The 288,358-nt window shown below is 47.2% G+C and overlaps 1 protein-coding gene across 1 annotated transcript; it reads left to right on the plus strand.

The window, feature by feature from the left end:
• Positions 1-70,901: 70,901 nt before the first annotated feature.
• Positions 70,902-204,821, plus strand: LOC146808470 (uncharacterized). The gene is made up of 2 exons (XM_085623956.1): positions 70,902-71,297; positions 204,180-204,821. Exons 1-2 carry the CDS (start codon positions 70,902-70,904, stop codon positions 204,819-204,821), a joined length of 1,038 nt encoding a protein of 345 aa, XP_085480082.1.
• The last annotated feature ends 83,537 nt before the right edge of the window (positions 204,822-288,358 follow it).

Here is a 288,358-nt window from a genome sequence, read left to right on the forward strand (position 1 = left end):
CTAGTAAATTTATTACATTTTCATGTAAATCGCAGAACACCATATTTACCTAAACTGGCTATCGGGCATCCTCTAAGTCATCAAATTAGCTGTCAATCAGTCGGAATTTAGAAGTTCTTCAGGCAGCACGCTACAGTCCCAAGAATGGACAAGGACCAGAGACGTGCAAGCATCTATTAGTGCCCATACATTTTTTTAAATTTGCAGTTCATCAAGGAAATGGGCAGCATTCAGTCTGTCAAAGATTCAGGAACGCAACAGTCACGTAGTGTCACCGTCGTCTCCGTCAGCAAAAAGGAAAAGGCATAGCATAGCAGAGCAGCCCTCTCGCTATTCTACCGTAATTTTTATAATAAAAATAATGTCAAGATGTAACATTTTACATAGTTTGGGCTTTCTTGATTGGTCGGTTAGGATCATCCGGTGAGGTTTCACACAGTTCAAGAGGTTATGTAATGGTTTTTGGATTTTTCCGGTTTCTTGTAAATGTCCATTGTGTGGTACTTGGCTGGCTTCCCACCGTGGCCTTGCTTGGGCACAGTATGACAAGGGTCAGGACGAGGCCACTGGAACAAATTACTGCGCAGTCGCACTTCGTCCGAAACCTCATGGAATGGTGGCCATCACGTCGTGTCTCGTTAGCGGCCATGTTATTTTTAGGCTCATAGGACAACTTAAGCAAAACAAACACAAAAAGTAATTAATACATAGAAATAAAGAATAAAATGTTAACCCCTTACTAACCCCTCTATGTGCTTGCAGTTATCTAGCGTATAGTGACATTTAAAGCGTTTATATTCACCCGTTTGCTGTCATCTGGGGCAACACAACGAAAACATCACAAAAGCCACATTTATCATGCAGTATTCTACTTACTACATATACTACTGTTAGTATGCGTACATATTTTAGTAATAACAATTATTCAGCCGTGCATAATGCAAATCCCACGTATATTTCGTATATTAATAAGGTTGGTTAATACACATGCAAACTTATTTAGTAATATTAAATTTAATAGATTATTCAATTAGTATATTCATGCAGAATGAGGGGTATATAAAATTCTGTACTACCCGCTCCATCAATCCCCCCTTTGGTGATTTTATCACCATACCAGTAAAAATTTGTATTACATTTCATGGAGTTGAAATGAATTCTTGCTTTAATTTTACATCCCTGTCTCCTCAATTTCTTCTCTTCTGGCTGTTTTGTACATATTTTCCTTTACTTCTTCTAATTCTACTTCTTCAAATTCCCTCTCTTGTCTCTTATCTTGTCTTCTTAAATTTTCTCTTTTTAGCTTTTTCTGGATTTTCTTTCTTTTACGACATAGACAACCTAATCTTAGTATTAATACTAAAAAAATCACACACGTTAATGGAAATAAGATTATACCTAAAAAGGTACTACCTAGGTTTACTAAGAAATTTTTAATAGAAGATATTTTCTTTCCAACCTTTTCCCAAACACTTTCAACCTCCAGGGGTGCAATTTCATCATGTAGATCAGTTATATTTTTAATATACATTTTCAAATCTTTACTTTCGTCTGGAATGTAAGTACAACAATGTTGAGCTTTCAGCATTCCACAGACTCCACCCTCTTTTGCATCACCATGGCACGCATGGCAACCATTTCAGTATTTACCAATAAAAATCTTCCAGCGGTGCTTGTTGACATGCGATCCACTACTGTTGATAGCCTTCTAATTTTGTTCGCATTCAGAGATATTCCCACTGCTGGTATCAATGCTCCAAAGATGTCACCTACAATTTCTGACCAAGATTCTCTCTTTATTCGTGCTAAATAACTACTTAACTTATGTACACCATCTTCTCCTCTTCCCATGTGAAAAATCTTTGGGAAAACCAGGCCTACATAACATGTGCCATACCAATGGTCTGGCAAACGATAATATGCTTTGCTCCCACAGATAAAATATAACCCAGGAAAAACTGGATCATTTCCTCCTTTAAATCCCCATCCACCCATGATTCGGTATGTATCATGGCACTCACTGTTACCTACAAAGTAATTATCATATGCAGTCTGATTCCTTCTAATACTTAATTTTCCTTTCTGAGGCCAATCTAAAGCCATAGTTGGACTAGCTTCTCCCTTCAAGTGTTTTTCCATCTCTACATCCCAAACTGTCTTTTCCACTTTTCCCTCAGATGCCTTCCTTTGCATTTTCAATCTCCTTTCTTCAACCATATCCAAAAACGTCTTTTCTTCTTTCTTTAAACTGCAAGTCAAAATATTTCTAAATATATACTCTAATGTTAGTTCTTTAGTCTCTTAGAAAAATTCACCTAATACCTTTGCAGGTTTTACCTTGTTTAGCTTGTTAATTGATGGTACTTGTGAAAATATGTTATCTACATCTGAGAAATAATATTCTAACTTCCCTGTTTAATAAAATAAACTAGCTATTACACTACATGTTATTCCGCAAGTTACTGGAAGGTGGTGACAGGTCACTCCCTCCGATACAGATGCAGGTAACTGCATACAAACGTAGCAGTCCCTTAAGTCCATTGTCTTTACATATTCATACAGTAATTTTGAAAATACATTGTAAGAAAAATCAGTTATAGACCTGTCTTTATGCAAATAATTTCTATCTATTTTAGTCGGAACCACTTTTTGAATCTTCTCTATATTAGTCTTGTTTTCACTATGTCCTTCTATTGTATCTATGGTAATCTTAAATTAGATCATCAGAGGTAGTACACTCCACAGAAGCATTAGTAATCCTGTACAACAACAACACATTTTACACCATCGCTTCAAGAATATACATCTATCTTTTCTACTATCTGTGCTTGCCATTTTTTGTAAAAATGAACAGTGTCTTTTGACAGCCTCTTCTACTTCACAACTAGTTTGTCTAACCCAAGGCTCTAAGCACCTACTTGGTTCTACCAGTTTTTGTCCTTTGCCCGTATTGTCTTGTCTTTCCATTAGCAGCATTCGTGTCTTATTCAGTTTGGCATCTCATCGTCCTTCACTTTTCCTTCGTGATCCGAATACAGAAATTCCTGAACATCCGTCTCTTCTCCAATATCGGACAAGATAACTCTCAGGATTTCCAATTCTTCGTCTTCCTCAACCACTTCCGGTATAGTCACCTCTGGATTTTCTTGGCTATTCGCCTCTTCTTTTATTTCAGGCAGGGCCACATACGTCCATTCTGGCGACTTATACTTCTGGTTAGGTTTTCTCATTCTTTTGCTTTCCTCTATTACAATTATTTCTTCGTCTTTTGATTTCTCTTGACTAGTCACTTCATTCACCTGTTCAGCTCTTGGTGAATTTACTCGTGTCAGTCGATATCTCAGCCTTTTTATTTTGTTTGGCCAAACTTCATCTCTTGCTGATCTTTTCAGTTTACTTCCTTTATCATTCTTTTCAGTTCTCCATGCTCTCTTTCTTAAGACTCGACCTTCTGGTACTTCGTCTTCACTTTCCTCTGATTCTGTTTCCACTTGCTTTTTCCCTTCAACAACTTTTCTTTCCACCACCTCTTTTGTTTTTCCTACTTCTGTCCCTCCTTGGGTTTCTTGCGCACAATCTTCCTGCTGACTACTTGTCCCTTCTTCTAACTGGATGTTGGAGTCCCCTACACCTCCTCGGGGGTCTTCCGCAAGAATATTTCCCTCTCTCTCTGTATCTGGCACCTGTCCATCTAATTTTGTTATTTCAGGTGGAATTTCTCTCAACTTTCCATCAGGAACTTATTTACCAACAATTTCTTTAATTATCTTTTTACTGTCTTTTTCTTTTCTCGAGCGTAAAGTTACTGGTTCAGTCTCTGAGTCTGAGCTGGTATCAGAAATCTGTAACCTTCTTCTCAAGGAAATACTTCTTGGGACAAAAGTTAGATCTGACTCTGAAACTGAAGAGTTTTCTCTTGTTCTTGCTTCTTCATCATCTGAGTCAGAACTTGATTCTGATTCATCGAAATATTCTATTTCTTTGTTATCCACTGGATTTGGAATGTGTGACTCGCATGAATCCAGTTCTTGATTCCGGCACACTTCACAGCTGTTGTTGTAGTCAAAATCACCTGTCGTGGTTTTCCCCACCTTGGGACCAAACAGTTCCTCCTTCTGTGTACCTTGATTCTCACCCAGTCTCCTGGGCTCAGATCATGAGCTTGCTTCTTTTCAAGGGTGGTGGCATCCGCTCCAACCTGATGAAACACAGAATGAACTGCGTCAGCCAGGCCCTTACAGTAATCCAACACCATGTCATCAGTTATAGGTAACAGCTTGTTGACTGGTATGAACACATGACGCAGTGCTCTGCCCATGATAATTTCATGGGGACTCAACCCTGTAGTTCTGTCTGGAATTGATCTAATAGTCATGAGTACTAGAGGCAAGACATCAGGCCATTTCATACCTGTGGCTAAACACATTTTCCCTACTCTGTTTTTGATAGTTCCATTCATTTGTTCCACCACACCAGAAGCCTCTGGGCGATAGGCACAATGTAATTTCTGCTGTACAGTCAATGCTTCACAAATAAATTTAACGATCTCATTATGAAAATGTTTTCCTCTATCTGACTCAATAGTCACTGGAAACCCGAATCTAGGAATGAATTCCCTCAAAAGCAATTTTGCCACTGTGATTCCATCGCTTCTTCTTGTTGGGTATGTTTCTAACCATCTAGAAAACAAACAGACCATGACTAGAGACTACCTCAACCTGTTGCAGGGAGGCATTTCAATGAAATCTACTTGCATTCTGGTGAAAGGCCCTCCTTCTCGACCTATTGTTCCTAGACTCACCACTGTTTTCCTTCCAGGGTTGTACTGCTGACATATAAGGCATCTTTGACAAAGACTTTCTGCTACAAGTCTACATTTTGCATTGTACCAGGTCTGTTTAAACAACCTTATCATGGCATCTCCCCTATGTGTCCCTGTCCATGATCCATCCGTGCCATGGCAGACACCATGCTATCAGGCATAACTGGTCTTCCATCTCGATAGACCCACATATGATCCTTCTCTCTTGGTGCACATCCTGCTTTTACCCACTGCTTCATTTCCTCATCTCCTGCTTCTTCCTGCAATAGCCTCACTTCCTCCCAGGTACCCACAATGTTAGTAAACATTAAGGTGCAAGAATTCAAATCTCTCTCCTTTGCCCGATTCACAGAATTCTGATTACGTGCACAGTATTGGGCCATATCGTTGGCGTATTTGGTACGGATGGCAGTATAATCGCCAGTTTGATTATGTGCAGCACACTTTACAGCCAATTGCTTAGGCAGCTGTATCGCCTCAAGCACCTTCCCAACCACTTCAGCATTCTTGATGGGAGTTCCACTCGATGTCAAAAATCCTCTCTGTAGCCATATTTGGCCAAAGTCATGCACCACACCAAAACCGTACTGACTATCTGTTATCACAGTCACTCTCACGTTCTTTCCAATCTTGCATGCTCTAGTCAAAGCAACAAGTTCAGCTACTTGGGCTGATCTTACAACTTTCAGGTAGGATGCTTCCATTACTGCCGCAACTGTGCATACTGCATATGCTGCACTCAGCATTCCATCATCTGTTCTCAAGCAAGACCCATCTACAAACATCACAAAATCACTTTCTGACAATGGTACATCTTTTATATCCGGACGTGGTTTGGTACAGAAGTCGAGTACATCCAGACAATCATGACCTGCTTCATCTCTGACTTCCACATTCTCAGCATCAGGCAGCAATGTTGAAGGATTCACATTCAAGCATCTCTCAAGGCTCACATTTGTTGCACCTAATATGACTTTTTCATATTTAGTCAGCCGACTATGTGTCATAAACTGAGTGCGACTCCTGGTTAAAAGCATTGCCACATCATGAGGAACAAAAACTTTCACAGGATATCCCATCACAATTCCTTCACTCTGCTCCAAACTCCTACAGGTAGCAGCCACTGCTTTCAGACACCCAGGTAGAGCTACAGCTACTGGGTCTAGCATAGATGAAAAGTATGCAATTGGTCTCCTCAGTTTTCCATGCTTCTGTATTAAAACAGAAAGTGCACATCCATTCCTCTCACTGCAGTACATCTCAAATTCCTTCTCGTAATCAGGCATCCATAATGCTGGCACTTCACACAAACCATCTCTCAGTCGTTTGAAAGCTGCCAGTACCTCTTTATTCAAATCAATGGGATCTTTTACATCACTTTTTGTCAGACGTACCAAAGGCTTTGCAATCAGGGAGAAATTGCTTATCCACTGACGACAATATCCAACCATCCATGAAACATTCTCACCTTTTTTTGCGTCATGGGGGCTCTCATTTCTTTTATGATCCTGATTCTGTCTATTGTTATTTTTCTCAGTCCCTTTTCGATATTATGGCCTAAATAATGTACTTCTTATTTTGCAAAATTGTAACTTTGATGGTGACACTTTAAGTCCTCCATTGGCCAGATGATTCAGTAAGGCTATAGTGTCCATTACACAAGCTTCAAGAGTCTTCGACGCCACAAGAAGGTTGTCGATGTACTGTACTAACACCGAATTTTCAGGCATTTCTAGGCTTTCTAAGGACCTTTTCAATATCTGATTAAATATTGAGGGGCTTTCTGTATACCCTTGTGGAATTCGGCACCAAGCCAAAATACGTTCGCCAAAACGAAACGCAAAAGTTTGCTGGCTGTCATGGTGCAATGGGATGGAAAAGAAAGCATGGCATAAGTCAATTACAGTATACCATTCTGCATCATGGGGAATCTGATACAAAATCACAGATGGATTTGGTACAATAGGACAGCATGACACAACGATTTTGTTTATCTTTCTCAAATCTTGCACTATCCTGAACTTCCCATTAGGCTTTTTCAGTCCCATAATTGGGGAATTACATGGACTACTCATTATTTCTCTTAAAATGCCTTGTTTTATCATTTTCTCAATTATAGGAGTAATTCCTTCAATTATCTCAGGTGTCAGTTTATATTGAGGGACATTTGGATAGCTTATTCCTTCCTTCACTGTTATTTTTACTGGGTCCACATTTCTCATTAGTCCCACATCTTCTCCCATGAAATCCCAGACTTCTGCCTGTACAGTCTGTTTCAATTCTTTAGGTAATTCATCAGGGTTAAATACAGCATCAGCTTCAGTAACATCAGTTTCCCTGTTTGCCATAGTCATCTTATACAGTACATCTTCATCAGGGGTCTCAAATGCTATACCATCAGGGGTAAAGAATATAGTGCAATTCATTTTGCACAGCAAATCCCTACCTAACAAATTCACAGGACTTGTGTCGCACACAACAAAGCGGTGCATTTCAAAAAATCTCCCTATGCTAACTTTCACTGGTTCTGTAAGATAAGTTTTAATCTGTCTGTTGGATACATCAACTACTTGGATTGTTTCATCCGAGAGAGGAAGATTCTTAATATCAGCTGACCTAACAGTTGATCGAGTAGCACAAGTATCTACTAGAAAAGTAATATTTTCATTATTTATTTTCCCATCCACAAATGGGCCTGTCTGGTCTACTTCTAGAGTTGCGCCAAGTACGCACTCTTCTTCCTCCCCTCGGCACTGTCAATAACATTCTTCTGACTCACTCGCATCGCGTTGTAGCCAATACTGCGGAACAGCGCTAGCACGCAGCAGCTTAGTTACCTGTTCTTCATTGTAGAATCCTGTCTCATTACTGTATTTCTGAGAATTTTTGCTTTTTGGAAATGGCGGTTTTGGCACCTGATTCTGTTGGGTAACAACCTGCTGCTGCTTTCGCTGCGGTTGACCACTCACCTCATTCTGCACCTGTGGATTCAATGATGCATTTTCATTATTAGTACTTGGGGGAAATTTACACTCAGATTTCCAATGCCCTACTCTTCCGCAATTATGACATGGGAATTTCTTTTTAGCTTCTTCTATATTAAAATTTCCCTTACCTTTCCCAGGAATTAATTTTGGTCTGGGTCCTGTGTTATTCGCTTGGTCCACTAACTGAGCTTCCTGTCTCTCTGCCACTTTTACTTGTGCCCACATAGCTTTCTCTTTTAATTTACGCTGGTTGGCTTCAATCTCATCACTAAAATATTTTGCATGTCTCAATACTTCATCTATTTTCTTGTTTTGCCACTCTACGGTATGTTGCTCGATCATTTCACTAATTTCTGGACGTAAACCATATACAAATCTGTATACAAAATGGCTCAAATCCTTTTCATTCAGGTTTTCATCACCACTGAACTGTTTAAAGGCTAGGATTAACCTCGCGTAATATGCATGTACTGACGCCTTACTTTCCTGATGAGTTCGGTCAATTTTTACCCAATCAGTTTCTTTGGGAGGTACTTTATTTTTCAGAAAGGCAATAACCTGTTCATATTTCTTCATAACTTCTGGGTCAGGGGCTCCTGTCTTTGGATCCCTAGGGTATTCTTGTGTAGGCCAATTTATCATTAGCTTGTACTCTGTCCATAAATCTGCTGGTACTATTATGTCATACAAACTGTTTAGATCAATCCTTAATACTTTGGATAATTTCACAAATCTGTCCACTTGCCTATACCACTCGGCAGGCTTTTCGCGTAGTCGAGGGAAATCATGGTAAATGACAAAATATCTTGCCTAGTCCATGGAACATGTACGTATCCTCCTCCTGGAATTTCTCTCATGGGGCATTCTGTTACTTCCTTTGCTTTTTCTCTTACAGGGAAAGCTGCAAAAGTTTTATCTGAGGCATCATCTCGTTTTCGATACCACCTGCTTCTCCATTTATTCACAACTCCCCATTTTCTCAACAGGATAATTATTTCCTTAATCTGACTTATTCGTCCTGTGGTATTCAAGTTTTCAATATCTTTTTCAGTAAAATATATTCGATATGGTTTCTGTAGAGCCCTTACCTTTTCAATATCTATACCCATTTCATTTGCTACTTCTTCTAATCTTTCATGCAGATTTTTTGCTCTCCCAGTTATACTTTTACACAGAAATAGTAATTGCCCATCTTGATACCTTTTTAACTTCTCTGTAGGGATAGTCCCTACTATTAATTCTTCCAGAACCATTCGTAGCTTGGCCACATCTATTGATTGGGATTCTTTTTCTATCCTCTGCAAGCTTCTCAACCATTCACTTAATTCCTCTGAAGTAGGACCTACTGGTTTCTCCACATTACTTCGTTCTAAGTCTTTTTGAGTTTCTAATACTGATTCCATTGTCTTTGTAGGTCATTCTGTTATATTCGGACTTAATATCAGGTTTCTAGGAACATTTGGCTCGATTGTACTCACTGTTTGTCTCCATGGATTTTCATCTATACTTTGCTTTGGCCTCTCATTCTGTTTATTACTGTTATAAGGAACCGTTAAACAATGTTCACTATCTTTCTGTTTATCAAAAATGGGCATTACAGGGCCTATAGTCACTGGAACAGTCACAGATTCTAAATTTTTAGTTAATTCTTTTATCTCTTCAGTTAATTCCAAAGTTGTTTTTGCTAATTCTGCTGAATTTTCACCACTTACTTTATCATCTGATTTTCTCTCTATCTCTCTGAAAGAATTATTTTTTCCTATTTCTTGAGGAACTGGTTCAGTCTTAATGATTCGCAAAGTTTCTCTCATTGGGGCACTTGGTGTCACCATTTCAGATTCTGGTTGATATGGGGGTGGATTTTTATAAAACATGTCATCAAGAACATCATCCTCCGATTCATTCACTCCATACCCTCTTGATTCTATATTATGTCTCTTTTGTGTACATTCTTTACCTCCAATTTCTTCAACATTTCTTACAGGAAACAACCCATCAGTCATACTTGCATTTCGCCACCTCCTCATTCTGTCATCATTATTTTCATGTCCATATCTACCAAACATGTATCTGTATCTTCCGCCAATCCTCTGTTTTTCTCTGTCGTGCATCTCATCTTCCCATTCTGTCAATGCTTCAAACTGTGTTGGTCTAGGTCTTGGTTCTAGATTCATCATTTTCTCTCTCAAATTTCTCAAAACTGCTAAATTAAACGAACCATGCTCTGGAAATGCCAAAACTCCATCTTTCTTTGTGTACTTTACCCAATTTTCTAACCAAATACAAGTATGATATCCGTATTTCGCAACCATAAAGGATGCGGGGGTTTTCGGTGGGGGAAGCAACTGTCCCTCCCTAGTCACAATTGGTTTGTCTCTTTTAAACAACTTCTTGATTTTCCCAAACCAGGACATTTTCTCTTTTGCAGGTGGATCGTAATACATCATTTCGTCTTTCGTGTATCGCTAGTCTTTCCCTTACGTCTGTTCTGTTATTTTAACCAATCGTAGCGTGACTCACACCAACGCACCAATCCAGAGCGTCTATGTCACCTCTTCAATTCTCCAATCCCAGCGCGTCTCACACTTACGCACCAATCTGCAGCGTCTACGTCACCGTGTAATTCTCCACTCCTAGCGCTGCATGAACTAAAACATCAATCAGGGGTGTCTACGTTTCTCACTGACAAGCCAATCCCAGCATGACTTTTCTGACGTCAGCCTTTCTCACTGTCGCAGCTCCTGCTCCTGTTGACCCCTCCTTTACAAAATTTTATCGGTAACTTTTCTTACGTTCTTTTTACTTTATAAATCTGTTAGTAACGACATAAAAAACGCCACCATTATCTGTTTCGCTAATCAAAGTATAGTTAATGATCTTTTTCACAAGAATTCCGTCTTTCCCGAGAGCAGCGCTTACCTCTGCCCTACTACAGAATCGTTACTTCCGTTGATAAAGTAGCACATCGCTCTACCTTACCCTTCTAACAAGCATTAGCTAACCGTTTCTCTAGAATTAAGACACCTAGTTGGAGACACAATGCTCCTGAGAAATAAAACCATAGTTTCGCGATTAACCCAAATGCCTTTTCATTCATGCACTTTCACACGGAAATTGTAGTACATTCACACAGAATTCTGTCTTTGCCGAGAACAGCGAACAGTCTGTCCCACTACAGATTTATGACATACGTTAATAAAGTAGCACTTCCCTCTACTTTATCCTTCTAACAAGCTTAGGGAACACCTATTACCTTTCCAGTGATAAGCGTTATCAGAGCTCCTTCTGGACTCCTGGTACTTAAGACCAAAATTTCACAGGTGACCTTTGCTACCATACACTTCTTTCATACAGGAAATATTTCTAATGGCAACACACGACGATGTTACTGAATCTAACCCAGACAATGCGTCGTGCAACTTCAATCGTTGCATGTTTCCCCTGTGTACCTACAGGGCAACAACAATTCCGTCTTTCCCGAGAGCAGCACTTACCTCTGCTCTACTACGGAACCGTTACAAACTTCGACTTCCTACCTCCCAGAAGCCGTGCAAACAACATAGAACCTGACGCGACTCAACATAGAGTGTTAATACATAAACCAATACTTTCCGATAATCAATAAGCTATTTACAGGCAATAATCACCAAACCAAAACAATAAAAACCATCATCCTGCTACCAGAAAAACTGTTGCAGCGCAGAAACCTGGATAACGGGAAACAGGACAAAACCCGTACCAAATATCCTCCCTTCGTCACAGACCAAATATCACTCTAACTCTTTCACTCAAGCAGTCATTGGTGGGGCCCATAACACCAACATTCACATATTACTTCACACCGGTCTGTACTTACAGGAGAAATTAATGTTTCATGCGCTGACATGAAAGGAATATCTTATAAACTATAGGAAGAAAAGTTATATTACACATCTACTCACTAATATCCTACCGATCTCAATCCTAAATATCAAGATACTCCTCCCACGTGATCAATGGATCATTTAGTTGGATTAGTAATTGGTAATTTAGAACCAGCTAAAACCACATTTTTAGGATCTTGATCTTCTCTCTTCAATAACACAGAATGCATTTGCTTGTTAATCAATATTTGTTTATCTATTTATCGCAAAGAGTTTAGTTTACATCTAGTAAATTTATTACATTTTCATGTAAATCGCAGAACACTATATTTACCCAAACTGGCTATCGGGCATCCTCAAAGTCATCAAATTAGCTGTCAATCAGTCGGAATTTAGAGTTCTTCAGGCAGCACGCTACAGTCCCAAGAATGGACAAGGACCAGAGACGTGCAAGCATCTATTAGTGCCCATGAATTTTATAAAATTCGCAGTTCATCAAGGAAATGGGCAGCATTCAGTCTGTCAAAGATTCAGGAACGCAGCAGTCACGTAGTGTCACCGTCGTCTCCGTCAGCAAAAAGGAAAAGGCATAGCATAGCACAGCAGCTCTCTCTCTATTCTACCGTCATTTTTATAATAAAAATAATGTCAAGATGTAACATTTTACATAGTTTGGGCTTTCTTGATTGGTCGGTTAGGATCGTCCGGTGAGGTTTCACACAGTTCAAGAGGTTATGTACTGTTTTTTTGATTTTTCAGGTTTCTTGTAAATGTCCATTGTGTGGTACTTGGTTGGCTTCCCACCGTGGCCTTGCTTAGGCACAGTGTGACAAGGGTCAGGACGAGGCCACTGGAACAAATTACTGCGCAGTCGTCGGAAACCTCGTGGAATGGTGGCCATCACGTCGTGTCTCGTTAGCGGCCATCTTGTTTTTAGGCCCAAAGGACAACTTAAGCAAAACAAACACAAAAAGTAATTAATACATAGAAATAATGAATAAAATCTTAACCCCTTACTAATCCCTCTCTGTGCTTGCAGTTATCTAGCGTATAGAGACATTTAAAGCGTTTATATTCACCCATTTGATGTCATCTGGGGCAACACAACGAAAACATCACAAAAGCCACATTTATCATGCAGTATTCTATTTACTACATATACTAATGTTAGTATGCGTACATATTTTAGTAATAACAATTATTCAGCCATGCATAATGCAAATCCCACGTATATTTCGTATATTAATAAGGTTGGTTAATACACATGCAAACTTATTTAGTAATATTAAATTTAATAGATTATTCAATTAGTAAATTCATTCAGAATGGGGAGGGTATACAAAATGTTGTACTTCCTGCTCCATCAGTAACATTGACCAACGTAAAATCAATAAGCTAAGTGTATTAGTGAGTTATTGCACCCGCTTTTGTGATCTTTGTGTAACTTTAAAGTTCCAAGTCTGTGTGTAAACTGTAAGAGTGATTATAAATTCCCAGGACCTACACTTGGCCCTTGTGTCTTAAGCCTTTAACGTGAGTACCGTAAAGTTGAAGAAAATTGGAGGTGGCACCAGGCATGAAGTCACAACTTCGTAAATACGAGTTTATTCAAAATAATGCTTTATTCTTCTTTGTATGCAACATAAAAGCAACAGCCAACGTGTTTCGTTCCTTTTTAATGGAACTTCATCAGGGCTGCAAACACCGTAACGTAAAGTATGTAAAAGCAACACTTGTTATTAACAGCAGCTTGGACTTGTTAGACTGTGGCAGGAAAAGCATCAGAAAAACATCACAATTAAACTAATCCATAAAAAGTACACACTTAAAAGATGAGCATCTTAGTGTGATTTTTAACACTGTAGATCTACAGGGAGAGCGGGTGGGTAAAACAAGCTGCTACAGATACATACCTGTGCCAGATGTCTGGATGCAGCCATCAGCCTTGTTTATCTGTCCCTTATTGACAAGATCAGTGGGGAACACAAACCCGCATTACTTGTAGTTCTGTTATGATACTGCAAGACATGGGAGAGAGTTAAACATTGAAAACAGATTCTGAGTGTAGTGATGGTGTATGATTTCAAACACACCATAACTTCTTCAGAGTGGCAGATGCTGTCCTGTGGGTCTCAGTACAGAACAAGCATTTGCAGTGCAATGGGTCTCACATTTGCGAGAGTTTGAGCTATTGACATTGTAAATGGTAATGCTTTTTATTTATATGTTTTGAAAACATGCCAGCAGCGCGTAAACATGCACTTTGAACCTACAGTCTTTTGCTTACGAGAAGCAAGGTTGGCAGTAACTGCGCCTCTTTTACTGGCAGTCTTGCTTCTCGGAAGGGTTCATGTGAGAATGCAGACGGCTCCTGTGGTACAAAGAAGGTGTGTCACGCCACTCCCGTGGTAGATTACACATCAACAACAGAGATAAAGGCGGTGCCCAGCCCTCACCACACGTCTGCCAGGAGGACTGCCTCAGTTCTTCTCAGAAGTGTGCAGACATGGCTTTAAACTTTCACAGTCAAAAAAGCAATGTGTCTGGGTTCACAGGGGATGTCAGTGGTCGAGGCGCTAGTGTACCGTGTTCCGACTACCTTAATGTCTAGCTCTGTTCTCAAAATACAATATTGTATTTTGACACCAGGCGCCCGATGCTTGATTTGAATATTTTTAATTGCTTTCACAGACGTCAGGTCCTTCCTTCACCCCGCCACCCTTTTACATCGCAAGTGCCCATTTTGGCACATTTATTACATGTTTTCTAAAGCACAAACTTATGTATTTTATGCACTACCAGTAAATCATGATTCACATATACAAATGCAGGGTATGATAAAACCCATAATCAATATATTAATTTAAACACAATAAAATACAAACTTAAAAGGTTTTTACCATTATTCTCAAGGGTCTCTAAAACAAATCTGCTGTCTCGTAGACAAGAATGCCAGAGAGTGGCAGATGAAGTGATAACAATTTGAAAGACAGTTCTTGTGTACAGCCTGTTTGTATCATTTAAATCATTTACTTGAAATTATTTGAGATGGGCTCTTACTGTAGCATATGCCTGGGCGTGCCGAGTATTTTTTTTTTGATAATAAAATTTTTATTGATTTCAACATTTACAAACAGTTCAGCATAATCACGGATAGCGGATATATATGCACTTCCATCAGGGAAAGAACCCCCCCACCCCACCCCACGCAGCCCCACCACAGAACCCCACAGGTAATGCGACCACCAGAAACTAGAATCTTCATTAATTTCCCTCAACTGCGCCCAGCCATTTGCCCCACACCCTTTGGTATTTCTTGGGGCATCCGCGTGCCGTGTATAAAATCTTCTCCTGTGCCGCACACCAGTCCACACCTTTTCGCCACTTTCCCAGAGCTGGTGGATCGGGACAAAGCCATGCTGCCGCTATATCGCGCTTGCCAACTATCATTGCTGTGTTAAAAAAGGTCTTGTCACTCCGGGACCCGTCCAGCCCATCTGTTATCCCCAGTAATGAGTGTCGCAGATCGTGGGGCACTGTCCACCCCAAAACCTCCGTAAGTTCCCCCTCAATGGACCCCAGAAAGCTGCCAGCCGGGGACAGGTCCAAACCACGTGAAAAAAACTTAGCTGGGGCCTGGCCACACCTAGCGCAGGATGCATCAGAGCGAAGGCCCGCTCGATGAAGGCGTACCGGAGTAAGGTAAGCAATGTGCAAGTAGTATAATTGGATAAGTCTAAGTTTGGCGGAGGCGGTAATGGTCTTCGGCGCCATGAGCGCATCTCGCCAATCCACCTCGTCCAACGGCCCCACCCAGTCTACCCACTGTTCTTTCACTCTGTCCAACGAGGTGGGAGTGTTGTTAATTAAGGTGCGGTATATCCAGGAGATACCCCCCCCTTCCCAAGTCCCCAAGCAGCGCATGGATCTCCGTGGGGCTGTACTCTGGGAGTCGAGTACCGTCCACGATGTGCACTCGAAGGGCGTGTCTTAACTGCAAGTACTTCAAACTGGGAGGGGTGCAGGAAATATCGATTGCGCATCTCTTGGAAGGAAAGCATGTGGCCCCTCACCCATACTTCCCTGAGCTGTGTTATACCTATGAGTTGCCAGGCTTTGAACCCCAGCAGACCACTCACCTCCCGCAGCCAAGCCCACTGCTAGAGGGGGGTGCATTGGGTCAATTTGCCGGTCCAGCCGGTGTGGCGCAGCGAAGCCCGCCCTGCCAGGAATACCACCCGTGTCACCTCAGGCAGCTGAAGCGGGACAGGTCCCCAGTACAACATGGCCTGTACCTTAGAAAACCCCAGGTCGCACAGCTCCAGCCGGTAGGCCTGGTCAGACCATTCCCCATTGAACCAATCGTGGACCACCAGCAAACGTGCGGCTAAAAAGTAGAGGTACAAATGCGTAATGGCCATGCCCCCATCAAAGGAAGGGATCCGACATGTGGAAAGAGCCTTAAACCAGGGTCTGGGAAAACAGAACGGGGTGTTCTGGAGGACATATAGGAACCTGTGGAGAATCAACATTTTAAACAAGGCCCAGAGGGTTCAGGGGCAGCGCCCTCCATTTATAGAGATCTGCTTTAGCCTTTTGGATCAGAGGGGTTACATTGAGGGACCAGCCCAGCTCCGGGAGCGTCGTAACCCATATTCCCAGGTACTTAAAGGAGTTGCGTCGGATCGGAATATTAGACTGCCAATCATAACAGTCCCTTGACAGGTGCAGCGGGACCAATACCGATTTCCCGGGGTTCAACCAAAGACCCGACGCCTGCCCAAACGCTCGCAACAACTGGAGGCAACGCGGGCCAGAGGAGGCGGGCTCCGCCAGGAAAAGCAGAACGTCGTCTGCGTAGAGCGCAATCTTGTCCGTTGCGGTGCCGGGCCACTCCCATCCCCTAACACAGGTGCCAGCCCGCACCAGGACCCCAAAGGGTTCCATGGCCAGGGCAAACAGGGGCGAAAGGGGGCTGCCCTGCCGCGTGCCCCTCGCTATGGGAAAGGCCTCGGACAGGACGCCATTCACCAGCACCCGTGCCTGCGGCTGTGCATACAGCACACGGACCAGTTCTCACAACCGGGGCCCAAAGCCCATCTCAACCAACACATCTTGGAGATACACCCAGTCCACCGAGTCAAAGGCTTTTTCGAAATCAATAAGGAGGAGGGCCAAGTAGGGAGTCAGGAGGTGTCGGTGGGCCAAAGCCAGCTGCACCTTCCGAAGGCAGTGCCTGGTCGCGCGGGCGGGCATGAAGCCAAACTGATCTGGATGTACCAACTTAGGCAGGTATGGATTTAGCCGTTGGGCCAAGATGGAGGCGTAGAGTTTGATTTCGGTGTTGAGGAGGGATATGGGGCGGTAGTCTGCGCAATGACGGGAGGGAGGTTGGGACTTCGGAAGGACCACGATTGTGGCTATGTCCGTCTCTGGCTGGAAGGAACCTCGCTCAATGGCTTCATGAAAAAGGCCAGCCAAGTGGGGTACCAGTATATCGCGATAGGCTGCATAATATTCTTGGGGAAGACCGTCCGGTCCCGGATTCTTGCACGGGGACGTAAGAGAAATGGCTTCTTCGATTTCTTTCGTGGAGAGGGGCGGTCAAGATCCTCCCGAGCTGCCGTCTCTAACTGGGGAAGACGGACGTGACCCCGCCCAAGAAGATCACGGAGCGACGATTCGGGTGGTTGTGCGGCATACAACCGCCAATAGTAGCTGGCAAACGTGCTTGCCTTCGCTGAGTGGGCGCTGAAGACCGAACCTCGATCATCGACCACTTCCGGAATTATCCGGCTCGCCCTGGGGAAGGTAGCCAGCCTGTGCAAAATCGCGCCATTTTTATCCCCCAACCATAGACTCACGCCACCGATGACCTCCAGAGCAGCTTGGCCGCATCCAGAGGTAGTTGCCTAATCTCGGACCGAAGAAGGGCTAGTTGTCGGCTTTGGACTGCGTCATCAAGCTGGGAAAGAGACTGCTCCAAGCGAAGCGCCTGCGCTTCCTTTGCGGTGATTTCCAGGTGTTGCTCCTGCCTCTGCTTTTTAAGATGCCCTTTCGCGAACCCCCGAATTGTGGCTTTCCCAGCCTCCCATAGGGTCCCGGGGGAGGGTACGGAGCCCTCGTTGGTGAGGAAGTATTGCTCGAGCTCCTTCCCTACCGCCTTCCGGAAGTCTTTATCCTGGAGGACCCACGCATTCATCCTCCACGTTTGACGGGCCGAGGGAGGGGGGGATCCGGTACTGAGGAGTACTGGCAAGTGGTCCGAAATACCCCTGGGTAGGATACGAGCATCCACAACCTCCAAGCAGTCAGTCGCGGGGAGAAAGATCATATCTATGCGTGCCTGCGTGTGGTGGGCTGCGGAGGTGTGAGTAAAATGAGCGGCATGGGGGTGCCACGAACACCAGGCATCGCAGAGGCCCAGGGACTCGGACCAAGACCTCAATTGTTTTGCTTGTGCAGTGCGGACCGCAGAGGAAGGCCCGATGAGTCTATGGCCGGATTGGAGACGGCATTAAAATCTCCCCCAACACCATAACGCCCAGGGGGAGCGAGGCTAGGAGGGTGGAGGTCTGTGTCAGGGTAGAGGTAAGCAGCGAGGGGGGCAAGTATAAGGACATAAGATTGAGCGAGGAGCTGGCCAGAGAGCCGCATACCATCACATATGTACCCTGAGGGTCGTGGATCACCCGGGAGAGAACGAAGGGTAAGTTACGTCGCATGAGGATAGCCACCCCCCGGGAACCCCTGGAGAAGCCGGAGTGCCACACTCTGTCATACCTGTAACGGGCCATAAAGGGACAGTGGTTGCCCAGTAAGTGTGTCTCCTGGAGGAGAAGGATATCGATGTGGAGGCGTTGTGCATAACGCAAAACTGCGGTACGCTTCAACTTGTCCAGGAGACCGTTAACATTTCAGGATAGGACGTGTAGGGAGGCCCCGGTCACGGTGTCGGCTATCACGGCGGGTGGAATCTGGGGCTAGGCCGCACCAGCTCCTGGAGCAATATGAGCGCAAGCTGGGGCCAGGACATGTGCGGGTGGGTGCGCGCACCAAGAGCTAAGACTATCTCTACTGAGATGGCATGTATCCGTCCGTGGAGGCTGAAACAGTAAGACAAGTAAAAGAACAACAACAAAGGCAGAAGCCATTCCCCAACCAACCCCCAACCCCCACCGCCCGCCCTACACTTCAAAAACGGAAGCATCTGTCGACCCCTTAATCAAATAAACCAAACTAAAACGCTCGAATCTATAGCGTGGAGGACCCCTCCAGAAGCACAGATTAATGTGAACCTCAGCATAGAGCAATAGAGAGAGCAGGCAAGTCCATCAAAGTCGGATGCTCCCCCCTGGGGGTTGAAGCACCGCCCTCCACAGCGAGCTAGCGTCCAGACCTGAGGGCAGGGCAGCTAAAGGGAGGGAGTACGAGAGAGGTCTGAGTCCACCTGGGCTCGTGGTGTGGGGGAGCCCGTTAAGTCCTTTGTGGAGCGGCGCCTGTTGCACGGCGGAGAGCCTGATTGACTGGAGGAATCACGGCGGTCGGGGGCAACCCCCCTGGAGGAGCAGCCTGCTGCAGCACGTAGATGGTGCCCCTGCGGGACCTCGTGCGACGCCGCCATACTCCTACAGGTAGCAGCACTGCTTTCAGACACACAGGTAGAGCTACAGCTACTGGGTCTAGTATAGATGAAAAGTATGCAATTGGTCTCCTCAGTTTTCCATGCTTCTGTATTAAAACAGAAAGTGCACATCCATTCCTCTCACTACAGTACAACTCAAATTCCTTCTCGTAATCAGGCATCCCTTATGCTGGCGCTTCACACAAACCATCTCTCAGTCGTTTGAAAGCTGCCAATACCTCTTAATTCAAATCAATAGGATCTTTCACATCACTTTTTGTCAGACGTACCAAAGGCTTTGCAATCAGGGAGAAATTGCTTATCCACTGACGACAATATCCGACCATTCCATGAAACATTCTCACCTCTCTTTGCGTCATGGGGGCTCTCATTCCTTTTATGATCCTGATTCTGTCTATTGTTATTTTTCTCAGTCCCGTTTCGATATTATGGCCTAAATAATGTACTTCTTATTTTGCAAAATTGTAACTTTGATGGTGACACTTTAAGTCCTCCATTGGCCAGATGATTCAGTAAGGCTATAGTGTCCATTACACAAGCTTCAAGAGTCTTCGACGCCACAAGAAGGTTGTCGATGTACTGCACTAACACCGAATTTTCAGGCATTTCTAGGCTTTCTAAGGACTTTTTCAATATCTGATTAAATATTGAGGGGCTTTCTGTATACCCTTGTGGAATTCGGCACCAAGCCAAAATACGTTCGCCAAAACGAAACGCAAAAGTTTGCTGGCTGTCATGGTGCAATGGGATGGAAAAGAAAGCATGGCATAAGTCAATTACAGTATACCATTCTGCATCATGGGGAATCTGATACAAAATCACAGATGGATTTGGTTCAATAGGACAGCATGACACAACGATTTTGTTTATCTTTCTCAAATCTTGCACTATCATGAACTTCCCATTAGGCTTTTTCAGTCCCATAATTGGGGAATTACATGGACTACTCATTATTTCTCTTAAAATGCCTTGTTTTATCATTTTCTCAATTATAGGAGTAATTCCTTCAATTATCTCAGGTGTCAGTTTATATTGAGGGACATTTGGATAGCTTATTCCTTCCTTCACTGTTATTTTTACTGGGTCCACATTTCTCATTAGTCCCACATCTTCTCCCATGAAATCCCAGACTTCTGCCTGTACAGTCTGTTTCAATTCTTTAGGTAATTCATCAGGGTTAAATACAGCATCAGCTTCAGTAACATCAGTTTCCCTGTTTGCCATAGTCATCTTATACAGTACATCTTCATCAGGGGTCTCAAATGCTATACCATCAGGGGTACAGAAAATAGTGCAATTCATTTTGCACAGCAAATCCCTACCTAACAAATTCACAGGACTTGTGTCGCACACAACAAAGCGGTGCATTTCAAAAAATCTCCCTATGCTAACTTTCACTGGTTCTGTAAGATAAGTTTTAATCTGTCTGTTGGATACATCAACTACTTGGATTGTTTCATCCGAGAGAGGAAGATTCTTAATATCAGCTGACCTAACAGTTGATCGAGTAGCACAAGTATCTACTAGAAAAGTAATATTTTCATTATTTATTTTCCCATCCACAAATGGGCCTGTCTGGTCTACTTCTAGAGTTGCGCCAAGTACGCACTCTTCTTCCTCCCCTCGGCACCGTCAATAACATTCTTCTGACTCACTCGCATCGCGTTGTAGCCAATACTGCGGAACAGCGCTAGCATGCAGCAGCTTAGTTACCTGTTCTTCGTTGTAGAATCCTGTCTCATTACTGTATTTCTGAGAATTTTTGCTTTGTGGAAATGGCGGTTTTGGCACCTGATTCTGTTGGGTAACAACCTGCTGCTGTTGCTGCGGTTGACCACTCACCTCATTCTGCACCTGTGGATTCAATGATCCATTTTCATTATTAGTACTTGGGGGAAATTTACACTCAGATTGCCAATGCCCTACTCTTCCGCAATTATGACATGCGAATTTCTTTTTAGCTTCTTCTATATTAAAATTTCCCTTACCTTTCCCAGGAATGAATTTTGGTCTGGGTCCTGTGTTATTCGCTTGGTCCACTAACTGAGCTTCCTGTCTCTCTGCCACTTTTACTTGTGCCCACATAGCTTTCTCTTTTATTTTACGCTGGTTGGCTTCAATCTCATCACTAAAATATTTTGCATGTCTCAATACTTCATCTATTTTCTTGTTTTGCCACTCTACGGTATGTTGCTTGATCATTTCACTAATTTCTGGACGTAAACCATATACAAATCTGTATACAAAATGGCTCAAATCCTTTTCACTCAGGTTTTCATCACCACTGAACTGTTTAAAGGCTAGGATTAACCTCGCGTAATATGCATGTACTGACGCTTTACTTTCCTGATGAGTTCGGTCAATTTTTACCCAATCAGTTTCTTTGGGAGGTACTTTATTTTTCAGAAAGGCAATAACCTGTTAATATTTCTTCATAACTTCTGGGTCAGGGGCTCCTGTCTTTGGATCCCTAGGGTATTCTTGTGTAGGCCAATTTATCATTAGCTTGTACTCTGTCCATAAATCTGCTGGAACTATTATGTCAAACAGACTGTTTAGATCAATCCTTAATACTTTGGATAATTTCACAAATCTGTCCACTTGCCTATACCACTCGGCAGGCTTTTCGCGTAGTCGAGGGAAATCATGGTAAATGACAAAATATTTTGCCTAGTCCATGGAACATGTACATATCCTCCTCCTGGAATTTCTCTCATGGGGCATTCTGTTACTTCCTTTGCTTTTTCTCTTACAGGGAAAGCTGCAAAAGTTTTATCTGAGGCACTATCTCGTTTTCGATACCACCTGCTTCTCCGTTTATCCACAACTCCCCATTTTCTCAACAGGATAATTATTTCCCTAATCTGACTTATTCGTCCTGTGGTATTCAAGTTTTCAATATCTTTTTCAGTAAAATATATTCGATATGGTTTCTGTAGAGCCCTTACCTTTTCAATATCTATACCCATTTCATTTGCTACTTCTTCTAATCTTTCATGCAGATTTTTTGCTCTCCAAGTTATACTTTTACACAGAAATAGTAATTCCTCATCTTGATACCTTTTTAACTTGTCTGTAGGGATAGTCCCTACTATTAATTCTTCCAGAACCATTCGTAGCTTGGCCACATCTATTGATTGGGATTCTTTGTCTATCCTCTGCAAGCTTCTCAACCATTCACTTAATTCCTCTGAAGTAGGACCTACTGGTTTCTCCACATTACTTCGTTCTAAGTCTTTTTGAGTTTCTAATACTGATTCCATTGTCTTTGTAGGTCTTTCTGTTATATTCAGACTTAATATCTGGTTTCTAGGAACATTTGGCTCGATCATACTCACTGTTTGTCTCCATGGATTTTCATCTATACTTTGCTTTGGCCTCTCATTCTGTTTATTACTATTATAAGGAACCGTTAAACAATGTTCACTATCTTTCTGTTTATCAAAAATGGGCATTACAGGGCCTATAGTCACTGGAACAGTCACAGATTCTAAATTTTTAGTTAATTCTTTTATCTCTTCAGTTAATTCCAAAGTTGTTTTTGCTAATTCTGCTGAATTTTCACCACTTACTTTATCATCTGATTTTCTCTCTATCTCTCTGAAAGAATTATTTTTCCCTAATTCTTGAGGAACTGGTTCAGTCTTAATGATTCGCAAAGTTTCTCTCATTGGGGCACTTGGTGTCACCATTTCAGATTCTGGTTGATATGGGGGTGGATTTTTATAAAACATGTCATCAAGAACATCATCCTCCGATTCATTCACTCCATACCCTCTTGATTCTATATTATGTCTCTTTTGTGTACATTCTTTACCTCCAATTTCTTCAACATTTCTTACAGGAAACAACCCATCAGTCATACTTGCATTTCGCCACCTCCTCATTCTGTCATCATTATTTTCATGTCCATATCTACCAAACGTGTATCTGTATCTTCCGCCAATCCTCTGTTTTTCTCTGTCGTGCATCTCATCTTCCCATTCTGTCAATGCTTCAAACTGTGTTGGTCTAGGTCTTGGTTCTAGATTCATCATTTTCTCTCTCAAATTTCTCAAAACCGCTAAATTAAACGAACCATGCTCTGGAAATGCCAAAACTCCATCTTTCTTTGTGTACTTTACCCAATTTTCTAACCAAATACAAGTATGATATCCGTATTTCGCAACCATAAAGGATGCTGGGGTTTTCGGTGGGGGAAGCAACTGTCCCTCCCTAGTCACAATTGGTTTGTCTCTTTTAAACAACTTCTTGATTTTCCCAAACCAGGACTTTTTCTCTTTTGCAGGTGGATCGTAATACATCATTTCGTCTTTCGTGTATCGCTAGTCTTTCCCTTACGTCTGTTCTGTTATTTTAACCAATCGTAGCGTGTCTCACACCAACGCACCAATCCAGAGCGTCTATGTCACCTCTTCAATTCTCCAATCCCAGCGCGTCTCACACTTACGCACCAATCTGCAGCGTCTACGTCACCCTGTAATTCTCCACTCCTAGCGCTGCATGAACTAACACATCAATCAGGGGTGTCTACGTTTCTCACTGACTAGCCAATCCCAGCATGACTTTTCTGACGTCAGCCTTTCTCACTGTCGCAGCTCCTGCTCCTGTTGACCCCTCCTTTACAAAATTTTATCGGTAACTTTTCTTACGTTCTTTTTACTTTATAAATCTGTTAGTAACGACATAAAAAACACCACCATTATCTGTTTCGCTGATCAAAGTATAGTTAATGATCTTTTTCACAAGAATTCCGTCTTTCCCGAGAGCAGCGCTTACCTCTGCCCTACTACGGAATCGTTACTTCCGTTGATAAAGTAGCACATCGCTCTACCTTACCCTTCTAACAAGCATTAGCTAACCGTTTCTCTAGAATTAAGACACCTAGTTGGAGACCCAATGCTCCTGAGAAATAAAACCATAGTTTCGCGATTAACCCAAATGCCTTTTCATTCATGCACTTTCACACGGAAAATGTAGTACATTCACACGGAATTCTGTCTTTGCCGAGAACAGCGAACAGTCTGTCCTACTACAGATTTATGACATACGTTAATAAAGTAGCACTTTTCTCTACTTCATCCTTCTAACAAGCTTAGGGAACACCTATTACCTTTCCAGTGATAAGCGTTATCAGAGCTCCTTCTGGACTCCTGGTACTTAAGACCAAAATTTCACAGGTGACCTTTGCTACCATACACTTCTTTCATACAGGAAATATTTCTAATGGCAACACACGACGATGTTACTGAATCTAACCCAGACAATGCGTCGTGCAACTTCAATCGTTGCATGTTTCCCCTGTGTACCTACAGGGCAACAACAATTCCGTCTTTCCCGAGAGCAGCGCTTACCTCTGCTCTACTACGGAACCGTTACAAACTTCGACTTCCTACCTCCCAGAAGCCGTGCAAACAACATAGAACCTGACGCGACTCAACATAGAGTGTTAATACATAAACCAATACTTTCCGATAATCAATAAGCTATTTACAGGCAATAATCACCAAACCAAAACAATAAAAACCATCATCCTGCTACCAGAAAAACTGTTGCAGCGCGGGAACCTGGATAACGGGAAACAGGACAAAACCCGTACCAAATATCCCCCTTCGTCACAGACCAAATATCACTCTAACTCTTTCACTCAAGCAGTCATTGGTGGGGCCCATAACACCAACATTCACACATTACTTCACACCGGTCTGCACTTACAGGAGAAATGAATGTTTCATGCGCTGACATGAAAGGAATATCTTATAAACTATAGGAAGAAAAGTTATATTACACATCTACTCACTAATATCCTACCGATCTCAATCCTAAATATCAAGATACTCCTCCCACGTGATCAATGGATCATTTAGTTGGATTAGTAATTGGTAATTTAGAACCAGCTAAAACCACATTTTTAGGATCTTGATCTTCTCTCTTCAATAACAAAAAATGCATTTGCTTGTTAATCAATATTTGTTTATCTATTTATCGCAAAGAGTTTAGTTTACATCTAGTAAATTTATTCAATTTTCATGTAAATCGCAGAACACTATATTTACCCAAACTGGCTATCGGGCATCCTCTAAGTCATCAAATTAGCTGTCAATCAGTCGGAATTTAGAGTTCTTCAGGCAGCACGCTACAGTCCTAAGAATGGACAAGGACCAGAGATGTGCAAGCATCTATTAGTGCCCATGAATTTTATAAAATTCGCAGTTCATCAAGGAAATGGGCAGCATTCAGTCTGTCAAAGATTCAGGAACGCAGCAGTCACGTAGTGTCACCGTCGTCTCCGTCAGCAAAAAGGAAAAGGCATAGCATAGCACAGCAGCTCTCTCTCTATTCTACCGTCATTTTTATAATAAAAATAATGTCAAGATGTAACATTTTACATAGTTTGGGCTTTCTTGATTGGTCGGTTAGGATCTTTCGGTGAGGTTTCACACAGTTCAAGAGGTTATGTACTGTTTTTTTGATTTTTCCGGTTTCTTGTAAATGTCCATTGTGTGGTACTTGGCTGGCTTCCCACCGTGGCCTTGCTTAGGCACAGTATGACAAGGGTCAGGACGAGGCCACTGGAACAAATTACTGCGCAGTCGCCGGAAACCTCGTGGAATGGTGGCCATCACGTCGTGTCTCGTTAGAGGCCATCTTGTTTTTAGGCCCAAAGGACAACTTAAGCAAAACAAACACAAAAAGTAATTAATACATAGAAATAATTAATAAAATCTTAACCCCTTACTAATCCCTCTCTGTGCTTGCAGTTATCTAGCGTATAGCGACATTTAAAGCGTTTATATTCACCCATTTGATGTCATCTGGGGCAACACAACGAAAACATCACAAAAGCCACATTTATCAAGCAGTATTCTATTTACTACATATACTACTGTTAGTATGCGTACATATTTTAGTAATAACAAGTATTCAGCCATGCATAATGCAAATCCCACGTATATTTTGTATATTAATAAGGTTGGTTAAAACACATGCAAACGTATTTAGTAATATTAAGTTTAATAGATTATTCAATTAGTATATTCATGCAGAATGGGGGGTATACAAAATGTTGTACTTTCTGCTCCATCAGTAACATTGACCAACGTAAAATCAATAAGCTAAGTGTATTGGTGAGTTATTGCACCCGCTTTTGTGATCTTTGTGTAACTTTAAAGTTCCAAGTCTGTGTGTAAACTGTAAGAGTGATTATAAATTCCCAGGACCTACACTTGGCCCTTCTGTCTTAAGCCTTTAACGTGAGTACCGTAAAGTTGAAGAAAATTGGAGGTGGCACCAGGCATGAAGTCACAACTTCGTAAATACGAGTTTATTCAAAATAATGCTTTATTCTTCTTTGTATGAAACATAAAAGCAACAGCCAACGTGTTTCGTTCCTTTTTAACGGAACTTCATCAGGGCTGCAAACACCGTACCGTAAAGTATGTAAAAGCAACACTTGTTATTAACAGCAGCTTGGACTTGTTAGACTGTGGCAGGAAAAGCAGCAGAAAAACATCACAATTAAACTAATCCATAAAAAGTACACACTTAAAAGATGAGCATCTTAGTGTGATTTTTAACACTGTAGATCTACAGGGAGAGCGGGTGGGTAAAACAAGCTGCTACAGATACATACCTGTGCCAGATGTCTGGATGCAGCCATCAGCCTTGTTTATCTGTCCCTTATTGACAAAATCAGTGGGGAACACAAACCCGCATTACTTGTAGTTCTGTTATAATACTGCAAGACATGGGAGAGAGTTAAACATTGAAGCAGATCCTGAGTGTAGTGATGGTGTATGATTTCAAACACACCATAACTTCTTCAGAGTGGCAGATGCTGGCCTGTGGGTCTCAGTACAGAACAAGCATTTGCAGTGCAATGGGTCTCACATTTGCGAGAGTTTGAGCTATTGACATTGTAAATGGTAATGCCTTTTATTTATATGTTTTGAAAACATGCCAGCAGCGCGTAAACATGCACTTTGAACCTACAATCTTTTGCTTACGAGAAGCAAGGTTGGCAGTAACTGCGCCTCTTTTACTGGCAGTCTTGCTTCTCGGAAGGGTTCATGTGAGAATGCAGACGGCTCCTGTGGTACAAAGAAGGTGTGTCACGCCACTCCCGTGGTAGATTACACATCAACAACAGAGATAAAGGCGGTGCCCAGCCCTCTCCACACGTCTGCCAGGAGGACTGCCTCAGTTCTTCTCAGAAGTGTGCAGACATGGCTTTAAACTTTCACAGTCAAAAAAGCAATGTGTCTGGGTTCACAGGGGCTGTCAGTGGTCGAGGCGCTAGTGTACCGTGTTCCGACTACCTTAATGTCTAGCTCTGTTCTCAAAATACAAAATTGTATTTTGACACCAGGCGCCCGATGCTTGATTTGAATTTTTTTAATTGCTTTTACAGACGTCAGGTCCTTCCTTCACCCCGCCACCCTTTTACATCGCAAGTGCCCATTTTGGCACATTTATTACATGTTTTCTAAAGCACAAACTTATGTATTTTATGCACTACCAGTAAATCATGATTCACATATACAAATGCAGGGTATGATAAAACCCATAATCAATATATTAATTTAAACACAATAAAATACAAACTTAAAAGGTTTTTACCATTTTTCTCAAGGGTCTCTAAAACAAATCTGCTGTCTCGTAGACAAGAATGCCAGAGAGTGGCAGCTGAAGTGATAACAATTTGAAAGACAGTTCTTGTGTACAGCCTGTTTGTATCATTTAAATCATTTACTTGAAATTATTTGAGATGGGCTCTTACTGTAGCATATGCCTGGGCGTGCCAAGTATTTTTTTTTTGATAATCAAATTTTTATTGATTTCAACATTTACAAACAATTCAGCATAATCATGGATAGCGGATATATATGCACATCCATCAGGGAAAGAACCCCCCCACCCCACCCCACGCAGCCGCACCACGGAACCCCACAGGTAATGCGACCACCAGAAACTAGAAGCTTCATTAATTTCCCTCAACTGCGCCCAGCCATTTGCCCCACACCCTTTGGTATTTCTTGGGGCATCCGCGTGCCGTGTATAAAATCTTCTCCTGTGCCGCACACCAGTCCACACCTTTTCGCCACTTTCCCAGAGCTGGTGGATCGGGACAAAGCCATGCTGCCGCTATATCGCGCTTGCCAACTATCATTGCTGTGTTAAAAAAGGTCTTGTCACTCCGGGACCCGTCCAGCCCATCTGTTATCCCCAGTAATGAGTGTCGCGGGGCACTGTCCACCCCAAAACCTCCGTAAGTTCCCCCTCAATGGACCCCAGAAAGCTGTCAGCCGGGGACAGGTCCAAACCACGTGAAAAAAACTTAGCTGGGGCCTGGCCACACCTAGCGCAGGATGCATCAGAGTGAAGGCCCGCTCGATGAAGGCGTACCGGAGTAAGGTAAGCAATGTGCAAGTAGTATAATTGGATAAGTCTAAGTTTGGCGGAGGCGGTAATGGTCTTAGGCGCTATGAGCGCATCTCGCCAATCCACCTCGTCCAACGGCCCCACCCAGTCTACCCACTGTTATTTCACTCTGTCCAACGAGGTGGGAGTGTTGTTAATTAAGGTGCGGTATATCCAGGAGATATCCCCCCTTCCCAAGTCCCCAAGCAGCGCATGGACCTCCGTGGGGCTATACTCTGGGAGTCGAGTACCGTCCACGATGTGCACTCGAAGGGCGTGTCTTAACTGCAAGTACTTCAAACTGGGAGGGGTGCAGGAAATATCGATTGCGCATCTCTTGGAAGGAAAGCATTTGGCCCCTCACCCATACTTCCCTGAGCTGTGTTATACCTATGAGGTGCCAGGCTTTGAACCCCAGCAGACCACTCACCTCCCGCAGCCAAGCCCACTGCTAGAGGGGGGTGCATTGGATCAATTTGCCGGTCCAGCCGGTGTGGCGCAGCGAAGCCCGCCCTGCCAGGAATACCACCCGTGTCACCTCAGGCAGCTGAAGCGGGACAGGTCCCCAGTACAACATGGCCTGTACCTTAGAAAACCCCAGGTCGCACAGCTCCAGCCGGTAGGCCGGGTCAGACCATCCCCCATTGAACCAATCGTGGACCACCAGCAAACGTGCGGCTAAAAAGTAGAGGTACAAATGCGTAATGGCAATGCCCCCATCAAAGGAAGGGATCCGACATGTGGAAAGAGCCTTAAACCAGGGTCTGGGAAAACATAACGGGGTGTTCTGGAGGACATATAGGAACCTGTGGAGAATCAACATTTTAAACAAGGCCCAGAGGGTTCAGGGGCAGCGCCCTCCATTTATAGTGATCTGCTTTAGCCTTTTGGATCAGAGGGGTTACATTGAGGGACCAGCCCAGCTCCGGGAGCGTCGTAACCCATATTCCCAGGTACTTAAAGGAGTTGCGTCGGATCGGAATATTAGACTGCCAATCATAACAGTCCCTTGACAGGTGCAGCGGGACCAATACCGATTTCCCGGGGTTCAACCGAAGACCCGACGCCTGCCCAAACGCTCGCAACAACTGGAGGCAACGCGGCCCAGAGGAGGCGGGCTCCGCCAGGAAAAGCAGAACTTCGTCTGCGTAGAGCGCAATCTTGTCAGTTGCGGTGCCGGGCCACTCCCATCCCCTAACACAGGTGCCAGCCCGCACCAGGACCCCTAAGGGTTCCATGGCCAGGGCAAACAGGGGCGAAAGGGGGCTGCCCTGCCGCGTGCCCCTCGCTATGGGAAAGGCCTCGGACAGGACGCCATTCACCAGCACCCGTGCCTGCGGCTGTGCATACAGCACACGGACCAGTTCTCACAACCGGGGCCCAAAGCCCATCTCAACCAACACATCTTGGAGATACACCCAGTCCACCGAGTCAAAGGCTTTTTCGAAATCAATAAGGAGGGCCAAGTAGGGAGTCGGTGGGCCAAAGCCAGCTGCACCCTCCGAAGGCAGTGCCTGGTCGCGCGGGCGGGCATGAAGCCACACTGATCTGGATGTACCAACTTAGGCAGGTATGGCTGTAGCCGTTGGGCCAAGATGGAGGCGTAGAGTTTGATTTCGGTGTTGAGGAGGGATATGGGGCGGTAGTCTGCGCAACGACGGGAGGGGGGTTGGGACTTCGGAAGGACCACGATTGTGGCTATGTCCGTCTCTGGCTGGAAGGAACCTCGCTCAATGGCTTCATGAAAAAGGCCAGCCAAGTGGGGTACCAGTATATCTCGATAGGCTGCATAATATTCTCGGGGAAGACCGTCCGGTCCCGGATTCTTGCACGGGGACGTAAGAGAAATGGGTTCTTCGATTTCTTTCGTGGAGAGGGGCGGTCAAGATCCTCCCGAGCTGCCCTCTCTAACTGGGGAAGACGGACGTGACACCGCCCAAGAAGATCACGGAGCGATGATTCGGGTGGTTGTGCGGCATACAACCGCCGATAGTAGCTGGCAAACGTGCTTGCCTTCGCTGAGTGGGCGCTGAAGACCGAACCTCGATCATCGACCACTTCCGGAATTATCCGGCTCGCCCTGGGGAAGGTAGCCAGCCTGTGCAAAATCGCGCCATTTTTATCCCCCAACCATAGACTCACGCCACCGATGACCTCCAGAGCAGCTTGGCCGCATCCAGAGATAGTTGCCTAATCTCGGACCGAAGAAGGGCTACTTGTCGGCTTTGGACTGCGTCATCAAGCTGGGAAAGAGACTGCTCCAAGCGAAGCGCCTGCGCTTCCTTTGCGGTGATTTCCAGGTGTTGCTCCTGCCTCTGCTTTTTAAGATGCCCTTTCGCGAACCCCCGAATTGTGGCTTTCCCAGCCTCCCATAGGGTCCCGGGGGAGGGTACGGAGTCCTCGTTGGTGAGGAAGTATTGCTCGAGCTCCTTCCCTACCGCCTTCCGGAAGTGTTTATCCTGGAGGACCCACGCATTCATCCTCCACGTTTGACGGGCCGAGGGAGGGGGGGATCCGGTACTGAGGAGTACTGGCGAGTGGTCCGAAATACCCCTGGGTAGGATACGAGCATCCACAACCTCCAAGCAGTCAGTCGCGGGGAGAAAGATCATATCTATGCGTGCCTGTGTGTGGTGGGCTGCGGAGGTGTGAGTAAAATGAGCGGCATGGGGGTGCCACGAACACCAGGCATCGCAGAGGCCCAGGGACTCGGACCAAGACCTCAATTGTTTGGCTTGTGCAGTGAGGACCGCAGAGGAAGGCCCGATGAGTCTATGGCCGGATTGGAGACGGCATTAAAATCTCCCCCAACACCATAACGCCCAGGGGGAGCGAGGCTAGGAGGGTGGAGGTCTGTGTCAGGGTAGAGGTAAGCAGCGAGGGGGGCAAGTATAGGGACATAAGTTTGAGCGAGGAGCCGGCCAGAGAGCCGCATACCATCACATATGTACCCTGAGGGTCGTGGATCACCCGGGAGAGAACGAAGGGTAAGTTACGTCGCATGAGGATAGCCACCCCCCGGGAACCCCTGGAGAAGCCGGAGTGCCACACTCTGTCATACCTGTAACGGGCCATAAAGGGACAGTGGTTGCCCAGTAAGTGTGTCTCCTGGAGGAGAAGGATATCGATGTGGAGGCATTGTGCATAACGCAAAACTGCGGTACGCTTCAACTTGTCCAGGAGACCGTTAACATTTCAGGATAGGACGTGTAGGGAGGCCCCGGTCACGGTGTCGGCTATCACGGCGGGTGGAATCTGGGGCTAGGCCGCGCCAGCTCCTGGAACAATATGAGCGCAAGCTGGGGCCGGGACGTGTGCGGGTGGGTGCGCGCACCAAGAGCTAAGACTATCTCTACTGAGATGGCATGTATCCGTCCGTGGAAGCTGAAACAGTAAGACAAGTAAAAGAACAACAACAAAGGCAGAAGCCATTCCCCAACCAACCCCAAACCCCCACCGCCCGCCCTACACTTCAAAAACGGAAGCATCTGTTGACCCCTTAATCAAATAAACCAAACTAAAACGCTCGGATCTATAGCGTGGAGGACCCCTCCAGAAGCACAGATTAATGTGAGCCTCAGCATAGAGCAATAGAGAGAGCAGGCAAGTCCATCAAAGTCGGATGCTCCCCCCTGGGGGTTGAAGCACCGCCCTCCACAGCGAGCTAGCGTCCAGACCTGAGGGCAGGGCAGCTAAAGAGAGGGAGTACGAGAGAGGTCTGAGTCCACCTGGGCTCGTGGTGTGGGGGAGCCCGTTAAGTCCTTTGTGGAGCGGCGCCTGTTGCACGGCGGAGAGCCTGATTGACTGGAGGAATCACGGCGGTCGGGGGCCACCCCCCTGGAGGAGCAGCCTGCTGAAGCACGTAGATGGTGCCCCTGCGGGACCTCGTGCGACGCCGCCATACTCCTACAGGTAGCAGCACTGCTTTCAGACACCCAGGTAGAGCTACAGCTACTGGGTCTAGTATAGATGAAAAGTATGCAATTGGTCTCCTCAGTTTTCCATGCTTCTGTATTAAAACAGAAAGTGCACATCCATTCCTCTCACTACAGTACAACTCAAGTTCCTTCTCGTAATCAGGCATCCCTAATGCTGGCGCTTCACACAAACCATCTCTCAGTCGTTTGAAAGCTGCCAATACCTCTTTATTCAAATCAATGGGATCTTTCACATCACTTTTTGTCAGACGTACCAAAGGCTTTGCAATCAGGGAGAAATTGCTTATCCACTGACGACAATATCCGACCATTCCATGAAACATTCTCACCTCTCTTTGCGTCATGGGGGCTCTCATTCCTTTTATGATCCTGATTCTGTCTATAGGTATTTTTCTCAGTCCTGTTTCGATATTATGGCCTAAATAATGTACTTCTTATTTTCCAAAATTGTAACTTTGATGGTGACACTTTAAGTCCTCCATTGGCCAGATGATTCAGTAAGGCTATAGTGTCCATTACACAAGCTTCAAGAGTCTTTGACGCCACAAGAAGGTTGTCGATGTACTGTACTAACACCGAATTTTCAGGCATTTCTAGGCTTTCTAAGGACTTTTTCAATATCTGATTAAATATTGAGGGGCTTTCTGTATACCCTTGTGGAATTCGGCACCAAGCCAAAATACGTTCGCCAAAACGAAACGCAAAAGTTTGCTGGCTGTCATGGTGCAATGGGATGGAAAAGAAAGCATGGCATAAGTCAATTACAGTATACCATTCTGCATCATGGGGAATCTGATACAAAATCACAGATGGATTTGGTTCAATAGGACAGCATGACACAACAATTTTGTTTATCTTTCTCAAATCTTGCACTATCCTGAACTTCCCATTAGGCTTTTTCAGTCCCATAATTGGGGAATTACATGGACTACTCATTATTTCTCTTAAAATGCCTTGTTTTATCATTTTCTCAATTATAGGAGTAATTCCTTCAATTATCTCAGGTGTCAGTTTATATTGAGGGACATTTGGATAGCTTATTCCTTCCTTCACTGTTATTTTTACTGGGTCCACATTTCTCATTAGTCCCACATCTTCTCCCGTGAAATCCCAGACTTCTGCCTGTACAGTCTGTTTCAATTCTTTAGGTAATTCATCAGGGTTAAATACAGCATAAGCTTCAGTAACCTCAGTTTCCCTGTTTGCCATAGTCATCTTATACAGTACATCTTCATCAGGGGTCTCAAATGCTATACCATCAGGGGTACAGAAAATAGTGCAATTTCTTTTTGCACAGCAAATCCCTACCTAACAAATTCACAGGACTTGTGTCGCACACAACAAAGCGGTGCATTTCAAAAAATCTCCCTATGCTAACTTTCACTGGTTCTGTAAGATAAGTTTTAATCTGTCTGTTGGATACATCAACTACTTGGATTGTTTCATCCGAGAGAGGAAGATTCTTAATATCAGCTGACCTAACAGTTGATCGAGTAGCACCAGTATCTACTAGAAAAGTAAAATTTTCATTATTTATTTCCCCATCCACAAATGGGCCTGTCTGGTCTACTTCTAGAGTTGCGCCAAGTACGCACTCTTCTTCCTCCCCTCGGCACAGTCAATAACCTTCTTCTGACTCACTATCATCGCGTTGTAGCCAATACTGCGAAACAGCGCTAGCGCGCAGCAGCTTAGTTACCTGTTCTTCGTTGTAGAATCCTGTCTCATTACTGTATTTCTGTGAAATTTTGCTTTGTGGAAATGGCGGTTTTGGCACCTGATTCTGTTGGGTAACAACCTGCTGCTTTCGCTGCGGTTGACCACTCACCTCATTCTGCACCTGTGGATTCAATGATGCATTTTCATTATTAGTACTTGGGGGAAATTTACACTCAGATTTCCAATGCCCTACTCTTCCGCAATTATGACATGGGAATTTCTTTTTAGCTTCTTCTATATTAAAATTTCCCTTACATTTCCCAGGAATTAATTTTGGTCTGGGTCCTGTGTTATTCGCTTGTTCCACTAACTGAGCTTCCTGTCTCTCTGCCACTTTTACTTGTGCCCACATAGCTTTCTCTTTTAATTTACGCTGTTTGGCTTCAATCCCATCACTAAAATATTTTGCATGTCTGAATACTTCATGTATTTTCTTGTTTTGCCAATCTACGGTATGTTGCTTGATCATTTCACTAATTTCTGGACGTAAACCATATACAAATCTGTATACAAAATGGCTCAAATCCTTTTCACTCAGGTTTTCATCACCACTGAACTGTTTAAAGGCCAGGATTAACCTCGCGTAATATGCATGTACTGACTCCTTACTTTGCTGATGAGTTCTGTCAATTTTACCCAATCAGTTTCTTTGGGAGGTACTTTATTTTTCAGAAAGGCAATAACCTGTTCATATTTCTTCATAACTTCTGGGTCAGGGGCTCCTGTCTTTGGATCCCTAGGGTATTCTTGTGTAGGCCAATTTATCATTAGCTTGTACTCTGTCCATAAATCTGCTGGTACTATTATGTCAAACAGACTGTTTAGGTCAATCCTTAATACTTTGGATAATTTCACAAATCTGTCCACTTGCCTATACCACTCGGCAGGCTTCTCGCGTAGTCAAGGGAAATCATTGGTAAATGACAAAATATCTTGCCTAGTCCATGGAACATGTACATATCCTCCTCCTGGAATTTCTCTCATGGGGCATTCTGTTACTACCTTTTCTTTTTCTCTTACAGGGAAGGCTGCAAAAGTTTTATCTGAGGCATCATCTCGTTTTCGATACCACCTGCTTCTCCATTTATCCACAACTCCCCATTTTCTCAACAGGATAATTATTTCCTTAATCTGACTTATTCGTCCTGTGGTATTCAAGTTTTCAATATCTTTTTCAGTAAAATATATTCGATATGGTTTCTGTAGAGCCTTTACCTTTTCAATATCTATACCCATTTAATATGCTACTTCTTCTAATCTTTCATGCAGATTTTTTGCTCTCCAAGTTATACTTTTACACAGAAATAGTAATTCCTCATCTTGATACCTTTTTAACTTCTCTGTAGGGATAGTCCCTACTATTAATTCTTCCAGAACCATTCGTAGCTTGGCCACATCTATTGATTGGGGTTCTTTGTCTATCCTCTGCAAGCTTCTCAACCATTCACCTAATTCCTCTGCAGTAGGACCTACTGGTTTCTCTACATTACTTCGTTCTAAGTCTTTTTGAGTTTCTAATACTGATTCCATTGTCTTTGTAGGTCTTTCTGTTATATTCAGAATTAATATCAGGTTTCTAGGAACATTTGGCTCGATCGTACTCACTGTTTGTCTCCATGGATTTTCATCTATACTTTGCTTTGGCCTCTCATTCTGTTTATTACTGTTATAAGGAAACGTTAAACAATGTTCACTATCTTTCTGTTTATCAAAAATAGGCATTACAGGGCCTATAGTCACTGGAACAGTCACAGATTCTAAATTTTTAGTTAATTCTCTTATCTTTTCAGATAATTCCAAAGTTGTTTTTGCTAATTCTGTTGAATTTTCACCACTTACTTTATCATCTGATTTTCTCTCTATCTCTCTGTAAGATTTATTTTTCCCTAATTATTGAGGAACTGGTTCAGTCTTAATGATTCGCAAAGTTTCTCTCATTGGGGCACTTGGTGTCAACATTTCAGTTTCTGGTTGATATGGGGGTGGGTTTTTATAAAACATGTCATCAAGAACATCATCCTCCGATTCATTCACTCCATACCCTCTTGATTCTATATTATGTCTCTTTTGCGTACATTTTTTACCTCCAATTTCTTCAACATTTCTTACAGGAAACAACCCATCAGTCATACTTGCATTTCGCCACCTCCTCATTCTGTCATAATGATTTTCATGTCCATATCTACCAAACATGTATCTGTATCTTCCGCCACTCCTCTGTTTTTCTCTGTCGTGCATCTCATCTTCCCATTCTGTCAATGCTTCAAACTGTGTTGGTCTAGGTCTTGGTTCTAGATTCATCATTTTCTCTCTCAAATTTCTCGAAACCGCTAAATTAAACTAACCATGCTCTGGAAATGCCAAAACTCCATCATTCTTTGTGTACTTTACCCAATTTTCTAACCAAATACAAGTATGATATCCGTATTTCGCAACCATAAAGGATGCGGGGGTTTTCGGTGGGGGAAGCAACTGTCCCTCCCTAGTCACAATTGGTTTGTCCCTTTTAAACAACTTCTTGATTTTCCCAAACCGGGACTTTTTCTCTTTTTCAGGTGGATCGTAATACATCATTTTGTCTTTCGTGTATCGCTAGTCTTTCCCTTACGACTGTTCTGGTATTTTAACCAATCGTAGCGCGACTCACACCAACGCACCAATCCAGAGCGTCTATGTCACCTCTTCAATTCTCCAATCCCAGCGCATCTCACACTTACGCACCAATCTGCAGGGTCTACGTCACCCTGTAATTCTCCACTCCTAGCGCTGCATGAACTAACACATCAATCAGGGCTGTCTACGTTTCTCACTGACTAGCCAATCCCAGCATGACCTTTCTCTATGTCGCAGCTCCTGCTCCTGTTGACCCCTCCTTTACAAAATTTTATCGGTAACTTTTCTTACGTTCTTTTTACTTTATAAATCTGTTAGTAACGACATAAAAACCGCCACCATTATCTGTTTCGCTAACCAAAGTATAGTTAATGATCTTTTTCACAAGAATTCCGTCTTTCCCGGAGCAGCGCTTACCTCTGCCCTACTATGGAATCGTTACTTCGGTTGATAAAGTAGCACATCCCTCTACCTTACCCTTCTAACAAGCATTAGCTAACCGTTTCTCTAGAATTAAGACACCTAGTTGGAGACCCAATGCTCCTGAGAATTAAAACCATAGTTTCGCGATTAACCCAAATGCCTTTTCATTCATGCACTTTCACACGGAAAATGTAGTACATTCACACAGAATTCTGTCTTTGCCGAGAACAGCGAACAGTCTGTCCTACTACAGAATTTTGACATACGTTAATAAAGTAGCACTTCCCTCTACTTTATCCTTCTAACAAGCTTAGGGAACACCTATTACCTTTCCAGTGATAAGCGTTATAAGAGCTCCTTCTGGACTCCTGGTACTTATGACCAAAATTTCACAGGTGACCTTCGCTACTATACACTTCTTTCATACAGGAAATATTTCTAATGGCAACACACGACGATGTTACCGAATCTAAACCAGACAATGCGTCGTGCAACTTCAATCGTTACATGTTTCCCCTGTGTACCTACAGGGCAACAACAATTCCGTCTTTCCCGAGAGCAGCGCTTACCTCTGCTCTACTACGGAACCGTTACAAACTTCGACTTCCTACCTCCCAGAAGCCGTGCAAACAACATAGAACCTGACGCGACTCAACATAGAGTGTTAATACATAAACCAATACTTTCCGATAATCAATAAGCTATTTACAGGCAATAATCACCAAACCAAAACAATAAAAACCATCATCCTGCTACCAGAAAAACTGTTGCAGCGCGGAAACCTGGGTAACGGGAAACAGGACAAAACCCGTACCAAATATCCTTCCTTCGTCACAGACCAAATATAACTCTAACTCTTTCACTCAAGCAGTCATTGGTGGGGCCCATAACACCAACATTCACACATCACTTCACACTGGTCTGCACTTACAGGAGAAATGAATGTTTCATGCGCTGACATGAAAGGAATATCTTATAAACTATAGGAAGAAAAGTTATATTACACATCTACTCACTAATATCCTACCAATCTCAATCCTAAATATCAAGATACTCCTCCCACGTGATCATTGGATCATTTAGTTGGATTAGTAATTGGTGATTTAGAACCAGCTAAAACCCCATTTTTAGGATCTTGATCTTCTCTCTTCAATAACACAGAATGCATTTGCTTGTTAATCAATATTTGTTTATCTATTTATCGCAAAGAGTTTAGTTTACATCTAGTAAATTTATTACATATTCATGTAAATCGCAGAACACCATATTTACCTAAACTGGCTATCAGGCATCCTCTAAGTCATCAAATTAGCTGTCAATCAGTTGGAATTTAGAAGTTCTTCAGGCAGCACGCTACAGTCCCAAGAATGGACAAGGACCAGAGACGTGCAAGCATCTATTAGTGCCCATAAATTTTATAAAATTCGCAGTTCATCAAGGAAATGGGCAGCATTCAGTCTGTCAAAGATTCAGGAACGCAGCAGTCACGTAGTGTCACCGTCGTCTCCGTCAGCAAAAAGGAAAAGGCATAGCATAGCAGAGCAGCCTTCTCGCTATTCTACCGTAATTTTTATAATAAAAATAATGTCAAGATGTAACATTTTACATAGTTTGGGCTTTCTTGATTGGTCGGTTAGGATCGTCCGGTGAGGTTTCACACAGTTCAAGAGGTTATGTAATGGTTTTTGGATTTTTCCGGTTTCTTGTAAATGTCCATTGTGTGGTACTTGGCTGGCTTCCCACCGTGGCCTTGCTTGGGCACAGTATGACAAGGGTCAGGACGAGGCCACTGGAACAAATTACTACGCAGTCGCACCTCGCCGGAAACCTCGTGGAATGGTGGCCATCACGTCGTGTCTCGTTGGCGGCCATCTTGTTTTTAGCCCCAAGGCACAACTTAAGTAAAACAAACACAAAAAGTAATTAATACATAGAAATAATGAATAAAATGTTAACCCCTTACTAATCCCTCTATGTGCTTGCAGTTATCTAGCGTATAGCGACATTTAAAGTGTTTATATTCACCCATTTGATGTCATCTGGGGCAACACAACGAAAACATCACAAAAGCCACATTTATCATGCAGTATTCTATTTACTACATATACTACTGTTAGTATGCGTACATATTTTAGTAATAACAAGTATTCAGCCATGCATAATGCAAATCCCACGTATATTTTGTATATTAATAAGGTTGGTTAAAACACATGCAAACGTATTTAGTAATATTAAGTTTAATAGATTATTCAATTAGTATATTCATGCAGAATGGGGGGTATACAAAATGTTGTACTTCCTGCTCCATCAGTAACATTGACCAACGTAAAATCAATAAGCTAAGTGTATTGGTGAGTTATTGCACCCGCTTTTGTGATCTTTGTGTAACTTTAAAGTTCCAAGTCTGTGTGTAAACTGTAAGAGTGATTATAAATTCCCAGGACCTACACTTGGCCCTTGTGTCTTAAGCCTTTAACGTGAGTACCGTAAAGTATGTAAAAGCAACACTTGTTATTAACAGCAGCTTGGACTTGTTAGACTGTGGCAGGAAAAGCAGCAGAAAAACATCACAATTAAACTAATCCATAAAAAGTACACACTTAAAAGATGAGCATCTTAGTGTGATTTTTAACACTGTAGATCTACAGGGAGAGCGGGTGGATAAAACAAGCTGCTACAGATACATACCTGTGCCAGATGTCTGGCTGCAGCCCTCAGCCTTGTTTATCTGTCCCTTCTTGACAAAATCAGTGGGGAACACAAACCCGCATTACTTGTAGTTCTGTTATGATACTGCAAGACATGGGAGAGAGTTAAACATTGAAGCACATTCTGAGTGTAGTGATGGTGTATGATTTGAAACACACCATAACTTCTTCAGAGTGGCAGATGCTGGCCTGTGGGTCTCAGTACAGAACAAGCATTTGCAATGCAATGGGTCTCACATTTGCGAGAGTTTGAGCTATTGACATTGTAAATGGCAATGCCTTTTATTTATATGTTTTGAAAACCTGCCAGCAGCGCGTAAACATGCACTTTGAACCTACAGTATTTTGCTTATGAGACGCAAGGTTGGCAGTAACTGCGCCTCTTTTACTGGCAGTCTTGCTTTTTGGAAGGGTTCATGTGAGCATGCAGACGGTTCCTGTGGTACAAAGAAGGTGTGTCACGCCACTCCCGTGGTAGATTACACATCAACAACAGAGATAAAGGCGGTGCCCAGCCCTCACCACACGTCTGCCAGGAGGACTGCCTCAGTTCTTCCCAGAAGTGTGCAGACATTGCTTTAAACTTTCACAGTCAAAAAAGCAATGTGTCTGGGTTCACAGGGGCTGTCAGTGGTCGAGGCGCTAGTGTACCTTGTTCCGACTACCTTAATGTCTAGCTCTGTTCTCAAAATACAATATTGTATTTTGACATCAGGCGCCCGATGCTTAATTTGAATTTTTTTAATTGCTTTCACAGACTTCAGGTCCTTCTTTCCCCCCGCCACCCTTTTACATCGCAAGTGCCCATTTTGGCACATTTATTACATGTTTTGTAAAGCACAAACGTATGTATTTTATGCACTTCCAGTAAATCATGATTCACATATACAAATGCAGGGTATGATAAAACCCATAATCAATATATTAATTTAAACACAATAAAATACAAAATAAAAAGGTTTTTACAATTTTTCTCAAGGGTCTCTAAAACAAATCTGCTGTCTCGTGGACAAGGATGTCAGAGAGTGGCAGCTGAAGTGATAACAATTTGAAAGACATTTCTTGTGTACAGCCTGTTTGTATCGTTTAAATCATTTACTTGAAATTATTTGTGATGGGCTCTTACTATAGCATGAGCCTGGGCGTGCCAAGTATTTTTTTTTTGATAATAACATTTTTATTGATTTCAACATTTACAAACAGTTCAGCATAATCATGGATAGCGGATATATATGCACATCCATCAGGGAAAGAACCCCCCACACCCCACCCACGCAGCCCCACCACGGAACCCCACAGGTAATGCGACCACCGGAAACTAGAAGCTTCATTAATTTCCCCCAACTGCGCCCAGCTATTTGCCCTACACCCTTCGGTATTTCTTGGGGCATCCGCGTGCCGTGTATAAAACCTTCTCCTGTGCCGCACACCAGTCCACACCTTTTCGCCACTTTCCCAGAGCTGGTGGATCGGGACAAAGCCATGCTGCCGCTATATTGCGCTTGGCAACTATCATTGCTGTGTTGAAAAAGGTCGTGTCACTCCGGGACCCGTCCAGCCCATCTGTTATCCCCAGTAATGAGTGTCGCGGATCGTGGGGCACTGTCCACCCCAAAACCTCCGTAAGTTCCCCCTCAATGGCCCCCGAGAAAGCTGCCAGCCGGGGACAGGTCCAAACCATGTGAAAAAAATTAGCTGGGGCCTGGCCACACCTAGCGCAGGACGCATCAGAGCGAAGGCCCGCTCGATGAAGGCGTACCGGAGTAAGGTAAGCAATGTGCAAGTAGTATAATTGGATAAGTCTAAGTTTGGCAGAGGCGGTAATGGTCTTAGGCGCCATGAGCGCGTCTCGCCAATCCACCTCGTCCAACGGCCCCACCCAGTCTACCCACTGTTCTTTCAGTCTGTCCAACGAGGTGGGAGTGTTGTTAATTAGGGTGCGGTATATCCAGGAGATACCCCCCCTTCCCAAGTCCCCAAGCAGCGCATGGACCTCCGTGGGGCTGTACTCTGGGAGTCGAGTACCATCCACGATGTGCACTCGAAGGGCGTGTCTTAACTGCAAGTACTTATCAAACTGGGATGGGTGCATGGAATATCGATTGCGCATCTCTTGGAAGGAAAGCATGTGGCCCCTCACCCATACTTCCCCGAGCTGTGTTATACCTGAGGTCCCAGGCTTTGAACCCCCGCAGACCACTCACCTCCCGCAGCCAAGCCCCCTGCCAGAGGGGGGTGCATTGGGTCAATTTGCCGGTCCAGCCGGTGTGGCGCAGCGAAGCCCGCCAAGCCAGGAATACCGCCCGTGTCACCTCAGGCAGCTGAAGCGGGACAGGTCCCCCGTACAACATGGCCTGTACCTTAGAAAAGCCCAGGTCGCACAGCTCCAGCCGGTAGGCCGGGTCAGACCATCCCCCATTGAACCAATCGTGGACCACCAGCAAACGTGCGGCTAAAAAGTAGAGGTACAAATGCATCATGTTAATGTCCCCATCAAAGGAAGGGATCCAACATGTGGAAAGAGCCAGGCGCGACCTCCCACCGCCCCATAAGAATTTGGTAACAAGCCTATCCAACTCCTTAAACCAGGGTCTGGGAAAACAGAACGGGGTGTTCTGGAGGACATATAGGAACCTGTGGAGAATCAACATTTTAAACAAGGCCCAGAGGGTTCAGGGGCAGCGCCCTCCATTTATAGAGATCTGCTTTAGCCTTTTGGATCAGAGGGATTACTTTGAGGGACCAGCCCAGCTCCGGGAGCGTGGTAGCCCATATTCCCAGGTACTTAAAGGATTGCGTTGGATCGTAATATTAGACTGCCAATCATAACAGTCCCTTGACAGGTGCAGCGGGACCAATACCGATTTCCCGGGGTTCAACCGAAGACCCAACGCCTGCCCAAACGCTCGCAACTACTGGAGGCAACGCGGCCCAGAGGAGGCGGGCTCCGCCAGGAAAAGCAGAACATCATCTGCGTAGAGCGCGATCTTGTCCGTTGCCATGCCGGGCCACTCCCATCCCCTAACACAGGTGTCAGCCCGCACCAGGACCCCTATGGGTTCCATGGCCAGGGCAAACAGGGGCGAAAGGGGGCAGCCCTGCCGCGTGCCCCTCGCTATGGGAAAGGCCTCGGACAGGACACCATTCACCAGCACCCGTGCCTGCGGCTGTGCATACAGCACACGGACCAGTTCTCGGAACCGGGGCCCAAAGCCCATCTCAGCCAACATATCTTGGAGATACACCCAGTCCACCGAGTCAAAGGCTTTTTCGAAATCAATAAGAAGGAGGGCCAAGTAGGGAGTCAGGAGGTGTTGGTGGGCCAAAGCCAGCTGCACCCTCCGAAGGTAGTGCCTGGTCGCACGGGCGGGCATGAAGCCACACTGATCCGGATGTACCAACTTAGGCAGGTATGGCTTTAGCCATTGGGCCAAGATGGAGGCGTAGAGTTTGATTTTGGTGTTGAGGAGGGATATGGGGCGGTAGTCTGCGCAACGACGGGAGGGGGGTTGGGACTTCGGAAGGACCACGATTGTGGCTATGTCCGTCTCTGGCGGGAAGGAACCTCGCTCAATGGCTTCATGAAAAAGGCCAGCCAAGTGGGGTACCAGTATATCGCGATAGGCTGCATAATATTCTTGGGGTAGACCGTCCGGTCCCGGAGTCTTGCCCGGGGACGTAAGAGAAATGGCTTCTTCGATTTCTTTCATGGAGAGGGGCAGTCAATATCCTCCCGAGCTGCTGTCTGTAACTGGGGAAGACGGACGTGACCCCGCCCAAGGAGATCACGGAGCGACGATTCTGGTGGTTCTCCGGCATACAACCGCCGATAGTAGCTGGCAAACGTGCTTGCCATCGCTGAGGGGGCGCTGAAGACCGAACCTCGATCATCGACCACTTCCGGAATTATCCGGCTCACCCTGGGGAAGGTAGCCAGCCTGTGCAAAATCGCACCATTTTTATCCCCCCAACCACAGACTCGCGCCACCGATGACTTCCAGAGCAGCTTGGCCGCATCCAGAGATAGTTGCCTAATCTCGGACCGAAGAAGGGCTAGTTGTCGGCTTTGGACTGCGTCATCAAGCTGGGAAAGAGACTGCTCCAAGCGAAGCACCTGCGCTTCCTTTGCAGTGATTTCCCGGTGTTGCTCCTGCCTCTGCTTTTTAAGATGCCCATTCGCGAACCCCCGAATTGTGGCTTTCCCAGCCTCCCATAGGGTCCCGGGGGAGGGTACGGAGCCCTCGTTGGTGAGGAAGCATTGCTCGAGCTCCTTCCCTACCGCCTTCCGGAAGTCTTTATCCTGGGGGAACCACGCATTCATCCTCCAAAATTTGACGGGCCGAGGGAGGGGGGGATCCGGTACTGAGGAGTACTGGCGAGTGGTCCAAAATACCCCTGGGTAGGATACGAGCATCCACAACCTCCAAGCAGTCAGTCGCGGGGAGAAAGATCATATCTATGCGTGCCTGCGTGTGGTGGGCTGCGGAGGTGTGAGTAAAATGAGCGGCACAGGGGTGCCACGCACGCCAGGCATTGCAGAGGCCCAGGGACTCTGACCAAGACCTCAATTGTTTGGCTTGTGCAGTGCGGACCGCTGAGGAAGACCCGATGAGTCTATGGCCGGATTGGAGACGGCATTAAAATCTCCCCCACCACCATAACGCCCAGGGGGAGCGAGGCTAGGAGGGTGGAGGTCTGTGTCAGGGTAGAGGTAAGCAGCGAGGGCGGCAAGTATAGGGACATAAGATTGAGCGGGGAGCCGGCCAGAGAGCCGCATACCATCACATATGTACCCTGAGGGTTGTGGATCACCCGGGAGAGAACGAAGGGTAAGTTCTGTCGCATGAGGATATCCACCCCCGGGAACCCCTGGAGAAGCCGGAGTGCCACACTCTGTCATACCTGTAACGGGCCATAAAGGGACAGTGGTTGCCCAGTAAGTGTGTCTCCTGGAGGAGAAGGATATCGATGTGGAGGCGTTGTGCATAACGCAAAACTGCGGTACGCTTCAACTTGGAGCAATATGAGCGCAAGCTGGGGCTGGGACGTGTGCGGGTGGGTGCGCACACCAAGAGCTAAGACTATCTCTACTGAGATGGCATGTATCCATCCGTGGAAGCTGAAACAGTAAGACAAGTAAAAGAACAACAACAAAGGCAGAACCCATTCCCCAACCAACCCCCAACCCCCACCCCCCGCCCTACTTTGCAAGAACGGAAGCATCTGTCGACCCCTTAATCAACTAAACCAAACTAAAACGCTCGGATCTATAGCGTGGAGAACCCCTCCAGAAGCACAGATTAATGTGAACCTCAGCATAGAGCAATAGAGAGAGCAGGCAAGTCCATCAAAGTTGGATGCTCCCCCCCGGGGGTTGAAGCACCACCCTCCACAGCGAGCCAGCGTCCAGACCTGAGGGCAGGGCAGCTAAAGGGTGGGAGTACGAGAGAGGTCTGAGTCCACCTGGGCTCGCGGTGTGGGGGAGCCCGTTAAGTCCTTCGTGGAGCGGCGCCTGTTGCGCGGCGGAGAGCCTGATTGACTGGAGGAATCACGGCGGTCGGGGGCCACCCCCCTGGAGGAGCAGCCTGCTGAAGCGCATAGATGGCGCCCCCTACGGGACCTCGTGCGACGCCACCGTTGGTGCCCTGGCGATCTTGGCCCCACCGGTGGTGGCCCCGTATGTTCTGAGGAGTCCTCTTGCCGAAGGCAGAGGGGACGCTCTTCCGCCAGCCATGCCCACGCCGCCTGGGGAGTATCAAAGAATTGTGTCTTGCCCTGAAAAATTACTCGAAGGCGTGCCGGGAATTGGAGCTGGTATTGCATGCCCAGAGTGCGCAGCTTCTTCTTAACCTCCGTGTAGGAGCGCCGAAGGTCCTGATCTTCCCTGGTGTAGTCCGGGAATACCATAATACCGTGGTTTTGGAACTTAAGGGGACCCTTCGCCCTGGCCACCCGTAAGATGGCATCACGGTCTTTGAAGTTGAGAATTTTAAGGATGATGGGACGGGGTGGGGCACCGGGAGGAGGCCTAGGCACCAAGGACCTGTGGGCCCTTTCTACAACAAACCAAGTTGGCAAAGCCTCCCCCGGCATCCAGGACCGAAACCATTGTTCCACGAAGATGGCCGCTTGCCCCGCTTCCACCCCCTCGGGAAACCCCACCAGGCGAAGGTTGTTGCGACGTGCACGGTTCTCAGCGTCCTCGGCACGCCTGTGGAGCTCCCCGGTACGAGCTCGAAGTTAGGCCACCTGATCCTTCAGTTGGGAGATGTCGTCCTCTGTTGTGGAAAGGTGGTAAAACAAGCTGCTACAGATACATACCTGTGCCAGATGTCTGGATGCAGCCATCAGCCTTGTTTATCTGTCCCTTCTTGACAAAATCAGTGGGGAACACAAACCCGCATTACTTGTAGTTCTGTTATGATACTGCAAGACATGGGAGAGAGTTAAACATTGAAGCACATTCTGAGTGTAGTGATGGTGTATGATTTGAAACACACCATAACTTCTTCAGAGTGGCAGATGCTGGCCTGTGGGTCTCAGTACAGAACAAGCATTTGCAATGCAATGGGTCTCACATTTGCGAGAGTTTGAGCTATTGACATTGTAAATGGCAATGCCTTTTATTTATATGTTTTGAAAACCTGCCAGCAGCGCGTAAACATGCACTTTGAACCTACAGTCTTTTGCTTATGAGACGCAAGGTTGGCAGTAACTGCGCCTCTTTTACTGGCAGTCTTGCTTCTCGGAAGGGTTCATGTGAGCATGCAGACGGCTCCTGTGGTACAAAGAAGGTGTGTCACGCCACTCCCGTGGTAGATTACACATCAACAACAGAGATAAAGGCGGTGCCCAGCCCTCACCACACGTCTGCCAGGAGGACTGCCTCAGTTCTTCCCAGAAGTGTGCAGACATGGCTTTAAACTTTCACAGTCAAAAAAGCAATGTGTCTGGGTTCACAGGGGCTGTCAGTGGTCGAGGCGCTACTGTACCTTGTTCCGACTACCTTAATGTCTAGCTCTGTTCTCAAAATACAATATTGTATTTTGACATCAGGCGCCCGATGCTTAATTTGAATTTTTTTATTTCTCAAATCACTTTATTCGATTAATAAAATATCAATCATAAAAGTTACAAAAATACATCACAGATTAATTTTCTAAAAGACCAGAAAATTCATATCAGCAGTTGGTCAGTTTTCTTGTTCTCATAGACGTACATAAAAATGAGGCAAAGCTAAAACAGATTAAGGCAAAATAATACATAAAACCACATAGCAGTATAATTAAAGCCCATCCAAATCAAGTGAGCTCAATGAACAATGCTCACAACGGCTTATTTAACTATTTTCCTTTGACAGGCTTTTGCCTTATCCTCCATGCATGTCCTAAAAACTTTGCTGTATCACAAGTAACACTTGGAATTAGCGTCTCATAGGTTAAAATGCGTAAAGCCACCCTGTGGGATGAACAGCCCAAATTAATACAAACTGGTTTTAGCCACCAAGACCTCACTTGGCTGTATGCCCTACAAGCAAAGATAAAGTGTGCTATAGATTCCGTAGGGCAAACACAACCCGGGCAGCCCTCGTTGTTTCCCATCTGGTCGCTCCAACCATTCTGGAAGTCTCGGAGAGGGAGTGTGCCGTACCTGAATTTAAGGTAGAGGACTCTGTCCCCCGGGGACTCGATGAGGTCAAGGAAGGGTTCCAATCTTGGGGTATGCTTGACATCCAGAAATCTCTCCGACAGAATACCATTTTGATTTTTGTTGGTCATGGCAGAAATCCAGTCCCAGTAAAGCCTTTTCACTAGAGGTTTGGGCGGGGGCATCTGACTCTCCCAAGCCTGGTCCAGACCAATTGCAACCACTAATTTCTTCAGGTTGGACACCCAACCGACCTTATGACCTGCACCCAATCTTATCAGTTCATTTAGGCCGGAGGCGTAGTGGCTTAGATCGGGAGACCTCCTGAGCCGGGTCCAGTATAGCAGGGGACGCAGCCTCGCCACTTCATTTATTGGGTGTCTCCCAAGGTCGTAACGGAGCGGGATTAGGGGGGTGGATGGAGGGAGCGAAACTAAGTCACGAAAAAATTTATTCTCAGATCTTACTAACTCAGAGAGATTGTCAAACCCCCAGAGTTCCGCCCCATATAGGCACCCATGCAGAGCCTTGCCCTCATATACTTTGATAGCTGGGACTACAGGCCGGCTATAGGAGAGTCTCTGGTGCCTCGCTATAGCCCCGGAAATCCGTTTATGGTTCAGGACCATTTTGGTCAGATGGGGGGACCATTTCATTTTATTGTTCATTCTTACCCCAAGATAATCAAAGGCCTCAACTAACTCCAGCGGGCTACCATTCAACTTAAATTTGTTCCTGAAACTTTTAGATGGTGCCAGAGCCATTAGCTTGGTTTTAGATATGTTAATAACCAGGCCTCTGGCTACACAGAACGAGGTGAAGCGATCGAGGAGTTTCTGCAGGCCCATAGGACTCTTGGAGACCAGGAGGGTGTCGTCCGCAAATAATAGAGTTGGTGTTTTTTCCCCGCACAGGGTTGGGGCATCGGTCGAGTCCTCGCTCAAATGGTCCGCCACCCCATTTATATAGAGAGAGAACAAGGTCGGCGCCAAAACACAACCCTGGCGTACTCCTCTCTGGACAACTATTTTCTCAGTAAGCTGGCCCTGGCCCCCCCACCTTACTCTGGCAAAGTTATCTTCATGCAGACGCTTGACAAGAGACAAAATCAAGGGAGGGATTCCTAAATCAAGCAAAACTTGCCAGAGCTTGGAACGGGGGACCAGATCGAAGGCTGTTTTTAGGTCTATAAAAGCCAAATACAGGCTACCCTTCTCGATGGTAACAGTTTTCCAATGGATCAGGCAGAGTCTAAATACCTGATCCATCGTACCAACACCACATCTAAATCCAGCCTGGAAGTGGGACAAAACACCCTCCTCATCAATCCATCCCTTCATCCGTGTTAAGAGGACCCTGCCAACCACTTTTTGGATGACATCGATTAAACTAATCGGTCTGTAATTGGCAGGATCCTCTCTATCCCCCTTCTTGTAGATGGTCACCACCTCAGCCCCTTTCCAGGATTCAGGTACAGGGTGGCCGTTTGCTATGAGGTTTAGGGATCTACAGATAAATTGTGCCCAGAGATTTTTTTCATGAATCATAAGGTCACCCGGAAGGCCGTCGGGACCAGCTGCTTTACCGGGCGCAATCGAAGCAATAGCTGTAAGAACCTCATTGAGGCCAAAATGCTCATTCTCCGGTGGGGGTACAGGAGGCTCTAATTCGTGCCCTTGCTCAAACGGGATAAGCCCTTCATCACCCATATATAATTTCTGGAAATGTTCGAACCAGTCTCGCCCCGAGATATGGTTCGGTAATGGGTCAGCCCCCCTCCTTGTGCCAACATTAATAAGATCCCAAAATAGTGTGGCATCCTTCAGCTGGGCTGCAGATTTAAGTTCTTGCCAGTGAGATTCTTCCCAAGCTCGTTTGGCTAAGGCAATAGACCTATAGTATATTTTTCTTGCAGACAGGATGTTAGTCTGAACCTTAGATTTTAGAGCTTTCGAGAGGTCCTGCCTCCTTATCCTACACTCATTAGAGTACCACGGGTTTTCACCCTTAGGAGGGGGACGCTTACAGCCCCGGTAAGCTTTGGCCTGGAAAAACTCGCTCACGTTGTCCACAGTTGAAAGATATATTTCCTTGAGCTTTGAAGAATGCACAGGAGAGGGGGGAGTGTCAGGGACATCATTAAGTAATAAGATGTTGTCGTTAATGATCTTCCTGATGCCCTCCAATGACAGTTCACATTCGGCAACCTTGGGCCATTTAAGGCGCCGATTGCAGTTGGAGGGGACAATTTCCCTCAACCGAGTGGTCTTGGTGCTAACAAGCTCAGTAGAAATAAGGACGGGATTACACAGGAAATGCATGGACAGAGGATTGTGGTCACTTTCGCATCTTTGGACCACTTCCATATCAATAAAGTCGCCCCAGGATCCGACGTCCAGCAGAATATAGTCAATGCGCGAGGGCACCTTGGTTCTGGTGAAGGTAGGGGCTCCCATTAGATCAGATTTGGATCTGCCATTGGTCGCCCTCAAATTATGCTCTAGAGTCAGAGCGTTGATTTGTATGGCTCTTGGAGACCATTTCTTTATTTGGGGGAGATCAAGGCAGGGGATTTCCCACTTAGCATCCAGGTCCCTGGTGCCCTGGATGTCCTCATTGCAGAGTGGCTCAAAGGTGCAATTTAGATCTCCTGCGACAATTATGCCTGCTGTGGAGGTAATGGCCGTAAGCTCTGTATCCAAAGTTGATATGATGGGGCTTGCTTGGCCACCCGGGGTCCCACTGGCATATACATTAAAAATTTCCAGGCCAACTTTACAGTCTGGCCCGGCAATGGAAATGTGGAGAATATCCTGGGAAGAAGTTGCAAGATTTCTAACAGACCAATTCAAATGAATGTTGACCCAAGCGAGGAGTCCCCCCGAGGGCCTGCCTCTGGGTGAACTGATGGCTGGGATATGAAAAGTAGTATAGCCTGGCCTATAAAGGGGGACTAGACTCCATGTCTCCTGGAATAAAAGAATATCAAATTTATTGACAAAGTCATTCCAAAGTGGGTCAGCAAGGTTTTTTTCCAGACCCGCAATATTCCAGGATAAAAGGTGGAGAGATCTTGAACAGTTGAGGGGGGTATCTTTATTTACATCCACCACCCCATATGAGGGAGTGGCTTTTCTTAATGGTTGTGGGAGAGCCAAGCTATCAATGCTAACCCCACCCGAGTCCATAGACAGAGAATGATCTAGAGCAATATTGTCCACTTGGTGGAGGCATTCCGGGACAGGAGAAGGGTTATCTGGGCAGCTATAAATCAGTCAGGCGAAGGATGCTGCGACGTGCACGGTTCTCAGCATCCTCGGCACGCCTGTGGAGCTCCCCGGTACGAGCTCGAAGTTGGGCCACCTGATCCTTCAGTTGGGAGATGTCGTCCTCTGTTGTGGAGAGGCGGGATTCGACCTCTGTCAGTCGGGCGGTGGTGTTGCGAAGGTCCTGTCTGAGGAGGGACGTGTCCACCTTAATTTCCCCTATCTTCCCCTCTACAGACGCCTGAGAGGCACTGATCGCCTGAAGGATGGTAGCCAGGTCCTTGTCTGGAGGGGGTTGAGATCCCCCCGCTGCCCCCCCAGGAGGGTCCAACTCTGAAGTAGTAAACCGATCCATTTTGGTCTGTGTGGCCGCCGGCGCTGGCCTGGGGCCCTTGTCCCTTCCCATGGCCGGGGACCGAACCCACTGCCACTGCGGCCGCGAGAGACCCAGATAGGATGAGGGATCACTGAGGGGGAGGGGAGCCAGAAACCTACAGGTGTGTGGATTGTCCTCAATTCCTGTGGGAACCGCACCCGAAGAGAGTAGTCCGTGGATACCACCAAGGTAGGGGCGCGGCAACCACAATGTGACAGGGAGTAGCTATGGGGTGGTGGGGGCACGCATCAACACCTGCGCCGCTGCCCGAAACGGCAGCCGATCCCCCAACTCCCACATAAGGCCGCCTGCGACTCCTAAGCCACACTCCGCAGCATGCAGCAGACCGTTGCTCGCAAATGGCCTCCTCAGGAGCGGAGCCGGCCGATGAGCCGGCCGAGTTCCCACCAGGAGTCCTTCCAGCCAAAAGACCGCCACTCCCCCGGGCCACCGGTCGTCTAGCGCCACTCCTCACCGGCACCTCAATCACCGCTGCCGTGGACAGAGGGGACAGCTATGGGGTGGGAGGGCACACACCACCCCCCGTGCCGCTGCCCGAACCGGCAGCCGATCCCCTCCACTCACCACACAAATCCACCAGCCGACTCCTCTGCCACTCTCCGCAGCCTGCAGCTGACCGCCGCTCGCCAATGGCCTCCTCCGGATCGGCGCCGGCCGACAAGCCGGCCGAAGTCCTACCAAGGGCCCCTCCAGCCGAAAGACCGCCACTTCCCTGGGCCGCCGGTCTTCTAGCATCACTCCTCACCGGCACCTCAATCACCACCGCCGGGTCACAGAGACGGGGGGCTATGAGGCCCTATGCAGCCAGAACACGTAGGAGGCAGGAGGATGCGGGGGGTGGGGCCGCAATTCACGTCGCCACCACCATCTTGCTGCCTGCCGGGCCCCCGGCCTGCCGCACCCCGCCAAAAGTGCTTCCACAGCCCCAAGGTCGTCCACCCTGCCCCCGCGCCGGCCGATGCACCGGCCGATCGGGGTCGCGAAGCACCACTGGCAACAGAGATGGGGGGGCTATGAGGCCCTATGCAGCCAGAACACGCAGGAGGATAGGGGGGGCGGTGGCTGCAATTCACGCCGCCAACACCATCTTGCCGCCAGCTGGGCCCCCGGCCTGCCTCACCCTGCCAAAAGCGCAGCCACAGCTCCAAGGCCATCCACCTTGCCCCCGTTGCCCCCGCGCCGGCCGATGCACCGGCTGATTGGGGTCACGGAGCTCCACAAGCAACGTACTGATGAGCGACGGCCCCGCCGATGCAGAGCCGCCCCCGCGTGGGCCGCCACCCGACCCTCAGCGGCCTCGCAGCTCACGTCAGGCCCGGCACCACCTCTCAAGGCCGCACCTCCCGCAGCGTCAGCCGCGACAGGCCACAGGGGCCGTGGAATGCGGCCGGCTCAGCAGGAAAAAAGACCCCCGGGAGGGAGACACCGCCAGACGCAGGTAAGAGGCCCAGATACGCGCCGAGGGGTACCGGATTCGAGGTGGATGACGGAGGGGTCCGGAGCACTCTTAGAGTGCGACCGCCATCTTGACGCCTCAGACCGGAAGTCGCGTGCCAAGTATTTTACACAAATTATGGAAGCATTTACAAAGGGGCGCAGTTACCCAGCTCAAGCCTTGGACACATTCAGGTACATGCTTTAACCATTTTTGCGAGTGCAAACTACGATTCACAAAAATTGTACGTTTACGCCCACAAAAAGGGCATTTGCGATGCATCAAGGTTTAAGGCACTCGCAATTTGAGAATTCGCAATTAATTGCGATTTCTCAAATTGCGATTGCATTTAAGGAATCGCATTTTGCGATTCCATAAATGCAATGCAAGAACCACTTTAAAATAGCGATTTCTCTAATAGGGGTCGCAAATTACCATGTATTTGAACTGGATGGTAATTTGCATAAACCTTGAAAAATGCACTAAAGTGCATTTTTTAAAGTTGTAGGTTACACACACGTGTGTGCACAGAGCAATTTCAGGGGTGCAACAGGGTACCTTTGGACACCCTTGCACCCTTGACATTGCATGCACAATTTGGGAGTACCTATTGGTACTCACAAATTGCGCATGCAATCTCCCATTTATTCCTATGGGCCTGTAGGACTGTAGGCCCATAGGAATGAATTGGAATGCATTCCTTATTTGCGACTCGGAATTTGCGAGTCTCAATTAAGGAATGTTTGGTAATCGCTAATGTTATAGCGATTCCTACAGGCATAGGCTTTTGCAATTCCTTAATTGCGATTCCTAAATAATCGCAATTAAGGAATCGCAAAAGACAACATTGATGCATGTTCCTGATTGTTTGAAAGTTCATTAGGAGGGGTTTAGAAGTTCATGATACCAGTGGGGGTAAAGTTCCAAGTAGTGAAATTTTGTGAAAGGCCAAAACACTGAAATTCTTCCTGAAATAAATGGGGGCAGAGTGAAGCTGTTTTCGTGTTTTATTCAAGTTGCAGCACTGCATACGACTGCGGCTGTTTTCATACCACATGCCCCCTCTCCCATCCAACTCCTTCCCCATCCTACCCTGCATTGTTGCTACAAAGCGCTTAGCTTTGCTACCACCCTTACTTCCCACCGTCCATGCTGCCTGCTGCCCTCCCTCCCACCAACAATAATGGGCGTCTGAAACTGAACCAAAGTTATGGCGGCTGTGGCTTCTCACTCGCCCACTAGGTTGCAGCATTTTAAAGCTTCATTCTAGGAAATGTAAATTTAGCCTTTTGTTAAGACACTGGACACTGGCAGGGCCATTTCAGTCATCCAGCTTCTAAAGAGATATAAAATGTGATCCATTAAGTATGACAAAGATACTTTTCATAGTGCAACAGCAACATATGTTAGACAGCGCTATAGCTAACGGCCACCGTTCAACTATTACATGTTAGGCAAGATTTTAATCAAGTTAACAAAAAAAGAACAAAGATTGCATTGTACAGAGGCTTCCAGGAACAAGTCAAGTTTCATTTTACTCGCACAAAAACAACCTTTTAAATTTACTATAATTCTGGGATTAAAAATATATAAACCTGGGACGAACTTGAAGGACATTCACACAAAACAGGGACAGTGAGGCAATCTGTCCCAGCAACTGGTAACAGTCCCTCTGTTGTTCTGGGGTCAGGGTGGCAGAGAGGTTGACACTCTCCACTGACCCATTGTGTTCCTGTGCAGAGAGGAGGTCAAGGAGAGGTTCACTCTCCTCTTCCACTTCCTCATCTGTCACAAGGAGCATGCTCCCTTTGCATTTCTCAAAGTGAGGCTTTAGTCTGTTTACACAGAACACCCTTAGGGAGATTCCAGGGGGCTGGAGATTCACCAAGTATGTGGCCTCCCCTTTACGCTCCTTGACTTTGTATGGGCCAGTCAAGTGGTCCTAGAGAGCCCCAGACTCTACTGGTTCCAGAACCCACACTTTATGGCCAGGCTTTAAACTCCACCAGTGTGACTTTCCGGTCATACCAGCGTTTCCTGACTTTTTGCTTGGCCTCTAGATTACTTTTTACCTTTTCACAGAAGCAGTGCATTTTGTTGCAGACGGCCAGCATGTAGTTGACCACATCCAGGGGGGGTTGTTCCTGGGTTCTTGCTACCACCCCTCCTTGACAAGGCTCTATCCCTCCCTTGACAGGGTATCCATAGAGGAGGTCGAAGGGGCTGAACCCTACTCCTCTCTGCGGCAACTCCCTGTAGGCGAAGAGAAGTTATGGCAAGAGGAAGTCCCACCAATGCCTCATGGGCTCAGACAGGCCCATAATCATACCTTCCAAGGTCTTGTTGAATCTCCCCACAAGACCATTTGTCTAAGAGTGATAGGGTGTGGTGAACTTATAAGTTTCAGCACATTCATCTCACATGGACTTACATGTACACGAACATTAAGTTACTGCTTCTGTCAGACACTGCCTTCTAGGGGAACCCAACATGGGTAAAGATGCCTATCAGAGCTCTAGCAACTACAGGTGCAGTCACTGACCTCAGAGGAATGGCCTCTGGGTAGCGGATGGCATGACCCACCAAGACCAGGACAAACCTTTTTACCAGGGCTGTCTTGGGATCCAAAGGTCCAATGACGTTGATGGCCACCCTTTTAAAGGAGTTCCAACAATGGGTAATAGGGTCAGGGGAGCCTTGTGCTTTCTCCCTGTTTTCTCACCGGCCTAGCTGGTGGGATAGGACCTTTCAATATGCATCTGAGGCTGTTTTCCTTCGTGGACAATAGAAGTGGGGGACAGGCCTGGCAAATATCTTGGCTTGCCCCAGATGTCATGCCAAGGGTATATCATGAGCCAACCCCGGTAGGTTGATCGGGTAAGAGTGGGACTGCCCTAGCACCAGGAACCTTAGGCTTGCTCTGAAGGAGATTGTTCTCCAAGTATATTAGGAGATCCCCAGAGGCTATAGCTGCTGCCTCAAGGGCGGAGGCCTGGAGCCTCAAGCCCTCATGAGTGGGACACGCCTGTGCTTTTCAGAATTCCTCCCCAAACCTGCCAGTTGGCAAGCTCATGTAGGTGACCTAGGGTGGCAATGTCTTCCCCATTTGAGTTGGGGGACTCCTTCTCAAGGACCCTGTAAATTTCCTCCACAGGATCTTGCCCCTCTCCTTGGCGGCTGTCTGGGCCATTGTTCCATGCTCCAGACATCTTTAATTCCATTTCTGGGCAGTCATGGCTCGTGTGGTCATACAGACCATCTCAAACCCTTCCTCAAATAAGACTTGAGCCCCCGGTTGATGACTCTGGTGATTGTTGACGACTACAACTCAGTAGAATGTATACAGAAGGACCTGTTCTGCAAACACCAGTTGACACTTGGCAGTTGTCATGCTGGCTCCGGTGTCTCACTGAGCCTTCATTCGTTGCCCATTAATGTTGACCGACTGCCTATACTTTGAAGTATTTGTAGACAGGTGTGCTTTTGGCACCATTTCTCTTTCACCTTGGAAATCTAGGGTCCCCTCTGTATGTCTCCTAAAATTAAGTGGGTCTGCCTCCTCCCGGGTGCTACACTCACCAACTCTTGTGTCTGCCCACCGGTGAAAGGTTTTTCCCTCTTGGGACATTTGGAGTCACCCTTGTTGTGCCCCTATTTGTAGCTCGCTGTACGTTTGGGTACACACCTCCCTGTCTTATGGTCACAGAACTCTTCCTTTTTTGGATCAGAATGGGACTTGCTACCACTACTCTCTTGGGAATTATTTTGGGGACCTTTTGAGAAGTCAGTTTTGTTCTACCCATATTTTTAGCACTCAGTAGATTGGGATTCAAACCTTCCTGCCTTATGATCAAAGAACCCCTCCAGACTGGGACTGGTTATCTCTACTCCCTTGATAATTAATTTGAGGGCCTTTTGAGAACTCCTTGCTTTTACATTTTTCTCCCCCCTCATTATTCTGTTGGGAACCCTGACCTCTTTTGTGGGTGTCCCCCAGATACCCTTTGGACACTCTGGTGCTAGCCCAGAGGTCCTCCTCCATTAGCAAGCTTTCTAGGGTCAGTCAACTTACTGTCAACTAGGTGCTGGCAGAACTCAGGACAAAAGATATTGAGCATGTGCTCTCCGATGATCATATGGTAGAACCCATTAAAATCACTATCCTTGCTTACCCTCTTCCAGTCACTCAGTCACTTACTGGAGTAATCAACAAAATCTACCCAGGGAGCTTATGGCTGTTCCTGAATCTTTGGTGATACTTTTTGGGAGGCAGCACAAATTTGGCAGTCAAAATGGTCTTAATAGGGGTGTTCTTGGTTTGGTCCCCAACCTCTAATGTGAGAAGTGTGTCCCTCCCAAGTTTTGGTATGTGTTTCCACAGACCACACCCCTGTGCTTCCCAGGAACCCTGTGTACCTTCAGTGCAACCTCATAAGCAGGAAATCACTTACCAATGTCATCTCCTACCACATAAGCGGGAACAAATCCTTGGGTATACAAACCCTCTTGTCTCCCTCAGGTATTGGGTATATGCTGCTACCATCACTGCTGGAGTCTACCTCTATGGCTTAGATTGCCAGCTCTTTTAAGCTCCTCTTATGCGATAACAACAACATTTTCACCTCCAGGGCATTTTTAGCCTTCTTTTCCTTCCAGTCTCTCTCAGCCTCTTTGGTCTCCCTTTCAGCCTTTTTCTCTTCAACCTCCATTTGTAACTTGGCCATATGCAGTTTGAATTATTTCACCTCCCTCCTCTCCCTCAGCTCCTCAGGGGATAGGCCACAGGAAGAGACACTGCTTGTTCACACGGGGAGCTCACATTCAGGGTTGTCATCCTCAGCCCCTGCAAGTGGTTCCTCAGAAGAGCCATTCTCGATCTCCCTCAATCCATCACTCTCTTTAGAGCTGGCTTCTGCCCATGCCCTCCGCACCTTTTGAAATTCCACCTTCTTGGTGGGACCCTTGGCAGGTACTCCCATCTCCTTGCAAATGTCTTTATTCTGGGACACCTTGTAGTTGTCAAAATTGGCCAGCTCACATTTCGTGGCTCCAGATGTAGAGCCAGCAGGCAGAGACATGATGTAGAGGAAAAATATTAAGAATCCAAAGGGGGGAGAAATAAAATAAAATCGAAATGGTCTTGAATGTGTGTACACCTAGTTACTGTATGTCACTGCACAAACACAAGTCCTATCCTCACCGCTGATCACCAATGTTAGTAATTGGGTTTCTGGTTGGCAGAGGTATGCACCATGTCCAAGCAGGAACCACAATCCTAGTCAGTGTAAGTCTTCACGCACCATAAATTATCCTGTGCACACAGAGCACTCAGGCATAACTTAAGAAGCAATGTGTAAAGTATTTGTGCAAAACTTCAAACAGTAACACAGTGAAAACACCAGGTTAGTAAAATAAAACATAATTTCCTATGAGTAAAACAAGACCAAAGTGACAGAAATCCAACAAGTAGAAGTAGAGATAGGAATTAATAAGGAATACATGCAAAACAGCAGTTAGAAGCAATAAGCACTTAAATAGGTTTTCTGATCGAACTGGACAGGGGCAAAGTCAAAAGATAAGGCCAACAGCGACGGAGCGTTGGCCGGATACAGGGACCCTCTTGGGCCAACTGAACCAAAGTACCTAGATTGGGATGCATCAAAGCGAATATGCGAGGTGTATCCAAAATGATGCGTTGATGTCGGGCCATGTAGTGGACGAGATGCATCGATTTTCTTGACAAAACTGTGGCGAGAATCCGCAGGTTCTGACTCATGCTACGGCATGCAAAGGCAAAGTTCTGCCAGTTCCAATAAAGAAGCGCGGGTTCTGGATGTGGTAGAACCTTAGGCCTCACTTCCAAGGGTCCAGGTCTGGGGTGGCACCACTTGACAGGGCAGACTCACAGCTTCTAGAGCACAAAAGCAGGTAGTTGACTTATTTGATATCCCTCAGACTTAGAACAGGAGGCAATCTAGTAAACCCTTGGAGTCTCTCTGGGTTCAAGTGATACAGGTCCAGTCCTTCTTAACTATGAAGGAGAACAGCAGGCAGCAGCACAGCTCAGCAAAACATGATCACAGCAAGGCAAGAGCCCATCAAAGTGGCAGTCCAGCAGAGTGGCAGTCCTTCCAGCAGCACAGCAGCTCTTCTGTCTGAAAGAGTAGTCACAGCTCCAGAAGCGTACTGAAGTCATGGTGTCAGAGGTCCAGTATTTAGACCCGTAAAGGAAACAGTTGGTCCTTGATGAAAGTATTTTCTTCCAGTCAATGAGAGAAAATGAGCACAGCTAAGGCAAGAGATCAAATCATCTGGTAGAAAGAGTATGTATTACCTAAGCACATTCCACATTGGTGATTTTTTAAGGAAAAGGCACCTAAGAGGCAACTTAATTATTACACATTGGTTTATTTAAAGACGGATCATATGCATTAAATGAAGAACATACATAAACAAATGGCATAATGTCCAGCATGTAATGTTCAAAAGGTTACTTTCAAGGAAGGAGAAGGAAGTGAAAGTTGGTGCTCATGTGAAAGAGAAAGGAAAGATGAAGATCATCAAAACATTTATAAAAAAGCAGTTCAAAACCCTTGTAATGTGAGGGATCTGGCTCTGGTTCCCAATGTGGCCAGTAACCCTACTGCCCCAAAATTAAATTTACAATACCTGTTTCAATAATTATTCTTCAATTAGATCCACAGTGCAATTTCATTTGTGATTTGGGGTTGAGGGTGAGGGGATACACGTAGAGTACAGGCCCAGTGCGTAGATGTTGACGTTTCGACCATGATGCAAAAGGGTGAGTGTACTCCTCTGCTGCGGGTCTTTCTCAGGACAGGGGATGGGGACCTAGGGAGTAACCATATAATCAAATTGGTCGCCTAATTCAAAAAACAAAAATAAATAGTGGCAACCAGCCGCCATGAGTACTGACCTATGTTAATCGTGTCATGTACGATGCCCCCCGAAGGTGGGTAATCTGTAAATGGAGTGTGCAACCATGAGTCTCTAATATCAAAATCATGAATCAAGGAATATGTACAAGTGACAAGTACTGCCACACTCACCTGAATTGGCTGTAGCGCGATCAAGTCAAAGATACTGATCCCAGTCAAGCCGTACTGGGACAAAGGGGAATAAATCCCTGGAGTTCTAAAAACAAACATAACCTCAAATCAGGACTAGTGAAACGCCAAAACCCTTACAAAACTACAAACAATGTGTGCTGATATCGACACAACAAAACAGACAAACTCACAAGTTGTTTGAAAAACGTGGCGTGAGACCTCCAATTAAATTGCAACCGGTAATCAATTGCTCCTGAAAGACAGACCGGTAGCACAAACTAAATAGTTGTTCACGGCTTAGTACCTAAACCCCCAATTACCTCAGAAAATTCCAACACAGAGTCCATCCGCATTCCTCTGGAATTGAAGCAGCGGGGCGGGACCGGTAAGGCGAAGCGCAATGCCGGTACTAAAAAGCAAACTGCTGCCAGCTCGGGAGTGCAGGTAGAGGGAGGGCCTGCCCAGACAACGGTCACTTCAATGTTTGCCAATCTGTCAATGGCCACCCTGAAAAAAGTTAACATGCAGGAGGAAGGGGCGACTGGACATTAACGGAGGATATCCAGCAAGAGAAGGAGGTTGCAGGGGGAGAAGAAGAAGCTAGGAGCTCCTTGACAGGTACAGCTGGAAATCAAGCAGGGAATCCCCTCCCCACGTTAACCTAATATGCAAACTAACAGGGAAAAAAATAGGATCAGAAGAGCAGATCCAGTCAACACCCAAGGTAGATGGGATCTACGTCACGGAGGTTGGCCACGGGGAGGAAACTGTAAGGGATAAGACTCAGGCAACACCCCTAGGAACATCTAAAAATCTGCCGGCACAAGCTCACATCTTGTCGACAGTAGGCCATGGGGTGGAACATTCCTACTCATTAACTGAAACCACATACAATCACACGCAACAAATCCCCCACCACAGCTGGAACAAGGTCACCGAAGACTAGCAAATCACCACCCTCGCACTGAGGTTCCGTGAAATCTGAATCTGCGCTATAAATATCATGGTTCCATTACGATTTCGGTAACAGCGAACCGTAACTAGTGAGTTCGGCTAGTACGTGTGTTTCCGTCACATTACACCAATGGATTCACTGCGTATTTAGGGTTTTCGTTCCGAACCCTGGGTTCCATTTTGCGCATGGTAGCCATTTTGTGGTTGCCCTCACATAGGACGATGACTATGGCCAAACAAGCCTTTTTTGGTCAGGCGCACCTTAGCTCGAGTTCGTGCTGACTCCTACTTGACTTGAGTGAACTTACCTCGTTGCCCGAGGCCGACCCTGCCAAACCCGTTCCCACCCGCTAGCTGATCTTGATTAAGGGTCAGAGCACGGGATCTCGTAAAGTTTTATTGCACACAAACATGCCCCATCTTACTTCTATCTGTTTCTGTTTCTTCTTTTATGGTCCATTTACGATATGGGTTGTGGTCTATTTATTATGGGTCTGTCCGGCTTGTCTAAAGAAGAATGTTGGGATTGTTCGTTGATCGATCATGGGCCGGACAACTGAAAAGTGGGTTTTACCCTCATGCGATATTTTTGGTGTGGTTACATGCGATTGGACAATTTGTAAAATAATGGGTGTTTGTCTGGAATGTGATGTTTTTGGCATAAAAAGGGATGACTTGCTTTGTAAATTTGAGCAGTCTCCTGAGAACTCATACCGTGATGACTTCTAGGACTTCTGTTACTGGCTGCAGCCAATAAAAACGATCTCCGACGCCATCCAGAAGTATCTTGTGTCTCTGTATTCTAAGACAGGGGAACCCGAAGACTTTGGGCGTGCCCCTGGCGCCGCTGGGTTCTAAAAGCCCGGTTCTTCAGTTTGCGCCTGACGTGGGGCGACATCAAGCAGTACCGGTCCAAGCCCGAGGATCGAGAGAAACTTCGTGAGGAAACTCTGGTGGAGGGCCCCCACTTCAGCGACCCCTGCATGTCGAAAACGTGGACTGAAGGTCTTTTCCACGAGATTTCCCCCTTCTGACGGCTACGTAAGGACCGCTGCCCTGACTGTCGCCCTGTCTTGGACAACCCCCCACTTTTTGTGAGACTTCATAAGGCGAGACGATCAACGGATCTTCTGGGTGGCGTAGCAGACAACTTGGTTAAGTATAAGTGGGTCGCTCCCACTAACTTGTTTGGTTCTTAGTTTTACTTGGTTCTTAGTTTGAGCGGTTCTTGGTTTTGCTTGGTTCTTAGTTTGGTTCTTAGTTTGTTTGGTCCTTAGTTTTGATTTGAAAATTGCAATTTCCAAAGCCGAGGGTCTCGTATATTTACGAGTGTATCGGTAGAGATAGTCCCTTGAAGTTTGAAGCTCGATTAGTGAGCGAAGATGCCTAATCGTAGCAAATTTGGTACTTGGTTTTGTTGTGGTTATAACAGGAAGTTCCGATTGGAGGACTCGTGTCCGATACCTCCAGTTGGAACTCCGACTTATGAGCTCTACTCTAAACACGGCTTGGGCCCCATTACGTTCAATGAAGTATGGGTCCGCTACACTAGGAAAGATGGTGTCTTACGTTGGCCCCAACATGGTAGTTTTGAAACAGAGATTTAAGACAATTTGGAAGCGAAATTATTTAGGAAGAAAGCCCGGCCGGCAATGTTCGACTCCTTCCGCCTTTGGCGCAAAGAAGCCAGACAACGAGAGATAAAACAAGCTAAAAGAGATAAGAGAGAAAAGGGTGTATCGATAATGCAAGCTGCTAGGCAGTTTAAAGAAGATGAAGAGGATAAGGCGATTGAGGTGTCAAATAGGCAACATCATATGGCTATTGACAAATGTTATCCAGTTTTGTCACCCCCTCTTGTGAGTCCTGTTAAGGATCCCGAAAAGGATCCATTAATGTCTTATTTGTTAAAGTCACCTCCCCCTTACGTGCAAGGTGCTACTAGAGGAGGAGGCGTTGCCTTAATCTTGAGGAACTCTTTTACCTGTCACACCTTCTGCCTCGATCCCCTCACCGATGCAGAGGGACTAGGTTTCTCTATCAAACTTAGTCAAACCCTCTCTTTCTCAGGCGGTCTGATCTACCGTCCACCCGGTAATGCCACGAAATTCCTTGGCGCCCTTAATGACGCACTCGGACACTTCCTACTCCGCTACCCTCATTTCACCCTTTTGGGCGACTTTAACTTGCATCTCGATACACCTATTGACCCCTTCACCAAAAACTTTCAGCAGACGCTGGATATCTTCAATCTACAACAAAGCGTCAAACTGCCTACTCACTCCATTGGCCACACCCTCGATGGTGTCTGTTCCAATTTCCCGTCCATCTCCACCTTGTCTCCCATTCCCCAAATCTGGACCGATCACAGTCTGATCCCTTTCCATATCCTTAACGATCCCCCTCTGAAATGCAAAAAACCTACTCGTCAACATATCCACCCCATTAATTGGAAAACTGTCCAGAAAAATCTTACTACTCATCCTTTGTCCTTTACCAATGCCCCCTCTTCCTCTGGTAACATCGATCAAGATGCAATCTCTCTCGACAACTGGCTCTCTCTAGAAATCTCCAAACGATGCCCTCCAAATAAAAAAGCCAACACCCATAAAAAAACAAAAACTAAAGCCCCTTGGTATACGCCTGACCTAACAGCCGCTCACCTACTCTGCAGGAAAGCAGAACGCATATGGCGTAGATCCTACGACAACGACGATCGTAACAACTACATCCTACAGAGAAAAAATTATCTCTCAACCATTAAATCAGCAAAAAGAACTTACTACGTGAACGCCATCATAGAGGCCAAGCAAAAACAACAAACCCTCTTTTCCATAGTAAAATCGTTCACCAAACCAAAAGCACTCCAACCAGAAATCCCCCCCTCCCTAGAACTATGTAGTAAGATCTCTGACTACTTTGAGGAAAAAATCAGCTCTATCCACCAAACCTTCCCCCCCCCCCCTCCGGTGTACTCAATCATGGAGCGAGACCAATCTCGTCCGACCGCTAACAGTCTCGAACACTTTACCCCGGTGACCCTGACCCAGACCAGAGAAGCGATTCTCTCATGCAAATCTGGCTCACCTTCTGACCCCTGTCCCCCCAAGATCCTCCACACTATCATTGAGGAAATTAACCCCATCATCAATGAAATAGTCAACTTCTCCCTCAAAACTGGCTCTGTTCCTCTTTCTTGGAAAAAGGGTGTGGTGAAACCCCTTATGAAAAAGGCAAACAAACCCCCCTCTGATTTAACCAACCTTCGTCCCATCACCCTGTTACCTGCGCTGGGCAAAATAACAGAACAACTAGTCCACAAGGAGCTCAAGTCCTTTCTTGATGCCCACAACCAACTCCACCCCCAGCAATCCGGTTTCCGGTCTAAACATTCTACCGAGACCGCCCTGATCGAGCTGACCGATACCATCAAAGGTCTCCAAGATCAAAGGAAGAAGGCCATTTTGATCCTTCTTGACCTCACGGCGGCCTTCGATACTATTTCCCACTCCATTCTGCTTAACAGGCTTATGGACATCGGCGTAACCAACTCGGCCCTTGCCTGGATCAGTTCCTTCCTCAGTGACAGGTTCCAAACTGTTTCACTGGGCCCTTTCCAATCGAAAGAGAAAAAGATCTTCTGTGGAGTTCCCCAGGGCTCCATTCTTAGTCCCCTTCTTTTTAATATATATCTCATCCCCCTGCTTACTCTCATAGAATCGTTCGGCATAACTGTCACGTCTTATGCCGACGATACTCAGCTTGTCATCCCTCTCGACGACAATTCAAACACGGCCGAACTTAATCTCAAGCACTGCCTTACAGCGGTCTTTCAATGGATGGACGCCAACCACCTCCGCTGCAACTCCAATAAAACCGAAATCTTGCCCATTTGAAAGAATGCTTCTTTTATTCCAGCCCTGTGGTGGCCAGAAAACTCTGCCGCCCCACCGCAGACAGTATCATCGGCCAGAAACCTCGGAGTCATTTTCGACTCCGATCTCTCTTTTGACTCCCACGTCGCAACCGTAGCAGGTAAATGCTTCGGAATTATTAAGTCCATGCGAAAGTTCTTTGACTTTCTCCCGCTCGATTCCAGAAAGACCATTGCGGTAGCTCTCATACTCTCCCGAGTAGACTACTGTAATGGCCTCCTGGCAGGGACCAAAAAATCCACCCGACTGAAACTACAGAGTGTCCTGCACACTGCTGCTCGGCTCGTCCTCAAACTGCCACGCAAATCTTCTATTTCGGCTGCCCTCAAATCCTTACATTGGCTCCCCTTGCACAAGAGAATACTCTTCAAAATTCTCATTGTTGCCTTCCGAGCCTTCAACAAATCCGGCCCAGCCTACCTGTCGAGACGCTTCCCTCACTATTCCCCGGGTCGCACTCTCAGATCCTCGCAAGAAAATCTCATGACTCCCCCCAAATTCAACCTGAAGACTAAGGGTGGAAAAACACTCAGTTTCCTTGCCATCAGAGCCTGGAACAGTATGCCAAGGCATCTTAGACTTCAGACGCAGGAGAATCCTTTCAGGAAGCTCCTCAAAACGTGGATTTTCAACCTCTCCGATGACTGGACTAAAGCAGCGATCTAGTCCTCCAACTCCCCCCCGGTGATCTGGTCCTAGGTTTTACAGCGCCAAGATGCTCCCTTGGGAGCGAACGTTAGCGCTCTATAAATACCTATCCAATATCCAATATCCAATACTGCACTGATATTACTGCTTGTTGTACAACAGGCTGCTGGTCAGCCATTAGTCCCTCCGCAAACCCCTTTTCCTGTTACACAGTTGGTTCAGGTTCCTCCGGCACCCCCTCTTCCTGGGTTGCCTACTTTACCTTTGCCTGCCTTGACTCAGACTGCTGTGCCTCTTGCTCCTGTCCCTTCGACAGGAGGGACAGGAGCCTCCACTCCTGCGTCTTTTCCTTTGCCATCGCAAGGTACCTTTTCTCCTGTTCTTATGGCTGCTTCCCCTTCTGTTCGTCGGCAAGTAGCTGACACTGTTGCTAATTTCTTAACTCCTCTATTTGGGTCGCTAGTCACGACCCCCGTTTCTGATGACAGACAGAGACGTAGTCAGCTCCCTGGTTCTGTGGAGCGTGGAGTGTTGGATTCGTTGGCTCGTAGGTGGGTTACGAATGTTTCTAGGTATGATCCAGGAGCGGTGCTGAAAACGTTCCTACAGTGGAAAGAGCCGACGCAGCGGTATGTTTTTGATACGATGTGTACTTTGCTTAGGGAACAATGGGAAGATGATGAATTGGAGTTGGCTCCTGTTGGATTGCTTGATATTCAGAGTGAGTTCGCCAAAGGGACGATAGTGGGAGCTGGTGTCGAGGATGCGGTAGTGACACTTCTTACATATAGGTCTGCACTTCGTCCCCAGCCATTGTTTGAGCCTGATGCCTCAGTTAGAAAGAAGGTACGACAATATCCAATGGGAGAGGTTCCTCCAGTTTGGAGAGAGGGAGACGCAAACGCTAATCCACCTATTTTGGCTCATTTCCAACGAGTTTGGATACATGTCCCTTGGAAGAGAGCTGAGGTCTTGGCTCTTAAGCAAACCTTACCCGACCCCCGTAAGAATCCCGCGGGGTATTATAAGGAATTGTCCCAGACAGTCGACGCATGCATTATGAATCTAGCTGATGTGGATATGTTATTGGGTAACGTAGTACCTCAACCATTGTGGGCGAAGATTCGCCACGAGGATCATGCGGTAGAATTAGGTGATACATGGGTGAATATTGCGGCCACAGATGCCAGAAAGATAGGAGGAGCTAAACCTGAGCCTCTAATTGCGGATTTACCCGGTAGAATTATTAATATGATGAAAACGATGATGCCAGCGTTACGAGTGAATTGGGACAAGTTGACAGCATGTAAGCAGAAGAAGGACGAAAATGTGTCTGATTTCTTCACCAGGTTCGAAGAGGCTTTTATAGATCATAGCGGTCAAGATATGAGTACGGAAGGTGGCCAGAGACTGTTTGTAGATAAGTTTGTCTTTAATTTACTTCCCGAACTGTGTAATAAGTTGAAAGATTCTGAGAGTTCTTGGGCTGTCTCTTCGTCGGCCCAGATATTGGCGACTGCGCAGTACTATGAGAATAGGGATAAGGATGAGAAAGATAGATTAGAGAAAAAGACAAAAGACTTAAAACAAAGGTTCTTCTGCAGCAGGCGTATCCGCCTCGCTCGAATCAGCAAGAATCACAGCAACATCTACAGTTTCAGCAACCTCCATCGTTTCAGAGACTGTCACAGAAACCTGAGTATTTTCCTCCAAGACCACCTTTGGGTCTAAATCAGTGCGCGTATTGTAGAGAGGAATGTCATTACAAGAATGAGTGCCCTGTCTTACGACAACGTGCAAGCGGTATGTTGGCTCCAAGAGGTTGTGGTAGTTTCCAGCAGGTTTCTAGGGGTAGAGGACGCGGCGCGTTCCCTCAGAGCGAACGTTCTTTTCCCCCACAGGCGTCTATGAATTATTTTGACCAGCAGAACGTACAGCCCGGCAGATCTCCGCAATATTATGTTGACGATCGCTATGTTGAGAGTGAGAGTACTGGCTATAATGATTGCTAGGACAGCCAAGGACATATAGAGGGAGTAGTGTCAGTTCCAGTAGACCAGGATGGACCTTATGTTGCAGTGGTTACATCGGGTGTGGTAGAGCCTTTTCTTTTGGATACTGGTGCAGCGAAGAGTTCTATCATGCACTCTAAACTCCCTGGCGCACCTTTGTCTGGCTTAATGAATATTTCAGTGGGATTTTCTGGCGCCCCGGTTCGTAATCCAGTTTCTAGTCCCTTGTCTCTATCTATTGGGCCTTGTGAATTGGAAGCACCCCTTATTTTAACGACAGGTTGTGGTGAGAATTTGTTGGGTCTGGATTTGTTAAAGAGACTGCACGCGACATTGTATTGTTCTCCTTTGGGTGTACACCTTACATTGGGTAAGAGAGTGACCTCTCCGATGTATCTGTCTAGAGATCAGCTTCCACTGGAATTGCGTTGTCTCCCTGATACTCTTTGGGCTACTGTTCCTAATGATGTGGGTCTTTTGGGGATTCCACCATATGTTGTGACGCTCAAATCGTATGTTAGATTGCCACGTATTCCCCAATATCAGATTTTGAGTGACGGTGAAAGAGCGCTTCTAGCGATCATCTATGATTTAATCGAGAAAGGTGTGATCGAAGAGACGAGAGGTAACGTGTGTAACAGTCCTGTTCTGCCTGTCTTGAAGCGTACCGATTCTTCTCAGCAGCCTGAGTATCGGTTTGTGATTGACCTTCGAGAGGTTAAAAGGATTGTTGTGCGCCAGTTTCCTGTTGTTCCGGACATTACTGCTTTGTTGACTTTGATTCCAGCTTCAGCTGCCTGGTTCTCCGTCATAGACTTGAAGAATGCTTTCTTTAGTATTCCAATCGCCGAAGAAAGTGGAGATATTTTTGGCTTCTCTTTGGGAGGACGAAGCTTCCGGTTTAAGCGCGCTCCTCAAGGCTATTGCGAAAGTCCGTCCAGCTATAGTCAGGCTTTGAAAACTCAGCTTGATGCTTTTGTGTTACCTGCGGGTGCTGCTCTTATTCAGTATGTTGACGATCTGTTAGTAGCTGCTGATGATAAGGAAACTTGTAAAGAAACTACTCTTTCATTGTTACAACATTTGTCTGATTTGAATCATAAAGTGTCACCTTCAAAGTTACAGTACTGTCGCCAAGAAGTGACCTACTTAGGTCATCTCTTGTCGAAGGAGGGAAGAAGGTTGACCGCAGAACGAATCCAAGCGATTGCTCAAATGACTGTGCCTAGTACGCAGAGAGAGGTACGCGCTTTCTTGGGTATCACGTCGTACTGTAGACAGTGGATCCCGAATTTTTCCTTGTTGGCAAAACCTTTGTTGGCTTTGACTTGTAAGGATACACCGAGTCCTCTTCCCTGGTCTGACGATTGTCATAAAAGTTTTTCTGAATTGCGTGACGCGTTGTGTTCTGCTCCGGTGTTGGGTACTCCTGACTACAGTAAGCCTTTTACACTCTACGTTCATGAGAGAGAGGGTTGCGCATTGTCAGTTTTGATGCAGCAGTTTGGTGAGAAGCAGCGTCCATGTGCGTATTTCTCGTCGACTTTGGATCCGGTGGCCAGAGCGTTGCCGAGTTGCTTGAGAGCTACAGCAGCAGCGGCTGTTTCCATCCGACAGTCTGCTGGGTTGGTGATGTATAATACGTTGGTGGTGATGGTTCCACATGCAGTGGATACTTTATTGAACAGAACAAAGACTCAGCATCTTACTAGTGCAAGGTTGTCGGGTTATGAGTTGACGCTTTTGGCCAGTCACGTGCACATTAAACGGTGTATCGTATTAAATCCAGCGACATTGTTGCCGATTTCTGTGGATAGGAATGGTCAAGAACAGCATGATTGCTTTCTTAGGACAGAAGAGGAAACGAAGGGTAGAGTTGATCTAAAAGATACTCCTCTTTCAAATCCAGATGGCATGCTATGGGTTGATGGGTCATGCTACAAGCTCCTGAATGGTGATACGACTGTGGCATATGCCGTGACGACATTGTGTACGATTGTTGAAACTGCACGAGTGAGCTTTAATTCAGCACAAGCAGCGGAATTGATCGCATTAACAAGAGCGTGTGTCTTGTCTGAAGGAAAGAGAGTGAATGTATATACCGATAGTCAGTATGCGTTTGGTGTAGCACACAGTTTTGGACGTTTGTGGCGAGAGAGAGGATTCCTCACGTCGCATGGGACTAAAATCCAACATGGACAGTTGGTGAATGAGCTTCTTGAGTCACTTACTCTGCCGAAGCAAGTTGCGATTGTGAAGTGTAGTGCTCAACCGAAAGGTTACGGATGATGTTGGCCATGGTAACGCATTTGCGGACGAAGTTGCGAAAGAAACAGCGAAAAATGTGATGAGTCGAATGTATGTTGCGGAGCCTGCAAGATGGATTGGTGCGGCTGGAATGTGTGAGGATACGATTGAGAGTGTGAAATCGATTCAGGCCGAAGCTACGGAGAGTGAGAAAAACGTGTGGAGAGAAACTACGGGTAGATTGGATTCGACTGGTTGTTGGGTTGAGTTGTCGGAACACCAAAGATGGATGTCACCCGATGCGCATGTGCTTGTGGTGGTTACGATGGCACATGGGATGTCTCACATCAGTGCGAAAGGGATTTGTAAGCTGTTGGCTCCAGTGTGGGAGAATGGAGGAATACCCAAGTGTGCGGAGAATGTGGTCAAAAATTGTATGGTGTGTCTGATGTATAATCCTGGTAAGGGAACTCCAACTCCAGCTGGTCACTTCGCGCCTCCGACGTATCCGTTCGAGGTTTTGCAATTGGATTTTATCCACATGGAAAGATGCAACAATTTGAAATACGTCCTTGTAGTTGTTTGTGCCTTTTCTAGATGGGTAGAGGCATACCCCCTAAAAGATAATACTGCCTTGTCCACAGCTAAAGTCTTGCTCAAAGGATATTTCCCTAGGTTCGGGTTGCCAAGGATGGTGTGGAGTGATAACGGAAGTGAGTTTGTGGGCAGGATCATGAAGAGAGTATGTGAGGGTTTGGGCATAAAGCAGGGCTACAGGAATTACAACAGGCAAGAACCTCAGAGAAGTCATCAACCTCAAAATGCAGGGCAAGAATACCTGACAACCAGGAGCAGACAATATTGGAGGTAGAGGAACTACCCATTATAAATCTGTCGGAAAAGATACTCACCAAGGATGAAAAAGATATTTTAAAAAAAGGTTTCAGCTTCGCACCATCTGCCCCCCATAACACATATGAACTTGAAAGCGATCTTAAGTTGTTTTTTAGGAAAATTAGATTAAATAGGTTTTTTCAAGACAAGGAATACACACAACCAAGAAATGTATCTGGTTTTAAACCCAAATCTACGTTTACCCCAAATCTAGGCCAAGTAGATAAGAATGTTGAGATCTTTGAAAGGGTTGTAGAAATGGATATTAAAAACATGAGCAACATCACGCCAAAACACAGGAATTACAATCTATCTGTGGAACAGAAAAAAGCACTCAAGTCATTACAGGAGTGCGATGAGATAGTCATTAAACCTGCTGATAAAGGCGAGGGAGTTGTGATCTTTGACTCAACGGATTATGAAAGAAGAATGAGAAACCTCCTAGATGTGAAAGACCATTATCCCCCTATTCGTTTCACAGCTATAGACGAACTTAAGAAGGAAGTGGCCATCCTTCTCAAAGAAGGATTAGATGAGGGATGGATCTGCACAAATGAATACAAGTTTTTATTAAATGCACATCCAATAACACCAGCAATTTATGGTCTACCTAAAATTCATAAGAGCTTAGATAATCCCCCAATGAGACCTATCGTCAGTAGCATCGGTTCAATGTTAGAACCGTTGAGCAGATATGTGGATCATTTCTTAAAGCCTATAGTACAGAAACAAAGGTCTTATATAAAAGACACAGCCCACGCAATTTCTATTTTTGAGGGTCAGAGCTTTAACGGGAGGACCCAATATTTGGTCACTCTTGACATTGAAGCGTTGTATACAAATATCCCCCAAAATAATACCATCAGGGTAATTTCAGACATTTTGGAGAAAGAGAATCTAGAGGGTGCCAACAAATACTTCATAACATCATGTATAGAAATGGTCTTAAAAAACAACATCTTTTTATTCCAAGAGGAGGCTTATATTCAAGTCAAAGGGACCAGCATGGGGGCTACCTGTGCTCCTAGTCTGGCATGCCTCTATGTCAGAAATTTCGAGCAGATACATATCTTTAATGAGATCGCGCCGTATTTCGAAAACGTACAAGGTTGGCACCGATTCATAGACGACATCATCTTTATCTGGAACGGCTCTAGTCAGGAGCTTGAATCATTTCTAGAATGGATCAATTTGGGGGACCCAAACCTGAAATTTACAGCGCACTACAGCAACTCCCAGGTAGACTTCTTGGATATCAAAATTAAAAATGTGGATAACACATTACAGATGGAGCTTTTCACTAAGCCCACTGACAAAAATACTCTCCTAACATACGACAGCAACCACCCCCGATCTCAAAAAAACAACATCCCCTTTGGAGAGTTTTTGAGATTGAGGCGTAACTGCACATCAATAGATGATTTTTACAGACACGCGGAGACTCTAACAAACAAATTGAAAGCCAAAAAAATTAATCAAACACTCGTTAAAAAGGGCTAGATTCTATAATCGAGAATGCCTATTAGAGACTAATAAAAACAAAAATAAAAAAGATATATCAAGTGATAGAATTGTATTTGTTTCACAATTTTCCAATATGAGTAACAAAATCAAGAATATAGTCAATAGAAATTGGAAAATTCTGAATTACGAGGCGGATAATAAATTGGAAAAACCCCTCTTCTCATTCAGGCGTAACAAAACGATTCGTAACTCCCTGGTGAAAACCTACAGACAGGCGTATGACACTCAAACTACAGGTGAGAAAGCCAAAGGAAATCATAAATGCGGTACTTGCTCGATCTGTGCACAGTGCATAGAAACGAAGAGCTTGACGTTTAACAATAAGACAATGTGGGCGACAACACTGAATAACTGCCGCAGCAAAAATGTGGTTCACCTCCTCATTTGTCCGTGCGGACTTGGATATGTAGGGGAGACAGGGAGGGAACTCCGTATCCGCCTACTAGAACACAAATCCGCAATCAGGAATATGAAAGAGAAGGCCCCACTAACAGACCATTATGGGAAACTTAAACATAATTGTAATGAAGTCAAATGGTTCATATTGGAAAAAATCACCATAAACAGGAGAGGAGGCGATATCAACACCAGAAGGAAACAACGTGAACAGTGGTTCATGTGTCACCTCAACACAGTTAACAGGGGTCTGAATTCTAAGGAGGACTGGATGAATATCATCACTAGATGACGATATTTCGGTCCCCCAGTAATTCCTGAAGTGGTTGTAAATTTGAGTCAGGGACAACATAGTGATACTTTCTGCAATTCCCTTGTGACCAATAGACGTTTATTGTATTTACTTGCTGCTCCAACCTGTGGTCACCTCTAAAATTAGTGCAAGATTTTGTTATGTATAAGCGAGTACGATTTAGCCTCCAAGGTTGGAAAAATAGAGGTCTCGATCTGCCTAATACATAACATTAACTAGATTTCACCGATGGAACATACGTCAATTAAAGTGGCGATGTTTTTGCTGTTTTTTGTTTACACACTCATCATGTGGCAGCCTCTGTACTGGGGTGATTTCTACAGATATCACAATCCTTACAGACATTAACGAAGCCCGATAAAGACAAGTAGAGATAGTCGACAATAGATAAAAAATAATTCTGTTGTCGACATTTAGTTCAGAACAATAAAGTTTTTGATGATATATAAAGAACAGGGTACTCTCTCTTGCCCAGAAATACTATACGGCAGTATGTTATTTCATGGCGAAGATGTAATAAGAAACTATAATCCTACAATATCTGGATTTCTGTTTGGTAAATAAAATAGGGTAAAAGAGTCGAATCAATTTATACCGTAATGATTCCAATATAATGGGGCTTTATTGACATGAAGAAAATACCACTAACTGGACATAGACACAACAGAACGAATTAACGGAGCCAGTCTATATGATACAAACACATTATGGCCCCGCCTGCGCATTAGTATTGGATGAATCTGGAACAACAAGGAGCCACATAGAAGAGACGGCACTATTGGCTGTTTAGAAGTCACCTGATAGAGGCGACCAATAGGAAGGCAGGGCTCCCAGAACAAATGGAGGACAGGGTAGGGGCACAGCGGCATTTGGAAACCGCATTACGGAACCTTCCCTGCATGGACGTAACAGCCTGTAGATTTTAAGGTAGGAAACCCTAGAAGGATTTAGGGCAAATCAGTTCGTGTGTTGCCTTGACTGAGAGGGTGACCGGGGGACTGGGGGGAACTCCGGAGTAGCTAACACGAGTTATAATCTATCTAAATCTCTGTCCCAGCACAGAACAGGGTAACTGAGATGTAACAAGGACGCTTTATCTATTGCCGGTCCGCATATAATCTCAAGACGAGCCTGAGAATTTACAAACTCAAAAGGATACATTTTACATGCAGGTCACCCGCGGATACCTACTACCAGGTACGGACTAAGCCGTCACAAGGAGGGGGTAATGAGAGGTGTTGAGCGGGCCGTATAATAAAATGATATTTGTACACATTTCAGGCACAAATAAATGACAACAGTAGCCGGGCCAATTCTACAGACAAGTATAAAATGTCCGCATTTTGAAGAAATGACGTATAAGTAGAATACGATTAGAACCAACGAGAAGGTGAGAATACCTAGATTACACAATGCATAGGTGTAGAGTAAAAACAGTTCACTCCAGATGACAATATTTTGAACGGGCATAATCAGATGTATATGTCTTACAGATCAGGGTACAGAGACCCTTGAAGGGCAATTATCTATCCCCAATTCACTACAAGAATCGTCCATCCATTTACAGTGGGCCACAATAATAAGGATATGAAAATGAAAAACATATCAAGGTGAGAATACTCGATACATATACTTAACATGCATGTGGAGTGCTAAAAACAGCGATAGCTAACTCGCAGTCTAGGTTCCCAGAGCAGAGACACGAGAAGCGCAGATAAATCTCCACTAAATAACTTGGTTGTAAACAGAACATAGAGTACACCAATGGGGCTGGTCTAGACAGCTTTAACTCAACAAAAAGTAGTTAGTTTGGGTCTAACAGAACATAACTGTCCGATGTATAATTACAATATCTTTTCTCCCATAGTTGGAACCTTTATTAAAACGTGGATTGAGAGAGAAACACTTATTTCTGGTCTTGATAAAGATAGCGGCATAAATACAGCCCATCGAAACGCGTCGACGCATAGGAGCAACATAATCCAAAGAACCGGGTATCCACTTGTAGTGATAAACAGAGTCAGATCCCACAAGTGCATTATCCCTTGAGTAGTCTGCATTGGATGTGTGTTATATGACAAATTGTAGTGTCTTTTCTTTTGTATTCTCTCTGTTATGCAGGTTCATAATAGGATAATGCATCATATTTGATTGTTTGACCTCTCTTTTAAAAAGTGAGATATGTTCTTTGTTCAAATTGTGTGGTATATATTTTAAGTTATCTCTTGTACTGTGAATTTAGATTAAGTGTGCTGACAAGAGCAATATAGGGACTATTATGAATTGTGGTTTTTAAACATAATGTACTACATGTTTTTATAAAATAAATGTAAACTAATTTTCAATTGACTTGTGTATGTAATGATTATATTTTGTGAATTGTTTCTGTAAATACTTGTGTTATTAAGGGACTGCTAGGTGATATTAGGAACAGTATCCTATTCCCTTGATCTTTCCTTGAAGATCTTACCAATATTTAAGTTATCAAGGGACTGCTAGTTGTTACATAAAGCAGAAGTTCCACGCTGCGAATCATCCCCAATCAGCTGGTTTAGTGGAGTGCTATAATGGCACTCTGAAGCTGAAGTTAGCCAAGATTCAGGCGAGTTCTGGTCTCCAATGGCCCGATGCCTTGCCATTGGCACTTTTGTCAACTAGAACTACAGTGCATTCCCGAATTGGACTTAGTCCGCATGAAATTGTGTTTGGTCGACCGGCAAATGTGTGGGGAGTGCCGAGACCAACAAAATTTAGTGACATTGATTATCCTGTGTTGGTGGACTATTTGTATGACCTGACGGCTAAATTGCGTGTCTTGCACCAACAGGTTCATGATAGCTTGCCACCAGCATCTGTGGACCCAGGTCATACTATCAATCCTGGTGATTGGATCCTGGTAAAGAATTTTCAGAGGACTAAGAATGATCAGCCCCGTTGGACGGGCCCTCACCAGGTGTTGTTGTCTACAAGGACATCTGTAAAAGTCTTCGGAAAAAGAAGTTGGATCCACGGCGTACACTGTAAGAGGGTACCTTTACCACTGCCGTGCGACCAGTGGATCCGCGAAGGCATCGCAGACACTGAAACTGAGAGATTACCGAAACTCACACCGTTTAGCGACGCTGAATTGGTATGGACAAGGTCTGAGAAAGGAGATGACGATGTCTTGCAAGCAGCTATGCCTTCACCTTTAAGCTTGGACACCACTGAACCTGAACTGTTGTTTCAAAGCCAGACAGAGCCTGGTAAAAGTCATTATAACCTGCGGTCTAGAGACAATGGACTAATAAAGAACAAATAATTCCTTTCATTTCGAGAACAGCACTCTCTCAGCCAAGGAACCGTTTTTGATCCTTTTTTTCTTTTTTTGAACCACCATCCGGGTTCAGCTGTAAGGTCGCGGTGTAAAGACTTGGGATTGCCGCCGTGTAGACACAAGGTCGATGGTTCTGGTTGGTCCTAGGGCGTTCCCTGGACTGACAGACGCACTCCTTAGCAGAAGAAAACCAACCGCCGCGAACAGCACGGTGAGAGGATGGAATTTTTTTAGGTCAAGAGAGCTGTTGAGAAAACGAACTTTAAGACGAAACTATGCAGGATAATGCATCTCAAATGTTTTCCGATTATATGTATTATGATGTTTCTTAGCATGATGTTAGCTTTGGTGGGTTGGATTGTTTTTTCTACCCAATTGACTTCTGCACCCACTTCCCAACCTACGTCTTTTCCTATTACTACTTCTTTGCATTCTTTTCACATCTTACCGGAACACGAGCAGATTAGAAGGTCAAAATTTGTAAATAACTCATTTGTACAGCTTCTGCATCAACATCAGTTGGTAGTGAACATCACTAATTGTTGGGTGTGTGGTCTTATGCCACATACTACGGATAGAGGTATTCCCTAACTGGTTCTGCCGTTTAGTCAGAATGGGTCTTTATGGACTTTCCAGACGATGTTCATTTATGCTATCGAAGTCTATCCCCTGCGTTCCATAAGAGATAACTCGAGTAATAAAGCCTTGGTGAAGGGAATTGCGAATATGAGTAGAGATATCGACAAGTATAGGACTATTCCCAAGGACGAGTTACTAGCTTATGTTGGCTGGAACGCGACTGGATACAGTGTTAGCCTGAGTGAAAAGCAGAGACGAAAGAGGTCACCTCCGATTTGGATCGTACCCCACCGAGGTCATTTTTGTCTGCAAGGTATTGGCAGGAATCCGAAAGCTCAGTTAGGGAAGAGTGTTTGTACTCAGACGTATGTCTTTACGTCTCAGTCTTCCCCGCCGTTTTTGGCAGCCAAGGGTACGTATTTTGTTTGCTACGACAGAGCATATACATGGTTGATTTTTCGGGAACGTGTTATGTTGGATATTTGTTGCCTCCTACGTATACTGCTGCCGCAGATTACCACAAGATGAGAGTTGTTAGGGGTGTCTTCGATCAGGAAGATACCGCTGGACAAGAAGTGGGAGACTTCTTTAAGGGTTTCCTACCGTTTTGGGGACCTATGGTTAACAATAGGAGCCTGCAGCAATTGACGAGAGTGGTTGAATCCACTATAAACGAAACTGCCGGTGCCCTTAGTAATTTGACAGCTGAGCTTCAAGCGGATCGCCTTATGACATTGCAGAATTGTATGGTTTTAGATGTCATACTTGCGGATCGAGGTGGAGTATGTAAAGTGATCCAATCGAGTTGCTGCGTTTTCATTCCAGATAATGCTCCGACAGTATACGAGGCCATCACCAGGCTACATAAGATCTCCGAGTCAATACATACGGACGGAGGAGATTGGTCGTTAACTGGATGGTTTTGGGGACTGTTATCCGCCTGGGGATGGAGGATTCTGACGATCATTGGCGTGGCTTTAGCGATTCTTTTCGTGTGTTGTCTCTGTGTACAGTGTGGTCCGGTCATATGTGGCCTTTGTGCTACTACATGTGTTAGGAGACCGCCTGTCTTGAGAAAGGTACAGAGAGATAAGATGATGCTTCAACAGCACCTTGATGATCTGATGAATATAGACATCAATTCAGATGCAGACTGAGATTGCCTATGTAAGGGCAAAAGGAGGGTCTGAGGTTCCGTGAAATCTGAATCTGCGCTATAAATATCATGGTTCCGTTACAATTTTGGTAACAGCGAACCGTAACTAGTGAGTTCGGCTAGTACGTGTGTTTCCGTCACATTACACCAATGGATTCACTGCGTATTTAGGGTTTTCGTTCAGAACCCTGGGTTCCATTTTGCGCATGGTAGCCATTTTGTGGTTGCCCTCACATAGGCCGATGACTATGGCCAAACAAGCCTTTTTTGGTCAGGCGCACCTTAGCTCGAGTTCATGCTGACTCCTACTTGACTTGAGTGAACTGACCTCGTTGCCCGAGGCCGACCCTGCCAAACCCGTTCCCGCCCGCTAGCTGATCTTGATTAAGGGTCAGAGCACGGGATCTCGTAAAGTTTTATTGCACACAAACATGCCCCATCTTACTTCTATCTGTTTCTTCTTTTTTGGTCCATTTACGATATGGGTTGTGGTCTCTTTATTATGGGACTGTCCGGCTTGTCTAAAGAAGAATGTTGGGATTGTTCGATGATCGATCATGGGCCGGACAACTGAAAAGTGGGTTTTACCGTCATGCGATACTTTTGGTGTGGTTACATGCGATTTGACAATTTGTAAAATAATGGGTGTTTGTCTGGAATGTGATGTTTTTGGCATAAAAAGGGATGACCTGCTTTGTAAATTTGAGCAGTCTCCTGAGAACTCATACCGTGATGACTTCTAGGACTTCTGTTACTGGCTGCAGCCAATAAAAACGATCTCCGACGCCATCCAGAAGTATCTTGTGTCTCTGTATTCTAAGACAGGTGAACCCGAAGACTTTGGGTGTGCCCCTGGCGCCGCTGGGTTCTAAAAGCCCGGTTCTTCAGTACGAGACCCACCAACCGACCCCACCGACACCGACACAACTGCCCGCAACTGCAGTCAATGGATAGACGACTGCACCAACACTCTCGCCCCGATCAGGAAACCCTCAAACAGACGCACCGACAGGAGGGCCATCTGGTTCACCACCGACCTCAAGGCATCCAAGCACACTTGCCGAAGACCCGAGAAGAAGTGGCGCCACAAACAGACACTGGACAACCACACAGCCCTCAAGAATGCCAGCCGCAAGCACCACCAACTCATTTGAACCGTCAAAAGGACCTCCTTCAAGGAACGCATCAACAGCAAAGCGCACAACAGCAAAGAGCTTGTCAACATCATGAAAGAACTCGCCAGCTCCAACGACATCCCACCGTCACAAGACCTCTGCGACTCCCTAGCCACCTTCTTCCACCGCAAGATCGCAGACATCCACAACAGCTTCAACATCCAGACCCCCCGACAGCCGCCGACACTTCAAACTCACCACTCCCCAACCACACCGTCATCCTACTCTACTCTATGGCCTGGAATCTAGGGAATGCTAAAGTGATTCTGGTATTTTACTGACCCTGCTGGTTGTTTTCTATCAAGAACGTTAAATAGAGACAGATGCCAGAAAAATGAAAAAGGAAAGTCCCTAAGCAGAAAGCAATTCTGGTATTTTACTGACCTCTACTGGTCGTTTTCTATCAAGTCAGTTAAATAGAGGCAGTTAAAAATAATAAATAGTCCCTAACAAAAGTGGAAGCAGACAAGTCCTGGGGCTGGTCTCCAGAGCCCACAAAGTACATTCAGCAGATCTTCCAGACAGCGCACGCTCTGTCTAGGCTCGACCTAAAAAGGTACGTGTATAGTGTCTGGGGGAGAAATACATTGCACAATCAGTCAGTGGAAAAAGATAATGTTAGAAATAGAAAAGATGTATGTGACTTTGATATGTAAACATTAAAAACAACATCACTTGAAATTATTCACGCAATAAGCCTAGAAAAAAAAATCATGCTGCATGCCAGCATGTCACATAAAGCTATCAGTACCAGAGGGAACCTGGAAATACAACATTTTCATTTACAGTACACCTAGTGATAGACAGCAGCCATAGGGGCAGCAGTGAGCATCACTCTCAACTCACTCTGAAGTGAGCAGATCCAGCTTAATTGAAATGAGAACCCTACTAGTTGAAAACTGTGAAGTTTGCTTTATAAATATAACGTAGCTGGCGACGGAAGTTAATTAACTTCGTTTAGCAATTAGGTTTCATACTAAAGCAGTAAATAGGCAGCAGCTGTCAATCTACATTGACAGTCCAGGTGGTTTATCACTTGTAACAATAGGCAGAAGCTTTCTCATGGGCCCAGCAGGAATATGAATGAAGATGAAATTCAGCTTAGGACAGGGACTTCATTTTCATTGGTCAGAACGGGATGCAATGCATGGTGGCCTGAGTAGCACATTTCTACCATCCGTATGGCCCTGTAGCGCTCATCTATTGGTGTATCTTGACTTGAGATGTCGGGCAGATTTTAAAAAGTAGGATCTTCTCTGAAAAGTATGTGTAACTGCTCCCATGCCACAGAAAGCATTACTTTTTGTCACTTAGATACTCAACCTGTAAATAACCCCATTCCAGCTGACCAGATACACTTCCTATTGGACTCCTCACCTACAGGTTCATTTGCAACCCACCAACCCTTGGATAGCATATACTTGTAAACCGCAGAAAGCCACATTGGAGCAGGATTAGCACCAGCCGTAGGCCCCTACTGGCAGAGGACAAACATGCAGGACACGCGTCAATCACAGCAACACCACTCTATACACAATGCATTCATTTTATCTTCAATACATATATTGATACATCTATAAGATTGTTACTCTGTGTCAAAACAAGTACCGTTGGCAAACTATGAAGAGAATCTTGTGCCCCAAATCGGTTAGAAATAGGTCCAAAAATTAGCAGCTCAGTGGTGGTGTACCTGCCCAAATTACCTTCGTCCATGGAGCCATCCACCGAAGAGGGAAAAAACAGATCTTTACCCAGTCTTGCATCTCCAATGAGTACCAACAGCAGAACACTGGACGGAGGTCAGACTTGGTTTTAAAACCCATTGGGACATCATTATGAAGGGCCCCTTTAACCAACGTTAGCCCGGATTCAGAGTTTGTTGCAATCCAGGTGCTTTTCATCGCACCAGATACATAACTATACCCCGGGTACAACATTCATTCGGTGTGATAAATAGCACCCATTATTAGTTTTTGGGGGGAATAACATGCAGATTTGGGTGCTTAGTGCACCAAAATCCACATGGCACTGTAAATACCAGGTACTTGCAGCTTGCTGAAATTTAACAAACAATAAGCTAATTAGCACACCTGGTCCTTGCCAGATGTGACAAACACCACCCAACTCTCATAATTCTGATCCTTGTGCAAACAGGGATTTACAAAGTGGAGGAGGGGTCACAGAATCCCAACCAACACGTAATCAGGGCTACTGTGTGCTTAAAGCAAATGAACCATTGTGTGAATCCACTAGAGGTGGTGGAGCAGCTCTTATCCTCACGAGCGATACCCGTCCAGCCCCAGAGCGTGCATCAGTCAGCTGACACAAAGTAATGGGAGGCAGCTCTGATCCTCACCATTGGTACCCAACCAGCCCCAGAGCGTGCATCAGTCAGCTGACACAAAGTACTGGGGGGCAGCTCTGATCTTCACCAGTGGTACCCGACCAGCCCCAGAGCGTGCATCAGTCAGCTGATACAAAGTACTGGGGGCAGCTCTGATACTCACCAGTGGGAACCAACCAGCCCCAGAGCGTGCATCAGTCAGCTGACACAAAGTACTGGGGGCATCTCTGATCCTCAACACTGGTACCCGACCAGCCCCAGAGCGTGCATCAGTCAGCTGACACAAAGTACTGAGGGGCAGCTCTGATCCTCGATAGTGGTACCCGGCCAGCCCCAGAGCGTGCATCAGTCAGCTGATACAAAGTACTGGGGGGCAGCTCTGATCCTCGCCAGTGGTACCCGACCAGCCCCAGAGCGTGCATCAGTCAGCTGACACAAAGTACTGGGGGGCAGCTCTGATCCTCACCAGTGGGACCCGACCAGCCCCAGAGCGTGCATCAGTCAGCTGACACAAAGTACTGGGGGCATCTCTGATCCTCACCAGTGGTACCCAAGCAGCCCCAGAGCGTGCATCAGTCAGCTGACACAAAGTACTGGGGGGCAGCTCTGATACTCACCAGTGGGACCCGACCAGCCCCAGAGCGTGCATCAGTCAGCTGACACAAAGTACTGGGAGGCAGCTCTGATCCTCACCAGTGGTACCCAAGAAGCCCCAGAGCGCGCATCAGTCAGCTGACACAAAGTACTGGGGGGCAGCTCTGATACTCACCAGTGGGAACCAACCAGCCCCAGAGCGTGCATCAGTCAGCTGACACAAAGTACTGGGGGGCAGCTCTGATACTCACCAGTGGGAACCAACCAGCCCCAGAGCGTGCATCAGTCATCTGACACAAAGTACTGGGGGGCAGCTCTGATCCTCACCAGTGGTACCCGTCCAGCCCCAGAGCGTGCATCAGTCCGATGACACAAATACTGGGGGGTCAGCTCTGATCCTCACCAGTGGTACCCAAGCAGCCCCAGAGCGTGCATCAGTCAGCTGATACAAAGTACTGGAGGGCAGCTCTGATCCTCAACAGTGGTACCCGACCAGCCCCAGGGGGGTGCATCAGTCAGCTGACACAAAGTACTGGGAGGCAGCTCTGATCCTCACCATTGGTACCCGTCCAGCCCCAGAGCGTGCATCAGTCCGATGACACAAATACTGGGGGGTCAGCTCTGATCCTCACCAGTGGTACCCAAGCAGCCCCAGAGCGTGCATCAGTCAGCTGATACAAAGTACTGGAGGGCAGCTCTGATCCTCAACAGTGGTACCCGACCAGCCCCAGGGGGGTGCATCAGTCATCTGACACAAAGTACTGGGGGGCAGCTCTGATCCTCACCAGTGGTACCCGTCCAGCCCCAGAGCGTGCATCAGTCCGATGACACAAATACTGGGGGGTCAGCTCTGATCCTCACCAGTGGTACCCAAGCAGCCCCAGAGCGTGCATCAGTCAGCTGATACAAAGTACTGGAGGGCAGCTCTGATCCTCAACAGTGGTACCCGACCAGCCCCAGGGGGGTGCATCAGTCAGCTGACACAAAGTACTGGGGGCAGCTCTGATCCTCACCAGTGGTACCCGACCAGCCCCAGAGCGTGCATCAGTCAGCTGATACAAAGTACTGGAGGGCAGCTCTGATCCTCAACAGTGGTACCCGATCAGCCCCAGGGGGGTGCATCAGTCAGCTGACACAAAGTACTGGGAGGCAGCTCTGATCCTCACCATTGGTACCCAACCAGCCCCAGAGCGTGCATCAGTCAGCTGACACAAAGTACTGGGGGGCAGCTCTGATGCTCACCAGTGGGAACCAACCAGCCCCAGAGCGTGCATCAGTCAGCTGACACAAAGTACTGGGGGGCAGCTGTGATACTCACCAGTGGGAACCAACCAGCCCCAGAGCGTGCATCAGGCAGTTGACACAAAGTACTGGGAGGCAGCTCTGATCCTCACCAGTGGTACCCGTCAAGCCCCAGAGCGTGCATCAGTCCGATGACACAAATACTGGGGGGCAGCTCTGATCCTCACCAGTGGTACCCAAGCAGCCCCTGAGCGTGCATCAGTCAGCTGCCACAAAGTACTGGGGGCAGCTCTGATCCTCACCAGTGGTACCCGACCATCCCAAGGGGGGTGCATCAGTCAGCTAACACAAATTACTGGGGGCAGCTCTGATCCTCACCAGTGGTACCCAAGCAGCCCCTGAGTGTGCATTAGTCAGCTGACACAAAGTACTGGGGGGCAGCTCTGATCCCCACCAGTGGTACCCGTCCAGCCCCAGAGCGTGCATCAGTCAGCTGATACAAAGTACTGGAGGGCAGCTCTGATCCTCACCAGTGGTACCCGACCAGCCCCAGAGCGTGCATTAGTCAGCTGACACAAAGTACTGAGGGGCAGCTCTGATTCTCAACAGTGGTACCCGACCAGCCCCATGGGGGTGCATTAGTCAGCTGATACAAAGTATTGGGGGGCAGCTCTGATCCTCACCAGTGGTACCCGATCAGCCCCAGGGCATGCATCAGTCAGCTGACACAAATACTGGGGGGGCAGCTCTGATCCTCACCAGTGGTACCCAAGCAGCCCCTGAGTGTGCATTAGTCAGCTGACACAAAGTCCTGGGGGGCAGCTCTGATCCTCACCAGTGGTACCCGATCAGCCCCAGGGCATGCATCAGTCAGCTGACACAAATACTGGGGGGGGCAGCTCTGATCCTCACCAGTGGTACCCAAGCAGCCCCTGAGTGTGCATTAGTCAGCTGACACAAAGTCCTGGGGGGCAGCTCTGATCCTCACCAGTGGTACCCGTCCAGCCCCAGAGCGTGCATCAGTCAGCTGATACAAAGTACTGGAGGGCAGCTCTGATCCTCACCAGTGGTACCCGACCAGCCCCAGAGCGTGCATCAGTCAGCTGCCACAAAGTACTGGGGGCAGCTCTGATCCTCACCAGTGGTACCCGACCATCCCAAGGGGGTGCATCAGTCAGCTAACACAAATTACTGGGGGCAGCTCTGATCCTCACCAGTGGTACCCAAGCAGCCCCTGAGTGTGCATTAGTCAGCTGACACAAAGTACTGGGGGGCAGCTCTGATCCCCACCAGTGGTACCCGTCCAGCCCCAGAGCGTGCATCAGTCAGCTGATACAAAGTACTGAGGGGCAGCTCTGATCCTCAACAGTGGTACCCGACCAGCCCCAGGGGGTTGCATCAGCCAGCTGACACAAAGTACTGGGGAGCAGCTCTGATCCTCAACAATGGTACCCAACAATCCCCAGAGCGTGCGTCAGTCAACTGATTCAATGTTCTGGGGGCAGCTCTACAGTTTCTCACATTTCCCCGGATCTCCCATAGGTAGACAGGAGTGGGGTGGCGTCAGGTGATCTGCCCAAAGGTAGAGCGGTTGGCCAAAAACAATAAAGAGTCCTTACAAAATATCTACAGACTCCTCTGAATACTACAGCACTCGAAGCACTAGATTAAAGCCTGAAGAGAGAACCTGCAGACCAAGTCCTGAATCACCACCAGTACAAAAGCACAGTGTATAAGCAGAACACATCACAAGCAACTACACCAAAAGACATGTTAAAATGGCATGACTAATAACAGGCCGCTTGCAATCGACTGCTCCATTTTCATGTATTAAATGGGGAGCAATTACGGCACATGCATGATGCTATATTTAAAAAACTACCTGACAAGTGGTCTGAAAATGTGGTAGCAGTATGTTCAGTGGAAAAATACTGTAACATTGCTAGTAATACAGAAGCCAGAGACCATCTCTGCTCAAGGCGCAAATCAGAGTAACTGTTGTGTGAACGTGTAAGGAGTGATCAACTGAAAACAGCGTGTAAATATTTCTTCACCATAGAACTGTAAGAAACGGACAGTTAGGCCTTTCAGTTCAACACAAAACTTCAAGGTTTTCCCACATCCACAGGTTGGCCATACAGAAATTAAAGTCCCCAGCACCTCCTTCCAGGTGTGCTGTCCATCTGTGGCCGCCCCTCCCATCTTCGCACTTAGTCAATACATGTACCTGCACCTGCTAAGGTAAGGACACTGCCATGGGAGGCAGCAATTACACTGACGGTCAGCTGTGTTTATGCCTCACAGGCAAGGACAAGAAAGATTATGAAAACTTAGCAGGGCATTATTTATTAATAAAATGATGGGTTGATAAAGAATGGATAAAATCCAATGCTAAGAAGATTGAATGAAGGGCTTTTGGACTCAAGCACTTGGCCAGCTTCTCCTAGAGATGGCTGAGTGTTTCCACACTTTATATTAAAACCCTTGGCCCTTGTTCACTCATGGCAAACCTGATACTCTATCTGAAGAAAAGCTGTCACTTCTAGATCCGTGGATTTACAACCAGTAGATCAGGAACGTGTCTAGCGCCATTGTAGCTTCTTGATCATACATGTAGCCTTCGATATTTAGATATACTATAGGATCTTTAATCAGATTATAGAAACAGCTGCTGCCTGGGTTCTAGTCACTACTCACCGCAATCAGATTTAACCTTCATGACGTACACGGATTTCTTTATTGCGCTCTTTGGGAGCAGTTTAAAGCAGGAGGCATGATCCTTAGATGCCTTTGGGTTTCCGACTGAATTCACTTTATTCTTAAAGATGCTACAGATATAACTGAAAGGATCAATCATACTGCTTCCCGTGTCAAGGAGATGAAGACACCCAATGATCAGCCTGTTGATGCTGTTCAAGAGTGAAAGAAACCCAAAGTCTCCAACAAAGTCTATGACTCTAGTTCAAGTAAACAAAAATCTTTAAATGATGGTCCCAAATTGTAGTGCTTCAGGTGTGGAAAACCAGGAAATTTGGCAAATAGTGATTTTTGTTTCTAGCAAAATCACTTCCTGGGGGAAATGTGGAAAAAAGTTCTGTTCGCCAGTATGTGCAAGGATCAAACCACAAAGCAAGCAAATGTTGGAAATAATTTGGATGAAGAGATTAACTAGCTTGTTTTCCATGGTACAGACAATATTAAAAATGTGAATTCACCTAAAGGTAAACGTTTGCATGACGAAAATGCTGTAGAGGTGTTTGCAGACTCTTCCTCAGATTTTACGTTAATTAATAAGAAGGTTTATTTTCTGTTCCCAACAAAGAAGATTATACCCTTCAAATTTCTAATATCAACCTGGGTGGAGGTGTAACACAGGAATCCAATTCCCCTGTTTGGAATGTGAGTTAAGCGCATCAGCTTCAAAGACGGATCCACTGTTGGGTAGGTATACATCAAATTACTTGGGTGGAGACACCAAAGGAATTAAGGATAACATTTGATCTCAATGCTCAAGATCCTGCCTTCTTAGTAGAAAGACATTTATGGAGTGAGGACATATGTGAAGATTTGCCCAGTGTGTTTTTAATCAGTTAGGTTTGTCAAAAATGTTCAGCACAGAATTGAACTGAAGAGCAATGCTGCACTTTGAAAAGGGACACATGTCAGATTGGTATGCACTCAGTGACATATCACATCCTCTCTAAAGATGGAATTAACCCTAGAAATTACCTGGTAGAGGCTGTGAAGAAAGGGCCTGTCATTGATGGCAAAGATAATTGAAAATCTTTCTGTGGCCTTGCAGAATACTATGCTAAGTCTGCTCAAAGTTATCTTTTTACCTCCAGGTCTTTAAAGGATCCTGAATGCAACTATTCATTTGTTGAAAGGGAGGCACTGGCCTGTTTCTGGGCTATTAGACATGTTGGTTTCTTCATGGGCATGCTGTTTATAGTATGCACTGATCACAAACCATTAATAGTAGCCTTTTCCATCAAAGGGTTCAAGCAAGCCTCGCCACATATCCATATTGTCCTGGCCACAAGAATCTTGCTGCAGATTGCCTTCCGATATTGCCCTCAGTAAAACTGAGGATTGTGATCAAATGAAATTCTTAAGTGACGTAATCTTCAATATATACAGCTGTTGAGTAGATAAAAGGAATAGAATAAAGGAAAGAAAATGGTTCAACCCAACTCAAGGGTAGAGACCATACTTTAGAAGGTTTCTCAAGGTTAGAGAGTATACTTTGGAGGGTTGGCCCAAGCAGTTTTTAGCCTTCAGTGTGACATTAGGAGACAGTGGGAGGTGACAAATTAGCTGAGTGTGGATGACAGCAGTGTGATGAAATTAGAAAAGATAGTTCCTCCTTGCACCCTGTGGGACAAACTACTGGATCTAGGCCATGAAGGATACATGGGCAGAAACACAAGCAAGAGTAGAATTCACACCTAGTACAGGTGGCCTGGGCCAGAGACCTCATGTTTGAGCAAAAAGTGAAAAATTGTATCAGCTGCACCAAGCGTGATATATTTAACGTGACATGTAAGTCTTCATTAAACCCTCGATTAAACTGGCACTAGAATTTTTGTGGCCCATCCAGGGTTTTGGTTTAGAGGGTAAATGTAACCTTGTTCTGGTGGACTTTAAGTGGGTGGTGAGTGGAATAGCACATCAGATCCACACTTAAGTACAAATGGGGGTCTACAAGGCGACTTTGCCTCGTATATTGTGGCAAATTTTGTTTGGGTGCCTGCAGTGATTTTCCAGGCTGTATTCAGCTATTTTACTCCTCCTAACTTTAAATCTCCTCTCCCTTAAATACATATTTTTTTCTTTTAAATAGACGCCCCTTTTTTCAATAAACTTTTCCAACTTATAATCTTCTTTTCACCACAATATATTTCTTCTTTTTATATATATTTTTTTGCATTATAAAAGGGGATATTGAGGGTTGGTGTGCTTTTGCTGTTCCTCCCGGGTAGCAGAATTAAACCTGTGAGGTTGATGATTTTTGGTTACTGAATAGGGCACTTTAACCGATGGACTAACTTGGATCATGTTAACAGCATGATGTGTTGTTTGCCTTAACTTGATGCTGATAAATATCAATGACCACCATTGGCTTAAGGGACAACCAGTGGGAGTCAGGCCTTTTGTCAGAGGGCATTTTCTAGCCATTAGCAATGAGTTTTACAGCTACTGGCTTATGCAGAGAGGGAACAGTATATTTAAATGAGGAATAGAATAACCATCTTTGGAATTGCACTCAAATTTAGTTATAAGTTAATGTACAGTTTTAAAAAATCTATTACAATTCAGAAATATTACCACTAAAATGCTACATATGTTTAATTTTAAGAATTTCACATAGAAAGATTTGAATAAGATCACTTGCTTGAAAAATAGACGCGCAAAAATAACTGAGATTTGGGGTCGATTCCGATCCTGTAAAACCCGATACAAATGGTCGTACGGAGCGTTTTCTCCGTCCGACTCGTACCCGGGAAAAACACCTTACAAACTCGCAAGTACGATTCGCACAGAAATACCATTTCCGTACGAGTCGTACAAAAGACCGACCGGCAAAAAAATACATACAAATCTGATTCTGGACGGCGCATACGCGACGTCCGGACGGAGTCAGGCAGCGTTTTACGGACCAGCAAGTACGATTCGATGCCTACGTCACTCCGCACGTAGCGTTTTTTACGGGAGCCAAAAACTGCCGGGAAATTGAGGACGACGCGAAGAAGGAGCAACGGTACGCAACGGACAGCGATGGACCCCAACCTACGCGTCATCCCGGCCCTCATAGCCTACGACCTTGTGTTCAGAAACCGACGCAGACGCCGCAGAAGGTCAGAACAACCCCCAGGGGCAAAGGGGGGGAGGTGCAAGGGGCATGAAACATAACCCACACCCCACAAAAAACAAATATATCCTGCACATTAATTACCTCCATGGTCTGGTCACTTCAGGGGGCGTGTCCACCAATCCCACGTCCCGCCACAATGGAAGTGGACGTGGACGCGTACCCGTCACCACCACAATGGTGGTACGGGACGTACCCACGCCCCTCAGAGCGTGGGTACGGTCCTTACCACCATTGCAGTGGTGATGTAGGTGTACGCGTGTACCGATTGTACCCACGCCCCCAGAGCATGGGTACGATCCTTACACGCGTACCCCTACATCACCACTACAATGGTGGTACGGACCGTACCCACGCCCCCCAGAGCGTGGGTACGGGTCGTACCACGCGTACCCTTACGTCACCGCCACAATGGTGGTACGGCCTGTACCCACGCCCCCAGAGCGTGGGTACGGGCCATACCACGCATACCCCTACGTCACCGCCACGACGGTGGTACGGCCCGTACACACGCCCCCCAGAGCGTGGGTACAGGCCGTACCACGCGTACCCCTACGTCACCGCCACAATGGTGGTACGGCCCGTACCCACGCTCTGGGAGGGCGTGGGTACAGGCCGTACCACGCGTACCCCTACATCACCGCCACTATGGTGGTACGGCCCGTACCCATGCCCCCAGAGCATGGGTACGGGCCGTACCACGCGTACCCCTTCAGCCCCATTACATGATGGATACAAGGCGTACACACGCCACGGATGTAGGTGTACGGATTGGTGCAGCACATCAGCTGTAAATTGGGGGTGGTGTATGCCCAGGACAGCTGTGTACCACAGCAAGGGCGCAAGTGGGGGGGTGGGTGGGTGCAGAGGAATACCAGCAGTGGACAGGGACATGTGAGGGGTGGGTGCCCATCACTCCCAGCAGTGGACAGAGACATGGGGGTGGGTGCAGAGGACTCCCAGCAGTGGACAGAGACATGGGGGTGGATGCAGAGGACTCCCAGCAGTGGACAGAGACATGGGGGTGGGTGCATATCAACTCCAGCAGTGGACAGAGACATGGGGGTGGGTGCAGAGGACCCCCAGCAGTGGACAGAGACATGGGGGTTGGTGCAGAGGAATACCAGCAGTGGACAGGGACATGTGAGGGGTGGGTGCCCATCACTCCCAGCAGTGGACAGAGACATGGGGGTGGGTGCAGAGGAATACCAGCAGTGGACAGGAGACATGGGGGGGTGTACATAATTATCAGATGACCACAACTCCATGGGTGTATGTACGTATCCCTAACTTTGGACCATGATGATAGTGCCATAACAACACATCACTGACAGCAGTGTCCCACTCCCAGGAGGATGGATGTCTTTCCCCCACTGCATGACACACCACATGTGGGTGTGAGGACAAATAACACATGCATACCCACCCCTGGCAGATGCAGCACAATACACACACTGAGATCATGCCACAAGACTGTATAGTCATGTCACTGCCTAATAAGTTAAGAGAGCCAAAGAGAACACACACTGCCACACACATCCCAGGACTGATAGGAATGTTCAGGTGCTGGGCCAGCCACCAAGATGTTGTCTGTCATGGAAGGAATAGGGTGGAGTTCCCACAGATACAATGCCCACAATTGTAAGTCAGGTGTTCAAATACCCAGCAGAACAAGTACCATATGTGTACTAGGCTGGGATTAAACACATGCATTGTGCGGAAAAGGGACAATTTATCCATGAAGTCATGGCAAAATACTCTATGCACAAGTACAGTGAGTACCAAGGATGGCACAGATGATGCAGCCGGAGACATTGCTGAGCAGGCATGGCCAGAGTTGAAGGGATCCATCACCAACAAAGGAAATGTAGACACAGGGCAACACAACAATTGTGCAACCCTCTGCAGGGGAGATGTCAGGTGCCACAGAGGAAGGAACACTCCTAGCTACAATGTCTCCAAACACAAAGAGCAGACACGACCAAAGATTCTTTGCAGAGACCTTGTGAGGGCACGCAGATACCAGGTTCCACCCCATGAGATGCAGACTACAACATGTCCATGAAACATAACCCATTCCCACAACCCCAACTTCTGGAGCCTCAGCATCAACATCAATACATGAAATGCAAGACTTTCAAAACGGAAAACAAAATGCTTTATTCAGCATGAAAAAATAAGATGTAGTAAAGAACACTATGTACAAAGGCCAATGGCCAGTCCAGATATGAAGTCCTTGGGGGGGACACATGGCCACGCGTCTCCCCTAGCTTGCCTGCACATACTAAACCTCTGGTTCAGCGACTGGGGGGGGCATCATGTGGGGAAGGACCAGGCACCACAGGGACAGGAGGGGGAAGGGTAGGTGTGGTGGGTGCAGGGACGGACGACTCCACCACAGGGGGTGGGGCAGCGCCAAAGGTGGAGGTGAGCTCAGCGCTGCACACTTCTGCCAGTTCTTCAAGCGTCTCCCCTGCACCCGGAGAAACAACAGGCCCCAAGGAGGAGGGGGGGGTTGAAGGGATGGGTTGCAGCGCTACTGGGGGAGGTGGTGGACAGGCTGGGGGACTTAACTCCCCTACCCGTGGAGTGCCTTGACCGTTTCCGGCCAGGTGAACTAGTGGGGCTGAGGCCCAGCCCAGCAAAGTAGTCCTCCTTCTCCGAATCTGGGGCAGGGGAGCCAAGGGGAGTGACTGGGGAGTGAGTCATGTGGACGAGGACTGTGGCTGCGTGCCTGCCTGTGTGCCCCAGACCCAGTGGGTGTGCCGGCTTCCCCCTGAGTGTGCGTGTCAGGAGGTGTGCGCATGCCCTTACGTGGTGGTGTGCTGCTTCTGTATGGTGTGGTGCGTGTGTGTGAATGTCTTGGTGTGCTTAGGACAGGCATGGGTGTGGGACTTGTGGATGGGGCAGGGGTGCGGGGGGAGGCAGCGCTGCAGGTGACTCACTACTGCCGTCAGTGACGAGCCCAGGGACCTCAGCAACATCCATTGGTCAGATATCGCTGATGACATGCCCTCCATATACGACACCATCTGGGTCAGCAGTCTGGTGTGGCCATGGAGGACAGTCAGGATCGATGTCTGCCCAACTTGCAACTGCCGCTGAATGTCCACAGACTCGGCAGTGAGGGCAGCAGGGGGGACAGGGGCAGGGGGTGCGGTGCCTGGCACGAAGGAGACACGGTGTGGCCTAGCACGGACAGAAGGGACCCGAGCAAGTAGGAGGGCGGTGATGGGAATGGAGGGGGCGGCGAGAGATGTACTGCTGCTTTCAGCTGTGGGAGCAGCCTCCGCCCACTCTGGGAGCTCAGCCTCGGACCCGTCTGCCTCGTAGTCAGTGTTGGTACTGGGCAGGTCCTCCGCCTCACTCCCCTCACCCTCCGTGCCACTAGATTCCACCGACTCCTCAGCAGTGGTGGCACCACTGCTCGATCCCTCCTCCACGTCCGTGCCAGTGGCTCCCTCGGTGTCCTCCGCTGATGCTGTGGGCAAGGTGAAGAGACAGGAAAAAATCAGTCACCTGTATACATCTGACACATGAGTCCAAACAAAATAGGCAACAGTGCATATCAGGAAAGGCATCATGAGTAACATCTAGGATACTCCCCACATATGTAAGCCCTGCACTCCCCAGTTGGTTGACCCACCATGCCACTTGGAAACAATGAAAATTAGGACACAACAGCAAATAACTTGAAATCACAAGATCATGAGAAGCTAGTGTCTGGGATCAGTTGAGCACAGCAAGACTATGATGGCATGCCACCTCTTGTTCACTGTGAACCAAACAGTATTGTCGCACCCAAGGCCAAATACCACATGCCAATGCAGAAGGTGTCCCCACACTCAGAGACCTGTGAGTACTTTTGACACCCCAAAGAAGTACATTGTGACTCCTGGAGAATCACAACCCTTTACACAATGGACATGTCTAGCATGTGTGAATGTGGCACTCTGTGAACACAACACACATGTGTCTGTATAGCAGAAGTCACACAAGGAGGTGCACACCAAACTACATGTACACAGTCATTGTCTGAGCTGCCAGACTCATTCAAATCAGCCACTGTTAGGCAGAAATGGTGTATCAGTAAGTACATATACATGGCACCACGGTGGTCTGGATGACTTGACACTCGTAAGTTGGTATCAGCAACAACCAAGGACCAACCCAAATGCTACCACACTGTGGGAACATGTATATGTATGAACTCCAAACAAGGTTTGTTCAAACTGTGTCTTACTTTAAAATGTGCCAGCGTGTCCCTGGAAAGTGTAAAGGTGGTGTCTTGTGCACTTCCTTGGGAGACATCTGTCATGCAGGCACATCATTGTCCTTCACAACAAAACAACAAGGTCAAGCATATGAAACATTGAGACAAGTTGACAGGTGTAGTGAGTGCCAATGGATATTTTCTCTGAGTAACAACTTGAATAATGTCATTTGTCACATGGCTATCCGTCACCTCATCACACAGTTGGCTGCACAAATGACCTACTGACTGTCATCTGGAGTGGCACACATGTGCACATCCAGGAAAATTCATAAGCTAATGGGCCTGCAATTGTTTAGCAAAAAAGCCTAGCTGTACTGTGGGTTCCCCCTCATAGCAAGCCAGAATGTACCCACAGATGTCAGCACACAAAGTCACAACTGTGTAGCATCTGAACCACACACAGGTGCCAAAAATGTACAAGCAGGATACATGATTGTCAAATACAAGCAGGATACATGATTGTCAAAAACTGACACAGGCAATGAAGCACGAACATTAAGCACTGGCCAACATCACGGGGGCACTGCACAATGACTTTCTGTACTGCGAATCATCACACACAAGTCAGAACTGGCAATGAAACATCAGGGTTGAACATGTACGCCCCTCCTGCACACACCCACCCATACCTGAGTCAATGTGACTGATACCGATCAAGAAGTGACACCTCTTATTCAGGGTTACAATAACTGTGCTTGAAAACTAGCTTCATTAACACAACATCACCTTGTAGGGCTGCCAAAACATATTGGTCACAAACAAACATCAACAGATTGTTGTGAATAGCCACACAGGCACTGCCCAGTGTGAGTATGCACAAGCAAACTGGTGTATCCCTGTCCAGTGGGCAAATGTATCACACATGTGAAAAATACTACCTAGGCCAGGGAACAATGCCACAGAGCCAGAGCCATGCTGAACCCACAGTGAATGTGCACAGTGTTGGATGACACACATGAGTAGGAGGGCAGGCTGTGTCAGGGGACTGTAGTGGGCACACTGCTCCATGGTCCTGGAATGAGCTGACTGTTACAGGAGCAACCGTCCCGGCACTATGCATATATCCCACTCATGCACATCATGTCTGAGGCCACAACATTGGTAATGCATGCTGCAAGTCTGTTCATTTGAACCCTCACACTCCTATGTTGAGACTCAGCATCAGTGCCAACAATTATGCACCACCAAATGACTGAACAGGACAGGGCACAGGCAGACCACCCCCACACATGATGCTGAAAGCAGTGTGCAACTTGATAAACTGGCAGCCTAGATGACCATGTGCAATAGTGATAACACACAGACCAGGTAACACATGTCAAGGAGGGGAAGGGAGGAAGAACAGCACAGGTTGACTTGGGGGAACAGGATATGCACTGCACATATATAGCCTGGCAGTGTATCCAGGTGACTGAGCAGCCACACAAGCTGGCGACACACAACAAACACAAATGTACCTACCCCCTTCCTGCTGCTGTAACTCCTGTATCCGCCTATCTAGGTCAGGGAAGACCACCTCCAGGACACGCTTCATCTGGTGGGTCAGGCGCTGGCGCCCGACATGCTTGCGAAGAGCCTCCTCCTTCAGCATGAACCGGGCGATCCTCCGGGTCCAGCACCGGATGTCCTGCCATCTCTTCCTCACTTGTGGCAGGCGCCGACTGCGACTCTTCACTGATTGCACGGCCTTGACGGCATCCTTCCAGATTTTCCCCTTGTCGTAGGCGGTTACCTGTGTGGATGACAAAGTGGGACAACATCACTACACCTGCACCATGTCACAGAGACACACATTTGAACATCTTAGATTTGTTGAACAGGGCATAGTATGCTGGTAAGTAATAGCACCTTAGTCATAGGGACTTTTTCCACTGGGGACGCACCAATGCACTACATGGCATAGTGAGTACACAGGTGGCATGAGGGGTGCGAAACAATGCCTGATCATGGCACACACTGATGAATACAGGCCCCAGCTAGGCCCGCAGGACACAAGGGTTCGCTCTCCTGCAATGGAATCTATAAGGAAGTTGGCACGGAAACTGCAAAGTACAAAGACAAAGTTTATTAACCCTTAAGGGTGGTCCTACAATCCATACAACACCCTTCAGTATTGCATGGAGTAGCACCCAGAGCTTGCGTACACGGTCCCCTTTTATACACAACAGAGGGGCTCATAAGTGGGTGGATACAACATGAGGCAAAGAATATTACCTTTTATGGTCATTTTTCATACAGAATCAATATATGGGCGGAGCTGACACACTCCTTGAGCCCGCGAAAACATGGTCAAGCAAGGACTAACTGATAACAGATGTGGTCAAGTCTGGGCATGCGCCAGACGGACAAAGGAGCTATTTATAGACTGTTACTAGACAGATTGCAAGAGCAACTAACACGAAGATAGGACTCTTCTCGTGTTGAGCACGTGGAGACATAACAATACAAAATGGAGTCCAGACTTTAGTCAACATAACGGAAGAAACTCGGTCCTAAAGGGGAATTCATGTCTTTAGTGAATGCTTAATCACATCATTGTTTCAATTTTCAACAGACGACCCTTTCAGCATTTACTGAAGACATCCGGTTTGTTAGGATAATCATCGTATATGTCAATTTTCATCATTTCTTCTACTTCTTTAGTTAAATGTTTCTGATAAGTGACATCGGCAATAGCTTTCTTATCAGGAATACAGAATGATACACATAAGGAACAGAGCAAAGGACCACATTGGACACAAATGCAACAAGAAAACAGAACTGCTACAATAATACAGAGACCAGTTAAGACCTTCCACCCCCAAGCAGTGATCAATGCCCAAAACCATCCAGAAAAGGTCCAAGTGCCGTTTTCTGTATGGATTTCAGCTGCAATTTTGTGCAACCTGTTGATAGCATTATAGACTGACGGCGTGTGGTCAGGGATGAACACACAACAACTACTTCCGATAATTTTACAAGCTCCACCTCGGTCGGCTAACATAACATCTAACACCATACGATTCTGCAATGCAACAATTCTAGTAATCTGTAATTCTTCCGTAAGATTCCCAAGAGCAGCAGCGGTTTGATTTGTCACAGCCTCTACCTCTCTTGTTAACCTTCGAACTTTCCTACTATTTAGGGCAGCTCCAACGAAGAAAAACAATCCTAAATTAAAATCAATATACTGCTGCAGACTAGTGTCAGTCTGATCCACATCATCAATTGATAGAGTACGTTTATACCTATTTACAGTCACATTATTTAACAACTTCAAATCCTTATGATAAGATGCAGGTGCCAAGAATACAGGAGGCAATAGAAATGCCACATAACATACTCCAGACCAACCGGCTGGCAAACGGTAATAACCTTTATTTCCACATACGAAGTATGTGTTATGGGATGCTAAGAAGGTACTGTTATTTAACCCGTCGATATTTAAAATAGTAATGCAATCACTAACACCAACAGGAATATAACCCACACTCTGGACACATAGGTCCGCTTGAGCTTGTGCCACTTGAATCACAAATCGGTCTTTTCCCACAGTATCTCTGGTGTTCGTGAAAATATAGGGAATTGATTCATTGTCTGGTCGATACCCTTCCCATTCCCAAATTGTCCCATTCGCTTGCGGATATCCATCTTTATCCTGATGACATTCCCTATTAAGTCTGAAGAGTAACCGTCCCACTGTAGGTTTCCGGGTGGCAAAAAGCAAAGTGTACCATGCTCTACAGGAGCCATTATGAGAGAAAGGAAGGGGTATGAACGGAGTTCCTCCTTTCTTCTGGTGAGCTGGCATCATGCCACATATCCAACAGTTCGTAGCATTGGTGGCAACATGGGTGTGATGCAACATCTGGATGAAAGTGTTATTCAAATAAGACTGACGATGCTTCAACTCTTGATACGGTAGTGTATAAAAGTAGTGCTCCTCAGGCACTGGAGTAGTCAACACAAGTAACTTTCGAGCAGGAGTCACATCCTCCACAAACCATGTGGTTATCCCAACAATAGCTACTGTAAGCATAAAACCTGATGCACAAAGGATTTTCTTTTTCTCCATATCAGAATAGAGAATCAATATCTTCCTGAAACTAAAAGGTTTGTCAGAACTCTTCCCCTTAGGCAGCGGTCGATTTCTTCACCAGCGGGCCAAGACGGGTGTCGCTACACTAATGCAGGGCTGATCCCCCCCCCTTGCCTCATTGGCTCTCCGTTTCACTAACCCAAGGGCCGTTCTGACAACGTGTCCTGATACTGAAGAATTCACTTCCTTGGCCTGAGATGATATCGCTTTCCTCCAGGAGTCGCTTGGTCCGGGAAGAGCTCCTCAGTGTCGTTCGGTTCCATAGCACGGCCTTTCTCTGCAGTCAGAATTTCTCGTTGATCGGTCAATACAGCAGGCTCCACCGATCCGGGCGGTACTTTGCGACAGTGCAGGGAGTGGATCCAATTCTTTCTGTTGGAAACCCGCACAGCCGTCCTCGTTGCAAGTAGGACCTGCTCAGGACCAACCCATCTCGGCTCCAAGCTGTTCGTCCTTTCAAAAATCTTCACCATGACATAGTCTCCAGGCCGGAGACTATGACCTTCGCCGGTGGACTGATCAGGGAGCGCCTCCCGGACCTGTTGATGAATAGAAACCAAGTTATCCGTTAACTGCGCCAGATAATCATTCATCATTACACAAAGTACATCATACACAGCCTTAGGTCTTGGTGGACCCCAAATATTCATTGGGTGTCCGAAAACAATCTCGTACGGTGTAAGACCGGTTCGAGAGTGCGGTATCGATCTAATTGACAATAATGCCAGCGGTAAAGCATCTGGCCAAGTCAAAGACGTCGAAGCTTGGATTTTAGCGATCTTGAGCTTCAGTGTACCATTATACTTCTCGACTAGTCCTGCAGATTGAGGGTGAAACACTGCGTGAAACTTCTGGGTGATGCCCAGACCCTTCAGAACATACTTTATAACATCCGCTATAAAGTGGGGTCCATTATCACTCCACAGCAGTCTACAAACGCCATATCGAGGGAAAAACTCCTTCAATAGCATCTTGGCGGTAGTCATTGCAGTATTGTCTTTCGTAGCGTATGCCTCAACCCATTTACTAAAGGCACATACCACTACTAGAACATACTTCAAATTGTTACAGCGCTCAAGCTGGATGTAATCCATCTGCAAAACCTCGAAGGGTGCAGTAGGTGTCACAAATCCTCCTGCTGGAGTTCGAGTACCCTTTCCTGGGTTGTACCTCAGGCAAATCATACAGGTCTGCACCACCCTCTTTGCCGTGCTAGCAATCTCTGGATGCTCCCAGACTTGGGTAAGCAATTTTACAATTGCGGAAGCTCCAACATGTGCTAGCCCATGTGCCATCTGAACCATAGGTTGTACAAAAGCTGTGGGTAACTTCCATCTATCCATCTGCTTATTTCTCCAACAACCCTCATCATCCAATTCTCCCTCACTGGACCATTGCTCCCGTTCTTTATCAGAAGCGGTCCTCTGTATTTCCCGCACTTCTCCCTTCGCATCGTGCCATCTTTCTACCTGCGACTTCACTACATACATGGCAGTAGCACCGGGCTGCATCGCAGTCTCCCGTGCCACCCGGTCTGCTAACGCATTCCCTTCTCCAACTTTATCAACTACTTTCTTATGGGCACTACATTTAATGATAGAAATTTTCTTCGGATATGTTAATGCAGTTAAAAGGTTGTGAACTAACTCTCCATGCATTATTGTTACTCCATGCGACGTTAAAAACCCTCTCTCCTTCCAGAGCAGGCCGAAATCGTGCGCTACTCCGAAGGCATAACGGCTATCTGTATAAACATTCACACACAATCCTGTACTGAGCTCACATGCTCGTGTTAATACTATCAGTTCCGCTGCTTGAGCTGATTTCTGTGGTATGCGTGCTGTCTCCACTATTGTTTGCAATGTGGTAATTGCATACGCTGCTGAAGTCGTACCGTCTGGTAGCTTCAGGCATGATCCGTCCACCCACAGTTCTCCATCCACATCTGGAAAGGGCGTATCCTGGAGATCAATACGACCCTTTGTTTGTTCCTCAGTCACAAGAATACAATCATGTGCTTTCCGTGCTTCAGACTGAGTCTCGGGGAACGGCAACAATGTGGCCGGATTTAACGTTACACACCTCTTTAACGTAATATGAGGAGCCAAAAGCGTCAGCTTATATCCCGTTAAACGGGCACTGGTCAAGTGCTGTGTCTTTGTCTGATTAAGCAGGGCATCAACAGCATGGGGGACTAATACCAACAGCTTATGAGATAACACAATTCCCTCGCTTTGGCGTATTGACACAGCTGTCGTCGCAACCGAGCGAAAACAACCAGGCAATGCTCGGGCAACAGGATCAAGTACAGCCGAAAAATATGCACAAGGGCGCTGCTTGTCGCCGTGCATCTGCACTAAAACTGATAATGCACATCCATCTTTCTCATGCACATACAGCGAAAAAGGTTTTGTATAATCAGGGGTCCCTAACACTGGTGCTGAACAAAGGGCCTGTCGTAATTGCTGAAAAGCAGCGTCACACTCATTTGACCAAGGAAGCGGAATAGGTGTGTCTTTTGTCAAAAGGGCTAATAATGGCTTAGCTATGTGTGAGAACCCTAATATCCATTGCCTACAAAAAGAAACAAGACCCAAAAATGCACGCACGTCCTTCTGCGTGGACGGCGTTGGCGTGTCCAAAATTACTTGGATACGATCTGGTGTGAGTGCACGCCCCTCCTTAGACAAAAGGTGACCCAGATAAGTCACCTTTGGTCTACAGAACTGCAATTTCTTCCAAGATACTTTGTGATTGTGGGATGCCAAAAAGGAAAGCAAGGATAACGTACTCTTCTCACACAACTCTGGAGTGTCAGCCGCCAGCAAGATGTCATCGACATATTGAATGAGGGCGACACCCTCAGGCAGAACAAAGGAGTCCAATTGTCTTTTCAAAGCTTGACTGTAAATGTTAGGGCTTTCTGTGTAGCCCTGAGGAACTCTACAAAATCGATAAGACCTATTATTCAGGGTGAAACCAAAAAGGTATCGGCTATCGGGATGAATAGGAATCGAAAAGAAAGCATTTTTCAAATCAATGACTGAAAACGTGGTCGCCGTAGGCGGGACCAAAGTAAGCAACGTCGTGATATCAGAAACCACTGGATACTGGGGTATCACGATTTTGTTTACTTCTCTCAAATCAATTATAAACCGATAAACTTTGGCATCCGTATCCTTTTTCAAAATGGGTAGAATCAGACTATTACAGACGTTGTAGGGAACTTCCTCCACTACTCCCACCTTAATCAAATCCTGCACAATCTGTATAAGAGCCTCCTCCCCCTCCTGGGAAATACGATACTGCGGAAGGCGTGGTAACACCGCCCCCTCCTGGACACTAATGTGAACAGGCGAAATCACCATCTGTCCCACATCGGTATCCGAAACGGCCCACAAAGTACGAGGGAGGGTCGCTAACACAGCATCCTCTGCAACCACACACATCCGTTCAGACCGAGGGTAATTATCATTTAATATCACCCGCACTCCAGCAGGGGAGCAGCGGATCGTAGCTCTGAAGTGCTTTAGCATATCAAGGCCCATAATGTTGTCCGGCGTGTTCGGGGCAAGCAAAAACGGACAGGGTGCAGAAAAAGAATCAACCTGAAATGTGAGGGGCCGAGAAAGAGGGCTTCGGGAGAGTGTACCGTCAAACCCTACCGATGTAACCATTAAGCCAGATGGGGGAGCCCTCGGAACCAATTGTTTAGACAGCGCACTACGAGTCGCTCCTGTATCTACTAGGAACTGATCAGTAGAACCCAAAACCTCCGCTGATACATAAGGACCCTTCTGATCAACCGGCACCTCAACTGATTCTAACCCCCATCCAACGCATTCCTATGCATGCTGTAAATCATGGTACCCCGAGCGGTCAGTCCCTGACACTTGAAACTGGTTTTGTCGATCAAAGACATTAGGTCTATCTCGTTGCTGCCCGGCAGGGTCAAAACGAGCGTGATCATTAGAATTCCCTCTAAATTTCGAGAAACCCCCTCTACCTCTCGGGCCACCCTGATTATGTCCCTGACGCGAAGCATACAACGCCGGGCAATCTCTGGCCCAGTGTCCCGATTGTTTACAATACGCACATTGATTCCTATTCAAATCAGATCGGCCCGAGGGAGGACCATAAAATCCTCCCCTTCCTCTATTGACACCCCGACGGGGCGGACCATACACTTGCGCTAACATCACCTTCGTTTTTAAATCTTTCGATTTCTTCTCCTCCTGCCCCTTCGCTTCATGCTCCTGACGCTCATAATACTGAGCTATAGTCAGGAGGGCTGTCGGGGACGCGGTGGACCAAGAACTTTCACTCGCTTTTAGGCGGGCTGCTATTGCCGGTAGTAAATTCGCCACATATTTATCAGCAAAGAGGTGCCGACCCGTATCATCCGTAAGTGACTGACCACTAAAATCATGAAACGTCTCCTCAAAGCGCGTAAAGAAATCCGCAACCGATTCATCGACTTTCTGCTTACACGAGGCTAACATGTTCCAGTCAATCTTTTTAGGGGGAATGATTGTTTTCAACTTAGTCAGAATAGCAGCAGGGAGATCTAAGATAACCTGAGGTGGTTTCTGCGCGGGCTTCCTCTCCCGATCCTCATCCTCAAGCTCAGACCACCGAGCCTTAAAAGCGGCAACATCGTCCACCTTCCGCACGGATCGCCACATATCTGGTGGTAAAATAAGCCCAAAAAACAGATCTATATCTGCTAAGGTCATAGTACAAGAATTCAAGGCCCCCTCAACTTCTTCGTAAAAGGCCGCTGGATTCTTGCGGGGATCAGGCAATGCATTTTTTAATGCCATAACATCAGCCCTATGCCAAGGAGTATAAACCCAATTGTACACAAAATATCCCTTAGCATCAGCGGAGGTAATATCCGCACTAGTTCCCGCTCCCTTAGGGGGAACATACAGGGGTGCCGCCTCTCGCATTGGTTTAGCATGCACTAGTTCGCTCTTATCTGAGTGGGAGGTGGGTGAGTGGCCATCACCGGTACGCGAATCCGACTGCTTTTCCTCCTCCGCTTTCTGGCGCGCTCTCTCTTTAAGGTCACTCACCGCATCCCGTAATGCAAACAGCCGTCGAACCGCATCAGGCGCCTTAGAGGGAGAAAAAACACCATTACGCAATGCTTTAGCATCTAATACCACATCATCAGGCTCAAAAACGTTGGAATATTTCCGGAAGGCAGTAATCACTTCATCAGAAAAGTGGCCCAAAAAATACAACTTCTCTCTATCCTGCCACTTCTCCCAAGAATTCAACAACTCAGCAAGGGATAACTTGCCCTTGAGTGCACGAAGAGAAACTTGCCGAAGCTCACTCATTCGGTCAACCGATAGCATGGACCGCGTGTCTACCTTACCGAAGGCTGGACATCAAGTCATTGTCAGTGCAGTCCTTCATGTGCAGGGCCTAGGTGTGTCAGGCAGTGATGTGGCACATGTCTCCTCATGTTGTGGCACAATAGATGTGTGATGAGCTGTTTACACATGTCATGTGTGATGGGGCACTACGTGGCACACTTCCCCTTCACACTTTGCACATGTGTGCATGTACGACAGTGGCACGTGTCAAGCACTGCATCACTGGCATGGCACAGTTAGCAACACCCGCAACTGTCCCCTGATGCCAGGTACACGGATAATTACAACTGACATGTGACTACCAGCGTGCCACGATGTGACTATGTCATGTGTGTGTCATGTGTTCCCATGAGCTTTCCGTTGGTGTTCCGTCAACTCCATCTGCTGTTGCAGCATCCAACATGTGTCTGTGTGCATATGTGCATGACACACATATACGCACACCATGCACATTTGGACTCACACGTTACATGTGTCATGATGGTTCAAAGATGACTTCCTGACATGAGGCAATATCTGCGTTCTCTCAATGTCTGTGTCATCAGTTTTTGACATGTACCCCTTCATGGAAATGTGTGTTATCTGTCCTTTTTCAGATGACATGTGACCTGTGCGTCTAGACTCCCGCCAGCTGTCTGTATGAGATAACATCCTTCAAATGCTGATATGTGGATGTCTGTCACTCATGTAATGTGTCTGGCTTGTCACTTACACTGGCCCACAGCTATTTTAATGGCATGTCACGTCAACATTGCCATGCAACTATTGTGGCTGGCTCTTCGTAGGAGTATCACCTGGCTGGCCGACGTGTCCTGGATGTATTGCACAGCCCAGACTCTGTATTAAGCAGATGTGTATTAGCTGTTGAACATGTGCTCACCTCAGTGACATTGGTGTGGTAATGTACTCACTCTTCGTTATTCCTTCCAAATCTCTGCAGGGCACCGCCTCTCCCCAGACGAATTGCAGACCTGGATGCCATGCGTGAACATGACTGCATACGCAGATACCGCTTCTCGCAAGAGTTGATAGAGGACTTGACCCGCCGGCTTGCACCACACCTCCAACCACAACACAGGTATCCTACAGCTCTGACCCCCAAGATGAAGGTGATGGCAGCCCTACATTTTTTTGCCACCGGCACGTTTCAATTGACCCAGACAATGTTCAGCCGTGTCCTGCATGATGTTTTAGAAGCCATGTTGGTGCACCTGGATGAATTCATCCATTTTCCTACTTGTGAGCAGTTGACAGGTGTCAAGGGTGAGTTCTATGACCTGGGAGGGATGCCTCATGTAATTGGGGCCATTGATGGGACACATATGGCTTTGGTACCACCACAGGCACAGGAGGTAGCCCATAGAAACAGAAAACATTACCACTCCATTAATGCCCTTGTGGTGTGTCTTGCTAACATGCTGATTTCCCATGTCTGTTCCCGTTTTGCCATAACATCAGCCCTATGCCAAGGAGTATAAACCCAATTGTACACAAAATATCCCTTAGCATCAGCGGAGGTAATATCCGCACTAGTTCCCGCTCCCTTAGGGGGAACATACAGGGGTGCCGCCTCTCGCATTGGTTTAGCATGCACTAGTTCGCTCTTATCTGAGTGGGAGGTGGGTGAGTGGCCATCACCGGTACGCGAATCCGACTGCTTTTCCTCCTCCGCTTTCTGGCGCGCTCTCTCTTTAAGGTCACTCACCGCATCCCGTAATGCAAACAGCCGTCGAACCGCATCAGGCGCCTTAGAGGGAGAAAAAACACCATTACGCAATGCTTTAGCATCTAATACCACATCATCAGGCTCAAAAACGTTGGAATATTTCCGGAAGGCAGTAATCACTTCATCAGAAAAGTGGCCCAAAAAATACAACTTCTCTCTATCCTGCCACTTCTCCCAAGAATTCAACAACTCAGCAAGGGATAACTTGCCCTTGAGTGCACGAAGAGAAACTTGCCGAAGCTCACTCATTCGGTCAACCGATAGCATGGACCGCGTGTCTACCTTACCCGAAACCGATCCAGAATCTTGTGACCTCGGGGCAGACGCGCCAACATAAGGGGGCGGAGAGCGATCTAATAAATAAAAATCATCGTCAGGATTATTAAGGACAGGATAAAGTGATTGACGAACAGCGTATTGACCCGAGATTTGCAATCTGCGCTCTTTCTCTTGCCTCTCCGTCTGTTCTCTTTCCTCCCGACGCTTCGCTTCCTGTGCTCGCACATGATCATTCTTCCGTTGCTCTTTATCAAACAGCGCTTTCTCACGTTTCTCTCGCTCATGCACTTCCTTCACCCATAACCGGACACACTCAAACATATCTTGACGAGCACGCCGTTTACACATACACTGTTCCACATACTCAATCTTACGCATATCAAACGATCCATACAAAGGCCATCGTAACTCAGGATCCTTTCTGGTATATTTCCTCCATACTGTGCTGTACATTATGGAAGAAAGACCATGCTTCACATACATATCCCTATTAGGAGTCCCCTCTGGGGGAGCTGGAGCAGATTCCTCGAGGTTTAACCGGTTTCCAAAGCAGCAGCACCACTTACGGAGTGCGCTAAAAGCAGGCATGCTCAAAAATAATGCAAAATATGCAGTATTATCAAAAAAATGGCACTTAAACGTTGTGCCGTTCAAAGTTACACAGTTCCGGAGAAATATCTCCACATTGCCTGCCTATATGTGTTGCAACGCATATATTCTCACAATAACCAATACAAGATATGACCGGTCATCACAAATCAAACTCAAATAGCTAAACCAGGCTTCAAAAACTCGGAGCAAGTACCGTACAGCGGTTCTTACCAATCAAGAGTGTCCAGATTCCAACTGCCAAGCTCCAAAATTCGCCCAAACGGCTGTCACGGCAGGACCGACAGAGGAGGTCTCAGTCGAGGACCGGCGCCACCCAGATGGTCAGCTCGGAAGGGAAGGAAGAAAACCTCGGGATGCCAGGACTAAAGTGCCTCTGGCAGTGATCACATCCCCCGCCAAATTCCTCACCTTCGTCACGACCAGTCCTTCGAGCATCCGAGTCGCCGATGAGCCCCACGTGACGGGCGCCAATTGATGAATACAGGCCCCAGCTAGGCCCGCAGGACACAAGGGTTCGCTCTCCTGCAATGGAATCTATAAGGAAGTTGGCACGGAAACTGCAAAGTACAAAGACAAAGTTTATTAACCCTTAAGGGTGGTCCTACAATCCATACAACACCCTTCAGTATTGCATGGAGTAGCACCCAGAGCTTGCGTACACGGTCCCCTTTTATACACAACAGAGGGGCTCATAAGTGGGTGGATACAACATGAGGCAAAGAATATTACCTTTTATGGTAATTTTCGATACAGAATCAATATGTGGGCGGAGCTGACACACTCCTTGAGCCCGCGAAAACATGGTCAAGCAAGGACTAACTGATAACAGATGTGGTCAAGTCTGGGCATGCGCCAGACGGACAAAGGAACTATTTATAGACTGTTACTAGGCAGATTGCAAGAGCAACTAACACGCAGATAGGACTCTTCTCGTGTTGAGCACGTGGAGACATAACAATACAAAATGGAGTCCAGACTTTAGTCAACATAACGGAAGAAAGTCGGTCCTAAAGGGGAATTCATGTCTTTAGTGAATGCTTAATCACATTGTTGTTTCAATTTTCAACAACACTGTGCATCCCAAGCAACACAAGGCTGATGGACAGCACCGCAAAGCAGTCACATGCCCCAGGCCACTGACGAAACCTCAGCAGAGTACACAGACACACACAGGCACACATCAATCACCTGCCATTGGCAACAGCGGATGCAAACCTCACTCTGCACATGTGCCACTTGCCAGGGGTGGGGGTCACAGGTGTGGGGCTAGCTCAGCAAGTCAGACACACAGCACGGCTTACTTCACACATCAGATGGATTGAGCAGTTGCCTCCTCAATGCAGCTGTGGTGCAACACTCCACATAGACACTCACCCACATGACAAGAAACATTCACACACATCAATGTCCAGGGGGCGTACACATCATTTGGACACTCTCACCACTCTCACCACAGCTCCACTCAACTCTCACACACATCTGTGGGTGCAGTCACCTGTCACACCGGGGTGACCACTGACTCACCGCAGGACAATAGAACAAGAATGCCCAAGAGGATTAGGCTGGCTGAATGTGCCATGCACTATGCAGTGAATGTCACAGTAAGCACAATGCAAGTGAGGAGTGCACACATGAACTACATCAAGCCCTGCATGAGAGACATAAGCCATCCACCCCCCCTGGGACCCACTCCAACCAACATTGCATGTCTGTCACACCTGGACACAATGCAAGAAGTGACAGACACAATAAAGGTGCACAGGCAAAGGTAGTGGAGTCAGCACTCACCTGCTCCCCTGGTAGACCATACAGCATGGGGTACCGTGGGAGGATCACATCCAGAAGGGCCTCGTTCTCCTCCTGGGTGAAAGGCTGGGCCCTCTCCACAGTCCTTGACATGGTGCCAGAGGGAGACAATACAGCAGCAGTGGTATCGACTGACATGTTGTGCAGGCAAGTGCCCTCTTATGGGTTCTGCCTGCCTTATATCTGCCTTGCTGGCCTATTTCATTTACAGGAGTACAGAGTGATTGGTCAGACTCATTTGCATCCTACGTTTCCTCCAATCCCTTTAAACATACACCAGTGACAGCCTTCGCATCTTTCGATTTTGCAGCATCATGTCAAGTCAACAACCACTTTGCAACAATGTATAATGTGGCCAACTGCTTTTTCCAGACCACATGATGTTAAATTTTGAAATTGAAACTCGGTATCCATGACAACCAGCATGCATTTAGGCCCTAATACTTGTCCCTCATGTGTCCCCAGTATAATTCTTAAATCCCCACACAGGTACGGCGCGTTTCACATGTACCCCTAGGGCACCGTCACTACAGTGATACGGGCCATACTCACGCGAGTACGGCACGTACATGCGTGAGTACGTGCCTATCACTATAGTTGTGTTACCGTAGGCCCTAGTGATACGGCACGTACTCACGCGTGTACGGGCCGTACACGCGTGAGTACGTGCCGATCACTATAGTTGGGGGTACCAGAGGGCCTAGTGATACGGCACGTACTCACGCGTGTACGGGCCGTACACGCGTGAGTACGTGCCGATCACTATAGTTGGGGGTACCGTAGGGCCTAGTGATACGGCATGTACTCACGCGTGTATGGCCCGTACACGCGTGAGTACGTGCCGTATCACTAGGCCCTACGGTACCCCCTATAGTGATAGGCACGTACTCACGCGTGTACGGCAGATACTTATGCGTGAGTACGGGCCGTACACACGCCCTCAGAGTGTGTTTACTGCGTTTCACAGCTTACACTGGTGATAGGAGGCGCACACGAAAGGAATGGAGGTGTCAGACTCGCACAAGGCTGGACATCAAGTCATTGTCAGTGCAGTCCTTCATGTGCAGGGCCTAGGTGTGTCAGGCAGTGATGTGGCACATGTCTCCTCATGTTGTGGCACAATAGATGTGTGATGAGCTGTTTACACATGTCATGTGTGATGGGGCACTACGTGGCACACTTCCCCTTCACACTTTGCACATGTGTGCATGTACGACAGTGGCACGTGTCAAGCACTGCATCACTGGCATGGCACAGTTAGCAACACCCGCAACTGTCCCCTGATGCCAGGTACACGGATAATTACAACTGACATGTGACTACCAGCGTGCCACGATGTGACTATGTCATGTGTGTGTCATGTGTTCCCATGAGCTTTCCGTTGGTGTTCCGTCAACTCCATCTGCTGTTGCAGCATCCAACATGTGTCTGTGTGCATATGTGCATGACACACATATACGCACACCATGCACATTTGGACTCACACGTTACATGTGTCATGATGGTTCAAAGATGACTTCCTGACATGAGGCAATATCTGCGTTCTCTCAATGTCTGTGTCATCAGTTTTTGACATGTACCCCTTCATGGAAATGTGTGTTATCTGTCCTTTTTCAGATGACATGTGACCTGTGCGTCTAGACTCCCGCCAGCTGTCTGTATGAGATAACATCCTTCAAATGCTGATATGTGGATGTCTGTCACTCATGTAATGTGTCTGGCTTGTCACTTACACTGGCCCACAGCTATTTTAATGGCATGTCACGTCAACATTGCCATGCAACTATTGTGGCTGGCTCTTCGTAGGAGTATCACCTGGCTGGCCGACGTGTCCTGGATGTATTGCACAGCCCAGACTCTGTATTAAGCAGATGTGTATTAGCTGTTGAACATGTGTTCACCTCAGTGACATTGGTGTGGTAATGTACTCACTCTTCGTTATTCCTTCCAAATCTCTGCAGGGCACCGCCTCTCCCCAGACGAATTGCAGACCTGGATGCCATGCGTGAACATGACTGCATACGCAGATACCGCTTCTCGCAAGAGTTGATAGAGGACTTGACCCGCCGGCTTGCACCACACCTCCAACCACAACACAGGTATCCTACAGCTCTGACCCCCAAGATGAAGGTGATGGCAGCCCTACATTTTTTTGCCACCGGCACGTTTCAATTGACCCAGACAATGTTCAGCCGTGTCCTGCATGATGTTTTAGAAGCCATGTTGGTGCACCTGGATGAATTCATCCATTTTCCTACTTGTGAGCAGTTGACAGGTGTCAAGGGTGAGTTCTATGACCTGGGAGGGATGCCTCATGTAATTGGGGCCATTGATGGGACACATATGGCTTTGGTACCACCACAGGCACAGGAGGTAGCCCATAGAAACAGAAAACATTACCACTCCATTAATGCCCTTGTGGTGTGTCTTGCTAACATGCTGATTTCCCATGTCTGTTCCCGTTTTCCAGGGTCCGCACACGATGCATACATCATGAGGCGTAGCAGGGTGCCAGAAATGATGCTGCAGCTGCACGCGGAACGAGCAAGTGTTGTTGGTGGGTATACGTTGTTAGTCCTGTGTTTAGCGCTATCTTTGTATCTTACGGCATCTCCTGACCCACTTCTTCACATGATGTTTCCATGTAGGGGACTCTGGCTATCCCAACATGCCATCGCTGATGACGCCTCTCCGCAACCCCAGAACAGCCGCAGAACACCGGTACAACGACACCCATGGGCAGACGAGGCGCGTGATTGAGAGGACGTTTGTACTCCTGAAGACCAGATTCCGGTGCCTCCATAAGACCGGCGGCGCCTTCCCATATGCCCCGGTGAAGGTCTGCAAAATCTTCATTGTGTGCTGCATGCTGCACTACATGACAGTGGAGAAGGCCGTGCCACTTATCCTTGATCCGGATGAGCAGGATCATCCACCCGTGGAGGATGAAGGGCTCGGGCACGGGGCAAGTGAGGATGAGGATGAGGATGAGGACATCCGGAGTCAGCTTATCCACAACTTCTTCTCATGATGGTGAGTCCCTGTGTCTGAGTGTTGTGTGGCATGTGTTGCAATGTGTGTGTCCAGCTGACTGTGTGCTAAGTGACTTGGAGGTGTGTTCTGATGTGTCATTCAAGTGATGATGTCATTCCACACATTTTAGCTGGGACACTAAATTTATTAAGGGCATGGTGACATCATCATTCATGTAGAGTACATGTACATGTCTGCGGATTTCTAGCTCTTCGCAGACTTGTTGTGTGTCTGTCCTCCCCAGGTTCTTGCGGCAGTCGTCTGCTCATGTCATCATTGCCCTCCTGCTATTCCTCATGAGTATTGCAACGTGTGCTGGATCAGAGTTACATGCTAAGACATGGTGAAAAGTCATTTGGGCTAAGGAGTGCAGCAAGGCATTTTGTGGGTGGTACGTGTTTGTGATATATGGGGACTGCTCCTGTGCATGTTGTGTTACCATGCATACATGTCGACTCACCATGGGCCACATGACGTGTTGCATGGCTCCCATGAATTGATAGTCACCCTTCCTGACAGTCATCTGTAATGGTTTGTGGATTCTGATGAAAGCATCAATGTGTGTATAACGTCCCTCAGGAACATACGGGATGCTAATGGTGGACATAGTGTGGGACATCCCCATATGAGGCTGAATGGGGAATTGTAGACTCTCCGTGTGCAGCAAGGGGTGTTAGGCTCAACCCCTGAACTTGTGTGCCAGCTCAGTAGGATTTACCACATCTGTGTGTTGAAGGGGGTGTCCAGTGTAGGTCACACATGGTCAGCCAAATGACCTGTGAGTCTGTTCCAATTGATGCATTTCCCTTAGTGTGAGGCTGAGTAATAAAGGTGTTCGTCACACTCCAAGGTGCCTCATCTCTGTCAATGCAGGTCTCTTGCCACTTTGCATGCGGCATATCTGGCATAGTTGTGGAAGATTTTGCATAGGAGTCCATGTGTCGTTTAGCAACATGCATGCAGTTGTTCATGGATTAGGCTCCCTATTGGGCATGAAGTACATGGTCGTGTATATTTTTGGGCATGTTGGTCCACACAATGGGCCATCAACAGCTGCTGAGGATGTGTCTCCTGTGCGCAGGTCGGCCTTCAGTTTCCTGATCCGGTGTCATGCTTCTTTGGTGATTGTGCATGCATTGTCTCTGGGTGTGCCATGTGACACTGGACACTCCTTACTTTACACACGCGCCTGTTGCAGTTGTCCTTCTGACATCCTAGTCTTTGTGTGCCAATTCTGGCATTTTGCAAGGAGATGCCGCCTGCTGCTGCGGCCCCTGCAGCAAGGGCCCACAGAGTATCCAGAGTATCCAGATTTGGCAACGCACACGCCTCCAAGATGCTCCTCCATCAACAGCTGCTGAGGATGTGTCTCCTGTGCGCAGGTCGGCCTTCAGTTTCCTGATCCGGTGTCATGCTTCTTTAGTGATTGTGCATGCATTGTCTCTGGGTGTGCCATGTGACACTGGACACTCCTTACTTTACACACGCGCCTGTTGCAGTTGTCCTTCTGACATCCTAGTCTTTGTGTGCCAATTCTGGCATTTTGCAAGGAGATGCCGCCTGCTGCTGCGGCCCCTGCAGCAAGGGCCCACAGAGTATCCAGAGTATCCAGATTTGGCAACGCACACGCCTCCAAGATGCTCCTCCATCAACAGCTGCTGAGGATGTGTCTCCTGTGCGCAGGTCGGCCTTCAGTTTCCTGATCCGGTGTCATGCTTCTTTAGTGATTGTGCATGCATTGTCTCTGGGTGTGCCATGTGACACTGGACACTCCTTACTTTACACACGCGCCTGTTGCAGTTGTCCTTCTGACATCCTAGTCTTTGTGTGCCAATTCTGGCATTTTGCAAGGAGATGCCGCCTGCTGCTGCGGCCCCTGCAGCAAGGGCCCACAGAGTATCCAGATTTGGCAACGCACACGCCTCCATTGACAGCCAGGTGCTCCTCACCCTCAACAAAGACACAGACATTGGCAGTTCCATCATTCAAGTATGCATGAGATCCATTGATGAATGGCTGAACACGAGCCACCTGAGGCTGGACTTGTACAGGACTGAGGTGATCATCTGAGGATTGTCCCCTTCCAGCTGGGCCATCAACAGCTGCTGAGGATGTGTCTCCTGTGCGCAGGTCGGCCTTCAGTTTCGTGATCCGGTGTCATGCTTCTTTGGTGATTGTGCATGCATTGTCTCTGGGTGTGCCATGTGACACTGGACACTCCTTACTTTACACACGCGCCTGTTGCAGTTGTCCTTCTGACATCCTAGTCTTTGTGTGCCAATTCTGGCATTTTGCAAGGAGATGCCGCCTGCTGCTGCGGCCCCTGCAGCAAGGGCCCACAGAGTATCCAGATTTGGCAACGCACACGCCTCCAAGATGCTCCTCACTTCCTCCCTCCACCCATTCATTTGGCTGTCCTCAGCTTGTCTATGCCACTGTTGCCGCCACGCGGTGCCAAAGGCTGGACCATCAGAACATGCAAGGTGCACATTGCACCACCATCCTGTCCTTGCATAACCCACATCACACTACAGTCTGATGTAGCAGCCACACTCCGAGCTATGTCCATCCGCACATCTAACGCCTGCTGTCAGACATACCCTGGGCACACACACGACACCTTTGCATGCTGAGTGTGCAACTCCAACTGCCTACACTGCGCTGCCCCGCCTTCCAGGCCCTGTCACACCAACCAGGTCACGTCCCCTAATACTCCCCACCGGCTCTGTAGCCCAGCAAGGGCATGGCTTCAGCATGTAGTATGGTGTCATCGTCTGGGACATGGCACAGGTATCATCTCTCAGCAATGGTGTTTATACAGAGTGTCCAGGACCCCCCTCTCCACCATCACATGCGCACAGCACCTCATCATCAGCTCATATGCCATTGACAGCCAGGTGCTCCTCACCCTCAACAAAGACACAGACATTGGCAGTTCCATCATTCAAGTATGCATGAGATCCATTGATGAATGGCTGAACACGAGCCACCTGAGGCTGGACTTGTACAGGACTGAGGTGATCATCTGAGGATTGTCCCCTTCCAGCTGGGTCAAGTGCTTGTGTCCCACCCGCAAGAGCCCTGAACAAGCACCCAGTGGCCACACACACAAGATGGTGTGCATCATGTTTGGCTCGCTCACATTTGCCATGCTAGTCCACAGCATCTATACCTCATGCTGCAACGCCCTCTGCATTATGCACATGAGCCACAGATAGATCCACTCCAAGAAAAGACAGACCATCCCCCAGGTCCATGACAACATCCGTGTCAAATACTGCCCTGCCCTCTACGGAGCAAGTACATCCAAACTCCCAGGACACTTGTCCACATCCAGGGTGCATCTGCACACCTCAGCTTCAACACCCTGCGCCCCAGCCACCTCACCGTCTACCATAGATAGCTGCAATGGATCACTGTCTGCTGCAGGATGACCTCCACACTCCCCACCCACACTCAGGAGGCAGTCCACAACCCCGACCCCAAACCAACCTTGTACGTCTGTCATCCTAGATCCCGTTGGGCCATCTCCGTGCATCCAACCTTGCCCTGGCCACCGTTCTTCACATCCACCGTACTCCAGCATACAGGACATTGTTCTCCCACCTGGCCACACATACCTGGGACTCCCTCCCCAGGAACCTCCACATGAGCCATGTCCTCTACGCCTTGATGATAATCTCCCAAATAGGTCTGTCCGCACAGTTTAGCAAGCCCCCCCTCAGCAGCCGGAGGCCATCACAGGTGAGTGTTGTGCTCCATGCCTACATTGAATGATACCTTGTGACCCATGTGTGTCCTGTACCAGACTCTTATCCCAGGGTATGGATGGCTGGAGTTAGTTCAACACTCAGGCATAGTTTGACATTTCCACACACATATGTCGTTGAATAATGCAAAATGACAGGAACGTCTCATGACCAAAGTAATATATTTATTTGCGGTGGGGTACGTGTATTGGTAGATGAAATTAGGTGCTCTACCGGGGGAATAGAATCCAAAGTTCACAGGGGGAGATGGTATCCTTGGCAATGGAAGTCATCAGAGTCCAGGGCCCAGTGTTGGTCATCATTGGTCAGACTGTGACCAGCAAGTCCATGTGGCAGAGAATGTCATTGGATGAGGTGCTGCTGTTGCGCCAGAGGGCCAGGTGCCAGGCCAGGTGACCTGGGAGATGTGGATGGTCCGCTGACTCTCAAGGTCTGTTCCGTGGACGACCCAACTTCCTCCGGGGACCCTCAGATGCAGGCCTTGGCGATGCTTGGGACGCTCCGTCAGACGAATCCTCCTCCTCCTCCTCCTCCCTCCCTGTGTCTGGTGCTGGTCTATGCCTGGTGGCACAGGGAGGGTTGCCCATGCTTTGGGCGATCTGACGGAGTGATTGGCTCATGTCCCTGTGCACCGCCAGGAGCTCAGCCAGTCTTGCCTCCATCCATCCTTGGTGTTGTTGATGACTGGCATGATGCTCGACCTGCAGGTTCTTTATCTCATCGAGGGTCCCCTGCATCTCTGAGAGTCTCGACACGACCTGGTTGATGCCTCTGGTGTCACGCCGGTATGAGTCCAGGATGTTGCGTATGTGTGACATACCGGTGTCCTGAGCTGGCTGGTCAGGTTTGCGCCTCCACCTGCCTCCACTCACGCCACCCCTGCCCACTTGAGCCTGGACTGCCCTTGTGGGCACATCGGGTCTACGGGACCCCTGAGGGATGGCATTTGCAGGGTTGCCTGCCTCCTCCTGGGTGCCCGGAGAACCTTGTCCCTCCTGGTCAGACTGGCTCTGTTGTTCAGTGCGAGCAGGGCTCCTGGGTGTGTCCTAGGATGTGGCAGGAATGGGGGGGGGTTGGCACAGATGTACCTGACGCAGGTGCTGCAGGGGCTTGGGCACCAGAGGGTCCAGGTTGGTCGGGGTCATCCACGGAGTGGTGAGAGTCGTCGCTGCCGGTGGGATCATCTTCACGCGGAGCCTGGGACTGTGATTCTTCCCCCCCAGTGTTGGGGGGAGATCGTCGACGTTGCCCTGTGTGTGAGAGAGAGACAATGTTAATGGTGTTTCATGCGACATCTATGTTTCATACATATTCAAGTTGACACAGTTCCTCCAGGTAGTTGGATGTGCCTAGCATTCCTCTCAATGTCCACTTGGGGATGGGTATGTTGCGGGGGACAGATTGGGATGTTCTCCTGAGTGTTTGACCTGTAGATTGTTGGCTCTGATGCTTATTTGGCAATGTATTGGTCTTGTTGTGTCACATGTCCATTGTGGGAGCGTGTAAATCTGTTGCCTGCCCCGGGGGTGTGTGCTTGTGTTAGGGGGGTGGTTGTGACCGGGCCTGCTGTTGTGTGTAGTGTGAGTTGTCATTGGGTCTCCCAGGTGATGTGTCTGTCCCCTCATGGTGCATGCTGGCATGACAGTGAGTGTGAGTTCCTGTGCTAGATACCTGTGCTTGTGGAGTTGGTGTTTGAGTGTACAGTGGTCCCAGGAGGGCCTTGTGCTGCATACAGCAGGGCCAAGTGTCAGCTACCTTGTCAGTACTTTGCCAGTCCCTGTGCATTGTGCATGAGTATGTACCTATGCCATATGGGCTGAGGGCATTGGTGTCTGCGTCTCATTTTCACAATGTGTTGTGTGGGGCCCACCCTCCCAGCCTCCCGGGCATCCAGTCTTGTGTTTGTGGTTGTTGTAGCCTTGGACATGGCCTTGCCTTGATTTGTGAAGGTTGCATGGAGATGTTAGTGACATGAGCGTGGTTTTTGAGTGTGGTTGTGTGCGGTGAGTGCTTGGGGGACGTTGCGTGCATTTGGTGTATATGTGGTGTGGACCCCATTGCCCCCATGTTACGTAAGTTGTTTGTGTACTCACCAGGCTCTGCGACTCCTTCGACTCCGTGTACTCCCACCGGCGGTAGCAGGGCCATCACCTTCTCCTCCCAGGGATGGTAGTGTACGGGTCTGTGGGGCGGCCCACCTCCAGTGATGTTACTCTGGGCATATTCTTCGTTCATTTTCCTCTTGACCGCCCTGCGCAGATCGTACCACCTGGCTTGGCATTCATTCCTGGTCCTTCGCATGGGCGCAACAGCATTCACCTTATCGACAATCCTCTGCCACATGGCAGATTTTTCAGCTATGCTGGTCTGTCTGAGCAATGTTCCAAACAGCTGTGGCTCGACTCTGATGACTTTGTTGACAAGGAGGTCCAGCTCCGCCGTTGTGAACTTTGGATTCTTGTCTGTGGGCATGGTGTGGTTTGTGGGTGTGGGTGTGGATGGTTGTGAGTGTGTGGGTGTGAATGTGACGGTGTGTGTGTGAATGTCAAGAGGGGGATGTTTGTAGAGGAGGTTGTGTGAATGTGTGTGAGTGAAGGTGTAGTGAAGGTATGAGTAAAGTGGAGTTGTTTCTCTGTGGGGTCTGGCAGCAGTGGGTCTGTTGCAAAGGCTCATTGGTTGTGTGTGTGGGCCCTTTTTATTGGTCCATTTTTGGGTGTGGCTGTGTTTGAATTTTGGTGGGTGTGTTATAAGAGGTGGTTGTGATTTGGGGCCTCTGTTTGCCTGTTTGGATGTGGCAGATCAGTCATTGAGATGTATTTTGTCATGTAGACGTGTTTTGTGGTGTTGTGCGAGTCGAATTGACCCTCCTTGTGCTGTTTTACAGTGTCCTGGTTCTGTAAGAGTCTTTTTCGCGTAGGTACGATCCGTACATACGTGATGCTGGGTGAGGGTGCTGGGGTACGGTGTTGGAGTGCGGCGCGTACATGCGGTGGGGGTACAGTGCGTACACGTGCAGCCCTGGGGTACGGCGCGTACATGCGGAGGTACGGCGCGTATATGGGGGGTAAGGCGCGCACATGCGGTGGGGGTACGGTGTGTACATGTGTGTCCCTGGGGTACGGCGCGTACATGCGGAGGTACGGTGCGTACATGCGGGGGTAAGGCACGTACATGGGGGAAGGCATGTACATGGGGGGGTACAGCGCGTACAGGTGAGGGGCTGGGGTACAGTGCGGACAGGGGGGGTAAGGCGCATACATGGGGGGTACGGCACGTACATGGGGGTACGGCGCGTACAGTTGCGGGGCTGGGGTACAGTGCGGACAGGGTGGTGTACGGTGCTGACATATTTGGGGGTGGGGGGGCTGTACGGCTCATACACGGGCATAAGTTTACCCATGTACATGTGTGCTACAGCGTTGGCTCCGTACGGGCCATTTTACGTGCGATTGTGTATTCGTACTTGTGCGCTCGAACTTGTGTTTTACGATTTGCACGTAAAAATGTCCCGCTCACTCTCGTACACTTTTCCCGACGATATTCGGATGGAAAAACTTTCCGACGCACTCTCGTAGACTTTTCCCGACGCTATTCCTAGTTATTTTTCACGTACGAATCGTACTTGGCCGTTTGTACGGTACTTGTACGACTCGTACGTAAAAAAATACGGATACGGGTCGTACGCAAATTATTTTTAACGGATCGGAATCGGCACCTAAATAGGTAAGAATTATTTCATTTAGAGTATCAAATGCAACCAAATTAGTCTAACTTGACCAAAGTCTTAACATTTTCTATGTTTTCTTCTTTTTCCTCCTTTAGCTGTGATGAAACTTGTGCTCTGTACATGAAGACACTGGTAGCCATGTTGTAAGTTTCTAAGTCTTCTTTATTGGTTCCAGTTCCAAACAGTATCAGTCTTAGTTCAGCCATGTACCAGCTCCTACACCAGCCCCACCAGGAGCAGCCTGCCTAGCTGCTCAGCCCATCTCCAACTATCACCACTCATTCACACAGGCACCCAGGCATCCCACGCATCACAGTCACACCAACATTCCGCAACCATCTCTCACTCTGGCTGAGCAGCTAGGAGGACCTAGGCTGATTACAATTAAATGCAATACTCAGGATATAACATTATCCCTTTCCTTTTAAAATGAAAACAAAGATTACAATACTAAAGCAGAGAACTATACACAAGAGAAGCAGTAATGTTCGTAACTCAAGGATGCAACTGAAAGTAAAACATCACAAAAGAGAGAACAATGCAAATAAAGAAAAGATGGGCAAAATACGACATAAAAAAAAACATGCATCAAAATCCCCCATCCTCCCTCATGAAGATTATTAACTCATATATTTATTAAATCACAAACCATGTTAAAACACAGAGAAACAGACTAACACTGCGTACTTTTGGGAAGGAATACAAATTGTCAAACAATTTAAATTACAAACTAGCAATAACCCCATCCTTCCCCATGAACATTTGAAAATAAAGTAGTGAAGGGTGCACACACCCCATGACAAACACCCGAGGCCAGAAACAGACAACATGGGTGAACCAACACTACAGATACACGTGTACCACAATATGGACCACATAAATGGTACACACAGTGAAGCGCAGGGCGACTTACACACGACAACATCTGAAGCGCGGGGCATCTTACACAGAACAACATGTGACGCGCAGGGCGACTTACACACAACAACACCTGAAACGCAGGGCTACTTACACAGGACAACATCTGAGATGCAGGGCGACTTACACACAACATCTGAAGCGCAGGGCGACTTGCACAGGACAACACATGAAGCGCAGGGTGACTTACACACATACAAACAGACAAGATGTGCAGCGCAAGACGACTTACCAACACAACGCAAAGAAGTGGAAAACCACACACCACGACCAGAACCACCCTCAAGTGGGAATAACATGTGATGTCCACCCACCGGAAGACTAGGACGTCCCAACCAATTAAAGGGCGTAAAACTGTGGCATCACGTAATATAATAACATTGTATGGTGAATACAAGTAAAATTCCAATAACAGTAGAACACTATTAAACTGTGTCCTACGCCAGTGAGCGACCTCTCACCCAAGTTGTTCTAGGTCAGAACACCCCCTGCATAAGGAAAATTGAACAACACCAATCGAAATGCTAAACTTGAGTCAACAACCCAAATGAGTCAAACACGAAATATCTGCAGACACACAGCTTTTGTATAATAGACTACAAAAACCTGAGTAGTGTTACTCTGTTCACACACGTATAGTGCATGTCAGCTGAAACCTGTTAATGAAGCAACTAGAAAACGAGAAATAAAAATACACATTGTTAACGAGTTAACACATATCAATCTTCTACACGTTGAAAGTAAGTAAATGTCCAACATAACATTGCAAAGATGTCCCACAGCTAAAGTAAGATTCCTAGTCAAATGACACCAAGAGAAATACATACAGACAGAGACTATTTTAAAAGAGTAGAAATGTCTCTTTACAGCTCCAAAAGAATCCCTCTTAGACAAATCTTCAACTTACTCGTGACAAAGGAACACCACACCGTTTCCAAGGAAACAATACAAAGTCCAGCACTGAAATGGAGATTAAGCCACTGCACAATCCATCACCGTCAATGCAGCCTTGAAAACCCAAAAATCGCGTAGTCTCCAGCCACCATCCAGCCTTGTTGAACTTTATTGCGACAAGTAGATAAACAAAAAAAAACGTGGTTGGCAAAATGCAATGCTACCTTCGTGACATCAGCGCTTCTATGAGAGACAAAACTGCAGTCCCCAAACACAAGATGGTGGCGCTTTTTATTACGTGGTTGCCGAGTGGCTTAAGGTGTATTCATGCACCAAAATGAAGAAACATCGCCGGAGCCGAAGCCGCCCTGCACGTCAGAGTGCAGATGACGCAGGGCACATCGCAGGGGAGGCTACACGCAACGAACCAACTGAAACAAGGTAGGCGCGCGAGTTGCTTGACTCGTGCCAGATTTTTTTTTTTTTAAACTTGAACAGCAGTCCAACGGTCAATGTACAGGTGAAAGCCAAACAGGTGAATCTAAATTAAAGACAGGAAAAACCTCAAAGTCAAAGTCTTGTACCTTTTTTTCCTTCTTTTTTACACTACTGGCAGATTAAATACGTGGCAGTTAACATACCATGTAGACAAGTCCCCAAACTCTCCTCAGAAAAGCTTGTCATGTGCACGTAGTAAGAGCAAAATAGTTGTGTCCTTTTCTCCCCCACACGTAGCACCACAGTTCATGTGTCAAAGGGCAAACATTGCGCAGACTCCAAGATGACCACATCTATCGCTGCGCTTGAGAATTACATAGGTACATTTGAGTTAGAGATGTAGCTTGAAGTCTTTCACTCCTTGTAAATTTCACTTCCAGATTGTGAAATAGTTCAGAAGAAAACATATGCAGATATGTGGAAAATGTTGCTTTGTAAAATAACTTCCAGGCACATTATATCCACATTGTACAATGACCGTACTTGTACTTTCTATGTGCCATAAAAGCACCAAACTTTGCAGAACCACACCGCTCCTGTGTGGCACATGTGAATAAGTTTCACTGAGTTAGTCCATAACTCACATCTTGAACAGAAACAATTCCTTTGCGCAGTGGATACATCCATACGGCAGATTCAAAAGAAAGTGGTAGGGTGAAAGTCAGTCCATTCACACCCTAACATACAGACCATACCTGAGGTCAAGTTCATGGAGCACGATCAGGCAGGGCACAGGTTGGGGCCGTCCGATGACAGGACACTGGTGGGGCTGCCTTGTCTTTTGCTCCATTCTGATTCAAGTATTATTCTTTCTTTTTTTTGTAGTTGTGCTGGTTACATTGGTTTCTTAGTAGTCTCTGGGTTTCTTTACAATCCATAAGTACGCTTGGGTCCAGGTCCGCTCGTCGCCAAAATTATGTTGTGCTCTGTACATGAAGACACTGGTAGCCATGTTGTAAGTTTCTAAGTCTTCTTTATTGGTTCCAGTTCCAAACAGTATCAGTCTTGGTTCAGCTATGTACCAGCTCCTACACCAGCCCCACCAGGAGCAGTCTACCCATCTCCAACTGTCAGCACTCATTCACACAGGCACCCAGGCATCCCACGCATCACAGTCACACCAACATTCCGCTACCATCTCTCACTCTGGCTGAGCAGCTAGGAGGACCTAGGCTGATTACAATTAAATGCAATACTCAGGATATAACAAAACTCCTCTAAGAGCACTAGCACACTCAAAATTAGATTCATGCGGTGCATTTGAACTTTTTATCAAGGAGATTCACCTTAAATCACTAAAGTACGAATTTAGTTATAATTTAAAAGTGATTATTGGTTCTTAAACCCCTGTTGACCTTAAAATGAAGACTTATTCGATTGCCATAATTGATTAGATATATAATGCCGTTCTAATTTATGGTAATTGGGATTTGTGTCAACTGTGTAGGAATGCATTATCGTTGGATATATGCCTATCACTATTGTATTACGAATATAGAAATGTGACTAGGTGATGAACTATTAGTGATGTAAAGATGCTTAATACATTGGAAATAATCCAAAACTACATTGTTTGAAATACAGTACCTCCATCTGATACAACATTAGAATGGATATAGGCAGAGTTATACTTTTATTAAGATCATTTTCTTTAAAGTTTCAATTGAATAGTTATATTTGTTTTTTCTATTATTTCAGCCCTGATGACGTCTTGTTAAGACTAAACGTGTTGGCTGAATTAAGTATCGCAACAAAGAATGATCTGATTTATACAACAAAGCTGCAAGTCTTTAATTTGAAAAATCGAATGACCATTGCTAAGAAAAAAAACTTGATTCGAATTACAATAAAGAAGAATGGATCTATATTATGAACTATCTGCTAATGATTTCTTTCGTTTTGAAGATTTGATTCTAATTATTAACTAAACATTCTAAACATTATTGTATTTAAATTGTGTTGCTCCTTCTTCTTGTAATTAAGTGATCAAAAATACTGTTGACAGAAGGTTCATGTGAATGGGTTATCTAGTGAAAATGCTTTGGGAGAAATGTTATGGGCCTACCGTACAGTCCCTTACTCGGTCACTGGAGTTTAACCTTTTTTGCCCATGAAAAGCAGATCTCCAAGCACCAAGATTACTCCCACCTGGCTGATGGGAGAATGTCTTGTCCTGGTAGATAGAAATAGGTTTCTAAGCAGGGTGGGATAATATCAACGGAAGTACAAACGTTATTACAACCAGATGCATGGCATGAAAGGGCATAAATGGAAGTTAGGAGGGATGGCTCGTGTCAAGAGATCAGATATACAGGGTCTGTTTTCACTTATCCCCCAAGGGTATTTAGATTTGTTGGTGAACTTGAAAATAGTCAACAGTGGAACATGTACCTTATTAGCAAGGGAAACGTTCCACCCTCTAATGATCATAGTTTTAAAGGGTCTACTTTTTTAGTTCAGTCAGCCTAATATCTCCTCAAGATCTAAGAAAGTCATTAGGGGAGAGGATGTGGTCTAATGGCTAGAGCGGTTGACCTCGAAGCTGGGAAACGGGTTTGATTCTCGACAGCAATGCTCAACATCCTGTGATTCTGGGCAAATCACTTAATCTCTCTGTGCATACCAAAACCGAATGTGACCTTGTTTAACACAACTGCTGCTCATGTAAAGAGCTCTGATACCCAATGCCTCGGGTCTAGTTCGCCCTATGTAAAACTCCCCAAAAAAAAGATGTGGCAAACTGGCACAATGAGGAGCATATTTACAAGCCACGGTAAAGTCACTTTTTGTGACGTTTCCGTGGCGATAGAGGCTTAGTCTTATTTACAAGGCAGCATTAAGTCCCTTAACGAGGCTTAATGCTGCCTTGTAAATAAGACCCCCCTTCACGCTATGCATAACGTGAAAGGGGTGGGCAGTGGGAGTTGAGGTGGGCGTTCCACTGCAACACCTATTGATTTTGACGCTCCCCCCTATTTACAAGGGCCGCGTAAATAGGAGGCAGCACCAAAATTAAGACCAGGGAAAACCTGGTCTTAACTTGGCGAAACAAGGAGAAATGCTTTATTTCTCCTTGTTTTTGCTTTTTCCATGTGTGCTGCCTTGCGCATCACACATGGAAAAAGCAAAATGCCTTGAACCTTCCTGTACATAAACAATCTTTAAAAAAAAGACATTTTGTAACTTTCATGTGTGCTGCATTAGCAGCACACATAGAAGTGACAAAGTACATTTCAAGATTGTTTATGTACAGGAAGGAGGACCTTCCTGTACATAAACAATCTTCCCCTACACACAGCCACCATTGCACTATGGTGCAAGGGTGCCTGCGTCGATGCTACACTGCTAAGTGTAGCGCCAGCAAAGGTGGAAACGCAGGGTGCACCATATTATTGTAAATATGATGCAGCCCTGCATTTCTGAAGTGGCGGAGTGTGTTGTTAAGCCAAGGAGGCTAACGACACGCCCCGCCACTTCTTTTGTAAATATCCCCCTGAGTGTGTTAAGTAAAGCATCTTTCTAGAACTGTTTTCATGTGGTTCTAAGGGTAAGATGTGTTCTATGTGTTCCTTTTTTTCCCATAGAACATTTACCATGCAATAATATATATTACCATTGTCCTTTCCTTTTGTTCTATAGGAAAGTGATACGTTGTAACCAAGCACATGTTTCCCTTACCCCTTTACTGCCCTTCCTTCTTTCCTTAGGGCCCGATTCACAGAACTAACTTAAGACAAAATCCTAAAAGTAGTACTTTTGGGCATTCACAGAATTAATTTACTACTTCTGGTATTCACAGAATGCACTTACTACTTTTGGCATTCACAGAATGAACTTACTACTTTTGGTATTCACAGAATGGATTTATGACTACTAACTTTACGTCTGCAATCGGGCCGTAATTTCCGCACTCGGAGCGGGAGTTCCGCTCTCGGACCGGAATTCCCGCTTCCGGTCCGGAATCTCCAATTCCGGCGCGGAAGTCCCACTTTTTTACCGGAATACCTCCATTTTGGCCTGATGATGGTTTCAAGTGCCTACCATCCCCCACCACGCTCCAGCTGAAGTCAATTAACACTAACTGCAAGACCAGCACCACCAAACATATAAAAGCAACACACATTGAAGGAACTGGTTTGGCCACAGAGAGTTCGTGTTTACAATTGCTGTACATCGCCAGAGGAAAATGGAACAAATGAGGAGGAAGAAGAACTTTATCACTGAGGAGACATTCATGCTTGTGGAGTACATAGTGAGGCATCACAAACGCCTCTATGGTCTCCCACCTTACTGCACCAGTGGCACATAAAAGGCAGCTCTATGGCAGCATATAGCCACTGCTGTCGCAGCATTGGGGGAAGAGAGGCGCACAGTCCAGGAAATCAAGAAGAAGTGGAAGAATGAAAGGCAGAGGGTGAAGGTCAAGTACACCAGGATCGAATTGAACAGGATCCTCGCTGCCCCACAGTCCGGACCCCACCTCCGTCTAACCCCACTAGAGGAGGAAATCCTCACCATAATCCACCCCCACTTAGTCCATGGGCTGCGTCCGCTATGTGGTACCAGGTAAATGGGATGACAAGAAAAAGTGTATGAAAGATTGTCTGTGTTGCACTGGCATTGTGAGTAAGAAAGTTGCCCAAAGTGCAAATAAAAATATAGTCAGTCAGAGACTCATGTGTTCCCCTCTGTATGTTGTACCACAAGTCCCAGAATCCTTTGTAATATAAATGGCAAATCCCTCTCCCACTATTGAAAATATGGGCACAGTACTGCTGCCGTATATACCTAACCCTGCTAAGTAGCAATTGACAAAGTGCCCTTTCCACTCATCCAGATGTGTCTGAGTCAGTCAAAAATGTAAGGGGTTGCGGAGCATATGAAAATCAACTGACAAATGAGTTGGGACAATACAATAGGGCAGATTTACAAGGACTGGCGCATCCCTGCATATTAGCAGGGATGCGCCAGCACCGAAGCGACACGCAATTCTACCCTTGGGCTACCACGGATGCATCGCATTTACAATGCTGCGCACCTTGGCGCAGGGATAGACAGATGTGTGTCGCTTCTGATGGCATAAGGGCGGCACTTTGCAGGAGTTGTGTCGCAAGTGCAACGCAACTCCAACAATGTTCATGGACTGCCCATACCTAACATGCTGCTCCTCTCCTTACGTCTGCTTCAAGCAGGCGTAAGGTTTCGTCGCAGCGGCATCTTAAAAGTGACTCCCTGAAATCTAGTAGATTTTACTGCATCACTTTTATGAGGCATTTCACAGAGGAATGCCCATCCTGCTTACATTAAACCTGACGCAGGTTTAATGTTGCGCAGGGCTCTACAACATTTAGCATCTCCCGAGATGCGTCACGTCACTAAGTCCCAAAGTGGAGCATGGTGTCCGCCGCCGCTCTGTCACAGAAGTGACACAACGGCGGCTTAAATGTCTTGCAAGGGGCCTGTAAATCTGCCACAAAGTATCCAAGAAGTAACTCAGCCTGTGCCAGCAAAAAATCACTGAGCAGGAGGTGAGAGAATCCTCAGATCAAAGTATGTCATTCACATATTCCGTTGTTCATTGCCCACCCTGCCACACTATTACATCCCCAACGCCCCACTGCATCTACCTGCCCTGTCTGCCGCAGTACTTCACAGCACTGTTAGCATGCAGAAGATATGGGGAAATGCCTGAAAAGTTCCACATGTACATTTCCCATTTGGTTACTTTTCTCTCTTCTCACCTATTGACATATTCAGCCAGAGCACAGCCAACTGCAGTAGCAGAGGTCCCTGCATCTTCTGGGAGGAAACAACATCATCCAGAGCAAGGCATACCACCCTCACAAACTGGTAAGTCAAACTGGTCAGGAGGTGGTCAAAAGGCATACATTGTCAGGAGACAACAGAAGGACATATAGTGCCCTTGTATGAAAGGTAACCAGAGATGAAAAACTAACTTAATAACTATTGAAACTGTCAGTGGACATTCACCTTTAGCAAATGACATATTTGAATAGCGAAAGACAAAATATAATATGTCTTGGCTCATCATACCTTTTTAATTGGTGAACATAACATGTATTCCACGAACAGCCCCAGACCTGGGAATTCAATCGTGCATTCGAGTGCCACAACAAGTCAAAAGGGTGTCACCACTATAATGTAATAGTGTCTGTAGACATAATCAAGAATTCCAATGTTAACAAATATGACAATGATGAACAAGAAGTGAGCTACCATTGTCAGTAGTATTGACAATGCATCCACTGTCCAACTTATAATGTTGTTACTATACATGAAATCGTCAAAGCCACCCAGCTGGTCATGTACTTCTTACATTGGATGGCTTGTTTGTTGTCCATCAACAAAACACGATAGTGGTCCTTCGTTCAGGATGCGGAGTCATGTCATTTTGTTATACGTCGCTTCTAGGAAGTGAGCCCATTAGAAGTCATATGTAGGATCCCTCATAATATTAAGTGACACACACTTCTGCAACGGTGGTGCCCCCAACTGCTTGTGCTTATCCTTTGGGCCTGAAATTGAGTGCATCACATGTGGCTGCAGAAATGTACAGTTGCAAACACACTTATCATTGTAAGTACAATGAGGCCCTCCCAGAATCAAAGACACACACTGACTACTGCAACAAGGCTGGCTGTGACATCTAGTCCGGGACCACACACTGGGCCGGTGCTGGGTCATGGTGAGTAGACCCAATAATTATGAACCTGAATGCTCATTAAGGTGCCGATTCTAATCCGGGTAAAAAAATTTGTGTACGACTCGTATCCGTATATTTTCACGTACGAATCGTACAAGTACCGTACAAACTGCGAAGTACGATTCGTACGTGAAAAATACAAACAAATTGTGTCTGGAAAATGGGCCTAGAGGGAGCCGTAAATTTTTACGTCCGAATAGCGTCGGAAAAGTGTCCGATAGGGACATTTTTACGTGCAAATCGTAAAACAGAAGTCCGAGCGCGCAAGTACGATCCGTACCGCCCGTCCGAATACACAACCGCATGTAAAAGGCCCCGTACGGAGCGAACGCTGTAGCACACATGTACACGGGTAAACTTGTGCCCGAATACGAATCGTACAGCCCCCCCTCACCCCGCACATGTCAGCACCGTACCCCCGTATGTCAGCACCGTACCCCCCCTGTCCCCACTGTACCCCAGACCAGGACCTGTACGCGCCGCACCCCAGGCCCGTAACCCAGCCCAGCACCTGTACGGGCCGTACCCCAGGCTTGTACCCAGGCCCCGTGCATGTACGCGCCGTACCCCAGGCCCGTACACCAGCCCCGCACCTGTACGCGCCGTACCCCAGGCCCGTACCCCAGCCCAGCACCTGTACGCGCCGTACCCCAGCCCGTGCATGTACACGCTATAGCCCAGGCCCGTACCCCAGCCCCGCACCTGTATGCGCCGTACCCCAGGCCCGTACCCCAGCCCAGCACCTGTACGCGCCATACCCCAGGCCCGTACCCCAGCCCCATGCATGTACGCGCCGTACCCCAGGCCCGTACCCCAGCCCCGCACCTGTACGCGCCGTACCCCAGGCCCGTACCCCAGCCCAGCACTTGTACGCGCCATACCCCAGGCCCGTACCCCAGCCCCGCACCTGTACGCGCCGTACCCCAGCTCAGCACCTGTACGCGCCATACCCCAGGCCCGTACCCCAGCCCCGTGCATGTACACGCCGTACCCAGGCCCGTACCCCAGCCCCGTGCATGTACGTGCTGTACCCCAGGCCCGTACCCCAGCCCAGCACCTGTACGCGCCGTACCCCAGGCCCGTACCCCAGCCCCATGCATGTACGCGCCGTACCCCAGACCCGTACCCCAGCCCCGCACTTGTACGCGCCATACCCCAGGCCCGTACCCCAGCCCCGCACCTGTACGCGCCGTACCCCAGCACAGCACCTGTACGCGCCATACCCCAGACCCGTACCCCAGCCCCGTGCATGTACACGCCGTACCCCAGGCCCGTACCCCAGTCCCGCACCTGTATGCGCCGCACTCCAGGCCCAGACCCCGGCCCCGTGCATGTACGCGCCGTACCCCAGGCCCGTACCCCAGCCCTGCACCTGTACGCGCCGTCCCCCAGGCGCCCTGTGTATGTACGCGCCGTACCCCAGGCCCGTACCCCAGCCCCGCACCTGTACGCACCATCCCCCAGGCCCGTACCCCAGCCCCGCACCTGTACGCGCCGTCCACCAGGCCTGTACCCCAGCCCCGTGCATGTACGCGCCATACCCCAGGCCCGTACCCCAGCCCCGCACCTGTATGCGCCATCCCCCAGGCCCGTACCCCAGCCCCGTGCATGTACACGCCATACCCCAGGCCCGTACCCCAGCCCCACACCTGTATGCGCCATCCCCCAGGCCCGTACCCCAGCCCCGTGCATGTACGTGCCGTACTCCAGGCCCGGTCCCCAGCCCCGCATCTGTACGCGCCGTTCCCCAGGCCCGTACCCCAGCCCAGCACCTGTACGCGACGCACCCCAACACCGTACCCCAGCACCCTCACCCAGCATCGCGTATGTACGGACCTCACCTATGCGAAAAAGACTCGTACAGAACCAGGACACTGTAAAACAGCAAAAGGAGAATCAATTCGACTCGCACAACACCACAAAACATGTCTACATGACAAAATACATCTCAATGACTGACCTGGCACATCCAAACAGGCAAACAGAGGCCCAAAATCACAACCACCTCTTATAACACATCCACCACAAATTCAAACCCAGCCACACCCACAAATGGACCAATAAAAAGGGCCCACACACACAACCCATGAGCCTTTGCAACAGACCCACTGCTGACAGACCCCACAGACAAACAACTGCACCTTACTTACACCTAACTACACCTTAAATTAAACACCTTCACACAACCTCATTCACAAACACCCCCTCTTCACATTCACACACACACCGTCACATTCACACCCACAACCATCCACACAAACACCCCACACCATGCCCACAGACAAGAATCCAAAGTTCACAAGGGCGGAGCTGGACCTCCTCGTCAACGAAGTCATCAGAGTCGAGCCACAGCTGTTTGGAACATTGGTCAGACAGACCAGCATAGCCCAAAAAACAAGCCTGTGGCAGAGGATTGTCGATAAGGTGAATGCTGTTGCGCCCATCCGAAGGACCAGGCATGAATGCCAAGCCAGGTGGTACGATCTGCGCAGGGCAGTCAAGAGGAAAATGAACGAGGAATACGCCCAGAGTAACATCACTGGAGGCGGGCTGCCTCGCAAACCCGTACATTACCATCCCTGGGAGGAGAAGGTGATGGCCATGCTTCCACCGGTGGGAGTACATGGAGTCAAAGGAGTCGCAGAGCCTGGTGAGTACACAAACAACTCACGTAACATGGGGGGAATGCCATCCACACCACAAATACACTAAATGCACGCAGCTACCCCCAAGCCCTCACCGCACACAACCACACTCAAAAACCACGCTCATGCCACTAACGTCTCCATGCACCATTCACAAATAAAGGCAATGCTATGTCTTAGGCCACACCAACCACAAACCCAAGACTGGATGTCCGGGATGCTGGAAGGGTGGGGCTCACACAACACATTGTGCAACTCCGAAGCAGACACCAATGCCCTCAGCCCATATGGCCTAGGTACATACCCATGCACCATGCCCAATGCATAGGGACTTGCAAAGTACTGACAAGGTAGCTGACACTTGGCCCTGCTGTATGCAGCACAAGGCCCTCCTGTGACCACTGTACACTCAAACACCAACTACACAAGCTCAGATATCTAGCACAGGCACTCAAACTCACTGTCATGCCAGCATGCACCATGAGGGGACAGACACATCACCTGGGAGACCCAATGACAACTCACACTACACCCAACAGAAGGCCCGGTCACACCCCCCCCTCACACAAGCACACACCCCCGTGGCAGGCAACGGATTTACCCACTCTCACAATGGACATGTGACACAACAAGACCAATCCATTGCCAAATAAGCATCCAAGCCTAAATTCTACTGGTCAAACACTCAGGAGAACATACCAATCTGTCCCCCGCAACATACCCATCCCCAAGTGTACTTTGAGAGGAATGCTAGGCACATCCAACTACCTGGAGGAACTGTGACAACTTGAATATGTATGAAACATGGATGTGGCATGAAACAGCATTAACATTGTCTCTCTCTCACACACAGGGCAACATCATCGATCTCCCCCCAACAATGGGGGGGAACAATCACAGTCCCAGGCCCAGCGTGAAGATGATCCCACCGGCAGCGACGACTCTCACCACTCCGTGGATGACCCCGACCAAACTGGCCCCTCTGGTGCCCAAGCCCCTGCAGCACCTGCGTCAGGTACATCTGTGCCAACCCCCACCACCATTCCTGCCACATCCCAGGAGACACCCAGGAGCCCTGCTCGCACTGAACAACACAGCCAGTCTGACCAGGAGGGACAAGGTTCTCCGGGCACCCAGGAGGAGGCAGACAACCCAGATAATGCCATCCCTCAGGGGTCATGCCATCCCTCAGGGGTCCCGTAGACCCGATGTGCCCACAACGGCAGGCCAGGCTCGTGTGGTCAGGGGTGGTGGGAGTGGAGGCAGGCGGAGGCGAGAACCTGACCAGCCAGCTGAGGGAACCGGTATGTCACACATACGCCTCATCCTGGACAACTACCGGCGTGACACCAGGGGCATCAGCCAGGTAGTGTCGACCCTCACAGAGATGAAGGGGACCCTCGATGAGATGAAGAACCTGCAGGCCGAACAACAGGCCAGTCAACAACAACACCAAGGACGGATGGAGGCAAGACTGGCTGAGCTCCTGGCGGTGCAAACGGACATGAGCTGTTCACTCCGTCGGATCGCCGACAACATGGGCAACCCTCCCTCTACCACCAGGCGAAGACCACCACCAGCCACAGGGAGAGAGAAGGAGGAGGATTCATCCGACGGAGCGTCCCAAGCATCGTCAAGGCCTGCATCTGAAGGTCCCGCAAGGAAGGTGGGTCGTCCACGGAAAAGACCGTGAGAGTCAGCGGACCATCCACATCTCCCAGGTCACCTGGCCTGGCACCTGGCCCACTGGCGCAACAGCAGCACCTCACCCAATGACATTCTCTGCCACATGGACTTGCTGGTCACAGTCTGACCAATGATGACCAACACTGTGATCTGGACTCTGATGACTCCAACTGACAAGGATGCCATCTCCCCCTGTGAACTTTGGATTCTATGCACCCGGTAGAGCACCTTAGTACATCTACCAAAAGACTTACCCCACCAAAAATAAATATTATTTTTTTTCATTAGATGTTGCTGTCATTTGGCATTAGTCCACAACATATGTGTGTGTAAATGTCAAACTATGCCTGAGTGTTGAACTAACTCCAGCCATCCATACCCTGGGATCTGAGTCTGGTACAGGACACACATGGGTCACAATTTATCAGTCAATGCAGACATGGAGCACAATACTCACCTGTGATGGCCTGAAGCTGCTGAGGGGTTGCTTGCAATACTGTGCGGGCAGATCTATTTGGAAGAGTATCATTAAGGCGTAGAGGTCATGCCTCATTTGGAGGTTACCGGGGAGGGAGTCACAGGTATGTGTTCCCAGGTGGGAGAACTATGTCCTGCATGCTGGAGTACAGTGGATCTAAAGAATGGTGACCAGGTCAAGGTTGGATGCACGGAGATGGCACTACGGGTTCTCGGATGACAGTGGTACAAGGTTGGTGTTGGGTCGGGGTTGTGGCCTGCTTCCTGAGTGTGGGTGGGGAGTCTGAAGGTCATCCTGCAGCACACAGTGATCCATTTCAGCTATCTCTGCTGGACGGTGATGGGGCTGGGGCCTGGGATGTTGCAGCTGAGGTGTGCATATGCAGCCTGGATGTGGACAAGTGTCCTGGGAGTATGGATGTGGCTGCCCCGTAGAGGGCAGGGCAGTATTTGACATGGATGTTGTCATGGACCTGGGGGATGGTCCGTTTTTCCTTGGAGTGGATCTATCTGGAGATCATGTGCATAATGCAGAGGGTGTTGCAGTCTGAGGCACAGATGCTGGTGATTACCATGCCAAATGTGAGCAACCAATCCATGATGCACACCATCTTGTGTGCATGGACACTGGGTGCTTGTGCGGAGCTTCTGCGGGTGGGACACAAGCAGTTGACCCAGCTGTAAGTGGACAATCCTCAGATGTTGACCTCAGTCCTGTACAAGTCCAGCCTCAGGTGGCTGCTGTTCTGCCATTCATCAATGGATCTCATGCAATCTAGAATATTGGAACTGGCAATGTCTGCGTCCTTGGTGAGGGTGAGGAGCACCTGGCTGTCAATGGCATATGAGTTGATGATGAGGTTGTGTGCGCATGTGATGGTGGAGAGGGGGGTCCTGGACACATTGTAGATTGACACGCTGAGAGATGATACCTGTGCCATGTGCCTCACAACGACAGCATACTACATGCAGAAGCCTTGAGTCCCACTCCCATGGCCTTGTCGGGGTACTGAGCCGGTGGGGAGTAGGAGGGACATGACCTGGAGGGTGTGACAGGGCCTGGAAGGCGTGGCAGCGCTGTGTAGGCAGTCGGAGTTGCACACTCATCATGCAAAGGTGTTGTGTGTGCGCTTAGTGTATGCCTGAGAGCTGGCGGCAGATGTGTGGATGGACATTGCTTGGAGGGTGGCTGCAACATCAGACTGTAGTGTGATGTGGGTCATGCAAGGACATGAGGCTCGTGCAATGTGCACGTTGCATGTGCAGACGGTCCAGCCTTTGGCACCGCGTGGCCGCAACTGTGGCACAGACAAGCTGATGACAGCCAAATGAATGGGTTGATGGAGGAAGGGAGGAGCATCTTTGATGTGTGTGTGTTGCCAAATCAGGAATCTTCGTGTGCCCTTGCTGCAGTGGCTGCAACAGCAGGCGGCATGTCCTGGGAACTATGCCACAATTTCCACACTAAGACTAGGATGTCAGAAAGGACTACTGCAACAGGTGTATGTCAAGGAAGGAGTGACCGGTTTTCAATGGCACACCCAGAGACAAAGGATGCACAATCCCCAAAGATGACTGACATCGGATCATGAAACTGAAGGCCAAGCTGCGCACAGGAAACACACCCCAGAAGGTGTTGATGGGCCGTTGTAGGGACCAACATACCAAAACACATACACAGCCATGGACTTCATGCACAATAGAGAATCAAATACATGTAGAACAGCATGCAGGTTGCTAATCTACACATAGACTCATATGCACAATCCTTGACAACCATGCCAGAGATGGTGCATGCACAGTGGCAAGAGACCTGCATTGACAGAGATGAGGCACCTTGGAGGCTGAGGAACACCTTTATTACTCAGGCTCACACCTATGGAAATGCATCAATATTAACAGACTCACAGGTCTTTTGGATTAACATGTGGGACCTACACTGGACACCCCCTTCACACCACAGATGCTGTAAATCCATGGGAGTGGCACACTAGTGAAGGGGGTGAGCAAAACATCCCCTGCTGCACACGGAGAGGCTGCAATTTCCCATTGAGCCTCTTATGGGGATGTCCCGCAATATGTCCACCCGTAGCCTCCCGTATGTTTCCGAGGGAAGTTGTACACACATTGATGCCTTCATCCAAAACCACAATCCCATAACAGATGACTGTCACGAAGTGTGACTATCAATTCATGTGAGTCATGCTACATGTCATGTGCCTCATGGTGAGTCGACATGTATGCATAGTAACAAAACCTGCACAGGAGCAGTGCCCACACATTACTAACAACTACCAAACCCAAAAAGCCTTGCTGCAATCCTTACCCAAAGGAGACTTTTCACCATGTCCGTGCATGTAACGCTGATTCAGCACACGTTGCATTACTCATGAGGAATAACAGGAGCACAACGATGCCACGAGCAGACAGCATGCGCAACTACCTGGGGATGAGAGACACACAAGAAGTCAGGAAAAACATAGTCATCCGCATGCATGGTCATGTTCTCTACATGAATAAGGTTGACACCATGCTGTTTGTCAATTGAGTGTGTCAGCTAAAATGTGTGGAATGACATCAGCACTCGAGTGACACATCAGCACACACCTCAAAGTCACTTAGCATACAGTCAGCTGGACACACACATTGCAACACATGCCACACAAGGCTGCAAGCGTGCACACTCAGACCCAGGGACTCACCACTATGAGAAGAAGTTGCGTATGAGCTGACTCCGGATGTCCTCCTCCTCCTCCTCCTCCTCACTTGCCTCGTGACCAAGGCCGTCATTCTCCACGGGTGGATGTTCCTGCTCATCGGGATCCAGGATGAGTGGCACAGCTTTCTCCACTGCCATGTTGTGCAGCATGCAGCACACGAGGAAGATTTTGCAGACCTTCACCGGTGCATATGGGAGGGACCCGCCGGTCTTGTGGAGGCAACGGAATTGGCTCTTCAGGAGGCCAAACGTCCTCTCAATCACTCGCCTGGTCTGCCCATGGGCGTTGTTGTAACGGTGATCTGCAGCTGTTCTCGGGTTGCGGAGAGGCGTCACCAGCCATGGCATGTTGGGATAGCCAGAGTCCCCTACATGGAAACATCATGTAAAGAAGTGGGTCAGGAGATGCCGTCACATACTAAGATACCGCTGAATACTGGACAAACAGAGTCTACCCACCAACAAGACATGCTCGTTCGTTGTGCAGCTGCAGCATCCTTTCTGGCACCCTGCTACGCCTCATGATGTAGGCATCGTGTGCTGACCCTGGAAAACGTGCACAGATATGGGAAATCAGCATGTTAGCAAGACACACCACAAGGACATTAATGGAGTGATAATGTTTACGGTTGCGATAGGCTACCTCCTGTGCCTGTGGTGGTACCAAAGCCACATGTGTCCCATCAATGGGCCCAATTACATGGGGCATCCCTCCCAGGGCATAAAACTCACCCTTGATACCTGTCAACTGCTCACGACTTGGGAAATTGATGAATTCATCCAGGTGCTCCAACATGGCTTCTAAAACATCATGCAGGACATGGCTGAACATGGTCTGGGACATGCCACCCACATCAGCTATGGTCAATTGAAACGTACCGGTGGCAAAGAAATGTAGGGCTGGCATCACCTTCATCTTGGGGGTCAGCGCAGTCGGATAACTGTGTCGTGGTTAGAGGTGTGATGCCAGCCTGTTTGTCAGGTCCACAATTAACTGTTGGGGGAATCTGTAGCGGCGTATGCAGTCACGTTCCCTCATGGCAGCCAAGTCTGGCATTGGTCGGGGGAGAGGCGGTGCCCTGCAGAAATTTGGAAGGAATAACCAAGATTGAGTACATTACGACACCAATGTCAATGAACTGAGCACATGTTCAACAGCTAATACACATATGCTACATACAGAGTCTGGCCTGTGCAATACATCCTGCACATGTATGCCAGCAAGGTGATACTCCTACCAAGAGCCAGCTACAAACGTGGTTTGTCAAGGTCTACATGACATGCCATGAAAGTAGCTGTGGGCCATTGTGAGTGAACAGCCAGACACATTACAGGAGTGACATACATCCACATATGTGCATTTGAAGGATGTTATCTCATACAGACAGCTGCCGGCAAGCTAGACGCACAGGTCACATGTCATGGAAAAAGGACAGACCACACACCTTGCCATGAAGGGGTACATGTCAAAAATGATCACACAGACATTGAGACTATGCAGATATGTCCTAAGCTCGCAAGTCCCTGTTCGATGCATACAGACACACGTTACGTGTTATTCCACATGTGTCCTGGTGTGCGTAATAGTGTGACATGGGCATCTACACACAGACACATGTTGGATGCAGCTACAGCAGATGCCGTTGATAGAACACCAACAGCAAGATCATGGGAACACATGACACACACATGACATAGTCACATCGTGGCACGCTGGTAGTGAGATGTCAGGTGTCATCATCCGTGTACCTGGCATCAGGGGACAGTTGCGGGTGTTGGTGACTGTCCCATGCCAGTGATGCAGTGCTTGACAAGTTTGAACTACATGCACACATATAAAAGGTGTGAAGGGAAAGTGCGCCACATAGTGCCCCATCACACACGACATGTGTACACAGGTCATCACACAACTATTGTGTTAAAACATGAGGAGACATGTGCCACTTCACTGCCTGACACACCTAGGCCCTACACATGAAGGACTGCACTGACAATGACTTGATGTCCATCCTTGTGCGAGTCAGACTCCTCCATTCCTTTCCTGTGCACCTCCTATCACCAGTGTAAGCTGTGAAACGCACCGTACACACGCTCTGAGGGCGTGTGTACGGTCGTATCACTATATGGGGTTTGGGTAGAAGTACGCGTGTGTGTACGGACTGTACACACGTACGTGTACACACTGGCCCTATCCCTATGGGAGTGTCGCCGTAGGCGTACGCCATAGAGATACGGCTCGTACATGCGTGTGTAGGGCCCGTAGCACTATGGTAGTGTTGGCGTAGGCGTACGCCATAGTGCTACGGGCCGTACACACGCGGGTACGGCCCGTAGCACTATGGTAGTGTTGCCGTAGGCGTACGCCATAGTGCTACGGGCCGTACATGCGTGTGTAGGGCCCGTAGCACTATGGTAGTGTTGGCGTAGGCGTACGCCATAGTGCTACGGGCCGTACCCACGCGGGTATGGCCCGTAGCACTATGGTAGTGTTGCCGTAGGCGTACGCCATAGTGCTACGGGCCGTACACACGTGTGTAGGGCCCGTAGCACTATGGTAGTGTTGGCGTAGGCGTACGCCATAGTGCTACGGGCCGTACACACTCGGGTACGGCCCGTAGCACTATGGTAGTGTTGCCGTAGGCGTACGCCATAGTGCTACGGGCCGTACACGCGTGTGTACGGCCCGTAGCACTATGGTAGTGTTGGCGTAGGCGTTATGGGCCATACACACGCGGGTACGGCCCGTAGCACTATGGTAGTGTTGCCGTAGGCGTACGCCATAGTGCTACGGGCTGTACCCGTGTGTGTACGGCCCGTAGCACTATGGCGTACACCTACACCAACACTACCATAGTGCTACGGGCCCTACACATGCGGGTACGGCCCGTAGCACTATGGCGTACGCCTACGCCAACACTACCATAGTGCTACGGGCCATACACACGCGGGTACGTGCCGTATCACTAGAGTAGTGGTGCCCTAGGGGTACATGTGAAACGCACCGTACCTGTGTGGGGATTTGAAAATTACAATGGGGACACATAAGGGACAAGTATTAGGGCCTACATGCATGCTGGTTGTCATGGATACCCAGTTTGAAGATCAAATGTTTCCATCATGTGGCCTGGAAAAAGCAGTTGGCCACATTATACATTGTTGCAAAGTGGTTGTTGACTTGACATGATGCTGCAAATTTGAAAAACTGCTAATGCTGTCACTGGTGTATGTTTAAAGGGATTGGAGGAAATGTAGGATGCAAATGAGTCTGACCAATCACTCTGTACTCCTGTTACTGAAACAGCCCAGCAAGGCAGATATAAGTCAGCCAGAACCCATGAGAGGGCACTTGCCTGCACAACCTTTGATTCAACACCACTGCTGCTGCTTTTGATTCCTCTGGCACCATGTCGCGGGCTGTCGAGAGGGCCCAGCCATTCACACAGGAGGAGAATGAGGCGTTGCTGGACGTCATCCTCCCACAGTTTCCCAGCCTGTATGGTAGACCAGGGGTGGAGGTGAGTGCTGACTCCGCTACCTTTGACTGTGCCCCTTCTTTTTGTGACTGGCACTGTGTCCAGGTGTGACAGATATGCAATGTTGTTTAGAGTGGGTCCCGGGGGGGGGGGGGGATTGGCTCATGTCTGTCATGCAGAGCATGATGTGGTTCATGTGTGCACTCCTCACTTGCATTGTGCTTACTGTGACATTCACTGCATGCTGCATGGCACATTCAGCATAGCTAATCCTCTTGGCCCTTCTTGTTCCATAGTCCTGAGGTGATTCAGTGTTCCCCCCGTATGACAGGTGACTGTACCCACAGATGTGTGTGAGTTGAGTGGAGGTGTGGTGAGAGTGTCCAAATGATCTGGACATTGATGTGTGTGAATGTTCCTTGTCATGTGGGTGAGAGTCTATGTGGAGATTTGCACCACAGCTGCATGGAGGAGGCAACAGCTCTACCCATCTGATGTGAGAAGTGATCCGTGCTGTGTGTCTGACTTGCTGGGCTAGCCCCACGCCTGTGACACCCCCCAGGCAAGTGGCACATGTGCAGAGTGAGGTTTGTATCAGCTGTTGCCACTGGCAGGTGAATGATCTGTGCCTGTGTGTGTCTGTGTAGTCTGCTGATGTTGGGTCAGTGGCCTGGGGCATGTGATTGCTTGGAGGTGCTGGCCATCAGCTTTGTGTTGCTTGTGATGTACAGTGTGTGCCATGATCAGGGAGTGTGTCGCACCCCTCATGCCACCTGTGTACTTACTATGCCATGTAGTGCATTGGTGCGTCCCCAGTGGAAAAAGTCCCTATGACTAAGGTGCTATTACTTACCAGCATACTATGCCCTGTTCAACAAATCCATGTAGTGCATTGGGCCTTACACAGAGGCCAATGTCCCTATGACAAGGTTCTATTATTTTGCAGCATACTATGCCCTGTTCAACAAATCAAAGATGTTCTAATGTGTGTCTTGTCTCTGTGTAACCGCCTACGAGAAGGGGAAGATATGGAAGCGGGCCGTCAGGGCCGTGATCTCCGTGGAGGGTCGCAGTCGGCGCCTGGCACAGGTGAGGAAACGCTGGCAGGACATCCGGTGCTGGACCAGGAGGATCGCCCGGGTCCTGCTGGGGTACTCACCAGAAGGCAAGAACCGTGGGCCCCGGCGCCTGACCCACCAAATGAAGCGTGTCCTGGCGGTGGTCTTCCCTGACATGGATAGGCGGTTACAGGCGATGCAGCAGCAGCAAGGGGGTAGGTACATGTGTGTTTGTTGTGTGTCACCAGCCGTGGGAAGTGCTCAGTCACATGGATACACTGGCAGGGTTAATATGTGCATTGCATTTTCTGTTCCCCAAAGTCATCCGCTGCTGTTCTTCCTCCTTTCCCCTCCTTGACATGTGTTCCCTGGTCTGTGTGTAATCACTATTGCACATGGTCATCTAGGCTGGCAGTTAATCCAAGTGCACATTGCTGTCTGCATCATGTGGGGGTGGGGTCGGAAACATGTGTTGTTACCTTGCCTGTGCCCTGTCCTGTTCAGTCATTTGGGGGTCCATATCAGTTGGCACTGATGCTGAGTCTCAACATAGGAGTGTGAGTGTTCAAATGAACAGACTTGCAGCATGCATGACCGATGTTGTGGCCTCAGACATGATGTGCATGAGTGTGAGATATGCATAGTGCCGGGACGGTAGCTCATGTTACAGTCAGATAATTCCAGGACCATGGAGCAGTGTGCCCACTACAGTACCCTAAGACACCCTTGCCTCGGTATCATGTGTGTCATCCAACACTGTGCCCATTCTCAATGTGTTCAGCATAGTTTTCCCTCTGTGGCATTGTTCCATGGCCTCATTTGTATTTATCTAAAGTGTGCTACATGTGCCCATTGTACAGGCTGACCCCATTTTGCTTCTGCATCCTCACACTGGCCAGTGCCTGTGTGTTTATGTACAACAATCTGTTGAGGTTTTTTGTCACAAATATGTGTTGGCAGCCTCACGAGGTGATGTGGAGTACATTTAGGATTTTCTGATGCACTTTTTAGTAAACCCAGATTGAGAGGTGTCACTTTTTGAACTGTCTCAATCACATTGTCTCAGGTATGGGGTATTTTTGCGGGCAAGGACTACATGTCCAAACCTTATGTCTCCTTGCCAGGTCTGACCAGTGTGTGATGATTGTCTGGACAGGCACTCAACGTGCAGTGACCCAGGCATGTTGTGCAGGGTGTCATGTTTGTGCTTTGCAGCATGTGTCACAAGTTAAAAAACATGTTTCCTGCTCATCCATTATTGGCACGGGTGTGTGCTCCAGATGCTATGTGATTTGGTCTGTGTGTGCTGACATCTGTGTGGACATTCTTCGTTCACATCAGGGTGTCTCCTCAGTGCAGGTGCTCCTTATTCCAACACGATTTCAGGGCCATTTGCTAATGCATTGTCCTGTGTGGCCATGTGTGCCACTCCACATGACAGGTAGTGTGTCAGATGTGTTGCCAACTGTGTCATCATGGTACAGATGGCCATGTGACAGGTGGCATGTTTTAAGTTGTTATTCAAGAAGTCATGTGCCCTGGCACTCACTACACTTGTCAACATGTCCCAATAGTTTATATGCTTCACTTTGATTTTTGTGTAGGACAATGATGTGCCTGCATGACAGATGTCTCCCAAGGGAGTGCCCAAGTACCACTTTTACACTTTTGTGGAACACGTTGGCACAATTAGAACATGGGCACATTTCAGGCCAAATTTTGTTTAGGATTTATACATATCCATGTTCCCACAGTGTGTTAGCATTTGGGTTAGTCCTTGGTTGTTGCTGATGCCAACTTACCGATGTCAAGTCATCCCGACCACCGTGGTGCCATGTATATGTACTTCCTGATACCACATTTCTTCTTAACATTGGCTTCTTGGCATTAGGCGGGCAGCTCATACAATGACTGTGTAAATGTAGTTTTGTGTGCACCTCCTTTTGTGACTTCTGATATTCATGCACATGTGTGTTCTGTTCCACAGGTGGGACATTCACACATTCCAAATATGTCAATTCTGTAAAGTTTTGTGCTTCCCAATGGATCAGATAGTATTACTTTTGCTTTTCTACAGTACTCACAGGTCTATGAGTGTGGGGACCCCTTCAGCATTGGCGTCTGTTATTTGGCATTGGGTGCACCAATACTATTTCGTTCACAGTGACCAGGAGGTGGCATGCCGTCATGGTCTGCCTGTGCTCCACTGTTCACAGACACTAGCTTCTCTGTATAATTGGATATCCAGTTATTTGTTGTGGTGTCCTGATTTTAATTATTTCAGGGGACATGTTGGGTGAACCAACTGGGGAGTGCAGGGCTTACATATGTGCTGGGTATTCTAGATGTTCCTCATGATGCTTTTCATGATATGCACTGTGACCTATTTAGTTTGGACTCATGTGTCAGATGTACACAGGTGACTGATTATTTCCTGTCTCTTCACCTTGCCCACAGCATCATCGGGGGACACCGAGGGAGACACCTGCACGGACGTGGAGGAGGGATCCAGCACCAGTGCCACCACTCCTGGCGAGTCGGCAGCATCAAGTGGCACGGAGGGCGAGGAGAGTGCGGCGGAGGACCTGGGTAGTACCACCACCGACTATGATGCAGACGGGTCCGAGGCTGAACTCCCTGAGGGGGCGGAGGCTGCTCCAACAGCTGGCAGCAGCACTACAACTGTTACCGCCCCCTCCATTCCCATCACCGCCCTCCCAGTTGCTCCTGTCCCTTCTGTCCGTGTAGGGCAACAACGTGTCTCCTTCGTGCCAGGCACCGCACCCCCTGCCCCTGTCTCCCCTGCTGCCCTCACTGCCGAGTCTGTGGACATTCAGCAGCAGTTGCAGGTTGGGCAGACATCGATCCTGACTGTCCTCCATGGCCACACCAGACTGCTGACACAGATGGTGTCGTACATTGAGGGCATGTCATCAGCGATGTCTGACCAACGGATGTTCCTGGTCCATGGACTCGTCACTGATGGCAGCAGTGAGTCTCCTGCAGCGCTTCGTCCCCCCACCTACCCCTGCGCCATCCACACTTCCCACTCCCATTCCTGTCCCAAGCACACACACACCTTCCCAGGCAGGCACCACACCAGACACAGGCAGCACACCAACAGGGAAGGGCAAGCGCACACCTCCTGTCACGCACACTCAGGGGGAAGATGGCACACCCACTGGGTCTAGGGCACACAGGCAGACACGCAGCCACAGTAGGAGTCCGCATGCCTCACTCCCCAGTCCCTCCAATGTTACTCCCCTCGGCTCCCCTGCCCCACAGTTTGAGAAGGAGACCTACTTGGCTGTGCTGGGCCTCAGCCCCACTGTTTCACCTGCGCGCAAACGGACAAGGCACTCCACGGGTAGGGGAGTTGAGTCCCCCCCCTGTCCACCACCTCCCCCAGTAGCGCTGCAACCCATCCCTCCGACCCACTCTCCTTGGGGCCTGTGGTTCCTTCGGGTGCAGGGGAGACGCTGCAAGAGCTTGCGGACGTGTGCAGCGCAATACTGACCTCCACCTTTGGCGCTGCCCCACCCCCTGTGGTGGAGTCGTCCGTCCCTGCACCCCCAACACTTGCCCTACCCCCTCCTGTCCCTGCGGTGCCTGGTCCATCCCCACATGATGCCCCCACCCCAGTCGATCAACCAGAGGTACCTAATGTGCAGGCAAGCTAGGGGAGACGCGTGGCCATGTGTCCCCCCCAGGACTTCGTGTCTGGACTGGCCTATGGCCTTTGTAAATAGTGTCCTTTTCTACTTTTTTTTTTCATGCTGAATAAAGCATTTTGTTTTTACTTTGCACACGATTGCTTTTCAGGTATTGATGTTGGTGCTGATGCTCCATGAGTTGGGGTGGTGATCATGTGTTGGGTATCTGGGAAATGTAGTAGTCTGCTGCTCATGGGGTGGACCCTGGTATCTGCGTGGCATCACAAGGTCTCTGCAATGATTCTTTGGTCGTGTATGCTCTTTGTGTTTTGAAACATTGTCCCAAGGAGTTTTCCTTCCTCTGTGGCACCTGACATCTTCCCTGCAGGGAGTTGCACCATTGTTGTGCTGACCTGTGTCTACCTTCCCTTGGTGGCTGATGGATCCCTTCAACTATGTCCATGCCTGCTCAGCAATGTGTCCGGCTGCATCGTCTGTGCCATCCTTGGTAGTCACTGTACTTGTGTATAGAGTATGTTGCCTCATCCCTCACCGAGGGTGCCCCTTGTCATTGAAGGCGAAATTATACGACAGTTGAGGATGCACCTATAAAAAGAGGAACTTATGCTTGGAGTTCTTCTCGTGCAATAAGTGGAGAGCCGGTACGATTGACTCGGGCTCCCACATGTCAATTCTTTTAAAAACGGCACCAGTGTCCAAGATGTGTGACTAGGTGAGCAGTCTAAATATCGAAAAATAAATTTCGACCTACACTAATATCGAGTTTAGAATATCGAAGGGCAGAATATCGATGATAAGAATATCGATGGATAGATTATAGATCCTAAGGTAAGTAATATCGATTTTTTTATATCGATGTTAGTAATATCGAAGTTAGTAATATCGATATCAAATATATCGATGTTACCAATATTGATGTTACTAATATCGATATTTATAATACTGCTATGTATTTTATTATGTAGTTAACATGTATGTGTTAATTATTTTTTGTTAAGTGTTCTACTGGTTTTAAAATATATGTATACAATTTTTATATGTTAATAATGGTTTTTTAAGTCAATTTTGTGTTTTAGTACCGTAGCGGGTTGTGGGTTTATAGGGGAATAGGGTGGGAAGTAATTTAATTATATGAAATTAATTATAAATTTTTAGGAATTATAAATTAATTTTAATTAATTTTTGCATTTAAATTCTGTAGCGGGTTGTGGGTTTATAGGGGAATAGGGTGGGAAGTAATTTAATTGTAATTAAGTAATACTTTTTTTTCATATATTGGTATTGATAATTATACTATTGTTAATTAAGTATTAATTGGTAATTAATTCTTATTAATTGGTAATTAGTTTTTATTAATTAATTAATTGATAATTATGTTAACTGTATTATTTATTATTTGAGTGTGTTGTGCTTTTATAGGGGAATAGTGTTGGAAGTAATTGAAATCTAATTAAAGTAATTATAAAATTTGATGTTGGGTATTGATAATTAATTAATTGGAGATTAATTATTAATTGGCAAATATTTTAAATTATAATATTTTGGTTATGAAAAATAAATTATTGTTGATTAATCATTAATTGGTAATTAAATATGATTAAATATTATTTATTGATATTTCTAATTAATATACTAATACGTAAATATTAATTGGTAATTAATGTTTAATAATTATTATTTTGGGTATAAAAAATATTTAATTGTTGAATAATTTGTAATTGGTAATTAATGTTTGATAATTATTATTTTTTGGTATAAAAAATGTAATTGTTTAATACTAGTTAATTGGTAATTAATATTTATTGTTTATTATTTATTGGTATTTATTATTAATTTATTGTTAATTAATTATTCATTGGTAGTTATGTTTTTAATAAATATTTATTGGTATTTGTAAATAATTTTGAGTTATTTAATAAATAAATCACTAATTATTTTAAATAATTATTTTATTTATAAGTATGTTATTTTTTACTTCTAAGCTATCCAACACTTTCCCTACTGTTGCACTCTCTGGAGTTAGAATAGTAATTTTTACCCCTACGCTATCCAACACTTTCCCTACTGTTGCACTCTCTGGAGTTGGAATAGTAATTTTTACCCCTACGCTATCCAACACTTTCCCTACTGTTGCACTCTCTGGAATTGGAATAGTAATTTTTACCCCTACGCTATCCAACACTTTCCCTACTGTTGCACTGTCTGGAGTGGGAATTGTAATTTTTATCTCTACGCAATCCAACACTTTCTCTACTGTTGCACTCCCTGGAGTTGGAATAGTAATTTTTACCCCTACGCTATCCAACACTTTCCCTACTGTTGCACTGTCTGGAGTGGGAATTGTAATTTTTACCCCTACGCTATCCAACACTTTCCCTACTGTTGCACTCTCTGGAGTGGGAATAGTATTTTTTACCCCTACACTATCCAACACTTTCCCTACTGTTGCACTCTCTGGAGTTGGAATAGTAATTTTTACCCCTACGCTATCCAACACTTTCGCTACTGTTGAACTGTCTGGAGCGGGAATCGTAATTTTTACCCCTACGCTATCCAACACTTTCCCTACTGTTGCGCTCTCTGGAGTGGGAATCGTAATTTTTACCCCTACGCTATCCAACACTTTCCCTACTGTTCCACTCTCTGGAGTGGGAATAGTAATTTTTATCCCTACGCAATCCAACACTTTCTCTACTGTTGCACTCCCTGGAGTTGGAATAGTAATTTTTACCCCTACGCTATCTAACACTTTCCCTACTGTTGCACTGTCTGGAGTGGGTATTGTAATTTTTACCCCTACGCTATCCAACACTTTCCCTACTGTTGCATTCTCTGGAGTGGGAATAGTAATTTTTACCCCTACGCTATCCAACACTTTCCCTACTGTTGCACTCTCTGGAGTTGGAATAGTAATTTTTACCCCTACGCTATCCAACACTTTCACTACTGTTGAACTGTCTGGAGCGGGAATCGTAATTTTTACCCCTACGCTATCCAACACTTTCCCTACTGTTGCGCTCTCTGGAGTGGGAATCGTAATTTTTACCCCCACACTATCCAACACTTTCCCTACTGTTGCACTCTCTGGAGTTTGAATAGTAATTTTTACCCGTACGCTATCCAACACTTTCCCTACTGTTGCACTCTTTGGAGTTGGAATAGTTATTTTTACCCCTACGCTATCCAGCACTTTCCTTACTGTTGCACTCCCTGGAGTGGGAATAGTAATTTATACCTCTACGTTATCCAACACTTTCCCTATTGTTACACTCCCTGGAGTGGAAATAGTAATTTTTAGCCCTAGGCTATCCAACATTTTCCTTTCTGTTGTGTTTTTTTGGAGCTGGAGAACTAGTTTTATTCTCTCTGCTATTTAATATTTTTTTTATTATTTTAGCTAATGTAATATATAATTAATTTTAGCAATATTTAAATTAAATGTAATTTTTTAAATTTGTTATACATAATTATTTATTTCCCCCGTATGAATCGTATCCGGATTTTTTACCGTCCGAACCGTACAAGTAGCGTACAAACTGCCAAGTACAATTTGCATGGGAAAAAGTCCATACGAATCGCAGTGGGAAAATTTCCCCACACGTCCTCGGGTCGGAACATGTGTCCGACACATCCTCGGACACATTACCGTACGAATCGGAAAAATGAAGTCCGACCGCGCAAGTACGATCAGTCCCGTCCTTTAGATTTCACAACCGTATAGAAAAAACACCGTACGGACCGAACTCCTATAGCAACCATGGAGACAAGTGCCCGCATACGCGCAGAACACCCCCCCAGCCCTCGTATGTACGCGCCGAACCACCCCCCCCATGCCCCGCATGTACGCGTAAGTGTATGTACGGAGCGTACCCCCACCCGTGTATTAATGGAGCGTACCCACACCCCACCAGTGTATGTACGGAGCGTACCCCCACCCCTGTATTAATGGAGCATACCCACACCCCACCAGTGTATGTACGGAGCGTACCCCCACCCGTGTATTAATGGAGCGTACCCACACCCGTGTATGAACGGAGCGTACCAACACCCCACCAGTGTATGTACAGAGCGTACCCCCACCCGTGTATGTATGGAGCGTACCCACACCCCACCAGTGTATGTACGGAGCATACCCCCACCCGTGTATGAATGGAGTGTACCCACACCCCACCAGTGTATGTACAGAGCGTACCCCCACCCGTGTATGTACGGAGCATACCCCCACCCGTGTATGAATGGAGCGTACCAACACCCCATCCGTGTATGTACGGAGCGTACCCCCACCCGTGTGTGTATGTATGGAGCGCACCAACACCCCATCAGTGTATGTACGGAGCGTACCCACACCCCATCAGTGTATGTACGGAGCGTACCCCCACCCGTGTATGTACGGAGCATACACCCACCACCCCCTGTATGTACGGTGCGAAACACCACCACCGATGGACGGTGCGGACCAACACCCTGCCCGTGTCTGTACTACCCTACCCCAGGTCCCTACACCAGCACCCTCACCCAACATCGCGCATGTACGAGTCGTACTAAGCCATAGCAAAGGACAGCACTGTACAACAACATGGCCCATGTACGCACCGTACAGACACCAAAAACACTCGTACTGAACCAGGACAAACAAAAACAACATAAGGAGAGTCAATTTGATGCACACAACACCACAAAACATGTCCAACAAGCCCAAATACATCCTATACACTGACCTGCAACTGCCAAACAGATAAACAGAGGCCCAAAACACAACCACTCCTTATAACACACCCACCCAAAGTTCAAACACAGCCACACCCACAAATGGACCAATAAAAAGGCCCAACACACACAAACCATGATCCTTTGCAACGGATCCACAACTGCCAGACCACTGAGACAACGCACTGCACCATACTACATCCCTCAAAACACCTTACACTTGCACTGCTTCACACAACAACCATCACAAACACCCCCTCATCACATTCACATACACACACCTTCACAACCACACTCACACAACCATCCAAACCCCCACAAACATCCACAACCACACCCCACACCATGCCCACTAACACAAAGCCAAAGTTCACAAAGGAAGAACTGGAGGTCCTTGTCGACGAAATCATCAGAGTCGAGCCACAGCTCTTTGGAACATTGGTCAGACGGACCAGCATATCAGAAAAATCTGCCATGTGGGAGAGGATCGTCAATGCTGTGAATGCTGTTGGGTCCACCAGAAGGACCAGGCATGAGTGCCAAGCCAGGTGGCACAATCTGCGGAGGACGGTCCGCCGAAAAATGACGGACGACCACAACCAGGCCAACATCACTGGAGGAGGGCCGGCCCGCAGACCCGTACACTACCATCCCTGGGAGGAGAAGGTGATGGCCACGCTGCCGCCGGTGGGAGTAGACGGAGTAGAAGGAGTCAGAGAGCCTGGTGAGTACACAAACAACTCACCTCACATGGGGGGGGAACGCCATACACAACCAAAATACCAAGCATGCACGCAACCCCCCCAAAGCCAGCACCGGACACAACCACACTCCAAAAACACACACATGCCACTAGCGCCTCCATGCCCCAAGCAAGGCCAGGACAAGTCACAGGCCACACAAAACACCAACACAAGACAGGATGTCCCCGATGCCGGGAGGGTGGCCCTCAGAACTAACATAGAGCAACTCTGAAGCACACAACAATGCCCTCAGCCCATATGGCCTAGGGCACAGCCATACAAACAGTGTGTCCCCACACAGTACTGTGTTGCATGGAAATGGTGGCCGCGTTGCAGGATGACATGGGTATGAAGGCACAATTTGCACATAACAGCAGCTAATGAAGACGCCTCACTCTGAAAGAGTGACAGCACACACCGCCACAGCAGCAGCGCAGACTCACACACTCCGCCCGGAGATAAGCAACAAACCCACATGAACAAGCCAATGGTCTTTGAAAGACCTGCAAACTGTGTGTGCCCAGGAAGCTGGGCTGAGGTGACAGAGGGTGACACACAGAGGGAGGGAGAGGGGGAGAGAGAGGGAGACAGACAGAGGGAGGAGGTTGACAGAGGGAGACGGACAGAGGGAGGAGGTTGACAGAGGGAGACGGACAGAGGGAGGAGGTTGACAGAGGGGGGAGGGAGACAGAGGGAGACGGACAGAGGGGGGAGGGAGACAGAGGGAGACGGACACAGGGAGGAGGGAGACAGAGGGAGACGGACAGAGGGAGGAGGTTGACAGAGGGAGACAGACAGAGGGAGGAGGTTGACAGAGGGAGACGGACAGAGGGAGGAGGTTGACAGAGGGAGACGGACAGAGTGAGGAGGTTGACAGAGGGAGGGAGAAAGGGAGACAGAGGGAGACATACAGAGGGAGGAGGGAGACAGAGGGAGACGGACAGAGGGAGGAGGGAGACAGAGGGAGACGGACAGAGGGAGGAGGTTGACAGAGGGAGACGGACAGAGGGAGGAGGGTGACAGAGGGAGACGGACAGAGGGAGGAGACTGACAGAGGGAGGGAGAAAGGGAGACAGAGGGAGACGGACAGAGGGAGGAGGTTGACAGAGGGAGACGGACAGAGGGAGGAGGTTGACAGAGGGAGACGGACAGAGGGAGGAGGTTGACAGAGGGAGACGGACAGAGGGAGGAGGCTGACAGAGGGAGGGAGAAAGGGAGACAGAGGGATACCAAATCACCCTTGGGTGGTGTGGCCATGTCCGCTCATCAGCAGGTGAAATGTGTGCATGTAGACAAGGTTTGGCAGTGCATGCACCCCCCCTTCAACCCCTGATAAACACTTGGCCATGTGTCAATCTGTGCACGAGTACATCCGTGCTGCAGGCACAAACCTAACCTTACACACAGTATACCCACCCACTGTGTTTGTTAGAACCCTGTCACAAATGCTTAAGTTACCTACCTGCATTCCAAATAGCATGGAAAAAACAACATTTGGCCACGTACAGAGCAACACGTAAGGCGGCTCTGCATGGCTTGCTACGCCTGCTCACTACACTGCTGACTGCGTTCAAAAAAGATGCATCAACCAAGATTGTGTCACACATAGGTCAAGTGTCGAAAGCTGTGGCCAAGGGACATACCCATGCACGAGTGCACTGTGAGAGGAATGCAAGCCAAATCCAACCACACAGAGGAACTGTGCCAACTCAAAAGGAATCAAACATGGATGTCGCATGTAACACAATTAACATTGTCTCTCTCACACACAGGTCAACGTCGTCCATCTAACCCCAACACTGGGGGGGAAGACTCACAGGACCAGGCTCTTCGTGAAGAGGACCCCACCGGCAGCGACGACTCTCACCACTCTGTGGATGACCCAGACCAACCTGGCCCCTCTGGTGTCCAACCACCTGCAGCACCTGCGTCAGGTACAACTGTGCCAACCACCACCCCCATTCCTGCCACATCACAGGAGACATCCAGGAGCCCTGCCCACACACAACAACACAGCCAGTCTGTCCAGGAGGGACAAGGTCCTCCGGGCACCCAGGAAGAGGCAGGCGACACCGCAAATGCCATCCCTCAGGGGTCCCGGAGACCCGACGTGCCTACAACGGCAGGCCGGGCTCAAGTGGGCAGAGGTGGTGGGAGTGGAGGACGGCGGAGGCGCGAGCCTGACCAGCCAGCTCAGGACCCGGTTATGTCACACATCCACAACATCCTGGACACATACCGGCGTGACTCCAGAGGCATCGACCAGGCAGTGGAGACCCTCAATGAGATGAAGAACATGCAGGTCGAGCATCATGCCAGTCATCTACAAAACCATGGACGGATGGAGGCAAGACTGGCAGAGCTCCTGGCAGTGCACAGGGACGTGAGCCAATCCCTCCATCAGATTGCCCAAAGCCTGGCAAACCCTCCCTGTGCCACACGTATGAAATCGGAAGAGAGAAGACACTTGTAAACTCTGAAAGGAACTCAGCATTGATGCTTCGTCTGAACTACCAAGAACCACCAGTCCAAAGAAACAATCTGCTTCTGAGCCACCTTGCAATGCAAGACAACTTTAATCATTAAAACTAAAAAGCTGGAAAAGAAAGTTCAGGTGACTGGGAATCGCAACCATCTCCCTCGGTTTACCGGGGTGTATTTATTGAAACCAAGTGTGAAGATTACGTTTGAAGAGGAATATCCCCATATTGGATTGATAAAGGAAACCATGGACTCATGTCCACACCTGTGTTTGACGGGTTGCCCAGTGTAGTCCTGATGAAGATCCGCCCGGCCGAGGAACTAATTACCCTGTTGGCCACAAGTCGGATCGAAACGTCGACGCCCAACTAACTTAACCTGGACCCTTTGGCCTTTTTTCACGTGCTACCCTAGAATTGACTTCTAGTATTGAACTGATATAATAATACTGTGTGAATATAACTGGGCCAGGTTACCCGAGGACGGTGACTTACAACCGGTTCCGCTGGTTTTTTTTTGATATACTGAAACTTTTCATATATTCTTGCTGAAATATCTCTCTTTACCACGTCACTCTTGAGCACTCTGTTTCACTGCACGTCTCCCTCTGGAGCAACCTTCTTCAAATTGCTATTTTGTATTATATACTGTCTGGTTTTCACCTAATTTTTCTAAATAAATATATGGTGATCCAGTTCATGGTCTCTCTGTTGCACTTTTTAATTTTAATTTTACTTTTATGTTGACAATTCTTTATATTGAATTTCTATGTTTATTGCTTTATTCAATAATATGCTAAATGAGAATCTTTGATCTATTCAATTGAAATATAGGTCTAGGACCATTGTTTTTTGTACCAGATAATACCCAGGTCCTTTGATTACTTTGGGTTTACCCCATGCTTTATAATGGTCACCAGGCGTAGAGCAGCACCAGAAACAGGGAGGGAGGAGGAGGAGGATTCATCTGACGGAGCGTCCCTAGCATCATCAAGGCCTGCTTCTGAGGGTCCCCGCAGGAAGGTGGGCCGTCGACGAAAAAGACCGTGAGAGTCAGCGAAACATCACCATCTCCCAGGTCACCTGGCCTGGCACCTGGCTCTCTGGCCCAACAGCAGCACAGCAGCAAAGGACATTCTCTGCCACATGGCCTTGCTGGTCACTGTCTGACCAATGTTGACAAAGACTGTGGCACAGACTCTGATGACTTTCAATGGCAAAGACACCAACTCCCCCTGTGAACTTTGGATTCTACACTCCCGCCCAGCACCTCTTGTCACCCCCCCAAACACGTACCCCAGCACTAATAAAATTCATCACAATCACAAGATGATGCCGTCATTTTGCATTATTCCACTACATGTGTGTGTTGTAAAGTCAAACCATGCCTGATTTCTGAAGTAACTCCAAACATCCATGCCCTGTGGTCTGAGTCTGGCACAGGAAACACATGGGTCACAATGTACCATTCAATACAGATATGAAGCACCATACTCACCCGTGATGGGCCCAACCAGCTGAGGGGGTGCCCGCACAACTGTGCCTACAGACCAATGTAGAAGAGCAACAGTCATGCGCAGAGGTCAGGGATCATGTGGAGTGTCCTGGGGTGCTACTCCCAGGTATGTGTAGACACGTGGCAGAAGCATGTCCTGCATGCTTGAGTCAGGTGGATGTGGAGAATGGTGGGCCGGCCAAGGTTGGATGCATGGAGATGGCACAATGGGGTGTTGGATCACAGTGCCACAAGGTTGTGTTGTGGTTGTGGGCTGCATCCTGAGGGTGTGCGTGGATTGAGAAGGTCATCCTGCAGCTGGCAGTGATTCATTCCCCCCATCTCTGTTGGACGTTGATGTGGCCTGGTCGCCGGATGTAGAAGCAGAGCTGTGCAGATGCACCCTGGATGTGGACAAGTGTCATGGGAGTTGTAACGCACACGTCCATAGAGTGCAGGGTAGGATTAGACACGGATGTCATAGTTGACCTGGGGGATGGTCTCTCTTGCCTTGAGGTGGATGGAACTGGGGTTCTTGTGCATAATCCAGAGTGTGCAGCAGCATGAGGCACAGATGCTGCTGATCAGCATAGCACATGTCAGCAAGCAATCCATGATGAACACCAGCTTGTTTGCGTGGACACTGGGTGCCCTTGCTGCAGGGCCTGCAGCAGCATGCGCAATGTCAAGAAAACAATGCCACAAGTGGCACACAAAGACAAGGATCTCAGGAAGGAACCATGCATACATACACACCTTACGTCGGATTACACATGTGGGCTGGTGTGCGGAACAGTGTGCCATGCCCATCTACACACAGACACATGTTGGTTGCAGCAACTGCAGATGCATTTGACCAAACACCTACGGCAAACCCATGGGAAAACATGACACACACATGACATGGTCACAGCGTGCAACGCGGGCATTCACTTCTCAGGTGTAACATTCCGTGTACCTGGCATCAGGGGACAGTTGCGGGTGTCGGTGACTGTGCCATGCCAGTGACGCATGGCTCAACAAGTCTGTACTACATGCACACATGTCAAAGGAGTGAAGGGGATGTGTGGCACATAGTGCACCATCACACATGACATGTCTACACAGCTCATCATACAGTCATTTGCTTCACACCTCAGGAGTGATGTGCCACATCACAGCCTGACACACCTGTGCCCGACACATGTAGTACTGCACAGACAATGCCTTGATGTCCAGCCTTGGCCAAGTAGGACAGCTCTATTCCTGTCTGTGTGCCGCCTGTCACCACTGTCAGGTGTGAAACGCACCGTACATACGCACTGATGGCGTGTGTAGTGTCCCTATCACTATGGGAGTGCTGGCGTATGCGTACGCCATGGTGATACGGTCCATACCCGCGTGTGTAAGGTCCGTATTACAATGGCGTACGCATACGCCAGCACTCCCATAGTGATAGGGACCCTACACACGCGTGTACGGTCCGTATTACCATGGCGTACGCATTCTCCAGCATACCCATGGTGGTACGGACCCTACACACGCGGGTACGGACCGTTTCACCATGGCGTACGCATACGCCAGCACTCCCATTGTGATGGGGACCGTACACACGCGTGTACGGTCCGTTGCAATGCATTTGGGGTGCCCTAGGGCTGTGGAACGCACCGTACCTGTGTTTTAACATAGGATTGACATAGGGGACACATGAGGGACAAGTATAGGGGCCTAAATGCATGCTGGTTGTCATGGAGACCGAGTTTCATGTTTGAATTTTGCATCATGTGGCCAGCAGAAGTCGGTTGGAGACAATATACTTTGTTGCAATGTGGTTGTTGACATTACATCATGCTCAATTTTTAAACCATGCAAAGCCTGTCACTGGGGTAGTTTTAAAGTGATTGGAGGACACGTAGGATGCAAATGTGACTGAGCCAATCACTCTGTACTCCTGTACATGAAACAGGCCAGCAAGGAAGATATAAGGCAGCCAGGTCCCTTGAGGGAGCACTTGCCTGCACATCCTTTCATTCCACAACACTGCTGCTGCTTGTGATTCCTCTGGCACCATGTCCAGGTCTGTGGAGAGGGCCCAGCCGTTCACCATGGAGGAGATTATGGCGTTGGTGGATGTGATCCTCCCACAGTCCACCATGCTGTATGGTCGACCAGGGGAGCAGGTGAGTGCAGACTCCACTAGCTTAAACTGTGCCCCTTTTGGTGACTGTGACTGCAGAGCATGCTGTAGTTCGTGTGTGCACAACGCACTTGCATAGTGCTTACTGTGACGATCACTGCATGGTGCATGCCGCTTTCGGACTGCCTAATCCTCCTGGAAATGTTGTTTCTACAGTCCTGATGTGAGTCTGTGCTCCCCCCAGGGTGACAGGTGCCAGTACCCACAGATGTGTGTCTGTTCAGTGTACCTGTGGTGAGAGTGTCCAAATGATGTGGTCGTCCCCTGGACATTGGTGTGTGTGTGTGAGTCCCCTGTCATGTGGGTGTGTGCATATGTGTAGTGTTGCACCCCAGCTGCATGTGGGATGGATATACCCTGCCCATCTGATGTGAGCAGGGAGCTGTGCTGGATGTCTGCCGTGCTGAGACAGCCCCACATCTGTGACACCCCCAGTCTAGTGGCACATGTGCAGAGTGAGGTTTGTAGCGGCAGTTGCCAATGCCAGGTGATTGTTCAGTGCCTGTGTGTGTCTGTGTACTCTGCTGAGGTAGCGTAAGTGGGCTGGGGAATGTGACTGCTTAGGGGTACTGTTCAGATTCCTGGTGTAGCTTGGGATGCACAGTGTGAGCCTGCATCATTGATTGTGTTGCACCCCTCATGCCACCTGTGTACTTTCAATGGCACCTACTGCATTTGGCCATTCCCAGGAGGATGATGTCACTATGACAAAGGTGCAATGAGTTGGCTGCATACTATGGCCAGTTCAAACATGCATAATTTGTAATATGTGTGTCTCTGTATCATTGATAAGGTGGATTGATGTATTGTCACTTTTGCATCCTCACAGGTAGGCGTCTGTGCCAAGGGGGAGATCTGGAAGCAAGTCGTCAGTGCCGTGAGGAGGACGGATGGTCGGAAGCGGCGCCTAGCCCAGGTGAGGAAACGCTGGCAGGATATCCGGTGCTGGATGCGGAGGATTGCACGGGTCCTGCTGGGGGACTCACCTGTGAGCCACAAAAACCGTGGGTGCCGGCGTCTGACCCACATCCAGAAGCGTGTGCTGGCGGTGGTCTTCCCCGACTTGGACAGGCGCTTACTGGAGAAGCAGCAGCAGGAAGGGGGTAGGTACATGTGTGTTTGTTGTGTGTGACCAGCTTTTGGAATTGCGCAGTTGCATGGCTACACTGCCAGGGTTTAAATGTGCAGTGCGTATCCTGTTCTCCAAAGTAAAGCGGTGCTGTTCTTCCTCCCTTCCCCTCCTTGCCATGTGTTCCCTGGTCTGTGTGTAGTCACTCTTGCACAAGGTTATCTAGGCTGGCACTTCATCCAAGTGCCCAATGCTTGCAGCATCATGTGTTGGGGTGGTGTGTAACAGGTTTTTGGACGTTGCCTGTGCCCCGGCCAGTTCTGTCATTGTGGGGTCCATGTTAGTTGGCACTGATGCTGAGTCCCAACATGGGAGTGTGTGTTTCATGTGTACTGCCTTCCTGCCTGCATGTCGAATGTTGTGCCCTCTGACATGATGTGCTTGATTGTGAGATATGCATAGTGCAGGGATGGTGGCTTGTATTCCAGTCATATCCATCCAGGGCCATGGAGTAGTGTGGCCACTACAGTCCCCTGGGGCACCTTTTCCTAGGTATCATGTGTGTCATCAGACGATGTGGACATTCTCTGTGTCTTCAGCATAGTTTGGGCCCTGTGGCATAGTACCCTGGCCTCATTTGTATGCACGTATACTGTGCTACATGTGTCCACTGTACAGGGTGACCTAATGTAGCTGGTGCATACTCACAGGGGCCAGTGCCTGTGTGTCTTGGTACAACTATCTGATGATGGTTGTTTGTCAGTGATATATGTGGACAGGCGCACCAGGGGTAGTTTGTGTACGATCAGGATGTATTGCAGGCCATGTGTTTTCATCCCAGACTAAGAGGTGTAAGTACTTCCTCTGTCTCAATCACATTGTCTCAGGTGGGGGGGGGGGTTGGTGCGGGCAAGGCGTACATGTCCAAACCTGAAGTCTCCTTGCTCGGTCTGGCCAGTTTGTGATGTTTGTGTGGACAAACACTCAAGGTGCAGTGACCCAGTCATGTTGGCCATGGTTTTCAGTATTACCTTTGCAGCATGTCCCAAGAGTTGATAGACATGGTTCCTGCTCATCCCTTTCTTGGCTACGCTCTGTGTCGCAGTTGCTGTGCTAGATTGTCCACAGAGCCTGGCTCCTCTGTACAATTTGATGTCAAGTTATTTGCTATTGTGTCATGCTCTCCATATTTTAACAGTGGCATGGTGGGTCAACAAACTGTGTGTTGCAGGGAATACATATGTACCTTGTATTGTAGATGTTACTCTTGTTGCTTTTCAGGCTATGCACTGTGACCTATGTAGAGTTGACTCATGTGACATATGTATACAGGTGTCTGATTTCTCCTGTCTCTTCACCTTGCCCACAGCATCGTCGGGGGACTACGAGGGAGACACCGGCACGGACCGTGAGGAGGGAGCGAGCACCAGTGCCAGCAGTGCTGAGTTGGCTGGCACATCGAGTGGCACGGAGGCCGACGGGAGTGCAGCAGAGGACCTGTCCAGTCAAACCACCACCGACTATGATGCTGACGGGTCCGAGGCTGAGATCTCCGAGGGGGCGGAGGCTGCTCCCACAGCTGACAGCAGCACTCCATCACTGCCCGTCCCCTCCATTCCGATCACCGGCCTCCCACTTGCTCGTGTCCCTTCCCGCCGTGCTAGGTCACCACGTGTCTCCTTCTTGCCAGGCACCGCACCCCCTGCCCCTGTCTCCACTGCTACCACCAATGGCGAGTCTGTGGACATCCTGCGGCAGTTGCAGGTTGTTCATACTGCGATGCTTAATGTCCTCCATGGCCACAGCCGAGTGCTCAACCAGATGGAGGCATACATGGAGGGCATTTCAGCTGCGCAGTCTGACCAACGCAACTTGCTGAGGTCCATAGACTCGACACTGACTGCAGCAGTGGGTCTCCTGCAGCGCTACGTCCCCCCCTATCCCTGAACCATCCACACTTCCCACTCCCATGCCTGTCCAAAGCACACCCAGACGTCTCCATGCACACACCCCACCAGACACAGGCACCACACCACCGGGGAAGGCAAAGCGCACACCTCCTGGCACGCACACACAGGGTGAAGTAGGCACACCCACTGGGTCGGGGGGGAAACGGAAGACACGCGGCCAGAGTGGGAGTCCACATTCCTCACGACCACCACCCTCCAAATCCACTCCCCTCAGCTCTCCTGGCCAAGAGTCGGACACAGGGTCAGTCCTGCCCAGTGTGTCCATCAGCCCCAGTGTGGCACCACCCCGCAAGCGGTGGAGGCAGGACACCGGCAGGGGAGTTGAGTCCCCCCCCCTGTCCACACCCTCCGCCAGTAGCGCTGCGACCCATCCCTCCGACCCCCCCCCTCCTTGGGGCCTGTGGTTCCTTCGGGTGCAGGGGAGATGCTGGGCGACCTGGCAGTAGTGTGCAGCGCCGTGCTCGAATCCACCTTTGGCGCTGCCCCACCCCCTGTGTTGGAGTCGTCCGTCCCTGCACCCACAACACCTACCCTTTCCCCTCCTGTCCCTGCGGTGCCTGGTCCTTCCCCCCCACATGATGCCCCCCCCCCCTGTGGATGGCAAGGTAGTCTGAACTGTGCTGGCAAGCTAGGGGACACGCATCCCAATGTGTCCCCCACCTGGATTGGAACTATGGACTGCCCTATGGGCCTTGTGCATATGGAACTTTTCCTTCAATACATTTTAGAACATTGCTGAATAAAGCTATTTTATTTTCCTTGGCACACTACTGCTTTTCTGGCATTGCTGTTGGTGGTGCTGCTCCATGATTTGGGGTGGCGATAATGTGTTAGGTGTCTGGGATATGTTGTAGTGTGCTGGTCGTGGGGTGGACCCTGTTATCTGTGTGCCATCACACGGTATTTGCTATCAAACTTTGCTCATGTAAGCTGTTACTGCATGGTGACATTGTCCCAAGGTGTGTACCTTCCTCTGTGGACCCTGACATCTTCCCTGCAGGGTGTTGTGAAGTACATTTGCTGGGTGTGTGACGGACCCCTTCAACTTTGGCCATGCATGCTGGGCAAGGTCTCCACCTGCATCATTTGTGGCATCCTTGGGGGTCACTGTACTTTTGACTGGAGTATATTGACATGACTTCATGTGTACATGTTACCTTTTCCACACTATGCATGTGTGTACTCCCAGCCTCGCACACATGTGTTTCGTGTTCTGCTGGGTCTTTGAGCACCTGACTGACGATTGTGGGCATTGTATCTGTGGGTACTCCACCCCTTTCTTTCCATGGGCACTGCTGGGAGGACTCTGCACCCACCCCTCCTATGTCTGGGCACTGCTGGGAGGAGTCTGCACCCACCCCTCCTGTGTCTGGGCACTGCTGGGGGGACTCTGCACCCACTCCTCCTGTGTCTGGGCACTGCTGGGAGTGATAGGCACCCACCCCTCCTATGTCTGGGCACTGCTGGGAGGACTCTGCACCCACCCCTCCTGTGTCTGGGCACTGCTGGGAGTGATAGGCACCCACCCCTCCTGTGTCTGGGCACTGCTGGGGGGACTCTGCACCCACCCCTCCTGTGTCTGGGCACTGCTGGGAGTGATAGGCACCCACCCCTCCTATGTCTGGGCACTGCTGGGAGTGATAGGCACCCACCCCTCCTGTGTCTGGGCACTGCTGGGGGGACTCTGCACCCACCCCTCCTGTGTCTGGGCACTGCTGACAGTGATAGGCACCCACCCCTCCTGTGTCTGGGCACTGCTGGGAGCACTCTGCACCCACCACTCCTATGTCTGGGCACTGCTGGGAGGACTCTCACCCACCCCTCCTGTGTCTGGGCACTGCTGGGGGAACTCTGCACCCACCCCTCCTGTGTCTGGGCACTGCTGGGGGGACTCTGCACCCACCCCTCCTATGTCTGGGCACTGCTGGGAGGACTCTCACCCACCCCTCCTGTGTCTGGGCACTGCTGGGGGGACTCTGCACCCACCCCTCCTGTGTCTGGGCACTGCTTGGGGGACTCTGCACCCACCCCTCCTGTGTCTGGGCACTGCTGGGAGGACTCTGCACCCACCCCTCCTGTGTCTGGGCACTGCTGGGGGGACTCTGCACCCACCCCTCCTGTGTCTGGGCACTGCTGGGAGGACTCTGCACCCACCCCTCCTGTGTCTGGGCACTGCTGGGGGGACTCTGCACCCACCCCTCCTGTGTCTGGGCACTGCTGGAAGTGATAGGCACCCACCCCTCCTATGTCTGGGCACTGCTGGGAGGACTCTGCACCCACCCCTCCTGTGTCTGGGCACTGCTGGGAGTGATAGGCACCCACCCCTCCTATGTCTGGGCACTGCTGGGATGACTCTGCACCCACCCCTCCTGTGTCTGGGCACTGCTGGGAGGACTCTGCACCCACCCCTCCTATGTCTGGGCACTGCTGGGAGGACTCTGCACCCACTCCTCCTGTGTCTGGGCACTGCTGGGAGGACTCTGCACCCACCCCTCCTATGTCTGGGCACTGCTGGGAGGACTCTGCACCCACCCTTCCTGTGTCTGGGCACTGCTGGGAGTGATAGGCACCCACCCCTCCTGTGTGTGAGCATGTACGCTTGGGACATACACAGGTGTTGGTACGCTCCATTCATTCACGGGTGGGGGTACGCTCCGTACATACACTGGTGGGGTGTGGGTACGCTCCATACATACACGGGTGTGGGTACGCTCCGTACATACACTGGTGGGGTGTGGATATGCTCCATTAATACACGGGTGGGGGTACGCTCCGTACATACATTGGTGGGGTGTGGGTACGCTCCGTACATACACTGGTGGGGTGTGGGTACGCTCCATTGATACACGGGTGGGGGTACGCTCCATACATACACTGGTGGGCTGTGGGTGCGCTCCATTGATACACGGGTGGGGGTACGCTCCGTACATACACTGGTGGGGTGTGGGTATGCTCCATTAATACACGGGTGGGGGTACGCTCCATACATACACGGGTGGGGGTACGCTCCGTACATTCCCGTACCCACGATCTGCAGGCCTGGGTATGGGCCGTACCCATGCCTTTGGAACGTGGGTACGGTGCGTGCCAGCATTGTTGGGGTGCCGTAGGGGTACGCGTGGTACGACCCGTACCCACGCTCTTGAGGCCTGGGTAGGGTGCGGACCCCCAATGGGGTGCCGTAAGGGTACGCACCGTACCCAGGCCTTCGGAGGGTGGGTACGGGTCGTACCACGCGTACCCCTACATCACCCCAACGATGCTGGTACGGCCCGTACCCATGCCTTTGGAACGTGGGTACGGGCCGTACCGCCATTGTTGGGGTGACGTAGGGGTGGGCGTGGTACGACCCGTGCCCACGCTCTTCAGGCGTGGGTACGGTACGTACCGGAATTGTTGTGTTGCCGGTTCGCGTCAACATCCACTTCCGTTGTGGCGGACGCTTGCGTTGCTGGACACGCCCCGACACCCTCGGGGTGACCAGGTCCTGCAGGTCAGGATGTCCAGGGCATGTCTGATTTGGGACTTGGGTGGGGGTTATGTTTCCTGCCCCTGCCCCCCCCCCTTTGCCCCTGAGTGTTGTTCTGACCTTCTGCGGCATCTGCGTCGGTTCCTGTAGAGCAGGTGGACTGCTATGAGGGCCGGGATGACGCATAGGTTCAGGTCCATGGCTGTCCGTCACGTACAGGTGCTCCTTGTGCGCGTCGTCCTGATTTCCCGGCAGTTTTTGGCAGCTGGAGAATATAATCCGTGTGGGGTGACGTCGGTGCGGATCGTACTTCCTGGTTCGTGAAACGCAGCCTGAATGCGTCCCGACGTCACGTCGACGCTTCTCCGGATCACATTTGTATGTATTTTTTCGTCGGTCGGTGTTTTGTTCGATTCGCACGGAAATAGTGTTTCCATGTGAATCGTACTTGCATTTTTTAAATTTATTTTTGCCGGGTACGAGTCGGACGGAGAAAACGCTCCGTCTGACGGTTCGTACCCGGTTTCTCTAGGATCGGAATCGGCACCTTAATTTGTATTTATGTTATTGTTTTATGTGTATTATGTTTTTGCAATTTAGAATATTTTTAAATAATTTATCATTTATTAAAATAATTATTAAAACATTAAGTAAGTATATATTATATATTATATGTATATGTTTAAATAATGTTTTATTAAATTATACATATTAATTATTAATTTTAAACATTATAAAATATATGTAATTATGTTTATTATATTTATAAGTATTATTTGGTTTATTTAACATATTTTTTTAACAAAAAAATAACGAAATTTTTGATAACGATATTTTTGACATCTATATTTTATTTTCGATATTTTTGTACTTACCATGTTGTAGATAGGATGTCGATATTCTTGCATCGATATTTTGTTGCGATATTTTTGTAGATCGATTTTTTTGACCTTCGATATTTTGTCAGAGAACCGTGTGACTAATGACCCTGCCTTGACGAAATTGCCTGAAAGAAGTGTTGGCAATTAAACATGTCGGCTGAGAAAAATAGTGGTCTGCGTAAATGCAGCCGGTTTTAAATTTCTGAATGAGTGCACAAGAAAAGAATAAAATTGGTAACTGTGCGACTTATTTCAGTTTTATTTTCACTGGGTCTTGTCTGTGTGGTATTCGTAAAACACACGTCACTGTGGTATTATATTAATTTTTTTGGCACTAATTTTGGGACACATATTTTTTCAAGCAAAATGGTTACCGATGATGAAAAAAGTGAGTATAGCTGGTGAGTACCAATCAGCAAGCTCGACTGGTTGTGCGCACGTGAGGTGCCATTTTGCCTTTTCACAATTATTTTGTGATATTAACACACCTATAGGTGTGTTTTGTGTTAGATACACTATTTAAGTTTTTTCCCTATATAATTGTATATGGGACGTGTGACTGTCATTTGATAAAAAACATTGTTTTTATAAATCTTAGGCAAATGAAGTGGAAGGACACTACCTCTTAAGAAAGCGAGGAGTGATAGATGAAGAAAAGTTATGAAAACCTCTGCCTCCCCTTATTCATTTAAATATAAAGCCTTGGATGAGCAGGTCTTTGTGATGCTCATTAAATGTGCCTTTGATCTCCACCATATGTTGTATGTGTTGTACAACACTGTTGCCCTGCATCACAATATGCTCACATATGGCATTTAATCACATGCCAGATCAGACTTTGTTGGCTAATGAAAGGAAGACACTAGGGTGCCGATTCCGATCCGTTAAAAATAATTTGCGTACGACCCGTATCCGTATTTTTTTATGTACGAGTCATACAAGTACCGTACAAACGGGCGAGTACGATTCGTACGTGAAAAATAACTACGAATAGCGTCGGGAAAAGTCTACGAGAGTGCGTCGGAAAGTTTTTACGTCCGAATATCGTCGGGAAAAGTGTACGAGAGTGAGCCGGACATTTTTACGTGCAAATCGTAAAACACAAGTCCGAGCGCGCAAGTACGATCCCGACCGTCCGTCCGAATACACACCGCACGTAAAATGGCCCATACGGAGCCAACGCAGTAGCACACATGTACACGGGTAAACTTATGCCCGTGTACGAGCCGTACAGCCCCCCACCCCCAAATATGTCAGCACCGTACACCACCCTGTCCGCACTGTAACCCAGCCCCGCAACTGTACGCGCCGTACCCCCCTATGTACGTGTCGTACCCCCCATGTACGCGCCTTACCCCCCCTGCCCACACTGTACCCCAGCCCCGCACCTGTATGCACCGTACCCCCCCATGTACGCACCTTCCCCCCATGTACGCGCCTTACCCCCGCATGTATGCACCGTACCTCCGCATGTACACGCCGTACCCCAGGGCCGCACGTGTACGCACCGTAACCCCACCGCATGTACGGGCCCTCCCCCCATGTACGCGCCTTACCCCCGTATGCGCCGTACCTCCGCATTTACGCGCCGTACCCCAGGCCCGCACCTGTAAGCACCGTACCCCCACTGCATGTACGCGCCGCACTCCAACACCGTACCCCAGCACCCTCACCCAGCATCGCGTATGTACGGTTCGTACCTACGCGAAAAAGACTCTTACAGAACCAGGACACTGTAAAACAGCACAAGGAGGGTCAATTCGACTCGCACAACACCACAAAACACGTCTACATGACAAAATACATCTCAATGACTGACCTGCCACATCCAAACAGGCAAACAGAGGCCCCAAATCACAACCACCTCTTATAACACACCCACCAAAATTCAAACACAGCCACACCCAAAAATGGACCAATAAAAAGGGCCCACACACACAACCCATGAGCCTTTGCAACAGACCCACTGCTGCCAGACCCCACAGAGAAACAACTCCAGATTACTCACACCTTCACTACACCTTCACTCACACACCTTCACACAACCTCCTCCACAAACATCCCCTCTTCACATTCACACACACACCATCACATTCACACCCACACACCCACAACCATCCACACCCACACCCCACACCATGCCCACAGACAAGAATCCAAAGTTTACAACGGCGAAGCTGGACCTCCTTGTCAACAAAGTCATCAGAGTCGAGCCACAGCTGTTTGGAACATTGGTCAGACAGACCAGCATAGCTTAAAAATCTGCCATGTGGCAGAGGATTGTCGATAAGGTGAATGCTGTTGCGTCCATCCGAAGGACCAGGCATGAATGCCAAGCCAGGTGGTACAATCTGCGCAGGGCGGTCAAGAGGAAAATGAACGAAGAATATGCCCAGAGTAACATCACTGGAGGTGGGCCGCCCCGCAGACCCGTACACTACCATCCCTGGGAGGAGAAGGTGATGGCCCTGCTACCGCCGGTGGGAGTACACAGAGTCGAAGGAGTCACAGAGCCTGGTGAGTACACAAACAACTTACGTAACATGGGGGCAATGGGGTCCACACCACATATACACCAAATGCACGCAACTTCCCCCAAGCACTCACCGCACACAACCACACTCAAAAACCCCGCTCATGCCACTAACGTCCCCATGCACCCTTCACAAATCAAGGCCATGTCCAAGGCTACAACAACCACAAACACAAGACTGGATGTCCGGGAGGCTGGGAGGGTGGGCCCCACACAACATATTGTGAAAATGAGACGCAGACACCAATGCCCTTAGCCCATATGGCATAGGTACATACCCATGCACAATGCTCAGGGACTGGCAAAGTACTGACAAGGTAGCTGACACTTGGCCCTGCTGTATGCAGCACAAGGCCCTCCTGGGACCACTGTACACTCAAACACCAACTCCACAAGCACAGGTATCTAGCACAGGAACTCACACTCACTGTCATGCCAGCATGCACCATGAGGGGACAGACACATCACCTGGGAGACCCAATGACAACTCACACTACACACAACAGCAGGCCCGGTCACAACCCCCCCCTAACACAAGCACACACCCCCGGGGCAGGCAAAGGATTTACACACTCCCACAATGGACATGTGACACAACAAGACCAATCCATAGCCAAATAAGCATCAGAGCCAACAATCTACAGGTCAAACACTCAGGAGAACATCCCAATCTGTCCCCCGCAACATACCCATCCCCAAGTGGACATTGAGAGGAATGCTAGGCACATCCAACTACCTGGAGGAACTGTGTCAACTTGAATATGTATGAAACATAGATGTCGCATGAAACACCATTAACATTGTCTCTCTCTCACACACAGGGCAACGTCGACGATGTCCCCCCAACACTGGGGGGGAAGAATCACAGTCCCAGGCTCCGCGTGAAGATGATCCCACCGGCAGCGACGACTCTCACCACTCCGTGGATGACCCCGACCAACCTGGACCCTCTGGTGCCCAAGCCCCTGCAGCACCTGCGTCAGGTACATCTGTGCCAACCCCCCCCATTCCTGCCACATCCCAGGATACACCCAGGAGCCCTGCTCGCACTGAACAACAGAGCCAGTCTGACCAGGAGGGACAAGGTTCTCCGGGCACCCAGGAGGAGGCAGGCAACCCTGCAAATACCATCCCTCAGGGATCCCGTAGACCCGATGTGCCCACAAGGGCAGGCCAGGCTCAAGTGGGCAGGGGTGGCGGGAGTGGAGGCAGGCGGAGGCGCGAACCTGACCAGCCAGCTCAGGACACCGGTATGTCACACATACGCAACATCCTGGACTCATACCGGCGTGACACCAGAGGCATCAACCAGGTCGTATCGAGACTCTCAGAGATGCAGGGGACCCTCGATGAGATAAAGAACCTGCAGGTCAAGCATCATGCCAGTCATCAATAACACCAAGGACGGGTGGAGGCAAGACTGGCTGAGCTCCTGGGGGTGCACAGGGACATGAGCCAATCACTCCCTCAGATCGCCCAAAGCATGGGCAACCCTCCCTGTGCCACCAGGTGTAGACCAGCACCAGACACAGGGAGGGAGGAGGAGGAGGAGGATTTGTCTGACGGAGCGTCCCAAGCATCGCCAAGGCCTGCATCTGAGGGTCCCTGGAGGAAGTAGGGTCGTCCACGGAAAAGACTGTGAGAGTCAGCGGACCATCCATATCTCCCAGGTCACCTGGCCTGGCATCTGGCCCTCTGGCGCAACAGCAGCACCTCATCCAATGACATTCTCTGCAACATGGACTTGCTGGTCACAGTCTGACCAATGATGACCAACACTGTGCCCTGGACTCTGATGACTTCCATTGCCAAGGATACCATCTCCCCCTGTGAACTTTGGATTCTATTCCCCCGGTAGAGCACCTAATTTCATCTACCAATACACGTACCCCACCGCAAATAAATATATTACTTTGGTCATGAGACGTTCCTGTCATTTTGCATTATTCAACGACATATGTGTGTGGAAATGTCAAACTATGCCTGAGTGTTGAACTAACTCCAGCCATCCATACCCTGGGATAAGAGTCTGGTACAGGACACACATGGGTCACAATGTATCATTCAATGTAGGCATGGAGCACAACACTCACCTGTGATGGCCTCCGGCTGCTGAGGGGGGGCTTGCTAAACTGTGCGGACAGACCTATTTGGGAGATTATCATCAAGGCGTAGAGGACATGGCTCATGTGGAGGTTCCCGGGGAGGGAGTCCCAGGTATGTGTGGCCAGGTGGGAGAACAATGTCCTGTATGCTGGAGTACAGTGGATGTGAAGAACGGTGGCCAGGGCAAGGTTGGATGCACAGAGATGGCCCAACGGGATCTGGAATGACAGCCGTACAAGGTTGGTTTGAGGTCGGGGTTGTGGACTGCCTCCTGAGTGTGGGTGGGGAGTGTGGAGGTCATCCTGCAGCAGACAGTGATCCATTGCAGCTATCTATGGTGGACGGTGAGGTGGCTGGGGCGCAGGGTGTTGAAGCTGAGGTGTGCAGATGCACCCTGGATGTGGACAAGTGTCCTGGGAGTTTGGATGTACTTGCTCCGTAGAGGGCAGGGCAGTATTTGACACGGATTTTGTCATGGACCGGGGGGATGGTCTGTCTTTTCTTGGAGTGGATCTAGCTGTGGATCATGTGCATAATGCAGAGGGCGTTGCAGCATGAGGTACAGATGCTGTGGACTAGCATGGCAAATGTGAGCGAGCCATACATGATGCACACCATCTTGTGTGTGTGGCCACTGGGTGCTTGTGCAGGGCTCTTGCGGGTGGGACACAAGCACTTGATTCAGCTGGAAGGTGACAATCCTCAGTCCTGTACAAGTCCAGCCTCAGGTGGCTCGTGTTCAGCCATTCATCAATGGATCTCATGCATACTTGAATGATGGAACTGCCAATTTCTGTGTCTTTGTTGAGGGTGAGGAGCACCTGGTTGTCAATGGCATTCGAGCTGATGATGAGGTGCTGTGCGCATGTGATGGTGGAGAGGGGGGTCCTGGACACTCTGTAGATTGACATGCTGAGAGATGATACCTGTGCCATGTCCCTGACGATGACACCATACTACATGCTGAAGCCTTGAGTCCCACTCCCATGCCCTTGCTGGGCTACAGAGCCGGTGGGCAGTATTAGGGACGTGACCTGGTTGGTGTGACAGGGCCTCGAAGGCGGGGCAGCGCAGTGTAGGCAGTTGCAGTTGCACACTCAGCATGCAAAGGTGTCGTGTGTGTGCCCAGGGTATGTCTGACAGCAGGCGTTAGATGTGCGTATGGACATAGCTCGGAGTGTGGCTGCTACATCAGACTGTAGTGTGATGTGGGTTATGCAAGGACAGGATGGTGGTGCAATGTGCACCTTGCATGTGCTGATGGTCCAGCCTTTGGCACCGCGTGGCGGCAACAGTGGCATAGACAAGCTGAGGACAGCCAAATGAATGGGTGGAGGGAGGAAGTGAGGAGCATCTTGGAGGCGTGTGTGTTGCCAAATCTGGATACTCTGTGGGCCCTTGCTGCAGGGGCCGCAGCAGCAGGCGGCATCTCCTTGCAAAATGCCAGAATTGGCACACAAAGACTAGGATGTCATAAGGACAACTGCAACAGGCGCGTGTGTAAAGTAAGGAGTGTCCAGTGTCACATGGCACACCCAGAGACAATGCAAGCACAATCACCAAAGAAGCATGACACCGGATTAGGAAACTGAAGGCCGACCTGTGCACAGGAGACACACCCTCAGCAGCTGTTGATGGCCCATTGTGTGGACCAACATGCCCAAAAATATACACAACCATGTACTTCATGCCCAATAGGGAGCCTAATCCATGAGCAACTGCATGCATATTGCTAAACGACACATGGACTCCTATGCATAATCTTCCACAACTATGCCAGATATGCCGCATGCAAAGTGGCAAGAGACCTGCATTGACAGAGATGAGGCACCTTGGAGTGTGACGAACACCTTTATTACTCAGCCTCACACTAAGGGAAATGCATCAATTGGAACAGACTCACACGTCATTTGGCTGACCATGTGTGACCTACACTGGACACCCCCTTCAACACACAGATGTGGTAAATCCTACTGAGCTGGCACACAAGTGAAGGGGTTGAGCCTAACACCCCTTGCTGCACACGGAGAGTCTACAATTCCCCATTGAGCCTCATATGGGGATGTCCCACACTCTGTCCACCATTAGCATCCCGTATGTTCCTGAGGGACGTTATACACACATTGATGCCTTCATCAGAATCCACAAACCATTACAGATGACTGTCAGGAAGGGTGACTATCAATTCATGGGAGCCATGCAACACGTCATGTGGCCCATGGTGAGTCGACATGTATGCATGGTAACACAACATGCACAGGAGCAGTCCCCACATATCACAAACATGTACCACCCACAAAATGCCTTGCTGCACTCCTTACCGCAAATTACTTTTCACCATGTCTATGCATGTAACTCTGATCCAGAACATGTTGCAATACTCATAAGGAATAGCAGGAGGGCAATGATGACATGAGCAGACGACAGCCGCAAGAACCTGGGGAGGACAGACACACAAAAAGTCAGCGAAGAGCTAGTAATCCGCAGACATGTACATGTACTTTACAGGAATGATGTTGTCACCATGCCCTTAATAAATTTAGTGTCCCAGCTAAAATGTGTGGAATGACATCATCACTTGAATGACACATCAGAACACACCTCCAAGTCACTTAGCACACAGTCAGCTGGACACACACATTGCAACACATGCCACACAAGGCTCAAAGCGTGCACACTCAGACACAGGGACTCACCATCATGAGAAGAAGTTGCGGATAAGCTGACTCCGGATGTCCTCATCCTCATCCTCACTTGCCCCGTGCCCGAGCCCTTCATCCTCCACGGGTGGATGATCCTGCTCATCCGGATCAAGGATGAGTGGCACGGCCTTCTCCACTGCCATGTTGTGCAGCATGCAGCACACAATGAAGATTTTGCAGACCTTCACCGGGGCATATGGGAGGGCGCCGCCAGTCTTGTGGAGGCACCGGAATCTGCTCTTCAGGAGTCCAAACGTCCCCTCAATCACACGCCTCGTCTGCCCATGGGTGTCGTTGTACCGGTGTTCTGCGGCTGTTCTGGGGTTGCGGAGAGGCGTCATCAGCCATGGCATATTGGGATAGCCAGAGTCCCCTACATGGAAACATCATGTGAAGAAATGGGTCAGGAGATGCCGTAAGATACAAAGATGGCGCTAAACACAGGACTAACAGAGTATACCCATCAACAAGACATGCTCCTACCGCGTGCAGCTGCAGCATCATTTCTGGCACCCTGCTACGCCTCATGATGTATGCATCGTGTGCAGACCCTGGAAAACTGGAACAGACATGGGAAATCAGCATATTAGCAAGACACACCACAAGGGCATTAATGGAGTGGTAATGTTTTCTGTTTCTATAGGCTACCTCCTGTGCCTGTGGTGGTACCAAAGCCACATGTGTCCCATCAATGGCCCCAATTACATGAGGCATCCCTCCCAGGGCATAGAACTCAACCTTGACACCTGTCAACTGCTCACGAGTGGGAAAATGGATGAATTCATCCAGGTGCACCAACATGGCTTCTAAAACATCATGCAGGACACGGCTGAACATTGTCTGGGACATGCCACCGACATCAGCTATGGTCAATTGAAACGTGCCGGTGGCAAAAAAATGTAGGGCTGCCATCACCTTCATCTTGGGGGTCAGAGCTGTAAGATACCTGTGTTGTGGTTGGAGGTGTGGTGCAAGCCGGCGGGTCAAGTCCTCTATCAACTCTTGCGAGAAGCGGTATCTGCGTATGCAGTCATGTTCACGCATGGCATCCAGGTCTGGCATTCGTCTGGGGAGAGGCGGTGCCCTGCAGAGATTTGGAAGGAATAACGAAGAGTGAGTACATTACCACACCAATGTCACTGAGGTGAGCACATGTTCAACAGCTAATACACATCTGCTTAATACAGAGTCTGGGCTGTGCAATACATCCAGGACACGTAGGCCAGCCAGGTGATACTCCTACGAAGAGCCAGCCACAATAGTTGCATGGCAATGTTGATGTGACATGCCATTAAAATAGCTGTGGGCCAGTGTAAGTGACAAGCCAGACACATTACATGAGTGACAGACATCCACATATCAGCATTTGAAGGATGTCATCTCATACAGACAGCTGGCGGGAGTCTAGATGCACAAGTCACATGTCATCTGAAAAAGGACAGATAACATACATTTCCATGAAGGGGTACATGTCAAAAACTGATTACACAGACATTGAGAGAACGCAGATATTGCCTCATGTCAGGAAGTCATCTTCGAACCATCATGACACATGTAACGTGTGAGTCCACATGTGACATGGTGTGCGTATATGTGTGTCATGCACATATGCACACAGACACATGTTGGATGCTGCAACAGCAGATGGAGTTGACGGAACACCAACGGAAAGCTCATGGGAACACATGACACACACATGACATAGTCACATCGTGGCACGCTGGTAGTCACATGTCAGGTGTAATTATCCGTGTACCTTGCATCAGGGGACAGTTGCGGGTGTTGCTGACTGTGCCATGCCAGTGATGCAGTGCTTGACACGTGTGTCGTACATGCACACATGTGCAAAGTGTGAAGGGGAAGTGTGCCACGTAGTGCCCCATCACACATGACATGTGTAAACAGCTCATCACAAATCTATTGTGCCACAACATGAGGAGACATGTGCCACATCACTGCCTGACATACCTAGGCCCTGCACATGAAGGACTGCACTGACAATGACTTGATGTCCAGCCTTGTGCGAGTCTGACACCTCCATTCCTTTCGTGTGCGCCTCCTATCACCAGTGTAAGCTGTGAAACGCAGTACACACGCTCTGAGGGAGTGTGTATGGCCCGTACTCACGTATGAGTACCTGTTGTACACGCGTGAGTACTTGCCTATCACTATAGTTGGGGGTACCGTAGGGCCTAGTGATACGGCATGTACTCACGCGTGTACGGGCGGTACACGCGTGAGTACGTGCCGTATCACTAGGCCCTGCGGTACCCCCAACTATAGTGATCGGCACGTACTCATGCGTGTTCGGCCCGTACACGCGTGAGTACGTGCCGTATCACTAGGCCCTACGGTACCCCCAACTATAGTGATCGGCACGTTCTCACACGTGTATGGCCCGTACACACGTGAGTACGTGCCGTATCACTAGGCCCTACTGTACCCCCAACTATAATGATAGGCACGTACTCACGCGTGTACGGGCCGTACACGCGTGAGTACGTGCCGTATCACTAGGCCCTACGGTACCCCCAACTATAATGATAGGCACGTACTCACATGTGTACGGGCCGTACATGCGTGAGTACGTGCCGTATCACTAGGCCATACGGTACCCCCAACTATAGTGATAGGCACGTACTCACGCGTGTACGGCCCGTACACGTGTGAGTACGTGCCATATCACTAGGGCCAACAGTAACACAACTATAGTGATAGGCACGTACTCATGCGTGTACGGCCCGTACACGCGTGAGTACGTGCCATATCACTAGGGCCTACGGTAGCCCCAACTATAGTGATTGGCACGTACTCACGCATGTACGGCCCGTACACGCGTGAGTACGTGCCGTATAACCAGGCCCTACGGTAAACCCAACTATAGTGATCGGCACGTACTCATGCGTGTACGGCCTGTACACGCGTGAGTACGTGCCGTATCACTAGGCCCTACGGTACCCCCAACTATAGTGATCGGCACGTACTCATGCGTGTACGGCCTGTACACGCGTGAGTACGTGCCGTATCACTAGGCCCTTTGGTACCCCCAACTATAGTGATAGGCACGTACTCACGCGTGTACGGCCCGTACACGCGTGAGTACGTGCCGTATCACTAGGGCCTATGGTAACACAACTATAGTGATAGGCACGTACTTACGCGTGTACGTGCCGTACACGCGTGAGTATGGCCCGTATCACTGTAGTGATGGTGCCCTAGGGGTACGTGTGAAACGAGCCGTACCTGTGTTGGGATTTAAGAATTACAATGGGGACACATGAGGGACAAGTATTAGGGCCTATATGCATACTGGTTGTCATGGATACCGAGTTTCAAGTTCAAAATTTAACATCATGTGGTCTGGAAAAAGCAGTTGGCCACATTATACATTGTTGCAAAGTGGTTGTTGACTTGACATGATGCTGCAAAATAGAAAGATGCGAAGGCTGTCACTGGTGTATGTTTAAAGGGATTGGAGGAAACGTAGGATGCAAATGAGTCTGACCAATCACTCTGTACTCCTGTAAATGAAATAGGCCAGCAAGGCAGATATAAGGCAGGCAGAACCCATGAGAGGGCACTTGCCTGCACAACATGTCAGTCGATACCACTGCTGCTGTATTGTCTCCCTCTGGCACCATGTCAAGGACTGTGGAGAGGGCCCAGCCTTTCACCCAGGAGGAGAACGAGGCCCTGCTGGATGTGATCCTCCCACGGTACCCCATGCTGTATGGTTGACCAGGGGAGCAGGTGAGTGCTGACTCCACTACCTTTGCCTGTGCACCTTTATTGTGTCTGTCACTTCTGGCATTGTGTCCAGGTGTGACAGAAATGCAATGTTGGTTGGAGTGGGTCCCGGGGGGGGGGTGGATGGCTTATGTCTCTCATGCAGGGCTTGATGTAGGTCATGTGTGCACTCCTCACTTGCATTGTGCTTACTGTGACAGTCACTGCATAGTGCATGGCACATTCAGCCAGCCTAATCCTCTTGGGCATTCTTGTTCTATTGTCCTGCAGTGAGTCAGTGGTCACCCCGGTGTGACAGGTGACTGCACCCACAGATGTGTGTGAGAGTTGAGTGGAGCTGTGGTGAGAGTGGTGAGAGTGTCCAAATGATGTGTACGCCCCCTGGACATTGATGTGTGTGAATGTTTCTTGTCATGTGGGTGAGTGTCTATGTGGAGTGTTGCACCACAGCTGCATTGAGGAGGCAACTGCTCAATCCATCTGATGTGTGAAGTAAGCCGTGCTGTGTGTCTGACTTGCTGAGCTAGCCCCACACCTGTGACCCCCCCCCCCCTGGCAAGTGGCACATGTGCAGAGTGAGGTTTGCATCGGCTGTTGTCAATGGCAGGTGATTGATGTGTGCCTGTGTGTGTCTGTGTACTCTGCTGAGGTTTCGTCAGTGGCCTGGGGCATGTGACTGCTTTGCGGTGCTGTCCATCAGCCTTGTGTTGCTTGGGATGCACAGTGTGTGCCATGATCAGGGATTGTTTCGCACCCCTCATGCCACCTGTGTACTTACTATGCTATGTAGTGCATTGGTGCGTCCCCAGTGGAAAAAGTCCCTATGACTAAGGTGCTATTACTTGCCAGCATACTATGCCCTGTTCAACAAATCTAAGATGTTCAAATGTGTGTCTCTGTGACATGGTGCAGGTTTAGTGATGTTGTCCCACTTTGTCATCCACACAGGTAACCGCCTACCACAAGGGGAAGATCTGGAAGGATGCCATCAAGGCCGTGCAATAGGTGGAGGGTCGCAGTCGGCACCTGCCGCAAGTGAGGAAGAGATGGCAGGACATCCGGTGCTGGACTCAGAGGATCGCCCGGGTCATGCTGAAGGAGGAGGCTCCTCGCAAGCATGGCGGGCGCCTGACCCACCAGATGAAGCGTGTCCTGGCGGTGGTCTTCCCTGACCTGGATAGGCGGATACAGGAGTTACAGCAGCAGGAAGGGGGTAGGTACATGTGTGTTTGTTGTGTGTCGCCAGCTTTTGTAGCTGCTCAGTCGCCTGGATACACTGCCAGGCTATATATGTGCAGTGCATATCCTGTTCCCCCAAGTCAACCTGTGCTGTTCTTCCTCCCTTCCCCTCCTTGACATGTGTTACCTGGTCTGTGTGTTATCACTATTGCACATGGTCATCTAGGCTGCCAGTTTATCAAGGTGCACATTGCTTTCAGCATCATGTGTGGGGGTGGTCTGCCTGTGCCCTGTTCTGTTCAGTCATTTGGGGGTGCATAATTGTTGGCACTGATGCTGAGTCTCAACATAGGAGTGTGAGGGTTCAAATGAACAGATTTGCAGCATGCATTACCAATGTTGTGGCCTCAGACATGATGTGCATGAGTGGGATATATGCATAGTGCCAGGATGGTTGCTCCTGTAACAGTCAGCTCATTCCAGGACCATGGAGCAGTGTGCCCACTACAGTCCCCTGACACAGCCTGCCCTCATACTCATGTGTGTCATCCAACACTGTGCACATTCACTGTGGGTTCAGCATGGCTCTGCCTCTGTGGCATCGTTTCCTGGCCTAGGTAGTATTTTTCACATGTGTGATACATTTGCCCACTGGACAGGGATACACCAGTTTGCTTGTGCATACTCACACTGGGTAGTGCCTGTGTGGCTATTCACAACAATCTGTTGATGTTTGTTTGTGACCAATATGTTTTGGCAGCCCTACAAGGTGATGTTGTGTTAATGAAGCTAGTTTTCAAGCACAGTTATTGTAACCCTGAATAAGAGGTGTCACTTCTTGACCGGTATCAGTCACATTGACTCAGGTATGGGTGGGTGTGTGCGGGAGGGGCGTACATGTTCAACCCTGATGTTTCATTGCCAGTTCTGACTTGTGTGTGATGATTCGCAGTACAGAAAGTCATCGTGCAGTGCCCCCGTGATGTTGGCCAGTGCTTAATGTTTCGTGCTTCATTGCCTGTGTCAGTTTTTGACAATCATGTATCCTGCTTGTACATTTTTGGCACCTGTGTGTGGTTCAGATGCTACACAGTTGTGACTTTGTGTGCTGACATCTGTGGGTACATTCTGGCTTGCCATGAGGGGGAACCCACAGTACAGCTAGGCTTTTTTGCTAAACAATTGCAGGCCCATTAGCTTATGCATTGTCCTGGGTGTGGACATGTGTGCCACTCCAGATGACAGTCAGTAGGTCATATGTGTAGCCAACTGTGTGATGAGGTGACGGATAGCCATGTGACAAATTACATTATTCAAGTTGTTATTCAGAGAAAATGTCCATTGGCACTCACTACACCTGTCAACATGTCTCAATGTTTCATATGCTTGACCTTGTTGTTTTGTTGTGAAGGACAATGATGTGCCTGCATGACAGATGTCTCCCAAGGAAGTGCACAAGACACCACCTTTACACTTTCCAGGGACACGCTGGCACATTTTAAAGTAAGGCACAGTTTGAACAAAACTTGTTTGGAGTTCATACATATACATGTTCCCACAGTGTGGTAGCATTTGGGTTAGTCCTTGGTTGTTGCTGATACCAACTTACGGGTGTCAAGTCATCCAGACCACCGTGGTGCCATGTATATGTACTTACTGATACACCATTTCTGCCTAACAGTGGCTGATTTGAATGAGTCTGGCAGCTCAGACAATGACTGTGTACATGTAGTTTGGTGTGCACCTCCTTGTGTGACTTCTACTATACAGACACATGTGTGTTGTGTCCACAGAGTGCCACATTCACACATGCTAGACATGTCCATTGTGTAAAGGGTTGTGATTCTCCAGGAGTCACAATGTACTTCTTTGGGGTGTCAAAAGTACACACAGGTCTCTGAGTGTGGGGACACCTTCTGCATTGGCATGTGGTATTTTGCCTTGGGTGCGACAATACTGTTTGGTTCACAGTGAACAAGAGGTGGCATGCCTTCATAGTCTTGCTGTGCTCAACTGATCCCAGACACTAGCTTCTCATGATCTTGTATTTGCTGTTGTGTCCTAATTTTCATTGTTTCCAAGTGGCAGGGTGGGTCAACCAACTGGGGAGTGCAGGGCTTACATATGTGGGGAGTATCCTAGATGTTACTCATGATGCCTTTCCTGATATGCACTGTTGCCTATTTTGTTTGGACTCATGTGTCAGATGTATACAGGTGACTGATTTTTTCCTGTGTCTTCACCTTGCCCACAGCATCATCGGAGGACACAGAGGGAGACACCGGTACGGACGTGGAGGAGGGATCGAGCAGTGGTGCCACCACTGCTGAGGAGTTGGTGGAATCTAGTGGCACGGAGGGTGAGGGGAGTGAGGCGGAGGACCTGCCCAGTACCAACACTGACTACGAGGCAGACGGGTCCGAGGCTGAGCTCCCAGAGGGGGCTGAGGCTGATCCCACAGCTGAAAGCAGTAGTACATCTCTCGCCGCCCCTTCCATTCCCATCACCACCCTCCCACTTGCTCGGGTCCCTTCTGTCCATGCTAGGCCACACCGTGTCTCCTTCGTGCCAGGCACCGCACCCCCTGCCCCTGTCCCCCCTGCTGCCCTCACTGCCGAGTCTGTGGACATTCAGCAGCAGTTGCAAGTTGGGCAGACATCGATCCTGACTGTCCTCCATGGCCACACCAGACTGCTGACCCAGATGGTGTCGTACATGGAGGGCATGTCATCAGCGATGTCTGACCAACGGATGTTGCTGAGGTCCCTGGACTCGTCACTGACGGCAGTAGTGAGTCACCTGCATCGCTGCCTCCCCCCCCCACCCCTGCCCCATCCACAAGTCCCACACCCATGCCTGCCCCAAGCACACCAAGACATCCACACACACGCACCCCACCAGACAGAAGCAGCACACCACCACGTAAGGGCATGCGCACACCTCCTGACACGCACACTCAGGGGGAAGCAGTCACACCCACTGGGTCTGGGGCACACAGGCAGGCACGCAGCCACAGTCCTCGTCCACATGACTCACTCCCCAGTCCCTCCGATGTCACTCCCCTTGGCTTTCCTGCCCCAGATTCGGAGAAGGAGGCCTACTTTGCTGGGCTGGGCTTCAGCCCCACTAGTTCACCTGGCCGGAAACGGTCAAGGCACTCCACGGGTAGGGGAGTTAAGTCCCCCAGCCTGTTCACCACCTCCCCCAGTAGCGCTGCAACCCATCCCTCCGACCCCCCCCCTCCTTGGGGCCTGTTGTTTCTCCGGGTGCAGGGGAGACGCTTGAAGAACTGGCAGAAGTGTGCAGCGCCGAGCTCACCTCCACCTTTGGCGCTGCCCCACCCCCTGTGGTGGAGTCGTCTGTCCCTGCACCCACCACACCTACCCTTCCCCCTCCTGTCCCTGCGGTGCCTGGTCCTTCCCCACATGATGCCCCCCCCACAGTCGCTGAACCAGAGGTTTAGTATGTGCAGGCAAGCTAGGGGAGACGCGTGGCCATGTGTCCCCCCCAAGGACTTCATATCTGGACTGGCCATTGGCCTTTGTACATAGTGTTCTTTACTACATCTTATTTTTTCATGCTGAACAAAGCATTTTGTTTTCCGTTTTGAAAGTCTTGCATTTCATGTATTGATGTTGATGCTGAGGCTCCAGGAGTTGGGGTTGAGGGAATGTGTTATGTTTCATGAACATGTTGTAGTCTGCATCTCATGGGGTGGAACCTGGTATCTGCGTGCCCTCACAAGGTCTCTGCAAAGAATCTTTGGTCGTGTCTGCTCTTTGTGTTTGGAGACATTGTCCCTAGGAGTGTTCCTTCCTCTGTGGCACCTGACATCTCCCCTGCAGAGGGTTGCACAATTGTTGTGTTGCCCTGTGTCTACATTTCCTTTGTTGGTGATGGATCCCTTCAACTCTGGCCATGCCTGCTCAGCAATGTCTCCGGCTGCATCGTCTGTGCCATCCTTGGTACTCACTGTACTTGTGTATAGAGTATTTTGCCATGCCTTTATGGATAAATTGTCCCTTTTCCGCACAATGCATGTGTGTAATCCCAGCCTAGTACACATATGGTACTTGTTCTGCTGGGTATTTGAACACCTGACTCACAATTGTGGGCATTGTATCTGTGGGAACTCCACACTATTCCTTCCATGACAAACAACATCTTGGTGGCTGGCCCAGCACCTGAACATTCCTCTCAGTCCTGGGATGTGCGTGGCAGTGTGTGTTCTCTTTGGCTCTCTTAGTTTATTAGGCAGTGACATGACTATACAGTCTTGTGGCATGATCTCAGTGTGTGTATTGTGCTGCATCTGCCAGGGGTGGGTATGCATGTGTTATTTGTCCTCACACCCACATGTGGTGTGTCATGCAGTGAGGGAAAGACATCCATCCTCCTGGGAGTGGGACACTGCTGTCAGTGATTTGTTGTTATGGCACTATCATCATTGTCCAAAGTTAGGGATACGTACATACACCCATGAAGTTGTGGTCATCTGATAATGATGTACACCCCCCCATGTCTCTGTCCACTGCTTGGAGTCCTCTGCACCCACTCATATATGTCTGTCCACTGCTGGGAGTCCTCTGCACCCACCCCCATGTCTCTGTCCACTGCTGGTATTCCTCTGCACCCACCCCCATGTCTCTGTCCACTGCTGGGAGTCCTCTGCACCCACCCCCATGTCTCTGTCCACTGCTTGGAGTTGATATGCACCCACCCCCATGTCTCTGTCCACTGCTGGGAGTCCTCTGCGCCCACCCCCATGTCTCTGTCCACTGCTGGGAGTCCTCTGCACCCACCCCAATGTCTCTGTGCACTGCTGGGAGTCCTCTGCACCCACCCCCATGTCTCTGTCCACTGCTGGAGTTGATATGCACCCACCCCCATGTCTCTGTCCACTGCTGGGAGTCCTCTACACCCACCCCCATGTCTCTGTCCGCTGCTGGGAGTCCTCTGCACCCACCCCCATGTCTCTTTCCACTGCTGGGAGTCCTCTGCTGGGAGTCTCTGCACCCACCCCCATGTCTCTGTCCACTGCTGGGAGTCCTCTGCACCCACCCCCATGTCTCTGTCCACTGCTGGAGTTGATATGCACCCACCCCCATGTCTCTGTCCACTGCTGGCAGTCCTCTGCACCCACCCCCATGTCTGTGTCCACTGCTGGTATTCCTCTGCACCCACTCCCATGTCTCTGTCCTCTGCTGGGAGTGATGGCCACCCACCCCTCACATGTCCCTGTCCACTGCTGGTATTCCTCTGCACCCACCCACCCACCCACTTGCGCCCTTGCTGTGGTACACTGCTGTCCTGGGCATACACCGGCCCCAATTTACAGCTGATGTGCTGCACCGAGCCGTACACCTACATCCGTGGCGTGTGTACGCCTTGTATCCATCATGTAATGGGGCTGTAGGGGTACGAGTGGTACGGCCCGTACCCATGCTCTGGGGGCGTGGGTACGGGCCGTACCACCATAGTGGCGGTGACGTAGGGGTACGCGTGGTACGGCCCGTACCCACACTCCCCAGAGCGTGGGTACGGGCCGTACCACCATTGTGGCGGTGACGTAGGGGTACGCGTGGTACGGTCCGTACCCACGCTCTGGGGGGCGTGGGTACAGGCCGTACCACCATTGTGGCGGTGACGTAGGGGTACGCGTGGTACGGCCCATACCCACGTTCTGGGGGGCGTGGGTACGGTCCGTACCACCATTGTAGTGGTGATGTAGGGGTACGCGTGTACGGACCGTACCCATGCTCTGGGGGCGTGGGTACGGCCCGTACACACGTACCCCTACATCACCACTGCAATTGTGGTACGGACCGTACCCACGCTCTGAGGGGCGTGGGTACGTCCCGTACCACCATTGTGGTGGTGACGGGTACGCGTCCACATCCACTTCCGTTGTGGCGGGACGTGGGATTGGTGGACACGCCCCCGAAGTGACCAGATCATGGAGGTATTTAATGTGCAGGATATATTTGGTTTTTGTGGGGTGTGGGTTATGTTTCATGCCCCTTGCATCCCCACCCCCTTTGCCCCTGGGGGTTGTTCTGACCTTCTGCGGCGTCAGCGTCGGTTTCTGAACACGAGGTCGTAGGCTATGAGGGCCGGGATGACGCGTAGGTTGGGGTCCTTCGCTGTCCGTCGTGTACCGGTGCTCCTTCTTTGCGTCGTCCTCAATTTCCCAGCAGTTTTTGGCTCCCGTAAAAAATGCTAAATGCGGAGTGACGTAGGCACGAATCGTACTTGCTGGTCTGTAAAACGCTGCCTGACTCCGTCCGGACGTCGCGTATGCACCGTCCAGAATCAGATTTGTATGTATTTTTTTGCCGGTCGGTCTTTTGTACGACTCGTACGGAAATGGTATTTCTGTGCGAATCGTACTTGCAAGTTTGTAAGGTGTTTTTCCCGGGTACGAGTCGGACGGAGAAAACGCTCCGTACGACCATTTGTACCCGGGTTTTACAGGATCGGAATCGGCACCTAAATGTATGCCAAGTGAGTGCAGCATGGACATAGAATAGTACAATGTGTCATATGAAGTGTCCAAAACACAACTGGCTTGCAATTCAATTATATGAAAACTCCCTAGCAAAATGTTTATGGTAAAATCATATTGAAATTGGTATGGATGAGGCTCACACTGATGCCAGTTGTGTACCTTTGAGATGGGTGTATGGGCTGCTAAGCTGAATCTCCATGCAATTACATTCTCAAATCACTTGGCTGAAAAGCAGCACGCCAGTCCAGTGCAGGCGGAAAGCATTGAAGCTTCTCAACTTAGCCGCAATGTGGGATCATTACCAAATATTGCATTCTGCTTGCCTCCTCTTCTACTGTATTCACATATATGGGTGAGTGGTTGACATATGAGGTTAGGGTTTCTGCTATACAAGACACCATCCGTTGCCAGCTAAATGCTACCATGATGTTGGAAATAGGGTATGCAAACAGAGGGCACTCAAAGGATGGACATAAGAAATCTGTGTTCTCAGTCAGAAATGAGCTTTGAGACTTTTTGGGTCGGGAAGCGCATATGACCAACATTATGTACCTGACTATTGCACATCTCACACATGAACACCTTTTGACTTGTCAACAGACAACATTACACCCATGAAACCAGTTGGTCTTAATGGTGAAGGTGAAATCAGTGTAATGCGGAGGAGTCCGGTCATTTATCCCCTTCCTTGAAATATCAGTAACCCTCTCATACAAGTTTGTCTGTTGATGTGTCATCTTATTGATGTCAGTGCTGCGTAGAGCTAACAGATAGCAACTGCTGCATGTGAGCAGGGGCCCACATGTACAGTCCATGAGTGAAACATGCCGCACATTGTCCTGGATTATTCGATCAATGGTTATTGAGAATGACATGTTAGTTCATAGCTACCATCCGTTGTACTGAAATATGGACATGTATGTCTCATCACAGCTGCTGACAGGATGACACCAGTGGATGAAGATTTGGATACCATTGACAGCAATCATGCCACATTGCCAAGATCATTCACTGCATCACATCCTTCGCCCAGCAATGTTCGTCAGCCTCCTCCAAAACAAACAATTGCCTGTCCCCAGCATAGAGCTAACCAACCACAGCTCTCATGCCGCCCAACACAGACATCACTCCCTCACAGCCCTCACGTCCAGGGCCGACATGGTAGTTCCCCTACACGCTCTTCCCTATATAGTGTATCCCTGGCATTCTCTCCACCATCTGGGGGAAGTACCAACCCTGTTGTGGTGCAGGTATCCCCTGGGCACCATTCTCCTGCCCACAGGCTCCCACCTGTCACCACCCCCCCTGCTGTTGGACCTGCTGGTCCCATCCATGGCAGACACCTGCAGAGAGGGCCTGCACCTGGCTACAGTGGCCAGTGGGAGCAGGACTTCTTCCAACAGCAGACAGATGTGAGGCAGGACATTTGTGCCATAGGGGCTACCCTGTTAGACATGTCTGAGTCCCTGCAGGATGTGGTCCAATTCCCCCAGTTGGTGGACAGACTGAGTCATGTTTTGGATAGGATGGATAGAACTTGGCAGGACATGTCCAGAAATATGAAAGACATGATATCCATCCAAAGGGAAGAGAGTGCAAGACACCATGCCTTGGCCATGAAGATGAAGGAGGGCATGCTGAAAGTGATCCAAAGTCTCCCTTCACGGTCAACGCAGGGAGGGGAGCCATCATATCTGCCTGCAGAACAGCACATCCACACACCTGTATCACCAAATGCCCAGGACCACAGCAAAGGTACACATCCACACCGGCGCCCTGAACAGGCACCCCCACCACCTGCACAACCACCAGCAATGCCTGTACAGGCACCCCCACCACCTGCACAACCACCAGCAACACCTGTACAGACACCCCACCACCTGCACAACCACCAGCAACCCCTGTACCAGCATCCCCACTACCTGTACAACCACCAGCAACCCCTGTACAGGCATACCCACCACTTGCAAATCCACCAGCAACCCCTGTACAGGCACCTCACCACCTGCACAACCAACAGCAACCCCTGTACAGGCACCCCCTCCACCTGCACAACCAACAGAAACCCCTGTACAGGCACATGGACAACACCCACATACACGTAGGCAACAAGCCAGACCTGATCCCTCACAGTGATCATCACCTCCGAAATTGCGATGTCGCAAGCACGATCGCCATTGACAACATCCCAAAAACAAATTGACCACTGTAGATATGTGTACAGAAAAAGTAAAGATCTTCCCAAGTAAGAATCAGTTGTGTATCATGTCCTGTATAACGATGTAGGTGGCCTGGAGATGTGTGGAGGCATGTGTGTGTGTGACACAGTTACAAGTGTAAGCCATCATTGCAACAAGCCATAATGTACATAGCAGTTGACTCACTAGATACGTGTCTATTTTCTGTGCCAGACATTCACAATGAAGTCAAGCAAGTTAAAGTAAGTAGGATTCATCAAAAATATTTATGTATGATTATAAGAACAACCGTCGGTTTGGAAGGGAGAAAGGAAAACAAATGATGATCTTAATGCAGATGGAGAGGGAAATTTGTATTGGGGTGGGGCAACAAAAATATATCACGTCAGGGAGCGTCAGGGAAACCAGTCTATTTACAAGGGGTAAAGAAATTTTTGTCCACAAAGACGTCTCAGTCAAAAAGTCAAGTGTCCTTCTGGTCATGCTCTACTACCACAATGTCCAGATTCTCAGAGTCCGAAGCAGGCACACGGCTGACGGGTGCAGGAACAGGTACCACATGGGTTCGGGACACACGAGGAGTATGGGGGAAACAGTGTCGGACAACGGACAGGGGGAGACATTGACGGTGGTATGGGAAGGGTGTTGGGAAACAACAGACGACATGGCTGTGGCCAGGGAATTGACGCTGGTGGTGAGGGTGGCCAGAGCTTCGACAATCTCCGCTCACATCATGCATATCTCTAAACACACCTGCAGCATGATGCAAGCGGACACGACTGGCTGACCCTCACACATCCGCCTCAAGACCTCTGGGACAGCCACAGGAGGAACAACACAGGGAGGGGTCTGGGTGGAAGAGGAGCGATGTGGTGCTTCAGATCCGGAGACGATGTGGTCGAGCCGGCAGCTACAATGAGGGGGGCTGGTTGCAGGGGATGCAGCTGGAGTCCCCGATGGAATGTGGGACCCTGGAGGGAGGGCGGGAATGATGGCAGGCCCAGGTTGTGTATCGACCTGCCCCGGGGACACCTCGACCAAATGCACAGGTGAATAGTCTGGGGAAGAGTAGCTCTCAAAAAGACACAAAAGACAAAGTATCTCTCCACCACCTCATGGCCAGAGGTGTCTCCCCCCACTTCAATGTCCATAGCCTCTACCCGGGCTTTAGCACCAGATATGTTTTCCTTGTCAGTCCGGGTGGGCGCAATCCCCTTGCCTCCAGATATTGAGGGTCCCTCCTCATCCTCTTCTTCCTCACTGGTAGAAAGAGGTCGTAGCCGCCGCACTGATGGCCTACCGCTCCGGACCTGGTCCTGCTGTTCAGCCATTTGGCCAGCTGTGCCCACTGAAATGTAAGCAAAACCATGATGTAGTGGTTGTTTTATTCTGGACGAGACACATACATAAGTGAGCCAAGGTCAGACTTTGTTTTCCTCTGATCACACTACCCAGTTGTCAGTGTTATGAGCCTACACTGTAATCTCCTGAATTGAGTCTGATATGGACATCTCACGTGAATATTTGTGGCTTACACAACTGTATTGGCCAATCCTCAACTTTGGCATTCTTGCGATCTGTGTGTCCTGTCACTGCTACATGTGCAGGTTCCAAAACCAGTCCACCAAAGAAGAGAGAGAGTCCAGATTTAATCGAAATTGGCCAGTGATATGGAGTCGCAGCTCTTTTACGTCTTGACAAATGTAATCTGCTGTGTAGAATTGTATAGGACAAGACAAATTCCGAATGTGGGTCACACATCCACATAGGGTCTGGACTATTTGTTTTGCTACATTGTAAGTCAGGCCTTTTGATGTCCCCTCACAAAATCTGACAATCCAGTGCCACATATTGGCTTTGTTGACTGATGAGGTAGTGCACTACACTGGTGACCAGTGGTGGGTCGTTGTGACAGCTACCTGTACATTTGAAATGTCATACAAGCCACTAAGGGTAAGACGTGTGTCAGTGGACACACTTTTCAAATTTAGAAATACTTAAGAGTGATGCAGGGATCTCAAAGTCTGTCTTGCCTCCATGACACATGATGATCTGTCTCAATTAAAACCCAAACTCAACAAATGCAATGCAAGTCACAGCATCCAATAGCCTTTGGCCTGCCATGCACACACTGGACAGTGTCTGTACCATTGCTCATCCAATGCACACATCAGTTATGATACGCTTGGTTCACTGGTAGTGGTGCTGGCAGAGCAAATTTCAAAAAAAATGCACAAGTCTGGCTAATTTACCCAGTTGTCATGAAGAAACTACAACTCCCAAATGTACTCTGCCCTGTACAGTCCATATGCCACAGTGTGTCTTTTTATTGTTGATGACTGCTGCATGGACACATAATAGGTGAATGGGGGCATGGGACACACAATGGTACAGCACTGTCTTCACTAACATCATACTCCCAGACACATATTGCATATGATGCACATAGCAGGTCCCTGCTGCTCATGCTCCTCCAGCTGAGCATGGAGGGTCGACCAAGCTGCCCGCAGGACCCTCCTGTACAGTGAGGAGAGACGAGGATGATGCACATGGTGCTGGGAAGACTGGCCCACCAGCTCCTCAGCCTTGATCCGGGACCAGGGTTTTAGGTCCTCCCAGCACGTGCGGCATGCCCTGGCACTCCTGGTGTGGATTCCCACTGCACTGCAGCGCTCCCCGATGTTGTCCCATAGCCTGGCCTGGACTGCATTGCTCAGCTGGTGTTCTAGGTTCCCATATAGCTGAGCATATTTGGACAGCACCCCCTCAGCTAAGATGTCTAATTCACTTTCAGTGAAAGGGGGTGCTTTCTCTTGATAACCCGCAGCCATTTTGGGGAAAATAAGTAAGATGAGAGCAACAGGGTGTCTATGTTTTCAGGCCGTAACCTCCGAAAATGACCCGGAACACATTATTTCAGACAGGAAATGTTATACAGGAAGTGGGAGACAGGAAATACATCACAGGAAATAGTTGGCAGCCACTTTGTATTCATCCTGATCCATCCACAATCACTAATCATATCCACTGCCATCCTGCTGTTCTGTTGTGGAAAAACCTGAAATGACAGTGCAGGTGAGAATCATAAACATGTAACAAAAGGGGGAACAGACCACTTAATGACATTTCTGCGCGGACAGATGGGGGCTGACACAACATCAAACCCCCGTTTCATTTTCTCCTACTTTGCATTATGGTACATGTAGTCCATGTTGAGTGCTCATTACAAGAGTTGTGTAATGTGTTACGTAACATTGGGGTGGAGCAGTGTGGATATATCACAGACACAAGGTACCTGATTCACCAATGACATCATCACTCATGTTGTGGGCCCATCATTTGTGGAGGAGTCATATCTGTTGAGGGCACAGGCCTGAGAATGCAATGTTTATGGCCTTTTGTGATTGTTTTTCATGTGCGTGAAGACATTTTTTATGGACATGCACTACACTGATCGCTGACATGGGCACATAACCTGAGGCACGCTCAACCTTTTAACTACTGTCAACAGCTGTGATTGTCATGCAGTTAGTGTGGCTTGCAAAGTAGTCTCAGGATTAACCCTGGGCGTAGTTTGCGTAGTAGCGCTACGCGTATCTACGCGAAGTGCACTTCGCACTACGCGAGCTACGCGAACTGCGTAGTGCGGTAGGGAAAATGCTGTTTGCAATGATTGCACAGTGCTGGATGCTTGTCTGCACTGTGCAATCATTGCAAACAGCATCATGCACAGTGCAAGCGGTCGTTTTCTGCCGCTCGAATAGATTTGTACTCGAGCGGCAGCTTTCTCAATGCGGACTGGTAGATTCTCATCGTGAGCGCTCCCGAGCATACGCAACCACTAGCAATGAGAAACCTGACCTCCCCGCGTTGAGAATCTCGCCAGGAGGTTTATTTTCCTCGCTCGCGATGGACAAATTGATGTTGCCGATCGCGAACGAGGAAAACGTCTCAAAGGATGTTGATTTTGCTTGCTTGCGGTCGCCAACTTGACATTGAGGACCGCGAGCAAGCAAAAAATGCCCGCTATGCTACGTGTTTTTGCACAGTGCTACATGCAATTCGCGTAGCGCGTAATAGCGCGAACTACGCAAACTAAAGTAGCATAGTCCTACGCCCAGGCCTACTCAGGATGGAATTTAATGACAGTCGTGTCTATCTTAGTTTCATCATTGACAACAGACAGCAAACCACATTTTGTCCATGACACTACAGGTTGCTCATGTGAAAAACCTGGCAACGAGCTGATCACGGACTTGCATACCCTGACCTCAGTTATGTGCAATGGCCCGGTTTCCCGGATTCAGAGTTAGCCGAGGTTCCAGAGGTATGTGCAAGCCATGCGTTAAAGCAAAGTTGTGCAAAACACAACAGGCTAATATGATCTTCTGGGGAGTACAGCAGCACACCCCCTGTATGGTCGAGACATCTGAATCGCGACTTCAACAGACCAAAAGTGCGCTCTATGATGGCTCTAGTCCGTATGTGTGCCCTATTGTACCTACGCTGAGGTACAGTGTTTGCACGCCTGTAAAGGGTGAGGAGATGTGGGGAGAGTGCATACCCAGCGTCGCCTGAGGAGGGAAGTAAGGGCAGTTGGTTACATTTCCCTCTTTGATTTGCACAGGACATGATCTATACTTTAGTACATGCAGTGTCTGTTGGGCCATGTAGGTAGCTTTATGATTCTTATTGTACAATGGTTAATGTTGGGTGGCATTCAGACATTTCCATAACACATATCCCTCATATTTAGTGCTTGGTACTTACCCAGTACCCACATGTTGCAAAATTCTCCCGCTGCCATCCGCAGGGCAAGAGGTGACATGCGGAATATGAAGCTGTCATGGGTACTGCCTGGGAACACTGCATGCACATCAATGAACCTCCCACTGGCATCACAGACAGCTTGCAAATTGATGGAATACCATCGGTGTCTGTTGCAGAAGATGTGTGCAATGCGGCAGGGTGGCTGAAGGGCCACATGGGTACAATCAATTGCATCCAGCACACGTGGGAAATGTGCAATGAGATAGAAATTTTGAGCTGCCCTTTGTCTCCTGGCCAGTGTATGGGGCATTTGTATGTGGTTGTGGGCTCTAGCAGTGATGCATCTCAGTACCTGATGCTGGCTCCGCGACTGGCTTGCCTAAGAAATGCCCACATGGTCACTGGAGACCCTTTGGAAAGACCCAGTGGCAAAGAAATGGAGGGCAGAAAGGATCTTGAGATATAATGGTATTGCATGGAAGCAGCAGGTCACAGAGTCAAGATCCTGCTCCCACTCACATACCATATCCAAGATGACTTCTGGTGGGAAACGGTACCTGGCCCTTACATCTTGGCTGGACATTCCAAATAGGTTGATCCTCTGTCTGAAGATCCTCTCCGCTCTCCTCCTCCTCCTCAAGTAGTGTTGCCGCATGGCAAGGGGCAGATTAACAAACACATTCAGAGACATGTTGAAAGGGTTTGTGTGTGACTGCTCTGCATTCATACATGCTGCAGGGCTGGGATTGGTTGCAGTGTGTCAGCTGATGCATGGTGGGGGATGGTAGGCACTTGGACAGGTGTTTACCCTTGAGGAAAATGATCAACGGCCACAGTGTGTGTATTACGGTCCGGAATCGGAGATTCCGGCTCGGAATCAGACATCCCGGCCCGGAAGCGGGAATTCCAGCCGGAGAGCGGAACTCCCGCTCCGAGTGCGGAAATTCCGGCCCGAGTGCGGACGTAAAGCTAGTAGTCGTAAATCCATTCTGTGAATACCAAAAGTAGTAAGTTCATTCTGTGAATACCAAAAGTAGTAAGTGCATTCTGTGAATACCAGAAGTAGTAAATTCATTCTGTGAATGCCCAAAATAATAAAGTTTAGGATTTTGTCTTAAGTTAGTTCTGTGAATCGGGGCCTTAACCCCACCCGCCAGTTTTTCGTCCCTGGTTCGGTCATCTTAACTGATGTGAAACCTTTACTGTGGGCTGCTTTTGAGCAAGATGTTCCTGATAGTTCAACTGTGAAATAAAGAAGATTGTTTCACTTTGTTTAACATTCCAGTGTCTACCTCCCAAAAGGCGATCTGTCAGGTTTCATGGTTATGTTGCAGCTGATTAAACATACAAATCACCAAGTCAATTGACGAAGGACCCAGTAATTTAGGAAACAATTTTGTGTTTATGAGCAATTATGTGGTAACAATCGACAAATTTTCAATGATGATTGATCAGTGGATGAAGCACCGCCTCTCTCTTTCAGAGGGTTTGAACCCTGAATCCGTCCTGAGAATATCGATGGGACCGGATTTGAAGGAAAAAATAGTGACAAAAGTGATGGATAAGTAAATAGATTGCCTATACCTAACTCTAGACGTAGATACCTATGTGGTGCATAGATCTACGAGGAACATAGATGTGGGGTTAGGAATAGTTAATCTTTACTTCCCTATATGTACCCACCTTTTGACAATTTGTCCCTCAATATTCTTTTATCACAATATTCTGGAGTTCGTCATTCAGAAGTACAATCCTTTCAGAAAGATTCTGTGATAGAGAATATCTTTTCATATGATCCTGCGGAATGTTACCTTTGTAATGCCACTTATGTTTTTCCTGTTGTGTAATTGTATGTGATAAAACAATAAAAACAAATTTAAAAAACATGTAAGATTGAAGTGAGAGACTCCTTTTTTAGGTCGAGCCTCGACCTGTTGTATCTCTTATGTGGGCTTTGGCAAAACCACTGATTGCCATTGGTTATTATCTGTGGCATTCATAAATGCTGGCTTGTTATTGGTGGTTTTGTGCAAATGTTCCACCTTTGTGTGCTGAGTTCCCTCCCTGGTGATTTCACTAATTGAACATTTCAGTTGCCCATCACACTGTATAGCTGTGATGGCCCTTCCTCTGTCCTCCTGCCTACGTATTACAGTCATATACACAGCTTGCTTTACCTCTAGCTCCATTTGTTCCACCCCCTCCCGACCTCTCTCCCTCCCTCCTTCACGTTCTCTTATTCCCCGCAAACTGGAGCTGCACTTTACCGCTATCTTCTACAACAAATACAGATGACAGAACTAAATGAATAGCCGCAGCTGCGCCACCTCAAGCAGAGCGTGGGGGAGAGTGGCATCTCCAGGGCAGGAGGACAAGTCAGGTCTCTGTTTCTTCGCTGCCTGAGTAGATTTCGGTGAAAAAACAGAGCAATTGCGCCGTCCCACCTGCAGTGATTCCTTACTTCAGTGGGCACAGACATGGAGCAGATTAGCGCATGCATTGGGCCTCTCCACTTCCGGTCACCGACACCGAGGGGCTTATTTTATGTAGGGAAAAGTTTTTTAGTTAACAACCACAGTAACTGCCTTGCTGGCGCACCGCTGCGCAGCTCTTCAAAGCCCCTCCATCTGACTTGTGTGTGCCTTGCTGGTAAACTTTAATCGGCGCCGCTCTTTGGGACTGTGGTTTGTGTGTACCACATCAGATTATGTCATCGCATTCCATCTGTTAGAAATATGTATCATTCATGTTTTGTTACACACTTATTTAGCTCACCCTGTTTAATTTGTTAACTTGCAATATGTTAAAGTGTGCATCATTCATGTTTGTACCATCCTGATTGAGCTCACCTGGATGTCATAGATTTTTCTTGCACCTCTGTATCATACATTATAATTCCAGTTTGTAGTGTCTCTCAGGTTCCAGTACATTGATTACAACAAATGCACTGCGCTTGCGGTTAACAGGAGAAGTTGATGTTCATGTTGTGGGTTCGCATGCAGGCGGTTTGTAACCATCCCATACTTTATAGCACTTTCTCTTTTTAGGTCGAGCCTAGCATTGCAGCGCATGCACTGCTCACTTTACGAGGCATGCAGTTTTCAATATAGCGTGGAAGCTTCGTGGAAGCTCTGCCCACTCTCCGCCCACCTTTTTCATTGCTTTAGGTCCTAAATGCTGCCTTCCGATTGGTTTTAGGCCTGTTAGTTCCTCCTCATGATGGCCATGTCGTCATTAGTATCCTTCCATGGTTACTGGCCCCTTTACTTCGAGAACTATTTTTTTCCAGTGGGCCCCTTCCCCCTCCCGCAATATGTGATTCCTGCCCCCCCACCCCCCAACTGCACTCCCGTTCATGCCTTCTCGCACACCCGCACTCCCGTTTCCAATGCAATAGGTCTTGCATAAATGTGAGTCCTATTGCATTGCAAATGCTTGTTATTCACCCATTGTCCCATTGCCTTTAGCCCCTCCCTCCTCTCTTCATGCTCTCCATGGTATAAATTCCCCATTCCCTCCTGCTTTTTATGCACACGTTGTCCTGTTGCCTTTAGCCCCTCCCTCCCATCGCCATGCTCTCCCTGGTGTAAATTCCCTGCTTCCCTCTCATTGTCGGTCTTGACCAACTCCCTGGTCACTTCTGCTCGCCCTTTTCGTGGTTCATGGCGTTTTTTCTTTATTTATTTTTCTAAATGTTATTTACACACACTTTGTGATTTGGTTGGGGTCATAAATACAGTGCGGTGGGCGTGGCAAATCTCTTTGCTGATGGTTTCAGTCATAAATGGGACACCGTGATAGGTGGCTGCTGAGGGCAAGAGGGGCTGAGGAGTTTCCAGGCAACGGGGCACATGGAGGTAGAGCTAGCATCAGCTCGGAGTCGGTGTATAGCTTAGAGCAAGAAGGGGCTGTCAAAGCAGCAGGAGTTTAGAGTACGGCAGCAACAGCCACCCCAGCAGCAGCAGGTAAGAAAATCGTCCACCAGTGCAAGAGTTCGAGAGGGACCGCGAGTGAAGCAGCTGTGTAGAGCTGTGTGCCATCATGATAGGCTGCTGCTGAGGGCAGGAGGGGCTGGGGAGTCTACAGGCAATGAAGCACATCGAGTCAGAGCCAGCATCAGCTCGATTAGACCCATGAAACCAGCCTGAAAAGGAGTGCTCGTCCATACTTCGACAGATCAACATACTGCATATGAGCATAAATAAACAGATATTTTGGGGCACATGCATCAGCCTAAATACTGATCGCAAACGGGCCGATTTGTAGAATCGGCCCCATTGCGACCGGTATTCAGGCAATTGGGATGCATCAACCCAAAACCCATTTACAATATAGGTAATCAAAAATTTTACGATTACCTAAATTGCGAATGCTTTTAGGGAATCGCAAATTGCGATTCCCTATTTGGGATGCATCAAAGCCTTTCCTAAATGTGACTTCGCATTTAGGAAACGCTAATTACCATCAAGTGCAAGATGATGGTAATTTGCAAAAACTTAGAAAACTGCACAAAAGTGAATTTTTCAAAGTGCCTTGTGGCATGTGACAATATCAAAAATGTGTTAAAGATAAAAACAAAAGAAGACAAGGCCCTAGCTACAGACGCGGTGCAGGCACAACATAGAGCCACACTCAGTAGGATCCATGAGGTTGGAGATAAACCAAGAAAACTGCTGGCTTGGCTTGATCAAAGGGAACAGTCGAACAGACTAGTAATAGAACTAAAAGGTGAGTCTGGCACACAATTGACAGACCCCTAGCAAGTTCCAGAAAAGTCTGGGAAACACTTTAAACAAATTTACAAATCCCAAACAGCCTTCACAGAAGTCCCTGTTGTCACATATCCCCCTCCCAGCCCTTTCAGCAGAAGACAGCCTGGCGATGGACAGTAAACTCGAAAGCGGAGGTCGAGCAGGCCATCAGAGATCTGCAAGCCGGGAAGGCGATGGGTCCTAATGGACTACCCATCGAGATGTACAAACTAGCCCCAGGCAAGATAGCACTGCATCTCACCAAGATGTTTTTAGAAAGCCAGAAACAGGGATCTCTTCCTGCAGACCAAAGAATGGATACAATAGTAGTAATTCGCAAAAGCGGAAAACCCAAAGATAACTGCTCCTCATACCGACCAATATCCTTTCTCAATGCCGAAATTAAGATCTCGACAAAAACTACTAGCCACCCGTCTGCTTCAGGTTATCTCAAAGCTTGTGCACCCTGATCAATCAGGTTTTATGCCGGTGAGAAACACCTCCCTTAACTTGCGACGCCTACACGGAGTGCTGAGTAGGCTTGACACAATACAGGAAGATGCATTGGTGATGTCCCTTGACGCCACAATGGCGTTCAATACAATCGAATGGCCAAACATGTTCACAGTTTTCAGGAAGATGGGATTTGGACCCAATTAAATGAGCTGGATTTAACTTCTGTATGAAGACCCACTGGCTCATGTCGTAGTCAATAACCGTAAATCCCTGATATTAGTCCTCAATAGGGGAACCAGGCAGGGCTGTCCCTAGTCCCCGCTGCTCTTCACTCTGATGTTGGAGCCCGTAGCAATGTGGGTACAGAAAGATCCTATCATAGGGGGACTTGAGTTGGCAGAGAGCTGGGAAGATCGTATCTCCAATTACGCCGATGATATTCTGTTGTAGCTGGCATCCATATCTTCACTAATTTTGGAAAATATTGGGGATACAGCATAAATTGGTCCAAATCAGTCATCTATAGGTTGAGAGGCAAATTCCCTCCCCTCCCCAAGGGCTTTATGATTACAGAGGCAACTGAGGGATTTGAATACCTGGGAATCTAAGTCACCAAAGATCTATATCATCAAAGACCCAGCACTGTGATATGAGCGTGATCTTTTGCCTCCTTTGCAGCGTCTCCGGAGCGACGTGAAAAATTGGAAGACACTCCCACTATCACTGCTGGGCCAACCCGCATTATTTAAAATGATGTAATTACCGCATTTTTTATATATCTTACATAACTCGCCAAGCCAAGTACGAGCAGATTTTTGTAAAGCCTTAGAGATCGAGCAGATAAAGCTCATATGGGAGGGAAAGTCACCCCGCATTTCGACAAAAAACTAACAAGGGGATGGTACGACGGAGGAATAGGACTCCCAGATGTCAAAAAATTCTACAGAGCGGCACAACTAGCAGCCATCAACCAATGTATATATTGGCCACAAGATGACCCGGGATACCAAACGGATAGGTGGCTTCTTCCAAATGCAAATTTTGCAAGAATACTCTTCTCCAACCCTAATAAATTGCATTTAACGGGCTCAACTGCACACGTGGTCCAAATATGGCATACAGTCAACAAAAGCATGGGATGGGCGTGGTGAATCACATAGGCCACCCCTCTCTGGGACACAGACAGTTTTGGCACCCTACGCAACACTAAGGGCTTTGACCATTGGGATGTTATAGCTGTCTCCCGGTTGGGAGACTTGTGGAAAAAGGGGGACGTGACCCCCGTGGCACAGTTGCAAACGGAATTTCAAATGGCAGAAAAAGAGAATTTTAGATATCTTTAGATATGACACGCCCTGCAAGCAGCTATCCCGAGAGGGACGTTGCTCCCTGAATTTTCCCCACTCGAAGATAGAATCCTGGATGAACATATGCCAATCAGAGCTATCTCCCTGACATACCAGAAACTAATTAATAATATGCCTGACCCCCTGCTACAATTCCGCGCACACGGGGAACAAGATGTCGCAGATCTGGGGGACGAGGATTTGCAGGAAGCCTTGGCGTCCCCCAGAGAAAACGCAATTTCCTCCAGGCTCAGATTGGTGCAACTAAAAGTACTGCACAGAACATACCTATCTGGCCCAGCACTAGTGAAAATGGGGTAGAGAGATGACTCCGGGTGCAGTAGACAGTGTGGACTAGAGGGTACTTTCATCCATATCATCTGGGAATAGGCACACATCAGAAGATATTGTTTAGCATTAACACAGTGTATCAAGGAAGTAATGGGGTCGAAAATAGAACCCAGGCAGAGGCTATGCCTGTTGAATATCTGGGGGCCCACAGACCTAAATAGCAAAGAGAGAACATGGGTGACACTGGGAATGAGTATCGCCAAGTGTAACATTGTGAGACTGTGGGGAGCGCATGAGTCACCAACAACCACTGAATCGAAGAGGGACATGGACTGGTGCATGATTTTGGAACAGACAATTTACAAATCAACGGGCTGTCCCAGAAAATGGTCACAAATATGGGAAAAATTAAATGATTATAGAGGGGGTATCTGTGAGCCTCCGAGGGGGAAACAGCGTCATATTATTTCACAAAATGAGTAAACCTGGCTGCTATTGTGTGAGCAGATGTAAAATGTTAGCTCTGAGAATAATAATGCATGTCTCATGTAACAACAAATTACTGACTTGCTATCTGTTTGTGAAGTGCTGAAGTCGTCATCAATAAAAATAATTATTTAAAAAACTGTTAGACATTGGGTTTCTGGTTGGCAGGGGTATGCACCCTGTCCAAGGAAAAACCACAATCCTAGTCAGTGTAAGTCACCACACACCCTAAATTATCTTGAGCTCTCAGAACACTCAGGCTTAACTGAAGAGGCAATGTGTAAAGTACTTGTGCAACACTTCAAACAGTAACACAGTGAAAAAAACACAAAAAAACTCCACACAAGGTTAGTGAAATAAAAGTGAATTTTATATAGGTTAAACAAGACCAAAGTGAAAAATGAAAAATCCAAGAAGTAGAAGTCGAGATATGAATTATTAAGGAATAAATGCAAAACAGCGATTAGAAGCAATAAGTGCTTATATGGGTGATCTGGTTGAAGTGGACAGGGGCAAAGTCAAAAGTTCAGGCCGACCGCGATACAGCGTGGGCCGGATACCGGGACCCACTTGGGCCCACTGAACCAAAGTACCTTGATTGGGATGCATAATTGTCGGTGAATATGCGCGTTGTTGCCAAAATGATGCGTAGGTGTCTAGCCATGTAGTGGACGAGATCCATTGATTTACTTGACACAACTGTGGAGAGGATGCTCTGGTTTTGACTCATGCAAAGGCAAAGATCGGCCAGTTTCAATAAGGATGCATGAGTTCTGGATACAGAAGAAACTTTGGCCTCACTTCCAAGGGTCCAGGACTGGGGTGGCAACACCTGGCAGGGCAGACTCGCAGCTTGTAGAATACAGAAACATGTAGTTGAAGTATTTGATTGTCAGGATTAGAACAGGGGGCAATCCAGTAGGCCTTTGGAGTCACTCTGGCTTCAAGTGATGCAAGTCCAGTCCTTCTCAATTAAGAAGGAGTACAGCAGGCAGCAGGGCAGCTCAGGGTGGCAAGATCATTGCAAGGCAAGAGCCCACCAAAATGGCAGTCCAACAGAGTGGCAGTCCTTCCAGTAGCCCAGCAGCTCTACTTCTGCTAGTGTAGTCACAGCTCCAGAAGTGAACTGAAGTCATGGTGTCAGAGGTGTATTACTTATACCAATGTATGCCTTTGAAGTGGGGGAGACTTCAAAGAAATCTTTGAAATGCACAGAGGTCCTCTCTTCCTGCCCTGGCTCCAGACTCAATACAGGGGGATGTTCAGCCTTTTGTATTGGTATAGGACACATCCTATTCAGGTGTAGGTATTGTCTCCTCCCGCCCATCCTGACCAGGATGGCCCATCGGTATGTAGATGGCCCATCAGTCAAATCTAAGCTTCCTTTGTGTGTGGCTGTCTGGTGGGAATGCTAAAGCCCAGATGTCACCCACCCAGACATGTATTCAGAAAGGGCTGCAGGCACAGAATAGCTAAAGGAAGAGAATGCCATCTTTCTAAAAGTAAACACAAAGAGATGATGGACGGAGCACAGATCGGGGTTAAATCCATCATCGTTCTTTAGCTCACTTCGCCACCCCAATTCAGGCCCAGCTATATGCAAATCAGTCTTGACCCTGTCCCTCATGCGAACAGTCAAGCACGAACTTCTAAGCCAGGTCTTCCCTGGACCGGAAACAAGCATCCTGGGACCAGTTTCAGGGTGACACCACTCATCAGCCAGGATAGCTTGAATTCAGTAGCAAAGTGAGCAAGGGACCCACGTCTGGGCATACCCTGCTAACTTAGGATGAACAAAGCAAACACAAAGAGATGATGGACGGAACAGTAAAACTTTTCAGATGATCACCCCCAGTCACAGATCTGGGTTGAATCCCTCATTGTCCTTAGCTCTCTTCGCCACCCCAGTTCAAACCCAGCTATATGCAAATCAGTCTTGACCCTGTGCATCATGGGAACAGGCAAGCGCGAATTGCCAAGCCAGGTCTTCCCTGGACCGGAAACAAGCATTTTGGAATAGATTTGGGGTAACAACCCTCATAAGCCAGGTTAGCTTGAATTCAGTGGCAAAGTGAGCTAGGGACCCATGTCTGGGCATAGCCTGTCAACTTAGGGCGAACAAAGCAAACACAAAGAGATGATGGGCGGAGCACTTAAACTTTTCAGAGACTCACCCCCAGTCACTGATCTTGGTTGAATCCATCATCACTCTTTAGCTCAATCTTCTAAAAGTGGCATTTTCAGACTTGCAACTTAAAATGCAACTTCACTATAAGTTGTGATTGTAAATGGTGAGTCCAGTGACACCAAACTTGAAAAGTCTATCTCTTCACAATAGGAAAATACTTTTAAAAGATGTAATTAGGTAATCCAATGCTATTCTAAAGGAGGGATAGGCCTTGCAGTAGTGAAAAACATGTTTGGTTTTTTTTCACTACCAGGATAATTAAAACTTAAAAGTACACGTCCTGCCTTTTAAATATATTGCACCCTGACTTTAGGGTCATGCAGGGGCTAACTTAGGGGTGACTTGTGCGCACAAAAAGGGAAGGTCTAGGCCTGGCAAGAGGTTTATCTTTCCAGGTCAAAGCGGCAGTGTTTAACTGCACAGTCAGGCTCTGCAATGTCAAGTCTGAGACAAGTTTAAAGGCCTACGTACATGGGTGGCACAATGATTGCTGCAGGCCCACTATGAGCATTTAATTTACAGAACCTCGGCACATGAAAGGCACTTGACTAAAGACTTAAAAGTAAATTAAATTTGCCAATTTAGGTGAAGCCAATATTACAATTTTTAGGGGTAAGAACACAAGCACTTTAGCACTGGTCAGCAGTGGTAAATTGCACAGAGTTCATAAATCAGAAAAAACGTGGTCAGAAAATGGATGAAGTGAGGCAAAAAGGTGGGGAAAGGCTACCATAAGGCTTTCAGTTCTAAGAGTCAGCAGGCCGTCTGCTTTCACTTTAAATGCCTTCCTGCTTAACCTGTCTATTCCGTGGAGCGTGACCTAAGTACAGTTTCCGGCTACTGGCCAGTGGCTAGTAGCCAGTGTGTGGTTCTACTGGCTGCCCACTTCAGACGGTACTTTTTAGGTCGAGCCTAGGCAGCACTGTCTGCAAGACCTGCAGTAATGCCTGTTGCTTACCATGTGCTGAGTCCAGCGTCCCTCATCTTTCCTGCCTCCTAATTGGTTCATACACCTGACCGATCACTTCTGTTTCAGCCTGAGGAGCACTGCTCAACTACAGATTTATTCCTTTGATAAGTGGCCGTCTGCTTTGATACAGGTACTATTTCTTTTACCCCCTCCTATTCCCCTGCCCTCTTTGCCAAGGTGTGTATTTTCACGCTATAGTAATTAATTATACCATCCTGTTTTGTTGATTATTATGTGTCGCTCGTTGACTTTAATAATGCTTGTTTAGTTTTTCCTCTTTTTGCTTGCGAGCTAAACACACTTAGAAAACCGCATTATTTTACGTTGGTAATGGTTTTCGAGTGGAGGTGTGGGGAAGCAGCTTTCTTTTTAATTCTACATTTCTTTTCAATAAGAGGCTCTTTAAAACAAAACCTTGCCTTCCTTTTCATGCCGTGTGTTGGTGATTGTGTTCATTTAAGGAGTTTGTCCTTTTTGGGGCGGCAGGATATAGTGCCCCCTTTAATCAGAGATCTGAAGTAAGACCCCAGAATGCAGCAGATATAAATGCTTTTGGAGAGCAAAATGCCATGGACTCTGACAGAGCTTTAGAGATGGATTTAGAAGATGTAAAGACAGAGAGCGAGTAGCCCTCTTGGCTCTATATTAGGCGTGGAAATGTTAAGACTGGTTGGAGTTTAAGTCTATTCTGCACAGAATGCTTTGCCAAAGGGATATATTTAGTTAGCTAGGTGAATTATGCGCACAGTGACATCTCCAAGGCAGCCTTTGGACATTGGAAGCACTTAAAATATGAATGTTTTAAATTCTAGTATTTCTGAGAAGAACCGGTTGTGCTTCCCGTTCTGAAACCCCAAAGCCCATGGTATGTTTCTGGCATGTTCCTCTGCGAGGGCCCCATCAATTTGCGTTATGTCACTGAAGGTATACCGTGATATCTGCACGCAGTATGACATGGCAACATGTTCTTATGCTCCTTCTTTTATTTTTCCTTCCTTTTCTCCACGTCTTGTTGTCACTAAGCGTCTGAGGCAGATTTAGGACTTATGTACCCAATACTAGGACACCGCGTGCCGTAACATCATATTGTCCCGTCTCCTCAGTAACTTATTATTCATTTTTAGATGAAGCCTCGCAAGACCTGTTGTATCCTCTTCTGTGGGCTTTGGCATACCCACCGATTGCCATTGGCTGCTATCTATGGCATTCAGAAATGCTGGCTCGTTATTGGTGCATTTATGTAAATTTCCCCCCTTTGTGTGTTTAGATCCCTTTCCCGTGATTTCACTGAGAGGAAATTCTGTTTGGGCTTCACACTGTACAGCGTGGATGGCCCTTCCTCCTGTTTGGGCATTGCAGCCTTGATACAGCGTGGTTCCCTCCCATCTTGCTGCCACCAGCTGCATGGAGCTTCAATGTTTTGTAAGTGCTCCTCGTTCACACAGCTTGTGTTTTTTTGTTGGTCTGCCTTGTTTATCTTCTCAAATGCATGCTGGTATGTGTGGTTCAACAGTTTGTTTCAAATATTTTCTTGCTCTCGAGTGGGCACGTCCTAGCACACTTCTCGCCCTCCATTGGGCATGGCAGCATTGTTTCCGGATTTCTTGGATGCCTTTTTGTATTCTCCCTGCTTGTTCCGTTCTGTCTTGTCAAGTCATAAGCCAAAACAGACCCGGTGTATCCATGCTTTCAGCAGCGGCAGCCCAAGCCCTAATTAATTTCAGAGGCTCCAAAGAGGGTCTAAGTCAAGACGAGTTGGGCGCTCATTACTTTGCGATGGTGCGTACTCACGGTAGAACTACACCCTTTCAAATGATACCGGTCCATCTTCACCAGAAATAAGGACCGAGTTGCACTCCCAGGTCAAGCTTTTTTATAAAAGATAATTAGCAGCAGGCACATCTGGTGATAAACCTCCTCTCTGATGCTTTTTATTCTGCCTGGACCTTGCTCACAGATGTATCCAACTGACAGGGTGATGGAGAAACCTGGAGCCCGATTTATCAACTTGGCCTGATGTCGAGGACCTATGAGTGCAGCCACTAGGAGGAGAACATCTGGATGCCCATTTCTCGACCCTCTAGGTGCTGAATGTCTGAAGAGGCCATGTGGGTGCACTTCTGGAGGTGAAGAAACCTCTGTTGCTAAGTTCCTCTGCGTTGCAGGAACTGGGTTTCTTGTGAAGTTCCTCTGCGCAGATCTGAGAAAAAGAAACCTTAGACACGATTTCCCCAGGCCGCATTGATGAGGGAGTTGTGAGTACGACTAACATTCACTGGAGCCGACGGCTTTTCCCAATAGCCCCAAGCAAAGCCACTCCCTGTACTTTAACTTGAGCACTGGGGCGTTTCTCTCTGGTCAGTGAGAGTTAAGGTATGTACCTCATCAGTGGAGCAAATTTGCTTGGAAATTCTTTGTTAGACTCCATTTATTTGTGGAAAAGGCTTTCATTTGAGCCTTACTTCAATTTCAATTGTTTTTTTGCATGCAGTATTATACTGGCAATGTCTGTTAAAAGTGTCCACGTTCATCTGCTGCACAGAAATTGAACAGTGAAAGTAGCATTCTTGCAGCTAAAGGACTTGTTTGAGCAGAGCTGTGTGTTAACTCTTAGACTAAGCTTTACTCAGGCAGTCACACTTGGAAGGGCCTTGGTGTGAGAGGAAGGTCTATTGTTGTGTCTAAATTCTTCATTTGTTGTAGTACTGGTAGTTATGGACAAAAGAGTAGAAAGGTATAAAGTGCAGATGTACAAATATATGTAAGGTATATGCAGCTAGACTTTGTCCTCTAGACATGACCAAGACTGAGATTAAGCTTGAATTGTTTTGTTTCTTTGCAATGTTGTATTCCTTTCCACAGGACTGTACCAACCCCTTTTTAGCAAGGTTGCTATACTTTAAATAGTATAGTATAGTCTATAGCACCAGTTTATCAAGGCTGTTTTACTCCCGATAGAACAGTACCAGCTGTTCTTTGAAGACATGCTATACTTTTAATTAAACAGCATCTTTTGCGCTTCTCAGCAGGGATGCCATGCTGTTAATGGGGCAGGACCAGCTCATGTCTGTAGGGCTTGGGTACCATCAATAGGCCAGTACAGGCACTTCTCAGCAGAGCTGCCCTACTGTTAATGGTGCAGTACCGGCTAATGTCAGTAGTGCTTGCATACCCATAACAGGCCAGTACAGGCACTTATCAGTTGGGCTTCCCTACCGTTAATAGGGCAGGACCGGCTCAAGTCAGTAGGGCTTGGCTACCCTCAATAGGCCAGTACAGGCACTTCTCAGCAGGGCTGCCCTACCGTTAATGGGGCAGGACCGGCTCATCTAAGTAGGGATTCAATACCCATAATAGGCCAGTATGGCACTCCTCAGCAGTGCTGCCCGTCTGTTAATTGGGCAATACCGGCTAATGTCAGTAGTGTTCGGATACCCATAATAGGCCAGTACAGGCACTTCTCAGCAGGGCTGCCCTACCATTAATGGGGTAGAACTGGCTTGAGTCAGTAGTGCTTGGATACCCTCAATAGGCCAGTACAGGCACTTCTCAGCAGGGCTGCCCTACCATTAATGGGGTAGGACCGGCTCGAGTCAGTAGGGCTTGGATACCCTCAATAGGCCAGTACAGGCACTTCTCAGCAGGGCTGCCCTACTGTTAATGAGGCAGTACAAGCTTGTGCCAGTAGCGCTTGGATACCCTCAATATGCCAGTACAGGTACTTCTCAGCAGGGCTGCCCTACTGTTACTGGGGCAGTACCTGCTCATGTCAGTAGGGCTTGGATACCCATAACAGGCCAGTACAGGCACTTCTCAGCAGGGCTGCCCTACCGTTAATGGGCCAGGACGGGCTTGTGTCAGTAGGGCTTGGATACCGCCAATAGGCCAGTTCAGGCACTTCTCAGCAGGGCTGCCCTACTGTTAATGGGGCAGGACCGGCTCGTGTAAGTAGGGATTCGATACCCATAATAGGCCAGTACTGGCACTTCTCAGCAGGGCTACCCTACCGTTAATGGTGCAGTACTGGCTCGAGTCAATAGAGATTTGATACTCGTTATAGGCCAGTACAGGTACTTCTCAGCAGGGGTGCCCTACTGTTAATGGGGCAGGACCGGCTCGTGTAAGTAGGGATTCGATACCCATAATAGGCCAGTACAGGCACTTCTCAGCAGGGCTGCCCTACCGTTAATGGGCCAGGACGGGCTTGTGTCAGTAGGGCTTGGATACCGCCAATAGGCCAGTTCAGGCACTTCTCAGCAGGGCTGCCCTACTGTTAATGGGGCAGGACCGGCTCGTGTAAGTAGGGATTTGATACCCATAATAGGCCAGTACTGGCACTTCAAAGCAGGGCTACCCTACCGTTAATGGTGCAGTACTGGCTCGAGTCAATAGAGATTTGATACTCGTTATAGGCCAGTACAGGTACTTCTCAGCAGGGCTGCCCTACTGTTAATGGGGCAGGACCGGCTCGTGTAAGTAGGGATTCGATACCCATAATAGGCCAGTACAGGCACTTCTCAGCAGGGCTGCCCTACTGTTAATGGGGCAGTGTCGGCTCGAGCCACCAGCACTTGGATACCCCCAATAGGCCAGTACAGGCACTTGTCAATGGGGCTGCCCTACTGTTAATGGGGCAGAACCAGCTCATGCCAGTAGCACTTTTATACCCATAACAAGTCAGTATTGGCACTTCTCAGCAGGGCTTTTATGTGTGTTTCACCAGACTGTACCAGCAACACTCACAAGGGCTTGTGTAGTCTTGATAGTATAGTGCCAATACTTCCAATTAGGGCTGCTAGTAGTAGGTAGGGATACCAAACATCACCATGCAAAATCCTGGCCTTAAATTTGACAGGTCTGGCCGCAAAATCCTGGCCTTAAATTTGACAGGTCTGGCCGCAAAATCCTGGCCTTAAATTTGACAGGTCTAGTCTTAAAAAAATGACAGGGCTGGCCGCAAAATCCTGGCCTTAAGGCTTTAAAGGTGACAGGGCTGGCCGCAAAATCCTGGCCTGAAGGCTTTAAATGTGACAGGGCTGGCCGCAAAATCCTGGCCTTAAGGCTTTAAAGGTGACAGGGCTAGCCGCAAACTGCTGGCCTTAAATATCTCTGGTTTTAAAAGGGGTGACATGTAGGGCTAGTCCTAAAAGTGGCAGGTCTGGCTGCAAAACATGGATAGTTGTGTATATGTTTAAAAGTGTGCAGAAAAGTCCGTGCATGTAGGAGGGAAATGTCTGGGCCTGTTTTAAAACTGTGGGGGTTGCAGACAGCTGGTGGGTGAACAGCTGCGGAGCAGTCCTGAGGCCACGTGACCGTGTTGTGTTATAGAGGTGTACGCCTCTTTTAGGGGTTGTGGTTTCTTAGAATACATATAAGCATGTGGCAAGAGCCGTGTACAGCAAGCAGACGTTTGAATACGCCAAGGGACCCACAGCCAAAATGAAGAGATACAACCCGTTCGTGAACAGACCTGTGGTGGATGGCTCCCAGGCTGTTATCAATAGATATTACCGCAGCTTAACACCTCTGGTAATGGACGAGAATGCTCAACAAGAAACACCTAGGGATATGGGCTGCGACGTTACTGGTTTTGGCAACGGCCTGTGTAGGCCTATGGAAGAACTTAGGCTCAAGGATCACGGTTGCCGGATGGTCCCTGTTAAGTTCGACAGCAGCGAAAGTGAGGGCTCGTGTAGTGGCAGTGTGCTTGCTGGCCCCAGTTCAGTGGACATGGAGGAAGATGAAGAAGTTGTAGCACCTCCTAACACACCCGTCTATGAAGACATGGACCTTCAGGAGAAAACGGCTGCTGAGAAGGCCGGTCTGCAGCAGCCTGGGACAAGCGTCGAAGATGTTGGGGCCTCGCAGGACATTAACGACTCGCAAGATTTCAGAGCCGCCGCAGAGGGCCGTGATAATGCAGAGGTTAGTAGGAAAATGTTATGAGCCGGTAGTTACAAAAATGATGTATTTTATTTCTTCAACTAACGTATTGTCATTCTTGCGTCTTTTGACCCCTAGAGAGCAAAACCCACTGGATGCAGCTACTTCATAATGCACTATGGTAAAGAGGCTGTAACACCTCCTAACACACCCGTCTATGAAGACATGGACTTTCAGGAGAATACGGCTGCAGAGAAGGATCTTCTGCAACAGCCTGGTACAAGCGCCGAAGATGATGGGTCCTCGCAGGACATTAGCGACTCGCAAGATTTCAGAGCCGTCGCAGAGGCCGGTGAAAATGCAGAGGTTAGTAGGAAAATGTTATGAGCAGATAGTTCCAAAAATGATGTATTTTATTTCTTCAACTAACGTATTGTCATTCTTTCGTCTTTTGAACCTAGAGAGAAACCCTAAAAAGGCCTGCGTCAGAGTGGAGGCATGTGTCAGGGTGGCGACCTGCAAAAGCGAACAATGTAATTTCCAATTGTCTGTGGTGTTCAAAACAAGCTGAAAGTTCCACATGTCAAAACCGTGAGGGCTGCGATAAGTGTGTATGCGGCTCCGACGCGTGTGAAAAGGAAGAGCCTGGTACGACCTACGACGACAGGCATGCAGTTAAGGCTTTCGTCGCGTCGGTGGTCCTAAACTGTGTCAAACGTGACTATTACAGCCTTTGTCAAGGTCATCAAATCAAAGATCCTCAGCAGGCGGCGCACGAATGCTTGTGTGAATCATACAGAACAAGAACAATACGTTATATTTGTACTTTGCTAGACCCTTACAAGGTGTATAAACTGCTAAGGGTTGTGTATGGGTTGTACAATGAAAAGAAATATGTGCACCCTGATATGTTGAGGATCTTGACAGTGGCAATCAATGAGATCCGATACGCCTTGGACCCTAGCATAAAACTAACCGTTATGCAGGGAATGGACACTGCTTTCAATAGAAGGATGATAGAAAGACTCATATCAAGGCGTATGTGTAATCTATATAAAAAAAATAGACAAGCAGGGGCTTTGGCCCCCCGAAGACTGTTTTAAACAAGGTCTTATGTAACGTTAAATGATAGCGTGTATTTAGAACAAACTAGTAGAGTGTTAAACCCAAAAGGGTGACTATGTGTTAAGCCGTACTTACTATGCATAATGTGAAAAGATATGAAACCATTGTCTATGATTTTGCTAACATTCCTTATTTTTTAATAAAATGTTCTTACACAAAACAAGCGTCATTCATTGCATGGTGTGTAACGGCTGATAACATGCAGGGGGGTATGTTAAGAAAACTTTATTATGATACTAGGGGAGTTGGCAGCTTGGGGAGCGCCGAAGCTCTATATAGAAGGGCTGTGGATGAAAAGGAGTCGGTAAGCAGAGAAGCAGTGAAAACGTGGTTATCAGGCGAGGAGGCATATTCACTCCATAAAACGGCCAGAAGACATTTTAAGAGACGCCCGACAATCGTTAATGCGCAAATAGATTATCAATGGCAAGCGGACATAATAAGTCTTCAAGATATAGCAAAACATAACAACGGCACTTGTTATATATTAACTGTCATAGATGTGTTGTCCAAGTACGCCTACGCAGAGGCGCTGCGTGATAAAAGTGGGGCTAGCGTCACAGCCGCTTTTAAAGCCGTCTTCGATAAGGGGCGTATTCCTCAAAAACTACAAACAGACGCCGGAAAAGAATTCTTAAATAAGGCATTTCAGAAATTATTAAAGCAACACAATGTTCAACATTTTGTAACACACACGGAGGTAAAAGCAGCTGTTGTAGAACGGTTTAACAGAACCTTAAAGTCTAAGATGTGGAGGTATTTTACGGCCCACAACACCTACAGATACGTGGATGTTCTGCAGGCTTTTTTAGCTGTATATAATGCCAGTTATGATAGGACCATCAAAAGGGCCCCCGAAGATGTAACACCTAGTAATTCGTTAACTGTTTGGAGAAATGTGTATGGTCGTAATTTCGATACAAAGGTGAAGAAGCCTGTTTTTAAAAAAGGTGATCACGTAAGGATTTCAAAATTGAAAGGAGTCTTCACGAAGGGTTACCAACAGACTTTTAGCGATGAAATATTTATAGTGGAAAGTGTGGAGCTTAAGGAAGGGCTGTATATTTACAGGTTAAAGGACTATGATGGGGAAACGGTGTCTGGGGTGTTTTACAAGGAAGAGTTACAAAAAGTGCCAGATGATCCGAACAGGGTGTACAGGGTTGAAAAGGTTCTGAAAAGGAAAGGTAGCGGGGCTAAGAGCCAGGCATATGTCAAATGGTGGGGATGGCCTGAGAAATTTAACAGTTGGGTGTTGGCCAGCTCCCTGAAGGGTGTGTGAGCTCAAAACAGCTGATACGATGGAGACAAAACCCTTTTATATAACCTTACCATCCAACGCCTCTAAGGGCATGTTCCCCAACAATCAGATTTCTATTTACACCGTCAAATTGGCTAAGCCTGTGGACCTGAAAGGGGACTGGGAGGTTGCCCTAACAGAAATCCAGTACCCTAGAACATGGAATACCTTTACAGCGGCCGAAACCAAGTTCCACTTCAAGCGTGAACAGGACCCCAAGGTCATAAACGTATCCTTCCCTCACGGCTACTACCCAAGCGTTTCAAGCGTTGTCGAAGCCATCAACAAATCCATAGCTGCCATAGAACCACTGCCGAATATTCATCTGGTGCTAGATAACGTTAGAAGGAAGGTGTTTCTTAAATCCTTAAATCACAATACCCTGTTTAACTGCTCCGGTAAATTAAAAAGGGTTTTAGGGACAGTACAACATGTGAAAAGTCCGGTGGAACAAGATCACACGTGCCCCGATATTAACGGGGGGTTCTACACGCTCTATGTGTATGGTGATATTGTAGAGGCTCAGAGGATCGGGGATAGTTACTCGCCGCTGTTAAGATGTGTTCATGTACAGGGTGATAATAATACCATGGTCAACATCCAATTTAACAAACCTGACTAAGTCGCAGTTTCTAAAAACCATTTTGACACTATTTCAATTATGATCTATGATGATCAGTCTGAGCCGGTGGCCTTTAAATACGGGAAAGTTATTGTTAAGCTTCATTTAAGGCCTAGACACGACAGGGGATATTAAGCAGCAGGAATGGTGGTTATGGAAACATACAGGGACCCGTCCATGTACAGGGACTATTACAGAAGTCAAGCCGGTTATGGAGGACCCCAGTACTTTCAAGGTTCACCTGTTATGCATGGGGCTGGCTTAGGGGGATTCTTTAGGAGTCTGTTTAGAAGAGCTATGCCTTTCCTGAGAAGAGGCTATGAAATTGCAAAACCTCATGTTAAGACGGCTGCTACGAGCATTGCCCAGGATATAAGTAAGTAATAAGTTTATTGTACAGTTAATTAAAACCATTACAAAAATTGACCATCTCTTATTAACATGATAAAAAAAGGAAAGATAAACAGTTAAAAGGAAAAAAAAAAAAAAGAACACACATTTTAGAATTCCACGGAATATCCACTCCCCTTGCATTGGTGGCCCATAGTCTTAATTCTTCAGTTCTATTGGAAATATTAGCAGCAGTTTGTTAGGTAACATTTCCCCCCCATTCAGAGTCTTAGCTGCAGAATGGTATCAGGCCATGGCGTGCAGGATTAAACATACATGTTTAAAGTGCATAGTGCCGCCGCAAGTATCAGAGTTGGCCATTTAGATGTCCTTTTGGTGATTTACTTAGGGCATTTACTTGTGCTAAAAAGCATGAGATAATAAACTTAAAACACTGTTGCAGTACACTTATTTTTAAAACGAAGGTCAGCTACAGATAAGAACTTTACTAGGCGACAGCTTAGCTGAATGTCTTCACCAGAGAAGCTTGCAAGCACCGCTTGTCTGCACGACCGTAATTGTTTTTTGTTAAAAATAGGCCTAAGTAGTAACCGGCGTTCTCGCATCAGCTCACGGCAAATCGTTAGGATATGAACTATGTCCTCCTCTCCTTTACCACAAAGACGACACATTGCAGGTGTAGGAGGGCGCAGCCAGGGAGGCAGATGGTATGCCGTCGGTAATAAACCTAGCCGAAATTTCAGAAATTTTTCTTTAAGGGTTCTAGAGAAGTTAGAAAGGAGATAGGCTTGAGGAGTCGCTTTCCCATAGGTTTGTATCCTGAGACAGCCGTGTGAGCGTTTTGTCAAGGTCGCTTTATCTTGTAAAATGGACTCTTTTTTGACTATCTTGTTTACAATTTTCTTGAAGCTAGCCATGGTCCTGGGCAATGCCCAGAGTTGCCGTAGCCCCAGCTGGACCAGTGCAGTATTCAAGTAATGTCTGGCTGGGCAAGAACCTGTTGTTTCCACTTCTCTCCACAAGTAAAAATTCAGCGTTCCTGGTTGCCCTTTTTTTATCTTAAACCAGGTTTTGACAAAGGCTCCTTTTCTGGCTAACTCCTGCCCTTGTATCCCAAATTCCAACCTCATTTGTGCCGGAGAGGTAAATCCAGGCAATCCAAAAATTATTCTCAATGCTCTTGTGATGGTGCCATTTAGAATTTCCGCATCCCTCCCTCTCATGGCTTCACTTCCATAGGTGATTGATGGTATCAGTTTTGCCTGAATCACCTTGGTCAGTGGGAGATAACTTGGTCCAGCGGTTATATTCTTCAAATTTCTTAAAGCTACTGCTGTTATTAACCCCCTCTTTTTTATTGCATCGAGCTGAGCTTTGTAATTGCCTCTGCTGTCTAGCATAACCCCCAGATATTTATAGTCATGACCGACTTCAAGCTTGTGTTTTGCCAGATGCCAGTTGTATTTTGTTTTTATTTTCCGGTAATTTACACACATGACTTTTGTCTTATCTTGGTTAATAGTTAATTTGTTGTTTTCTGAGTATTGGGATGTGATGTCCAGCAGGCGTTGTAATCCTATGGGTGTCCGACTGATGAGAACTAAGTCATCTGCATATAGGAGGTTAGATAACTGGCAACCTCCCAGCTTCGGGGCATGCGCATTGCTTCCATTAAGATTGCCCAGGATATGGTGGGGTCTGTTACATCGGCGGTTGCTGAGCGCATGAACAAACAGCCGCAAGAAGGAGCGGGGCTGTTGTATAAGCCACGCGCGAGTGTCAAAAGGAAACGGGGGGTTTCCAGACGCGGGGGCCCTCCGGCCCCCTATAAAAAAAGGAGGAGCTCTTCAAAACGCTCTGAGAAAAGAAGAGCGCCAAGAAGGAAGAGAGCTGCCAAGAAGCGAAACGGCTCTAAAGTAAATATTTTTTAAAGCCTCGTAAACAGCACTACGGCCTTCGTACATTGTGGATCAGGAGAATGCGCCAAATCAGAGTTAGACTTGTTTACTCTAAAACCCACGCAGACAAGCATCGAAAACAGCTTCTTCATGGAGGTATCACCTTTAGCGGCATTGACGCCGTTGGCCCCCATAGAGTTTTTTGTGTCAGGGTCCACGGATATGTATTTGGATCTCAACAACACGCTGCTACATCTTATGTGTAAAATCGTCAAAGCCGATGGGACTGACATTGATGACGATGCTAAAGTGGCAACGATCGCTTACCCGCTAGCTACCCTGTGAACATCACCTTGGGTGATCGACTCATCACCCAGAACGATAACATGTACGCCTACAGAGCCTACATCGAGAGCATTCTAAATTACAGTAGCGATGCCCTTGACACGCAACTTTCAGCGGGTCTGTTTCACCGGGATACATACGGGCAGTTTGAAATCACTGCTCTGGATGGAGCCAATAAGGGTTTTATAAAAAGAGCGGGGCAGGCGACAAGTAGTCGAACCTTTGACCTCCTAGGTCGCATCCATTCAGACCTCTTCTTCCAAGATAAACTGCTCATCAATGGAATTGATCTTAAGCTCAAACTCACTCGCAACAAGGATTCATTCAGTGGGGATGCGGAACACTACAAGCTGAGCATCCTGGCCGCGAGCCTGTTTGTAAAGCGAGTGAAAGTGTCACCGAGCGTTAGGTTAGCGCACGCCGAAGCTTTACAAATATCCAACGCCAAGTACGCTGTGGAAAGAGTATCTCTGAAGGTATTCAGCATACCTGCAGGAACCCGCTTAACACAGCAGCAGAATTTATTTCTGGGACAGCTACCCAAACTCATCATCATAGGCTTTGTGGACAATACAGCTTTAAGCGGCACCTATGCCTCAAACCCCTTCAATTTTAAACACTACAGCATCAACTACGCGGCGCTGGTCCACGAGGGCAACGTGATTCCTGCAAAACCCTACACACCCAGTTTTACAACCGCCAACTACGTCCGGGAATATCAAGGGTTGGTTTCGATAACAGGGAAGCATCAAAGGGACTGTGGTGTGGCCGTGTCACGAGAAGGTTATGGGAGCGGATACACGCTGTTCGCATTCGACCTGACACCCAACATGGAAGATGGTGATCACTACAACCTGGTAAAAAACGGGAATCTAAAAGCTGAAATACGTTTCGCCGAACAGCTGAGGGCGAATGTGAACATGGTCGTATTCTCGATATTCGACAGCATCATACAGATCAACCACGCCAGACAGATTTTGTTCGACTATCTTTAAAACATTTGTGAAATGGACACTGTGCAGATACGGGACTTCTTAAACAGGCATAAATATGCTAGGAAATACTTTTTAGGGGTTTTCCCTAGCGATGGGTTACCAACCGAAATAGGTCCAGAAAGACCGAGCATCCTAGTCTTTAACACCGACCCTCATGACAAGGGTGGGAAACACTGGGCCGCCTTGTTTATAGCTAGGGACAAGGTTACAGTGTTTGACAGTACAGCAGAGTTCCCTGAACACAGTATCTATACACGGCCCATATTCAAGTTTGTGAAAAAAGCTGCAGCGGTGGTGGAGTATAACAAACTGAGGGTGCAGGATTCCATGGCCATCACATGCGGGGAACACTGTATTTATTTTATCAGTAAAATGTCAGAGGGTGTTTCGTTTAGAAATTTCTTAAATCTATATTCAAGGGATCTTGTTAACAATGACAGTATAGTTGTGAAATATGTAAAATAAAACACAAGGGCGTCAGTCAGACCTGTGAAAACCGAATACGTAGCTTGTCAAAACTGTAAGGGCTTATAACAGTCGTATGCTTAATGTTGAACATGTAAAATAAAGACATTATATTTTAAAAAACATTTATTCAGACTCCATATTTCAATATACATGCACCTTAAATGTTTTAAAAGACGACTGAGACGGACTGAAAAGTTATAACATGTGTTAATTACAAACAGGTTGGTAGGTGGGTCGTTAGTTTCACAAACTTTATTGAAGAAACCAATGAAGTAGAAAAAAACAGGAACGTTTATACATATAATACACACAATTATTCAAAAAGTCTGTGAAACATCAAGGCGTAATCCACGTGAGGGGTTTGGGCATTGTCTTTTTGCGTGGTGGTACCGCAGGTGCAGGGGTCGACCATGTCGGGGATAGCCTTCGAACTTCAGAACTTATAGGCGATGGTAGTAGGGGGTCCTTCAAATTTTCTAGCAGTCGCCGGTGTTCATTATTCCCAACGAGCGTGAGGGTATATTGAGTCCAGCAGCGGCTTGCAGAAACTGATCCCAACCACGAGGCGCATTTTGAGGCGTTAGGATTTTGGGGTGCGTGAGACCTTTGACTAGATCGTACATGTGCGACCCTGCAACCGGGTGGCCCTTGTAGAGAAATTCACCTCGCTTATTCCAAGAGGTTAGGTCTTTAGAAGCTGCTAGTTTACTCATTATCATCTGTGCCGCCCCTCTGTGCCTCTGGCTTATATTTTTTAAGAGATCGCCAACAAAGGTATCTGAGGCTATTGCAAGACCGGGAGGCGGCTGTATGGGCTGCTGGGTGTTGGCTGGAGCTGTTGGTTGTTCAGAGTCTGGGGTATATAGAGTCAGCTTGTTTTTCTCGGTATTCCACTGGGTGTAGGAATTTAAGAATTTTTTGAGAGTGACGGTGTAAAGGTTAGCCTTTTCGTAGGGATTTAGATCGGTCCTGCTCAAAATTTCTTGAATTTCAGTATCCAGGCATAGAGTATCATTTCTACGGGTATCCCAGGCGTTGTCCGAGGCAGACCCCATATGCTCCATTTGCTGCCTAGGCACCAGTTACATTTTTGTGGCGTGCTCCATCACAGGCCCGAGATGAGGCTTGTAATTATAGGTACAGCTATGCCCAGCAAGTTACCTATAAAACCCCCAGACTGTTTCACCAGTTTCTTCTTGGTGATGAGCGAGGCCCTTTTATTACTGAGCTTCCTGATAAGACCCCGCTTCTTCTTCAACACCTGTAACTGACGCTTTGATATAGGGACGTTGCCTTTTAGGGTGTTTAGTGCTATTTCTGAAATGGCAGACACTAAATCGTCAGAAGCGGCGCCCAGGATGGCCTTTCTGTGTCGGGGGCTGGCTGTAGCAAGCATTTTCAGGAGAGCTAGATTGCGACGTAGGCGGGCAGACATGGTCAACACTGTGTGTTATAAGGGTGGGTCTGTAAATGGCTCTAAAAGGCATCAGTGCGGCTTTTTATAGGTCCGGGTCTTGGGCATTGGGGTGTAAACTACCGGTAGGTCGGGTGGAAAATATCAGCACTCAGTCTATAGTCTTCTAGAGTTTCATTTTTTAAGTCTACCAGCAGGTACCCGTGGGGTTTTGATGTAGCGTCGTTAAAGGCCTCCGTGAAGAAGTGTGTGTTGCCGGGGTACATCTGTTTAGCTATAACGGTTATTTGTTGCTTCTCACGGGGGGTTTTAAATAAAACAAGGTATGAAGCGTTGAGAGCTATAGACCGACTGTTCTTGCCCTTGTAAAACAAGTTCTGCACAATGTAGCAGATGCTTAAATTGCGATGATGGGAATATTGAGTAAAAGCTCTCTCTAACTCAGGATGATCACCACCTTCACGCATAAGGTCATCGACAATTATCATATTTACAAGGGTCGGGGGCAGTAGCTCATCATCGTTGAGGTTATCTGGTATACCCTCTATAAATTTGATATGGGGGACCTCCGTGCCAAGTCTGTATAAAGAGGCTGCCAGCATGAATAAAGCCACACAATGTTGCTAGGGGTTTGGGATAAAACAGAGCCTGCATTTTCTAGGAGATTTTTTATAAAGTAGCTTTTACCGCAGTTTGAGGGCCCTGCTAGCACGCAGGAGAACGGGTGTTGCAACCTGGTGTCCATGATCTGGAGGCTGGTTCTCTAATGGGCCTAATAACCATAAGGCAGTGTTTTATAGTCAGCAGTCAGGACCCTTTTATCAAAACAACTCGCAATGTTTTATGTGAGGGCTGGGTTGTAATTTCCCACTTCTTTTTGGATCTGACAATGCAGGGCTGGTTCACGACTATGTTTTGAGCATTGTCAGAATCGGCTGCGGTAGCGTATTCCTGCACCAGATTCTTCAAACTATCAAAGTTGATTTTTAGGGTGTTGCTGACATTTCATGTTATCCCTTTCACCTTCATACACACTTTGTTCTTGTTTGTGCGGTAACTGTATGTCTTAGGTCCCGAGGACGTATATTCTAATATATACTCATCCTTATCTAGCTCGCTGGTCAGATTACCCAGATAATCCCCTAGAGGAGGGTCTTCATCTCCGGGTTTGCTCAGAAAAATCACAGAGTCTGTATCATGATACAAGCAGCGCTCCTGGAGCTTATCCATAACCCCGTAAAGCTCTAGACGTGCGTGGGCTGTCGTGAAGCAGGCTATGAAAATGTTTATGTTGTTACACGTTGTGGGGTACTCTTGGGTGTATTTCCAACACACAGCAGCTGTATCGTCATCGATAAACTCACAGCTGGACACTTCGTAGCATGGAGCAAACAGGTACTTGAACAGTTACTCAGGATCTGTTATTAAGGTAGTATTTGACAGGTTCGTGCGCTGTGCAAATTTTCCCCACAAGGAGTTTAGACTAGCTGACGGCGTACAGGGTTGACCTCTATCAGATGGGGGCGCAGACGGATACCCTCGTGAGCGTAGTAGTCAGCGATGTATTTCTGTTTTGCATCCTGACTAGTACACCATTCTGGATACCCTGAGGCCTCCTGTTTGTCTCTGAGAAACAAATTAATGTAGGGTGCAAAGAGTTGTGTTGTAGTGTTCTTAAAATGCCACACTTCGTGTACTCTGCCGAGCCTGTACCCTTCTCTAAGGCAGCCTGTACCTCGATGCTACACCAAGTGCCTGTGAGCATAGTTTGTTCTTCGGTGTGGCTGCAAACGCCAACCTCTTTAAACATCGCACATGTTCGACAGAGGGGGAACAGCAGCTTACCATCGACTTGGCATGGTAACACCGGAAAGTAAAGCTGCTTAGAAGGATAGATTTCGCATTTGACCAACCCAAAGTATTCGTTTAGGGGCTTAAAATCTCTATAGATGATTGTGGGGTGGCCCACGGGCTACAACTTAATTTTGTTCACAAAAGGGTACAGACTGGTGAAATCATAGTAGTGTATTTTCTCACCCTCACCAGCGGCCTTGTACAGCTGTATGGCATTTGTACGAACCCCGAATAAGGCATCGCGGGGCTCCAGAGGTTTGGGTAAATCATGAGTCTTAAGAAAAGAGCAGAGGTCAGTGTCTGTTTTTAACATGTCTAGCCACTCGTGCTCCCAAAGAACTCTCATAGCAAAGCCCTGCTTTTCAACATACCGGGCCTTTGTCAGAGCACGTCTGTATAAGTGTTCAAATGTGGCACCCAGCATTTTGTTATACTCATGGGGTTTGTAACACTTTGGACAACCGTGGTAAAAACAGCCGTTGAATTCAAAGGCCGTCGGCACGCCCTTAATTACAGAGTACCCGTCCAGGTGATAGGGGCCCAGGCGGTATTCACCACCCTGTAAGGCAGGCTGGATTTGTATGTCTTCCTTCTCAGAGACGTGCATGAGCCACTGGATAGATGGGGTTGAATAACGTTTCTGTTTACCGTTATAGAGGTCTGGCGGTACTAGAGCGATAGTTTCGGGCCTCAAAAACATGTGCTTGTAGATGAACATACACATGGAGGCCAGAGTGACGTTTTGAAACGGGTCTATGTATTAGGCCGCTTCTAGCCTTTTAGGGGTTTTGGATTTCAAAGCCAGACCCTTTTTAGTTAGGGTCTTGGATTTCAAGGCCTTGACTTTCTTAGTCGTTGTCTTGGATTTCAAGACCTTGCCTGTTTTAGTCATAGACACCACAGCATCTCTGAAGAGGTTACAAGCTTGCCGCAGGATCATTACATCAGCCTGACAATAGGCTTTCAACTCTGTTTGAAAATGAAACTCCTTTTCATGGTTTTCAGAGTACCATTGTAGAAAGCTCTCTTTCTCATCAGGCATCATGTATTCAACCCCGTAGCTGTCAGGAGGCGGCATGGGCCCCACATAATTCTGGTTAGCCCAGGTGTTAAAAAAGTGTGGAAAATAACCTTTACATCCTGGGAACCCAAAGGCCTTAGGTAGCTTGCTCAATTTCATGGGTAGGAAATTCAGGGTGTCTATGAACCATATTTGTAAAGGGCATACCGTCATCAGCATCAGTTTAGAACCCTGGGTTATGAGTTCAACTTGGATCTTTTCACGAATCATGTTTTGCAGAATAAAGAAGGAGTCGTAGGCTTTCGAATTGTGGGCTAGCATGGTATACCCTTGGAATCTGGTTTGAATGAAAGTGCTGAGGAAATCACCAACGCACGTCCGCCCTTCAAACTCCCAGCTAGCGTCGGAAGTTAGGTGGTGGGCGTAAATATAGTTAGGCTGATGTACCCCCGTCTCTTGGGTGCACTCTATATCAAACACTATATAGTCTTCGGTCTTGGTTTGGGGGAGCCCTTTAACCATGTAACACTGATGGTTGGTGCCGGCCGTGAAAGACATATGACACCTGGGGCATATCATGCCTTTGCACTTGTGATCCGTTGCCACATACCGACCATACTCGCGGCAATCCGTTTTAGGGATGCATTTAAAAGATTTCTTGTGTATGCTCAAGAAGTCTTGCGAGCGACAAAACAGCCTACACGTGCCACACCGCACCTTCAAGGTAGCGTCTTCTATGCATCCGTCCCTCTGACACATCTTACAATGCATTTCACACTGGTGATATGTTCTATTGTTGTATATATGATCACAATGGGAGCACACATACTTAACCCCCAGAAAACCTTTAAGGTTCAAGATTCCGTAAAAATGATTTTCGTTATGAAGGACATATACGGTCTGGTTTCTCACACGTTCCCCCGTTGTAAAGTACTGCCAGGAGCCGTTGTGATAAAGAACTTTTGCTAGAGCAGAGTTTTCAGTTTGAAAATTAACTGGGTTTTGAAGCTCTGGCATGTCTATTTGTTATATTAATTTATTAATTATTAATTATTAATTATTTGTCTTGTGTAAGTGTTTTATACTAATCAATCCGTGTGTTTTAACAAGAGAGAATTACACGTGGGAACGCATAAGTGTGCTGTTTAATAATAACGTGCGTGTTTACATGTTTAAAGTTGCTGGGTGCTGTTTATTTTTAAGCACAAAATGCTTTTCGAATTAATGCTTTTTTATGTTGCAAGAGCTAGATAATTACATACACATAAGGGTATTAGTGGGGTTAACACTGTTTAATCACTATGCTGTGGTAACGTTGTTTTTGTCTCTTTTAATTAAGATGCTCTATTGTGGCCTATTGTGGCCTAAGTAAAGATGGCCGAAAATTAGAGCCTGGCCTCGAGTAGAAAACTGTGACGAGAGAGAGCCTTGCTGAATATGGTCCTGAAGTCAGCTGACCACAGTCCTTGCCTGGTTAAAACTTTCCGTGAGGACAGCAGCAGTTTTGGGCAATCTCCAAATGAAATGAAACGTCCTTGGCAGCTTTGGGAAACAAAGGAGCTTTAAAGAAAGACTCTGAACTATGATCTCATTGCCGAGGAAATGTGGAAACCACAAGATACAGTTGTGTTTCTTGGTTCCTGTTCCGTTTTCTTTATTTTGTGATTTTTCCTGAGCGGAGATTTTCAAATGTAGCGATGCTTCATCCTTTCCTTCTCGCTTTGCTCAGAGGTTCGACGGAAGAAGTTAATACAAAATGTGTCTTTCCTTTGTTTAATTTACTATAAGAATTGTTAGCCTAGAGAGCGTTTTTGCCACTTGCCATTTGCCTTTTGCCGCGTTCGAATCTGCGTTGCTGAGGATCGTTGCTGAGAAGACTACGTCTTGAGAGACTTTACCGAGAGACTTGTCCTGACCTGTTCTGACATTTAGCTAGAATAGGTAATTATGAGAAAAATGATTTATTTCTGATTGATTTCCTTTGACTAATTTTAGATAAAGCATTATAATTTTGAATATGGTGTTGGTTCTTATTTCTTGTCAATTATCGAGTACTATATTTTGATTATTGTTGTATACATTGTTTAGATTATGTTTAAGGACAGTCACAATAACCAGGTCTTATCGACCTCGATATAGATACAGGGTGTTTAGGAGTTTTCTTTCCACAGGTTTATTGCTGGTAGAGTATTTGAGCGTATGTTACTGAAATGGGCCCTAGTGTATGATGAGTGTATGTGTGTGTAACTGTGAGATTACTCTATCCGTGGAAGTAGGGATATTATATACACCCTGATCTCTATCAATTTCCTGGTAGCAGAGTAGGATGGTTATTGATGATTGTCTTGATCTGATTAGATTACTTATTGATTATTGATTATTGATGTTGGTATATGTACTAATACTATATGTTAAAGTTGACATGTTGAGTTATATGTAGTGCTTCTGGAACTTGGAAGCTGGTAGCAGTTCCGTAGTAGGGCAGAGGGAAGTATATGCTGCTCTCGGGAAAGACGGAATTGTAAGGAAAAACGTGTGACAATTGAAGTTGCGCGTCACATTGTCTGGGTTCGGAATCAGTGACATTGTTGTATGTTACTATTAGAATATATTTCTGGTATATCAGGAGTGTGTATGGTAGTGAAGGTTATCTGTGAAACTCTGATCTTAAGTCCCAGGGATCCGTAAGGTTCACCGTTAAAGCTTATCGCGGGAGGAGTAATAGGTATTCTCTGAGCTTGTTTGAGGAACTAGGCAGAGGTAAGCTGCTTGGTTGATGTATGTTATAATTCTGTAGTGGGACAGATTGTTCGCTGTTCTCGGGAAGCAGGATTCTGTGTGTATGTACTATATTTTCTTGTATGAATGTGCGTGAATGTATATACATTTAATTGATTGTAAGACTCTTTGGATAAGTCCTGGAGGAAACAGTTAAGAGATGTATGAAAGTTTGTTGATTCTTGTGAAATAGATTTTCTTTTACTATTCTGTGGTTAGCGAAGCAGACAATGGAGATGTTTATATGTTGTAACTAATAGATTTTGTAGAAATGTTGACACGAAGTCTACTGAGAAGATTTTGTAAAGGAGGGGTAGACGAGTGACAGGAGACAGGAGACAAGCGACTGCAGCGACTGCTGACGTCAGAAAGACCGCGCTCTGATTGGATAGTGGTCAGAATAGTGTTCGCACTGGGATTGGTGCGTTGGTGTGAGCCGCGCAAGGATTGGAAGAGCTATTCTAGTGATGTAGACGCTCCAGGATTGGTGCGTTAGTGTGAGTCGCGCTGTTATTGGTTGAAAATTCGTATTGTATATTTATAATACGGAAAAGAGTAGAGAGTTTTTGGTAAAAGCTAAAATGTATTACCAAGAAGAGAAAAAGAAGAAAACATTCTTTGGAAAAATTAAAAAGTAGTTTAACAAGGATAAAGATGTTAAGACGAGAGAGGGTGAGTTGTTACCTCCAGCGAAAACACCTGCATCCTTCATGGCTGCGAGATATGGGTATCATACCTGTATATGGTTGGAGAATTGGGTTAGGTATACCAAAGAAGATGGTGTTCTAGCATTTCCAGAACATGGTTCATTTAATCTGGCCGTGTTGAGAAATTTACGGGAAAAGATGTTATGTCTAGACCCGAAACCAAGACCTACACAGTTCGAGGCTTTAGTGGAATGGGAAGAGGAAGTACATGAGCGAGAGAAACAGAGATCTGGAGGACAGTACAGGTACATGTTTGGGAGGAGACATGATCGTGAGACTCATCATGATCGAATGAAAAGGTGGCGAGATGCTAGTATGTCAGAAGGATTATATCCGATGAGAACAGTTGAAGGAGGAGCAGAAAGGGTTCCTGAGTCAGAAATGAGAAGATATGGAGTTAATGAGTATGAGGATGAGGTCTTGAATGACATGATTTACAAAAGACCTCCTCCATATAGACCAGAACCAGATGAGAGTACACCAGTTGTTTCTCCGATAAGAGATACAGTTTGTATTATTGAGACAGAAAATGTGACACCTGAATCAAGAAGTGATAATTCTTTCAGGGAGAGAGGGAATCGAGGTGGTGACGAAAATGCAAGACAATTAGCCAGAACTACAACAGAGCTGACTGAAAAGATTAGGGAGTTAACGAAGAATCTGGAAGCTGTTACAGTGCCTGTAACCATAGGTCTGGTTATGCCTGTGTTTGACAAGCAGAGGACGGGTGAAAATGGATTGGTGATTCCATATGTTGGGAATAATTTGATAAGTTCAGTTGGTCCTTCAGGAGATTCAGGAAAAAGAGCAGAAAGTAGAGACCTGAGACAATCCAGACATGACACATGTAGTGAAATACTGGATGCTAGTGAAGCTAGTTGTTCAGGGATGCCAATTTTAGAACCGCAGAAGAGAGTGGTTCCAGTGAGAAAAACTACTGAAATAACAGCTGAAGATTTGAATGATTGGATGAAAGTTCTTCAGAAAAAAGATAAAGATTCACAAGCAATTGATGTGGCTAGGTTACGTGTAGAATTAGAAGAGCTTGTTACAGGGACAGTTCCAACAGAAATTCTGAAGAGTCATCATGATGGTGAGCTAATGTTCATGTGCAAAAATATTACCTGGAGAGCGAGAAATACACATGACAGGTTAAGAGCAATAGCGAATGAACAGGGAGTTGACATTGATAAAGTGAAAGCTTTGCAAAAAACTTACAGGATGGATTTTACAGAAAAGGATATTGAAAATTTGAATGCTACTGGTAGAACAGGGCAGATTAAAGAAATGGTCGCATTATTGCGAAGATGGGGAGATGTAGAAAAGTGGAAGGATAGGTGGTACAAGAAAAGAGAGGAATCTGAAGATAGAACAACTTATTCAGCATTTCCAGTGAGAGAAAAAGAGAAACCAGTGGATAATTATCCTATGAGAGAAATACCTGGAGGAGGATATGTACATGTTCCATGGACCAGACAGGATATTTTATCATTTACGAATGATTTCCCTCGATTGAGAGAAAAGCCCGTCGAGTGGTATAGGCAGGTAGATAGGTTTGTGAAATTGTCAAAAGTGCTGTGGATTGACCTGAATAGTCTGTTTGATATAATTGTTCCAGCAGACTTGTGGACTGAGTGTAAAATAGTTGTGAGTTGGCCTACTGAGGAATATCCAAGAGATCCAAGAACAGGAGCACCAGATCCAGAGGTAATGAGAAAGTATGACCAGGTGATGGTATACCTGAAGAGTAAAGTACCTGCAAAAGAGACAGACTGGGTAAAAATAGATAGAACACAACAGGAAGCAAAAGAATCAGTTCATGCTTTTTACGAGAGGCTGATACTGGCATTTAAACAATTCAGTGGAGATGAACACCTGGGTGACAAAGATTTGAGTCATTTTGTATACAGATTTGTATATGGCCTGAGACCTGAAATTGGTGAGAGATTTCGTGAGCATACAGTGGATTGGCAGAGTAAGAAAATAGATGAGATTCTGAGACATGCGAAATACTTCAGTGATGAAATTGAAGCAAAACAAAGAAAGCTGAAAGAGAAAGCAATGTGGGCACAAGTGAAAGTTGCGGAAAGACAGGAAGCACAGTTAGTGGAACAGGCGAATAATCCAGGAAATAATGCAGGGAATAGACCTAGATATGCAGGGAAGGGAAAGGGAAATCTTGAGGAAGCAAAGAAGAAGTTCCCATGTCACAACTGTGGCCAATTGGGGCATTGGAGATCGGAATGTACGAATCCACCATTAGCGAGTAATGAGAATAAACCCTTAAATCAACAGGTGCAGAGTGAAGGAAATAATCAACAGCAGCAACAACAACAGAAAGTTGTGAGACAGCAGAGTCAAGAGCCAAAACCGCTCTTGCCGCAGAATAGAGGGTCACAAAAGTATAATCAGGATTCAGGATTCTACAATGATGAACAGGTAAACAAACCAAGACGTTCTAACCAGGTACAACAGTACTTTTTAAAGAGTGAAGGGAGTGAGTCTGAGGGTGATTATTGACGGTGCCGAAGAGAGGAGGAAGAGTGCATACTTGGTGCAACTCTAGAAATAGACCAGGCAGGACCATTTGTGGATGGGAAAATAAATGAAGAGAGTGTTACTTTTTTGGTAGACACAGGTGCGACAAGATCAACTGTCAGGTCAACAGATGTTAGAAATCTTCCTCTCTCGGATGAAGCAATCCAAGTAGTTGGTGTAGCCAATACACAAATCAGGACACGTCTTACTGAACCAGTAAGAGTACAGATAGGGAAATTTTCAGACATGCACAGATTTATTGTCTGTGACACTAGTCCAGTGAACCTGTTAGGTAGGGATCTGTTGTGCAAAATGAACTGCACAATTTTCTGTACACCGGATGGAATAGCTTTTGAAACACCAGATGAGGATGTTTTGTACAGAGTGACTCTAGAAAATAGAGAAAGTGAGTTAATTGGTGCATTTGCTGTGTTTGATCCGGAGGATTTGCCTCGAGAGCTGAGGGACACAGTGAAAAGGACAGTTTGGGATTTTACTGGAGAGGATGTGGGATTGATGAATAATGTAGATCCAGTGAAAATTGCAGTGAAAGAGGGAATTACATATCCTAACATTCCTCAGTACAAAATGACACCAGAAATAATTGAAGGGATAACTCCGATAATTGAGAAAATGATTCAGCAGGGAGTCCTGAGAGAACTACTGAGTATTCCGTGTAATTCACCAATAATGGGGCTAAAGAAGCCTAATGGGAAATTTAGGATCGTACAGGATCTGAGAAAAGTTAATCAAATTGTGGTGGCATGTTGTCCTATCGTGCCAAATCCATCAGTGATTTTGTATCAGATTCCACATGATGCTGAGTGGTATACAGTTATTGATTTGTGTCATGCGTTCTTTTCAATTCCATTGCATCATGATAGCCAGCCAATTTTTGCATTTAGGTTTGGCCAGCGTATTTTAGCATGGTGTCGTATCCCACAGGGGTATACAGAGAGTCCTTCGATATTCAATCAGTTATTGAAAAAATCGTTGGAGAGTTTGATCATGCCTGAAAACTCAGTACTAGTGCAATATATTGATGACCTACTTGTGGCATCAAAGACACGTGAAGCTTGTGAAGTAGATACCATAGCTTTACTGAATCATCTGGCAGATGGAGGGTTAAAGGTATCTCCAGCCAAGTTGCAATTTTGCAAGAAAGAGGTGCATTATCTTGGACACAATATTGAAAAAGGTCTGAGAAAAGTGACTGATGACAGGATCAGAATCATCAGGGAAATGAAAGCCCCAAAGACCCAGAGGGAAGTGAGGATGTTCCTGGGTATGGTGGGTCATTGTTGTCAGTGGATAATTAATTTTTCCCTGATAGCGAAGCCACTGATTAAACTGACAAAAAGTGAGATGACAGACCCATTGGAACTAGATGGAGAACAAATGGCAGCATTTGAAGAGCTCAAAAGTAGAATGTGTGAGGCTCCAGCTTTGGGTATGCCTGACTATGAAAAGGAGTTTGAGCTGTATTGCAGTGAGAGAAATGGATGTGCACTTTCAGTGTTAATTCAGAAGCATGGATTACTGAGAAGGCCAATTGCGTACTTCTCATCGACACTTGACCCTGTAGCTGTGGGTTTACCAGGTTGTCTGAAATCTGTGGCTGCAACATGCAGGAGCCTGGAACAAAGTGAGGGAATCATAATGGGATATCCTGTAAGGGTATTCGTACCTCATAATGTGGCGATTCTTTTTTGACAAGAAGCAGAACTCAGTACATGTCACATAGTCGGCTGACTAAATATGAGAAAGTGATTCTGGGAGCATCAAATGTGACTCTTGAGAGATGTGTGAATGTGAATCCAGCGACATTATTGCCGGATATTGAAAATGTGGGTGTGAAGATGGAAGATGATCATGATTGTTTGGATGTGCTTGATTACTGTACAAAACCGAGACCAGATATAAGGGATCTTCCCTTGCATGAGAGTGATCATGTGTTGTTCGTGGATGGATCATGCCTGAGAAATGATGATGGTGTGCTATGTGCAGCATATGCGGTGTGCAAAGTTTCAGAGGTTATGGAAGCATCACCATTGAAAGGAGTGAAATCTGCGCAAGTTGCTGAATTGGTGGCATTGACAAAAGCTTGTGAAATTGGGAAAGATTTGAGGACGACTGTGATGACTGATAGTCAGTATGGATTTGGAGTTGTGCATGATTTTGGCCAACTTTGGCTACAAAGAGGTTTCTTGACATCGAGTGGAACTCCAATAAAGAATGCTGAAGTGATTGGTAAATTACTTGAGGCGATACAGCTGCCTAAGGAGTTAGCAGTTGTAAAGTGTGCTGCTCATGGACAAGGAGATGATTTTGTAACGGTTGGAAACCGTTATGCCAATGACATTGCTCAATACTGTGCGAAATACAACCAGTCTATTAATCGGGAACGAGAGGGTGAAATGTCTTTTTGCTCTGTGATGTTTACTAATGTCTTAGAGACATGGGATGAAGTGAAGCAGTTGCAAGATGAGGCAGGAGAGGAAGAGAAAAAAGATTGGATTAAGGCAGGATGTGCTCCAAGAGAAACAGACCATGTTTGGGTCAATAGAGATGGCAGACCAGTAATGCCGAACTCCATTTTGTCGTCAATGGCAAGAATGTATCATGGCCAGGGACATTTGGGGAGGGATGCGATGATCAGGTCGTTCAAGCAAACCTGGTACAATGCAAAGTTCAGGACAATTGCAGAGAGCATCTGTCAAAGGTGTTTGATTTGTCAGCAATTTAACACTGGGAAAAAGACAGTGGTGAGTCTGGGAACAATAGGCAGAGAAGGAGGTCCTTTTACAAGAATGCAGATTGATTTCATTGAAATGCCCCAAGTGAACAGACTGAGGTATGTTCTAGTGGTAGTTTGTTTGTTTTCAAGATGGGTGGAAGCCTATCCGACTAGGAGAAATGATGGAATAACAGTGGCAAAGTTACTGTTAAGGGAGTTGATTCCTAGGTACGGGTTTCCAGTAACGATTGAGTCTGATAGAGGTGGACACTTCTATAATGAACTCATGAGTTTGATTTGTGAAGCATTAAGCATACAGCAGAAGCTACATTGTGCATACCGACCAGAGGCTTCTGGAGTGGTTGAGCAGATTAATGGCACAATCAAGAACAGAATTGGTAAAATGTGCTTAGCCACTGGCATGAAATGGCCAGATGTTTTGCCTCTAGTGCTAATGACTATTAGATCTACTCCAGATAGAACTACTGGTTTGAGTCCGCACGAAATAATCATGGGACGTGCAATGCGCCATGCATTTGTACCTGTCAATAAGTTGATGACAATAACTGATGACATGATTTTGGATTACTGTAAAGGCCTGGCTGACGCAGTTCATTCTGTGTTTCACCAGGTTGGATAAGAAGCTACCACACTTGAGAAGAAGCAAGCCCATGATCTGAGTCCAGGAGACTGGGTGAGGATTAAGGTGCACAGAAGAAGAAATTGCTTGGTTCCAAGGTGGGGAAGGCCGAGACAAGTCATTCTGACTACAACAACTGCAGTAAAGTGTGCTGGAGTGAAAAACTGGGTATATGCGAGTCATACTCTGAGAGTTCCAAATCCAAAAGAGGGGACTGGTAAAGAGTACTTTGAAGAGTCAGATTCCAGTGATGATGAAGATACAGAGCAAGTGAGAAAAGAAGCAGAAAAGGCTTCAAGAGAACCAGTGGGAGACTCAGAAAGGAGATCAGATTCTGTAAGAGAGCCTGAAGTTTCAAAAAGCAGTGAAGGAAAAAGAAAAGAAAAGAGAGATTCCACAGAGACTACTCCTGAATCAGAAGAGGAGGAGATTGAAGAACCACTTGAGATTATACCTGAAGAAGTAGGGTCAGAAGAAGATAGAGAGGGACAGATTGCGGAAGACCCCCGAGGAGGTGTAGGGAACATTCTTGACAAGCTAGGTGAAGGGACAAGTAGACAGCAAGAAGATTGCGTGTCGGAGACCCGAGGAGGGACAGAAGTAGGGAAGTCTCAAACAGTGGTAAAAGAAACTGTGGAGAGAAAGAAAGCTGCTAGAAAGCGAAAACAGAAGGCACTTGAAACAGAATTGGATGAGAATGAAAATGAACAAACAGAGGGTCGAGTTCTGAGAAAGAGAACTTGGATTGGAGAAAGAAATAATAAAGAAATAAGGCCGAAAAAGGTGATAAAAGGAGATCGTTGGCCTAACAACAGAGTTAAGAGGCTGAGATACAGAATAATAAGAGCAAATACATCAAAAGCTGAACAAGTAAATGAAGTATCGAGTCAAAATTCAATAAAAGGAGAAGAATCAAATGAACCAGAAAAGATCAAAAGAATAAGAAAACCTAACCAGAAGTATAGGTCGCCGGAATGGATGTACATGACATTGTCTGAAGGTGAAGAGACAGAAAGTCAAGGAAATCCAGAGGAGACCGTACGAGAAGTGGTTGAGGAAGATACTGGTGAAATCCTGAAAGTACTCTTGACTGACATTGGAGAAGAGTCAAATACTGAGGATTTTCATGTTGGAGATCTAATACAATTTGATGTTGAAGAAATTGAAGTGAAGAATGACAAGTATCCAAATTGAATAAAAGAAGGATTCACTTGGATTAAGTGAACAGAAAGAATCACTTGAAGAAACTGAAGAAAAAAGTCTGAAAAGAATTGTTGAAGAATTTTAAAGTTTCATATTTCAGTAGTGGAGTAGTAGAGGCTAAGTTGAAAGACAAGGTCAAAGTAGTAAAATGGCTAACATAGAGGATAATCAAAGTAGATGTGCCTTCTTAAAAAGATGGTGTAGAATGTGCTGCTGCTGTACTGGATTATTAATGCTTCTATGGGGTGTTTTAGTTTTATTAGTTACTTTTAAAGTTACATTTGAGATGCATACAGAGAATATGACAGCTATAGAGAAAAATTCGCAAAAAGTAGTTCCGACTAGAATTAGTAATACTTACATACACAAAGATAGGTCAATTAATAATTTTTCTAGTAATGTTTTTTCAAAGTTGTTATACGAATATGTGAAAACAATGGAAGTTAGGGATTGCTACGTTTGTATGCAATTACCTGCATCCGTTTCAGAGGGTGTTACTTATCATCATTTGCCAGCTACATATGGTATTTCGTGTAGTGTATTAAGTAGTGTTTTCTATTTGTTAGGGAAAATAGATTATAAGATGTCTAACAGAGATAGTATTTTTGGGCATTTGCCAATGAACAAAGAGCTGAATCCAGCTAAAGAGGCTAACACTTTTGGTGAAATTTTTATTGAAGAAAAAGGATTAACATTAGATTACATTTTTAAAAATAATTTAACTTGCAGTCTGAAAGAAGAGGAGAAAGCTTTCCTGGATATGGTAGAGGAAAGGAGATTGAACATGCATGAGAAAGCAGGGAAATATAAAGTGAGTGAGACAATTTGGGACATTGAGATGGGAAAAGAATTGAGAAACGGGGCTAGTCCAACTTTAGCTCTAGATGCACCACAGAAGGGTAAGCTGTGCATTACAAGGAGGAAATCCCAATATGATACATATTTTGTTGAGACTAGTGAGTGCCATGATACATACTTCATTGCAACAGGTTGGGGTTTCAGAGGTGGAGAAGATACAATTTTTCCAGGAGTGTACTATGTTTGTGGGAACAAGGCTTATTACAAGTTGCCTGACCATTGGTATGGCACGTGTTATGTGGGCCTGGTCTTTCCAAAGATTTTTCATATAGATAAAATAAGAGATGTAGAACATATTAATTTACTAATGCGTTTCAAGAGAGAAACCTGGTCTGAAATAGTGGGTGATATTTTTGGGGTTTTGATTCCAGCAGTGGGAATTTCTTTGAATGCTTATGGAATTCGGAAACTGTCAACAGTGGTGGATCGCTTATCGACAAATACCGCTGGAGGGTTTCTTTTGGTGAATACGGAATTAAGTGCCGTACGTGCCATGTCTATGCAAAATCGACTTGCCCTTGATATTCTATTGGCTAAGGAGGGTGGAGTTTGTGGAATGCTGAAAGTTCAACATTGTTGCACTTACATTCCAGACGAAAGCAAAGACCTGAAGGTCTATATAAAAAATATTACTGATTTGCATGAAGAATTAGTACCACTTGAAGCTGAGAGTTTATGGACTAAAATAGCTAATAAGATGATAGCTGTTAAGGATTTTATTGCAAAAATAGGTAGTACTATTATAGGTAGAATATTGTTTCCTTTAACTTGTATAATTGTTGCTTTATTGATACTGAGATTAGTGTGTGTGTGTTGTAAAAACAGGGGAGGGGAAAAGAAATTAAATAAGAGAAACAAAGAAAAGAAAAATAAAAGGTTGAAAAGAGAACTACAAGAAATTGAATTAGAAGAATTAAGGGAGAGTGTCTACTTGGAAACAAAGAGGGATGATGAAAGAGTGACTGGTGTGTAGTGTTGTGTAAGGAGAAAATGACATTTCCGATTTCTCCTAAAATGGGACTAAATTTTCACTAATTTTTTTTTTTTTGGGGTTATTTGGTGATAAAATCACCAAAGGGGGGATTGCTAGAGCAGAGTTTTCAGTTTGAAAATTAACTGGGTTTTGAAGCTCTGGCATGTCTATTTGTTATATTAATTTATTAATTATTAATTATTAATTATTTGTCTTGTGTAAGTGTTTTATACTAATCAATCCGTGTGTTTTAACAAGAGAGAATTACACGTGGGAACGCATAAGTGTGCTGTTTAATAATAACGTGCGTGTTTACATGTTTAAAGTTGCTGGGTGCTGTTTATTTTTAAGCACAAAATGCTTTTCGAATTAATGCTTTTTTATGTTGCAAGAGCTAGATAATTACATACACATAAGGGTATTAGTGGGGTTAACACTGTTTAATCACTATGCTGTGGTAACGTTGTTTTTGTCTCTTTTAATTAAGATGCTCTATTGTGGCCTATTGTGGCCTAAGTAAAGATGGCCGAAAATTAGAGCCTGGCCTCGAGTAGAAAACTGTGACGAGAGAGAGCCTTGCTGAATATGGTCCTGAAGTCAGCTGACCACAGTCCTTGCCTGGTTAAAACCTTCCGTGAGGACAGCAGCAGTTTTGGGCGATCTCCAAATGAAATGAAACGTCCTTGGCAGCTTTGGGAAACAAAGGAGCTTTAAAGAAAGACTCTGAACTATGATCTCATTGCCGAGGAAATGTGGAAACCACAAGATACAGTTGTGTTTCTTGGTTCCTGTTCCGTTTTCTTTATTTTGTGATTTTTCCTGAGCGGAGATTTTCAAATGTAGCGATGCTACATCCTTTCCTTCTCGCTTTGCTCAGAGGTTCGACGGAAGAAGTTAATACAAAATGTGTCTTTCCTTTGTTTAATTTACTATAAGAATTGTTAGCCTAGAGAGGGTTTTTGCCACTTGCCATTTGCCTTTTGCCGCGTTCGAATCTGCGTTGCTGAGGATCGTTGCTGAGAGGACTACGTCTTGAGAGACTTTACCGAGAGACTTGTCCTGACCTGTTCTGACATTTAGCTAGAATAGGTAATTATGAGAAAAATGATTTATTTCTGATTGATTTCCTTTGACTAATTTTAGATAAAGCATTATAATTTTGAATATGGTGTTGGTTATTATTTCTTGTCAATTATTGAGTACTATATTTTGATTATTGTTGTATAGATTGTTTAGATTATGTTTAAGGACAGTCACAATAACCAGGTCTTATCGACCTCGATATAGATGCAGGGTGTTTAGGAGTTTTCTTTCCACAGGTTTATTGCTGGTAGAGTATTTGAGCGTATGTTAGTGAAATGGGCCCTAGTGTATGATGAGTGTATGTGTGTGTAACTGTGAAATTACTCTATCCGTGGAAGTAGGGATATTATATACACCCTGATCTCTATCACTTTCACCGTCACTGCGAAATAGTCCTCAAAAAGACCTATGTCACCAAAGCCGACCAGGCGGTCAGGAGGTATTTCAAGAACCTCATGGGCTTCAGCCGCTCTAGACAGAATGACAGCGTCAGGGGTCTTGCGATCCATCAACAGCCCCACGATGCTGGCCGCCAGACATGTATTGGAGGCGGGGCTGTTAAAGTTGAGCAGCCACCGGTGCTTCTTACCAATTAACTGACTGTATAGTATGCTCTTTAAGGGTCTGGAAACACCCCCCTCACGCCCCCGTACAATGAGGGCTATGACTCTAAAAGTGCCATAGGCGACTAGCTCCGCCTTACTCTGTAATAGCCTGGAGAGGTTTTCTAAAAATTGCACAGCGTCAAACACATCTCGGTCCTTCCTCCTTGTGAACAAAGGCAGGTCAAAATCCTGCCCCTGGAAGCGGAGTTGGAAAAAGTCATTAGGACCCACATCGCGTAACAACCTTTCTATGAGCTCCTGCACAGCCTGATGTATAGCTAGAACCCCATGATCGGATGATGGTATTTGGTGTAGGTTAACAAATCTAAACTCCTCATAGTGTTCTACGGCGTTAAACCTCTCTACAGGATGCCTGTATCTTCTAACACTCTCTAAAAACAAGGGCTCTGAACCCTCATCATTAGGAGTGTGACTTACGCCGTTGTTCTCTGGTGTGTAACTTTGGTGTGTCAGGTTGTGACCTGTCTCGGGGGTCCTTGTAAAACGCCGGGTAGCGCAAATTCTAGCCTTCTTCAGCTTACGTATTAAAAGTCTACGCTGCCTTGCACTATTAACCCACTCTTTTTTTTTTTACGGGTCCAGGCTTTCCTAGGATCCAGGCCCCAGCCTATCTGAACAGGTTGGTTTGTGGCGGTGTACTTCTTGTTCAGGGAGGCCTCCGCTACAGATCCACCACGAGGTTCTTCTGAATGTCCAGAGGTTTGGAGTTTTAACGCTCCAACCCCTACCCCCTTCAAATGTGCGACCCTCTGGATGTTAGTTCCTGCCCCTATCTATTGGAGGTTGTGTGGTGCTGTGTTAAGTATTTCAGGTTGTGTTTCAGGCGATGGTCTTGAAACTATGGTACCTTGTTTAAAGGGTTTTAGGGAAACAGGAATGTCTTGTTTGAGGGGGTCTAGGGAGGCAGGTGGCCGCAGCTTCAGCAGTTGTATGAAGCGTAAGGACTTTGTCAGTAACCGCTGCACCTTACGGTTATACTTGGATTTCGGGGGCCTCTTATGAGCAGCACAGACCAGGGGACTCTTTAGGGTTTGGCGCTGCCATAGTCACACCCTTATACTACAGATGTCTGCCACAGCCGTCTGACACGTCTGGATGATCACTTTTTTACAGATATCAACCCTTTGCACGACCTTCTGCTGGGCCGCCCTCTTGTAAAAGTTATTGGTAATCCCCAGCCCCAATTTTAATTTAGCGGCGTTCGCCTGGCGTTTTAGTTTTCTAACCGCCATCTGCATCTCTTTTACATGCGCCCCCAAGACCGCCTGTATGTTTATAGGAGCGTCCTGCGGCTGATTAGGGGGGACCGCCTTGCGCGGTCTTATAAATGGCGGTAACTCCTCAACACCCTCTTTACTGCTAACAGCCTTAGCCCCTTTCTGTAAAGCCTGTGCCTGTAGTGTTTTAGAAGTAGGGTCCCATTGCGAACGCCACGGGGAGTCCATGAGCGAAAAAGTGCCAAAGGGTCGTGCAAGAATCGGAAATGACCAAGGGTCCACGGTGGTATTGTTATCCCCAGATACTGCTGTGGGCATTGTGGGGCTTACGCTAGACGCGGGGCTTGTAGGGTCGTATGCTCCAGGAGGGGTCATAGGGGGCCAAGGGTATGAGGATTGTGGGGGGCTGTCGTCGTCGTCGTAATCAGGGGGCTAGCAGAAATGTCTGTGTTATGGTTTAGTGCCTGGTTCCCAGGGCTCTGTAACTCCCCGTTGTTCGAAGCCTCCTTGTGCCCCGCTTCTGTGGTTCTACCTACGCTGTCTACCATGTCCCCCAATGCCTTGAGAACGGCGGTTCTCCTGTTATAAAGCCCTCCTAATTGCGTATTATCACATTTGGAACCCCTAGGATGGCCCTGAACGCTTATAGTCTGTCTTGGGGTCTGAGCCGGGGGTGCCATGCTTCAGACCCCTTTCCCTTTTGATACCCTGAGAGGACTCGGACCAGCTGTACCGTTTTTACACAAACCCTGCCCTATGTTATCAGGATTTGTAAATACGCCTACAGTGCTGACCCCACCCCTAGGCATAAGAGATTTTTCTACAGGATTGTTCGTGTTGGAAGGGGTGTAGTATGTAGAGAGTTTCTCCTGGCGTACACGCCTACTCACGCCTTTTGCGGCAGATCTGTTGTTCTGGCCATTTGCTGTTATATCCCTTAATGGGTGGGCCGACCTCTCTTCAGCATGTTTCTGAACCGTTTCTAGAATATAAAGAGAAAAAATATATATATTAGAGAAAACCTAAAGCCCCATGCACAATCACCACCATCCTATTTTTCTACACATCCATCTTTTTATACAGGCGTTGCTACAAGTCGCTAGACCCTCTGGCTGAGAGTCTGTAACACCGCTAGTACTTCTCACACCCTTTTGTAAAAAACACACCTGGTTGAGGTCTTTTTGCAGCTCCTTTCTTTGGCGCCGGTCCCCCTTTACATGTTAAAGCCTCCCTCTTCAAAGGTCTTTCTTTTGAACATTGCGCAGTCTCTTGTACCTCGGCGCCGTCCGTGCATAACACTGGGGCCCCTGTAAAGAAAAAATTAATACCAGGCCTTAGACATCTTTCTGCGGAGGTACCCTATACACCCCAGGGTCAGACCTTTTGCCTACCCCTGCTCCCAGCGTCTTAGACAGTTTAAATAACTGCAGACTTTTTTTTTATTATTTACATGTAGGAACGGTAGTGTTTTGCACATTGCTCATAGCTCCTTGAGCCTCGAAGTACACCATAAGATCTTCAAGAACTTGTTGTAGGTCGGGATCATAAGCTGTAAAATCATACATACATGAGAACCCCATTAGAAAAAAACAGAACTTCTGAGAGACTTGTGTACAAAACTACGGCAACTACACAACTCTAAATATATATACCTGTCTGAGGGTCTGTCAATTCTCCGGCGTTGCTAGTTGTTTCAGGGGTGTCCAGCGCCTGGGGCACATAGATAACGTTTGTTTTGGCAGGGTCTTGCTTCTGGATTAAATAAAAAAGCAACTGTTTTAAAACACGCCTTTTCTTAAACAAGGTATTACAATTTCAAACAATTCAAGTAGGCATTTAAAAAAAAAAAAAAAAAAAAAAAAATAAGCTGTTAGGAGGATGTCACAACCCACAATTATAAAAACTATAAAAAGCGCTCCATGTGGTGTTCTAAAACACATATTCAAAATGGCTGCCTGTGTAGCGCAGAAGCCTGTACTTTAATAACGCTGGCATTGGGGCTAACCTTGGCATACAGTGGTCACCACTGTCACCTGTAACGTAACGTTTGTTTTAGTGTTTTGAGTGTGCCATTTATTGCAATTTTTTTTTTTTCATCTACGTGTACTTTGTATGCTTTTGTAACCTGCACACGTTACTTTATCCTTTTGTTTGGCTCTTGGTACTTGTACATTGTCACTATTGTCTCATGTAACGTTTGCAACATGCTGACTTTTGCATGCGCACGCACACACACACACGCACACACACACACACACACACGTAACGTATCGTTTGCTACCTCTTGTATTTTGCTTGCCCTTGATACTTGCACAATTGTCACTATTGCCTCATGTAACGTGATGTTTGCTACCTCTTGTATTTTGTTTGCTCTTAATACCCGCACAATTGTCACTATTGCCTTTTGTAACGTAACGTTTGCTTTTGTGACATGCTGACACACACACACACAGACACACACGCACGCGCGCGCACGCGCACGCACGCACACACACACACACACACACAGAGCTGCGGGGAGCTTCGCCTCCGGGGACTGCTGTGTAAGGCCCCACCCCTACAGTGACTGTAGGGGCGGGGCCTTGCACAACAGACCCGGAGGCGAAGCAGTCAGCAGCCATGCCATTGCTGTCCCTAAGGAGCACCCAGGAGCAGCGCGACCCAGGAACCAGGCACAAGACCACCGAGCAGCGCCACGCTGAAGCGGGCTCGGGGGCATTGTTGAACAAAAGAAAAAAAAAAAGAGCGGCAAACGGCCGCGAGGCACCCAGGGAACCCGGCACAAGACCCCCGAGCAGCGCCACGCTGAAGCGGGCTTGGGGGCATTTTTGAACAATAAAAGAAAAAAAAAAAAGCGGCAAACGGCCGCGAGGCACCCAGGGACCAGGAATCGGTAACAGCAAGCCCCCGAGCAGCGCCACCATCAAGCGGGCTCGGGGGCATTTCGGATTTTAAAAAAGAGCGGCAAACGGCCGCGAGGCCTCCAGGGACCAGGGAACCAGGCACAAGCCCCCCGAGCAGCGCCACGCTGAAGCGGGCTCGGGGGCATTTTGGATTTTAAAAAAAAGATCGACAAACGACCGCGATGCCTCTCAGGGCTCCAGAAACCGGCGACAGCAAGCACCCGAGCAGCGCCACCATCAAGCGGGCTCGGGGGCATTTGGGATTTAAAAAAAAGAGCGGCAAACGACCGCGATGCCTCCAGAAACCGGCAGCAGCAAGCCCCCGAGCAGCGCCACCATCAAGCGGGCTTGGGGGCATTTTGGATTTAAAAAAAGAGCGGCAGTCAGGCCCCAGAGCCCCGAGGGACCCCTGGAAGCCCTCCCCCAGACCCGCGACAGCCGCAAGAGGGCTTGTGGCTATTTTTTAAAAATAAAACCAGGTACACTCATGGGCCAGGCCAGAACAGCCTCCTGAGCCCCCAGACCAGCCCCTGCAACATGCAGGCTCTGGGGCTTTACAATTTTTAAAACATGGACAGCTAACTCCACACCAGCACGGCCTCCTGAGGACCCCTGGACATTTTGCTGCTTTTATTTTAAAACCTGAAAGCTATGCCTTCTGCGACAGTTCACCGTCAGGATAAACAGGAGTGGTGAGTACCAAATTGTATTATTTATTTTGAATTTGTACACCTTGTATTTTATTTAAAGACCCTCTGGTAAACTTGCAATACAAGTGCCTCATAACCTCTAACATCATTGACCCTAAATGTACAGCTGCATTGTAAAATGCTTCTATAAAAAATGTATAGTCTTAAGCCTACAACCCCTGCACCACAACCAGGCCCTCCTTTGTACACTTTAAATACATTTACATTGTATTTTGCGCCTTTTAAAAACTTTAATGCCAACATTATTCACAGTAACCAGCAGATCATAACGTCTTAAAGCTTAATTAAAACCTCTAGGGTACAATACTACAAATGCACTGCGCCCCATTTAAAATGCGACTATGCTAACTTAAATGCAGTGTCCCTAATACTTTAAATAACCCCTAAACATGCAGCATGGCGTCATCCCTTATTTACCTCCATCACAGTGTAGCAGGCGGCGTCAATCTGGGATAAGTGGCTCAGGTCCATTCTTGCTGTAAGTTCCTGGGGTGGCTCTCTGCAGCAGAACAATCCAGGCAAGTTGCTCCCCAAGGGTTTTTGAATGGCTGTTGGGTCAGGAATCCTTAAGGTCCAGCAATACAATCCAGGCAGGTCGCTCCCCCGGGGGTTTTTGAATGTGTGTTTGGGGTAGGAATCCTTAAGGGGGCTTTTATATTTGTCCCGGCATGCTAATTTGAAGACCTCACACCACTTTATGGTATGTTGGGGGTTTAGAACAATATCATGGTCTTTGGGGTGGGAACCGTTTCTATCTTTGTACAGTATAAACAGTACAACACTTTTATTATTTTGACATCTGGTACATTAGGGTTTGACCCCGTTGCTTAGGTGGCCTTTGCATAACTCTCTACACCTTCTTTACACTTTTATAAGGGGCCTCATGTGTTAAAGCTGTTTGGCCCTTCTGCTGGGGCGGAGGGCTACAGGGATCAGGATCTATCTCCAATCCCGACCCCCACCCCTGTCAAATTTAAGGCCAGGATTTTGCGGCCAGACCTGTCAAATTTAAGGCCAGACCTGCCACCTTTAAGGCCAGACCTGTCACATTTAAGACTAGGCCTGTCACTTTTTTTTTTTTGCGGCCCGGAGCTTTGGGCTGTGTGAATTACACCCTGCCAGCTGCCCACCCTGTTTCAGGATGTCGGGGACCGGGGCTGGTTTTTTCACTCGTCCTCCCCCAGCCCACACCTGTTACCCCCCTTACAACCTTGACACCTACAGGGCCGAGCCTTCCCAGGCCGGAGCCTTCCCAGGCCCTGGGTCTCAGGACTGCTCCGCAGCTGTTCACCCACCAGCTGTCTGCAACCCCCACAGTTTTAAAACAGGCCCAGACATTTGCCACCTACATGCACGCACTTTTCTGCACACTTTTAAACATATACACAACTTTCCATGTTTTGCAGCCAGACCTGCCACTTTTAGGACTAGCCCTACATGTCACCCCTTTTAAAACCAGAGATATTTAAGGCCAGCAGTTTGCGGCCAGCCCTGTCACCTTTAAAGCCTTAAGGCCAGGATTTTGCGGCCAGCCCTATCATTTTTTTAAGACTAGACCTGTCAAATTTAAGGCCAGGATTTTGCGGCCAGACGTGTCAAATTTAAGGCCAGGATTTTGCGGCCAGACCTGTCAAATTTAAGGCCAGGATTTTGCATGGTGATGTTTGGTATCCCTACCTACTACTGCTGCTATACCTTTAATGCACAGTATATAAATCAAGCGCAGTCAGTAATAAACAAATCTGTCAGTTACAGTGACCTTGTACAGGCTTGGAGAATTCTTCCTCATCTGCTAGTCTTGACAAACTGTACACATTCAAGTCTCACCCTAATGTTTCCACAAATGACTAAACAGATTTCTTTTACTTTCCACTGTCAGGCATTTACTCCAGGTCCCGGGCAGCTCATAGCTAATATGAGATAGCCTTGATGGGCACTAATGTTTCCTGCTAGTGCTGTAAAGTCTTGGTTAATCTGATTCCAAATTTGACTCCCCATTTGTGACATTATCAAGCAGTCCAGGCGTTCTGAAGATGTTGGTACATGTGTGACACTCAGGCACTTGATGGTACAGTAACAATACAATGATGAACACAAATGGGTCAAGCGTAAGCTATCAATAACACACCTGTTTGTACCATAGAGGCATTTATGACTAGTGAAATGATTGTCTCTAAAGCAAACCACAATGTTTAACACCTTAGGGGCATATTATCAAGACAGTCGATAAAATGATCGCCGCTTTAGCGGCAGAAAACTGCTGCTAAAGCGGTGATAATGGGCTTGATAATATGCCGCAGAGAATTCCAATTGAAGCCCATGTTAGATGTGAAGGACATCTAACATGGGTTTCAATTGGAATTCCATAGAGCATATTATCAAGCCCATTATCGCCGCTTTAGCGGCAGTTTTCTGCCGCTAAAGCGGCGATCATTTTATCGACTGTCTTGATAATATGCCCCTTAGTTTCTTCTGGTGCCACGGGATAGAACCTCAAACAATTTCATAGTGCGTGGACACAAAACCAAGTCTCTAGTTAACATAGAAATCCATGATCAGCGCCATCTTATGGCTGATGCTTTGGAAGCCTTCAGGGATGTCAGGGTGTGTAAGGCAAAGATTTTCATAAAGGGGAGCCCCAGTCAGTGTAGCAAAGGCCAACCTTGTACTTCTGCACATCTGATATGTCCCCTTGTTTGCATGCATTGTGAACGGATCGAAGCAACACAATGTGAGCTACTAGTGGGGCTGTGAAGGTGTTCTTGAGCACCACAGGCTAAAACTTACCACCCAAACTGGAAAGCAGGCCCAACCCAAGCCCTGGATTCTCTAGCTATCAAAGAAGTTCTGCAACAGGATTCAACAAGGATTTTTCCATTAAACCAGAACCACTTAGCATCTGGTTCTTGGCGGTCATCCAGAAGTGTTGCCATCACCTTTCATGATGTTACTAGCGCTGTAAACGGGATAGCAACCGTGGGTATCATCCAAGGAAAACCATCCTGTTACAATGGAGGCGCTCTATTCCAATTACTGCCCATCCTGATCCTAGGGAGCATTAGCCCTGTATGCAGCGCTTCTTCTCTGCTCCAGTCTTGGCACAGGCATGCCTCCCGTAATGAACCAGTCATGCATACACCAGTAATCACATGCCTGACATGCCCTTTTAGCCTCTCAGATGCCACCATCATGTGACTGGCTATCGCGACCAGTCGCCGACAGTGCAATGTGTAGGAAGCGGCTGCTTTGATGTGGTAGGGATGAGCGAGACCACTGCAAACTCTTGTTTGCTTTCTCTCAACCTGCGTCCTTCTTTTCCAGTTTCTCCCTGTGCGTTTTGACGTGACCTCATAGTCATATACGCCTTATTCAAGGGCGTGGCATGATCTGTAGTGACAGTAGGGTGCTCAGTGAGGCAACATTTCAGCCCCTTCGTATGAGGCACCTGTTATGTTCAAGGGAACACCCCCCCGCTTACGCGAGGGTGGTCCCGTCTGTGACCCGGAAGGGCATAGTTAAATAAATGGGGGCTGGACCGGATGATCCGGGTCAGTGCACCGAAGTGCAATACAAAGCGTAGGTGTGTGTTTTCCTATCTCCTCCCGATCCCGGAGTGCATGCTGCCCGCCTACCTCCCGCTGTCCTTCTCAGTCCGATACCGGACACAACAACTGGCGACGAGGGGGTCTCTTCCGGACTCTCGCTACCCGACGGCTGGATCCTCGCTGCCTGACCCGCTCCGGTGGCGGCCGCCACACGGAACGCTGCATCTCGCACGTGCGTGCGTCTACACGCGGCCTGTCCCGGCCGCCTTCCTGCTGTCTCCCGGTCCCCGGCCCGCGTCGAAGCTGCCGTCCTGCACCAAGAGCGCGTGGGGGCGCTCTCATCGACCGGCCTGCTGCCTGGCTTGCCCCATCGCATGTGCCTGTGTCCTGGCGGTGCTGCATTGGAGGACGCACCCCTACAGCCTACTCTTCCCGGTCAGTTGCTGTCTGTGTCCCTGCTGTGGGTTGCTGTCTGTGGTGGCGGCATCGGTGTGGCGTTTAGGCTGCTGTGAGACGGAGGGGTGCCCGTGTCTGCTGATTCCTGCCCAGGGGGTCTTACCTGCCGCCGCCTGGTGCCACGTGGAGTGTGCTCGTCGACGCTCGACGCCCGGTCCCTGTGGCCTGGATGCGGGGTGCCTGTAGGCCGCATTTTGCCGCGGCCTGCGCCGGAAGTGCTGAGTTTTGGCTGTTGTGACTGCGTCAACCCCTGAAGCGCCTCATCTGTCATTTCAAAGTCTGCCTCCATTTGCTGTTTGGTCCTCCCGCCCAGTCAGCGCCGAGATGACGACGGTTCCCCCGGTGGAAGCGTTCATTGTGGACGGCCCGCCGTCCGCCCAGGTGGCCAAGTGGAAAGAGTGGCTGGAGCGCCTGGAGAATTATTTTGCCGCAGTCGGCCTCAAGCCTGAACGACATCGGCCCATGCTCCTGCATCTGGGTGGTTCTGCAGTTCACCGATTGGCCAAGTCCGTGGTGGAAACCGGCCCTCCCTACACCTATGCCACACTCAAGGCGGCCCTGACCGCGCATTTTGAGCCCCTAGCGAATCCAGATTACGAACGTTTTCTCTTACGCCAAGCAAGGCAACAACCGGAGGAATCAGTTGACACCTTCTATGCTCGTCTGAAAGAACTGGCAAGCACCTGTACTCTACCGGACACAGATGACGAGTTGCGGGCGCAATTCATCCAAGGCTGTTCGTCCGTGAAGTTGAGAGAAAGAGTCCTCGAACTGCCCGGAATCTCCATGGCGGACATTCTCACCATGGGCCGGTCCAAGGAATTGTCCAAGGTGCGCGCCGCACATATGGAAACGGCCCTCCAACGTCAAGTGAAAACAGAGCCAGTTAACGCGGTGGTGGCGACTACCCCGAAGAAAGCGTCTAAGAAGAAGCCGTTACACGGAACACCACCACCATCGTCTCGTACCTGCTACATGTGCGGAGGCCCGTACCCACACCAAGGTCCATGCCCGGCGCAAGGAAAAAGGTGTTCGGCATGTCGTCGTCTGAACCATCTAGCCAAAGTGTGCCGATCGGCGGGACGTCAGCGGCAACAAAGTCGGCAGATCAATGCGGTGGATGCCCCTCCACCCGAAACTGAAGAAGATGACATGGATGACGATGAGGACGAAGGCACGGTCCATGTAATCCACGCCTTACAGCCTGATGGATGTCCGAGGCGAAGGGCACCGAAGTGTCACGTCAAGATTGCAGGGCATCTAACGCCGGTGCTGATCGACACAGGTGCGTCCATAAACATAATGGCCCAGTCCATGCTGACATCCTTCCCGACTCAGCCCGTCCTGAAGCCAACGTCCATACAGGTGTTCGCTTATGGCTCCGGCACACCACTCACTGTGGTAGGCGTCTTCACCACCGACATCGCCCACGAGGCCAACTCCGTCCGCACCAAGGTGTACGTCACCAAGGAGGGTACGGGGATGCTGTTGGGCTGTCGTACGGCGGAACATCTGCAACTGGTGGTTTTTGCGTTCGCTGTGCACCTGGAGGATGTCGAGTCCTTGGTGGAAGAATTTCGAGACCTGTTCAACGGCATTGGATGCCTGAAGGACCACCTGGTACGGCTGCACATAGACCAATCAGTACAACCAGTTGCTCTCAAGCATCGGAGAGTAGCGTTTCATCTGCGGCCCAAGGTTGAAGAGGAACTAAGAAAATTGGAGGCCGCTGACATCATTGAGAGGGTGGACGGACCAACACCTTGGGTTTCCCCCATTGTGATAGCCCGGAAACCAAAACAACCAGGTGAAGTCCGGATATGCGTGGACATGCGTTTGCCGAACCACGCCATCAAGCGGGAACGCCATCTGACGCCCACTGTCGACGACATTGTTGCGGAGGTCAGCGGATCGCGCTGGTTCTCGAAGATGGACCTTCGGGCAGGCTACCATCAACTCCTGCTGGATCCCGAGTCAAGGGCCATAACCACCTTCTCCACCCATGTGGGCCTGCGCCGCTACAAGCGCCTCAGCTTCGGGGTGTCCAGCGCGGCGGAAGTGTTTCAGGATACCATCAGAGGGGTGTTGGCTGGCCTCAGTGGTGTCATAAATGTCAGTGATGACATTCTTGTACACGCGCCGACTCTGGAGGAACACATGAACTGCCTACGATGCGTGTTCCGGAGACTCCAGGACAGTGGCCTCACGTTGCACCGCGAGAAGTGCGAATTCCTAAAAAAGGAGATAGCGTTCTTTGGATATCACTTTTCGCAACAAGGAGTGTCGCCCGACCCTGCCAAAGTTCGAAACATCCAGACGGCACCGGCCCCGACCACAGTCACCGGAGTGAGAAGCTTCCTGGGCATGGTCACTTACTGTGGTCGATTCATCCGGAACCTCACGAATCTAACAGCACCTCTACGGGACCTCACGAAGAACGCCGCAACCTGGGAATGGGGCCCCAGTCAAGAGAAGGCTTTTCAGGACACTAAACACGCTCTGTCCGCCGAAACCACCCTAGCGTACTTTGACCCCACCCGGGAGTCCGAACTGTCGGTGGATGCCAGTCCCATCGGGTTGGGTGCTGTATTGTCCCAGAAGCAACTGGACGGGGAATGGGCCCCGGTTGCCTACGCGAGCCGGGCTCTGACAGAAACTGAGCAAAGGTACTCCCACATCGAAAAGGAGGCGATTGCGATACATTGGGGGTGTCGTCACTTCCACCTCTACCTATATGGGCAGCCATTCACGGTTCATACTGATCACAAACCGTTGATTCCTCTCTTCATGGGCATGTCGTCGAAACCACCCCCAAGAATCGAAAAGTGGATCCTGCAGTTGCAGGAATATCAATTCAAAGTGGTCTACCGCCCGGGGACGCAAAACCCAGCGGACTTCCTCTCCAGACATGCCCGGCCAGTTACCCGAGAAGAGGAGTCTGAAGCGCAGGAGACGGAGGAGTATGTCAGGCTGGTGGTGGAACGCTCTCGACCCCTGCCCATCAGGCTCGAGGACATCCTGGAGGCGACCAAACAGGATGACTGCTGGGAGTTGGTGATATCCGCGATTGGATCAGGAAGGTGGCACTCCCTGTTGGAGAACCTGACACACCGCACAGATGATGCACAACTGGCGTTAAGGGCTCTTCACAACGTCCGGTCTGAATTGGCCGTGTCCCCCGAGGGATGTCTGATGAGAGGCATGCGTCTGGTGATCCCCAGGTCATTACAACAGCGAGTGGTGGACTTAGCTCACATTGCGCACCAAGGGGTAGTCAAGACAAAATCCCGTCTGAGGAGCAAGGTGTGGTTCCCTGATCTGGACAGTGTGGTGGAGAGGACTGTCCGGTCTTGTGCGCTCTGCCAAGCGGTAGGCCCAGCGGATCCGCCGGCCCCAATCCTGACGGAAGATATACCTCCTCACCCGTGGCACCGGGTGAGTGCCGACTTTGGAAGCCTACCGGATGGTCGACACATGCTTGTCGTCATTGACGATTTCTCAAAATACCCCGAGGTTGAAATACTGGACTCCATTACGGCGAGCAACACCATACCTCGTTTCGAGAAAATTATGGCCAGCCATGGGCTAATCAAGGAGCTACGCACAGACAATGGTCCGCCATTCGCCAGCCATGAGTTCTCCGAATACCTCCGATCAAGAGGTGTCCGTCATGTAAAGATCACACCACGGTGGCCACAGGCTAATGGTGAGGCCGAGCGTTTCATGCGCACCCTAAACAAAGTGCTCCGGATAGCCATGTCTCGAGAGCAGAACATGGAGTGTGCCCTGTACCAGTTCGTAAAAGAATACAGACTTACGCCTCACTCGACCACCATGGCCAGCCCTGGTTTTCTGTGCAATCAACGGGTGCTGAATGATGTATTTCCCCAGGTGACACCATCCTTGCCTGCGTATCGTCAAGTGTCCGAACGCCTCCGACAGAGGCGGGCTAAGAATGACCGAATGTCCCAGAGGCGCCATGCCAGGAGCAATGCGTTGGTGGCCGGCGAACGGGTGCTGGTGAAGAATCGACATCCACGAGGGAAGTTCTCCCTTCCGTTTGAACCGGAGCCCTGGGTGATTCAGACAATTAAGGGCACGATGGTCACTGCCCAGAGGGGCCACGAGACAGTTACCAGGAACATCTCCCAATTCAAAAAATACCGGTGCCCGGCACAACTAAGCGAGATGGTGCCAGAGTCTGAGGGTGGCGAACCGACGGGCGACGTCTTTGATGAGGAGAGTGGTTCACCAGTGCCAGTCCCCCCACTGCCTGGGGCAGTTGTGGAACATTCACCAGGGGCGGCTGGAGCTGAAGGCCGTAGAGATGTGAGCGAAGGTCGAGGTGGACACAGATATCATCTCAGAGCCAATCCAGCGGTGTCGTCCCGACTGAGAGGTTTTGTAATGGACTAGAGAAAAGAAATGCAGTGTTTTCCCGGTTTTTTGTTTCTTCTCTCTCTCTCTCTCTCTCTCTCTCTCTCTCTCTCTCTCTCTCTCTCTCTCTCTCTCTCTCTCTCTCTCTCTCTCTCTCTCTCTCTCTCTCTCTCTCTCTCTCTCTCTCTCTCTCTCTCTCTCTCTCTCTCTCTCATGATAAAGGAGGAATGTTATGTTCAAGGGAACACCCCCCCCCCCCGCTTACGCGAGGGTGGTCCCGTCTGTGACCCGGAAGGGCATAGTTAAATAAATGGGGGCTGGACCGGATGATCCGGGTCAGTGCACCGAAGTGCAATACAAAGCGTAGGTGTGTGTTTTCCTATCTCCTCCCGATCCCGGAGTGCATGCTGCCCGCCTACCTCCCGCTGTCCTTCTCAGTCCGATACCGGACACAACAGCACCGTCTTCATTTCGAGTTTAGACCCTCTTTGACTTTCAGATGGAACCTTCCAACAATGCGGAAGGGGGGCATGTTGGGTCCCGAGTAGAACATCCCCTCGTAATCCCTCTAAAGAAGAATTGAGAAGACAGGAGTGCAAATCGCGTTTATTTTGTAATGTGTGACAGCTAAGATCTATACGTTATTTTTGACATGTGCACTTAATATTGTAAATTCCACTCGTAGAGATTTATAAAACTGATTCATAAAATAACCCACAATACTAGGGATATTTCGATTGCTGTGCATGGTCCAGGATGAGGGGGTTCCTGGGGTGGCATCTGCACCCCGGCAGCTTCGGGCGGGTGGTGGATTACGGGCCGGATGGTCAGCGATTGGCTGAGGTATGGGAGGGGCGGGGATTAGGTAGTTGTAGATGGGAAGGAAGTAGTTGCGTCATTCGACGCTGTGTTCCTGAGGTAGGGTGGTCATTTTAGGTTGCCCTTAATTAGACCAGTTAGATTGAAATATAGCCATTATGTCAGAGAAGTCTGCGGCGGTTAGAAATGCTTGAAACACCGGCTTCTCAGAGCAAGCCTGGGTGGGTTATGTGAGGCTGAAACGTGCTGCTGCCAGTGGAGTCACAGCTGTGGTCATGGCTTGCTTGCCTCCTAGGGAAAGTATAAAATATTTCCATGCTAGTTGTGGAGGGGGGTGGGGGGCAAGAGCCAGAACGTGCTACCAGTGTGGAGCTTGTCCTTACCGTATAGCCGCGAGAGGAGGGAGGGGCCGCACGCGCCCCTTCAGAAACGCTTCTGTGAGAAAAAGGCGGGCCACAGGGTATTCTAGTCAAGTAGGAGCTGGTGCTGAGTCGGCGACGCTCTCTGGCAGAGAAACAATAACACAATATCAGCGGGGGGCGTTTAAAAATCTAGTTTTCTCCCCTACGAGGAAAAACATGATACATATGCCTATACTTAAACACATATGCCTATACTTAAACATTCCTTAAAGAAAGTCTTTCAAGAAGTAGAGGGGTTTTTCTAGTGCGAAAAAAATGCCTGCTGTAACATGTTCTATAGATGTCAAAATCGCGAATGAAGCACGTTCTTTGGAAATAACCCATTCTCAAGAAGGAGAGGAGAATGAGGTAATAAGTAAAACATCTGAAAAAAAAGCAATGGTTAGTCAATATGAAGAGGTTTTGCAAAATAGTAAAGAACTGAGTGTGGAGTGTTCTGAAGATATTTAGGGACATAAAACAAGCCTTACAAGCTGGGAAATGGATTTGGGTTCGCAGAGAAGCAATTATGGTACATGACGTAGTATTCCAAGGAGGGCACAGGACCTCAGCCTCTGCAGGGTCTGGCAGCTTACAGAACATTGGAGGGAGTATACTGCCAAGAAATGCTAAGGGCAGTGAAGAAATGCTGGCTGGGTCTAGAGCTCCTGGGTGGACCGGCCTGAAGAGAAGGCGAAGTTCAGCACAGCCACCCCAACAACATGGGAAAAGGTGACCTCGCCCAAATTGTAAAATTGGTTGAATGGAAGCAATATGATGGGGATGTGGGTGAAGGTGTGAGTTCTGTGATTGTGGATGAATGGGGAGCCATGGGAATGCGAATTAGATTATGATGAAGAAATGGACAAACCAGTACACAGAGCCAGAGCACATACCCAGCACATAGAGCCAGAGCGCAGATCCAGCCCACAGAGACAGCAAAAAGAGCCAGCACACAGACCCAGCACACAGACCCAGCACACAGAACCAGCGTACAGAGCCAGAGCATGAACCATCTGACAGACCCAGCACACTGAGCCAGAACACAGAGCCAGCACACAGACCTAGCACAAAGACCCAGCACACCAAACAGCAGAAGGATCCAACACACAGACCCAGCACACAGACCCAGCTCACAGACCCAGTGCACAGATCCAGCACACAGAGCAAAGCGCACAGAGCCAGCACACAGACCCAGCACACAGAGCCAGCACAAAGACCCAGCACAAAGACCCAGCACACAGACCCAGCACACAGACCCTGCATGCAAACCTACACACAGACCCAGGACACAGACCCAGCACACAGAGTTAGCACACAGACCTAGCACAAGAACCAGCGCACAGAGCCAGCATACAGACCCAGCACACAAAGCTAGCACACAGAACCAGAACACAGAGCCAGCATACAGACCCAGCACACAGAGCCAGCACACTGAGCCTGCGTACAGAGCCAGCACAAGACCCAGCACAGAGGCCCAACACACAGACCCAGCCCAGAGAGCCAGCACACAGTCCCAGCACATAGAGCCAGCACACAACCCCAGCACTCAGAGCTAGCACACTGACCCAGCGCACAGACCCACCACACAGACCCACCAAACAGACCCAGCATACGAGCCAGCACACAGAGCCAGCACACAGAGCCAGCACACAACCCCAGCACTCAGAGCTAGCACACTGACCCAGCGCACAGACCCACCACACAGACCCACCAAACAGACCCAGCATACGAACCAGCACACAGAGCCAGCACACAGACGCAGCACACAGAGCCAGCACTCAGACCCAGCACACAGAGCCAGCAAACAGAGCAAGTGCACCGGCCCAGCACACAGAGCAAAGCACATAGAGCCAGCACACAGACCCAGCACACAGACCAAGCACACAGACCAAGCACTCAGACCCAGCAAATGAACCAGCACACAGAGCCAGAGCACATACCCAGCACATAGAGCCAGCGCGCGGATCCAGTCCACAGAGACAGCACGAAGAGCCAGCACACAGACCCAGCACAAGAACAAGCACACAGAGCCAGCACACAGACCCAGCACACAGAACCAGCGTACAGAGCCAGAGCATGAACCATCTGACAGACCCAGCACACTGAGCCAGAACACAGAGCCAGCACACAGACCTAGCACAAAGACCCAGCACACAAAACAGCAGAAAGATCCAACACACAGACCCAGAACAAAGAGCCAGCACACAGACCTATCACAAAGAGCCAGCACACAGACCTATCACAAAGAGCCAGCACGCAAAACAGCAGAAAGATCCAACACACAGAGCCAGCACACAGACACAGCTCACAGACCCAGCGCACAGACCCAGCACACAGAGCAAAGCACACAGAGCCAGCACACAGACCCAGCACACACAGCCAGCACAATGACCCAGCACACAGACCCAGCATTCAAACCTGCACACAGACCCAGGACACAGACCCATCACACAGACCCAGCATGCAAATCAGCACAAAGACCTAGCACACAGAGCCAGCACATAGGCCCAGCACACAGACACAGCACACAGACCCAGCTCGTGAGCCAGCACACAGAGCCAGCACCCTGACCCAGTGCACAGACCCACCACACAGACCCAGCATGCAAACCAGCACACAGAGCCAGCACACAGAGCCAGCACACAGAGCCAGTGCACAGACCCAGCACACAGAGCAAAGCACACAGAGCCAGCACACAGACCCAGCACACAGGCCCATCACATAGACCCAGTATGTGAACCAACACACAGACCCAGCACACAGAGCGAGAGCACATACCCAGCACATAGAGCCAGTGCGCAGACCCAGCCCACAGAGCCAGCACACAGACCAAGCACAAGAACAATCACACAGAGCCAGCACACAGAGCCAGCATACAGACCCAGCACGCAACCCAGCACACAGACCCAGCACACAGAGCCAGCACACAAAGCCAGCACACAGATCCAGAACACAGAGCCTGCACACAGACCCAGCACACAGAGCCAGCACACAGACCCAGCACACAGACCCAGCACAAGAACCAGCATACAGAGCCAACATACAGACCCAGCACACAGACCCAGCATACAGAGCCAGCACACAAAGCCAGCACACACAGCCAGCAAACAGACCCAGCTCACAGAGATAGCGCACAGACCCAGCAGGTACAGATGCCCTTCCCAATGAGGTATGTAAACTCCTACTAGAGGAGTTGGTCCCAATAATGGGCACTCTGTTTAATTCGATCTATCAATCAGGAGGTCAAGTACCCAGGTCCTGGAAGGAGGCAACGATTGTGCTTATTTTGAAGCCCGCTAAAGATCCGTTGAGGGCTGATTCTTATAGGCCGATCTCCCTGCTGAATGCTGATTATAAGATCTTCATGAGCATTCTGGCGGGGAGACTGGCCAAGATCGCACCACAATTGATCAATTCAGACCAGAAAGGGTTTATTCCCAAGAGATACATCCGTGAATAGACGCAGCAACTTATTGGCAATATAGATCTGGCAACAGCTTGATCTGAACCCTTGGCCGTGGTGGCACTCGATGCGGCCAAGGCGTTCAATAGAGTGTGCTGGGTGTATTTATGGGAAGCGTTAAGAACAATGGGCTTCTTCTCCATTTTTATTCAGACTTTAGAAAAATACTATCAGCGGGCTTCTGCTATTTTACTGTAAAATGGGGTTTTAACATCTAGTTTCAACATACTGATAGGAACGAGGCAGGGTTGCCCCTTCTTGCCCTTGCTGTTCAACATATATATAGAACCATTAGCGCAGTCAATTAGAGCAGATGTTTTAATACTCAAATCTCACCAATATAGCAGCAAGGTCGCCTTATATGCAGATGATTTGCTATTATTCACTGTCAATCCAGTCGTGGCAATGCAGTGGGTCGAAACTCTGTTAGAAGAGTTCGGATCCATGTCAGGTTACTTAGCCAACACCTCTAAAACCGAGGTGATGTGATGGAACATTCAAGACTGGGAGGGGAGAATAAGTCAACATTTTAAATATTTGGGCATTATAATCATTAAAGACATTGAGAAGATTCCACAGAACAATTTATATAGGGTTGTAAAAGAAATTGATCGGCTCTCTGCAAGGTGGAAAAACCTTCCACTAACTATCTATGGAAGGGTTAACTTAGTCAAAATGGTTATACTCCCTAAACTAACTTACCTATTTAATACCATCCCCATTGGCTTTCCAAAGCTGGGAAGAAGTAAAATCCAGGGGAAGATTGTAAGTTTCATCTGGGCATATAAGGGCGCAAGGCTGGCCTGGAAGAAACTTAGACGAAGGCTTGTTAAAGGAGGATTGGCACTTCCAGATATTAATTGGTATTGTGTGACTTTTCAATTTAAGAACATTCAGATGTTGCTTGGAAAGCCCGATGATTCAACTTGGGGAAGACTCTTGAGTGAAATGACAAGGCAGGAAGTTGGGGATGGTTTCCTATATAAATTGGGTGCACCTAGGTTCTTCAAAAAAGTAAGTTTAAAAGTAGGCCTGGGTGGTGTACTTTGCTCCGTTCGCTGAGTTTGCGGAGTTTTCTGCACTCCGTGGAGGTGGCGGAGTGCAGAAAACTCCGCTTCGCGATGTGCAGTCGAGTTTTGTTCCTTGCTCGCGATCTCGAACGGTAAGTTCGCTATCACAAACGGTAAGTTTGTGAGTGCGAGCTGCCACTCGGGTAGAATTTCTACCCGAGCTGCAGGAATAGCAGCACAAACTGCAGTTCGCACTGCTCTCCGCCTCTCGCGAAACTTCGTGGAGTTTTTTTGTTACCTCGCAGAGTTCCGTGTAGCTAAAACTCCGCAAACTACGCCCATGGTCGGACTTGATAACACCGGGGGTGGTCCATCCTTGGAAAGCTTTAAGAGCAAAGATTGGAAGAGACTTCTCCAGGTTTAAATATATACAATAAGCTTCATGGTTTACATCTGTAAAGAAAGAAACATCAGGCGATTGGGAGTTGGAGCAATCTCTTCAAGATATAAACCTAAAGAGTAAAGAAGTTTCTAAATGGTATGAGAAGCTCTTGGAGGCAGAGGATAAGGAGTGTTTGCCGCTACACTCAGTGTGGAATGGGTTCTCCCTTGAGTGTGATACTGCAGTAGTGTGTGAATACTCTCTGAAGCTTCTATATAAATTTATAAAACCGGACAACTTGAAAAGAAATCATGTTTTCCTTATTAATCGTTTGTATTGTAGTCTGGCTAAGATAGCAAAGTTTGCTCCATCTCCCGTCCCAAGTGTCCAAGATGCGATTGTATAGAAGCAAATAATCTCCACATCTTTTTTGAATGCTCAAAGCTGAGAGGCTACTGGAGGGGAATTGAGAACGCTCTTTGCGGGATTTTGGGCAGGGAAGTTACTCTGAATGTGGCACTTGTTTTTTTGGTGAAGACAGCAGGATCAGCAAGATGCTAAAGCATTCACATAGAGGCTTATTGCTTTATCTTATCCTGATAGCCCATAGGGAAATCTGTATAAAATAGAGAGATCCCCTACCACCCAGGTTGGAAGATTGAGTAAAAGAAGCCACCAAAATGGCCAGTTTGGATCAGGGAGCAGGGAAGGAAAATCGCCTTGATATTTGGCTGGACTTTACTTCATGGTGTAGAGACTTGGGACTGGATCATCCCCACACGGTCCAATGATTACACCAAGGTACCAACAAAGGTGCGGGTGTGGATTGGTTTACAGACCAAAGCGAATGCAGTGGCCGTGGGGTGCACAGATCAGAAGGATGGCTTTACAAAGTATTGCAGACGCTTTTTGGTGATATGAGAATAAAAACAAAAAACAAAGCCAGCACACAGAACCAGAACACAGAGCCAGCACACAGACCCAGCGCACAGAGCCAGCACGCAAAGCCAGTGCACAGAGCCCGCGCACAGAGCCTGCACACAGAGCCTGAGCACAGAGCCAGCACACAGACCCAGCACAGAGACCAACACACAGACCCAGCCCACAGACCCAGCACACAGACCCAGCACGTGAACCAGCACACAGACCGAGCACACAGAGCCAGCACACAGACCCAGCACACAGAGCCAGCACACAACCCCAGGAAACAGAGCTAGCACACTGACCCAGCGCACAGACCCACCACACAGACACAGCATACTGTTATGTTTCATATAGGTACCATAATATAGGCCCGGGTACCATCATAACCTTTCACCTACATCACCTTCCCTACACTACACAGTACCAAGCCTTTTAGGATTGAGCCTTGACCTAGTTCTACTCCTGGGCGCAGAAGGAGGGTTTCCCTGAACAATGGCTTCTATGACTTCATCTTCAGACTGACACAGTATGAATGAATATTCATAAGCGTTCTTGGAAACCAGGCTGGAGCTACGTCCACTTGCATAATATCTACGTACAAAGTTCATCCCATACGTCATCCTCAAACCCAACAATGGCTAATACAAGAAACAAGGGACAAAGGAACCCTAGATACATTTCTGTATAAATACAGCACCTCTTGTTAGTTAGAGGGAACCAAGACTTCCAGGCCGAGACACTGACCAGAGACACTGTGGCTCCTGCATGCAGACACTCCAGCTGACAGCGGTCTAAACATCCCTTGCGGGGTGTCCTACTCGAGACCAGGATGGGGTTCCAAACTCTCTTGCTTCAGGTAATGGGGTTAGACTAAACCTGGAGGGATTCTTGGCTTCACACCTACTCACATGCTAGGTACACTTAGGTACATCTAGATAGGCATCGTATGAGTACACGTGTTTTCTTTTATAATGCATTTTATATCCATGTATGCGTGCATGACTATTGCAAAATGGTAGAACTATACTATCCTTTTATATACACTGTATTGCTGATCATACATCTCTGCTACTGTGTAACGGTTGTTGCAGCACATCTATTATACACTAGAAAACAACTGTGCAATAAATACTTATTGTAAACATGCCCGACTGTTTCTTCTGTGTAACTCTCCGATAGAAACTAAGTGATCACAAGTGACTGAACAAAAGGTAGTACATTGTTTCCTTGATCCTGGGGGATCAGGGTTGTCATGTTCTAAGGTTGCCAGAAACTTTTCTCTCCCCGATAAGAGGATTCTAGTGGCACTATGAACTAGACAATGCAAACAGGCTAATATACTCAGTGGGGGTGCTCAGAGTTAGTCTGCCACCAATCCTACAGCGTATGTTTTCCAAACGAGCAGATCCTGTATGGGTACTATAGGAACTACACTGCAATACGAACCAGCACACAGACCCAGAACACAGAGCCAGCACACAGAGCCCGCACACAGAGACAGAACACAGACCCAGCACACCGAGCCAGCACACAGAGCCAGCACACAGAGCCAGCGCACAGACCCAGCACACAGAACAAAGAGGACAGACCCAGCACACGAACCAAGCACACAGGCCCAGCATGCGAACCTTCACACAAACCAAGCACACAGACCCAGCACGTGAACCAGCACACAGAGCCAGAGCACATACCCAGCAAATAGAGCCAGCGCGCAGACCCAGCACAAGAACCAGCACACAGAGCCAGAACACAGAGCCAGCACACAGCCCCAACATACAGACCCAAAACATGAATCATCACACAGATCCAGAACACAGAGCCAGAACACAGATCCAGCACACAGACCCAGCACGTGAACAAGCAAACAGACCCAGCAGAAAGACCCAGCAAACAGACCCAGCACGTAAACCAGCACACAAACCCAGCACACAGATCCAGCACACAGACCCAGCACAGAGACCCAGTACACAGACCCAGCCCACAGAGCCAGCATACAGACCCAGCACATCAGCACACTGACCCAGCGCACAGCCCCAGCACACAGAGCCAGCACACATACCCAGCACACAGACCCAGCAAATAGTGCCAGCACACAGACCCAGCACACAGAGTCAGCACCCAGCCCCAGCAAATAGAGCCAGAGCATATACCCAGCACATAGAGCCAGCACACAGAGCAAGCACACAGACCCAGCATGTGAACCACCAGCACACAGAGCCAGCACACACACCCAGCACACTGAGCCAGCACACAGACCCAGCACATAGAGCCAGCACACAGACCCAGCCCAGAGTCAGCACACAAAGCCAACACACTGAGCCAGCACACATACACAGCACACGGACCCAGCACACAGAGCCAGCACACAGAACCAGCACACAGGGCCAGCGCACAGAGCCAGCGCACAGAGCCAGCACACAGAGCCAGCACACAGAGCCAGCCCACGAAGCCAGCCCACAAAGCCAGTGCACAGAGCCAGCACACAGATCCAGCACACAGATCCAGCACACAGGCTCCGCTCACAGAGCAAGCACACAGACCCAGCGCACAGATGCAGCACACAGACCCAGCATGCGAACCAGTGCAAAGACTCAACACACAGACCCAGCACACAGAGCCAGAACACAGAGCCAGCACACAGACCCATCACACAGAGCCAGCACAGAGGCTCAGCACCCAGACCCAACACACAGACCCAGCACTCGAGCCAGAACACAGAGCCAGCTCACAGACCCAGGGCACAGACCCAGCGCACAGACCCAGCTTGGGAACCAGCACACAGACCCAGCACACAGACCCAGCACATAGAGCCAGAACACCGAGCCAGCACACAGACCCAGCATACAGACCCAGCATGCGAACCAGCAGAAAGAGCCAACACACAGAGCCAGCACACAGACCCAGCTCACAGACCCAGCGCACAGACTTAGCACACAGAGCAAATCGCACAGAGCCAGCACAAAGACCCAGCACACAGACCCAGTACAAGGAGCCAGCACACAGAGCCAGCACATAGACCGAGCACGGGAACCAACACACAGACCCAGCACACAAACCCAGCGCACAGACCCAGCATGTGAATCAGCACAAAGACCTAGCACACAGAGCCAGCATAAACGCCCAGCACACAGACCCAGCACACAGGCGCAGCTTGTGAGCCAGCACACAGAGCCTGCACACAGAGCCAGCACACTAACCCAGTGCACAGACCCACCTCACAGACCCAGCATGTGAACCAGCACACAGACCCAACACACAGAGCCCGCACACAGAGCCCGTACACAGAGCCAGCACACAGAGCCAGCACACAAAGACAGCACACAGACCCAGCACAGTGAGCCAGGACACAGACCCGGCATACAGACCCAGCACGCGAACCAGCACCTAGACCCAGCACAAACAGCACACAAACCCAGCACACTGAGATAGCCCACAGATCCAGCACAGAGACCCAACACACAGACCCAACCCACAGACCCAGCACACAGACCCAGCACACGTACCCAGAACATCAACCAGCAAACAGACCCAGCACACAGAGCCAGCACATAGACCCACCACACACAGCCAGCACACAACCCCAGCATACACAGAGGTAGCACACTGACCCAGCGCACAGACCCACCACACAGACCCACCAAACACACCCAGCATACGAACCATCACACAGAGCCAGCACACAGAGATAGCACACAGAGCCAGCACACAGAGCCTGCACACAGAGCCAGAACACAGAGCCTGCACACAGAGCCAGAACACAGACCCAGCACACCAACCCAGTACACAGACCCAGCACACAGACGCAGCACACATACCCAGCACACAGAGCCAACACACTGACCCAGCACACAGAGCCAGCACACAACCCCAGCACACAGAGCTAGCACACAGAGCCAGCACACAGCCCCAGCACACAGACCCAGCACACAGACCCAGCACACAGACCCAGCACATAGAGCCAGCAAACAGACCCAGCACATAGAGCCAGCACACAGACCCAGCACACAGAGTCAGAACCCCAGCACACAGACCCAGAGCATATACACAGCACATAGAGCCAGCACACAGAGCCAGCACACAGTCAGCACACAAAGCCAGCACACTGAGCCAGCACACAGACCCAGCACACAGACCCAGCACACAGTCAGCACACAAGGCCAGCACACTGAGCCAGCACACTGAGCCAGCACACAGATCCAGCACATAGAGTCAGCACACAGACTGATTTCAGAGCCAATGGCTAAATAATGCTAGCAACACCCCAAAGAAGCACCCACACGGAGGGGCCAGCACACCCTGAGGCCAGAGACAAGGCCCCAGGAGAGGAGCCTTACAAGACAGAATGCCACTGATCCAGCGTGGAATACAAAATCCCTCCCTCCGTCACAGACTAAAGATTTCACAAACACACTCAATCACTACATTCGCTGGTGGGGCCCATAACACCAACATTCATTCTTCATCGGTCTGTTATCTAGGGAGGTGGTTGTTCCATACGCTGATATGAAAGGAAATACCTCTTGACCCTAATGAGCAATACATCTACATAACCCTCTGTAACTCATTAGGCACTATTTTCCTCCTTTGGTATTCCTCTCATAGGTTGGCCATGGATCAGCTAGTTGCTGGTTTAGGTTGATTTTCTAATTCTCTAATCACTTTGCATTAATACATTTCCCATAAATAAACAACCCAACTCATTTCTGTAATGAATCAAATCAGTCTTTATCTAATTAATGCAAGTTAAATCATTGGTTATTCAAGCAGTCGATCATCATATTTACCTATTCTGGCTAATTGTCGTCCTCTAAGTCAAATTCAGTCGTTTTGTCACTCTATGCCCATTAAATTTAAGAGTTCAGTTCATCAGGAAATTAGGCATCAGATCAGTCCATCAAAGATTCAGGGAAATAGCTGTCCTGCAGTGTCACCGTCCTCTCCGTCAGCATAACATCAGGAAAACGAAAAAGCCACCCAACCTCTCTATTCTACTGATTTTTATAGGGAAAATCGACATCATATTGTAACAAATATTGGTTTTCGCCTCTCCTGATTGGACAGTCCAAGATCGTATGGCAGGGTTCTCACAAAATAATGTCTCTTAGGTCATTAGTCTTGCTTGTTCCGGTTTTAAGAGGCGTCTTATTGTTCTTTGGAAAACTGGCTTGTTTCCCTGGACGACCTTGGTGGGTACAGTCTGGTTAGGGTCAAGCCGAGGCCACTGTTGCTGATGTTAGCGCAGGCGCACTTCACCCAGAACCTCATGGAGCGGCTTAGGTCACATCGAGTACAAAATGCGGCCATTTTACGATAGGCTCAAATGGTCAACTTAAGCAAAAGAAACACAAAACATAATTAATACATAGAAATGACTAATAAAATGTTATTCCCTTGCTAATACCCATATGTGTGTGTATTTATCTAGCCGAAAGCAACACTCAATGCGAATTATACTCACTTTATAAAGCACAAATCACAAATACACCACAAAAGCAACATATATCATGCAATATTCTAATTGTCTATTATTAGTATGCGTACATAATTTAGTTTACATATTAATTAGGCCATGCAAATGCAAATCCCAAGTGTAATTCATATATTAGTAAGGTTGATAAGTAACCACTGCAAATCAATCAATAAGATTATTATTAGTTAATTAATCAATTAATATAAACATGCAAAATGGAGAGGGTATACCAACATTTTTAATTGCCCGCTCCAGCAATCCCCACTTTGGTGATTTTATCACCACAACAACACAAAATTTTTGTTCTCTGTTACGGAAAATTTTCAAAATGTGTTCTTGCTCTTATTCATGATTCAGTTTCCCCTAATTCTTCACTTTTTGCTGTTTTATACATACTCTCCTTCCACTCTTCTAATTCTATCTCTTCGAATTCTCTTTCCTGATCCTTGTCTTTTCTTTTTAATTTTTCTCTTTTTACTCTATTCTTAGTTTTCTTGTTTTTACAACACATACAACCTAATCTTAACACTAATATTATGAAAATTACATATGTTAATGGAAACAATATTTGACCTATAAAGGTACTACCTAACTTAACTAAGAAATTTTTAATAGCTGATATCTTCTTTCCAATCTTTTCCAAACACCTTCAACCTCCAGTGGTGTAATTTCGTCATGCAATTCTGTAATATTTTTAATATAAATTTTCAAATCTTTACTTTCATCAGGAATGTAAGTACAACAATATTGAACTTTCAGCGTTCCACAGACTCCACCCTCTTTTGCCAATAGTATATCAAGGGCAAGTCGATTTTGCATTACCATGGCACGCATAGCAACCATTTCAGTGTTTACCAATAAGAATCCTCCAGCGGTGCTTGTTGACAAGCGATCCACTACTGTTGATAATTTTCTAATTTTGTTTGCATTCAGAGATATTCCCACCGCTGGTATCAATGCTCCAAAAATGTCACCCACAATTTCTGTCCAAGACTCTCTCCTTCTACGTGCTACATAATTACCTAAGCTATGTACACCATCTTCTCCTCTATCCATGTGAAATTTTGGGGGAAAAACCAGGCCTACGTAACATATGCCATACCAATGGTCTGGCAAACGATAATATGCCCTGTTTCCACAGATAAAATATAGTCCAGGAAAAACTGGATCTCTTCCACCTTTAAATCCCCATCCACCCATGATTCGGTATGTATCATGGCACTCACTATTACCTAAAAAGTAATTATCATACACAGTTTGATTTCTTCTAATACACAGTTTCCCTTTTTGAGGCCAATCTAAAGCCAAAGTTGGATTAGTTTCACCCTTCTGTGGTAAATAATTTAATTACCGGAACTGAATTTGATACGGAATCTTATTAAACATAGCTCAGTAAAATAAGAGGCAGAATCCGTGGTATAAGAGGTTTTCAGAATGGGCTTTATTCCAATGGACGCGATTCAAATCGGGGCCTCCAAGTTCCATCACCACGGGGGTTCAGGAAGTGAAGTACAATGCTTTATTGATAAGTCATCATTTTTATAGAACATACATTACAATGAAACCAATGTAAGAGGCGTAACAATTGATAGCAAAGATAACGATTCACATGCGTAACAAAAAGGCGTAATGGGGAGTAACAAAGAAACGTTATTGGTTGTGATGTCACATATAGGTGGATCTATGAGATAATTTCGCAATGTCATCAGAAATACTTGGCAGAGATGCGCGCGCAGCAGCATGACGTGTAATTGACGTGCAACTAGGGGGTGAAGGGGACTTGACATTTAGCTCTACATGTGGAGACAAGAAGTCTGGGGGGTCAAGTCAACCTAATCCCAAATCATATCTAACATCCTATGTTTAAAGAACTATATTATCCACAAAGGAAGGACTCTTGGACAAAATCTATTCTATACTGACTGTGTGTGCGTGCACAAGCGTCTAAGTGTCTATATGAGATGCAAGGGGCAGAAACCTTTCCATGGTAACAGGGCTATGAATTACTTGAATGAAGACAGAGAGGCTAGGCCCTTTGCTCAGTAGCTGAAGGAAATGTTTACCTAAACTACTAGACAGGAATGCATCGGCTGAGGAGCGAAGCAGATAACTCGAAGGTGAAATACAGTTTTTGGCAGGCAGGCAAACCGGCCGAGGCAGGCACCGTTAGCCGCACAGGGAGTAGGACAAAGTTCATGGATACAGATGCGAGCTCAAGCTGAACCTGTCAGAGGCAGCAAGCAAGAAAAAGGCTTGATGGCAGAATCAGGGCCTACTCGCCTGAACTGCAAAAATGGAGTAACTGAGCCATATAAAGTCGGTGGCCTTTCGTACTTAGGAATCGAATATCCAGCCCATTCATGGCGGATCTGAAAGAGGACATGTTGACGGTGGACGCACATGTGTTTGCGTCCTCATAACTGGAACTGGAGGGTACATACATGCACTTATAACATGCACAAGGAACCGTTGGGGTCCAAGATAGGGGACATAACTGATCATAAAAATCCATATTTCCACATTCCCTCCTTGTCCCCTACTTGCCCATCAAGAGATATCAATCTTCATTAATCCATTGATCTGTTCATCGAGCATCATTTGTTCTTCTTTCTTCTTCCGAGATCTTGAGTGAAAACCTTGATGTGGAATACACGATGTGGCACACAGGCCGCAAATCGCTGGTCCACATTGCAGGCATAAGCAGCAACTGAATAGTATAAGAAGGCCAATACCTAGGAAGGATAGAACTCTCCATCCCCAGGCTGATATCACGCTCCAAAACCACCCGGACCAAGTCCAAGTGCCTGGATTCTGGTGTATCTGGCTCACAATCTTATGAAGGCGCGTTATAGCTTTATATACAGATGGCGAATTTTCTGGTATGAATACGCAGCAGCTTGATCCGATGACCCTACAAGCTCCGCCCCTATCGGCCAGGATGACGTCAAGGACAAGACGATTTTGAAGAACAACAATCCTCATCGCAGACTGCTCCTCTGTCAAGTTGCCTAGGGCGGCAATAGTTTCATTCACTACAGCTTCAAGAGTCCTAGTTAATCTACGTATTAGCTTACTATTTGTAACTGTACCTATATAGGGAAAGAGGCCTTTATTAAAATCTACATTCTTTTCCCATGCCGTCTCAGTGTAATCGACAATTGGGAGATCTCTCCGTTCTCTATTGTGTACTAAATGAATATTTCTGTGGTAGTCTGGAGGTGCTAGGAAAACAGGTGGCAAAAGGAATGCAATGTAACAGGTGCCATCCCAATCTAGAGGCAGACGCATATATGCAGTCTGACCACATATGAAGTAAGAATGACGGGAAGCTCTAAATGAAGATTTGCCTTGATCACTGAATTCTATTACAGTAGTGCATTTACTATGGCCCATATGTATGGAACCATTCTTTCTTACACACAGTTCACCCTTAGCTGGGAATACTGACATGGCGGGCAAAACTGGTGCAACTTCGGATTCGACATTCAGAATCATGAGATTAAGTGTAAAATTACCTAATCCATATACTTCATTTTCTAGATCAGTTCCTGTTCTTTTGGGGCGACCCTCCTTGTCAGGGTAGCAGACTTTGAGTAAAACTAGGTTCAGGTTTCCCCACACCCAATTGTCTTGATAAACTGCTGTGTTTGAATCTATGGAATTGATTAAACTAAACCATGCTCCACAGGAGCCATTGTGTGTAAACGGATATGGAAAGAGGGGCAGAACTCCCTTATAATTCTGATAGGGAGGGAGTCGGCCACACACCCAACAATTGGTAGCATTACTAGTCTGATGGGAATGATGTAACATACTAATGAAAGTGTTATTGCGCAGCGCAAATCTATAGGACAATTCATGCGGGGGTAGGTCACTAAAAGAATGTTCAGTAGTAACATTGAAAACATGTTTAGAAATAGGATAATATATATGCAACAATATACTTGCAGTGATTATTATAAGACTCAAGAAAAACAAAAGTAATAACGTCACTATACAATGGCTACGCAGTGATTTACAATACGCATGTCGTTTCAGCATTTTTCGAGTTTTTCCTCTATTCAGGTCTAAGGGATACATGTCAGAGACAAATTCAACCGCTTCACCTTGGAGAGGACTTAAACAATCAAATTGTCCGACTGATTGGACCTGAGTTTTAGTTTGTATTGTTCCTGGCTACTGGCTTCAACCAAAGGTAGCTTTGAGTCAATGGGTGAAGACACACGAGGTGTGATATTTACATCCGATGGAAGTCCATGAAATTTCTTGATATGACTTGAATGCACCCAGCCTTTTCTGCCTTCGATCTTCACGGCTGTCCTTGTGGTGAGCAGGACCAATTGGGGCGACTTCCACCTAGGCTCCAGCTGAGTCTTTCGGTCAAAGTTCCTCACTAAAACGAGATCCCCCGGAACTACGTCATGGGGTTTCACCTCAGTGTTGTCAGGAAAGGCTGCAGCTACCTGTGAACGACAAGATTGTAGTGCAGACATCAAGGAAGCCAGGTAATCTGTCAGCATATTACAGTCAACATCAGTTATTTTACGGGGTATAGGCGTCCCCCACATATTCGGTGGTCTTCCAAAGATCACCTCATAAGGGGATAGCCCTGTTCGAGAGTGTGCTACCATTCTCATGTAAAAGAGTGCAACTGGTAAGGCTACTACCCAATCAACACCTTTCTCTCTACATATTTTGGACAATCTGATTTTCAAAGTTTGATTATGTCGTTCCACGAGACCTGCTGCCTCGGGGTGTCGAACACAATGAAACTTCAACTGATATCCTAGCAAAAGTGAAACATGTTTCATCAGTTCGGATGAGAACGGCTGGCCGTTATCTGAATAGACAACACGTGGTAAACCGTACCGTGGGAAGAATTCTCGAACTAGCTGCTTGGCAGTGGTCGGGGCAGTGTAATCTGATACTGGGTACGCTTCGGTCCAACGGGAAAGAGCACAAACAACTACGAGAACATATTTGAATCCTCGACATCGTTCCATCTGGATATAATCCATCTGGAGGACTTCAAAAGGGTGATCAGGAGGCTGAAATCCACCCTGCTCTACGGGGATGCTTTTACCTGGGTTAAACTGACAACATATCATACAGGTACGGACTTTTTGCTTAGCTGCTGCTCGTAAATGTTTGTTGAACCAAATGTGTTGAATGCTGTCTAGCATCGCTTTCTCTCCTAGATGCGCTGGACTGTGTATTGTAGTTATGATAGCTTGGACCATAGAGTCAGGAAGAAACCATACAGATTTCTCCTTCGTCATCCATCCCTGGTCTGTTTGGATCCCTCCTAATTCAGTCCATTTCTTTATTTCGTCTGGTGTAGCATGTGTCTGTATGTCAATTATGTCAAGTGCGGGATCCTTAATCGTCATACAATGTGTTGGTATCGGAACTATTGTCTTTGTCATGTCGGATGTGCGAGTTTGAGCAGTCTGTTTAGCTGTTCTGTCAGCTAAATCATTGCCTTGAGAAATGATATCAGTAACTTTCGTATGCGCTTTGCATTTCATAATCGATATAGCCGTGGGCAGATGGATTGCGTCTAACAGAGCATGGATGAGGGGCCCGTGCTGAATGTGGGTACCGTGAGAAGTTAAGTAACCTCTCTCTCGCCACAGCACGCCGAAGTCATGTACAACTCCGAATGCATAACGTGAATCAGTGTATATGTTAACTTTCTTATTTGTGGCTTGAATACAGGCTTGTGTCAGAGCAGTAAGCTCTGCTGCTTGGGCTGACAAGGTATTTATACAGTTTGTTTCAATGACTTCAGTATCTGTTGTGACTGCATACGCGGCCACTAAATCTCCGGTACTTGTTCTCATACATGATCCATCTACATACAACGTCAGGTCTGGATCTAACAATGGAACGTCTGTCAAATCTTGTCTGGGTTTCGTCGTTATTGTAATAACTTCAACACAATCATGAGCTAGTGGGTCTGTTCCGATTACAGGTAAAAGTGTAGCAGGATTCAATGTATTACAGCGTCTGATTTCTATATGTGGCTGAAACAATGTTAATTCGTACCCTGTAAGTCTTGCTATGGTCAAGTGTTGTGTTTGCGTTCGGTTCACAAGAACCTCTACTGCATGCGGTACTTGTACTGTCAACGGATGTCCTAACACTATGGCATCGCTTTGTCTGATTGCTAAAGCTGTTGCTGCCACTGATTTCAGGCACGCAGGCAAAGCCTGGGCTACGGGATCTAATGTACTAGAGAAATAAGCACATGGTTTGCGTGATCCTGCTTGTTCCTGTGTGAGTACTGACAAGGCAGTACCTTCACGTTCTGTAACAAAGAGTGTAAAATGTTTATGGTAACATGGTGTCGCTAAAACAGGTGCTTGACATAGAGCTTTCTTTAAGCTTTCAAAAGCTAGTGTGTGTTCCTGAGTCCAAGGGAGGACAGTCGATGTGGCCGCCTCCTGTGTTGTCAACTGAATGAGTGGTTTTGCTAAAAATGCATATTGAGGGATCCACTGCCTACAATATGAAGTGAGGCCTATAAAAGCCCGCACCTCCTTTTGTGTCTTGGGTATTGGCATGTTAGCAATTAACTGAATGCGGTCGGGTGTAAGCTGCCTTCCCTCCTTGGACAGCGAGTGTCCAAGATAAACAACTCGCTGGACACAGAATTGCAGCTTAGAAGGGGACACCTTGTGCCCCTTTTCGGCTAGAAACTGTAAAACCGTCAGTGATGCTTTTTCACATTCAGGTTCGCTTCGGGCGGTGATCAGCAGATCATCGACATATTGAAGCAGTGCAGTGTTGACTGGCATGTGTATACTGTCAAGTTCTCATTTCAGTGCTTGGCTATAGATGCTGGGGCTTTCTGTAAATCCTTGAGGTGCGCGTGTGAATTTAAAACTTCGTCCATTTAAACTAAATCCGAACAAGTATTGGCTTTCCGGATCTATTGGGACGCTGAAAAAGGCATTCTTGAGATCAATTACTGTAAAGAACGTTGCTTGTGAATCAATGGCTGTCAATAATGATGAGATATCGGGGACCACAGGAAATTGTGGCACAATGCATTTGTTTAATTCGCGCAGATCAATAACCAATCGGTAGACTGGTGGAGCCTTCGGATCAGTTCGTTTAAGAATCGGAATTATCGGGGAATTACATACATTGGAGTCAGTTTCCACAACCACTCCTTGGGCAATAAGCTCGTCAATGATTTTCAGTAAGGCCACTACAGCATCTGGTGGTAACTTGTATTGTCGCATCCGTGGTAGCACCACTCCTGCCTTTAATGTGACTCGATATGGTGTAATGTTCATGCAACCAACATCAGTAGGGCCTTGTGCCCATAAATGTGTGGGTAAAGTCTGCAGTCGGTGATCCATGTCTCTGGACACATAGTGCCCTTTGAAATCGCGTAAAAACAATCTTACTCCTTCCGGAGAACAACATATTATAGCCCCTAGAGCTTTCAATGTCTTTATACCTAACAAGTTTTCTGGACATGATTTAGTAAGCAATAAATCTGTAGTTCGTGTCAAGGGTCCAATCGTGAGTGGAAGAGGCTGTGATACTTCATTAACAATAGGTTTTCCTGAAAAACCAAGGGAAATATTCTGTGAGCCTGAGAGGGGTGCCCCTGGAACTTCACTACGTTTTATTGTTGTTCGACTTGCCCCTGTATCAAGTAAAAATTTTCTATCTTGACCCAATAATTCACTGTGCACATAAGGCCCCTCTTGATCTACAGGGACCTCGATAAGGGGTAAGTCAACTTCCCTCTCTAGGCTGGTTCATGCGTATCGTTGATACTCAGGATATTCATACTGTGCGGTCTGATACATTTGTCGTGTCGTGGTTGGTGTGGCAGCAGCAGGCAGCGCTGGTGCAGCCGGCACAAATTGTACAGACTGTTGCGGAGCTGGCATGGACTGTTGCTGAGCTGGCATGGACTGTGCATGCTGCGGAGCTCCTTGTTCATTCTGATCCTGTCTAGGTAGTCGTGGTCTTTCCTTTGCAAGACCCACGGCGATATTACGTTTCAGGACTGGACAATCGTGTACATAATGACCTGGCTGTTTACAATAGTTGCATGTCCCTTTTACAGGAACTGCTGAATCTCCGGAATGTGTCACACCCTTTTTGTGACCATCCGCTGGAACTGTCTGGGAAACTAGCATTTTCATTTTAGTGTCCTTCATACGTCTTTGTTCATGTTCTTGTTCCTCTCTGATTCTGTTGTGATGGTACTGTAACATCTGTAACATTTGTGATGGGGTGTTACCTTGCCAGGTACTCTCGAATTTCAATACTCTATTCTTCACTTGAGGCAAGGAATTTTCAACTAATTTTGTCACAAACAGATGTGGATATGACTCGCTACTTGCTTTTATACCACTATTTATACCAAAACATTTTTCAAATCGGGCATAGAAATCACTAGTGTCTTCATCTTGTTTTTGTTTACAGGCTGAGATAGCACCCCAATCTTCCTTTTTCGTAGTTAATAAACGTGGCAGTACCTGTACTAGTAAACCTGGTAGTGCTTTAACTTTATCCCCGAGCCCTGAACCTGCAGTTCGGCCCTTTTCTTCGGTTTCTAATGCTGTCCAGTCTATCTTTTGGTCTCCCACTTCCCACTCTTTTTCCTTAAGTTTTTCATAAATGCCAGCAGGCATTAACACCTTTAATATCGTCATAATGTCAGGATAGGTATACTCTCCCATCAGTAACATGTCTTTAATTTCTCGGTGAAAACCCGCTGGGTCTTTGTCATGACTGGGTACCACTTTCTTCATTTCTAACAATTCTATTTTAGATATGGGCGTGTATACAAATACACGTTTAAACTCATTGTCTTCGCCTTTTATTGGGTGCACTTCTCGCAAGGGATTCTGTCTATCCATGTAATACGGCGTTCTTTCTTTGATGGGTAATGAGACATGCTCCGGACATACAAAAAGAATGTACTGCTTTCTTGATTCTAGTATTTCTCTAATTAGCTTAGTACCTGAACCTCTCCATCTATTCGTGAGTAATTCAGTTAATATATCAGGCAAGGGACCAGGATCGGAATGTTGGTGCTTATATAATATGAGAAGTTGTTGGATCATATAAATCCCAGCTAAACGCTGTTCATCTGGGCTGAGGTTCAAAAACGTGTCCGCTACTGTATCATCACCATATTTTCCGGGACTGTCAATCCAGTGAACGGCTGACCTGGCTAATTCTTGTTCATCCATAGAATCGAGGAGGTGATAACCCCTTCGTTCTCGGAGTACTTTGTCAGCAGCTTGGAACGAATGTTCGGGAGACCTCATATTTATTATAGGTGTTGGATAAGTTCTGTTATTTTCTGGACATATCGGACGTATCGGATCAGTAAAACATCTAGTATTATTACAAGGTCTTCCTCTACCTACATAGGCTATAGTGTCCGACTGTCTTGCGGAAAATTCTGATTCTCTCCCCTCGTTTTGCTCAAACTCATCTACCGCTAATCTTTCTTCATGTATTCGTTCTATTTCTTTACGGATCTTTCGGCACATGGCCACTATACATCCTTGTTTATCATGTTTCCCGTCTGATATATTCTGACTCCATCTCGTAAGGGTTTGCATTACTTCCGGGTTTACCCCCGGTCGGTCTTGATTTCTGATCACACAATTTATGAGAAAACGTAACAATTCCCCCTGTATCTCCACTTTCTGGTATTCCATAGCTCTGTTAATACATTCAGAATCTCTCCCTGTTTGGACAAAATGATATATGTTATCTAGATGCATAGTCATTCCTGGTAGCTTCCCTAAAAACATTGCAGCTCGTCTGATACGTAATGATGCCAGGACCATTTCGTCCTCTTTGCCGGGCACCGGGTCATATCTACAATCTACTAGAAGTTCCTTAAGCGTGCGGGTATTTATAAGTTTGGGCGTACGTGGATGTGCTGATTCTTGAAAAGTAAGTTTACTTATTCGGGGTGGTGTAGAATAAACGCTGGTAGCACCTCCGGTAGCCCCATCTGGGGTACTGGGCGCGAAAGGATTCGTTGAACGTGATACAGCAACTATAGGTGTGGACGTAGCTGTAGAAACGGCTGCGGGAACAGATGTAGAAACAGATGTGCTTGCCGAAGCTTGTGTGGGAGTTTGTTGTTGCACAGATACAGACACCTGGTCCTGACGTTGAACCCCCCCAGCAGACGGTCTATGTGGTGCGGGGTTAGCATACTCGGGAGCTGCGTCATCTAAATATGAGGAAAGAAAAACATCTTCTGCTGTTCTGGGATGCCCCTTTGGATGTGCCTTTATCGGAAACAATGGGGGTGGCAAGTCTTTTGGTATCTCCGGAGTAGCCTTAGGTAATCCTTCGGCCAGAAGGGGATACATACCTTTCATAAGGGCATTTCTTTGTCTATCGGCTTGTTCTGATTTCACTCGTGTACCTTCTTCAATTAACAGATTTTCTCGAACTTTATTTGAATTCTCCTTACTTCTCTCTTCCTGTCTTAGTGCTTTTTCGGTACGTCTATGCGATTCTTTACGCCATAACTCAACAGCGTCTTTCTGTGACTGTCTAGCTTTCCTTTTCCATAACTCTTCTTCCACTTTCATAATGCACTCTGCATCCCAGGTCCCAGCTGCGGGCCACCTCTGACTTTCTGGTAATTCTTTGGTGTAGTCCACCCATAAATCAAGAAATAATATGGCGTCTAAGCCATGTTTGTGATACATGAAGTGCCCTGGAGTGTCCCTAGGAGGAATAGGAACAGCTTCTTCGAGTACCCCTTTTCTAGTTGTGATCTGTCTTAATTTCGAAAAGAGCGGCATATTGACAACTGATCTGATACTTAATCTTGAACACACTTAATACAAAAAGCACAATAATGAACAATCATTCATACCACAATATGCAGAACGTTTTGACACATTAAACATTTAACATTTAAATGAACAACAATGATGATAGTCTGAAAAACTAATCACCAAGCATAATTCTCGACAATAACTAGATACTTCGGAATACTTGATATACTGCTAAACAGTACATATACACTGCTGAAACAGTGCAGACCGGATTTGTGTACCCAAACCCGTCTTGACCGGCACAACCTATGTGCACGTCAGAACGCCTCCCCAGCAATGGTACTCACCGGGTAGCTCGGAACGGAAGGCCTCGGAACGGAACTGAACTGAACTGGACTCGACTCGAAAACTTCGGAAACTGCGGACATCGGACCCTCTGGACGTCGGGACTTCGAAACCTGGTGGGCCTCTATATACCTCGGATCTTGCTCTCTCAGCTAGGCTCTGGTCGGGATACTTCGCACTTCTCACCGCCTCGTCTGGGTTGATCGCAGCCTCAGTCGCCCCCGCTTGACCGGAGGGAGATACAGGAAATCCTGCTGGTACGCGTTATTGTCCGTCCAGCTGTGGCAGGAGACCGGGCCTGCAACGCACCACCGGCGCGTGAGATGAGAAAGTGTCCCTGTTCGGGCGCCAATCATGTGGTAAATAATTTAATTACCGGAACTGAATTTGATACGGAATCTTATTAAACATAGCTCAGTAAAATAAGAGGCAGAATCCGTGGTATAAGAGGTTTTCAGAATGGGCTTTATTCCAATGGACGCGATTCAAATCGGGGCCTCCAAGTTCCATCACCACGGGGGTTCAGGAAGTGAAGTACAATGCTTTATTGATAAGTCATCATTTTTATAGAACATACATTACAATGAAACCAATGTAAGAGGCGTAACAATTGATAGCAAAGATAACGATTCACATGCGTAACAAAAAGAGGCGTAATGGGGAGTAACAAAGAAACGTTATTGGTTGTGATGTCACATATAGGTGGATCTATGAGATAATTTCGCAATGTCATCAGAAATACTTGGCAGAGATGCGCGCGCAGCAGCATGACGTGTAATTGACGTGCAACTAGGGGGTGAAGGGGACTTGACATTTAGCTCTACATGTGGAGACAAGAAGTCTGGGGGGTCAAGTCAACCTAATCCCAAATCATATCTAACATCCTATGTTTAAAGAACTATATTATCCACAAAGGAAGGACTCTTGGACAAAATCTATTCTATACTGACTGTGTGTGCGTGCGTGCACAAGCGTCTAAGTGTCTATATGAGATGCAAGGGGCAGAAACCTTTCCATGGTAACAGGGCTATGAATTACTTGAATGAAGACAGAGAGGCTAGGCCCTTTGCTCAGTAGCTGAAGGAAATGTTTACCTAAACTACTAGACAGGAATGCATCGGCTGAGGAGCGAAGCAGATAACTCGAAGGTGAAATACAGTTTTTGGCAGGCAGGCAAACCGGCCGAGGCAGGCACCGTTAGCCGCACAGGGAGTAGGACAAAGTTCATGGATACAGATGCGAGCTCAAGCTGAAGCTGTCAGAGGCAGCAAGCAAGAAAAAGGCTTGATGGCAGAATCAGGGCCTACTCGCCTGAACTGCAAAAATGGAGTAACTGAGCCATATAAAGTCGGTGGCCTTTCGTACTTAGGAATCGAATATCCCATTCATGGCGGATCTGAAAGAGGACATGTTGACGGTGGACGCACATGTAATTGCGTCCTCATAACTGGAACTGGAGGGTACATACATGCACTTATAACATGCACAAGGAACCGTTGGGGTCCAAGATAGGGGACATAACTGATCATAAAAATCCATATTTCCACACTTCAAATGTTTCTCCATTTCTACATCCCAAACAGTTTTCTCCACTTTCCCTTCTGCTGCCTTTCTTTGCATTTTTAGTCTCCTTTCCTCAACCATGTCTAAGAATGTCTTTTCCTCTTTCTTCAAACTACAAGTTAAATTATTTTTAAATATATATTCTAATGTTAATTCTTTAGATTCTAAAAAAAATTCACCTAATACCTTAGCAGGTTTTACCTTGTTTAGTTTGTTATTAGCAGGTACTTGCGCAAAAATGTTATCTACATCTGAAAAATAATATTCTAATTTTCCCATCTGATAAAATAAACTAGCTATTACACTACATGTTATTCCATATGTTGCTGGAAGGTGATGATAAGTCACTCCTTCTGACACAGATGCAGGTAACTGCATGCAAACGTAGCAGTCCCTTACGCCCATTGTCTTTACATATTCATACAATAACTTTGAAAATACATTATTAGAAAAATCATTAATAGACCTGTCTTTATGTAAATAATTATTATCTATTCTAGTCGGAATTACCTTTTGAATCTTCCCTAGTGATAGTTTCACTATGTCCTTCTAGTGTGTCAATAGTAACCTTAAAAGAAATCAGAAGAGCAAGTATGCTCCATAGAAGCATTAGTAATCCTGTACAACAACAACACATTTTAAACCATCTTTTCATGAATGTACATCTACCTTTGCTACTATCTATGTTAGCCATCTTTGCTAAAACGGACTGTGTCTTTTGACTTAGCCTCTTCTACTTCACAACTAGTTTTCTAACCCAAGGTTCTAAACCTACTCGGTTCTACCAGTTTCTATCTTTTGACTTATGTTTATTATTTCTTCATCAGCAGCTTTCTGAATCCACTCAGTTTGGCATTTCATCGTCTTTTGCCTTTTTCTCGTAATCCGGATACAGAATTTCCTGAACTTCCGCTTCTTCTTCTCCAATGTCGGATAGGAGAACTCTCAGGATTTCTGATTCTTCCTCTTCTTCAACCACTTTCAGTACAGTCCCCTCTGGATTTCCTTGACTATTCGCCTCTTGTTTTCTTTCAGGCAGAGCCACGTCCGTCCGTTCTGGTGACTTATACTTCTGGTTAGGTTTCCTTGTTCTTCTACCTTCTTTATTCAGAATCGTTTCTTCTTCTTTCGATTTTCCTTGACTGGTCACTTCATTCACCTGTTCAGCCCTTGGTGAATTCACTCGTGTCAATCGATATCTCAACTTCTTTATTTTATTTGGCCATACATCGTCTTTTGCAGCTCTTTTCAGTTTACCTCCCTTGTTATTCTTTTCATCTCTCCAAGCTCTCTTTCTTAGAACTCGACCTTCAGGTATTTCATTTTCACTTTCTTCAGACTCTGTCTCAACTTGCTTTTTCTTTTCAACGATTTCTTTCTCCACCACTTGTTTTGTTTTCCCTACTTCTGTCCCTCCTCGGGTCTCCGACACGCAATCTTCCTGCTGACTACTTGTCCCTTCACCTAACTGGATGTTGCAGTTCCCTACACCTCCTCGGGGGTCTTTTTCCGCAGAAATCTGTCCCTCTCTCTCTTTACCTGTCCCTTGTTCACTTAAATCTGTTATTTCAGGTGGAATTTCTCTCAGTCTTTCATCTGGTACTTCCCTTTCCCGAATTTATTTTGTTGTTTCTTCATTATCTTTACCTTTCTTCTTTCTATGTTCTTTTCTAGGGCCTTGTGTCCCTTGTTTGTTTTCAGAATGTGAACTGGTATCAGAAATCTGCAATCTTCTTCTCAGAGAGCTACTTCTGGGGACCAATGCTAGACTTGGTTCTGTTTCCCCCCTTTCAGAGTTTTCTCGTGTTTTTGACTCTTCGTCATCTGACTCAGTACTTGATTCTGATTCATCAAAATATTCTTTTTCTGTGCTGTCCACTGGATTTGGAATTCTCAATGTATGACTGGCATGGATCCAGTTTTTCAGTCCAGCACACTTCACAGCTGTTGTTGTGGTCAGAATGACTTGTCTTGGTTTTCCCCACCTCGGGACCAAACAGTTTCTTCTTCTGTGGACTTTTATCCTTACCCAGTCCCCTGGGCTCAAATCATGGGCTGGCTTCTTTTCAAGGGTGGTGGCATCCGCTCCAACCTGATGAAACACAGAATGAACTGCGTCAGCCAGGCCTTTACAGTACTCCAACACCATGTCATCAGTTATAGTCATCAGCTTGTTGACTGGTATAAATACGTGTCTCATGGCGCGTCCCATGATGATTTCATGGGGGCTTAACCCTGTAGTTCTGTCTGGAATTGATCTAATAGTCATGAGTACTAGAGGCAAGACATCAGGCCATTTCATACCTGTGGCCAAACACATTTTCCCAATTCTATTTTTAATAGTACCATTCATCTTTTCAACCACACCAGAAGCCTCTGGTCGGTAGGCACAATGTAGTTTTTGTTGTACATTCAATGCTTTACTAATCAATTTTATGATTTCAATATGAAAATGTCCTCCTCGGTCTGATTCAATTGTCACTGGGAACCCACACCTAGGGATGAACTCTCTCAAAAGTAGCTTTGCCACTGTCATCCCATCATTTCTTCTTTTTGGAAATGCTTCTACCCACCTAGAGAACAGGCAGACAATAACCAAAACATACCTCAATCGGTTACAGGGAGGCATCTCAATGAAATCCACTTGCATTCTGGTAAAAGGCCCTCCTTCTCAGCCTATTGTTCCTAGACTCACTACTGTCTTTCTCCCACGATTGTATTGCTGACATATTAGACATCTCTGACATAGACTTTCTGCTACAAGCCTGAACTTTGGATTGTACCAGGTCTGCTTAAATGACCTAATCATGGCATCTCTCCCTATGTGTCCCTGTCCATGATACATCCGTGCCATGGTAGACATCATGCTATCAGGCATAACTGGTCTTCCATCTCGATAGACCCACACATGATCCTTCTCCCTTGGTGCACATCCTGCTTTTACCCACTGTTTCATTTCCTCATCTCCTGCCTCCTCCTGCAATTGTCTTACTTCTTCCCAAGCTCCCACAATGTTAGTAAACATCAAGGAGCAAGAAAACATTTCCCTTTCCTTAGCCCGATTGACTGAATTCTGATTTTGTGCGCAATATTGTACCATGTCATTGGCGTATCTGTTTCCAGTAGTGATGTAATCACCACCTTGACTATGGCCAGCACATTTCACCACAGCCATTTGTCTAGACAGCTGTATCGCCTCAAGCAACTTTCCAACCACTTCAGCATTCTTAATAGGGGTTCCACTTGAGGTTAGAAAACCTCTTTGTAGCCATAGTTGGCCAAAATCATGGACAACCCTGAAGCCATACTGGCTGTCAGTTATTACAGTCACTCTCACACTTTTCCCGATCTTACATGCTCTAGTTAGGGCCACTAGTTCCGCTACTTGGACTGATTTTACTCCTTTCAGATAGGATGCTTCCATTACGGCTGCGACTGTGCATACTGCATATGTGGCACTCAGCACTCCTTCATCTGTTCTCAAACATGACCCATCAACAAACATCACAAAATCACTTTCTGGTAAAGGTACATCTTTTATATCTGGTCGTGGTTTTGTGCAGAAGTCAAGCACATCCAAACAATCATGATCTGCTTCATCTCTTACTTCCACATTCTCAGCATCAGGTAATAATGTTGCAGGATTCACATTCAAACACCTCGCAAGGCTTACATTAGTTGCACCTAATATGACCTTTTCATACTTAGTCAGCCGACTATGTGTCATATACTGTGTACGACTCCTTGTTAAAAGGATCGCCACAGCATGAGGTACAAACACTTTCAATGGCTATCCCATCACAATTCCTTCACTCTGCTCCAAACTTCGGCATGTTGCAGCTACTGCTTTCAAACACCCAGGTAAGGCTACAGCTACTGGGTCAAGCATTGATGAAAAATATGCAATTGGTCTCCTCATCTTTCCATGTTTCTGTATCAACACAGAGAGTGCAAATCCGTTTCTCTCACTGCAATACAACTCAAACTCTTTCTCATAATCAGGCATACCTAATGCAGGTGCTTCACACAACCCATCTCTCAATCGCTTGAATGCTGCCAATTCCTCCTTGTTTAACTCAATGGGGTCTTTCACATCACTTCTCGTCAGTCGTACCAACGGTTTTGCAATCAAGGAAAAATTGCCAATCCACTGACGACAGTACCCTACCATTCCCAGAAACATTCTCACCTCTCTTTGGGTCATGGGGGCTCTCATTCCTTTTATAATTCTGATTCTGTCTATTGTTATTTTTCTCAGTCCTTTCTCAATGTTATGTCCTAAATACTGTACTTCCTTCTTACAGAATTGCAATTTTGATGGTGATACCTTCAGTCCTCCATCTGCCAAATGATTCAACAATGCTATAGTATCTACCTCACATGCTTCACGTGTGACGCCACCAGAAGGTCATCGATGTACTGAACTAGCACTGAGTTTTCGGGCATTTCTAGATTTTCCAAAGACCTCTTCAATAGCTGATTAAAGATTGAGGGGCTTTCTGTATACCCCTGTGGCACCAGGCCAAAATACGCTCACCAAAACAAAATGTAAAAATTTGCTGACTGTCATGGTGCGATGGAATAGGAAAGAAAGCATGGCATAGATCAATAACTGTATACCATTCCGCATCATGGGGAATCTGGTATAAAATCACTGATGGATTTGGTACAATAGGACAACATGATACAACAATTTTATTAACTTTTCTCAGGTCTTGCACTATTCTGAATTTCCCATTGGGTTTTTTCAGTCCCATTATTGGTGAATTACATGGACTGCTCATTATTTCTCTCAAAATTCCTTGTCTGATCATTTTCTCTATCACCGGAGTAACTCCTTCAATTATCTCAGGTGTCAATTTATATTGAGGGACATTTGGATAGCTTACTCCTTCCTTTACAGTTATTTTTATTGGATCTACATTTCTCATTAATCCTACATCTTCTCCACTGAAATCCCAAACTTCTGCTTTTACAGATTGTTCCAATTCTTTAGGTAATTCATCAGGATTGAATACAGCATAGGTTCCGATAATCTCACTTTCTCGATTAGCTATTGTCATTTTATACAAAACATCATGATCTGGTGTCTCAAATGCTATTTCATCCGGAGTACAAAATATAGTGCAATTTATTTTGCACAACAGGTCCCTACCTAATAAATTCACAGGACTGGTGTCGCACACGACAAAGCTGTACATTTCAGAAAATTTCCCTATACTAACTTTCACTGGTTCTGTAAGGTATGTTTTTATCTGTCGGTTGGATACACCAACTAATTGGATTGTTTCATCCGAGAGAGGAAGATTTTTAACATCAGCTGATCTAACAGTTGATCGAGTAGCACCAGTATCAACTAGGAAAGTAATATTTTCATTATTAACCTTCCCATCTACAAATGGTCCTGTCTGGTCTACTTCTAGAGTTGCGCCAAGTACGCACTCTTCTTCCTCCCTTCGGCACCGTCAATAGCTTTCTTCTGAGTCACTTTCATCGCGTTGTAGCCAATACTGCGAAACAGCGCGAGCGCGTGGCAGCTTATTTACTCGTTCTTCATTGTAGAATCCCGATTCACTACTATACTTCTGAGAGTTTCTGCTCTGCGGAAAAGGCGGTTTTGGCACCTGATTCTGTGGGGTAACAACCTGCTGCTGTTGCTGCAGTTGACCACTCACCTCATTCTGCACCTGTGGATTCAATGATGGATTTTCATTGTTAGTACTCAAAGGAATTTTACACTCGGATTTCCAATGCCCTACCCTACCGCAATTATGGCATGGGAACTTCTTTTTAGCTTCTTCTATGTTGCCTTTACCTTTTCCAGGACCGAATCTCGGTTTAGTTCCTGTGTTATTTGCTTGTTCTACTAATTGAGCCTCCTGCCTTTCTGCTACTTTTACCTGTGCCCACATAGCCTTTTTCTTTCAATTTCCGCTGTTTTGCCTCAATCTCATCACTGAAATATTTGGCATGTCTCAATACTTCATCTATTTTCTTATTTTGCCACTCAACAGTATGTTGTTTTATCATTTCGCCAATTTCTGGACGTAAACCATATACAAATCTGTATACGAAATGACTCAAATCCTTCTCACTCAGGTTCTCATCTCCGCTAAACTGTTTAAAAGCTAGTATCAGCCTTTCATAGTATGCATGTACTGATTCTTTACGCAGCACACAGACCCAGCACACAGAGCCAACACACTGACCCAGCACACAGAGCCAGCACACAATCCCAGCACACAGAGCTAGCACACGGAGTCAGCACACAGAGCCAGCACACAGAGCCAGCACACAGCCCCAGCACACAGCCCCAGCACACAGCCCCAGCACACAGACCCAGCACATAGAGCCAGCACACAGACCCAGCACATAGAGCCAGCACACAGACCCAGCACACAGAGTCAGAACCCCAGCACACAGAGCCAGAGCATATACACAGCACATAGAGCCATTACACAGAGTCAGCACACAACGCCAGCACACTGAGCCAGCACACAGACACAGCACACAGACCCAGCACACAAACCCAGCACACAGACAGCACACAAAGCCAGCACACTGAGCCAGCACACAGACCCAGCACACAGATCCAGCACACAGACCCAGCACATAGACCCAGCACATAGAGGCAGCACGCAGATCCAGCACATAGAGGCAGCACACAGACTGATTTCAGAGCCAATGGCTAAATAATGCTAGCAACACCCCTAAGAAGCACCCACAGGGAGGGGCCAGCACACCCTGAGGCCAGAGACAAGGCCCCAGGAGAGGAGCCTTACAAGACAGAATGCCACCACAGAGAAGGTCACCAAATGTCAGCTGAGCAGAAGGTGCCACCTGCAAGGATGCAATCAGATTCCTGAGCACAGGAGACTAAGGAGGTAATGGAGTCATAGGGTGTGGTAAAGCCAAGTGTCTTATTCTAAAACATGTTTCATTACTCCAATGGGACAATCTGCTGTTAAATAGGTGCTCTTTCCTCTGTATCTTCTCAGGTATCCCTCACAGCTTAGAACAGAGGCAAAAGGAAAAAAGGAAGACATTTTTCTAATCTTAGCAGCCGAGGCAACCTTTCCCTTCCTGCTTGGTCGCAAGCCCCCATCACTGAAAGGAGATAACGTATCCCTTGAGCCTGGAGATGAATGTAAAGTATGTTAGGCATCCAGGGAAGTGCAACAAAAGCTGGGAAGAGCATTATGGATAGAGGTGGGTGAGCCATCAAATTAACAGGGAGAGCCGAGCTAGCGCCAAACTAGGGTCTGGCTTGGGTCTTAGAGCCCATACAAGAGCCGAGCCCTGAAAATGTTTGCTATGTAAACCACACAACAATGATCACATCAAATATGATAACGTCTCTTCAAAATTCAAATTAGAGCACTTTTTTAACACGTGGAAGCTCTGACATTCATATGACACATTATAGCACTGAGATGAGAAGTACGTATTAAAAGTGATAGTTTTTATACGTGAGCCATTAGTGAACTAACATGGCCAGACTGTTGTCATGTAAACCCTGTGCATGGCCCAGATTATTACAGAGCCATATGATTAGGAGTTAAATCAAACTCACATATTTGAAAGTGCTTTCATACTTAATAATGAAGAAAAAGGAGTGTGGGTGAAATAAATTATTTGCCTAAGATCACACAGTTTAAGAGGGGAACTGTGTACAAATAAGCCACTAAATGATTATCTATTTTATTTTCCACTTCATGTTAATCCTTTGTTTTTACTTCTTTGTGAATTTTTCTACAGTTTTTATACAGTGTGAAATCAACCCAAAGTTATTTGAGCACGTTTCATGAGCAACAGTTACATCACACAAAGTCATTATTATTTTATTAGGGGCACAGTGATATTAAGTGATTTGCCCTATCTGCTCTGTCAATATGCAAGTTCATTCAGTTAACGATGATTTCTCAGAGTGTTTACATGCACAGTGTTTAGCAGGCCTTATTAACACTTTGCTTCCCTTGCGTCCTTAACACGCAGCATAGACCTACCTCCCCAGACTGCATGGATCACAGAGTATGCCTATAGAGGCACAGTGGGGTTAGAACTCTCACAGATCAGTCAAAAATCCCAGAAAGAGTAGGTCTGTGAGACTGTTTGCATAGCTGCCAAATTTTCAGATGGCTCATGGGTGACATTTTCATGGTTTCAGTGTACTTATGAGTGACATTCAGTGACCAAATGTAGGGCACTTAGAGTGACACTTTTTCGTGAGTAAAATCATCAAATTGAGTTCATGGGAACTGACATATATTAGGAATACATCTTTTTGAGTTACAAGAAGCTCTAAAAAGATCTTGAAACCGCTGCTGAGCACCTGAAATGAAAGGTCACTATTGATCACATGTCTTGTTTGTTTTTTACAACTAGGTGTACTTTGTTTGCTGGACTTTGTATGCCCATACTGAATGCTAGGAAAAGAGAAACTTCTAGTCCCAGCATGCAAAGTGTTTAGGATTAAAAAGTCAAAATCCACTGTTACAATTCACATGAAGCACACAACAAGAAGCAGATGAGGATTGCAAACATTACAGTCCTTGGTGTCATGTGACGTGACACTGAGAGCCACCCTGTGAAACAAATATCATCTCATTAATAACGTACGGTCCAACACAAACACACTAATGAGAAGCTCCAACCAGAACTGACCCAAATGATGCTGAGTCTGCACATTCACACTCCTCACAATAATAAGAACCTGACTTTGACTGGCCTGGGATGGCCACTTTGGATTATTGTCTTTTTAATACTGACTGTTACTGCACCAGTTCACAGGTAGGTCCTCTTTTTCTGGCCACTTACCTTTCAGGTTACCACCTGGCTGCCTTTCTTACTGGTATGACCAGTGCTTTATTGTTTTGGTTGGTACAAATATTGTGAAAAGCACCAAAGCCGGTATTTTTTCCCCTCGTCAGTGCATACTTTAAGAAGTAAAAATAAGAGCAACAGCACTTTTTAAAGTTCTGGAGCTGCCAAGTTAATGATTACATGGCTTATAATTGGGGTAAACAAAGGCAGAAAGCCCATATTAAAAATGAATACACCTTAGAAAGACTATTTTTATAACTTTCTATGTCATGATTGAGCCTTGAAATGATGGGCAGGCATTTCTTTGGGAAAGTTGCCAACCGCACCTACCAGTGAGAAGTGCTGGAGGTGCCAGGGTGGTCTCAGTGCTGTTTTTTGCCTCCATTCAATGCTGCTGTCATCTGTCGCAGTACAGGCAGGAGCACCACCAGAGGCTCTCTCTCAGTCTCTTCAGGCACAGCCAGCGGTATGGAAGTATTGTGGGGGCTGCGTGGTGATGAAGTTCTATTGTGCCTAGAGTTCTATTTAGGAATGGAAGTCAGCAAGAGGAAGAACTGTGACCCTTTGCAACCTCTGCTGATCCAATTTCTCTTCTGCTTGCCACGGAGGGTTCACCCGTCCATGAATTGGTTAGGCCTATAAGTGTAGAAATGGGAGAGCAAATAAAAGCTGCCCAGGCTGTACAAGTGTTAGTTGGCTACTGGCCATTCAGTCTTCTGGACAGATGGCACAACTGTGCACACTTCATACTCAATGAACTTATCACTGTTCCACTGGCATCACACTTCTGGCAATAAACTGCTTAGTTCAACTACCACAGTTTCTCTCAGAATCCACAGAGATTAGATGCAGGGTGCATCAAGGCTCCTCCCTGAGCCCAACCCTCTTCAGCATCTACATGTCCCCACTGGCAGCCATCGTCAGGAACCACGGATACAGCATCGTCTCCTGCGCTGATGACACTCAGCTGATCCTCTCCCTCACCAACGAACCCACAGTCGACAGGAGCAACTTCCACAATGGGATGAAGGCTGTCACCACCTAGATGAGAGACAGCTGCCTCAAGCTCGATTCAGACAATACCAAAGTCCTCATCCTGTGTCCGACCCCCTCAGCTTGGGATGACTCCTGGGGTCCCACAACACTAAGAACCCCAACACCCACGGACCACGCACAAAACCTCGGAATCATATGGGACTCCTCGCTCATCATGAACCGCCAGATAAACGCTGTCTCTTCATCCTATTTTTGCACACTTCTCCTGCTTCAAAAGATCTTAAGATGGATCCCTACTGAGTCCAGAAAGGTGGTCACCCACACGTTCATCAGCAGCAGACTCGACTACTGCAATGCACTCTATGCTGGTGTCACCCGGCAACTACTCAGGAAACTGCAGAACAGTCAAAACATCACAGCCAGATTCATCCTCAACATCCTCCGCCGCTGCCACATCCCCTAACACCTGAGAGAACTCCACTGGCTCCCAGTCAACAAAAGGGTTACCTTCAAGCTCCTCACACATTCCTACAAAGCCCTTCATGACGCAGGACATGTGTACCTCAACCACCGCCTATCATTCCACGCACCCACCAGACACCTCCATTCCACCCAACAGGCCCTGGTTACCGGCCCACGGATCTGTAAGAACAGGGCCGGTTGAAGATCCTTCTTCTACCTTGCCGCCAAGACCTGGAACACTCAGGCAATCAAAGTCACTGCCCCAATTCAGAAATTGCCTCACAACTTGGCTCTTTGATGGAACCACAGTGCCTAAATGGATCAGCCCCCCCTCCACCTCCCTAGCACCTTGAGACCCTTACGGGTGACTAGCTGCACTTTATAAGCATTTGATTGACTGATTGAACAAGTGCAGCTATGACTAAGAACTGCACTCCCCTGCAGTCCTGATGCCAGGTCAGACTTAGCGGTCAGTGCCATAGGGTGCCATCTGCTGGCCGCAGAATTAAGTCTCTCTTGCTCTGCACTGTAAAGTAAACTGAACTGAGAGGTACTGCTGAGACACCTATGGAATGGAAAGAAGGGAGGAAAAGCCTCAGGATGAATTGCTTTCACAATAACACACACTACAGTAATGACTTGAGTATGATAAAGAACACATGCCACAGCCATTTATCTCTTCTGAACTAACCATAACACACATGAGTCCATAAACATGTGTGTAAATGAAAGAAAAGTAATAAATTCTTTGGGGAAATGTCCCTATCAGTGTAATGTCTGTGTTTCTGCAGGCACGATATGCAAGTTCTGAAGAAAAGGTTCCAACTTCCCTTACCCACCAACCATGCCCAACATAGTCAAAACAAAACTGGTGAAAATGGGGAAGAGGGAAACAAGGGATGAGAAACGAAAATGGTCCCACAACGTAACCAATGAAGATGGTGAGGTTCTATCCAGTCCTATGTGTTCCCTGTATGTAAAGAACAGAATAGGAATGCTAGTGTATGTGCTAGTATTATATTAGTAACTTCTATACTATCTAAGAGTATCTATTTTGTAAATGCCTTCGCTACCTGCTTAAACTCCCCTCTTCCACTTATACATCAATCACTGTATATACAGGAGCAGTGTGCAATCTATAAAAGAGAAAAGAGTCATTTTGTATTCACAGAACTATTGAACAAACAGAATATCAGAAATGAAATGGAACAGTGAAAACACCCATCTAAACTTAGGATATAGCAGTGAGTCAAGTATAGCCAAAAAAATATGCATCCATAAGAGATGTGGAAAGAAGTCAATTACCCTGAATGGTTCCCTTGAGGTAATCAAAATAAAGAATGCAAAAAGTATGCAGGCTTTATGATATATTTTCCTTAACTTCAGGAAAAAGTAATGATCTGTTTTTTCTATTACAGCTAACTCAAAAAAATGCACAGAAAGAAAATGGGATCTCCAAAGCCATGGGGACAATAATCAGATAAGTAACACTTAAATGTATATATTGCCAGCACATAGTGCTCTACCACATTACACCTGTTATCAATACTTTAAGTGTTTTCTTTGTCTTTGGAGGATAAGACCCAGAGAATGGTAATGGAGCACTGTCGAGGAGAACGACACCAGAAGCCAGAGAGAGCCGCCAAACAACAACCGGACAAGGACGCCGGCCATGGCGTGATGCGATGACCCGAAAGGACAAGGTACGTAAACCTGAAGTGGAAGATCCGGGTGCATTTACTAGAATGCAAAGAGCTCTTCTGAGGTCATAGAGCTGCTTTATGCTTGCGCTTTTCCGCCCCCACCCCCGCTGCAGCATAGGCTGGAGGTGGAGCGCACCTGACAGTACAACCCTGAGAAACCCTCTAGGGTCTTGTCTATGAAAAAGACGCAACAAACGAGGGGAATGTACATGGGACAGTAGGTTCCCAGGTACGATCCTCAGGACCATAGCCTTTCCAATGGATCAAATACTGAAATGTACACCTCACTGTCCTAGAGTCCACAATCGCACCTACTTCATATACAGGTTCATCATCCGCAACCACCGGGGCAGGTCGAACTGGCAACCACGTCCGCGCCGCAACAGGCTTCAGGAAAGCCTCATGAAAAAACGGATGTATCTTCAAGGTAGAAGGGAAGTCTAATTTCATGGCCACCGGATTGACTATTTGTCTAATATTATAGGGGCCAATGTAGTGAGGTTTAAATTTATGGATGCTCTTCACAGCAATGTTCTATGTTGACCACCATACCATGTCCCTAATCACATAATCAGGACTGTAGCAGTGGAGATCTGCATTCCCCTTGTACACTGCCTTGGGCTTCCCTAGACTCATCTGAGACATCTTTTGAGTATCATGTATACGATCAACAAACTCCAGGGCAGCAACAGTAGGAGATGGAGAAAGCGATAAACGAAGATGGAATCCACAATTTCAATAGAAAGGTGAAAGACCAAAGGAGGAATACATGCCATTGTTGAAAGCAAATTCAGCTGCCAATAAAAATGTGTCCCAGTCTAGTGAGGAGTGTAGTAACTGACATAGTTAATATTGCTCAAGACATTGGTTAACTCTCTCAATCTCTCCATCAGTTTGAGGATGATGGCCAGATGAAAAATTAATGTCTAGCTGTAACAGAGTACCCAACCCTTTCCAAAATTTTTACCTGCTTGGAATTGTATTACGAAATCAAAGTCACTGAAGTATTGGATCCAGCGTTACTGTCTCATAGACAAGGCTCTATCTGATCTTAAAAATTGCAAATTCCTATGATCCGCAAGAACAGGTACAGTGTGTAATGCCCCCAATAAATACTGGCGCCACTCTTCAAAAGCTCTTTTTATTGCAAGAAGCTCTTTATCTCCCATGGAATAGTTTTGCTCAGTGGAATTCAATTTATGCAACAGCAACAGGATGTAATCATCCTGAGGTTTTATCTCTTTGTGAAAGTATTCCCCGAATAGCTGTCTGTGATGCATCAGCATCAACAACAATGGGTTGGCTTGTCGGCAAATTCTAAAAAACGTTGTACTTCCTTCACTGATCGAGGAGACTGCTGATGTGTTATGGCTGATACCTTTTGAGGGTCCATGCTCACCCCATTCGAAGATAATACAAACAGCAAAAAGGTGATGACTTGAGATGTATTAAATTCACATTTATCTAATTTCACCTATAGTTTGTTGTCTCTTAATCTCTCAAGCACAGTCCTGACATGTTCTTTATGCTCTACCACAGAGAAGTAAATCAGAATGCCATCTATATACTCAATTGCATATGCATCCAAATTTCTCTCAGGACTTCATTCATAATCGGCTGAAAGGCTGCAGGGGTGTTACAAAGACCAAAGGGTATAACTAGGTATTCATATAACACAAACTTGATGCGAAATGCAGTCTTCCATTCATCGTCTTCCTGGTCCCTTACCAAATGATATGTCCCTCTTAAATCAAACTTGATCAAGACAAGATGGGATTAATGGTAAAGGATATACATTTTTTATAATGATGCCGTTATGAGCTCCATAGTCTATGCAACATGAAAGACCTCCCTTCTGCTTTGGTATAAAAAAAGAGGAGGAGAAACAGGTGATTGAGAAGGTTGAAAAAACCGAATGCGTAGCATTTCGTCCAAGTAGTCTCTTAAGTGCATGATCTCTTTTTCCATTAAGGCATAGATCCTGCTGCAGTGTATCTGTGCTTCAGTAACTAAATCAATCCTGCAATCATATGGTCTATGAGGCTTAAAGGTTTACACCTTTTGTTTAACAAATACTTCTTCTCAGTCCTGATAGCAAGAAGGCAATTCAGGAACTACAGTTTCTGTGGTCACCACTATTTCCAAGTGACTTTCTATTTCGTAGGTACAGTAGGAATTACAGAAGTCAGAATGAAATGACAAAGAATGACTTCTCCAATCAAAGTCAGGGTTGTATTGTGTTAGCCATGGAATGCCTAAGATGGCTGGAACTGAGGGGGTTGAATAAGATCAAAAGATATTGTTTCTTTTTGTTTATCATGTATGAGGAGGGTCAATTCCCCAGTAACATGTTTTATAGGACCCGATTTATGTCTCTGGTATCAATGGTTTTAACCTCATCCATAATAGCCTTAGTCACAAAAGGAATTCTCATCTGTTTGACCCATTGTATGTCCATGAAATTCCCTGTAGTGCCAGAATCTATCATAATCTGGACTTCAATGGATTTCTTTTCCCACTTAAGTTGAGATTTAATCAAAAAAATTATGGAAAGGATGTAGGGAATTTTTCTGAGCTGCAAGTTGTGAGACAATCAAACCTGATCTACCCGAAGCACCTGTCCCCACAGGCTTCGGGCTGAAGAGTTTCCTGACTCACATTGTTTCTTAGATTTCACAGGACATTCATGCAAGGAATGTCCTTCCTCTCCACAATACAGACAAAGGTTCTTGTCTCTACGTCTCTATCGCTCTTCATCACTAAGGAGGCCCCTGATACTACCTATTTGCATAGGTTCTGGTTCGTCTGCTGGTTTATCAGGTTCTACCTTTTTATCTTTGTATACCATTATCTGGGTGTCAGAACGCCCTTTCTCTCTCCTTCTTTCAGTTAATCGGTGGTCTAGTTTTACCACCAAGTCCATAAGAGCACTACATAACTGAGGGGGGTCTACTACTTGTGCCAAATAGTTATTTTAATTTGGTTTTAAGTCCTTTGTAAAAAAGGGCGCTACACTTTTCTTCAGGCCAACCTCCTTCTGCCACCAGTCTATTGAAACAAGATATATTGATCATCAGGTACTTTGTGCCTAAAATGCAAAGCGCTCTTCCAAGGTCATAGAGCTGCTTTATGCTCGCGCTGCTCCGCCCCAGCGGCAGCATAGGCCAGAGGCGGAGCTTGCCAGACAATTGTAGTTCCCTTACTATCCTCCTTTTGGCCTTGGAGAAGACACCTCTGAGGACCATCAGGGTGTTGGTCTGCATTCTGTCGGCTAATGGTCAGGTTCAAGTTTAGACTGCTAGGGCAACAGGTTTTGAATTTTGTCTAGCATTTCCACTGCTCCTGCAACAGACCTGCTGACTGGACCTCCTGATTGATTAAGTCCAGTTGCTCCCTCAAGAATTGGCAGTATTGGCAAGGAGAGCTTGTACGCCATACCAAGCAAAGGTCTTAGAGAAATTAATCAACTAACGCCTCACAGGGCACCTCATAAACCACCTGCAGTTCAGGTTCAGGCCCAAACACAATATAGAAACGGCACTTCTCACTGCCACAGATGACATCTGCATGATCTTTGACAGAGCAGATACAGCAGCCCTCTTTCTCCTGGACCTCTCTAAAGCAGTGGCACTATCTCACACCCCATCATCATCAGGCTTCTGCACAAGATTGGCATCCAAGTACCACCTCTCCAATGGATCTTCTCCTCGGTAACACAGAGAACACAAGCTGTCAGCCTGGCACCTTACTTCTCAAGAGTCTACAAACTCATCTGTGCAGTACCTCAAGATTCAGCACTCAACCCAATCCTCTTCAACATCTACTCCAACCCTGACAACAGACAACTCAGTCTTCTTCTGGGACAAGACCCCTAACACAAGATACGGGTTTACTGTCTGCATGATGTTGCTAACTGGATCAAAGCCAACTGTCTCAAGTTCAAAACCCGGCAAGAGAGAAGTAGTGATCTTCGACAAGAACACCTCACCATGTGGCTCCAAATGGTGGCTGGCCAAACTCAGGCTCACATCCACACCCAGCACCCATGCCAGGAACCTTGAATTAATAATCAACAACAAACTGGACATGACTGCACATGTTAACATCGTCACAGCATCCTGCTTCCACACCCTGAAGATGCTGAGGAAGATCCTGAAATGGCTCCCAAGCAATGCTAGAAAAACTGTACCTCACACAGTCATCCCCACAAGATGGACTGTGGGATTACCAAGGAACTCACTAGAAGACTACAAATGAGGAAATTGTTAGGACAACCTAGGCTTAGTCATCCATTTTAAATGTGACACCACAGTATACCATGTGCCTGTTTCTGGTGTTTATTCTCTGCTATAGTTAATTACTCACAGACTTTGTTATAATAAGAAAGGTATTTTCCCAGCCAAATCGGATAAAATGTACCTTTCCAAGGACAAGCTAGCTATTCCAGATTGATTAACATACTGTGTGACATTTCACGTTCTATGTGCAAAAGGTGTGATACACCCGAACCCAAGTAAGTAGAATGATGAGAGAACCACTGAGTGTATTCGGTATCAAATTTTTCTCATTGCTTCCTTCCCATTGGTTAAAAGCCTGTGAGCTATGTATTACTGCAATTAATGTATGAATTTCTATAAAAGAGTGAGATTTCTCCATGTAAGGAGAAGACCCATCCCCCATTCAATGAAAGTGAATGTTTGCCAGATTTGGCATTGCTGGAACTCTACTGAGTTCTTTCACTTTTCTGCTCTTTACCGAACTTGTCTGCCCTCGATATTACTGACTGATGGCCCAGCTTATGCATTTCTCTTACTACCATACTTCAAATAAACCCTTAAACTAACTCCTTGTTTGCCGTTCTTTGAGCACAAATGTTTTCAGTCAATGTTCAATGCTTTGAGATTTGACTACCAGAGTGACGGGTCCAGCGGGGAGCACAACGTCTGATAGGGACTACACTGCTGCAGGTCCAAAAATTGCAAGCATGCTTAGGAAAGTAAAACTGAGGCAGGTTAGCATGTTGATACAAATCATCTAGACATCGCAGACTCATCCTCAACCTCTCGCACAGAACTTACACCACACCTAAGGGAGCTCCACTGGCTCCTGATACACAAACACGCTCATTTCAAACTCCGCACACACACATTTAAGGCACAACCAATTGAGGCCTGACCTACATGAACAGTCGCATCTCATTCCACAGTCCACCCAGTCACCTCCACTCAGCAGGACTCTGGCTCTCTTACATCCATGCCGACAAGGAACCAGATCAGGAGGGTGGGCATTCTCTTACATTGCTCTTAAAACATGGAACAGCCTCCTACTTCACATTAGAGCGTCCTCCTCTCTTTCTGTGTTCCACAAGTAGATGAAAACCTGGCTTTTCAATTAATCAGCCTTCATAGACAGGGCTAGGCAAACACAGCTGCTCAGTGCCAGGATACCCTTGGGGTTGATAGTGTGCTTTTCAATACACACAACATAACATGCCTAACTCCATGGTATTGATCCTGTGACTTGTGAATTGTTGGCAGATAGCTGCACATTCCCCCTCTGACCGCCGGATGTTTCCTCCTTGAATCTGGGCGGCATGTGCTCTAGTCCAATCCAGGCCAGCATGAAGTTCTGAGTCGAAGCCATCCATTGTGTCACCTCAACTCAAGATTCACCCTTTCACTCACTTCCATAGCTGTCAAGGTTACTATTGACTTTACTAATGCTTGTTAGCACTATCAGATCAATATGTAATAATGATTGTGTTGTTAACAAATAGAATTAAAAATACATAAATTCTAAGAATATTAGGAAGTGAATTGAAAACGGCTAGGGCTGTGGAAAGGATATTGGTCTACAGAGTGCCTCAATCACTCCAGGCCTTTCCTTCACACCAATTAAATGTGTAACTTCTCGCTCGATAACCTGCTTACGCCCTTTTAATGTCACCTCTTTCAGAAAAACTGCATCTGCTTACTCTTCACCACTGTCTTTTCACTCTTTCTTTCTGCATTATTTCCTTGTGGTACCCCCTTCACCATGATCTCACACATATGCAAGCATGCATGCACCCATGCACTCTCTCCCTCTCTTCTGTTTATCCTCACCTGTCAGTCAAGCAGTAACAGCTATCAATCAATCAATCAATCATGGAATTTATATCGCGCACTACTCACCCGGAAGGGTCTCAAGGCGCTACATACCTCCTCTGCACAAAAGGGTGTGACAAGCATCCAAAGGCATACAAAAATGTATGAATTGTGTACACTGCAACAACGTGATAATTGGAAATTCATTTGTGCATCCCACTAAAGGTACTATTATAAAGCTTCAGCATTCCATCACATGTGACAATTGCAACGTAATATATGCTTTAAAATGCCAATGTGGAAAAATCTTCGTGGGCAAGACAGAAATAAAAGTAAAAGTGCGTGTGGGGGAGCACAAAAGTAACATCAGGAACCGCAACATGAAATCTACTGTCGCCACACACTGGATTGAAGCCAGACACATCTCACAACTTTGCTTCACTATCTTGGAGGCACTCAAACCTCAGCTGGGGACTGATCCTCAAAAGATGTTGCCATGATCCAACTTCTTTTGGACCAAAAAACTACAGGCCATGCAACCTCTTGGGATGAATGATCGACTGGAATATAATTGCTTCCAATACTTCATTTACAGTAAAGGAGTCTATGGGTATGTCTGATGAAACCATATATTTTGGTTAATTCTTGTATTCATGATATTATTTGATTCTAATAATTTCTCACAGCAAGCTCGCAGTTTGATTTTGACGCCTGAGCATTAGCAATACTCCTGGTGTATAGTCGCATTCCTTGAAATGTTCGTTTGCTTTATCAAACACGCTAGTTTTTCACACAAGGTTTTCAAATACCTTTATCACTGACGTCTGTTTACGAGTGAGCACTTTTCCTTTAATACGGCCGGGAGCGCGACGCCTAGTTAACCTTTAACCCGATTCGCGTTACATGACTCACACTCCTGGTAAAGCATTAAAAATTTGCGAACAGTCGTGACAAGAATTTTCAATTCTATTAAGGACAACGGAGGCGAGGATTATGCTTCTCATACTTTGCTTTTATTATAGCAGCCAATAAAAAAACTTTCTTTTTTTTTATTAAGCACAATGCAATGAACTACAAGTCCCATGAACACCTCATAGTCCCTAACCATAGAGACTGAGTCCATATAACACGTAACCGAGGCACACACGTCCTCTTTCTTCGCGAAACTGCAACAGGTAAGTCCCACACTGATCACTAACACTCTCTTGTATAAAGGCCTTGATGAAACCTTTCAATTAACGAACGAGCCTGAAGACCAACAGGAAAAACTTGGGGTGCGACGGAGCAACTCCTGCATGACAACTCCGGTGAGACAACACCACCCTCGCAGAAGAGGTTCCCTCTCCATGATCGATCGAAACCAGGATGAGCCAGCATTATTTGCCATTGGAATCTGAAACAAAAGAAGAGAAACAAGACCCCGTAATAACGGTTATCCATGAACTATGTGCCACATCAACCTCAAGCAATGGGGGGGGGGAAAGAAAACCACGTAATATCACCAAGTATAAAAACAGACATTATTCGTACTTTCATTGTTATGAACCACATAAGTCAAAACATAACTGCCGGGTGGGATAATCCTCGCCTCCGTTGTCCTTAATAGAATTGAAAATTCTTGTCACGACTGTTCGCAAATTTTTTATTCTATGTCAGGACCGGAGGCTCCGATTATGTTTGTTTAAAGCCGAGCCACCACCACAGATGCAACATCCACAATATGTTTGTAATAATAGGACTTAAAGGTAGATTCCGCTGACCAATTGGCCGCATTCATGATGTCAGAAAGGCTCACTCCCAATGCAAACGATTTGGAGGTCATTGCTCCCCTGACTGAATGGGCACCAAATCGAGAAATATCAATGCCCGCTTCATTCATGAGCCAACGCACCCATCTAGATAAGGTAGCAGGAGTCACAGGCCTGAAAGGTTTTTGCAATGCAATAAACAATTGACCTTCCATGTCAGAACGAAACTCAGAGGTACTCACCTCGTACGCCTTCAGGCATTGTACCACACACAATTTGGGATTCTGGGTAGGATACCGAGGTGGAATTACATTTGGTATGTCTACTAATGGTAAAAGTGGCCCCTTCCGGGGAGAAACGACGTCCCGCCAGGTTCAGAGCTCTGATGTCCGAAACTCTCTTGCAAGAGACGAGACATAAAAGCATAGCCAAGTTGGCCGAAAGCTGCTTACGCGACAGATACTTGTTCGCCGGCCAAGCTTCTAGGAACCGAAGAACGACTGACAGGTCCCACAGGAATGAATATTTTGAACATGGTGGTTTAGCCATCCTAATACCCCAAGCAACTTACAGACTAAGGGGTGCTCACCCACAGGCTTGCCTTCCAGCTGAGCATGCCCTGCCGAAATCGCTGATCGAAACAAATTGACTGTCCTGTAAGCAGAGCCCGTGGCAGCCAAAGAAGCTAGGAAATTTATGACCACGGAGACATCTGCTGAAGTGGGATCGATATCCCATCGAACACACCAGCTACACCATCTGCCCCATGCAGATGAATACCGCTTATGGGTATTGGACGACCATGCCTGGCTGATGAATTTTGCAGCGTCTGCCGAAAGGCCAGGGGCGCGCCATCTGTCCCGGAAACTCGCCACGCCACTAGTGGTAGCTGGCCCTCGTCCATTAAA

Source organism: Triturus cristatus, chromosome 8 (genome assembly GCF_964204655.1).
Source record: "Triturus cristatus chromosome 8, aTriCri1.1, whole genome shotgun sequence".
Lineage (NCBI taxonomy): Eukaryota > Metazoa > Chordata > Amphibia > Caudata > Salamandridae > Triturus > Triturus cristatus.

Excerpts from the sequence above, each read along its gene's own strand:
- LOC146808470 (XM_085623956.1), top strand. The coding sequence starts at position 70,902 with ATGGATATTAAAAACATGAGCAACATCACGCCAAAACACAGGAATTAC. Across the intron at positions 71,298-204,179 it reads ATCCCCCAATGAGACCTATC|AGAGAAACCCTAAAAAGGCC; the intron begins GTCAGTAGCATC and ends TTTTGAACCTAG.